General features: G+C 36.6%; 6 protein-coding genes and 2 long non-coding RNA genes across 14 annotated transcripts; 4 read left to right on the top strand and 4 right to left on the bottom strand.

The window, feature by feature from the left end:
- Window positions 1–9,125: 9,125 nt before the first annotated feature.
- atp6v0b (ATPase H+ transporting V0 subunit b) lies at window positions 9,126–14,949 on the top strand. Its single transcript, XM_043217212.1, has 8 exons — window positions 9,126–9,385; window positions 10,148–10,196; window positions 10,319–10,402; window positions 10,675–10,752; window positions 10,935–11,004; window positions 11,188–11,239; window positions 11,330–11,520; window positions 12,764–14,949. Exons 1-8 carry the CDS (start codon window positions 9,316–9,318, stop codon window positions 12,788–12,790), a joined length of 621 nt encoding a protein of 206 aa, XP_043073147.1. The 5' UTR covers window positions 9,126–9,315; the 3' UTR covers window positions 12,791–14,949.
- A 1,328-nt stretch (window positions 14,950–16,277) lies between these two features.
- b4galt2 (UDP-Gal:betaGlcNAc beta 1,4- galactosyltransferase, polypeptide 2) lies at window positions 16,278–105,635 on the top strand. Its single transcript, XM_043218396.1, has 7 exons — window positions 16,278–16,690; window positions 28,696–29,128; window positions 54,610–54,845; window positions 83,639–83,826; window positions 86,505–86,627; window positions 95,858–95,962; window positions 101,646–105,635. The coding sequence occupies exons 2-7, from the start codon at window positions 28,792–28,794 to the stop codon at window positions 101,794–101,796; spliced, it is 1,140 nt and encodes a 379-aa protein (XP_043074331.1). The 5' UTR covers window positions 16,278–16,690; window positions 28,696–28,791; the 3' UTR covers window positions 101,797–105,635.
- A 343-nt stretch (window positions 105,636–105,978) lies between these two features.
- zgc:113531 (uncharacterized protein LOC541359 homolog) lies at window positions 105,979–111,009 on the bottom strand. The gene is made up of 3 exons (XM_043218409.1): window positions 110,496–111,009; window positions 108,531–108,660; window positions 105,979–106,841 (listed from the first exon to the last, which is right to left on the bottom strand). Exons 1-3 carry the CDS (start codon window positions 110,844–110,846, stop codon window positions 106,660–106,662), a joined length of 663 nt encoding a protein of 220 aa, XP_043074344.1. The 5' UTR covers window positions 110,847–111,009; the 3' UTR covers window positions 105,979–106,659.
- Window positions 111,010–111,445: 436 nt separating this feature from the next.
- ccdc24 (coiled-coil domain containing 24) lies at window positions 111,446–127,268 on the top strand. Its single transcript, XM_043259972.1, has 9 exons — window positions 111,446–111,474; window positions 111,982–112,195; window positions 113,865–114,034; window positions 117,332–117,475; window positions 117,557–117,661; window positions 120,532–120,586; window positions 125,289–125,355; window positions 125,950–126,055; window positions 126,314–127,268. The coding sequence occupies exons 2-9, from the start codon at window positions 112,064–112,066 to the stop codon at window positions 126,720–126,722; spliced, it is 1,188 nt and encodes a 395-aa protein (XP_043115907.1). The 5' UTR covers window positions 111,446–111,474; window positions 111,982–112,063; the 3' UTR covers window positions 126,723–127,268.
- slc6a9 (solute carrier family 6 member 9) lies at window positions 126,822–170,104 on the bottom strand. Of its 6 annotated transcripts, XM_043259949.1 has the most exons (15): window positions 169,470–169,582; window positions 169,165–169,245; window positions 163,590–163,846; window positions 137,548–137,704; window positions 136,651–136,782; window positions 135,810–136,080; window positions 134,553–134,685; window positions 134,270–134,404; window positions 134,089–134,192; window positions 133,606–133,843; window positions 132,953–133,087; window positions 132,762–132,861; window positions 132,564–132,664; window positions 132,303–132,473; window positions 126,822–131,492 (listed from the first exon to the last, which is right to left on the bottom strand). In XM_043259949.1, the coding sequence occupies exons 3-15, from the start codon at window positions 163,617–163,619 to the stop codon at window positions 131,268–131,270; spliced, it is 1,932 nt and encodes a 643-aa protein (XP_043115884.1). In that variant the 5' UTR covers window positions 163,620–163,846; window positions 169,165–169,245; window positions 169,470–169,582; the 3' UTR covers window positions 126,822–131,267. The 6 variants fall into 6 exon arrangements, with proteins under 6 accessions (XP_043115884.1, XP_043115891.1, XP_043115897.1 ...); XM_043259956.1 differs by lacking the exons at window positions 169,165–169,245; window positions 169,470–169,582 and adding an exon at window positions 169,995–170,104; XM_043259962.1 differs by lacking the exon at window positions 169,165–169,245 and having other exon boundaries at window positions 169,470–169,573.
- Window positions 137,606–144,117, top strand: LOC122359617. Of its 2 annotated transcripts, none has more exons than XR_006252728.1 (5): window positions 137,606–137,713; window positions 138,486–138,644; window positions 140,431–140,526; window positions 140,883–140,950; window positions 141,492–144,117. It is a non-coding gene; the product is annotated as an uncharacterized LOC122359617 (long non-coding RNA). The 2 variants fall into 2 exon arrangements; XR_006252727.1 differs by having other exon boundaries at window positions 138,486–139,382.
- A 2,071-nt stretch (window positions 170,105–172,175) lies between the features above and the next one.
- On the bottom strand, window positions 172,176–174,346 carry klf17 (Kruppel-like factor 17). Its single transcript, XM_043253230.1, has 3 exons — window positions 174,172–174,346; window positions 172,780–173,743; window positions 172,176–172,675 (listed from the first exon to the last, which is right to left on the bottom strand). The coding sequence occupies exons 1-3, from the start codon at window positions 174,256–174,258 to the stop codon at window positions 172,500–172,502; spliced, it is 1,227 nt and encodes a 408-aa protein (XP_043109165.1). The 5' UTR covers window positions 174,259–174,346; the 3' UTR covers window positions 172,176–172,499.
- Window positions 174,347–190,837: 16,491 nt separating this feature from the next.
- On the bottom strand, window positions 190,838–192,628 carry LOC122357737. Its single transcript, XR_006252526.1, has 4 exons — window positions 192,565–192,628; window positions 192,279–192,364; window positions 191,936–192,032; window positions 190,838–191,007 (listed from the first exon to the last, which is right to left on the bottom strand). It is a non-coding gene; the product is annotated as an uncharacterized LOC122357737 (long non-coding RNA).
- Window positions 192,629–208,545: the final 15,917 nt, after the last annotated feature.

Genomic DNA, 208,545 nt, shown 5'->3' with positions numbered 1-208,545 from the left:
TGTATATATTTTTTATTAAAATTGACAAATGTAATTACAATGTAAAAAATAACTGTTTTCTGATATAATATCTTTAAAAAAAGAATGTTATTTATTCATGTGACATTGTTTCTCTTTAGTCTTCAAGTGCCACATGGTCCTTCACAAAATATTCAGATATGTTGATTTGGTGCTCAAGAAACTTTTCTGGTTCTGCGGCTTAACATTTGTGTCGAACCTGTGATACAAAAAAACTAGATTTTTTTTCTTTCAGTGTTCTTTGATGAGTAGACAGTATAATATAATATTTATGTGAAAAATAAATCATGTGTAATGTACTGTAACTTGATGACATATTTAATGTCTTGGTCTTTGAACATGTCTTTGTTTTCAGGCTTAATGTCTTACATGAAACAGCGCTGAAGAATTAAAAGGGCAGAAAGAAAAAAAAAAAAAAAACGTCTGTTTCTTAATATAGGTGTATCAATTATGGTCATTATGGTCACTTAGCAACCACTTCCACCAAGTATACACCATCTGGGTCAATCTTTATTAACAAAGCTCTGCAAAGTACACATCCCTCATAATATTTTTATCCCTCTGTAGTGTTTTTCCTCTCCGTAGGTGAGATGGCAGCTGCCAGAGTGCTCCAATTTACAGAACCATACCTATGTCTCTTTTAAAAAATGTGTCACCCTATGGAGTTTCCTCTGTAATGATTGTTTTGAGAAGACAAAAAACATCAGTACCCCAGGAAACAGCAATACCGCCAGCTACTATTCCTTTGTGGGTCTCGCTTTAATCTCAAAGCCAGTGGCAAAAGAAAATCTATCCACCCCATTAAGGCTAAACCCTTGCTTCCATCCTTTCCTAAACTTATTCATCAGCATCTCCACATGCACCCCACTGAATTCAATCATGCTGTTCATGATGAGCCGAGCAGACTGTTGGAATATATGCGCGACTTGTGCAGCCAACACCGCGAGAGCAATGTGCTGATGGATGAGGTGATTCAATGCTTTTTACATTTTTCTGACTGTTGTGGCATAATGATTGGTGAGAAAATATGGAAGGAGGAAAGGTGATGTCACCCCAGCGACACATCACCGACATATGCGCGCAATTCACATGCCAATTATTGTCCTAATAGAATACACATGCATTAATGTTATACACATTCTTAGAGTATCAAAGAAAATATTTCAAATGAGTGATAGCTTTCATATCCAGTACGTAACAAACACATCAGAAGACATTTTTGATGTAAGCCGAATAATTCAAATGAACACCTTTTTGAAGTTGTCTTTAGATGCCAGCTTTTAGAAAAAACGTGTTTGAATTATACGGACAGCATTGTACGGCAAACCTCAGAAAAGCACAGCTGCCTTCACTGAAACATTTTCTTTAGATGTTAATGCATTTAATATAAGTACTGTCTGATGTTTATGAAATATTTTACAGATCTGTCATATGGTTTTCTCTAATGACCAGTGTCAATGCGGCTCTTCCTGGCAAACGTAGCTGTGATGGTTACAAATAGTGGCGCAAAGAGTACTTCACTGTAATTATTGCTGAGAATTCTTTCAAATTGAAATGCTTTGATGATCTCACCGATGCACTTACCTGCGTGAATCAAACCTTCGGTAGATTTGGAACTGACTGGGATTGTTGATGATTACAGAGCTTGATAATTGGTGATGAAGTGGCTCCAAATTAAAATTTGTACCCGAGTACCGAAACGTCCCGTGCTGTCAGCAGCAGCATGCATTTGAACACAGTGCCTCTGTGGTTTGTTTGAGCTGAAGAGATGCTGATTATAGAAACTGGAGAGACTATTAGACCTTGAAGTGGAAAAATGGCTTGTTTAAAAGCAAAAGCCAAGATGATTTTTACATCTTTTCGCATTGTTGGTAACCAAAGGAGATCAGACACACGGCAGGCTAAATTAGTCTTCTTTCAGATTTGTCAAGAGATTGATAATTAGTGTAGATTTTGTTAAATGGTCAATGGTAGCGCGATATGGGGCGTAAGTGAGGGGAATGTTTTATCTGAAGTCACAAAGTTCAATCTGCCCCGAGTTCTTTTTTTCTCTCTTAAATTACAGGCTTTGGTCCTCTAAGTCAGTGTTCCAGTGGAAAAACGTTGATGAGCTTGTAAAACGGCGGGGAAAGATTGGGAGTCGGGATTACTGCAATGTAAGGAAATCCTGTGACATTGTTTGTCACCTTGCCTATAAGGATTGAGTTAAAATGCATTTGGAAATTAATATACTGACCCTCATGTCATAAATAACTTTTGTGGAATGCTAAATAATTTATTTTGAACAGTCAAGTCAAGTCATAGTTATATATAGTGCTTTTAACAGTACAGACTGTGTCAAAGCAGCTTTTGAGTATTAAAAAAATATAAAGCCATGCAGGTTTGAAATGAAATTAGTAAACAATGCCAAAATAATAAAGTCATTTTTTTGTGCTTTCAGATATCACAGCCTTAGATATGACTTGTGTCCCTCTCACAGGGATGTTTGCTTCTCTTGTTTTATCGTTCACCAACTGAAAATCACAAATTTAGAAAAGTAATCAAATCCCTGACTCTAATTACGAGCTATAGTCAAAATGATGCTTGCTGTAGTACCCACCATGAATAATACATCAGACTTCGGAGACTATTTTTCCCCATTAAACACAGGCTGTGAATATCATTATTCATAACAGCAATGTGCATATTTAATGAATATCCTAATGAAATTACCTTTTTTGTAATATTTGCAATAAAGTGACAGTCTGTGAGCAATGTTCCTTGTCCATATTTAAAAAGAGACAAGGACAGAACGGCCATTACCCTAATCATTGTGTTTCTGAGTCAAAATTAAAGCATGTGGCTGACTGCTATTTTACCACTTTCCTTGATTTCTATATGACTTCATTTTGAGCACTCAACGCATCTTCTTCTGTGTGCTCTTCTCTTTATTAAAACCATCAAAGACCTTATAATGCATTGAAATCATGCAGGAGAGCAGATCCTTCCAAATATATATAAAAAAACATCATAATTAGGAATCTTCTAAAAAGAAATACCTCCCGTCATTTGACTACAGTCCAGTGAGCTCATAAAGGACGGTGCGGTTGAGAAAGCTGTAGACCCGAGGCTGGTAACCATGCCAACGTTTTCTTTTTCATTAAACCACCCAAACTCGTTTTAAAATAATATAATAAAGAATTAAGCACACTGTGTATGCTTCAGCATGTTTTCTCTCAACTACAGAACATGTAGGGAGCAGCATAATGCGTCCTTTGAGAATTGCTTTTTAACAAAACATTTGAAATATAACCAGCTCAGCTAGAGTTTGCATGAAAACGCATTTCAGTTTGCATATGCAAGCCACAGAACGGCTTAGCAGGTTTAAAAATACGAACGCTCTAAATAAATCATGTCACCGCGTCCACATATTTATTTAGCGATTAGCTTTCAATAAGCGCTTTTCATGGGATATTGGTTTTATTTTGCGACAATAAACCCTATCTAGATTATTCAATACGTAGCATAAATAGCAAAAAAGTGATCAATACAGTTTGGTGTTCCAATATAATTGCATAAGGTACGCCGCGTCCTTCATGATTTGATGCACAGATGCTGAGGTCACCGGAGACATAATGTTTGTTGTATCTGCCAGTTCAACTATAAACTATTCAACATTCATTCCGCTGTTGCAAACAAAATTACCTCTTAATCATCGCTAATGACTAGTATTCAATAGTTAGACAAAAAGCACTCTTGTTGGGTAAATGGTTCGACCTTTGAACTTCCATTCATGTGTACTCTCAGACATCACTTTTGTTGAGGTATGTTGATGCGGATTCCGTAAACACAACACAATAGCGAATACAAAAGTATTTTTCATTGCCGGTTCTGTCTTTTCTCCAAAGGGCACATGATTAACAGATTCTGAGCTATTATGCAATCCCACTTTCAGTTTCAGAAGACTGACAGTTGTTGGTTTGTTGTTTGAATCGGGGATTTCTGTACCGTTCACATGCACAGTAGCACTTATGCATGTATTTTTTTTTACAGCTTACCGTGACAACATACGCAGCTCATTTCCAGTATAATGAACCCTCGTAGTTGTTTCTCAGGCTCTCCGTCCGCAGCAAATCGGATTTATATCAGTCATCGCTTCTGTTTGCTTGTTAAGAATCTTTCCCTGTCCGTTCGCTGCAAGAGTGTGTGTTTAAATTCAACATAAAAGGATCTCGGAATCTGAGGATGGAAATAAAGTACTTTGCACAAGCGAGGAAAAGGTCTGCGTCTAGGGGAGTGGACGTGGAAATTTGTCGTCTTTGATGTTGCTCTTTTTTCTGTACAAAAATAGCAGATATTGAAATTCTGTGATTCATTTCCATCTGTGATCTAAAATCTCATAATGGTGGTGACATTTGCATTTCTCTTTTCAACAAATAATCAAAAAAAAAAAAATCTATTTGCTTTTTACATTCGGTCTTTAGCAGCAGGAGATGTACTCTCTAATGCGAGACACACGATCTGCTTTGGAAAAGCAATCAGTGGACCTGTGACAAATAGTCCGGTTGAGATGTTCAATCTACACTCTCTCATTATAGGTTTCTGCTCAACTGTTGCAGATGCTATGCTGTGAAGCACAGTTTTCTTTCTGATTTCCCCCTTAAAGCGACAGTAAAATAATTGCAAGGAGCTTCTTGCAGCAGCTGAGACTGTGATCTTTGTGACTGTGTTCTCCAGAAGGGTCGCTCACATACTTGGGGTCTGAATCCACAGCTTTTCACTTAGCAGCCCAGTTCCTTAATCATTGCGAACACCGGTTTAAAAACACGAGGCAGCTGCGCCGGCTCCGTTTACCTGTAACGCTGCAAGAAAAATGTCTGTCTGGTGTAATGAGGTGGTTAAGCCGGTTTTGTTTGTCATAAAACTATTACTGGAAAGAGCTTGGCCGGTTCCCATTCAAGGACATGTCAAAATGCAAATCACATTCCTGGTTAAAACTCTTTTCTCCTTACTGCATGGGGGAAAAAGGTTCACAGTTTGTGACAGAAGGCAATTTGCACGTGTCCTTCATTTTAACGTGTAATCAAAATCTCATTCTCCTCCAACATCATGATGTATTGAACCTTGATTCTGCTATGTATATATATATATATATATATATATATATTTTAAAGGGGTTAAAAATGATCAAAAATCAATATTTGAGCAAGAACATAACCAGACAGTTTTCAAAACTTACTGTAGCCTGATTCACAACAACTCGTTTAAAATAATATTTTCTAATTTGAACGATACGGGTAGATTTTTTTGCTGGAGATTCAAGCGTGGTATTATGTCATTCAAAGCCATTTTTGCAACAGACTTATTAAATGTTATCATTTTGATGGCGGATCGTAATCCAGATAGGATCATGTCCTTATGAAAGACATGTGAATGAAATTTAATTATTTTCAGTTTTAAATGTGCATCTGATTACAGATAGACTGGGATTACACAAGATTTGTATTTTAAAGACAGCCAGTTCGAAAGGAGCATGATTTGCTTTTCGGGGCTAAAGAATTTTTTAATATGAAATTCGAATGGCGTGGCAATTAGAAGTTAGACTGTACAGAAATGGAAATCAAAATGCTAATAAACACAATACTCATGGTAACGCAATGCTGATCTTGTTAACATTAACAGTGAGAGAATAAAGTATGATGATAATTATTGAGAATTATGATAATTATTAATGTTATATGAGCTAACCAATCGCTAGGTTAAATAACCATTGGTAGAGCGATTTATTGTCATGCTTTTTTGCTCAGTTGGACAGGACAAACTTGTTACTTTTTCAGACAAAACACTTATTTGGGTCATATATTCCAAGACGTAGGCTAGAATCTGTGATTGACATGTACAGCATTCACTCTCGTGCGGTGACTGGCAGTTATACTCCTCAAAACATCCGATTAATCTGCGCTGGAGCCATGCCGGAGCACAACCAAGGTCAAGGAACATAATTCCTCAAGCAGATGCAATTCCAGGATTTCAGGCAGAGGTGACGACAAAGAGGCAAAACTTACAGACTGCAGCTTTAAGGAACTGTGAGATGTTCTTTGAGATTCAGAGAAGTCTGAATATAAACTGTCAGTGGCGAGAAAAAAGTCAGAATTATTGTTGCCAAGTCTGTGGTTTTCCAGGCAACATTCTGCTATTTTAACATTGACATTGCTACTTCAACAAAAAACAAACAAAAAACATGTATTTAATTTTTAATAAAATTTTTATTAAGGGGCCCCCTTGAAATCTGATTGGTCTACTTTTGAGTCAGTTGGGCAAGTTTGGCTTGGAAAACCTGGCAACCCTGATTGCGAGATTAAAAAGTTGCAACTACCTTTTATGCCTTCTTTGTTAGAAACAAAAGGCAGAATTGCAAGATGCAGCCTCAGAATTCAGAGGAAATTCAGAATTTATATCTCAATTTATATGTAATTCAACTCTGCATTAAGAGGATAAAAGTAAGTAATCAGATATATAAACTAAATAAGAGTCAGAACTGCGACTTAATAAATCTCAGTTACCTTTTTTATCTCAGTGAAGAAACAGGTTTGAAAATGTATTATTTTTATTCGTTATTGCTGGACGTGTGAGTTTAAAACTTGTCATGCAGCTCTCTATAGCAAGACATTTTCTTCATTAATCTAGCACCTAAAGCTGAAGAAATGCATCTCTTGATAGCTTTGTGCCCTGACACTGAAAACACATGGGGCCGTATGCACCATCCGCTCGGCTCAGAACGCAGAGATATGACACATGACAACACTTCCGGATGAGCCGGAGGAAAACGTCAGGTTTGCATCATTCCAGCCTTTTATTAATCTGCCGCTCTGGGCCCACTGATATCGGACATATGTTCCTTTCAGGCGAGCGATGTTAAAATTATCATACATCATGCGCTCTCAGATGCACCCTTGTTTTGTGACTTTCGCTCACATATGCTTCACAGGCTTTGACACTCATTAAGTCCTATTTACTAAAGCTGAAAAGCTTTTTGCTCTTTGGGTTTTAGCTGAGGAGATGTGCCTAGAATGAATAAAACACACTTAGGGCATTGATTTGGTTACACTGTTGTTTGCACTTCAATTTCCCTCACTTAACCCGAGGAGATATTTCATTTAAATTGTCTCTCGTCCCCCATCCAGCTATGTAATGTTTTAAACTGATTATATAGGAGATGACTCAGCGACTGTCTCTAGGACAAATGCAATCTTTTGGTTGGATGGAATTCAGTGTGAACTTACATAATCGCACAGCTTGCGTTCAGCCGTATGAGAAAGGAGCACAATAATGTAGCAATAATAGAAAATGAATCATAAATCTTTTATCATGCATTGACGATTTGGAAAATTACCATGCATTGAATAACAGGAGAATGACCTTATTTGCTGTATATTCTGTCTTTATTCTAGATGTGTTTTTTCATAATTCATAATTAAAGGTTCTGTATGCCTTGTACATTTTCAGAATAACTGGCATAAATGGCTCTATTCGTTGACTGATGTACTGTTATTTTAATATTATTTATTGATTAATATTTTTAAGTATCTTTTTGTGGTTGTTGTTTTGATTATAATTTAAATGGCATTTCTGTAATTTTGTCGTGGTTTTGTGATGAGTTTTACTTTTATCTTTTATTACAGTAGCTTAAATATTACAAAATGTTCAAAAGTTTTTGGTCTTCTATTTATTGTTTTATTTTAGCTGTATTTCAGTACATCTTTCTCTGTAAAAGCCAGCTTTGCACACACACACACACAAATATTTTTTTTTTTGTAGCCCAAAACAAAACACTCTCTGCTTCACTGCCTTTGACGTGTTCAGGTTTGCTCATCCGTCTTTGGAGGGCTGGATTTTATAGAGACAACGTCTGATTAGCAAAGTAGCCGTAATATATTACAGCACCTTTAATAGCTCATTAATAGCGCTAATTAAAAAACAAACACATTTAATTAGAAACTGAAGGCTGTTCCTCAATGATATGTAACATTTGCGTTGCAAAATTGTTAACTGCATAAATACGACTAACTTTAAACGACTTCAGAAGTCTGTTATTACAACTCTGTGTGAAATAGGGGTCATATTTCAGCATATGAAATGTTTGTTTATTATATCGAGCTAGACTGATTGATTGATTTCAGGCAGCCCAACATGAATCTAAGACACTATCAATAGTAAATGAAAAAGCCTGACTTTGCCACAAGGAAAGAAAGCTAATGAAAGCCTGGCCGTAGATTCGACTGTTTGCTAAAGTGATGAATTTCTCAGAGACAGAAAGGGAAGAGGGAAATTGGTGTGAAGCACGGCATCCTCTACTAGCTCTGAAAATAAGATTCCTGTGGCGCCTAGGAATTGACCATTTGTGGAACAGATAAGCTTATACCAATGCGTGTCTGACCAATTGTTTGCATACAAAACTATCTCACACATATTTTATCTGTTCACTCACCATCTCACGAGAATTCACAGTTCAGAGGGCGCACGTATCAGTGTCTGACGTCGGATTGAAAAACGTGCTGTCCGTTCTGGCAGAAATGACACTTGCACCTCCAGTTAAGCATCATTAAACAGACTAAGTGGTGCTTCAACTGAATTTTTTTTCTCCAGGTTTAGAGTGATGATGCAAGTCATCAGTGGATTTTCTCCTGACATAAGCCTGAAAATAGATTTGATTTATTAATGAGAATTTACTGCCATCGTCTGGTTGAGACATGAACTACAATAAATAATCAAAATTATTATTTTATTTTTCTTCCGGACAGTTATAAAACAATATATATATATATATATATATATATATATATATATATATATATATATATATATATATATATATATATATATATATATATATATAAATTGTTAGATAGATAGATAGATAGATAGATAGATAGATAGATAGATAGATAGATAGATAGAAAACCGATTGTAAACAGCCAAAATAAAAACAATAAAAAACAAATCCTTGATATTTTAAATGATATAACCATCAAAACGTTAAAAATAATTTATAATCAAAGAGAAACCAATTAAGATCGTCCCTGCTGAGGAAGCGTGACGTTTAGAGTCACGTGCACAGCTCGAGCGCGTCACATGATCAGCTGATGACTCCTTCCTCTGATGGATGCAGGATTTTCAGCCTTCGCCGCTTCGAAGGGCTCACAGGAATCATTTTTTCACCTAAATACGATAATCTAACAGAGATTAACATCGCCGTAGCTTTAGGTTTATTCGCGGGAGAACCTTTAGATAGCAAACCTGGCGCTGTTGTTGGAGTGGATGATGAACGGGCACGCAATTTTATACACCGGGGTCACTTTGGCCTTCTGGGCGACCATCCTGATCGTCGGTGAGTGCTAATGAGACCAGCTGACATATGGACGTTAATAACACACGCATCTTAATAGAGCCATGCTTATTAAATCGTACGTAGTTGTCTTTATAATTCGTTACTGTTCCTCGTGTCTCTTTGACCGGATAGCCATATTTTGGCTCGGTACAACTGACGTTAGCTGTCATATACTAGCACGACTACGTCAAACATTCATTTAAATGTCGTTTTAATTGTATTTAATGCTGTCGTCGTAAAGGATCGGCGTAAACAGTTTCAAGTGAAGCTATGGAGTTAGTACCAATCGTTTTTTAAGGCTGTATTTAGATATAAACCTGCCCTGAACAGAACGTTTTTGTTATGTCAGCTGGAATTGAAATGTTTTTTTTTTCTGGTATTTGTATTTTCACCTTTTTCTCCACACGTTGGCTGTAAACGACATTTAATACACTGTTTATAGTGTTGTTTTTTTTTTTTTTTTTTTTTTTTTTTTTTTTTTTTAATAGCAGTTATAGGGTAGTTGAACTTGGCTTTATGACCAAATGAGGAAGATAGCTCTCACATGACTGTGAGCTTTCACACATACCCTCTATGATTCTGCTGAAAATATCCATAATACTTATTCAAATAATGCCACTTTACAGGATGCTTTAAATTTTCCTGAAATGTTAATCTTTTTTTTTTTTTAGGTTTATCACTTTCAAACGTTTTCATTTCTGGTTAACCTTATGCAGTTAACTAAAACCCTACTAATCCATTTTTTTGTTTATTTCTTGGCAGGTATTTGCTATACAATTTTTGACCTTGGATTTCGATTCGATGTAGCATGGTACGTGTTCAGTAAGACCAGTTTTTGTACGACTTGTCTTGCTGACTGTGGTAACATCCACAAGACCCATTTCAAAACTCGAGATGAATGAAATCAAGCTAATCTGACCTTCTCTGTCACAGGTTTTTAACAGAGACTTCTCCATTTATGTGGGCTAATCTTGGAATTGGCCTGGCCATCTCTCTGTCTGTTGTTGGAGCGGCATGGTAAGGCCGTTTCCTCTTTTTTTGTGTATTACAGAAGTTGACAGCTCAGGAAAAAAAAAAAAAAAAATCATATTGGAAATTTTGACATTTAGTAGTGCAGCTTTCCATATCCTCTTCTGCGCTCTTAAAAAGAGCTCCATGGATAAATGCATTCAACTATGTATTTCTATCAATAGCTCAATCACCAAAATGAATATTGCGTGCTTCTTTTGTCTTAGTTTTACTTAGACATTTGAAATGTGAAGGTAATTTACAAGTATGTGACTCCGCAGGGGAATTTATGTCACTGGATCCAGCATCATTGGTGGTGGAGTCAAAGCCCCTAGAATCAAGACCAAAAATCTTGTCAGGTATATGCAGTTTATTTAATGTTTTAAAGGTTTATTTTTATATGCAAATTTGCTTTTTGCTACCACAGAAGCAATTGTGGTCCAGGATTAGCTTATGTAGCATATAAAATATATGCTTTTGTCTGAGATTAAATTAGTGGCACTTTGTCACAGTTCATTAAATGTTGTTTCTTTTTTTTTAGCATTATCTTTTGCGAAGCTGTTGCCATTTATGGGATCATCATGGCAATTGTCATTAGCAATTTGGCAGAGGTAAGTTAAAACGTATTGACACACATGTTTGAACTCTAGTTTTTAGAGCGAGTGCTAATTTAAAGAGATTTTAGTTTATTTGTTGTGTGTTAAGAGCTGATTTTTACAACATTTCAATTCTGCATTACATGAACACCTGTAGTAGTTGTAACCCTTTTTTTCCCTTCATTTCCTGTCATTAAGAACTTCTCTGGTACGACTCCAGAGACTATTGGCTCAAAGAACTACCTAGCAGGTAATTGGCTTCTAAATCTCTTGCCATCTGTATATGAAATATTTTCTTCCTCTTCTGTTGAATGCCACATTTGTGCTGTTTTTTTTTCAGGCTACTCCATGTTTGGTGCTGGACTCACTGTTGGCTTTTCCAACCTCTTCTGCGGCATCTGCGTTGGCATTGTGGGCAGTGGAGCTGCCCTCGCCGATGCTCAAAATGCCAGCCTCTTTGTCAAGATCCTCATTGTTGAAATTTTCGGCAGTGCCATTGGACTGTTTGGAGTGATCGTAGCCATCTTGCAGGCAAGTTCCTGAAAATCCCTGTACTTGTACTCTTGTATTAGTTTAATATGGGCTGTTTTGAACACGGTTTAATAAATAGGGCGTTGCACAGCATATGAATGCATAAAACAAAACGTATTTGTAAAATGTTTTATTAAAGCTCCTGCTTTCCAATCAAACCCATGCTAAGGATGCGAAAATGCAGACAATAAAACTTGATCCAAACTTTTTTTCATGACAGATGAAAGCTTTGGAAGCATTGTGTAAATGTAATTGACACAACATGAGGTCGTATTTATTTTTTAGCATGCGAAATGTCAGACTCTGTGTGATTGTTCACATTTACAGCTAATCATGAGCCCTGAATTGTTAGCATGACCTTATTAGACATTTAATTTCTAGTTACTGCAGAAAATACTAACTTACACGACCTTTCAGGTTTTCAATTATTTCAAACATTTTGAAATCTGTGAGGTGCTGCTGTACTGCTATAAATTGCCGTTTTTATTTTCTGAACTTATTTTACTTTAAAAACTACAGGCATGCCTTCATTCGTTAACCAAATAATACTCCTAGTCTTCAGGCCTCTTTTTATGCCAAGAGTTGTTGGCTTTCCTCCACATTTGTTGATAAAATTGCAAACAAGAATGAGTTTGTTACCGTTTGCCTTTTTTCTTTTTTTTTTTATTTATTTTCTTTCCAACAGCACTGTGCTGTTCAAAGTACAGAAGTAATATTGTAATTAAACCCATCTGATTTCCAAAAGGGTGATCTTTTGAATTATTTGTCATTATCCATCTAGCTACTTATGACCACCCTCTGGAAAATGAATATTTTATCACCATTTCCAGTCACACACTTTAAATTGATCTGACATGCATGCTTGAATTCAGATTGAGATTATTAAGCCACACAAGAGCAGCTCATATTAAAACGTGGGTTCTGTAGCTGCAATAAGATGTTTATGATAACTTTTTGGTTTCTCCAGGCAATATTTGGGATCATTTTATGCCCCAGTGTTGTTGTTTTTTTTGGCACCTGTGTAATCATTAACTATCTCTCTCTCTCTCTCTCTCTCTCCCTCTCCCTCTCCCTCTCCCTCTCTCTCTCCCTCTCCCTCTCTCTCCCTCTCTCTCTCTCTCTCTCTCTCTCTCTCTCTCTCTCTCTCTCTCTCTCTCTCTCCCTCTCCTCTCTCTCTCTCTCTCTCTCTCTCTCTCTCTCTCTCTCTCTCTCTCTCTCCCTCCCTCTCCCTCTCCCTCCCTAGACATCGAAAGTAAAAATGGGCGATTAGATGACTACACAACCTACAGATCAAAGATGCTGTGTTGCTGGTGCAAACAGGAGGTGTAAATACATAGTAAATTATTTAAATGTATTTTCCTTTGTGTCTGTTTTTAACCATCGTTTTCTGAAGATTGAAATATTGTATTTGCACCAATTTGTCTTAAAAGAGTGCATGATGATGTCAGAGGCAGATCTTTGACGACTTTCACACTTAGTTTGGCATCTCATAATTCACTTAATGTTTTTGGCCATACCTCCATGATGTCATAAGATCCAATTTAAATGATAGAATCTTTTTTTTTTATTTTTATGAAAAGGTATTTTATTTATTAAAATAGCCTCATAATATAAAGCGTGATCCTGCGTATGGTGTCAGAACTGACGGTCTGTTTTGACATTATAGGGTGTTATGTTTGTAATCATCTCAAATTCCAATATATAGTTCGCTGTGATTGTTCTGTACAGTACAAGAAAAGTGATAAATTGCATTAGTGTGGTTCTTTGCATTGGGTGGGTGTAAATCGTGAAGTATTCTCTTGATCGCTGTATGCAAGAATGCTCTTGTATTTGCGTGAAGACACCTGGTGTATCCGGTGTGTTTGACCTGATCTCACTCTCACGTGTTGTGTTCTTTCATGTAGCTACTGAATTCAAGTAAATTCTATTAAGAAAAGTCATACCAAATTACGATATTAAAAAGTAATAATACCAGTCATCTCCAGTCGTATTTCTACCAGTGTAGACCCTCACTTTGTAGGGCTTTCTTCAGTTCTGGTTGGTTATAAATGAGAGGAAATAATAATCTGATGTGTGTACATATTAAAAGCAGTTTTCTTTCAGGTTTTTTTTTTTTTGTTTGTTTGTTTTTGTGAAGCATGAGGATGTTTGCCATTCCGTATTTCCTAGTCGTCTTGTAATTATTATTTTTTTTTTCTTTTTTTGACAAGCAAGAAGTGGTCTTTATCTCCCAGGACACTGTGGTGGAAGCTTGTTTTCACCACGGATTTAAAGAAAAAAAAAAAGAAAAAGTTTTTAGTTTTTATCTTACAATTCAGATTTTTTTTTCTCATAATTCTGAGTTTAAAGGTAATTGTGACTTATCCCACAATTAATTTCAGGAAAAAAAAAAATCTGAATTGTGAGATGGGGAGAAAAACTTTTTTTTTTTTTTTTTTTTTTTTTTTTTTTTTAACCCCATGGAAAAAACAAGCTTCCATAATAAGTTACTGTAAACTCTGTGAACTATATGTAATATTTTCTTCGCTGTTAACATCAGTTATTCTGAAAATAAGCAAGTTCACAGGACGACAGCACTGCAAACAGATGGACTTTAATTGGCCACAGACATGAGATTCCATATTTAAACAAATAGAAATGAGGCTATAGATTGTGCTGTTATAAAATCTCATTTTCACAACCAGCATTTTTGTTCACTTGTTTTTGGAGGGTGAATTTTCAGTGTTGCATCAGCTGAAATATTTAAAGTTACAACCCAGTTATCCCTCAAGTCCTCATGTTTAAACATGGTGTTGACCCTTCACTGGGATTGTCTACTAGGTCTCAAACCACTGTTTATAGCCACAATCAAACTAGAAAGATTAGTCGGCATTCTTCTAGCTCTACTGAAATCTTTACTATCTGTGACATTTTTGTGAAGGTACGTACTAAACATGATTTTACTAATTCCTGAATGTCCAAAATCAGCCTCTGTTAAATGTCTGTTTAAATTAACGATCAATCAAATGACATGCTCCATCTGTAAAGCACTATGGTCTTGTGAATCAATTCCAGTCTAGTGACCAAGATCATCTGTTTTCTTGCGCTGGATCTGTGGAGAGATGCGTTCCCTTTTTTTTTTTATGTTACATGGATAAGTGTTTATTTTAAAACATTCCAACTTAGACCTGGTTGTCAACCCGCTCCTGCTGGATCACACCGTGAGACCGCTTTAGGTCTCATTATTGTGGAGCTTCCAGGATCTGGATTGGCTGACCGCGGTTTAGTGGTTTAGGAGTTGTGCGGTAAAGATGACCTCTTAACCATTTCTCCTGTTTCAGTGATTGTTAAATATGTTAATGTGGTGATTCCATTGTTTTGATGTGTACAAGTGGATCTTCTAGACTCCATAATTGTCCTTGAAGAAATAAAAAAGAAATGTGAAAAACAGTTCAATGCATTTAATTGTAATGTTTTTGTTTTATAGTTGCTATAGTATTATCACAGCTTAAATATTTCTTTTAAAAATGTTATACGTTTCTGATCATTTTTGGCAGTATACCTTAGTGTCACATGGTTCTCCAGAAACATTTTTACTGTCAGTGTGGAAAATAATTGCTAAATATTTTATCAACACTCTGTGAGAAATAGAAGGTTTCTGTTAAAATAATTTCAAGTGGGTTCTGCAGATGCACTGTGGCTTTTAATGGTAATAACTTTTGTTTATTTACTCTTAGTTAAATAATTGTATGTCCCTGGGACATCACATCACATCACACACACACACACATATATATATATATATATATATATATATATATATATATATATATATATATATATATATATATATATATATATAATTTTTTTGATTATTAATGTATTATGTTTTCTGCAGTATACATTTATTCACATAATATTTATTTTCGGTTTTGTAAAAAAAATTGGGTAAAATCTTTAAAATCCTTATTTTGAACGGTGGTTTGTTTCGGAAGTCGTGAAGCGAGTTTTTACAAGTTTACATTTACGAATTTTTTTTTTTTTAAACCATTTTTGCAAAAAAAAATGGTGCGTTTTTGTCGTTTAAAGGAAAATGAAAAATATTATATATATATATATATATCAAACAAGGGAAATTGTCAGCGTGTACAACGACATGCATTATTTTGCTGTCTGAAGGTTCTTCATGATTTATTAACTGCAGTGTTGTTCGAGCCCCAGCGATCAGGTGACAGCTTCAAACATCAACCAGATGGCGCCAGAGGATGCGACACTGTTTCAAGTATGGCTTGTTTAGCAGGTGCATCGCTTGTCACGCTGCTGCTTGATGATTATATACTGTATATATATATATATATATATATATATATATATATATATATATATAAACTTAAATAAGGTAGCTCCTTAAGAAACACGAATCTGAGCGTCGACATCCATTCGTGATCGCAGTAACGTGCATTTCACTGTTGACTGAACTGCAGTGAACAAACATTTGCCCAAAGAATACACCGCCATGGATGTTTGTTTCTCTCGCGCTCAATCTTGCTCGTGTGAAACATAAACAGCATAATCTTAACGGAAGAGCTGCCTTTAGGACGAAAAAAAGCTTACGTGTGAATGATATTTAAATATTTAAAGCCAGAAATGCCACAACAAAACGGTCCACGCTCGCGTGCAAGACACCTATCGGATTGTTTTAACTGCGCCCTCTTGCGGCGAGTAAGCGAACCTCCGTTTGAGCCCTCCGAGTCTCCGTACTAAAGAAAACCTGCCTCCCTATGCCTTTATTCGCACACCCATCATCTCTCCTCGCCAAAAATCAGAGAACGGACAGATGAAAATACACGGCAAAATATTTAGTATCATCACTGGAGTGTACGCTTCTGTCAAGGGTTCTCAACAACATGGAGATATATAATATTCCTGCAATATGGCATAATCCTTTCATCAGTGTGCATTTCTTTCCGAAAAATGAATTAATCGGCGTTGTCGGCAGAAAGAAATAACGCTATCCGGCAAGTAACTCCCTCGTTTTATATGGATGTTACGATAAAACTAACTGTATTTCACACAGACGACACATTTATGGCTGAAACTGACAGTTCTTCCGAAATAGACAGTGAGCTGAAGTGAATACAACAAAGATGAATCCCTTCTAGAGGAGCTCCCTAGCTCGCGAAGGATCAAGGTAAGAAATGGCACGTTTGTGTTCACGATTTACAAAATTTGAAACGTCTTCTTTAACATCTGCGTGACTTCTTTTGAAACGACGCTCTTTGTTTTCCTCTCGCATCGCACGCTATCTTTATTGCCTGCCATCTTGATCAAGGCGTAGAGAGATATTCCACGTAGAGATGCTTCCTATGCGATCTCAACTCTTGGCCAGATCGCAGTACCACAAAATAGGCTTTATTTTCATCGACATGCACATTTCAGCTCCTCCCAGCAGAGTCGAGTGTAGGGATGATGCTGTGTAATGGTACCCACAGCATCCGTGGACAGCATCTTGCCCCAGCGTCTCCAGATAGGAAGCTGGCAGGACATGTGGTGACTTTGTGGCCGAAGATCTATGAGCATGGAGGAGAATTCAGAGTAACGTTTTTATAAAGTCTGGATGCTTCGTGCTTTGCAATGGTGTTTCGAACGCATTCATCTTTTTAATTGCACGTTCTTATTAATAACAAACACTATAACACCCAGTTATCCGTTAAAAGAGGGACACGATTAAAGCTGTGTTTCAAGTCTGTATTCTTTCTTAAACACGAACAGGTGCATTTAATTTTTTATTTTTTTTGGTTACCATTTTTAAACGTTTTTGTAATCGATTATGTTTACAAACTTAATAGAAAGTGCGTGCGTTGAGCTCGAGGTGGTTCATGAATCAGGGCTGGAGCAACTAGAAATGTGTTGAATATTTACAAATGTTTGGCACATATAAACAGTTTCTTATTAACCTTTTGATTAGTAAATTATTGACGAGAGCACATCATGGCACGTTAGTCTCATGGCAACTGCTGTTTACGGGGTCCAATTAACATGCAGCTGTTCTCCCTGTTTATTTCATCGGTGATTGCAGTATATCATGTTAATTGCACATATTGTAATACGGTCCATTCTTAAATAAACATCGCATTTGTTTATTGTCGTCTCATAGAGTATATGGCATTGAGTAGCTTCCCCAAAACCTCATGTTTTTTTTCTTTTTTGATGTTTTGAGGGGTTTTAGGATTGTTCATTGCCCTTGTAAACAAACTATTTTTCTTTCCTGAACAATTCGGAATGCTTTTTTCAGGTATTTTTTCCTCTCGTGCGCTACCATCACAATCCCTAACAATAACACACACCTGTCAAAAAGGATCGAATGTTTTGAGTCTATTTTGCTATAGATTTTGCTCCTGACTTTTTACAAATAAATTGAAAATAATATGTTTTTAAGAATACTAGAATTATTTTCTGCCGTTCTGATTCGGAATGAAGGCTATTCCGGTTGTTTTGAACCGCTTAAACGGTGTTGTGATGAGTGAACGTAAATATATATGCACGTCACTGACAGCATGGAAAGTAAAGGTGGCAATTTGTTGTTTCGCCTCGACTCATTAGCAGTCAATCACTTTTGCTGTCTGATATGTGCTCCATTGGTTCTCAGTGGATCCTCCGAATGGCTTTCTCTCAGCATCTGTATCTGTTCCTCTCATTCACCCGCACAATCAGCTTTTTAATCTCTCTTTCTACAGCGCGATACCTGAGAGCCCAAGGGGCGGATTGTCCGTTGGTCCGTTTTACCGTTTGTTTTAAACAGGAGCCGCACTGTTTGGCCAATCTACCTCCACCCACCAGAGATAAATGACCTTTTGAGTCTGCCTGCTTGGGTTTGATTGGAAATCAGCGGCGAATGTATGTTGTGTTTTATTGAACGGCGCAAATTTAGACTCCGGATCGCTGGTCATACAGATGAGAAGCGAAATCATTGGGGTTTTGGGATTAGTTGTCATGGGAACAGTAAGACCCGTGACACAAAGGTGGCACGAAGTGGACTGCTTTGTTTTGAACGCTGGCTTTGTCTGGTTTTTGTCTCTTCCTCAAAGTTTAAAGTTCATTTTTCTGCGCTCGCGAGCATGAAAATAACTAATTATTAATGATACCAGACCAAGCCTAGTTGCGCCCTGGAGTACAGAATGTGTTTGTCGTTTGTAGTTTATTTCTTAGGGAGTTGCAAGTGTATTTAGGTGAATGGGGATAATCATGTCTAAGACTATCCAGATGCCAACTTAGAGGTCCGTCCAAACGACGGCTTCAGCTGTGGCGGTTTAATTTGTCTCTTGGCTCGGAGTAGAGTGAGCAGCTGGACTTGAGGCAGGCAAAAGCTGGGGCCGCGGTCTGTGGAGCTTACAAGCTAACAGAGCTGGAGCGCAGCCACCCAAGACTTCCTTCTGCTTGTTTGTGTGCTGTGATATAGACTGTGTATAGAGACAATGCTGTCTCATAATTAGCCACTCGGGTTCACACTTCGGTGCGATGACTTACCTTTGTTATGCTCCGCATTAGATACATTTCAAAGCCTGAAACGTAGCGAAAGGCCTCGATTATGTAACTGTTTAGTGTTCGTGTATGGCAGCTGAAACTGTGTCAAGCTTGAGTTAGCCTTACAGGAATATTCTGGGTTTAATACAAGTGGAGCTCGTTCGACTGCGATTGTGATGTAATGCTGATTGCCACAAAAAAGTTATTCGGACTCATCTCACATTTTCTTAAGGTTGCAGTCGTTTAGAGGATTCGCGCGCAGAAATGAGAAGCGGCGTTGTTACTGTTAAACTGAAATTAACAAAATGATTTCTGTCAATTGAAAGGTGAAATAAACATAATTTAAACATAATATGTGTGTGTGTGTGTACTGTGCATATTTATTATGTGTATATATAAAAGTACATATATATTTTGAAAACATTGCATTTATTTACATGTATATATTTATATTCATATAATTTATATCATATATAAATGTTGTATGAACAACATGTTTTTTACAGATATAGATGCATGAGTTGTATTTATATATACATAATACATATACACATTACACACACACGTGAACACTAACTTTTTTTGGACGTGATTAATTGTTTGACAGCACTTATTAAAATACTATAATACATTAAAAACAACAAAAATACAAAGGAAAAATTTAAATGAACAATAAAAATACATATAAAATAATGCAAACAAACATGACGTGAAACTCTTAGATTAATTCTTGTGTATTATTTAATCAATAAAGTGAGTATTTTTATGTTTACAAATTGGCTCTTTGTATTTTTTATAAAACAATATTTTATTTGTTTTGTTGTTTTCAAGAAAAAAAGCCATTTTGCCTTGTTTTAGGCATGGACTATTTCTTCCATTCTGTCAAACTGCACCGATTAAATACTACATTGTTTTAACTTCAGCATCAGTATCGTATTATTGCCATTTTTACATCTCTGCATTTTCTAGACCTCTCATTTTCTCGCATAGTCAAGCTATTGTAGAGAGGGCAACACAACACAGCACAGGATCTAGTAAGTGATGTTTACATCGCAGGAGTGAGTTGAATGCGTTTCGAGAAGTGTAGGCTACACTTGTGGTGAGATTGAAAGCGTAGCTGAGTGGGTCTTCAAGCAGAGTACCATTCAGTATAATCTGAAATTGATGTCACGTTTGCATCCCACTGAACAGGTGCTGGCCACAGATTTCCAGCCAGAGGAGGATGGAAGCCTGCAGGCAGAAAAGCACACTATTAATGTGGAAAAATCGTCTTAGGTCAAGGAATTTTAGGTGGATATTTTCAATACGTGGGCTCTTAGCTGCCTCCCACTCAATATGAAGCATCTAATTAAGCTCATTTTAATCTTTAGCGATTAGTGGGTGGGGTTTTCTTCTGGGATGTTTTGCTGAGTCTGACTTTGTAACCCAATTTGAGCTTGACAGCTTTAACTAGAGTATTGCCAAATCTGTTTGAAGCTTATGCAAAACAACTTATGCCTGTATTATGTTTCTTTTTAAAGAAAATTGATTTAGGGTTCCTCACTGATTTTAATTATTGTGTTTTAGTAGTACCTGTGAACGAGCGTTGTTCCGTTGTGCATTTTTTCCTCCAGCGTAGTTAATATAAAAAGTGTTTTGTTTGGACATTGCGGATATATTTTTCCTAAACACTCTGCCATTGGTCGGTCGAAACAGATAGTCCCGCCCTCCCCAAACTCACTCCACCGGATGAGCCATGAGTTGATCGGATGCTGTGTAACACCACTTCAAATAGAAACAAACATTTTTACATTAAACAAGTAATAGCGTAACCGTAAATGTACAAAATATTGGCAGAACGAAGAACACTTTAGGCTTTTAGACAGTATTACTTGTCAATAATGTCCAACTCATAGGAGTGGCAAAATGCCAATAACCTTGATTAACGAAGGTCTTTATGTCCCAGATCCATATATTCCTGTAGCAAATATCAATATCTTAGTCTGATTCATTAAGATTTTATTAAGAGTCAAATTAAAAGTCGTAAAAAGCGTCCTCCTCTGTTTTTAACACCTCTCCAGATTTTAACAGGATGAAATGCTCTTTACATTAATAGAAGTGTAAGTGTTTTACGAAGTGGCATGTAGCATATGTTGTTTGCGGAGCTCTAGAGCACAGGTTTAGGGATGTGTGCCAGTGTGAGGTGAGTGGTGTCATGTCCACAGGGAGGCTGGGATTCAGAGTAATGAAATGATAGCCAGAGGCCAGTGACTCTCAGCTCCACTCTCTTCACCTGCTGCCATGAGTGTTTATCAACTCTTTAGTCCGCACGGCTATGACATGTCATGCCACTGACCCCTCTACCTCACATCCATGTGGCAGTGCAGGGGAAGTGAGTGGACGCAGTCCCTTTTTTGTTACTAGTTTGTGAAGGTGAACATATTTTTTGGACTTCTAAAAAAAATAAATAATTATTGTAATAAAAAAGGCAGTTTATGATGGAGTCTGTAATTAAAAATAAGACCACAGTGTGGCTAATTGTATTTGTTTATGGTGTAACACGCCAAATACTGGTGTAATGTCACGCCATATTATGCTGCATGCTGTTAGAACAAGTCTGCAGCCTAAATTAAATCAACTACCGTTCTTGTAGCATGTCCACTTTCATAGAGAAACGGTGCTTTGAATGTACCAATTACAACATGGAGAGGGTAGAAACGTGTCTTGCTGCTTATTTCGAAATTCTCAATAGAAATTTATGAACCCTTAGGGGAGTGTTAGTATCAGATGAAATCTTAGACGTTTTTGACCTTCCGTATACAGCAATGCAGCTAACTCACGTTTATGGCTTGCTACAATAGTCTTGGGTCTTGGGTCTAGTTCTAGCTCTAGGTCCCGTGGGTTTGGAACGATATGAGGGTAAATTATTAATTAACTAACTCTTCAAAATTCAGTTGGAATGCTTTTTTTTGTGGTGGTCTGACAAAATTATATTCATTGGTTAAAAAAATAAATAAAAAAAATCTGCTTTCTATATTATGATGCATAAAAATGGGCTAAACATACAATGGTCATTTTTATGGATCTTTATAAAATGATCTGCCGATGTCTGGCAGCTATATGATTTTCAGCAGAAAACAGCTATAATGCAATTAGTTACATTCACACCTCACTAGTTCATACATGCCTTCAAGTGTGATAAGTTTCACACTTTTTGGTGTGAGATACTGCTTGGCTTCTTGCTGGCCACAAAGTAAATATAATACTCTAAAAGTGGGCATGCCACTGTTAAGAGAAACTGAGTGATTGCCATTCCTAACAAATATATGGTGTTCGAATATTCACACACTTATGGTGTCCATGTCAATTTCATTATAGAATTTATAGCTAATTAAATTATTTATTCTTGCAGGGAATTTACTTATGAACTTTGCACACAGTAGATATTATGTATGTTTTTAGTGACAGTCCATGAATGTTTTCAGTTAAGTTGCTGTGTTATGAGTTCAAATTTCACTCTGTGAAGAAATGACCTGTCTTGAGTCATTAAACTCAGGTCTAAATCAATTTACAAATAATGGCACTTAAGATACATGGAAGATAATTGAATGTAAGATAATGTAAAAATGATTGTATAAGCCAAAATGTTCTAGTTCTCTACCCATTACTTGTCCAGAAGTAAAGCATTGGAGAAAACCCCTTTCAGTTGTTTTTGCCCTTAATGCGGAGCGGATGATTTGTACTGATCTTAATGGTGCTGAGAATCGCAGACTCTCGCACATGTATGATAAAATTTCCTGTCTGTTGAGTGACTTACTTGATGCTGCCACCCTATTAAACATGCCTTTGCTTTTAAACATCAAAGTCAGGGCCTGATTGGCGTCTCTAGGCCTAATTAATTTCTCTTAGGAGGATCTGGATCGGTGGAATCCCTTCATGTCAAAGAGAGTGTGAGTTTTTCCATCATGAGGCTGAGAAAAGCTCCGAGGTGAATTGTGTTTTCATCTACTGTATTTTGAATGAAGCAGGAGGGTGGCTATAGGGCTTTTTAATCTTGGAGGAAGACCAAAATGGAAAATGCTTCCAGTAAGGAAAAAGCACAGCTTGTTGGGTTGGACCCAATTTATTATTATTATGATTTTTTTATTTTATTTTACTGTATTTTATTTTTTTGCATTGTTAAAATTCTTACAAATATGTTATTTGAAGGTTTTTTTAATTGTAAATGGCTTAGTTTTCAATTAAGAAAACATTACTGTCTCTACATTTTTTGCCTTTTTAATGACATTTTTTGTAAAACTGTATAGTATTAAAAATGTATACAAGCAATAGTGGAGGGAAAGATACAATTTGCTACATTTTTAGGGCTTCTTCCATAAGTTTTTTTCCCCTCTCTTGGTTTGAGAGCACTTTTCATTGGTTGTCTGTGATATTTTACAATTATAGTTCAGCTTTCATAGATTCAAATCTGAACTGGCTGCTCCAGTAGCTAACTTGTTCAAAGCTTATCTCTCCAAAACTATCGTTACATCACAAACACAATATCACTGCCCATGATCGTGTTTTTATTAAGACATGTGACGTTTCATTTGTCAAGTTCTCAAAGAGTTCCCAATGGAAGAATCACCTAAATGCATTATGGTACATTAGTGTTTATCAATTGTAGCTCTCAATACAATCTGCCGTCTGACCAGAACCAGAATCTGTGGTTCCCGAACCATTAAATCTCACATTTATGCCTCCATCTAGCTAGGCAGTTTGTAAACAGATGACTGATGAGTCTTTTGTGAACCGCAGCCATTAATGTCATTTTGAATTATGAAGAAACTAGAGAGGCTGCCCACCTAAATCTCCCAGAACTCTGCGGTCTGTCCATTTTAATGTCACTATCACATATGGAAGTTACAACTGTGTTCAAAAAGAGAGCTTGCGAGAGTGATTAATATATTGTTGGAAAGTGCTTTAGGCTGTGGGAGATGGCTGGATCTGTCATTTCCTGATGCAGATGTGCTTTCTGAAGCACAAGATAACCTCCCACTCCACCAGATGTTTCTTTATTGAGTCACTCATGCTGTGCTTCACCTGTTTCTTTTTCCATTCTGGCTGTTGCTTTGTCTCTTTGTCTTCAGGAAGGACACGGTACAATTGCCACACAATTATTTTTCTTCAAATCATGAATATCAGCCTTGAATGACCATTCAGGATATAATTGTTGGCCTACAAGCTGTCCTTCTGCTCCGATTAAACTGTTTATGAAAACTAGGCTATGGTGGAAAGTAACACAGTCAAACGTTTGGGGTTGGTTTTCGTTTTTGTATTTTAATGCATTTAAAAGTATATTAAATTCTGAATTTTTTGCATACATTACTCAAGTCTACAGTGTCATATGATCATTCTGATATGCTGCCTTTCCGCTCAAGAAATGTTTCTTTTTATTATTATTATTATTACTCTTGAAAACAGTTGTTAATATTATTTTTGTGTATACCGTGATTTTTTTTTCAGGGTTCTTTGATGAATCGTTTGATGCATTATAAATGTTTTTGCTGTCGCATTTGATTTAAAGCATCTTTACCAAATAAGAACTACAATACATTTTGTATAGGCATGTACTGCCAAAATAGTAATAGTTTTTACTGTTTATTTTACATTTGATTGTTTAGTGAATGTTGAGTTGAAGGCCAACATGAATAATGTAAACCAGGAAAGTGCCACTGTTCGGTTTGTTGGTTATAAAAAATTAAGCTTATAGAGGCTGTACACATTTTGTTGCTAGCTTATTTGATGGATTCCCTTGTGTCGATGTAAAACCTTGCTTTTTTGTAAAATATTCATTAGCCTCTATTTCCGGCTAATTTTGTTCTGGGCCAGCCTGAGCTGCTTGAGTTTGTGCTATAGTGTCAATCTTTTGGTTATTAAGTTAGTCTAATGTGGGAACGTATGTGATTCAGGGGCTTGGCTTATTATTGATCCTGACTCTGTTGAGACCAAATTGCTAACTTCTGGAGTGTTCAAAAATATAACCTCATTAACATTGGCGTTTTCAACAGAGGCTTTGAGAACCAGTGCATGCATAGTAAGTCCCTCTTTGAGAGTATGAATAATATTACAGTTAAGTGGATATACTAAATTAATGAGCACAATCCGGTGGAACTTATTCTAGGGCATCTGGAAGTGTTCCATTTATTGAAGAATTGATTGGATAGCATTTGAAAAGAATAGCTGATTTGATATTACCTGATTAATTAACTTTATTGTCATTCCATATTGCTTTATTCCCAAAATGACTGTCGAATTTCGATATAAAGTGCTTTGATATAAAGCTTTGTACTGTTCGATGGCTAAGAAGTGAAGCTAAGGAAATGATGTGTGGTAAGAACTTTGGAGAAAGTCTTTTTCCTCAAAATTTTGCCAAGAGGGTCTTCTTCTTCTACGAGGCCTTTGGAGCTGTGATGAATATTTTACGAGCTTTGGTATTGGGACTTCAACATACAATATATTCTTTGAGATAAACTTCTAGGTTATAGAAGAGAGTAAAGTTTGAGAAGGAACTGATGACAGCAAAATCTAAGACAAGGAGTTTGCAAATGCGATTCTGAGAGAAGACCATATATCAATGAAGTAGCAACTTAGAGTGACCTTAGTCTTATTGGGTTAGCGTTATATTGATGTCCTATATTAAGGACCATTACTGTGCTGAAACATCCACCCACAGCTCCAGCTCCAGAGAAAGATGCACAGTGCAGAATTTGCAGCCTCCGTTGGCTTTCTTTGGCAGTTAACCTGAATGATCACAGGAAATGCGATAATTAGAGGGAACCGTGAGTGAGGCTGAGAGTCTGATTTCAGGTCTCTCTCTTGTTAAAATAAGTGAACAATAACTGAATGATGCACTGCTGGGAGTGTGCAGTCACTGGACCGTAAAGCCACGGGAGATGAAAAGACAAAAATGCTTTTTAAGTTATTTTTAAGTAATATGTGTACCACAAAAGTCATTTTGTCACTAATACTTTAAACTGTATTCATGCGTCACCTGATTAGATTTTTTTTTTTGTAATGCAACAATGATCTCAATGTTACAAAAAAGAGATTATTTTAAATAAATGCATTTTTTTTTCACTTTATGGTCCTAAAATAACGAGCACCAAATCAGAATGATTTCTGCATGATGAAGACTGGAGTACAGATGGAAGAAGGAATAAATTACAATTTTATATATATCAATAACAATTTTACCCCCCATAGTGTACGTCTAGGAATGTTTTTATATTACTCTTCTGCAAGAAATGGTTATGTAGACTTGTTAACTACTGTATGTTTAACAATAAATAATTAATGATATTCTATCTATAGATATAGTGGCAATGTTCTATATCGTGTCTCCTTTATAAAGGAGAAAAACAAACCCTGGTTACCATAGTTATCTGTTCATTTTCTATGATGAAAACAATAAGAAATGTCTGATTGAGTGGGTATTTGCAGAAAGGCTGAATATGTCTGTGTAGATGTTGTTGATTTGTTGAGATTTTTTTTTTTAAATATAATAAACTACATTTTAAAATGGATGGTATTAAAGGGGTAGTTCACCTCCAAAAATACAATTCTTACATTAATTACTCACTTATGCTGTTTAAAACTCACAAGATCTTCGTTCATCTTGAGAACACAAATTACAATATTTTTGATAAAAATCTTTCTGACCCTACATTAAACAACTGGACACCACTGTGGAGACTGACAGAGAAGAGAAAAAAAAGTGTTGTAAATTGAACGACTGATATCACATGGACAATTGTAATAACGCTCTAACTACGTTTCTGGGCCTTGAATGTGGTAGTTGCATGAATGTGTATCCAGGGGCAAAAAATCCTCAGATTTCATCAGAAATATCTCAATTTGTATTCTGAACATGAACAAGTCACTTAAAGGTTTGAACGGCATGAAGGTGAGCAATTAATGACAGAATTTTTATTTTGGGATATTTTTGGGACAATTATCTTTTCAACTAAAGACTCATGAACTCTCCTTTGGTTGACTTAATGCCAGTCCCTCACAACCTTAATGTTTAACCCTCCCCTAGTAAACTTCTATTCTTATTTTGTATCTTAACTCTTCTCCCACCTCTCAGTAACAGTATTTTTGGCTTGTTTCTGTGTCTGTGACTGCCGGTGTGATTCATTATGGGGGTTGGTGAGTGTTGAGCGATTCCCTAAAGGAGCTCAAACCAGGCTAAGCTATGTGAATTGTGTCAGACAGTGTTTTTTTTTTCCCTAGTGCTGATGATGGGTATTGCAGAGGAGTCACACATTGCGTAGGGAGGTGGACGAGGGTGCAGGCGAGGTATAGTTATGGGCCCAGTCTCTGCAGGTGTTGAGAAATCCCAATATCCGATACTTCCTTCCTCCCCCACACGGTCAGCCTGTGCGTTAGCTCTTACAAGCTGCTGATGTGAGCCCCCCACCCGAACTGCCGCAGGGGAGCTTTCAACAGCTGGCCATGTGTGAAATCAAGAGGCTTTCCCATCCAGTTTCATCCAGTGATCACGCCAGGAGAGAGTGAGAGGAACAAATTAGCCGCAGGTCTCGGACTTCAGGCTGTAGATTCGCAAACTTCTTTGCCATTGGCCTTTTACTTTTAGGGTTGACCAGAAAGTCCTGTCAATGTTGTAATTTTTCACAGCAAGACTTAAAATTAACAAATATTATTTCTAGTTCATCCCAAATAAAGCTGTTTTTAAATAAAGTTTTACCATTTCTGTGTACATTACATTGTCTTGAATAGATTTTTCTTACATTTATTTTAGTTTTACAAGGTTAATGAGGCTTTTAAAAGCGAGTTTGGACTTTCTTTATCAATATTATGCACACAAATAATCATGTGAAAAAGAAATGTTTTGTTAAAGATCATTCATCTCCAGAGTTAATTGTATTCTCTTTGTAAATTCATATGGATAATAATTGCTATGGATCTATGGTTCTATAATTAATGTGCGGCATAACCCTAGTTTCAGTCCAACTTAAATAATATACTCGCAAGGTTCTAGGTTGCTTATGTTCATTTAATAAACGGTTTACAGCTGGTGGGTCTCATCAATCTCTTCTTTGGTTTTACAGTTATTGTTAACGTTAGACCAAAGACCTTTTTGTTTAAAAGTTTAGCATCAGAAAGATTTTTCAGTGTTATATTTAAAAATATAATATATCACAGTGATAAATTCTTAAAATATATATAAAATAAAAACAACTTTACTAGCCCCAAACATTTAAACACTAGTTCACATATGATATGGTAGCGCATTAAATTGAAACCGCCACTCCGTTATAGAATCTTGGTGCTAAAGCAAAACCAGTTGAGGCCTACTAATTAATGTAAATGCTATAAATGAATTAGGCTATGCAACATTCAAGCACACAGATTATTAGTACATCTACTACTGCAGTATTAGCACAGTTATAGGGAAGCTACTCTGACATCGTATTAACATAATTAGTGTTTGGTTAAACAGTAATTGTCTGCTGCAATAGAGATCAGCGAAACCTAACAATACACAATGCTTCAGTTTAAAGCTTTTTCTGCATTTGGAATTGTGCTTTGTTAGGCTCAATAGGCATCTGAAGTTTGGTCTCACCCCAACAGTGAAATTATTAATGAACAGGAGTCTAATATAACTCCCCTCGTTTTTGTTTTTTTTAGGTGATATTAGTAAATCGCAGTCTGGGAGGGTTCAGCGGTGCGGAGAGGTGACGTTGACCGGATGCGTGTAGCGGAGCGTGCCGTGTGGCTTTGACCATGAGCCGGCTGATGTTGGGCCGGACCCTGGAGCGGATCTGCAAGGCTGTGCTGTTGCTCTGCCTGGTGCACTTCCTCATCATGATGATCCTCTACTTCGATGTCTACAGCCAGCGCTTCGACATCTTCAGCCGTTTCAACAATGGCCGTGGAGCGAACAGCTCACGAGGACCCCACCACTATTACTACAATTTCTCCAGCGGAAGGCCCAACACTACCTTTGCAAGCTACCTGGCCACAGCTGACCATCTTCTGCCCAGCACCAAGCCAGAGGCCAACCACACACCACCGACTCCTAAGCCATTACCGCCATGTCCGGAAATACCTCCTGGCTTGGGTAAGTTACTGTTTGTGCGGGCTGCGCATTTAACTCTAAATAAAATCTAAATTGTGGCTATTATTAACTCAGATGTTTGGTTGACTACACACTACAACTCAAAATTCTGCTCTAGCACAAAATTTCTAACAATGAAAAAATATTTTCTTATCAACTGAAACTATGCTGTCTGAGATTTATTAGGCCTTTTAACTCTGAGTAGAATTAAATAATAAAAATAATAATAATAATTAGACATGCATGATATTGGATTTTGGCCGATATCTGGTGCCGATACCGATATATTTTCCTTTTGTTTGGAAACAACAAAAAGTCTCTCCAGTTCAGAGATTTTAAAAACTAAAATATATTACACATTAATGAATAAATCTTTACACAGTGTATGAAATTATTTAGCCTAATTTACAAGTCATGGTTGTGATTTTTATTAATATATAGCTATAGATAGCTATATCTTCTGACTTTCAACAAATCTGACTTAGACTTAGACTGATTTATGCAGTGTTATTTATGCTTTTGTTTTTATTACAAGTATCCCTATACTGCCCCTTGAATGATAAAATGCTTTTAGTATTATAATATATTTAAAGTCAGGTGTTTTCCAAGAACCTCTTTGCTTAGATCACGCTTCCTTGTTGGAACTTCATAAAAATAAAGAACAAAATCCCTCAAATACTACAAAGAATGAGTAATATGAGAGACAGTAATACATGGAATGCACTCAAGCCTCAAAACTGTCAATTAGTGGTCTTAACAGTTGAAATCTAGGAAGTAGAAGATGACTGGTGTGTTTTAAGGGACATGTGGGCAGGACCCCAGCCGCTGTTCCACGTCTCAGAGCCATAATAGATTCTCTGCAGACTCCAATTACTGTAAAAGCCGTTGTCTCGCTCTGTTTTCCGAGCTGACTGGAGAGTTAAAATGGATTTAACATCAGCATGTACTTCAGCGCACTTATATTTCATCCGCCGAACCGCTTTATTACTAGTCTCTTACGCAGTGTGTGACGTGTTCAGAGAAAATGACCTGTGTGCATGACTAACAGGACTGTACCAATTTACTGTCTCATTACTGTGTCAATCTATCCTTGTTCGCTGTAGAAGAAAATATATGGAGAAAGTGAAAGAACTGCTTCCCTAGCTGTTATTATTATGTCACAGGAAGTCAGAGCACTGTTGGAAAGGGCGAAATACCTCTTCCAAAGTAATATACCCGATCTGCATTAAATAAAAAAAACTCTCATTAATTACAATGTCATTGCACTGCATTTTCTAGCTCATAATAGGGCAAACCTTCATAATGAATGTGCAGCAGCGCTATTTGATATGCCTGCGAGCAGTGGGCCTTTGCCACCCATATCCTTCTAATGAGTTTAAAGCAGAGCTCTGGAGGGAGTTGAGCTGTGTCATATGACTCAGGGGTCTCTCTTTTTCTGTTTTTATACGTTTTTATGCCTACCCTCTGGAGTAATGACAGAAACCCAAGATGGCCATCTCCAAACTTGTTATTTTCACACTCAGGGCCCGAAATGCTGAAAGAATTTGATCGATGTCTTTGGGGGCTCTTCATGAAATCAGATTTTGCCTCATCCGTGAGGCAGAGCAGAATCTGTCATTCACTGAAACTTTGACAGGAAGTGTTCAAATGAAAACGCTCTACTGTTTCCACCGCGTCCTCTTTCCTGTCTTCTAGCTGCTGGAAGTACAAAGGACCCTGTGTCGACCACCGTTTTCAAAGACATCCAGTGTTTTCAGATGCTTCAGCCGTTAAAGTGTGGAACAGGCTGTTTATGAGACCATCCCAGCCTCCGGAGTTCAAAGCCACATTTTAGTTTGTCGTTGGCAATGCTGCTTAGTCTTCAATATGCCACTGTAATGCGTATTTGATGTTTGCTGTCAAGCCAAGACAAGTGCGTCTGCAGTAAACGCTTGCTCTTTGGCGATTAGAAAACTGTAAACATTTTGAAAAATCGTCTTGATTGAGATGGCATTAAGCTGTTATTAGCCCAAAGAGATTTCGCAAATGAACATTGATTGGATTTGGCGCACCCTTTCCATCATCCTGTTTACAAGAGCTGACCTGTTGATGTTAGTTTAGAGAGACTCTAATGTAATTGAGGCATGTAAGAAGCAGACGTTTCCTGAAAGAATTTCTGTGTCAGTCCCAGGTGTGTAGAACACGGGTCTTTTTGCGGCAGAGGCCTGCGGGGAAAACCCAGGGTCTGTGGTAGATTGCATCCCAGCTGGCAGGTGTGGCTGGTGGCTGATGATGACTCACTGGCGCTGTCTTTCTGGAGGGGAGCTGTGTCAGTGTGGCAGCCACCACATAAACGGCGGGAGGCCTTCCGTGTTATAATCACTCACGAGCAATTAAACCATTAAAAATAGCCAACAACACTGAACGTTTTCGTGTCGTTGCTTAAGATTTGTACAATGTAAATTCTCTGATCGCTTACCTACAGTGGAGTGAAAAGCTGAAGTAAAAAATTAGCAAATGTTTGGTTTCTGTCCAAATCAATAAGGTAGGAGAAAATATAGGGAAAAAAAGTCAGTCTCTAGTTTTAACGTGAAACAACATCTCATGCTTCCTGGAATGACTCAATCAGTGTTTCAACTGTGGTTAGACGTCATGAAACAGATTGTAAACAAAATGCCATGTACAATTTTATTTACCTCAGACAAGTCATCAGTGCCCACAGCTTGTTAGTTCGCTGTAAAAGAATCTAGAGATGAGCCTTTCACAAAATATTAGACTGTATACTCATATTTTACTTTTCCTGGTGATTTGATGTTTGCAGATTTGTGACTCGTAGGAACTCCTTTGTACAGATGATCAGATATACTTTCTTTCATTAAACTAGATGAGGTGCGAATCGTTCTTTGGATATTGTGATCATCAGATTGTATATTAATTTGTTGAGTTCATGTTGTTTAAGTGTATCTATAATTATGCCTTAATGATAATTAAAGGAAGAGAAGGAGAAACCAAACGCTTATTTTGAAATTTGCAAGTTTTCGTTTCAGCTTTTCACTTCTACTACTAATAATGTGCTTGTAATTGAATTAGAAACATGCTAAATAAAAGCATTGTCACAAGTACCCTCATCAAAATAACGTTCTAAATGCGAAGAGTGCACCTGCCAAAGTGAATAGTTCAGTCAGTAACTCATTTAAGCGTCTCATAGCGCTGATGTGTTGGGATGCCGTAGCCTGTGGCATTCTGTCCGTGACAGTACTCGAATGAAACGCGGCTTGCCGCCTCCCAGCCAGCTGGCTCAAATGGTAGAGGCTCTGGCCCATAGAAAACTGACAGTCGACTCCATGAGGAGGGACAGGCATTCTATCTGGCCCGCTGACATCGTTCTCTGCCTCAGGTTTTCATCAAGCAAGAGGGGAAAGCTCATCTCAGAAATAGCACTTTGGGAAAGGGCAGGGGCACAGCCAACACTTTAGCAAAAACAGATTGAGAGAGGTGAGACTCAAACAATGAGAAAAGGCAAAGATGAAAGAGATTGTTCATTATTTTCTACACTCCTGTGACTTTATTAATAATCATTTTTGGGTAAATGCTTTCTTTAAGATGGTCCTTTTTTTTTACATTTTTATTTTTTTGAAAGGTTGCTGATAGTCTAGCGCTTTTAGGTTTAGTTTAAAACCAAATCATTTTTTTTACCTGCCGAAAAAAAATAATAATGTTGAAGACAGAGAAATGCAAGTAGTATAGATGAGATAATTGTAGTATTCATAGAAATTGTGCATATGCACAGTTTCTCTCTGTTGCTTGCTAGTTGCGTTTTGAGACGGCCACAATGTGTTAATATAGCTTATAATACAGTTTTACCAGAAATCTATATGTTAATCGTTGTAAAAAAAAAACAGTTTGGCACAGACACAGAATAAAGTCTACTATTTTGTGTCTCAGGAATAGTATCAGGGAGACACAGCCGCAGCTTAATTTTCAGTGATTTTTTAGTAGTTGGAGGAAATGTTTATTTGTATTTTTTGGCAGTCAGCCTATTTTCTTTCACCGGGGCAAGCAGTATTTTCTCTTGGTGTTTCAAGCTGCACTGCTTCTGCACAAGTTGTAGTAAATGTTTCAGTAAGGGCAGCCTCAGTCAACAATCAGTCATGTGTGTAAGATGTATATGCAGACAAATTTAAAATATGATTTTTTTTATAGGTACCTTGAAGCAGTATTTGAATCGATGCCCCAGTTTCCCCTTCAAAAACTTCAAAAATTCACACTTATTAAATTATGCAGCATGTTCTTACTCATCATAAGAAACACGAATATATTAACAAGAGCATTATGATCTTATTTGGTTCCGTTTTAGATAGTGATTTTACTGGAAAATTTGTTTTGAATCAATAACAAAATTTGAACAGAGGAAAATTTTTGAAAACGTATCTTGTTTGTATTTAATACATTGTTTATTACTGTTTATTTAAAATTGGGATTGTGATTTTTTTGGTGGTCCTGTAAGTCACATGCCCTCCTCAATGCAAACACTGCGGTTAAACCTTCTTTAAAGACTCTCCTTTCAATCCCTCATGGTTAGTCCCCCAGGCGCCCCCCTGGCATTTGATCTATCTTTTTTAATTGAAGTTCATATTCAGATCTCCCTAATGAAGAAAGGTCTAGAAGAAGTCTTGCTAAGAAGTAGTTAAGCATCAGCATTTTCCTCTCTAACTTCGCAGCGGTTGTATAATCTTATAGAAAATCCAATATATAACTTTGATTGAGAAGCCAAATTGTAATAATCTTAGTTGAAGCTTCCATCTACTTCCCTTTTTGTAAGATGTAGTTCATTAAAGCTTTAGCAATGACACAATGCGCTTTTATTCATCCATTTCAACTTTGTTTTAAGATGCTTCTTGGGATCTCGCTCATGAATTATTTATGACCATTCTTCGGGTTTTTACTGGATTTCTCATGCCCTAGTGATAGTGAAACAGCTTTTTAGTGTTTTTCTAATACTTTCTTGTCTTTGTATGGGCACCTCGGGGTCTGTAGGGTTCTCTGCTTGAGCAGAAGGTATAAATAGCTCTTCGGCATCGCCCCTGTCGGGTCCAGGCTCCGCCCCTCGCCTTCCCTGTAGCGCCTGCCTGCTTCCGCCAACTCGCTCACTGAATATTTCGTTCAAGTGTAAGGACAGTTAATGTTCCTTGTCTTACAAGAAGAATACCTTCATATATTACTTCGTAATGACACATTTTTTTTATCCGCACTTGTGCAGCGGCCTTTATGTATGTGCATTTAAAATAGGCAAAATTCTACAAGGTGGCGTTTTTGCAGCTTTGATGTGCAAGAGAGTGAAATATTCAGTGGTATTTTGTCCACTGATTTCATCTCTTGATTCATCGCTGTTGAATGCACATTCATCACAGAATAGGATGTTTGGATTTGCTCAAGATCACATCATGTATTTCTCATCAGAAGCGAATTGCTTTCAGTGAGATTGCAGTTTCTCAGATGTTTAAGTGATATGAAGTGACTATTTTTTTTATTTGCGTTTGAAGTGGAGGAATTTGAAATAATTCTGTCAAAATTTGCATGATCAAACTAATTGTATTCTGTGGTACTCAGAGACACACAAAAAGGTTAAGGTGGAGGTTAGCAAGACATAAAGCAATTTTAAGGGGAAAGATTTGATGTAATAAGATGTGTAGTTTTCTTATGTGATGCAACGGCTTCTCAACACCTGATCACAAAGACGGCAAAGTGCTCTGGAAAGGGAAATTTGCATTTAAATTAGTTTTGTATGCTCTTTGTATGTTATTTTAGTATTATTTATATACTAATATATTTAGCAATAACTTTTTTATTCAAGTATTTTCATGTTTACATGTCATTTATTTCATTGTAATTGCATTTGAAATTTTTAAGGGATGTTTTGTTAATCTAATGTTTATTTTTCATTTAAGCTTGATTTGAAAATGATTTTTAACAGGTTTAGTAACTGTGGCATGTGTTTCAGACACATTTTTGTTTTGATTAACTGCAGGCCTGCTTGGACGCTCAGCGAATCCGCAAAATATGATAGTTAATGGGGCAGCAGTATTAAGATTGTCATATCGGTTCAGTGTCTGAGAGAAGATTGTAGACACAGAATCAATGAATGCCAAATGTGAACTCAAGGAGCTAAGGCGGCGAGCGCTAAGGCAGGCAGAGAAAATTGCATCCATCCCTGCCATAACACCCGGGAAGCCATTAAGATGTTGGTCCCTTAACTAGACGAGCAGCGAGCTTTCCCAAATGATAAATGACAAAACAGAGGACTAATATTGTCATCTGGAAGAGGATTACAAAATTGTTGTTGTTTTATTTATTTATTTTTTGCTGTGATCGCTGTGATGGAAAGCTATGCGCAGAGAGTGTGAATGTCTGGAGCGGATATATTTTTTATAGGATGGATACGTGGCTGAATTTAAAATGCAGATGTGAACGCAACGGTTTCATTTCACTCCTCATAAACCCCTCTCAATAAAGCCGTTTATAATATGAAACCTCAGAAACGGAGAAGAGAATGTCACTGCTATTAGTTCATTTTTTATTTATTTGTTTCCAACTGGTTTAATTAGACAGACATTTCAGTTGTGTCAGTTTCTGTTGATTTATTCAGAAGTGTTTGCTTATTTATTAGCACTGTTTATTCATGCATTATGTTTGGTGAAAGTTTTCCTGGGATTATGTAAGGAAAGCCAGCTCTGGGAGATCAGGGGTATGTCCTAAAAGAGATCAAAGGATTTGATGCACACATATTGGATTAGGCCAAACCCTGTTAATACAATAAGATTAAACTGATGGCTATTATTGCACTAAAGGGATAAGTGACCTCGCATCCTGTCTGGTTTAACCAGTGGACACAGGTTAGATCAATACGGGGTCTCGCAGCAGCCTGTCGCTAATGTCATGCTCATGCCAACTGGAGACACTCCAGTTCTCATTTCAAAACGTTTGAAGCTCTGAGAATATGATGATGAATCTCATTGGCATGAAGCTCTTGGCAGAAGTACCTTACTGACTTTTATTTATATATATATATATATATATATATATATATATATATATATATATATATATATATATATATATATATATATATATATATATATATAAATATGTATTTGTAAAGTTTTAGATTTAGTGTTCCTGCAGGTACAAAAGCAAATATCAGTGGTAGATACCTTTTTGGGACTAATATGTAATATATTTTTTGTCCTATATAAGTAAAGGACACCAAGACTATTATAAAATTATATACAGTATATATATATATATATATATATATATATATATATATATATATATATATATATATATATATATAGATATATATATATGTTTACCACTTTGAGATACACTGCAACTACAGAAATAAAAAATGCTCCTCTGAAATATTAGATACATACATTTTTATGGAATATTTAAATAGTTACATAATCTAGGAGGTTGCAGAATCTTAAAAAATCGTGCAACAAATCACAACATAAAAACATTTGTCATACAAAATGAAAATATCTGCCATATCATAGTTTAAAGTATATGTCTAAATTACCATTCCCATGCCATTATGTTTTTTTTTAAATTCCTCAAAATTATGAACGTATAATCAAAAAATTCTCAATACAGTTTTTTTTTTATGCTCCATAAATGGTAATGACAAATATAATGTATATGCTAGATCTATCCTCATTTGGTATTTGTCCTCAATTGCAGTGAGAAAAGCGGAATGGCTCACATCGCCTACAATTGTCTGAGTTGTGAAACATGGGCACCAAAATGCGAGAAGAGCCATGAGAATGTCTCAAATGAGTCACTGCCCCCACAGTGACATTAGGCTGGTCAGATGGAAGGCAGTGTTGAGGGGGCCGGAGTGGTAAGAAGCGGACCGCTGTCTCTCTGAATACCTGCCAGTGGCATCACATGTCACATTTGATTCGTGACAAATGGATTTTGTGCTTTATGTAATTAAGAATAGCTGTCTCTTGAAACAAAATAAGTTTCTACAGATTCTTGTTTAAGCTGTGATCACAAGGTCGCCAGTTTACTGCGGCAATAGTGAGAGTTTCCATTTCACCTTTCAAGAATGAAGGACAGCGTAATGAACGAGAGAGAGTGAGCTCTACCACAGAACAACTGCATGCCACAGTAATTGATTTTTAAAAAGAGGAATGTAATCCTTAAGCTCTGGCAAATTCCTTTCTGGCAGAAGGTCTTTTCAAGTTTTCTGTGCTATATTTGAACTGTTTTCAGGAACAGAGAAAGAGAATGAGAGTAAGCGGGATACCTGTTAAATGTGGCTTGCTGGTGAAATGGCTTACTGGTTTCTACAGTGTTTGTTTTGTAAAAACAAAAAAAAGCTTAAATGAATCAACGGATGCTCAAAATATACATACATATATATATATAGTTTCAAAAAGTGAAACTTTTATGTTATCATTTTAATGATTATGGATTAAAGATACAAAAAATACCCAAATCCAGTATTTCACAAGATTAGAATATCATGACAAAGTTCAACTTTGTAGGCTACCTGTGTCCCAATCTAGTCAGCTAATTAACACCCAATTAACACTAATTAACTAATTAACACCCAAAACACCTGCAAAGGTTTCCTCAGCTTTGAAATTGTCTCATTCTGACTTAGTTGGCTTCAGAATCATGGGAAAGACTGCTGACATGACGGTTGCGCAGAAGACCATCAATGACACCCTCCATAAGTAGCTAAAGTCTCAAAAGGCAATTTCAAAGCTGGATGTTCACAGAGTGCAGTATCAAAGTATATTAACAGAGTGTTAAAACGTGGCCGGAAAAGGTGCATAAGTGACAGGAATGACCGCAGCCTTGAGAGGATTGTCAAGCAAGGGCGATTCAGAAATCAAACTCAAGATGCTTAAAGTCTGAAGTGTGAAGTTTTCACAGTCAGTGGGGAGCCATGTTATCTGCTGGTTTGGGTCCATTGTTTTTTTATCAAGTCCACAGTCAACGCAGCTGTCTAACAGGAAATTTTAGATCACTTCAAGCTTCCCGCTGCCGACAAGCTTTTTGGAGATGATGATTTTGTTTTCCAGCAGGATTTGGCACCTACCCACAAAGTCAAAACTACCAGTACCTGGTTTAATTGCCTTGGAATAACAGTTCTTGATTGGCCGGCAAACTCACCTGACTTAAACTCCATTGAAAATCTATTGGAGGAAGATAAGGGAACAGAGACCCCCGAAATGCAGACAAGCTAAAAACCAATATCAAAGCAACTTTGGCTACCATAACATTTCAACTGTGCCGTCTTGATGCTGTAATTAGTGCAAAAGGAAGCCCAATAAAGTACTGAGGACATAATACAGTACATTAACACACTTTTCAGAAGGCCAACATGTGTCTATGTTTTTTTTTTTTTTTTTTTGTCACATGTAACATTCTAATTTTGTGAAATACTGGATTTGTTTTTGGTTTTTTTTTCAATAATCATCAAAATTGAAAAAAAAATAATAATAATATGAATATTTCACTTTGTGTGTAGTGAACTAATACAAGTTTCACTTTTTAAAAACAAATTGAAATAAACTTTATAAGTTTATAAATAAAATAAGACTTTCCCTCGATATGCCAACTTTTTGGCATATATATATATATATATATATACAGTAGATAAGTTGAATTACTAGATTTTGAGTTCAAATACAGAAATAAAATATATTTTGACCCAGTCCCATTCACATTGTCATACACTAAAGAGCCTGAATTAATATGGCAGCACTTTTTTTTTTATTTTGTTATAAGACTTATAAGTAACTTGTTGTCTTGTTATGCTTTCCTTAAACTTGCACAGCAATGAAATACTAAAATCATTGGCTGGATTTACTGGATGTCTGAACTCATAGTATAAATAAATAACTGGACTGTAAAGGTCCTTGCACACGGAGTCAGAACTTTTAGTTTTTTAATTTTTTTTGTATTCCTATCAAATTGCATGTTACAGATATGAAAACCAAGAAAACCTGATCTGAATTTTTTTTTTATTTAATGATGATCGAAAGTGAAACATGACCGACACCATGAGGTCTTACGATTTTTTTAAAATACAAAGATTTCGGACGAAAATGTCAGATTCAGTGTACAATGATCTTAAGTCATTTTGGAAAGGCAAATGTATGCATTTGGCAGTTTAATTTAGAATTAGCTTTTTCCTCTACTTTGTTGAAAGCATTCACGTGATCAAACACATTGTGCTCAACAAATTATAATTTTTTGCATAAAATAGCCATGTATTCAATGAGTAACAAACTTTTTTATCCAGGTAAATGAGAATGAGAACAGTTTGCATAGAAGTTGATGCAGCTTCTTAAAAATGTTATGTTTCATTTTAGTAATTAAATAAACTGAACTCACAACAGCCATGCAAATAATTTTCTTAATTTTATTCAAATTCTTCAAACACCTTATTGAATTTTATTTAAACTTAAGTTAGTGTATTTTGAATGTACAGTAAGTTGAAGAGCATACAAGGTCAGTAAGTTCTTTGAGCTGTATTCTAAGTGAACCAAACTAAAAAGCAGCAGTCAATTTTGTTAAAATCTACAGAAAAGTTGGAAGCTTTATCAACAAGATGCCTGCTGATAGCTTACCAGTTGTTTATGACAATAGGACGATTGTTGCTAGAATACTACAGCAATTGGACCTTATTGTATTGTATTGTATTTTGGAAATGGTGTTGGCATTTGGAATGTTTTTTTTTTATAACACAGAAAAGGTTGGTATCAAAAAAGATCTTCTGTTGCTATGTTTCATGAGAGTTTTGTAGCGTTTGTTCAGTTCTTTGATGCATATTGATTGTTGCAGTGAAAACAGAGAAAATAGCGTTTTTTTTTTTTTTTTTATTCTGCATTGACATTTTGTTCCATTTAAACAGTTTAGAGCAGAACAATTTGTCCTTGTTTACAGTCCTTGTTTACCCCTGGCAGGTTTTTCGTCACTATTATTGTCCTATTCCATCAGCCAAATCCCAAAGCCAGAGAAAAAAGTGTTGAAAACTCAAGAGTTCTGTATAGTCGTTGTCAGTGGTAGTTAATGTCAGCCACAGATGAATGACTTCTATTAATTAGATTTAAAGACAATACGCAGCGACATCCACTAGTAAGTGGGCTGCTCATAAATCATGAAGACTTTAGGTGCAGCATAATGAAACTGATGAAAGTCTGGCTGCAGAATAGTTTTAATGGCTCGGAATACTAACTAAGAAGAGCAGTAGATGTTTTACAACTTGTAAATTTTGCAGTTCAAACATGTTGTCGCCTAATTATAAGACACTATTATAAGGCTCGAGCACATGGTGTTTTGTTTCACAGCAGCTGTAAAGTTAATGTTATTGGGTTTGACAGGTAAATCAAATATTGGCTTATTACTTTTTTATTAGAAATGGAGTGCGGTGATTTTACACCTTGATAAATCTATATACAAGGCCACACGGACTGCTTTGAGTCAGTATATCTCTCAGTAACTTTGCCACACAAACACTTTAAGGTGTTTTGGTCCACTTGCCTGGTGAAATGGCTGAAGCGTATATCCCGTAAATCGCTTGTACCTTGAGGAAGTAGGTCACCACTGTAAATATCCCAGCAGTAACAGTTCCTGCCGGTGTAGCTGTATTGATCATGCAGCCACGGCCTCTGGAGATCTGGCTCAAAGGTTTTGTTTTCCCACACTAAATAAGAGAATGGAATTGTGCGGCTCTGATGCACTAGTTACAGTTCTTCTAGGTCTAGCTTTAGAAAAGTCTTTTGGTGGAAAGGAAATGCAGTTTTCTCCTCGTCATTATTGGATAGGCACATTCAATCGCGTCCTGTGCCTGTCAATGCAACAACTGTGAACAATGATTGACTAGTATTAGGTGTTCCCTGTATTCTCAGAAGTCTTTGTACTGTTCCTCTGTTCTGATAGCTCTCATATCACAGCACGCTCTTGTAATCTTTCAGACTTTTTTCTCAGAAAAATAGTATAGGATAGGATTTTTTTACCCTTAGCAGAACTTTAGCTTTGTTGTAAGCCTTGGCAATATTGTGTATTTGTTTAATCTAGTTCTTTGGTAACACTTTAGAATAGGGACCATTTATTCACTATTAACTATGCCTTTTTCCTCAATAAATTTCTAATTTGCTGCTTATTAATAGTTAGTAAGGAAGTTGTTAAGTTAAGGTATAGGGTAGGATTTAGGATGTAGAATGTCATGTAGAATAAGGCATGAATATGTGCTTAATTAGTACTAATAAATAACTGATATTCTAGTAATATGCATGCTAATAAGCAACCAGTAAAGAGACCCTAAAATAAAGTGTCTTTTTGCCAAGTCTTTGATGTCAAAAAACAGCAGCAACAACAATAATAATAGTAGTAATATTAATAATTAAAATTATAATTATTATAATATTATATTATAATTTTACAACTTTTGTTTATCCTTGCTGAATAAGTTGAACAGTAAAAAATATATATATATTTCAAATAAGTGCTGTGGTCACCACAAAAAGCTTTGTCATCACAGGAATAATTATTCATTTATAAATAAATGTAGTTTATCAGTAAATGCAATTTTTAAATATATTCAAATAGAAAACTGAAATAATATTTCACAATATTGCTATTTTTACTGTTGCCTTTTTGAGAATGTCTTGTCAACACCAAATTTTGAACAGTAGTGTATACATGTTATGAATAAACAGTTAATGCTCAGTAAATAGTAGTAAAATATATATATAGCCAGACATCACTAATGATCTTCAGTTTAAACAAAATGTGTTTAAGTATACCTGAGTGTAATTTTCTAAATGACCTCATTAAAAATGTATAAGCTACATAAGAGACACATTAAAAATATTTAATTATATGTTTTTTGTAGTTGTAAAAAGCAAACCATTGTTCATATTTTCCTTACTGGCACAGAATGTGTTGCCTGTGTGTTAATTTCTCCCAGTCGACTGTCAGTTTGGCTGAATCAGCTAAAAAAGATTTTTATTCTCTGTTTGTCTCCCTTTTCTCTTTCAGCTCTTTGTATGAAACATGCATTTTTTTAGACTTAATTCAGAACTGATGGTCAGAACCAAAAGTCTGCTTTGGAGCTTTCAATCAAAATCATTTTCTGCTATAGGCCTTCTGCTCAGATATCTCTCCAGCTGGCAGTGGAGAGGGGTGCATGTGGCCCAGTTAAACCCCAGGCTTTGGTGCGGCCACAGAATGATAAGGCCGAGCCAGTAACAAGCCCTCAAACCGCTTGGCCCAAACTCCAATTACACTGGAACCCTGCTCTGAGTTCTCAGCATGGACATGAAAGACAGTTTAGTGGGGTATAATTTCACTGCGGCCATCAAAACCGCCCAAGGCTTCTGTTGGGTCATATTTATGGCTCATTCGAGGAAAAGGAACTAACAAAATATATAGCAGCTTCATGGATTCCCCCTTTGACCGTCGGCACATTCATGTACAGTAACTTACTAGCTAGGTTTTTTTTTGTAGAGAATTTCTCTTTCATTTGAGAAACTGTCTGTGGATTTCTAAAGTCTTGCAATCGACAGCTAAATTCCTGAACAAAGACAGTACTCATTTTCCATAGAAAGGACATGCAGTGTTCAATGACAAAGCTGGAGGAAGTGATCATAGTACCTTCTGGGATCTAGGATTAGAGCTGTTCAGAAAAGGCTTGCCAAGCTGAAATCTCGCTAATTATTAATTACATACCCAAGCACTTGGCTCAGGGGCATGGCATATTTTCTGGAAATATGTTGTTCTCGGAAGGCAAAATACAACATTTTACCCTACTAAGTACTGATGGCCTCTGATACTGCCATCGTATGTTCAGCAAACAGCCTGATAAGGGCTTTTGATTGTAAAGGACTGTCAAGCAGCTAAAAAATGAAAAATGCACAATGCAAATGTGCTCTGGAGTGTAATTGCTGTCTCATAGTCTCAGCCTCTGTTAAGAGGTTATTAACTGAAATCATTGACCTCGTACAATAGCACTCTGTAGTGATTAGCGAACTTATCTAACAGCTTATTTTGAATTATTTAAAGTTTAAATGCAATTGCCACTATTTCGTGAGGGTTCAAGTAGTTTTTTAACTGTAAATATGAACTTTTTATTTGTGATAGTGTTTTTGTTGGCTTTAAAGAAGAGGTTCACCTTGACCCTGTGCGAGGTTGCCAGAGATGTGCAGGTTTATGTGGTATGTTTTTCAAGCATCATTATATAGTTTTTGGCTAGGCCTATTAAACATGCACAAGAAATATGAGTACTTAAAGCACCAAAGGAAAAAGAAAATCCCCAAAACACAATTATTACAAACAGTTTTGGTTTTTGAGGGAAGCAGGTGTTTTATTCTGTTCTGCTTCATTGAATGTTGTAATCAGTTATTGATTCCTGTGTTTTTCCTTATAACCTGCATGTCTGGGTGAATTGAGGGTCATTAGAAAACTTTATAGTAGGTTCAAGGATCATTTACTAAATTAACAGCATCCCATAGTTAATTCTGGGTATCCATTAAATAAAATATGCTGTGAATATCAATGTGTCGGTTTTTGAGCAATAAGTTTTCGAATCAAAGTCAGTAAATATAATAATAATATAATATGTAATTGTTTTTGATTGAATAAAACCAATTAACAGACCAGAAAAGGGTTTTTACGCTTCTAAAGATGCACTGCTCTCAGCGAATTGGTGCTCTCTCTGCAAAAACAAAATCCTGTAGTACACTGCATCGTTTTATTTTTTACTTTTTTTCTTTACCTTGTATTGGCCTTGAAGTATAAAGTGAAAAGGGATTGGCGCATTGAAAGGTGTTTCAAAAGCAGTGTGTGGAAACAGCACAATTTCACAGCGGTTTGCTTCTGTCCTGGAATAGAACACTGAGAAGAGAGATTGCAGGAATGAAGATAAATTGTTTCATATTGCTAAACTATACAAACATAAACCAGAAAGCATTATCAAAGACTGTTGAGGTGATAGCTGGCTGATCTTTTCCGTTTCTAGACATTTTTTTGCTTCTCAGAGTAGTTTTCAGCTCTGCTATTGATAGGCCTGGTTTCATGGCACCCTTAGCAGAGCTTGGCAGAAGTGTGTGTTCCCAGCTCTAGGGTGGTGCTTCCGGCTTCTGCTCATTACCTATGGAGGTAGTGGTGTGAGATTGCCTTCCCCTCTGGTTGGCCCAGCTTCTGTGGTTTCACATGAAAGGCCCGGTTTGACTGTGGGTGATGGCAGCTGGGAGCCCTAAACAAAAGGATCCTTTCTGTCTTCTCTCTGTGTCGCTCTCAGCTGGCCCTTTTATTGCCAAGACTCTAGCCCTTTTGGAAGTCAAATCTGTTACATGGGCAGTGAGGAAGATGGAATCCGGTTGCCTGGGTTGAGCAGGACACAAATGGGAAAACTCCAACACACTGGGGAAGCCATTTCCAGAGCACCCCAGAAAGAATGCACCTGACATCCAGCACTGCTTCAACCTTTTGTCTACTGCTAGTTAATCTTTCTGTGCGTTTCTAAACACCACTGGACTCTCCAGTTGGAGAACCGTCTAGTTACATGTTTATCATTTGGTAGGTTTTTTTATACCTAAAACATGAATATTGTCTATCATTTCTCACTCTCTTGTCGTTCCAAACCAGCATGGATACAAAAGAATTGTATTGTATTGTATTTTTTTTGTTTTTCCTATGACTGCACTGCAGTCCAAAAACCTTTCCAAATATCTTCTTTGTGTTCAGCGGAGGAAAGTATGCCATGTAGGTTTGGAATTGCATGAGAGTCAGTCATTTTTCAATTTTTAACTCTTTAAATAGACCTATTGTGCCACTCAGATTTGTATGTAATTCACTATTCATTTACCATATTTTTTGTGGCTTTATGAATGTTGCTGTGCGTGTATTCCTCAAACAAATCTGTGAAGTCAAGGCTGATAAAATATTGTATTCGCTCTCTGTTTTATTTTGTTCCATTAGGCCCGTTTCACACCTCAAACTGAAGCAGCACATTTATTTTACCGCCCTTACAAACAGGTTACAGTTTTCACACTGCCTTCATAAATGTACTGCTTATGCAGGCAGAAACACTGTCAGTATTAAAGCACAATGTGATGTTGCTGCAGTTAAGCTGCTTTTTTGTCTTTTACAGTTCATTTATAACACTGAACCAGAGTCATATGCTTATGTTTATGAATCACTATTGACAGATATTGCTGTTTAATATTCTTCGCACGTTTTACTACGCCTGTTTTTGTTCGTCTCTTTGTGGTGGATTGATTTCGTGACAGCGTAGGGCTACAAGAACCGCTCATCTTTTAATGAGAATTACAGGAAGATGTCTCTCTTGCCACATGATTAGTCAAAACAACAGGAAATAGGAATGAGTCATCATTAATGGGTTCTGCCATCATTCCATTATTTCAGATGCCATTGAGCTACTAGTACTTGATGATGTTAAGTACAGTGTTCGGTGTTTTTGCTCTTGTCTTGCACACTTAGAAATGCTGAATGGACCTACACTGTGCGAGAGGATGCTTGGCAGGGCCTCAAAAGGATGTTTTCGAGTATTGAACAAAAGATGTGGTGTATGTGAAGTGAGTCTTACCATTCACTTAGAGAAGACAGCAAATATGGCACCTTTTCATTACAGAAATAGCGCTGGTAAAAAAGTGCAATGTACTCGGATGATTGACATCGACTGAAGCTTTATGGCTGCTGCTGTGAGAAATGGCTCAGCACACTGCAGTGTAAGGGATAATATACAGTCAGCTGCTTCCCTTCGCCGTTTATTTTGCAGTAATGACCGGCTCACTGCACAAAGTCCTGGTATTATAGACCTACTCAACCATAGTTGAAATTGTTTTATCACTTATGCCTGTACAATGTTGTAAAACAAACTTTTGATCAACTCTTCAGCCAGCCATTGTTTTTTTAGTTTGATTCAAATTGTTTATTACATCAGTTATTTTATATTAGTTTTAAAGCTGTAGTATTTTTCAAACTTCCGATATAAAAAAATAGTCTATGACTGTGCACTCAAGCATTAAAGTGAACATTATTATAGTGTTGAATTAATACTGATTTAGGTTTTGTTTCCCTACGCTCTCAAAACTACATTAAATGTGATCTGTATGCATAAAATGTGTGTTTAACAATCTGATGAGTTTTGTAACATAATTTATAATTTTGACACATCAATTAAAAAAAGGCAGAAATGTGAACTTTGTTTTGTCAAGTTGTACTGTATTTTGTTGTTACTAGAGATATCGCTGTTACTACCTACCTTTTTTATGAAATTAATTAAAAAGATATGATATATCACAGGGCCAGAGTTTGCAGGTATGATTTTTCCTTATATATAATGAACATCTTCAAATGAATAGTTTTAGATTTCTCCACCATTATAATTCAATACTGTCATTCATACGTTTTTCCTTTTTTAAACAAATTGTATAACATTGTAATTCAACAACTCTTGAGTTGCACACAAGCAGCAGATCAATATTTCCCTATTTTTTAGTCATTATCGTAGTGTCTAATATAATATGTATGCGATTCCTAAATGTCAGATGCTAGTATGTCGATTGTTTCGATAAGAGACATCTTATCAATATCACCTTTCATTTCCTTCATGGAAAATCTCGCTAACCTCTTTGTCTTCCCCCAGTTATTTAGCATGCCTATTAGCATGCCAATATTTGCATGCTATCATTTATAAGCCCCTGCTTTGACTTGACGTTGTGTCCCGGGTTGCAGCATAGCGTGCTAGCATTCATCACTCTCAGTGTTCCCCAGTGTCTGCCTTACTTACGGCTGGCTGACACCAGCACTGAAGGAGCTGCTCCATCAAAGGGCTCCAGTATCTGTCAGTGAGTCACCAAGTCGCTCTGTGAAATGCCAATCGAGCACGGCATGTCCGAGGATCAGTCCATTTAGGTTGGCACATGCCGAATAGAGTAGTGAAGGGTGAAACCGTACCCTCTGTGAAAGGCTATCGCCTCACCTCTGTCCTCACCTTTGAAGTCGTGCTGCACTAAACAATGTGTTATTGAGCAGGATGTAATTTTAGAGAGCCGCGGACTGTGTTGATCTGCCGCTGAGGGCAGAGACTATGAATTATTGAGTCCCTGGGCGATAGATGCATTTGGTTGCCCTATTTTGTCGGTCTGTGTGAAATTTAAATTGTGATGGTCAGATAGAAGGGAGCAGAGTTCAAATACGCTGTGATCGAATCTTAAATCTCAGATGAGCAACGTTGCGGAAGAGATTTGTAAAGGGCAATAACAACTGCATTGGCCTGTAGTTTAAAGCACCCATTCATGCCAAGAACTACTATAAAAAATAATAACTATATCAGTGCCCCCCCGCCAATTTTGAATAACAATCTGTTTATTATAAGTATGCATTGCTTTAAATGTTTAGATTTTTTTTTTTTAATTAATCATCAACTTGAAAGTGATTTAATTAGATATCCTTTCTCTGTGCCATTGCTGTGTCATTGTAGTGGTGTGGATAAAAAAATATATAAATATAAAAATATAGTTTTGGTTCTAGGTGTGAATGGACCTTGTGAATTGAAACCCGTTCACATTATCAGATTATGCCTGTTATGTCATTTGCTTGAGTGCTTTGATGTTGATTTGATGTTTGATTTTTTTTTTGTTGTTTTTTTATTATTCATCAACTAGGAAAAATCATTGGGAAAGTGATTCCAAACATATAATTTCTCTGTAATTATTATTATAAGTTGTGGTATGAACTTCCATTTTTTTACAGAATTAGAATGATAATTAAAACCTTATAGTTATCATTCTTGTTAGCAGCTATATGATTTGTAGGCATTTGTTGATTGTGATTTGTTGTTTTAAATAGTTTTTTAAGCATATAGAAAACTTGAGCCATTACTTTTTATATTTAAAAACTAGGCAGAAAAAAGGCAGATTGGCCTGTATGTTTCCTCACACCATGACTTTGAACTAGCACCTGCTGAGGATTAATTAAACATCTGATATGTACAGAGCTGAGTGTTGCTTTGAGAACCGCTCTGCCCAGTAGCAGTTGGTTTTCTGCATGGATGAGGTGCGTGGAGCAGCTGGTCTGCTACAGGTAGTCTGATGTTTCCTCTCTACAGCCTGAAGGAATTGCTCTGGAGAATTCTGGGAGATGCATCCATCTATCCATCTATCCATCCTTCAGTCAGTCTGTCTCTCTGTCTCTCTGTCTATCTGCCTGTATGTTTATATGTCTGCCACTCAGTTAGCTTATCTATATGGATAATAATCAACAGTGTGTTTAATTTTTCAGTCAACCATTGTCATTAAAATGCCTATTGCAGGGCATGAATGAAAGTAAAAAAAAATATTTTGTAGAAAAATTTTGTAAAAAAAAAAAAAAAAAAAGCATTTATTTGTAAAAAACACAAGGCTTTCTATTTTACTATATTTTGAAACGTGCTATATATATACATATTTGTATAGACGTATTTTATATTTAGTGCTTATACCATTAAAAATGGTCATTGATAATAACATTTATAAATGTTTAGTTTCAGTTTTGATCAATTTAATTTATTTGGTGAGTAAAAGGCAAGTTCATATTGATAATTCAGTGATTTTACAGAAATATAACAGTAATAATAGTAATAAAATAATAATATAATATTTCATAAGAATAGTACCAAATTAAATAATATTTAATGAAAGTAAGAAGTAAAAATAAATCTTACCATTTTTGATGTTTCGTGATATTTTTAATCAAGTGTTTTATCCAAGTTAGTTTATTCATTGTAAGTTGGAAAATGAGAATAATCATTTGAAAAGATCATCATTGTTAATACCTAGTAAAATATACAATATATCTTCTAGCCCAAGTGCCATCTAAAATTTTGGAGACATTCATTATATCTCTCTCCTCCTGCCCACTCCCCTTTAGTCATGTTCCCTCAGCCCATTTCTCTATGTCTTTCTCTCTTTTTTTGTTTCTCCGACTATTCGCCTCCAGTTCTGTCCTCCCACTCTCTCTCTGTCTTTCCTCCCCACCTTCAATCCCTCTACTGCTTTACTTCTCATGGCTCTCAGCGTGCAGTGTTATATTCAGTGACTCCTCCATCTGTTCATCTTTTCCTCTTCCTCTCCCTCTCTCTCTCTTCTGCTTCAGTGGTCACTTACAGCCACGTGGCTCTGCTGTGTAGTTCACTGGGCGGCCAACACTCTATCACCATAGCTGGAGACATTGCCGTAGAACACGGGAATGACCCAGGGTGTCTTAAAAACATTTGCTGTGACTAATCTCACTTTTCATCCTCTCCTGAATAAATGGCCCCCACAAAATCGCACCATGGTCCAGTAATGATATCAGATGGAAAACCCTGATACTTTGATATATTTGGGAGTTTAAATGGCTACATCATACATACCATGTGAAATTCTAGGGTTCTGTACCTTTCAGAATATCATTTAGAATGCCTTTAAAATTCCAGATTTCTCCCTAGATTTTTATGACGATTCTGAAAAAAATATCCTGATGGTACAAATGATGTATAAAAATATATATTTTTAAAAGTTGTTATTTTTATTTAATGTTATTTTTTGTCATTTATATATATATATATATATATATATATATATATATATATATATATATATATATATATATATATATAGATATATATAGATATATGTATATATATATTTATTTATTTATTTTTATTGTTTTCATTTATGTATATTTATATACACCAACAAGTTCATATGACTGCAGTTTCCAGAATAAATGAACACTAGAGGCAGTAAAGTTCAGACATCTTTTATTTCTTTTCACACAAATATACAGAGTTTAGATGAACAAAGTGCTATTTTTGCATTACTTATACAATATATTACTTTAAAACAATATTAAAATGCTGGGAGATTTGAACACATGCTTTTAAACGTTAGCAACACACATGCAACTTATATTTGTGTGTGTTTTCATAAGTGGTAGGTTTTTCGGTAGCTCAGTACAAAGACGTGCTTGAGAGGCAAGTTAATCAAGTTTAACCAAGGTTCGACAAAACAGTCCAAATCTGTGTAAAAATAAGTTGAAATGGCACGTTGCTTCGACAAATGCCTTTTAAATCAGTTTTGCATGCGTTAACACTATAGGTTTAGGTTTGGATTTGGTGTAGGGAATATTTCCAACGTGATAGAGCATTAACGTTTATTAACAGTCCCTCGATATTTAACATAATAAAAACACAGCAATACATACCAATATCAACAAGATAAAAACGTGCCTAGGTTCATGTGTTGTTTAAGCTCCGCTCAGTAGACATTTCTCTTTAAAAAGGGTGACAAAATGTGCAGTACGGCACATCAATACGGTGTTGCGCAAAAAATGCACAGAGATACATATTTTTATGAGACCAGGCTGGAATTTAAAGGCATAGTTTACCAAATATGATTTATTCTCATGTTGTTCCAAGCCTGTATGCATAGCACAAAATCAAATATTTTTAAGAATGTTTCAATTTCTGTCTTTACAATGAAAGTAAATGATGTCTAAAACAACACTGGACTCCACCAACTTTTATTATATTTAAAAAAATGTGAAAATATGAAATATGTTGTTGGACATGTAGACATGTAGAATAAAACAGGCAAAGCACTCTTACTGCAAAACATACTCGTTCGTCTTAGATCGGAGTTTTTAGTGTCTGGCTAAAAGCTAAAGGCTATGCTAAAGGTTACAGCCAGGTGGAGGATGTTCTCACTGTTTGGGTTTGAACATCACAGCAGGTGTCAAAGTAAAGAGAAATAATTGGATTGTGCTTGAACCCAGTTTAAGTTAAGTAGATTTTACAGATACTACAAATCTCCTGTCTGAACAGGAAAAAGCCTGACCTTCCCTCCAACTATGACTCAGTGGGTGACATTTGTGTGCTGGTGAAGTGGTAGTGCTTTTGACAGGATTTGTTTCTCTTACTCCCTTTCTCTCTGCAGTACAGTACGTTGCTCTCCTTTCTTTTTTCCCTCTCTCTCCCTTTTTCCTATTCTCCAGCTGCCTACATTATTATTTGTGGTGATGTTGCGTAACTTTGTTGGCAGTTGGCCTGAGAGCCATGCTAGAGCTCTGCAGGGGTCAGGAGAAAGTGTGATGGAAATAGAGAGAGAATTAGAGAGAGAAAGCCAATAAGCGAGGGTGTGTGGCCAGATCCAGGTAATAAACCCTTTGTGCTTTAAGGGCAAATGCAGTACAGTATATTACAGTTTCATTGGGCTTATCTCTCATGGTGGCCTGGCTGATATTATATAATGACGTGTTGGGTGCACTTAGTCAAAGTCCCTTTAAGGCAGGCCAGTTCCTTGGTGGCCATCTTAGCCATCTTTTCCTTAGGTCCTAAAATTGTGGAAAACTATACCTGTTTGTAAAGATAACATTTCAGTTATAAATTCTGCAGCATTGCAAATAATGGTAAAAGCTATAAAATAATATTTTTGTATATGTATTAGTAATATAGTATATTAAAAAAATGAGTAATATAGTATATTTAAAAAATTATAATTATTAATAGATAAATGTTATGTGTGTGTGTTTTATTGTATTCTATTTCATTTTATTTTCTGTTAACTTGCATTACATTTAATACGTTTATATTATATATCTATCTATTGTTTTTAAAATATCAAAAAATATATTGCATTGCTTAAATATATGAATTTTTAAAAGTTAATTCAGATGCTTTCACGTTAACAAGAAAAACCTGTAATATTTAAAGATAATTATTAATAGCATATCCATACCTTTCAATCCTTTAAAAAATGTCATCACCCTGACTCTTGGAAATAACATAGTAGTCAGTCAGTGAGATTGGAAATTGTTTTTTTTTTCAGCTGAGACTATGCTGCAACAAAAATGTTATGACGAAGCAGCGGAAGAACCGGAGGCAATTGTTTACCTCCTCCAGTTTTATCAATGGCCTCAGTCATTTGCGATCCCAGTGGATGGAACACTCTGTATGCGAGCAGGTGTTCAGATCGCAAGGTATTCATCGCTCTAGACCATTTTCTCTCCATTCCCTTCCACGCATGCCACTTGACTGCTCGCCTTACTCATATAACGCTGCTAATTAGAAATAGCCGGAGCCTTTGTAGAGATCACTTCAAAGGGACCTTTGGAGAGATAGAGGGGATCGGCACACGGTGACGCCACACACCGGATTTATTGAAAGAAGGATCTTGTGATTAGGGTGGTAGCTGCATCTCATAAAATGGACACAGCAACCCTTTTTTCTTTCGTTCTATCTTTCTGTGTCCGTGAGGAGCGGTCAGTTACAGCTTATTTATGGAAACAAACCAAATGAGTTTAGGATGATGATAGCAGAGCACAGAAGGGTAATGTCATTATAAAAATGACTATGAAATTGTCACTGCCAGCATATCTGATTGAATGAATAGAAATAGAAATAAACACACTGATCTTGCATCCAGAAGGTTCTCTAAGGGCAAGTACCTTTTTCTCCGGACAGGAACAACATCTCAATTACATCCGTAAACAACTGCTGTACCCTGCTGACCTGCTGCTTCTTAGTTTAATGATGTGGCTGATAGGGAAACGAGCGCAGGTGCAGCAATAGACCTCGCATACTATCAACTAGAAATGTATTTTTAACCAAAACCTGTCCTCTGCCTCCCAAAATAGAGCAGCAGGCTGTGAGATGTTTATACAAAGCTGCTGTTCTTCACATCTAAATTGATGTGACCGTACCTGAATAATAGCCACTACCGCTGCTCCTGCCAAGGTCAGCTCAATAACTATAAGTTCCATCACTTCCAGGTGTCGAGGGGGTCAGATTTCACAGTGGTGATCTTTGCGTGAACTTTTAAGAGCTGCTGTCCGTGACCTACCTATACTTTAGAGTTACACTGTATACACTTGTATGGTGTACATGATAATATATACTACCATTTTAAAGGTTAAGGTCAGAAAGATTTTGATTTATTTTTTCATGAAAAAAGAAAAGGCTCACCAAAGCCTTCTCACCAAAGGCTCACATTTATTTGGTCAAAATACAGTAAAAGTAATAATAATGAAAATATTATTACAATTTAAATAAACTGTTTTCTGTTTTGATGCATTCAGAATGTAATTGATATAACTTATTATAACAAAAAAAAACAATGTACAGTAAATGACTTGAGTGATGCGCTGGGTCAAGTTAATTCATAAAAGTATTCTTTAAAAAAAATCTTACTGGCCCTATACTGAATTCTGAATGGTTGTGCTTATCTGTGCAAATTTATTTTTATTTTGAAATAGTAATGACACACTAATATTTAAAATATTGCAGATACAGAGAAGGTGATGAGTACTGATAAACAGTGCATGAATGTACGATTTAAAAATGGCAATCCAATTTTGGGGATCGCAAAGGTTACGTTTAACAGTGTTAATAAATGATTTGTATTTTTATAGATTAACTTTAAATCAGTGTTAAAAAGCAGTTAAGAGTATCTTGATGTAAACATAGGAATCTCAATTAAAAAAATTATACTGGACAATACGTATCCTATATATTTTTGTGCACCCCAATGAAATAGCCTCAATTTGAAATTAGACTGTTGCATTTTGCTTCTTTTGTTGCTGCATGAACTTAAATTAATCAACTGAACCACTGGACACAACAGAAACACGTCACAAATAAATTTTAACCCAGTTTGTTAGGTCATTGCTTTGAGTTGATTTCATCTGATTCAGCTCAGTGTTAAAAGTAATTCAATGTTTCCTGCCAAGTTTAATTATTTGGTCAATTTAGCTTTATTTTCTACCCTCAGCTATCAGCCAATCAACTTGCAGGCCACAGTGAAATCCTTTACGGATCACAGTTTAGGAACCGTTTGCTGATTTACAGATCATGGAAAATGCTTGCTTAATAAAAGTAATGTAATCGCCCTTAAAAGTTAGCACACTCGTATCTAATCTGGAATTTTCCATCATGACCATATTTGCTCCACTAACGGTAGCTGATTTGTTATGCATTCGAATTTTCTAGACAGACTTAATCTTTATGTTTCGATGAGAAAACATCGTGCTGTTACCTAAAAATGGCCCTCTATACATATTCAGTAGCAACACAGACTCCTTCGCTAATGAGTGTTGTAGAAGTCCCTGCGGCCAAAACTACGTCAGTTCACCAGCAAATAGGGATTAGACTGTGGCTAGGTGTAGTCGCGAAATCTTTTACTGCTAAGACTCGTTCAAAGTCTTTGTGTGAACATGTAATCAAGCCTTAGTCTTCTTTATTGATTGGTTGTCTCAACTTAAGATCTGTGGATCAATGAAGAGGACTCAAAGAGAGACCTTTTGCGCTCCCTCTGCTGGACAGACAGCTAGTGATGATTGTATTGTTATTGTAATAACCGTTCTCAAATTCACTCTATTAAAGTAATGCTGTTGAAACTTCTCATAACATCTCTCTGTCCTTCTTTTCTGCTCTGCAGTGGGACGTCTCCTCATTGAATTCAGCTCCCAGATAACCCTCGAGCGGGTGCAGAGAGAGAACCCTAATGTGACAGAAGGGGGAAAATATACTCCTCCGGACTGCCGGCCAAAACAAAAGGTGGCCATCATCATTCCGTTCAGACACAGAGACAACCACCTAAAATATTGGCTTCACTACCTGCACCCAGTCCTGCGCAGACAGAAGATTGACTATGGGATCTATATCATCAACCAGGTTTGTGTGTATATGGGTTTTTGTGTTGGACACTTTCACACTACAGCTTTTAAAGGGATAGTTCAGGCCAAAATAAAAATTCTATCATTAATTATTGACCATCATGTTGTTCCAAACTCAAAAGACTGTTAATATGTTGGAAAATTACGTTAAAACATGGACTATTTTAACAATGTATTTACTACGTTTTGTGGCCTTGAACGTGTCTGTATGTTTTTATGCAGCGCCTGGAAGCTCTTAGAGTTCATTAAAAATATCTTAATTTGGACAGAATTTTCATTTTTGAGCAAACTACTGTATCTCATTAGCAGTCCATATGATCCGGTGGTGGTAATCTGTATTTTTCAAATAGGATATGTGGTTTATAACTGGTCTAAGATGGTTATTAGAAAAATCTGAGGTAGGTATTAATTGGGACAAACTGATTGACAACCATCAAGTTTGGAAAACCATCTTAAAGGAACACACCACTGTTTTTGTAAATAGGCTAATTTTCCAACTAGAGTTAAAAACTTATGTTTTACCATCTTCGAATCCTTTCAGCCGATCTACGGGCCTGACACGTTTAGCTGCAGCTTAGCATAGATCATTGACTCTGATTAGACCATTAGCATCTTGCTCAAAAATGACCGAAGAAATTCAATATTTTTCCAAGCTGGGGATTTTTAGGCACTGCGTAATATCATTGTGCCTTCTGAACCCATGGTAAGTTCCTTAATTGCACAGGAATGAGAGAATATTTCCTAGCCATATTGGTCATCAGTACATGATGTAACTACAGAAGAGTCGAGTTTTAAATAGGAAAAATATAGAAACTCTTTGGTCATTTTTGAGTGAGATGCTAACGGTCTAATCAGATTCAATGATCTAAGCTAAACTGCAGCTGAATAGACTGCAAAAAGGTAAAACTCAACTGTTTAACTCCAGGAGAGTTGTAGAGCTTGTTAAAAATAAAAAAAATTAAAAATAGTGGCATGCTCCTTTAAGCTCCTAGTTTGTTGTTGGTCCAGCTAATGACCAACTAAAAACAAATTCTTAAACAACTCTTAATCTGGATTTTCCAGCTAGTATATCAGAGTTTGTTTTGGTTGGTTGCTGTGAAAGCTGTTTTGTTATAAAGAAACCACATAGAATGATAAAAAGGTCTTATTCATTCTAAAACAGGAAGTTCACCTTCTGCTCCTGAGTTGCTAAATAGCTTCAGTGCAAAACAGCTGCCTCTAGTAGGTCTATTCACTGTGGTACTTACATTGATGACAGCGTATTAGAGTTCAGAGCCAAATATCAAAACCTCTACCATGGTGGCTGCTGTCAAGGTTAACTTCAAAATATTGACTGGAAATAGGGAGCCTAGAGGGTGTTGTGTTTGAATCTAAGTCAGTGGAGGAGATGATTTAGCACGCTTTTAAGTGGAAACAGTTATTAATTAATATATTGATTGTCCAGATATCATCAACAAATATACTATCACATAGTTGTACTGTTGTTTGGAGTTTATTTGGTTATATATTTATTTGCTTTTATATGAATTTGGAGGTTGGTTTCCGATAATAGACATGTCTATAGATATCCCCTCCAACATCTGCAGAGAATGCTTCAAGGAAAGCAACCTGCGGGGGTTGGGGGAGGTGGTTAGGATTGAACTCTGATTTGGACCAAGCAATCGAAGCATTTGTGTAAACAGCTGGAAGCTTTGCTGCTCTTCCGCCTCCCCTCTTTCATCAGTCTGTTGTTCTATCTGTGGAGTGACCCTGAAGGGGCGGCGGAGATGTTCAAGGCCATGAGAAATCATTAGCCTGCTTGCCACATTGTTGTCTGCCTAGGCCGGTTGTTTGGGTTAATGAGAGCGATCAAAAGTTTGCAGCTATCCATCTTCAAAGTTTGCAGAGTAATGATGTGGCCCGTCAAGCAGCAAGCACTGAGAGATCTATCTTTGGAGTAACAAACCAGGACAAAGTGTCTGTAATGGATGGAGCATTGGCTGAACTCTGGGCTAAGGTTACCCGTCTTTTCTTGGAGGCATCACATCACTAAATGCAGGTTAAATATGTGACAGATTGATGTTCGTGTTATGACCTTTTTATTTTTGAGATTTAAAACAACTGCAAAGAGACAATACGACTACTCTGTTTTTAAGTGCAGTCTTTAGTATCCGTGTGACTGTTCGAGTTGTTTTAAAATGCAAAGCAATGGGATCTTCTTCAGAGTCAGCCTTATAGATTACTGCAGACCGAATGATTTTAGCTAGCGCTGTCAATCCATTACAAATTACAATAAAATGAATTGCAGGAAATGCAGTTTAGTAAATCAATCACAATAAACAGCATAAATCTATATTTGCTGAAAAAAGATACCAGATGGGAATGTTTAAATAAGGTAATGTTGAGTTTTGCGTAGTTAAAAAATCGCTATGTTAATATGTTATATTTACATATAACTGAATATACAGTACATAACTTGTCATGTTTTTTATTAAATAAATTACTAAAGTGTGCAGTTGTGCAGTTTTGTCTTTTCATAGTGTTATTTTTATATTTCAATTTATATGTATTTGCTTTTTATAATAATAATGATAATAATTAATTTCTAATTTATGTATTTCATTTCTAATTTACATTAAAATATATATAAAAAAATTATTTAATATAATTTTTAATTTTATTTTAAATGTTTTGCTTTTTAAAATAAATTTTAACAATATGACAGGTGTGCATATGCTATTTATATTATAATCATATGTTTATTTAAAAATTTATTGAAATTATTTATAACTGTTACTTTTAAAAAAATCCTTCCATTTTGCACACTTTTGATGTTTTCTGTAAAACCTGAACTCATTGTAGTCTTTGTAGTCTCATATCAAACAGATCTCTTCTTCTGACTCAACACTTGTTAAGTCAGGGCTTCAGAGATGCCCTAAAAAAACTTATGCTAACATTCATGAAAAGATGTTGTTTGCATGTCTGTTTTGTTTGCTCAGGCAGTGCTGCCAAAGTGTGTTGAGAGGTTCTCATCAAAAATGTAAAATGTGTAGCTAGTTATTTGCGCTGTCAGAGCTGAGCAGTGAGAGACGCACACCATCTGCACATACACGCTCAATAGTGACATTAAGCACTCTGCGTTTTCATTACGCAAGCAGTAACTGGAAATTTCCTCGCTCAGCTCAATGTATCAGAACAAAATGAGCTATAGGGCCAGTGTTTTGCTCATTTCTCAGTACAGGCCGTTTGCTAAATGAGCATTTCTGTATGTTGGTGTAGATAACTATACATCCAGGGTACCTGTTTAAAGGAATAGCTCACCCAAAGATTTTAACTCTGACATCATTTACTTGGCCTCGAGTAGCTCCAAATCTGTACGGATTTCTTTGTTCTGCCGAACACAAAGGAGGATATTTTGAAGAAAGTTTGTAACCGGGCTGTTCTGAGTCACCATAGACTGATATAGGATTTTTTTTACCTACTGTGGAAGTCAACGGTGAAAATTTTCTTTAACTACCATTAGGAGACCCAAACCCTTTCCATTTTGAAAGAACTACATGTTTTTTAATTTACTTTTGATTGAGGGCTGTGTCAATATGGATCATCACCCATTGTGTTCACAATATACCACAAGACATGAAATTGTCAGAGTGCAAATTTCTTCTGTATTTTGGCTGAAGAAAGTCCTTTTCAAACAGTTATTTTGTAATTCATTATTCAAGACATTTTACCTAAAATGAAATCTGCTAAGTAAAGTCTGCCTCAGACATGTTCAGATGACCAATTCCACAAGCATTTCTTATCATGAAATGAAAGTACTTGAATCCATCGCAGTCTTTCTTGAGCATCTTTTAATCAACTGACTTGCAAAATAGAACAATATTTTTTTGTTTATTATTCATTTTAACTTCATGGCCTGTTTGTCAAGCTGTATCCATTTTAACCATTCCTTTCTATAAAAAAAGTTTACTCGCTTTTGACAGAAGACCAAAATTGAACAAATACTGTTCTCCCGAAAATTTTTATTCTGTTATCATTCACTCGCTCTTGTGTAACTGTAAATCCGTATGAATTTTTCTTTTGTGGAACACTAAATATTTTCCTTCATAAAATTTTTTAAAACCTCTTTATTTATTAAAAAAACTTTTTTTTATTTATTATCAAAGGACCCTACTGACTTTCATTGTATTGAGAAAAGCAGTAGTTAAAAATATCAAAAGAAAGAAACTTGAGATTTGAAACATTATAAGGATGAGTAAATTATTTTTTTGTATGAAAAATGGTATAAAATCGCAACTTTATGAAAATCAGTTTTTATTAAATTCCTCAGGCATTGCATTTTAATGACAGTCACATTATTAAGGAACTGGAAGTGTTTAGAATCCTTTATTTCTTTTTTCTTGCTCTCAATTCGGAGCTTATAAAATATGGCCTCATTAGATTGAAGTGATTTATTTTAAAATTGCCCTTTATGGCAATAGATTTAAACATTCATATGTTCGCATACGATTTGCATTTCTGCAGAAAGGCTGCCACGCTGAAGGTTACAGATCGGTGCATCTTATGAAGACGATGCATCATTGCCTTGACCTCTGCAAATTGCTGTTGATCTGAAACATTTTGAGTCTCGTCCAGTTAATTTAAACGACGGACACTGAGTTGAGCCAGGTTTTCTCTTAAAGGTTAACACGTATGCGCTGCCTACAGTATGTCAAGTCATTCCTCATCAATATCACCCTCTAGAAAACACACTGTATAATGTGAACGCAACACAATGTGACAGGTGCTGAAAAAATAAAATGTATTTAAGGCAGGTCAATAAGGACTCTTTGGTTTCGCGCTCCCTCCCGGTTTGTCTTTTCCTCTTCCACTCTTTCCACAGGATGACAGTTGGGAGTACTTCATGTATCATGCTCACTAGAGTGTTAAATGATTTTAAGTGAGGCCGTTTTACCAAGGACTGGGGGGAGACGTGCTAATTCCTCAGATCTTTGGGCTGCCGGATAAATGCTGCCAAGTCCCGAGGGTGTTGTATTGGCGGCTTTGGAAGGGTGTAGCTTTCTTATCTCAGTTTTTCTCACATCTGACCACCTAAAGGGCTTTGCCACCCTGACTTAAGTGTTTGTTTATAAATCAGGTGTTTATCCACCTTCTTTGGTACTGCTGGGATTCAAGAAACTAGCTGTTTAAAGGGTTGGTTTACCTCGAAATTAAAATGCTGTCATTAACTGCTCACCCTTCAAGTCGTTCCAAACACATAAGACCTTCGTTCATCTTCGGAACACAAATTGAGATATTTTTGATGAAATCAGAGATCCATCTGACTCTCCATAAACAGCAATACAACTGAAATGACCCAGGTCCAGAAACGTAGTAAATATCGCTAAAACAGGATGTGACATCAGTAGCTCAACTTGCTACAAGTATTATTGTAACAAACAGTTGAGTAAATTGTTGTATTTATGTTTTGCGCAAAAAAAACTAAAGTTGAGCCACTTATGTATTTACGACGTTTCTGGAGCTGGGAACATTTCAGTTGTGTTGCTGTCTATGGAGCGTCAGATAGCTCTCAGATTTAATCAGAAATATCTTAATTCCTGTTTTCAAAATTGAATGAAGGTCTTACAGGTTTGGAACAACTTGAGAGTGAGTAATTAATGATGGAATTGAACCCTTTAGTAGAGAGTTAGTTCATTAACTAACTAAACTTGTCCAGTAAATCTCAACAACACCAAAAAGCTAATGCCATCTAATATCTAAATGTGTTTTCCCGTCGCTTTATAGAAGCTAGGCAGATGCCAACATGGAGAAGTTGTGTAACATTTTATCATCTGTAAATCTTTAGATTTGTACTATTTTAATCAGGGATGTTTTATAGAGGATCTCTGAGAAACGGTGAGAAAAAATTGTCTCTGATGCATTGCTTTAAAAGCAATGCTTCTTCAACAGTACCGCCTTCAACAGTAAATTTAAAAATAATTACTGCTGTACTACATATCACCTGCTGGGAGCAATGTTTTCATTGTTAGCATAATCCTTACAACTCTTTTGTGCAATTAAAGATATGTATATATTTTGCCTGTTTGAATATCTGCCAGCTACCGTATGAAAGGGTTGCAATGCTATTTTCGAGGTATTTGACTGTATGCAGATGGACTTTTTGGCTATTTTTATTTCTTTGGGCATGTTTTTAAAAGTGTCTGGAGTGGGATCCTAAAATGCAATAATCTGTAAATTGCCATTTAGACAATGATTGTGCATATATAATTTTGATAAATGTGAGACTGGATCACAAAACCAGTCAATCATTTTGTTAGTATAGGACAATATTTGGCCATGATACAGCTTTTTAAAAATCCAGAATCTAAGGGTGCAAAAAAAAAAATTTAAAAATCTAAATATTGAGAAAATGGCCTTTAAATTAGTTTTAACCTTAAATTATGCTTTAATGTATTTATGGTAGGAATTTATAAAATATCTTCATTTAACATGATCTTTACTTAACATACTAATGATTTTTGGCACAAAACTAAATTCTATAATTTTGACCCATAGAATGTATTTTTGATGGCTATTGCTACAAATACACCCCAGCAACTTAAGCCTGGTTTTGTGGTACAGAGTCATAAATAGTCTGGGCTCCGAGATTTATTTATTTCATTTATTCATACTCATTTGGTCAAAAATACAGTAAAAAGATGAATGTTTTCAAATATTATTACAATTTCAAATAATGATTTATATAAATGTAAAATAACCTCAAACATTTGTACTGCAGTTTATTCAATTATAGATGCAAAATCGTTTTGAAAATTATATAAACAAATGCATTTATGTTCTTTATTAAGACTCATTATTCAGTTTCAAAATGGTTTTTCTGGAATGCAATAAATACTCACGCCTGCCTGTTCTTTCTTTCTCAACCTTCAGACATCCTCCAGCTCTCTTTCACCACACATAGGGGGCATCTAGCCGCCTCCTCCTGCTTCACAAGCTGATTGTTGCCATGTCTGGTTATGATAGCTCTGTGCTGGGTAGGACGAGGACTGTGTCTCGGCAGGGACTGCCAGGGACACAGGCCAATGTTTCCCTGCCTCCCATCATGCAGATCGTGTTCACTGGACAACTTCCCAGATGCACAGAAAAAGAGACAAGTTAATATGCTGACCGTAAACCTGTACTCAATAATACAACACGATGGGCTTCAGTCCGTTTGACAGGATGTGTTAGCATAACTCAGTTTGATGTTTTTTACAGATGTCCATGTACAAATTACCCTCTTCGAGCCCTGAGATGCATCTTACCTCATGTATCGTGTATCTCCAAGAACATTTTAAGTCTGTATTAATGATAATATTATGCTAATAATAATGTATGAGATTCATGCTTTGACATGTATTATGCAGAATAACCATCCCATCTAATATACTTATCAGATATTTAGCTTAAAAACACACAACCTTTACAAGAAACTTAATGCATTTATACAAAAAACGACCAAATTATTCGCAATTTATTGATTTACAGATAGTCCTAATTTAATTTCATCAGTTGCCAGAGGCTACTTTATGAGTATGGATACAGGGATACCAAAGGCTGGTATTTGTAACAAAGCCAAAATTCAGGCATCGATCCGAACCTTTGCAGGATTTAATGTGTGATATCAAGTTTATGTTTTTCAGTTATGCATTTAACACACAGGATTGATGGATGCTAAGGGCATTTGGGGATGTGGGATATTTATGATGTGGCATTGCCGTCACCACTGACCTTTTAGATGCCGTGTCATCACAGCGTGTCATTTCCCGCTCTGTTCTTTTCCTCCACTTGCCTGCCTCTTGCTCATGTGGGGATAAATAAGGAATGGAAGTGAATAACAGCCCTTTTTTTTCACTATTTGTTTGCAGAGGGGGAAAATCGAGCTCAGGCAGATTGGATGTTCGAGCCTCTGTTGAGCCAACAGGGAAACAGCTGAACATGTTATTGCATGTCACTCACTTGGCAACAGCAGGCTTTCTTCCTGTTGTGTTTGTGTCATTGTTTTGTGCTGTCTGTGGTTCTGGTGTCGGGGTGAGTGCAGTATTGTATGCTGTCATTCTAATGAGATTAGATGCAATTTCTAAGATGTTTAGTCAAACGGTTGCCATCTTGGTGGATCCGTGAGGAGGGAGAGGGGCGCTTGGTGTGAGTTTGACATGGACGTGTTGTGTCTAATCTTCTGTCGTGATTAGAGTCCAGTTCCCATGGCCACTACAGATCTCAGACACTCCTGCACTGTCAGCACCGTCTGTTAGCAAGTGTTGAAATGATTCAGGCAATTGGGTATTCTTCGGATTAGAGCAATGCTGATATTTCAGTGAATGTACTGTACTCTGTTAATCTTATCTCCATACATTTTAACCATAAAAAGCAAAACAAAATACATGCAAAACACGTACTGCGCTAAAACACTGAAACACGGTTTAGCCAATTCTCTTGAAGTCCATAACTTTTTGCTAGCATGGTCTGTCGATGATCCCAGAAACATTTGGTAAAAATCGTATTATGGTTCAAAAGTTATTAGAATAACCTTTTTAAAAGTTTGTACAAGTGGTGGCACTAGAGAGTTTGAGTTAGAGACTTTAAATTTGCCATGGAAACTTGAGACTGTCCTCTGTTTCACAATTTTCACAAAGAAGAAGAAGAAGAAGAAGAACGTAAGCAAAAACAATATGTGCCTAAGTACCTTCACTGCTTGGCCCCATAATAATAATAATAATAATAATAATAATAATAATAATATATACTGTTAGAAAATTACATTGAATTCATTCAAATTATATTCTATTTTGAACAAAAGTTGTTTCTTCAAAGTTTCTGTTCATCAAAGAATCCTGAAAAAGTATCACAGTTTCCACAAAAATATTAAGCAGGATCATGTGATGTAATGGCTGATGAAATTCCAGAGCTGTATCACAGAAATAAAATATTTTAAAGTATATTAAAAATAAAAAAAACATTTTATAAATTGCAATTATATTTTACAATATTACTGTTTTATTATGTATTTTTAATCAAATAAATACAGCCTTGATGAGCATAAGAGTCTTTAATGTATATTCAGTATTCTTGTCAGCCTTGTTGGTTGATGTATATTATTGGAATACACTATACAGTAACAGATAGCGGACGGTCTATTTACATTTACAGTATTTACATTGTACAGTCCAGCGCACAAATCTGATATTTTATTTTTCCTCTGCCGGTTTACGTTCACTTAAGAAAATCACACTTTATTTTCATAATATATTTGCATTTGACTGCTCTTGCTTGCAGCTGCATTGCCAAGAGCGTTCTTCATAGTGCACGTCGTTATACTTGTGTAAGTGTTTGAAAACAGCTGCATACAGCATCACTCAAACAGACTGTATTCAGTACTACCAATCATGTAAAATTAATTATATTATTATATTTTCATAATATCAGTTTTGTTTTATTTTAGTTTAACTCAAAATACTGCACCTTTGGACAGTGCTTTGGACATTTCTAATATGAATAAAAGTAATCTCCCTTGACCACATATTTTACTAAAGACAGGTGAAATATTCCTTTCCTTAGAAGAAGAAGAATATCAAAAAGGCAAATCTGCTTTCATTGAATAGCAAATTATAATGCGTCTTCTTTAATATTTCTTCTTCAAAACTCAGATTACCAGTTTCTCTTTCTACCTGCTTTTTCCACTCAGGAGTGCTAATAGTAGAACAGGACAGACTGCTACCCAATTTCAAGATGTATTGCCATTTAGAAAATATACATATTTAAATGTTCAGATTTTAAATATTTATGTCTAGTTTCCTTATACTTTCTGTGATTTTTACAGATCCGTCCTAAGCTAAAACTGAGACTTTATGTGCACAAACATTATCATCATTGCCAAGCTCAGATCGAGTGAAGTCGAGATCATAGCATTCTGCTATTTAATCTGGCGTACAGTAGATATTCATGCTCTAAATAAGTAACTAAAAGCTTGTATTACAGACTGAATTGAAAAGGAATCTAATCTGAGTACATAAAACTTACAGTATATGGTGATTTTTTTTTAAAACTATAACGTTCAAAACATCTGCCTTGTCAAGAAGGCTTATGAAATAATATAGAAGGAGAACATTTCATTTTCCTTTCCTCTTTGATTCCATTGATCCCCCCCTCCCTCCTAGATGTGAGCTCACACAGAAGATAATTTCTCAGTCTATAGCCTCTCTGCCTTTTATGATGAACATTTAAAGTTTTATTCCTCCAGTCAGAATCAAAGTTTGCATGTCACATGATCTGTAGAGACACAGATCGCATCAGCTCAAATCCATCCATAAATAAATCTGTTGAACGAAGAGCTTTCTTGCCTTCTGCAGTTAGTGTGGAGCTATTAAGGTTTATCTCTCTTCAGCCGGTCAAAGAGCATCATTTGGGATTGCAGGCAGGCATGTTAGACACATAAACTTTTTCTTTTACTCGCTGAAGCTAAGCAGGGTTGAGACTGGTCAGCACCTGGGTGGGAAACCTAATGGGAAAAGCTAAAGTTCCTACTTTAAGACTTTGAAAGGGATTTTTTATTATATTTTATATTTTATGGACCCTGCAGTGTGTGTGTATATATATATATACACGCACACACACACACACAATATGTTTTAGTGCTGCAATGAATATAACATCCAAAATAAAATAATTTGTGTACATAATATATGTGTATTAATTATGTGTATATATAAATACACACACAATATATAAATATATATACAAGTGTATTTATTTATAATATAAAAATTATATTACTAGGAATATTTCCTTTGTAAATATATATTGTATGTGTTTTTATTCTTTATATATATATATATATATATATATATATATATATATATATATATATATATATATATATATATATATATATATATATATATATATATAAATATACACAGTGCACACACATATTATATCAACAAAAACTTTTATTTTGGATGTGATTAATCGTTGCCCAGCACTAGTGTATGTATATATAATATATTGTATTATGATTATTGTTGAGTGCACTGTACACAAATAGGGCACAGAATAGAGCCTGAAACAATTAAAACTGAGCAAACTTTAACATGTATGTGTGTGTGTGTGTGTGTGTGTGTGTGTGTGTGTGTGTGTGTGTGTGTGTGTGTGTGTGTGTGTGTGTGTGAAATATGAAATATATATGAGCTAATATTGTAGAAATGTAATTTTTATTCAATATGCAAGCTATTGCTAGCTAGTTTGGCTAAATACTGCTTTGTAGTTATTTATTCACATTATTTATAGTTCCCAAAGAAATATATGTACAGTATTGTAATTTTTTGTTATAATAATGTGGGTCACAGGGTTAAAAGTTTGACTCAACCCACATAGTCAAAAAGGTGTTTTATGTAGAAATTCTGAAAATGAAATGATTATTTACTACGCTTTAAAGGAAGCAGTAAGCACAGTGTGCATGGTTTGTTCCTCATCCCTTGCTCTGACACAGCATGGACATTCTGGTTGTTGATGGCTCATCTCTCGCCCAGATTGAGCTCTATTAGATCTATTGCCTATAATACTGCTGAGACAGTAATGGCGTACTTTGAGATAAAAAATTAATAACGGTTTCAGCTGCAACTTTTTCCCTTTCTGTCTCAGTTTTATGTTTCATCTGTCTCTCTCAGCGTAGCAGTTGACCTTGCTGGGAAAGCATCTGCCACAACATGAAAACAACCCCTGCTGAGACTGATCTGAGAACTGTTGAGTTCACCCGAGAGCTGAAGTCTGCCAGCTCTGCTTAATCAAGATTATGTGCTCAGCAGTCCCTGCGCAGTCCGCGCTCAGAGCAGAGAGGTGACTGGCTATTCAGGGTCAGTATTGGTAATCAGTGCTGTCGTTTTAGGCTGTTGCCCAGATATAATGGAGCGGTATGTTGAGAGGGAACGATGGCTTCTGTTGGTGACAGTTCTATTGTGCTACTGTGTGCATTTTCCTCTGACCTTCATTTCAAAATTCTCAGTTGTTATGTATTTGTTGTAATCCTTCATTGTTGTGTACATTTGTTTTCACACTTTCTATGTTAATTGTGATGATCTTGTGTTAATATAACACATATCTCTCTATATATCTATCATTCATTCATTCATTCATTCATTCACTCACTCACTCATGCTTATCTATCTATCTATCTATCTATCTATCTATCTATCTATCTATCTATCTATCTATCTATCTATCTATCTATCTATCTATCTGTATCTGTAATTTTCTTTGTTCGTTTTAATGATCTATTTTAAATAATGCATTATTTTCATGGCCCTGTGTGCCTGTCAAATAAAATCATGCAGTTTCAGGAACAAATGTGTCAGGAGGCCTGTACAATAGTCCGTTCAATTAGCCTCTAACCCAACTTTTAATTTGAAACATCAGCTTGAATATGGCCTTTTTTGCCATTTGTAAGAGCACTTATCCATTCACTTTATATTGGTGGAGAAGAAACATGTCATCGAGTAAACACTAGACCTTGGCATTCATCTTAATGGATTGTGAACATATTATGTTATGTATTTAGTTTATTTATTTATTTTTTTGGATAAGATTGCTTCCTTGAAGCATGTTCCTCCAATTTTAAATAGGACAAAATAGTCTCATTTGCATGAAACTGAAAAATTCCATTTAAAGTCAGTGAAAAGTGGATATTCATTTTCTATGGTTATCTGTTCCTGCTGACTCCAATTTGTGATATTAATGTAATTGAGTGGCTGCAGTTGTTCTGGGCTGTGTTTTCGCCTCTGAGGGATAAGGCTGTGTGGGGGCCAGCTGTATGCCGGGGCATACTGATGTCGCCTGAGCTTTCTGTCCGCTGTGGGCGAGCCTTAATGGCTTTCGTAATATTCCTCCAACCTTCACAATTCTTTACTCGTTTCACATATTCATCCACAATGTTCACCCTGTGCTGCACCTCCAAACAAAATTTGGAAGTCATACAAAAACACGATTTTTGAAGGTTGTTAGAGTGGATCCTCTCAAAGCTTGCGGGGAATAGGGGATATAAACATCCTGGTGGAAAAGATTTTAATGATGTAATGTTTCATCCTCACTCTGCAACAGGGTTTGTGGGGTTTTTCACCATAGGTACCAGGCCAATGCAATCAATCACTTCATATCTCAATGGTGTGCGATTTTGTTGAATTTAACCACACTAGCCTTTCCAAACGCTACTCCATGTTGCACTGCATTTGAAGAAAATACTAGAGTTGCTACGAGCATCTCTCAGCACGCTCAGCATCTAAAATGAGTTGCCTTTAGAATCAACCTACAAGCTTGAGTTTCTCTGGAGATACTATTTGAAGTACTCACTCGTCTGCTTTCACTTATGGTTCTTCTCAAGGACTTAGTATCAGTTCTGCTTCTCGTACAAAATAAAATAAACAAACAAACAAACAAGCACATCACAGCTGTTTTGATCTGCAGTGCTTTTTCTTAAATTTCACAGTCGCCCTCTTTTTTTATACGTGATGTTTACTACTCCCATAATATTTATTCATGGGGAAAATATAAAAAACATCCTAGGTTCAGAATATTAAATCAGGGCTACCCAGACAGAATGTTTGAGTTTTATTATTGTTATCATTTTTATTTTTATTATTCAGAAAGGAAGAATAACATGTATTAAAATGGACAGTAAATGTATTTGTAATGTTACAAATAAAAATTCAGTTTCAAATAAGTATCGTTCATTGTACTTCATGCTCATCTATAAAGTATTAAAATGAGCATAAATCATCCTGTGGTGTTTTTACAACAAAAATATTAAGCAGAACCAGCATAATTGTTTTCAGCAAAATATTTTTGGAGCACCAAATCAGTATATTACAATGATTTCTGAAGATTTGTGGTACTGAAGACTGGAGAAATGAGCTGACGATCCAACTTTTCCATCACAAGATGCTTTAAAATAGAAAACAGCTATTTGTGTGTATCTAGTCATTTTTAATGTCACTAACATTACAACCTTTGGCAAATCCAGCGGTTATTCAGCTAATAAATCACTGATGTGCGAGGACTTCTGAAATTTGAGTATCCAGTCAGATTTCAGCTTGCCAACTCTAAAAGGTTTTTCCAGTTTGCCCCAATATGCATAGGATGTTCTGTGGGTGGACCATGCCATCTTGGACTGAGGCTGTGAGAGGACAGATTGGGCTTCACTGGCACCTTGACCTCTGCTTGAGTGGTTCACCCACCTGCTCATGCGTTTAGCCAGGGCCATGGTGTGAGTGTCAGCATAATCCACCTGCCACACTTCCAATCTAGGCGAGACAGCACTCCTCAACCCTGACCATGTAATAGGCTGTCCTTCAGAGTGGAAACGTCCCATGGGCACTACCCTAAGATCACACAGAGAGAGGGAGAGAGAGAGAGAGAGAGAGAGAGAGAGAGAGAGAGATGGCATATCACAGAGTTGTTCACGAACAGACGGGGCTCTTTGCCTCAGACCTTGTATAGCAGACCTAATCCATCATTTAAGATGAGAGGCCTTTATTTTACTCTCTCATCTCAGCATCCTCGATACTGCCAGTTAGTATTTACCTTTTTTTAGCGCGTTCACCTTGAATCACCGGCGAACATCAGCTATTTATTACACAAGAGCATGCGTTCCCTTGCCTGTTTTTTTTGTCTTGCAGCTGTGTGAAGAAGCCCTCAAAAAGTTTCTTTGCTAGACTACTGGGAAATTGTGGTCAAGTGCACATATTCTCATGAAATGTTTAATTCTTGGTCTTCATTAATAATAGATCTAGGCAGATACCAAGCTGTCTGTGATATAGCGAGGGGTGAAATTACAAACAACAGAGAGCTTCCCTTGTTGTCTTTGAAAAATAATAAGATATTCCAGATATTTTACATTCATTTGAGAATATCAAGGCACATATCCAGCTAATCGTTGTGCACATCACCCACACGTACCCAGAGGAGGACTGCAAATTGCTGGCTGGCTTGCAAGTCTTCTGAAGGACAAACAGCAAAATGATCAAGCATCTTTTTGGTAATTGGCTCATTTTATTGGGCAAGGGCTCCTAAGTGAAAGTAATGATGTTTTCCCCATATTCAAAGTGGAGTGCTGTGGTGGATGTGAGGTAGGGAGTCATGCCATCTGTTTATCAAATTGCCAGTGTAATGCACCGTTTTTAAGACTAATGGGATTTGTAATTAAAGTTAAGCGCATAGGCAACACAAATCAAGAAAGCTCTTCCTAAAGCACACTTTCGTTTAAATGCACAATTCTATTAGCAGCTGCAGACTAAAGACCATCAGAAAAATTAAGGTCTAATTCTTTAATTGCTTGCCCTCCCCGTCTGGGGCTGTTTTAAGCAGGGACTGTTTTGACAGCAGTTTATGAGGGTGAGCGTTACGCTCCAAGGAGCCGACAGATGAGGGAAAAATGTGCTTCCATAAACCTGGCCCGCTGCTCTGATAACGCATGATGTATTCGTAGGAAGTTTTATTGTTGATGTGATATTTTCCACATTTGATACACAGTAGCCTTGAAAAAGAAAACATTTAGATTTTACAATGCACTAGTCAACAAGCTGCTTTACCGTGTTTCTGTGTTTACATGCTACATTAAGTTTATAGCTGAATAAAAACCAACAGACAGGCAAAAACAATGCTTCGGTAGGTTGTCGTCTGTTTTCTCCTTCTCACAAGCAGATCAGCAGCATTTTATTTGTCTGTCCTTCAGGGGCTCATGCTTTAAAGAGAAAGAGTTCACCCAGAAATGTATTTACTCACCTTCATGTCTTTCAAAACTTTTTTTCTTTCTTCTGTGAAACACAACATGGGTTTTGTATAGCAGAATGTTCGAGCAGCTCTTTTTCATATTCTGAAAGTGATTGTCCAGTAGGTTTTAATAACTTGAATGACTTAAATAGCTGTTACTTACTGTACTGCAGATGTTTCTCCAAAAAGCCACTAGCCAAAATAAATGTAAGTTCATAATTGATTTTTATTTCTTCTCATATCCTCTAGGTCCATTCTTCATTTCTGTAGGTTGCCAGCAAGAGACTGAGGCAGAAAGACAGTGTCTCCCTGAAGCCTGACCTTTTAAGTAGTGAGAAATTGAGGTCAGGGATGGAGGCAGTCCAATTATGGCTAAACCTAGTTAGATTAGCTGCAAGTCCTACAGTACACCGCATTCAAGCATTTCAGTCTGGCTGAATTTGATCTGGTTTTAGAGTGGAGCAAATCAACACAGTTCATCTGAAATCAATTATGGATAACCTGTGAAATGAAAGCTGGTAACTTTCACAGATGGCTGCTGAATGTAGACGATTATGAGTATAAAGATTGAAGAAAATATTAAAGAAGTGAGCTTTTGTGAATTAGCTACTCAACAAATTTTGATTGATTTGTACATTTTTCATTATTATTTAAATTTAATTAATTATTTAATGATTAAATAATTTGATTATAATTGTTTAAACGGGTGCTATATAAAATCTCTCTATATATTTATATTTAATAATGTATATACCACCCTTTGATTATTATTTGGGTTTAATAAAAATACAGTAAAACAGTAATATTGTAAATATTAAACTTATTAAAAATAAGTTTTTTAATTATAAAATAACAGTTTTAATATATAATACATTTTAAGTTGTAATTTAGTCCTTAGATGCAAAAAACATTGTAACATGCTTATTTGGTTCTGAAAAACATTTATTATTAAAAAACGTAAGAATACTTTGATACTTTGATAATAGAATTCTTTCTTAGAACAGAAAGCTCAACACACACACACACACACACATACATTTTATATAGTGTCTTTTGAGAATTTGTTCCTTTTAATACCAGTAAGCATTCCTACAGGTCTCGAATATTCAGAGCATTTTTATTGATGCTGAAACTATTCCAGTGTAATTTCCATTCACATGAGTATTCAGCATTTTAGTAGGGATCAAATGATTTCCATTAAAGCAGATTCAGGTCAGGTATCCAGACAGATTCCTGCTATTTATTACTATGTGAAACAAGGTTGCTGATGCAGATGTGTTTAACGATTCAGGAGAGCGATTCTGAATCATTAATCAAATGGTTTCTCTCTTTTCTGAGCCCCGTGGAGGCATGGGGCAGATGTTTAGGGAGATAATAAGGAGGGGTTCTGAATGTGATTGGTTGTGCTCCAGCTGAGCCTCGTGGGGCTGCATGCTTACGCACTCTGCCAGAATTTTGATTTTGCACGCCGCTGCAACCATTGTATCTGTGGTATCTCCTCTAGATTTCTACAGAGCACATCTGTGTTCCTTGTCTCTTTCATGACATGTTTTTCAAAATTCCTTTGGAATGGTCGGGGTATAGATGGCCTTGATGATCTCTGCCGAACTCCAAACAATGTACAGCTGAAGTGTGGCGATAAATAATGGTTCTTCTCTTGAAGATCCACACTTTAGAGAAGCCGCATGAGGTACTTCAGTAGGCTACTGTTGCATCTTCAAATCAGTTCAACACAATAACAAGGAGAAATCTAAAGACTGTCACTCTTTTCAAGTTTCAAAAAGGACTTATCATAAAAGTATGATTGAAGCACTACAGTATGACAGAAGTCAAGTCTTCTGAAGTTGCAGTAGCTTTGTGAGTATTAACTGGATCATTGAGTCAGTAAGTTGAACCAGTGAGATTTGTGTGTGTGTGTGTGTGTGTGTGTGTGTGTGTGTGTGTGTGTGTGTGTGTGTGTGTGTGTGTAAATAAGACCCAATCATTTACTAAAAGAATGATTTGACATATATAATTGTATCTCATGAAATATTTTTAATGATCAACATCTTAAATTTTAATCTGTCTCAAATGCAAAGCTGTTGTAATAGCTTCTGAGATCCTGCAATATAATGTGTGAGTTTTGTGTATTTTATCTTTTTTTTTATGGAATTAATGGTGTTTTTGCATCAATTTTTAAGCTTGAATGCTTAATGTAATAGTCCACCCAAAAAAAAAAATGAAAATGCTGTCATCATTTGTTCGCCTTTGTGTCATTCCAAAAACATATTTCTTCTGTGGAACATAAAAGATAATCTTTTGAAGAATAATGGATAAATAATAAAATCAAACAATTTTAGGTCCCATTGAGTTTCATTGTTTTGTTTTGTTTTTGTCCATACACTGGAAGTTAATGGGAATCAAAACTGTTTGGCTACCAATGTTCAAAATATCTTCTTGTATGTTTGCAACAAAAATTTTTCTCTTTTTTTTGGTCACGATTTATATTAAGGGGCCTTAACTACTACGTACTCAAAAAAAGTACAGTGTACTTACTGTGTTCACACTGTACTACAAAATGTTTTTGCTGCTATTGAGGTGGGATGCGAGTAAGGTTAGGTACAGGTTTAGTGGTATGGGTAGGCAGGTGCAATGGATGGGTCAATAGTGTAATTCTAAATGTAAGTACAAAAATGTATTTCAGATGCAATTAAATATAGGTAATTCTAAAAATATATGTACAATGTAAAAAAAAAAATATGTACACAATAATGTACTAAATGATTAATTTAAATGTAAGTACAGAGTAGTTAAGGCCACTGTTTACCTAATAAAAATTGGGACCTTTTTTTCCTATCAATTTGAAGAAAAACAGTATTATAAAAGTAGTATTTCTGGTTGTGTTCTTCAGAAATAAAGATAGTCAAATGTCTTTGGAAAAACATGAGAGTGACTAAATGATGAAATTTTGGATTAAATGTTCCTTTAAATAGACTAGCAATAGTACCTCTAGAGATCAAGTGTCTCTCTCTCTCTCTCACTCGTGCAAAAAAACATAAATAACCCATTTAGCATGCTTGCGATTGTGGCTACATACTTTGCTTATTGGATTTACAATGGTGGATCAAGGGCTAGCTCTCTGTTACACATGTTATGAAGAACAATGTAACACATCAGGGACCTCCCTCAGGAGGGAAACACTTGGAGCTCGGCCAGCGAAGCATATAGAGAAAGATCATACGCTATCCAGCACGCAGCAGTGGGTCTCATACAGTGCAGTGGTCAGATTGTGTGCACTGTTAACACTTCAGCTGTAAAACCTATTCAGCCAACACCGCTGGAGCAGAGGTGCTTTACCTTCTTGCAGGACTTAGACTAATCTTACTGGTGTCAGGCAGGTCAATCTGCTGCAATCATTTTTTTTTTTGCTGATGTTTGATTTGGATTGTTAGCATTGAAAGTTTTTTTTTCCCCAAATGTCAGTGCAGTGCTTTCGTAATGTGAGCGCCAGGAGCGTTTCGGCTTGACCTGCTGTTAGTCTGTAATAAGATTTGGTAGTGTCAGTGAGCTCATGAAAACAGTTGAGCCCTGCAGAGAGTCTGAATGGCTGACTCGCTCGTGTAGGAAGTCAGTTCGCACGATGGCTTACAGCGGTACTTGAAGATTAGGATATAGGCTGGGTGAACAGCGTGTCCTGGACATGGACTAAGGCAGACTTTCATTGCCTTGACATTGGCTCTGGAGGGCATTGGGATCCAGAGTTTCCTTGCTGTCTCAGTGCGCAGCCATTCAAGATGGATGAAACCTCTGCAATTCTCACAGGGGTAAATTAAAACTTGGGAAAGATTCACTTTTAAACACCACCCTGGTAATTTTTTTAAAAAATGTGTACGTTTATTTAAATTATTATTATAATTTTTTTATCACAATTCAAGCTAAAATTACTTAATTTTTTTACTCATTATTTTGTGCCCTAGTAAATTGTTGAGCATTTATTACACTTAATTAAAATAGTTTAATGCGAATAAACAATAATGATTGTAACAATTTTACAGGACATGTATAATATATATAATATTGTGTCTGAGCAAAATCTCAAAAAAAGTTGTTTTACAACCAATGTACATTCAATCATCACAAAAATATTATAGTATAGTACTAATGCATGTGTATATCTAAGAAAAATATATAAAATATATTTATATATAAACCGTATGATTATAAATATATACATAACAATACATGTAAATATTTCCATAATAAATACATACAAATACACACACATTTAGTAAACAAAAGCTTACATTTTTAATACGATTAATCGTTTAGCAGCATTAAATTCATATATATTTGTTAGCACAGTCCTTTGTAGGATATTCGAAGACAGCTAACAGTGGTTGCTCTATAGTGTATTAGGATAATTTATTTTCACTAAAGAACTGTGAAAGTATGACTAAGCCTTGGTTGGATTATATATCAATTTCATTTAAATATAGAAAAAACCTTTTTTTTTCCAGCACAAGAGGAAACTTACAGAGATAAATTTAATGAAGTTACACAATAAGGACCTTTACATCCCTTTGCCTGCTTTCAGCTATGAATATAGCCCAGCTGTTAATATGTTTGACATTTTCACAGCTCACATTGTGCAGTTAAATCAGGTCTGTGAAATTCCCCTTCCCCCTACATCTGAACACTTGCCTGTCAAAGAAGAGCGTTGATGTAACACCCACCTGTCTCCCAGTATTATACTTGTAGTGCATTTATTTCAAAAGCCTGATTTATGAAGCCTCTTCGTGCTGCGCAACTTATCTGAATTCCATACCGGTTGACAGCTGAGTATATATTAATCACCTGCTGATGTGCAGGGTCTCTTTTATCCTACAAGCCCGAATAGCCAAACAGATTAACGAAAATGAGGCCAGCGACGTTATTACGTTATATTAGCATGCATCTCATGCTCACCCACATCTCGACTTAACTTTAGTCTTCCCTCATGAAATCTTGTCTATGTGCACGTATCCCCCTCGGACTTGCTTTTAAGCATGTTTTAACGCTTAACTATAACAAAAAATTAATAAATAAAAAAAACGGCAACTTTCCAGCAAATTCAACGGTTGCATCTAACATCAATGTGACAGATTTTATTGAAAGGTTATTGAGGTTTTATTGAAAGTTTTAATCCTGATGTTTTCTATATAAACTGTGACCAGAAAAAGTCTTATTACCAAATTAACTGCATTTCCCTACAATCTATCTCATGTTGTGCTCTTTTCTATGGTGAATTTGGAGAAACAGAGCCGGACTTTTGTTCACAAGTGTTTTGCCAGTTCTTGCCTTGCGATACCGATACTGTCATATTTTGTAATTTATCATTTACTTTACAGTCCACAAAACACAGAAGGGAATAAAAATAAGACTGGACATGCATGTTGTCCCTTGTTAGCGCGGAATGATTAATAGTGCCCCATTGTGCTTTGTGATTTCTTGCATGAGATCCCTGCGGTGGCAGTCTTGCCCGGAACAAATGATAAAAAGAAGAGAGAAACATGGCGTGTATCCTAAGCCACTGGACTGATACCAACACATCAAAATCAAATTAGCAAGGCCTAGTTGTGCTGGGTACACAGAGGACCGTAGAGGCTGTTTCTTGAAGAGGAAGAGTTCTCTTCTGCCCGCGAGTGTTACTGAAGACTGCAGTAACTCACTTTGACAGGGGGACTTGCAGCAACTCTCTCTGGTTTATTAGCTGACAGCAGGTGTTCTGATAGCCTTAATGTAAGCTGATTGCTAGCAACACCGTGTATGATTCATCCAGTGGCACCCATAGGGAGGTTAAGATCTCGTAAACTGTGTGTTCGACCGGACTTGGCCCAACGCTGCTGAAGGCGATGGAGGGTGCATGTGTAGTGCATTGTTACTTATGATGGTCAGAAAAACATTTTGCAGTGCGTTGTGGGACGTGTGATGGCACACTGTGAGTAATTCTGCGTTTGTTTAGCAGATGTATGGTAGGTATGACGGAAATCATACTCCCTGTGAGGTGATTCTGACCTTCACTTTTGCAATAGCTCAATCCAGAATGCCCCAATCTTCAATCTGTATTCGAAAGCCTGACGCTCGGTCGAGAGAAGGTAGACTCACGGTCTGTTTGAGTGATTTATTTATAATGAGAAATTCCTAATTCCCTGTGGGCCCTTAGAATATCGTATAGATTTAGTGTCAGTCGGACGACAAGAGTATGGGTGTTGCGTACACTAGTAAGGCTTGCTCTAATAATCTGCTCCAAGGCTGATGTAGGCCCAGCGATAATCCATATTTAAATGGTGCACTGATAGAACAGCAATAATTCATTGGCCTTTCACTTAGAGGAGAGAATAACAATAACCCTCTTACCGTTGTATGGTTATTCTCTCTTTTACACTTGGAAATGGTTTATCCTTGACATATTTCCATTTGCATCTGTCTGAGAGGGAGGGAGAGGAAGTCAGACAGAAAAAGGACGTGGAAACATGGAAACAAAGAAAGATTGGATGGGAAATTAAGAAATGGGAGAAATAAAAGAAAGATTAGAGGAAATAAAGTTGTAAACAAGGCAAAGAAGTTAAGAAAATAAATAAATAAACAGCAGAGAAAATATGTGAAAAGTTTAAGAGGGAAAGTGGGGGGAAAAATGGAAAGAATCAGGAAAGAGTAAGAAAGAAAACAGAACGAAGGCAGCATTAGTGAGAAAAAAAACATTGATGCTGAAGAAAAAGAAGAGAAATCTTGAAAGAAATAATGATTGGAAGGAAATGAATAAGAAGAGAGATAAAGAGAAAGAAAAGATAAAGGAGCAATTGAGGAAAACACGGAAAAAGAATGAAGCAATAGAGGATGGAGAAAAAAGTAAACTTGTGGAAGGAGGAAGTGATAAAAACAGAGAAGAAAGAAAGAAAGAAAGAAGGAAAGGGAGATAAAGTTACGAGTTACGACATGAATGATCGAAAGTCAAGAGAGAATGTAAGGAAAAATGGTAAGAAACTGTGGAAGGGATGAGGAAGGAAAGAAGAAACAAAAGAGGCAGAGAGTGCTCTGATCCAGCCTAATGAACCTCTCTGATAGCAGCAGCTCATTTCGTCTTTTTTCCATATAATCCTCACGATGTCAGGCTATTGATAAAATCGAGACAAACTCAAATTGAATTCTCAGAAATAGCTGGGGTTTGTCTATAAGCTCCCTTTCTTCTATGTACTGTTTCATTACTGTAAATTAGTTTGTCTGGCCGGTTGCCAGCGCTGCCTCATCCTGGGGCTCAGAGCCTTTCATCCAGCCATCCAGAAGACACGAACGCATGTCTGAAGCATGCTTTTAATTGAGCCCTGCTCACGCTACAGTAGCTGTCAGGTGGCGGCGAAGAACAGTAATGAGGCAGCTCTCTTCTAAATCAAAGCAACTTCCAAAACAAGCTAACTGTAATAATAAAACTTCCAGCAGTACATTAGCAGCGATCTCTGCCCCGGCACAGTTGTTCAACAGTGAGAAACATCAGTACTCGACAGCCGTTCTGTAGAGAGCTGTTATTTCCTCAGAGTATTTTAGAAATGGTACAGAGTCTGACTATATAAACCATTTCTATAGTAGCGAGCAGAAAAAAATAGGTCACGACAAGAGAGCCTGTCAAAACGCAGCTCATGTAAAACACTCACTGTAAGTGGTCTGTTGACTTCAGCATGCTTGTGCAACATATGGTGTCCTCATTTAGGTGAAACTGAGTTTCTGGGGATGGCGTGGTGTGGTAGTGGATGTTCATCTGGGCTGGTTAACCGGATGGCTGCTGGTTTGTGTGTGATTGTGGCCCTGAGCGAGATAGCGATCCTCAGGCTGCTGCGGGGGGGTTGACTCTATAATTAGTTCACTTTGAGCGACTAGCGATGAAAGCTTTAGCTAAATTAATACTTGTGTTTCCGTTTTGAAGGGATTTTCTTTTCACTCGTGTTTGAGAAGATGAAACAAGAGCGCAAGTGCAAGGACGTCCCAGAGGCCGGGGCCAGTTTGAGAGCGATTCAAGTCCAGTTGACGGAATTGTAGCTTGTCAGACCTAAAGAGTCTGTAGAGTTTAAAACTTCAGAGTGATGAAAAGCTTTGTTTCCTTTTATTTTGTATGACTGGTGCTGATTGTGTGTAACAATATATTAGAATGCAAGTACAATATTATAAATACAATAATTTAGTCATTGAGTGTTATTATTGTTTTGTTGTCATTAATAATAATTATAATAATTATTTGTGTTTGTATTTATGTAGTTTAATAATTATTTAAAATAAAAAAATGAAATATTAATTATTACAGTTATAAAAATTGCATATAAAGTACAAAGACTAATTTATTTTTTCCCCTGTAATTGCTAGGCTGATATTGAATATTGAGATTATTTTTGTTTAAAAGAATATTTAATTTAATTTCTGGTACTTGCAATAAGTAAATGGTCATCCACCTTTAAGAATACAATATAATATGTATGACAAATGTGCAATGAACAGTGTCAGAAATGTCAGTGTCAGTATACACACACTATATATATATATATATGTTTTTTTGAGGGGACACTAAAAATCTTGGCAAGGAAAATTTTAGGGGGGAAAATGGGCTTAAGAAGCTTCCTTTTTCACCTTTATGTTTTATCACTCTGATTCTTTTACTCACACATTCCCTGTAACTCCGGTCGATTCGGCTCACTCCTGATTTTTTTCTTCCTTTCCTTTTTTTTTGTCCCCTCTCCTTCTCCAGCCTTCAGCTCTGGCATCGATAGCATGCTGCATGATATGGTCAGCCTGCTGGGGACTGATAATGCAGGCTTACACACACACATCCCCACACACACATACGCACACCTGCACAAGAAAATGCACAATGCAATCTCTCAGGATGAGCCCTGGTCCTAATCTGTCTCCATAGCAACAGGGTACAGGTAGGACTCCCCCGCTTGGCCTTGAGTGTGCCGCTGTAGGGATCCTGCCTCATGACCTAGAGCGAGCAAGGGATTGTGATTAGATATCAGCGTGATCATCAGATAAAAAAATACAGCTAATTGCTTCTCAGAGAGCAAGTATTGAGCAACTGACATGGCTGCGATAAGCTTACAGAAGGAGAAGGAAGCTCTAGCTGGGGGCCGATGTGACTCTCAGACCTCAAGCTGAGTGGTTTAAGTCTGGGTTAAGAAACAGAGACATTGTACTTCTTAGTGTGCTACCGAGGGAAGGAGGGGAGGCTGTTTTATTTACTGAGCTCAAGCTGTATGATTTTCCTCTGCCTCATTGACTACAATTAGGAACAACCTTCAGAGTAAATGCATTTCAGTTTGGGCTGTTTGTAATGGGTTATATATCAAACTCACAGCCACTCTTTATTTACTTTATATAAGGATTTCTATATACATATTCATGTAGGGTCAGTAAGATTTTTCTTTTAATCTGTATTTTCAATCATATTAATCAAACACAAATAAAAAGACATTTATAATGTTACAGAATATTTCTTTTTCAACTTATGTGTCTTCTTTCAAACATTTTTTCATCCAACAATCCTTTAAGATAAACATAATTTCAACAAAAATATTAACATTAATATAATTGTAATATTATATTTCCAACGTTTAAAGGAAATGCACCAAATCAGCATATTAGAATGACACGGAAGTATAATTAGTCTATAAAATATATAAAGTATACAGATCTATTTATTATTATTCTATTTTTTTTTACATAAATAAATACTCATATTCAGCAAAGATGCAGTGACATTAAAGTGACTTTCAAATAAATGGTGTTCTTTTTTAACTTTTTATTCATCAAAGAATCCTGAAAAAGAAAAATCTGTATTTCCACAAAATATTAAGAAGCCCAACATTGATAATAGAAAGAAATATACTAAGCATATTTATATATAAATCAGCATATTTAAATAAATTGGTATGTATCTCTCTTTCACTAGTTTAACTAGTAACATAAAATGTTAACTGTAATTATTAAAATCAATACATTTAATTTTTTATTGATTACTGGTGTCTTTTTACAATATTCAAATATGAACTAACAAAAAACGGCAACATTCCATCTAGAATATTCAAATATGAACTAACCAAAAACGTCAACATTCCATCTAGAATATTCAAATATGAACTAACAAAAAACGGCAACATTCTATTCAGAACATTCAAATATGAACTAACAAAAATCGTCAACATTCCATCTAGAATATTCAAATATGAACTAACAAAAAACGGCAACATTCTATTCAGAACATTCAAATATGAACTAACAAAAATCGTCAACATTCCATCTAGAATATTCAAATATGAACTAACAAAAACCGGCAACATTCTATTCAGTACATTCAAATATGAACTAACAAAAATCGTCAACATTCCATCTAGAATATTGAACTATGAACTAACAAAAACGTCAACATTCCATTCAGAACATTTAAATATTAACTAACAAAAAATGTCAACATTCTATTCAGTACATTCAAATATGAACTAACAAAAAACGTCAACATTCCATCTGGAATATTCAAATATAAACTAACAAAAACGTCAACATTCCATTCAGAACATTTAAATATTAACTAACAAAAAACGTCAACATTCCATCTAGAGTATTCAAATATGAACTAACAAAAAACGTCAACATTCCATTTAGAACATTCAAATATGAACTAACAAAAAACGGCAACGTTCCATCTACAATATTCAAATATGAACAAATAAAAAACGCCAACATTCCATTTAGAACATTCAAATATGAACTAACAAAAAACGGCAACATTCCATCTATAATATTTAATTATGAACAAACAAAAAAACGGCAACATTCCATCTAGAATTTTCAACTATGAACTAATTGATATAAAAATATTATGGTAACACTTTATTTTAAGGCATCCACACCAGTGAATGATATTTTCTGTTCATTTTAAGCGCATATGCATCTGTCACATTTTCGAGCTACTTATAGGATGGATTCTTATTAATCGTACATCAGCTAGAAAAAAAAAAAAATCTGAAAGTGATTCCAATGATATCATTATAGATTTGGTATGGACTCTGCTATTGTTTTAATACTAAAAAACGATTTTCTAACCATCTTATCTAGTCATCATTCTTGGTGTGACCAGGGCTTAATAAGGACACCTTTAAAAAATTTTAACCACATTTACTTATATATTACAGTATATAAGGGAGTTTTAGCCAAATTGTAATTTCCAACAACCATGGTAGAATCACAGTGACACAACCAGTCAAGCTTTAAAGAAACACGCCACATTTTTTTTTGGCTAATTTTTTAACTCTAATTCCCCTAGAGTTAAACAGTTGAGTTTTACTGTTTTTTTTATTCATTCAGCTGATCTCCGCTTTTAGCTGAGTATAGTTATTTTTCCTATTTAAAACTTGACTCTTCTATAGTTACATTGTGTATGATATAAAATGAAAAGTTGTGATTTTCTAGGCTAATATACTGCGACTAGGAACTATACTCTCATTCTAAACCACGCATTCTGGCATTGTCCCCAGCAATTTCAGGCGCTGCGAAATATCATTGCGCCAGCTGCACCCGTGACACTGTAGCAGAGTTCTTTGATTAATAGTTTGTAGTTAAATCAGCCTTGAAAATCTTTTCTTCCTACATCCAGTCTTAGTACATGATGTAACTACAGAAGAGTCAAAAAAAAATTTCAACTCTTTGGTCATTTTTGAGCGTGATGTTAATAATCTAATTAGATTTAATGATCTATACCACCGCACCCGGAGATCGGCTAAATGGATTCAAAAACGTTAAAACTCGACTGTTTAACTCTAGGTGAGTTGAAAAATTAAGTTATGTGCTCCTTTAATGTGTGCAACTGTACATAAGACGTCAATCTCTTGTGGTTGTTTCGGTAATGTGCAACACAAAAATAGGATGATATAACATTCCCCAGATGAGCCATTGTCCCTGTTGAGGTTAACGACTTAGAACAGGTGCGAGTAGGCTAATTAGGGGAGTGTTCTACACCTGTTTCACAATCAAACCCACTTCATGATGTGTTGAAACCGTACAAAACAAGCCAAACACCTCACAGCTGAAACTTCAGGATGAATGCTTGGTTACAATGATCCGTTTTTCTAAAAATAATTAGAGTTTTTTTCTTCCAAAACCATCTGTTCGTGATGTCCACATATGTAATGTTTTGGAGCTGGTTTCTTGGATGGGAGATGCTAAGTCGTGAGCATGTCCTTGTTATAAATCTGTCGTTTTTTTAGCGAGGTGTGTGTTATTACCAGACATCTACTGCTGCGTTTGCCTGAGCTGTCTGCCACCACATGAGGAATAAATCTTATTAAACTAGTGAAAATGAGCCCAGTAATGTTTAATGAGCACCCTTGCTGATGAAAAAAGCTATTTTATGTCTCTTAAAGATATTGCCTTATCTGCCCCCTCTCACTCTTTCTCTATTTTCTCTCTTATACTGAAAAATCTTTCTCCTCTGGGGCTCTGAGAGAATTGAAGTTAGGATAAATATTGATAGAAGCTAAAAGTCACTTAGTATTAAGTTATTTTCCTTACTTTTTTAGCACTGGTGTCGTGAAATAAGATTTTGCTCGAGCTGTGCATCCCTTTTCATCCAATGCCATTCATCAGTGTTTACAGATGCGGTTGTGTGGTGAATGCGACACTTCAAAGCCTCACGTAATATGCATCCTTTAATCATTTTGGTAATGCTTTTGTAGTGCACATCCTCAGGCATTGTGCTGAAAAGGCAGTAGATTTGTGACAGTAGTTCACACCTTTGGATTATTGGGCCAAATCTCAGGTATTACAGGATTACATGGGATTATTGTCACACTGGATTATTAGTTCAGACACCACGTAGTGTTTTGGTGTTACATGGTATCCCATTCAGTGTAAATATAGACCAGATTGGAAATATTTTTATCATGGACTTTTCTTTGGGTAATCTTAAATGCGTTTTGCACCATCGGTAAAGCTGTTGTTTCTTCTGTTGTGTTTCAGCTTGGCGAGGACACCTTCAATCGGGCCAAGCTTCTCAATGTTGGCTACACGGAGGCTCTTAAAGACGCAGAATATGACTGCTTCATTTTCAGCGACGTGGACCTGATCCCTATGGATGACCGGAACCTGTACCACTGTTATGACCAGCCCCGTCATTTTGCCATTGCCATGGACAAATTTGGCTTCAGGTAACATTTTAAGGGAACCGCATAATGCAGGAGTCTATTATCACATTATATTTGATATAACATTTTATCGCACGTTCATATTTCTGGTCCCCTTTGATGCATAAATGAACAGAAGCCTCATATAAAGGCTGAAAATGCAATGAATTTAATATCCTTGTAGAGTTGTAGCTTTGCCAGATTTTATTACAAATATGCTGGGCTGCATTTGTTGCTATTTACATACATATTAATAGATGCCATGTCTGTACTTGTCTTTATTTCTTTGCAGAGAACAGAGTCAGTTAATCAAACAGCCAGAGCTTGAGGGCTGTCTGTCAAAGCCTGTGCTCCTGATGATTAATTGCTTTTTTCCACTAGGGAAGATATATGTCTTATGACGCTTTGTCATCTGGAGCTGTAGAATACAGCTGAATTATTATGTATCAAAAGTTCATTTGTTAGGTGCAGTGCCAGTCTAGACAGACCTGGAGCCTTGACAAGCATATGTATTCATTTTCCAAGGCAGACAATTATTTAGAGGAGACAGACCGGTTTCCTTCAAATGTAATAGCTAGAGATATTAAAACACTGGTGAAGGTTCATCGTATTATGTTTTGGGTTTTTTTTCTATTTTTCTACTTGAAATGAATTTTGTCTGTCTACTGTCGGCAAGCAGACAAGTTGGCCTTGGTGTTTAATTTCCTGTCTTTGTGCGAGGGGCCAAAAGGACCAAGACAATCTTAACTCTCTGTCTTCCTCTGCCGTCATCAGGGAATTTGTTAAAATCTCTTTCTTAAAATGTGAGCAGTCTTGCGAAGTTAGTCCAAAAGATAATTGTTTGCTAATCAGTTGGTATGTGAATAACATTTCATGATAGTTAAGGTAACATGATTAAAAAATTATTCTTGATATTATTATATAAAAAAAAAAACACCAATAAAAAAAGAAGAAAATGAACTGTTATTACATTGTTTAACATTGTATATTAAATATGTATTGTGCATATATTAATACAGTGATTATGTTTTTATTCTATTATTCTATTCTATTCTATTCTATTTTATTATATTATATTATTATTATACTATTATTATTACTAGTAATACATATGTCTATAGTGCTGTATTTATTTATATTTATATGTAAATATATGAATATACACAGTACACATACATATGTTACATAAACAAAAATGTCTATTTTGGATTTGCTTAATCAAGATGAATTGTGATCAAACATTTGACAGCACCACTATATATATATATATATATATATATATATATATATATATATATATATATATATATATATATATATATGTGTGTGTGTGTGTGTGTGGTTGCTATATTACCTGCTTAGCGCTGTGGTAAAATTTTAACAGTTATTTGATTCGGTTTTTATTTCTCTGTGGACGGCCAGACAATACGTTGTTAAACAAATGCCACTGACCTTCTCTAGAGTGTGAATTGCCTTTAACTGTCAGTGGGCTAATAATTCCGTTTCCTCAGTGAGTCATGTATTGGCGTGTGTCTTGAGTCTGAGGAGGCCTTAACGTTCCTGTATTTAATAAGTGGAGCACCTTTAGAGAATTACACGCTCTCAGTCCGTGAGCCTGTGAAGAAACTTCAGCCATACTGTTTCTGTGAAGACTGCTGCTGTAGCAGATGGCCTCATTAATTTTAGCTTGTTGTCTTTTAACGTGTGGTTGCGGCGCTCACGAGCGCTTGTTTGTGGATGTGAGTTTGTGTGTGTGTGTGCATGTTCATGTAGGTTATTGCTTCTCTTTCTACCTCATGTCGCACATTTGTTTGCGTGGGTGGATGTGGTTGCTGTCATTGGCAACATACACTGCGGTAGCCCAAGGCGAACCCCGGGCGGCTACCCATGATGCACCTGCCAGCCCACAGCCCAACGGGCCTCTTAAAAGAGAAGATGCAGAAACCATGTTTTCAACTGCTTTAAGTGGACTCGATGCTTTTTTTCCAGACTATATTCATCCAGTAGAGCGTTTATTTGAATGCTTCGAACACTTGCTTGAGATGTAATCGCTCTGTGGTTTAAAGGTCAAATATCTGACTTCGTTCTAACAACCAACACGGCCTTTTAATTCATCCTTCGACCTGCAATGGAGTATGTATATTTATATCAGCCTTTAATCCAGTAGACGATGATTCCTCGGATAATTCTCATCTGACAGTGGCCTCCTGAACTGTCTATGATGAGAAACGGATTCTGGTTTGTGGTGCACTTAAGCTTTCACAGGGCGTTCTTTGAGTTGTGTAGCTCAACCGAGAGGCCCGAGGGGTGGCAACCAGGAGAAAACTGATGAAAGAGGGTTGGGAGAAGGATCAGATAGCATTTGAAAATGTTGGATCCCCTGTGGGAGGACTCTGTGGCTCTCTAGAATCACTCATACGAGATGCAATTTTGTTAAATTCAAATGCTTGAGTTGACTGACTAAAGGGCTCAGTTCAGAGAGGGCTTACAGAAAGGATATTTTACTGTAGACTTAAATCAAAAAGAAAATCTAATGGAAATCCAAAGACCTCTACATTCCAAATGTACGTAGGCAGGAATAGACAGTTTCAGGTAACATTACTTGATACAGTGTTATTGATGATTAAAAGGGTTTTTTTGGCTTTGTATTTAAACTGTGTGTCATCTGAATAAGAATGACTGGGGTCTATTCTCTTTTGCAGGCTGCCCTATGCAGGGTACTTTGGAGGGGTGTCCGGCCTTAGCAAAAAACAGTTCCTCAAAATCAATGGCTTCCCTAATGAGTACTGGGGCTGGGGAGGTGAAGATGATGACATTTACAACAGGTAAGGCCATATATATATGTTGTCCTTCTCTTTTACAAAATATTTGAGATCTGGTCCTTTAAAATGATCAAATAAGAAACTATGTAGGGATAAGATGCGGGAGCTGCACTTGAAACCAAAGGTGGATGAATGTGACAAACCAGAAACATCTGTATCACCTGAAGATCAGTTCGATGTGTGACCCTGGTGAACAAAACCAGTCAGAGGGGTATATTTGTAGCAATAGCCAGCAAAATAATGTATGTCAAAATGAAAGATTTTACTTTAATTCCAGACATCATTAGGACATTAAGTCAAGATTAGGTTCTGTGAAAATATTTTATATATAAAGTATTTTTATTTAAAAGTAATAACATCTGTAATTCTGTACTTTTCTGTACTTATATTTATAATTATATTGTTGACCCATCCTTCACATTTTAACCTACCCTTAAACCTACCCAACCTGTCCCTAATCTAATCCGACTCATGTATTCAGCACTTCTTCCTCCAGAACATTGTCACTTCAGTTGTCCGGGTGGTTAGTAAAACACAGCACCGCAGTTTCAGGGAAATGAGCAGCAAAGAAGCTATTAAAATGGAAAAAAGGCTTCAAAGGTTGTATTTAAATTATGTATTGGTCTAAGCTCTTTGCTTAAATTAAAAAGAAAGAATTAAAAGTAGGTTATAATGTGAATATTACTTTGACGAGTGGTTCTTTCATGTGGTTCCAGGACAAACCATTTCAGAGATGACTGATATGCTGACAAATGAATGTTAAACATGAAAGACACATATTTTGAGTTGTTTATGATCGCCGTAATTGCTGTTATGCCAACAATGTGTCACTGCAATCCTCGATAACAGATTACACATTTTTAATCTATTTGTCAAATGTCATGTTTGACACATTAACAGCTTAAGTGAAAAATCGAAATATTCAAAGAATAAATGGTTCTTTATTTCTCTTGATTGAAATGAATCACATCCGTAGATGCGCTGCTTGTAAGCCTTTGCCAACTTTGACTGACTTTCTGGGATGTCATTTCGTTTTGAGGTCTCGTAGACAGGCATTTAAAAAAGTCATGAGTAAGCACGCGTCATCAGAAACTGTCGCTTTGTCGCGGAACAGTGTCCTTGCCCTGTTTCTAGATCTTTTTCTTTCTCTGGGATATACGCTCGGCGCTCACAAATCTACACCATGTCCAGACAGAAACGTGTGAATAGATGACGCTCTGCTGTCTGATGCCTGTCTCTTCAGATAATGAATAGCTGCGTGTTCACTAGCTATCACTTTTCCCCGCTCAGGTGATGAGAGAGCAAAACCCGCAGTATATCAGGGCAGGCAAGCTCTTGCAACAGCGATAACACTGGTGGAGATACGTCCCATATGTCACTCTTTTCAGTTGTTTGGGGTTCCATTGACAGTAGATGGCGGAAACCGGATGGTGTGATAAAGCACACCTCTCACATTATCTTTTCCTGCCTTTGCCCACTGCTTTTTTATGACATGATGGATAGATTATATAAGTAAAAATAGGCTTTGTAGCCTGGTATCCACAAAAAAGCAACAGCCTCCCTTGAGATCTACTTCTGAACTGTGCTGTTTTTATTGCGTGAATATAAGAAGCTTGATGTTGTTTTGAAGGAGTTCTAATTATGTATTTTGCATGCATATTTATTGCACATTTATATGCACATTGACTGTTGATCTGTTTTTTACAATTTTTTACTCGTTTTGTTTTTGTGTTGCAATTAGCATCTTTGCCAAGACTAAAACTTTTAATTTTATGTACAATAAAATTTTTGTTCATATTTGATATTGATACAACGTCTATGCATGTACACTGGTATTCAAAAATTTGGCTTTGGTTAGATTTTTAAACTATTGAATAGCTCTTTATGTTCACCAAGGCTGCATTTTTTTATCAAAAACAATAGTAAATATGTGAAATATCATATGTGTACAGACACATAAATATCTAAAATATATACAATACATATGCTTTTATATATATACGCGTGACATTACTGTCACTTGATCCCTCAAAATTTTAGGAAAGTATGTTGTTGTTTTTTTTTGTTTTCACAATCATTTGAATAGAAAGTTCAATTGAACAGAACAGAAATCTTTACATTATGTATGTCTTTACTGTTACATTGGATCAGTTTAGTGCATCATTACTGGCAAAAACGATTAATTAATTGAAAAATAATCTTACTGATCTCACACTTTTGAACAGCGGTTTGAACATAAAACATTTAATTTGTACACACTTGCAGAGTCGATGTTATTGCATTATACCTTTTGAAGCCTTAAGTGGCCGTGCATTCATTTATCTTTCTTGTCTTCTCCAGTTCTAAATATAAAAAAATGCGCTTTCTTGTGATCTCAGAGTCGCTATAGTTTATCTACCACAACAAAGTTGTAGCCACCTTCTCTAAAGAGAATTTCTCATCAGTTCAAATCAGTTCATCTATAATGCAGGCATTGCCAAGAACGAACAAGAGACAAAAACAAGAAAAAAATACTCTCAGCTCAGTGCCTCAAGAAAACAGATTTTGAATTATTCGAAAATGTTGCTTAATTGTTATGTTCTAAAATTGTAATGACAAACAAAACTGAAAATTTGAACTGAAACTTTCCATTTTATCCAATGAAGTATCATTAATTGAAATAAATGCAGCACATTTAAAGCAAAAGAAGTCATGTAAAAGATAAAAAGTAGATTTTTTAAAATGAAGACAATCAGGACACTTTCAAGTTGTCAAACTGAGTGCGATGAACTATGCAGGAACGCATTGCATGAAAGTGAAAGTGACTACATTATTTAAATTGCTTGGGACCAGTGCTGCACAAATGCTTCTTACAAATTTGTTCTACCAAATAATTTTTAAGGCCACTGTAGTTGACTACATCTACAGCTTTGAAATATTACTGAAGGATGAATAAGTTCTTTCTTAGCATACAGGGTGGTGATATAGTGGCCTGAAGTCAGCTTTGAGCAGTCGTTCGAAGTCAAGATGTAAGAGTGAATGGCATGTGGACCCAGCTGTGCGTTCTGCTTCAAATTCCCCATCTGACTGGTGGACAGACACGCACAGACTCTGACGCTCGCTCATTTAGGTCCTCTGGGTGGAAGTTTACTTGAACATACTGTCACTTCTCTGGAACCAGTTTGCTGGGGCTCCAGGGACTCCCAGTGCCTGTCAGAACAACTTCCTCTCTTCCCACATCTTTGAAGGTCACTGGTCTGACAGCGTGAGCCCAAGTGCCAATGGACATTCTTCTCTGCGAGCTCGAAATTCTGCAGCCTGGCTTCCTAAAATCTGTCAGTCTGTGCCCCTCTGCCAGCGCTGCTTCAGAACAGACATGTTTTTTGCATCTCTGTGGACTGGGTTTTTAGTTTGTTTGTGAAGGCAGCTAGCATTAGTGTGCAGGATCTTTGTTTCTTGCTGAAGTTGATCCTGCAGTAGTACATTTGTTCCTGTAGTGTCGTTTATAGCCATAAGGAAGAACTAGTGGCAGTCCTGTTCAAAGATAATACAATACAGATACAGAGTAGCTATGGTCTGCCTCTATTGACGAGAAGCTACTACAGCCATTTCTGTCCTTGATTTCTAAGAAAATGCATGACAAAAGAATGTATGAAATCTGTGTCAGAAAAGTCATTTTCCAGTTACACTGAAATTTTTGTAACGGGGATAGTCTCCTGTTGAAAGAGTTTCACCAAGAGCCATGTTCATTAATCTGAGCAAGTTTCATTCTGAATAAAATGTTCTTTTAACTTTTATAAATGGCTCTCTGCAATCAGCTCTTAGCTCACAACAAAAGCGAGAACGAGAGAGCCGGTGTTCAGCAGTGCACATGGAAAGTCAAATGCACTGAAAGTGTGGCTCTGCAAACAGTCCAGTTAAAAATACTTCAAAAACAATATACACAATAATATGGTTAAAATATGACAACATGACATTCACAAAGGAGGCTGGAGTGATCCACGTATGTAGCATTGGTCGAAACTTTTTTCTATTTTAATAGATTTTTAATATCATTTATTTCTCTTGGTAATGGTAGAACATTTGTTTTCAGTTGCCATTACTGTAATTACTGTCCACAGTGTTGCATGATTTTTCAGAAATCATTCTAATATTTAGTTTCGGTCCTTTGGAAACCTTTCTTATTATTAACTAGGTATAACCAAAAACCTTTGGAAATCTTGGTTACTTTTTTCAGGATCCTTTGATGAATAGATTTTATTTAAATTAGTTTTATTTTTACTTATTTATTTTTTGCAATGTCTTGACAGTGACTTTTTATCAATATAATGTGTTGAATAAAAGTACTTTCTATAATAGAAATATCTTACTAAAAATCTTTTTGAAAGGAAACTTGAACAGTAGTGTATATATTTAGTTCACTAGTTCATTTTAATACAGTCTTGATTTTTTTATTAATATTTTATGTATTTATTTCAGTGTGTTTACAAATAAATGTACTTGTACATTTAAATATTTACTGTTAGTTTACTACTGTAACTTCACATCAAAGACAAAAAAACAGATTTATCTCATCTTTTAACTTTTTAGCATTTCTCTCTTTATGATCATTATCTAGACGACAGTACAGTATCAAACTTCAGATGTATTCTAATTCTTTGTGTTAGATGTCAAGAAGTCGTTTATTTTATGGCAGCTTCATAATAACAATCCTGTTTTAGATAATAAGTCATCCATAAGGGGCCTTATCTATAAAACCTTCCTAATGGAAAGCACAGCCACTATCGTGCTCTGCAAGCTGACCAGAAGGTCATCGCTGCATGCATTGCTAGAGTGAAGTCATTGTGGATAGAAATAGCCTAGAGGGATGTGTGTGAGGGAGGATAGTGGACTCAGATGACTGTGTCCTGGCCTCATGCACAGCAAATGTTCCATCCGACTGGCTTGAAACAAAAAGCGAAAGTTAAAAAAGCTTTTGGAGAGTTTTGCTCTCCCCTCTGGCCATGTGGACAGAGAAATAGCCCATCATCCTTTCTTTGATTTTCAACATCTGTGTAGTTGGAGAAGATGGAAGCCCTGGAGGGACATTTCCCTTTCAAATTCAGTAAGAATGAGACAGTGGAATGCAGTAGACAGGTGTGCGCTACTGTGGATTTTAACTTGAAATTGAAAAGTTATGAACTACTCTTAGGAAGACTGGACTAAAAATGAAGAGCCTGTCTGTTCAACAATCTGTGCAACTCCAAGGGCATGTGGAGATGCATGGCTTCAGCATCAAGAGGGCACATTTAAAATGTTTTGGTGGCGTTTTGTAGCATATTTTAACAGCAGAAAAAACTGGTTTCTAAAAGAGTAAACAATGGCTGTGTTGTTGGTTTTCTTGGCTCATTATATTTCCAAGTTAATAATGAGGACTACTTGATTTTAAGAATATTACTGACAATGTAGCATAATTATGTAATAATGGAGAATAGAATAGATATATATATATATATATATATATATATATATATATATATATATATATATATATATATATATAGATAGATATTATATAGATATTATATTTTACATTTACAAATAAATATATATGTCAATATAGAAATATATGTATGTACACGGTACATGCACATGTGATATTATTAAATTACTTAAATGCTGTTAATTAATATTACTAAGTGTATAATTTGCGTTGTAATAAGGGCACTGTAAAATAAAAAATGCTACCAGTTATATTTATATTTGAAATGTTTTCAAAATTAAAAGTGCATAATTATGCATATTTTATCTTAACATGTAGTCATGTCTAGTGGTGTTTTTAATGAATTGACAAAAGAATAAAGAAAGCAACATTTTGAAAAAAAAAAATAAAATTAATTATTTGTCATTTTATTTTTAAAGGGCACTTATAGTCACCACAAACATGTTATTCGCTTATTGTTATTTGTTTTTTAATGTTAGTAATTACATGACTCTGCAGTAACCAGTACAGTAGTTTTGTTTTGTTTTTAACTCCAAATATTTCATAATATAAAAACAACAACAAAAATAGAGAGCAAGGAAAGGAGAGTGTGTTTTGGGAGGGCTGTAATAGAAGACGAGCGCCAGACAAGGTCAGTCTGTCTGCCATATTGTATGACTACTCCTCTATCCCTCCCTTTCTCTCTCAGTTTTCCTTGCTTCCTCACCTTCTGTCTCTCTTCCTCTATATCTGACCCGTCTTTTTTTCTGCTCCTCTCCCGTTTCTGCTCTGCCAGCAAGCCATGAAGTAACAGTAACGATTCTCCCACTCAGAAAGTCTAATGCAATTAAACGAACTGCAGGGAGGAAGAACGGAAGGACATATACAATAAAAAAATTTCTTACTTAACCCAGTTAGAGACTACCGGCCAAAACTGATCTTCGGTCAACATTATTAATTATTACGTCAGCATTCAGACAAACATTCCCTTAATCACAAAACTGTCTTGTTGACTAATAGAAACACTGTGAGTTATTTCATCATGCGCCACTATGGTACAATAGTGATGCTGTTTGCTTTTGTTTTGTATGAGTAATGAGTGTTCCCCCACCTGTTTTCCACGTTCGCTCTCTTCCTGCAGGTGTTTTAATGTGTTTTTTGCCTCCAAGGCTGAGGTTAATTTAGCAGCATCTTTTGTTTGTTCCTAACCAAAAAAAACAAACTCATTTTTCTATACGATGGCAAGGAAGGCACAAAACTTTCAGATATTCGGCATAGATTTTCAAGGTCTTTAAGAAGCGTTTTGCTTTTCCCCCCAATCAGACGACTCTCAAAACGCGGCGGCCCCAGAGTAATCACAGCTGTCTGCGCCGGACGTGGAAGGCCAAAGAGTTCGAATCGGCCAATAGGATGTAAAAATGCTCTGCGAATAAATGCGGTAATGTGTGTGTATAATGTGCATGATAATGAACACAAATCCGGCTCCAAGGCGTTTAACCCTCGTCTTACTTAAGGCTCTTGGCTGTTTAGCCAAATTACTGCAGGTGTCCGTGAACGCGAGCCAACCAAACAGTAATTACCCACATGGACACGGTTATCGGAGCTTTGTTGTTGTTGTCTTTTTATGCCTTTCTCAGATACATGGAACTGGACTCGAATCAGAACAGAAGAGCTAAAAATAGCTCGATTAAACTGAAATGAGGAATTTCACAAAAAGGCAAGGTTCTTACACTGCAAAAGATAGTTTTAATAATCATTATTATGTGCTGTAAAATATCTTTGGGATTTGATAACTATTAAGATAGCTATACTACAACACTCATCTGTCGTTGACTGTCTGTGGTTTTTATTGTTCATCAGCTGTAAAAAAAAAAATTTTTGAAAGTGATTTCAGGTATATTTCGTTTTCTGTCTTTATAGTTTATATACCAACTTGTATATGTATATATATATTTTTTAGTATATGTAAATGTATATTTATTTTTTATATATCTTTATAGTTCTCGTTCCTGCTGTGAATAGGCAGAAAACCGATTACAAAAATTGTATGAGCAGCATTCGTTTTAACAGTTTGTATAATGTTGGTGAAATGTCCATCAAACACACTGTAACTGAAATGTTAATGGGTGAAATAAGTTAATTTGGTTATTTAATTATTAATACTTCAGCACCGATATCATATAAATATCATATAATACATAAGTGCGCTATATATCAAAATACGTTCACTCTACATAGTCCTTTTTTGTAAAGTGAAATACTGTTTGCCGTCTTGTTGATTTTTAATATTTATAATGCATTTGTTAAAAAAAAAAAAATTACATAAATGTGTATTTAAATGTGGTCACTTGTCACGCATTCAGTTTCGTTCCTCAGTTTTATAAATCCACTCTCTCGTGTGTTCTCCTTCATTGTTTACATTGCCTATTCTTTTATTATAATCTCAGGCCCTCTGAAATCTCCTTTTGCTTTCTGGGTCAAGAATTCCCAGAGATTACCTTCAATCCTCCGAGCTGCATTATTTATGACAAAGGCCTTGCTCTCGTATTATTAGGATGAGGTATATAGAAAATTTAATAAATCATAAGAGCCCACACAAACACACAAATAGGCATGCCCTTATTCTCCTCGGAAGGATTTCCATCTAATCAAATACTTTAAGAAAGGCATCATTCCTCAGAAATGCAGCGTGAGGCTGAGAGCTCAAACGACACGATGCTCACATGACAAACATAAGATTTGCACTAATGCCAAGACCTGGAGCCAAGCAGGGAGATTAGAACGGTTGGATTGTTCAAGCAATCGTGAGTCGCTCTAAGCTGTAGTTACTCAAACAAATGGGATTGTACTCCAGGCTTGGTGTGTGTGGAGCTGCCTGGTCTGGCTGCTCTCTTAAGCAAACCTTGCAGACGCAGTTCTCTGCTACTGACTTTTGTTTTGTTTTGGTTTGGTGTTTCCTGCTCATTTGACATTTTCTGGTATCCGTGTGGGTTAACGAGTCTTTGATTAGCTGTAGCTGCTTGAAGTTCGTTGTTTGTTAATTAGTGAGAGCCCCAAGTCACTGATAGTAATGTCAAACTACTGTCTGCTTCGATTCCAAATAGGAACTAAATGATCTTTTGAGTACACACAAAAGATGTGTCTGAATCTGTAAATATATATATCTTACTGTCATAATAAAAAGTGAAGAACAAAATAGCAAAATATTGTATGTCAAAGGAGTATGCAAAACAATATGCAAACCTTACAGATGTCTTAGAAGAAATGTCTTGTTATTATTATTATTTTTATTATTACTATCAACATTTCTGTTATTACTAAACACTCAACAACAACAGAAATAATAATATTGTTGTCATGATCATTTTATAAATTTGTATGTATTTCACATTAACATTCCTAATTATTAATGCTCACAATGATTATAATAATTTGTTTCATTATTATTATTATTAGTAGTAGTAGTAGCAGTTGTAGTGGAATTACCAATTCTCAATGAATATTAAAAAGTCCATAATTGTAGTAATAATAATAATTATAGGTTATTGTTATTAATATTATCATCATCATCAACTTTTCTAAATTATTATTTTAAAGCCCACAACAACAATAACTTTTGCTGTTGTCGTTTTTTTTATTTTATATATATTTTAACAGTTCTCAATTATTAAAAAGTTCACAATAATAAAAAAAATAATAATAGTTGTTGTTATATTATATTATATATTTTGTTGCTATTTATTTTTCTATTTCTCATACACCCTAAACCATGAGTTTTCTCTGTTGTTCTCAGAATCACACTAAATGGGATGAAAGTGTCTCGGCCTGACGTGAGAATCGGCCGCTACAGGATGATCAAGCATGAGAGAGACAAGCACAATGAGCCAAACCCCCAGAGGTAAGACCCTGTTCTACTGCCACCTGCGTCTGCATGCTTCACATTCACAAGCTCTATGAGGATGTGTTAAATCACACCACTTATCCTATACTCGCGACTTATTGATCTAAAGCACAGCAGAGCCCTTTGCATTGCAGATGTAAGACATAGCTTAATATTTTACAGACTCTCCTCTTTTATTTGCTAACTGGTCTTCTTGACGTTCTTGGTCAACCTACTTCACTAGAATGATCTTTCAGCACTTGAGTGTCATTTAAATTATTTCTATGCTGTTTGCTTTTTCACTTTTAACATTGGTGAACATTCTGGTTCATGTTATCTGGTTCAAACTATTACTATACAGTAGTGTAATCCACCCAGATAATAACCCAGTATCATTTTGTTGAGTATCGGTTTGTTGCATTGCAAACTTTGTCCAGCTTTAGTCACTCAATTATCTTTGGTGGAAAGAAAGTTTCGTCTTTTTTCAGATTCTCTCAGTCTCATAAATATGACTGTGTGTGTCTATGCCAGCTGGTGGAGGTTCTTAATGCATGAATAGCCCAGACGTCACCCGGTGTAAAATAGCCCAATCAATGAGTCGATAAGCCCATCCGCGGACGCTGGGCTGCAAGCCAGATCGTTCCCAGGTAGAAAAGCTTCACAGCAGAGCAACTAATTGCAAAACGATTCCCGACCGTTGCAGGTTGGTCTACTCTTTCTTGGTGCTTGTCAATCTTGGGAGAGCTCTGAGCATAATGGCAAGACAGAAGCAAAAGAAATGCCATTAAAAGTTCAGATTGGTCTTTTCTCTGGTAGGTTTCACTCAGCTCTCACTGTGCAAAGATAAGAGTCACTGATTTATTCGCTTTTGATCAGTTTCATTCTCATTCTTTTTTCCCTTGATCTCTTTCTCATTCACTCACTTACTGTCTCTCTATTTATGTCCTGCTCTTCCTTGTTCTTTTTGTCTTTTTCGTACAAGTGGCTCAGACAATTGAAGTAATGAGCGTGGCCCACCCAGAGAGCCACGAGTGCATGCTAAAATCATTTTTGCTGGAGAGGACAGAAGAGCGCTGGGTAGAAATGAATGAGGTGACTGTTCTGAAGTTAATGAATTGAAACATGTCACGCTAAAGCGGGTCTGTTGTCACAGACAGGTCGTTTGTTTGTGTTCTGTCTCAAACAGGAAAAATGATGCAGAGTTAGTCGCTGAGATCCACCTTTGCTACAAGCATCGGACTGGAAAATGTGTACTTTATCGTTTGCTGAGACCTTTTTAAATCTTTTCAATTAACTTATGGGCTCCTCTAAGAATACTTAGGAACAGGAATAAACAGGCTACAGGTACAATGGAGGTTATATACTTAGAAAATTAACAAAAAGTATTAATAAAATATTTTTTTTATTCAAAATACAGCAAAGGTGTAGCATTGTGAAATTTTTTTTATTCATTTTTTTTTTTAAAATAAAAGTTTTCCATTGGAATAAAGTTTAAAATGTAATTTAATCCTGTTTTCACAATTCAAAATGTTAAACATCAATACTCCAGTCTACAGTACTTTCTAATATGCTGATTTGCTGTTCAAAAAACATTTATTATTATTATAAATATTTAAAACATTATTTTTAGGATTCTTTGATGAATAGAAGGATCCAAAGATCATCATTTATCTGAAATAAAAATATTTGTAATATTATACACCATATCATTAAAAAGCAGTCAGTATATTTAAATTATTAGATATTTATTATGAAATTATAAAAATGTATACTTTTATTTACCAAGCATGAATTAAATTGATTAAAAGTTAAACGTTTTGTTCAAAAAGGAACCAAAAAAATCTTCTTACTTAAGCCATTGTAAAAATATTTTAAAATAATATTACTGAAAAAATATTAAAAAAAATTACTGCTTTTACTGTATTGGTGAGCAGTAAATAATTCTTTAAAAATCTTGCCGTCCAAAAACTTTTGACTTGATGTGTATCTATAAGTATCTATATATTAGTGCTGTTAATTAATTGAGATTAATCACATCCAATATATAGTACATGTGTTCATACTGCATGCATGTATATATTTAAGAAAAACAAAAAAAAACAAATAAAACATATATAAACACATATAAAATATCAGTTATATAAAACTGAATAAATATATACTGTGATTTCTATATACATAACAAATATACACAGCATGCATATGTATTATGTAAATGCAGTATTTTATTTTGGATGTGATTAATCGCAATAAGATGATGCGTAAGCACTAAAATAAATATGTGGAAGTCAGAAAAAGTTTTACTTTAGTGCCTCATTTACTGTAAGTGTGCTAAATCGAGTGAATATGAAGATCAACAGACTGACGCAGACGTGGGCACTGCGGCTCGATGACAATCAACATATCAGGAAGTGCGGTCAGAGATTGATGGATCTCCTCGGCATCCTCTGAAACACTCCCTGACTCTGCAAGGGCTGATATAACCCACCCAGACCCTCATCAGTGTAGGTGGCACAGTCACAACTCATCTGGGCATCTGATTAATAATTGATTAGCACCATAACGGGAATAATGGGAAGTCATTTAGAGTATGATCCCTTCCTCTCTAGATTTTATTGCCTCCATTAGAGGCTTGTGGGGATTATTCTAAGATGGCTCGTTTGTACGTGATAAGAGGTTTAGTCTCAAACATGACTGGCTCTAAAAAAAAAACCGAGCTGGAAATTTGATGAAGAAAGCTGATTTGGGGAATGCTGTGGATTAGCGGCGTTTATTTATTTTGCACTTTCTTTTTCAACTTTACTTATTTTGTGTTACTCTTGTACTTTCTTGTGTTAATATATAGATTTTGGCCTCATTTCCTTAGGAATTTGTTTAGAATTTTGTGGTTGGACAGTGTAGTAATGTTGCATTTAATAGTTATACATTTGTTCTTTCCTCAGAGTCTCGGTTTTTCAACTTTCTAGTTAATTTAGCAGTCTGCAGTCGTTAGCAAATAATTAGAAATGTTGTGCATTCTGTACATATTGTACAATATGTTGTGATGGCTGAATTGACTTGTATTTAAAAACATATTACTTTTAATTAATTTAATTTAATATTTAATTTAACTTTATTTAACATTTATGTTTGTTTTGTTTTATTCTAGAGGAGAAAAGTATATAATTTTACTATTAGCCATTAGCTGGTTATTGTCCGTTATTATAATTACTGTTATAATTATTTTGTTTTATTTTTGTCTTTTAATATATAATTTTACTATAAGCCATTAGCTGGTTATTGTCCATAACATAATTACTGTTATAATTACTTTATTTGGTTAAAAATAAAAATAATAATATTGTGGAATGTTATAAAAAAAATATATATTATATAATATATATATATATATATATATATATATATATATATATATATATATATATATATATATATATATATATATATATATATATATATATATATATATATATTCATATTCATGTGATGAAATTTCAGCAGCCATTATTTCATTCTTCAGTCTCACATGATTCTTTAGATTACAAAAAAAAATTGTTTAAATAATCATTTTGTAACATTATTAATCTCTTTATCTCTAACACTTTACAATAAGGTTTCATTTGTAAACATTTGTTAATGCATGTTAGTTCGGAGTATGTTCACCGATACAACTTCACATAATAGTGTATTAGTTTAATGCATTGTTCCTGAATGAATGCATTGATTTCTTAAAAAAAAAAAAATAAAATACTGACCTAAAACATTTAAACAATTTATATTTTTGTATAGGGCAGCTAATACTTCCTGCACCATTTAATTATAGTACCTTCAAGTTCCTGGTGCTTTAAGTGTTTTTTGTTTTATTTTCCTGTCACACAGGTTTAGGTCATTTGTTTTTAAGACATGCTGCATGGAGATGCAGTACGACTAAGAAGAGTAAATGGCTGCGTTCTCCAAGCGCACCCTTATTTAAAAAGAAGAGTTGTTAGACTTGATGAATGGTTGCCCTCTCCTCAGCTCTGTTACTGCCACAGCCGTCTTTGTTTGGTCACTCCGCAGAAGAGCATCAGCCTCCATAATGAGATGTTATGCTTGCCGGAGGAACCAGGCTTCTATTCATCAACCTTCCTTCGTGCTTCTTCACACCGGTCCACATGAATATTAATTCTAGCTCAGTGTGAGCCCTATCAAATACTTTAATTTCATTCAAGCAGTGTACATAAATCATTATGTGCAGACTCTGTAATAGCCTTGTGGTACCAAATTGATATGGAAGTTGATAGCGTAGCATAAATCAAGCTACCCGCTAACAGACAACCTGAACTCTCTTTCCTACTTTCTTGGCATTTTTTAGACTAAATGCGCTATTTATTAGTAGAGTTCTTCTTTGGCCAAGGCCGAAAAATTAAAATGTATATAATTTCAAGTGTCTTAAGGGATGCGAGCTAAAGATGTAATATAAAACACTGCTGGGGAAGAAGAGCTCCCCAATACTCCTATATTTTGCTTTTGTAGCTGAGCTCATTAACTTTAAAGAATTTCTCATTTTATTGATAAACCACTGGGATTCTGATACGCTCGTGTCTCTTTTTCTCTTTTTTTCCAGTGCTCACAGCATAAAGCTATTTTATTTATTTATTCTTTGTATAGTAGCGTAAAAACTCCTATTACAAGTGTTTACAAGTCAGTTAATATAGTTAATACAAGTCAGTTTAATACAGAGGAACTCTTTTGTGAGGACCTTTTGTTTTTCCTTTGTGAGAATGATGATCTGTGCACCTTTACAAATGTTATTTCACCCCCTGCTGGTTGACGTGGGTATGTTAGTATATACTGTATATGTATGTAAGTGATCCATATTTATGATACTAACAAACTAATTTGACATTTTGTCATTTGCTAGTGACTTACAAGTATGCGTTCAAACAGTTGAGCGGTAGAACATTAACCACAAACATTTGGCTTGAGACTTAAACCATGCCAAGGTAATTCTTGTTCCAAATCTTTATTTTTTCCTTTTTCGTTTATATTTTTTAAAGAATTTTATTTCCATTGAACATAGATCGTCAAGCTCCAAAAATAATATATATATATATATATATATATATATATATATATATATATATATATATGTATATAAAATATGATTCTGTGGAAGATTTAAACTCAAACATCGCACATATGGTGCAGGTCATTGAGTTTAGTTTTAAGACGGTGCAGATAAAGAAGAAGATTATTAGTCCATCGGGATTTTTACAGTCCAAAAAAAAAAGTGCAGAAACCTTCTGGGCTACAACAGCTTGTAATTGGGTCAATACGCTTAAAGGTACAACTTTGTACCTTATCTTCCTCCAAAAGCTGCGTATTAGTACCCTTAGAGTAGTAATATGTACCCCTGAGGTACTACCATGAACCTTTGAGCGGTCACAAAAATGTCTCTTTATTGGTAGCGTGGTTGAACCCTTAAAAGTAAAATTTTCTGACTTTTTCTGGTCTGAAAGTGTTGGAATGTTGTCTGTGAAATTTATAGACCACATTTAGGGTTTATTTGCGCTTCTTTTGAACCTCGAAGCAGTCTATAATGTCATTATATGGAAAAATCGATGTATGATTAGATTCATCAAGTCCACTTTGAGTCCTTTCGAGTTTCTGAAAACCATGGCACAGCTAATAATGTTTGCATTTCTTCTTCTTTCTCCAGGTTCAGTAAGATCCAGAACACCAAGAACACCATGAGAAAAGATGGGATCAGCTCGCTGATGTACAGAGTGGTGTCAGTGAAGAAATATCCGCTCTATACCAACATTTCTGTAGAGATCGGCAAGCCTCCACCCAGACCCCTCAAAGGATAGAGAGCTACCGGTTCTGGACCGAGGACACCATGATCTTCTTAAAGTTCAGCACACGAACACACACACACACACACAAACTCTGCCCAGGGTCACCTTCCTATGATACAGCAGTGATATGCTGAACAGGTTAGTTCTCAGGAATACATGGAAGCTTGATGTGGATCCATCGATGTACTGTAGATTCATATCCTGATCCAGATCAAGATGCGCACAGTGTCTGAAGAGACGGAAAGATCATCCTCATACTCCACTGGCTGCTTTGTTCAGACCTTGAGGAATTCAATTCAAACTTTTAGGCTCTTAACAAGAGGATTGTTCTGTTCTGGTTTTGGAAAGTGACATTGATCTGTGAAGAACAGCCTGGTCACTTGATGTAAATCAGTCAGAACATACTGTACATTTCAAAAGCGAATGTGTCTTTGTACCTGCGATGCTTGCAGTGTTCAAATCTCTTCTTTCGTATCTCAGATGTTGGTTGATCATGTGAGGTTGATAAATCGGCTCCTTTGGATTGTGTCTCTATCTTGCGCTCTCTTTTATTTTGTATCGTCTCTTGGCACTAAGCTGAATTTCGTCAACCATGAAAACCCTTTTCTGGGGATGAAACCCTTGTTGGGATGTCTTCATGGGAACTTGGAGGACAGCTATGTGATGTGATTAGACTGGATCTGGACTAGTCCTACAAGCACATGACTGTCAGTCAATATGGTACAAATGGATTGCCGCAGCATATCCTCGGGCTGCCGTGTAGATGCCTGGAAAAAAGGCAAGAACTTCTGAAGAAGAGCTTCTGTAGAAGTTACTGATGATCAAATCTATCACCACCTGCTCAAAATTGACCGCGCTACGAGCCGCTCTTTCTTTGTTTACTTTCATTTGCCTCAAAGATTCATATTTAGATCTGTCATATATCAAGGATTTTTTTACAAACTTGAAGGATGAAGTAAGCGATGGGTGCTTTGATCAAAAAATGCCCATGTCATTCAGTTTTAGAGTCTCGCGTCTCTTTTGATGAACATCTTTGGGGGTGTTATTTAAATGATTCTCTGATATGTCCAATATCAAAGAATATTCACCCAGGGTCCAAACTAAATGTTTTGCCATGAGTTTAAATTTGAGTTATTTGAGGAAATTTACAGATCTTACAGAAATGATTTCTAACAGGCCATGAGTCAGCATATTTTTGTTTCTGTGGCAAAGGAACTGTTTTTATTGCTGTGCTGTAAAACTGTCAAAAACACGGAGACCTATTTTTATGTTCCTCCATGTTTTTGTTTTGTTAGCTTAATGTGAATAATTTTCACTACCCTCCAAAAGTTTGGTGTCAGTAAGATACATTTGAAAGAAATCAATGCTATTAGTCAACTAGTGTTACAGTTTACATTTCAAATAAATGCTCTTCGAATATCTGTCCATTAAAGATGAATCAAATGTTAGACAGTTTCTGCTAAAATTCAACATTAGTAACAATGAGAAATGTTTCTTGAGTGCCAATTCAGCATATTAGAATGATTTTTGAAGCATCGCGTCACTGAAGAATAATGGCTGCTAAATATATTATCACAGGAATAAATGACACTTCAATTAGAATAGAAAACAGTTATTCTAAATTTTAATATTTTACAATATTTCAGTTCATTCATTTTTGATCAAATAAATGCAGCATGAAAGATTTCTTTCAAAAGCACTAAGCAATCTTACCGTCCACACACTTCCGAACAATTCAAAACGGGGGACAAATAACTTCAAATAAAAACAAAACCATAGGTAAATTCTAAGGTTTATAATTCATCTAATAATTTTCATAATTCAGAAATGTTATGTCGAGTATCACTTGCATTTGGTGTTTGGCTAATGTTAATTTTGGACCCTGCATTCACCTCTTCCGAAAAGAACTGACTAACTGTATTGAACTGCTTTTCTTTACAATACTTTGCAGGCCTCTTAAAGTTGTTTTACAGTTCCTTATTGTTTCTTCACCTTTTATTTTATTGCCTGAAAACACCGAGCTGATGCCTTCAGATGTATTATTAGGGGTAAATGTGAGGGGAGTTCAAGCTCTTTTTTCTCTCTTATCGGCTTTTCTGCGCCGTGTGCTGACGCTTCTTTTGTGCTATCAATGATTCTTTCAGCCCAGCACAGAAGGAAGTCATTAATGAGAGCCCAGCCTCTCTCCCTGTCCTTTTTAAAATACACATTTCCTCGTCTTTGTCCTCATGCCTTTCATTTTAGCCTCACCAACCCATTTCATTTCTGTGTGTGCATTTATGTTGTCTTAACTGCTGACCCAAGCAGTCACTGTGTCACTACCATTGTTTTTTTCTTAAGTATTTCATCACCTCTGTCTCGTGGGTACCACTACCTGTCAGTTATCAGTGCATCACTTCTGCCATGCAGTATTTGTACATCGGCCATCAAGCGAAATAACTGTTAATACTTACCTGACACAGTTTTGCCTCAAGCCCTTTGATTTTTCGTGGATTAATAGCCTTAAAAGTTGACATCCATCTGTGCGCACTATTCATTGATCATATTCAATAATATTTATTCTAGCCGTGACCTGCATTTCAAATGCTGAGAAACAGTGCTTTAGAATGCAGCGAATCCTAAACCTTCAACACAAATGAGATATCAAGCCAGAATCCTTATTAAAAAGACATTATGTTCATCCTAAAATGTCCGGGCTAATGAAATAGTAATCTGTTTCTGTTGGAGTAAAATGAGATTACTTCCTTTTCATGTTCATGTATCAAAGCGCTTTTTAAACTGAAGAAGAGACAATGTTGGAGCGATGCGTTCATATGAATTTTTTTTTTTTCAAAATGCAATCCATATGGTGTATACAGAGTGAGCCGAAAGTCCAACATATTCAAGGCCTCACGCACATTGTTGCATGTAATCTGTCAGGCTGGATACAGCATGATAGTGTATAATGCGTAATATTACACCTTTACATTTATTTACATATCAAACCTATTATTTACATATATATAATGACCTATGAAATTACGGACTTCTAGTAAGGCCATGTATTTGGATGGTGTTAAATCTGTAGCCGTGGTTCTTATTAGTGAGGAAAATTACGAAATGTCAATTTTTTAAGTTTGTCGGGGGATACAATCTTAATTTTGCCCCGATGGCAAAAAAAAAGCTGCTTATATTCTACAGTGTAGATACAGAGTTGCGTTATTCTTTAGTGTTTCGAATGGAATTTGATTATATTACGAATGTTTCATTGGCGTTTATAAAAGTGTATACATTTGATCATCAGATTGTTCCATTCCAAAGTCACTCATTTTTCTTGCGCTAACAATGCAATCAAGTACAGCTCGCACAACTCCCATTACCAACCTTGCAAAGCACAAATGCAATCCTTGACGTCAGGATGCTATTCCTCAGCAAATCTCACTTTATAGTTTTTTTAAATCGCACCGGTGCCACAAATGAATACGCTTTTTATTTTGATGCTGTTCTTTTATATCACTCTTGGGTCAGCAAACCCTCCCAAGCCCGAAAGCTCGCACACACAGACTTGTGTACGTAAAGCTCACCCTCTCTCCTCCATCACCCTTTTTGCCCTCAGTCATCCATCTGCGCTCGACGCTTATTAATGTGAGAGAGGGACAGAAGTAGGCAAGTATTCCACACCTACACAACAACTTGCTTAAGAAACTACTGAAGGCCTCAGGTCTTCATGCCTGGGGCACATTTTTAAAGACTTACTGTGTCTATCAAGGTTTTTGTACATTGAATGTCAAAATACTATATCTTATATAGAATGCATTATGTCATATCAAACATACTTTTTGTATACAATCAATAAATCTGATGCTACAAGAGTCTGATGCCGGGTTACTGTTTATATGCCGAGTTTCTGTGTTGAAATGAATGTAGAATGCCATATTATAAAGCTGTTGTGTGTATGGAATATGGAATCTATAAGAAGTCGGATATGAGGGAACATGAGTAATAAATCTCATATTTATACCTGATTATTTCAACACCCACCTGTTACCAGCACCGGTCCAAATCACTGCTCAGGGACATGGCAGTTTATTGGAAAGGGAACATCGTATCTCTAAACTGTCAGCTTTGTGCAGGAAACTCAATAATCTGCCTCTCAAAAAGTTATTTTTTTATGTGACAGATGTTGCAATAAACTAGTAGAAATAACAACACAAACATCCTCTAACTTCATATATTGGATAATAAGACAAGACACATAGATCACTTGTGGTTTGTTTATATCTGTGTACTTTCTGTCATTGCTGCAAATACAGTCCTCGGGAAAAAAAAAAGAAGAAGCAATATTACCTCAGCTTTTAAAATGAGGTGTTAGAACGGAAATCAAGCAAAAATGAGCCTGCTTTATTTATACATGATTCATTTATGACAGGTTTGTTTGTATTTCATGCTACATTAGCTGTTTCCATGCCTGCATGGCAGTAATGTAAGTCTTGCAATTCTCGATACTTTGGCTTTCAGGCTTTTGAAGCAGAAAATAACATTAACATACATGCTATTTCAAATCGTGTAAAAACATTAATAAAAAAAAATTGTGGATAATCATTGCATTTGCAGATGTACTGTAGATGTCAATATGTTCTCATGTCCAAAAAGGTGTCTCAATACTAAGCTCTATTAGCTGTTTCATAAGGAAATATCCCTTAGTAAGTCATTGTACTTGGTTAGTTAGCATAAGAAGAAATATAAAGAATAATACACTTTTTTTTAACTGGATAAGGTTTGTAGGCTAAATAGCCTCCACATTTTCTTCTGCAAGCGTGGTTTAAATATCTGCTGAGTTTTGTCATTCGTTGTATAAACAAGGATGAAAGATGACCCTATTTTTGATCTCTCTTCTCAGTTTAGCCCCTTGTCAGGCTGGCAGTTGTGCACATGGGAACACGTTGCCAAGCGGTTACCTTCCCAGTAACCTGCATCCTGACCGTCATGACATCGGCATTTGGTACAGGAGTCGACCCACACTGGCTCACCTCCAGGGATCACTTGGGTTCTAGAGGCATTCACGTAACAGTTGGGCCCTGGAGCCACAAAGAAAGAGATGATTAATGGGGCCCGTTGTCTGTAGTTAGAGGTGAACTGTGACATTTTTTTTCAAAGTTTTTTTTTTTTTTTTTTTTGCTTTTCCATCCTAATATACCGTTATACGTAAGCCATACAGTTTGTAAACACAGTGCCACTATTAAAGGAATAGTTCACATATAGTTCAGTTTTTGTAATTATGTTCAATATTAAGAACTCATACAGGTTTGGAATGACGTGAGTAAGTAAAAACTTTGATTTGATCCTGGCATACTTAGCAACACTTTCTAAAACCAATAGTGTGAGTTTTGGGGCAGGACAATATGGGACTATGTGTCCAGCCAATGACAGACGGAGCAGTGTCCAGAAAACCTTGTTTTTGCAGTTTAATTTGGTGATGCAGAAATGGAAAACTTCACCTTTAAGAGAGAATATTGTCAAATAAACTATTTATACTAAAAACATTGCCATGGTACATTTTCAACTTGAAGGCCACCACATAAGCTATAATATTTCTTTTAGTATTTCCTGCTGTAATTATGAAAAAGTGGCCTTTTTTTCAAACATTAAAAAAATAAGTAGCTTACAGTGTTATTTAATATAGGAATAGTTGTTGAGAGGATATTGTAATATATATATATATATATATATATATATATATATATATATATATATATATATATATATATATGATGTTTATGTATTTTTGTGTTTAAATAAATTGGATTATTTTAATACAACTATAAGTCATCCTGTGGCCCTTTAGATGTATGCTCACGGTTAAGAACTAAAGTGTTTCCATGTGATTGTGAAGGTGGTTTGAAGCTTTTCTTTCTGTATTGCAACGGTTTTGATGCTAAGTGGTTACTTACCAGTCCAAGTCAGAAACGCCTCTCAAGTCTCTCTAATTCTGTATCGGTTCTTTCTTATAACTCTAAATTCAGATGCTTAGAAAAGCAACAGAGCACTTTCCTCCTCAAAAGTCTGTACAACTTCAGAAGTCATTTGTGCCTCAGCGCAAACAGTGCTGGACAAGTTATGTGCAGAATTTAAATACTTAAGGTCAGGAGTTTTTGAAAAACCTCAGCAAGCGCCACTAATTAGGAAGCCTTGGAGTGTAGATAATGGCACATTGCTTTTTTAGAGTGTTTAACGTTTCAGATAAGCTTTTACTTTAATTTGGTAGTTACTTTAGATTAAAAGAAAACCTAATTTAACATTTTCCACTACAGAAGCCATTTTTATCGACAAAACTGCAACATCATTTGAAGAACTGATCGTTTATCACATTGGTGAAGTATATGCTTTTGATTTATGTGTGTTGTTTTGGCTGCCTACATGCCTGCCTTATCTTTGCTCTCAGTAAACACTATAATTACTTTCATACTTCATGGTATACAGACAGAACAATACGGCAGAATCTCAACTCATAAGAAGCGTTATCTTATTTCAGGTGCAGAAACTAGCCTAGCGCATGGCCCGGCATCTGAACCTTCCCATCTGTTATTGAATGAGTTATATACAGATATTACATACAGAATCATTACCGAAGACCAAACGCAATTGTATCCTGCGTGTATGTGTTGAGGCTACGAGAATGCCATACTGCGTTAGTCGAGACTTGAGCAATCACAGTAAATGGAAGTGTAATAAGGCACTGTTTTTTTTTCTTCTTCTGAAAAACTTACCATCCTCGCACTGAGGGCAGCATTTTCCTTTTTGGTAGACGGGGTTAACACACGGTGGAGGGGCGCAGTCTGCGACCTGACAGCGGGCGATGCCGTCGCTGTGACAAGTGCACTGCTCACATGCTGACGGCTGTAAATCAAACGTAAATCGTCAGTTGAAAATAGGTTATCCCATGATGCAATTCCACCAAACACATGTATTACTCAATTCCTTTGAACGGCTTTTTAAACAGAACCAGCGGGACTATTAAATTGCTTGCTTGTATATACTGACGTTTGTTGTTGTGCCAATCTGACAGTGCGTTCTAATGCCCTACAATGTGAAGAATGTGATCAAATTCCACTCCCACACTGCTGTTTAAGTAGGAGCCGCATTACCACCTGTGGCTCAATACTGGAGGTTGGGTTAAATGGACTGGAAGAAAATGATGTCAGCTCAGGCAAAGTGTATTCCTTGGAGTCTGTCAGAAGGCTTCAATTTTCCCCTCAGGGATTCCCCATTAGCCATAATAACCAAATCAGGGAGATAATGAAGCACATATAAGCCCTGCTTCTTCCAAGCCTGTGCCACCAGAGATATTTCATTCTTCAGTTCCTCAAACAGAGTATTAAATTGCCCTTTATGATTTCAGCCCAGTGTACATCAGATTTGCGCTTCATTTTGCCTCAGAACAAAAGAACCTGACTGTATTAGCTTTTAACTTACACAGTGCATAACCACGTTCGTGAAAGGGTATGGAAGGAATTTGGTCATATTAAACAATTATGTTACAGAGCTGCTTTTGTTCCGGCTCAACAAAAAGGTACATTCAAGCTATAATCGGAATCAAAGTCTTTATGTATCATTGATTTTTCCCTCTTGTTTGCTTGCCATGATAAGGTTTATGTTATGTTTGAATTGATGGTCACCCAGTGCTCACAAGTAATAAACAGTCAACAACTTTACATGTTTTTCTACATTACTCAGTACTTGTTCCTATGAACAAAGATTACTGTAGTGCCATTTTTACTAGTTTTCATGAACAAATCACACTCTTTTTTGAAATGCATGTCAGGTTTTTCTGTATTCAGATTTTGGTCAATGCATTAGCAAGCAGCATTGGTTTGTGAGCCGTTGAGAAGCGTTTCATTAGTAGGACCCCAGGAGCTGGACCTATTGCACCAAAACACCTCTTCACTAAACAAAGTGCCGTTTTGAATATGAACAAGAGTCAACTGAGAATCCAAATTTGCATGCCTACAGATTTCCTCAGCAGATTCTTTGTTTATGAAGATTCAAAAATAATTGGTAAGGCCTGTTTTGGTTGATTTAGCGTTTTAACGAATTGGTTCAGTGAACTATTTAATGAAACTCTTGCTCATTACATAATCACGTGTTGCCACCTACTGGCATTAAGTAAGGCATGTAACCTAGCCAAAAATGTAGAAGATCTACAAAGTAATACATTTTTTAACATCAACCGCGTGGTGGCGCTAAATATTTTGAATTGTTCTTTTGGGACCAACACCAAAACTTTGAAACACTGTCACCACCTAGAGAAAACATGACACAATAACAAACCTTGAAAACCAGAAAAAAATGACCTGTTATATATATATATATATATATATATATATATATATATATATATATATATATATATATATATATATATATATATATATATATATATATATATATATATATTGCTAATAGAATTACGCCTATTTTTTTTAAATATCACGCTGTTCTCTGAATAAATAATTTAGTTTTGTTGTTTCACAAAATTTCACATGAACGTTAATGTATTACAGTTTGTTTTTTTTAACTGCAAGCAATGTGACAAAAAGTTATTGCTTCAATTATAAGCGTAATTAAAACGTCCAATGTAAAACCACAGAACCTAAAGCCCAGTATACATGCTAGCATGTCTTTCTTTCTTTCTGTGGGCGCATGTAGACTCTTTCTAGACACGCTGGCCTCACCTGAAATTGTTGGCCCAGTTCGTAGACTTCTCCCCCGTACTCGCAGCCGATCTTCTCGCATCTCGGGCAGCAGTCTGTCGGGTAATGGCTGACATGGATGCAGGCGGCAGGCAGGGATGAGCACTCGGTCAGCGCGCAAGCGGACCCTTCTGGTGTACATTCGCACTGGGAACAATGATCCGAGTCTAAAAAGTACCATTCGCCCACATAATAAACACTGCCGTTCGCCTCACAGGTCGTCACCTGTTGTCCAGCGACCGAAAAAGCCACAGCACACTGGCCGCAGATCATCAGGGTAAGCCAGACATGAAGAAAACTCACAGGGGAACCCCAGAGTACAGCCATGCCCATCACCAAAAACTTCTTAGTCCCAAACCAAGAATTGCAAATGCAGCATAAAAACGATTGACTATGCTATCTTCAAAAACTTGCTATAAACTACGTAAAGTTTAAAAACCCTTTCATGGTCAGAATGGACTGTGTGCGCATTGGAGGTTGTCGCGCACAGTGAAAGTTTTACGCCTCCTGGGTTATGTTTCAATTTACACGTGACAGACGAATTCCAGAATATTGATAGGGTGTAGTTTTATGAGGCATTCGCTTTCAGTGCAACTTTGCGTGTCTATTGAAAAAGTGAAAAAACAATAGCCTAAAACCGTTTACCGCTGTTCATTCTTCCATATTGCACGACATAGCACCCAGAGCGTTGTATTTTGTGCATTGTGAGAATAATCATGTCGATCTAACGTGTGTCTCGAAAATTACTATAAAACTATTAATGCGGTTAATACAGAATCAGTGTACTAATTCAATCACTGGGGGAAAAAAAGTTATTTGCATTTGTAATGTAGTAGAATGGGTCAGAATGGGTTAATAAAGATTACTATCACGGGTCCTACAGCCAATCATTTGAACCCGAGAGCTTGTCTCCATAGGAACAGGAATGTTTACTCTGATACAGGAAGCCACGATTGTTCTGGTAAGTATCCGCTTGTGGTGAATATGTTACAAAACTAATGTATAAGCTTGCACAAATGTATGCCATCTTAACTCTTACTCAAATAACAACTTGTTTTATTGTCCTAATGCTTTATAGCAACCAATATTAGTTGAACGTTTTGCAAAACGTCTTTAAACAGGTCATAGTTGTTTACGAATTACGTTTCTTTATCATGCTCTTTCCCTTCGTACAGCCAGAGCATTTAAATGCTATATTGTGTTTTTTTATACGTATGTAGCACTATATAAATTTACATATGGTTAGACTTTATTTTAATGCATCCTTATTACAGTGCAATATACTTTTATGTACTGAGTAATAATAGTTAACTATGCCTACTTGTAGGCTGCTGAGTATATGCTTACGGTTAAGATTAGGGCTTGTTTTAGGGTTACTTGCATGTAATTATGCATCATTTATTGTTTAACTGCCTGTAACATGCATAGCAACACTTAAAGTAAAGTGTTACCGTGTATTTATTTCCAGCTAGGTTCCCCCCAGTATGGACACACTAAAAGCATGCCAGTGATGATGAGCTTTTGTGCTCAGCTCTGGAAATAGCGGCCACATGGACCACTTCCAACGCCAACAATCTGTGTGGAATTTAGTCAAGGAAAATGTTCCCTACTCTGAGCTTCCCGAGATCCGAGCTCTGCTGGGAGAAACACTGATTGATACATATACAGAGTTATATTCAGAGGTAAATAATTCATATTCATGAATCAGACTGGCAAGACAAAACAAGCACTTACTGAAAATACGTATAAGGTAGTAGGCATATAATTTAAAAAATAACTGCAAGGTCTAGACTACATAATTCATGACATCTTCTTTTGATGTTTAATACAGTCCCTATATTTTCCTTTTGAAAGGCAAGTGGAAACCTCCCTTGAGGTGGTGACTGCTTGTTTTTATTTATTTATTTAGGTTAGATTAGGGTTTGGTAACATAATAAAATATATATATTTTTTTAATCTTGTAAACATTTGCAAAATGCTGTACTTTTTTGAAAGACCTCAGAGAGCTTCGCTTAAAGTTTAGATAATGCCAGGCACATACAATTCTGTGCTCTGCATTCATATGCGTTTGTGTTTTGTAATTTTATGCACTGAATTAGAAAAAGTCTCCCTGAGCAAGTAAGCTAGTATGCACTGATGCGTAACTCTAAACCAGTTTTGAATTACAGCTCCCAAGAGTGCATTATCTCGCAGATCCTGAGCGCATAGAATGCAAACCTTACTTGTTTGAGATCCGACTCTTTCAAAGATAAATTGTCTTTTACAAACTGCATAGCCTCTCGCTATATACAGACAGCGATGTGCATATGGAAATAGTGGGTGGAAACTTGTCTATGGAAGACGTATGTGATTCCTCCTTCCTCTGAACACTAAATAGGATTTATGACCTTCTTTTTAAAAAACCCACTGCTGTGGACATACCAGATAAGTACTTCTGAATGTGTTGAAGCTAAAAATCAAGCAAATAATAATAGTGATCATGATAATTAATTGTCTTAATAAATGCAACCAAGGGCATTCATACCTCGTAAAATCTGGAGGTAAACAGTTTTACATTTTTCTCAGAGTTACATTTTTCCAAGAATGTTTATAACTAATGTGATGCAAATAAAGAACAAAACTAAGAATCTTGTTTCTCTGTCAGTTTCCCTCCCCTCCTCCCTGTCTCTCTTTTGCCTCACAGCTTATCCCTCAGAACATTTAACCAGTAAAAGATGAAGGTCAATAAACAAGAAAAGAAAAAAATGTTCTTTTGTATCAAAGTTTGCATTTGCTCACCTACATTTTTAAGCCTGCATCCTGACAGAAATTTTTCTCTGGTGGCACATCAAATCTGGTTCTGCAGAAGCTGGAGTGCAAATAAGAAGAAGCTGGCCTGTGTTCAGCAGAGTTACTTAGGCTTGAAGTTGGTTTCATGCAGTCACAGCAGGATCAAAATTCTCAGGGAGCTGGTTTTACTCTGCCTTGCATTGCCTTCGACAAGCTTTGAAATGAATTTTCAGAGTCCGAGGGAAACTTGAAAGTCACAAGATAGGTGTGGAGATCGGTAATAGAGTGCAGACATTGTTTGCCGGTGCCGTGACAGGCTTTCATATCCATCTCTGGTTTTTCACCTCACGTGGGGCGTTTGTGCGAATAACACGTGGATTTTCCCTTAAATTTCCGGTTTCTTACGCGCATTTCTTTTCAACTCAGCAGAGATTAGAGACGCGTGCGATGGGATGTTAACCAGCTGGCTGCATTTCTCTAGTTGTAGAGCAGCTTGTAACGGGGATTTGGAAAGTGCATTTCATACAAAGCTGAGCCAAACATCGTTCTCCTGTAACACTTTGCTCTGCTGACCTGTTCTAGGTGGAGATGTGGGAGAAGATTTGGCAGCAGCTCCGTTGCTCAGAGAAGGGCAGCAGGCCAGGAGCCCCCATATTCCCTCTGGCTGACCCCCCAGCTGTTAAAGAGCTGCTAAAAGCAGAGATTCAGTTGTTGCTGCTCACGCTAAGAGAGAAAGCAGCCAGACAGGGCAGGTGAGGAAGATGCAACGTTAGAACACCAAAACACATCAAGCCTCAAACATTAATTGGTATCTATTAAAGCTAACAAAACTAACACAAGTATTTTAACTCTGTAAGAGTTTGAGTGGATATTTTTATATATAATGGTTATAGTCATTAAACATTATTAAGCAGTTTTAATTCATTGTTTTTTTTGTTGTTATTTTATTTGTATTGGATGATAATCTATATAAAAAACAGGATAACACAATGCAGTAGTGGTTTGATGTAACTATATTACTTATGATATTAACTGTGACTTGTAGTCATTTCTCAAAAGTTTTCAAATGAAAATTCCATTTGAAAATCTACAACTGTGAAGTCTCCTTTGCAGTTCCCATGTTATAAATACTTTCCCTCTTTTGACAAATGAATGTTCTGACCTTAATGAAGACCCCAAGTATTCTTTTCAGAGGACTGGGAGTGAGATCATAGGTCATGGCTTTGCTTTTGTAAAGTAGCATTGCTTTAAAGAATACTTGCTGATAAATCATTGACTTTTAAAGCTAAAGAGCAGGCATAGGAACACATCACAAAAGGACTGTTTTAGTAAAATGAAGTGAATCAATTACGTCAGCGGTAAAGAATATGCTTGGTTTGTTTGACAGGTCATGTTCTGTTTGCCTTTAAATTTGTAGCAATTTATGATTACATTTCAATTTGTTGCCTAGTGACTTGTCTTTCTAAGGGTTCTTTGTTACAGCATAGGCTTTTTGTGGCTTCTTGTCTAATATAACAATGTGCTGGGAAGAAGATATTTACAGGTACCAGTCATGCAGGAGAGGCGATCTTCTCTCAGCAACCAGCTAGACAGTGAAAAGAATGTCTACACAAGGTCTTCTTTTGATCGCTGTATGACAAAGAACACATTATTAGCAAGGATTTCATGGGTTAACAATTTGCATTATTCTTTTTCAAAGCTATAAATCACTTTTTGGGCCAGTTCATACTTCACTCTTAGTAGTTAAAAAGCTCTCTTTTCAGCCAGGGCTTATCAGGAGCAGGTGTTTGGCAAGTGCAGTCCAACAGAAACAAAACACTTTAATTCGTTCTCAAATTGCTGAAACAAATTGGCCCCGTCACAAAGAAATAAATGTTGCATATGTGCGTTGGGGTGTAAACTTGTTTGGTTTCAGTTTCAGCTTTTGTTTTAGTGTTACCAAATTTCTTGGATGACGTCATTTAGCTGTTGATCTGCTTTGAGGACAAATCTGGATTACTTCTCTTTCATATTGCTCCAGTTTTGGAGCTTTCCTGCACCTGATGCTGGCCAAAGCAGGAAACCGTTGACTCAATTCTGTTTTAACGGGCAAGAAAGCTTTTGAAAGGAATTGATTTAATGGATCTAGTTAGTGCCACTTTTTTCCCCTCTCGGCCGATGGCCTTCCCTCCCTCCTGTGTGGTCTACGTCCTTGTCTGCGTGATTTGTTGTGGCTGTATGGAGTCGAGCTGCACCTGTTTCTTTATGCTAGGTCTGCTCCGTTCAATGGGCATTGAAAGAGAACCTTAGTTCATGTGTGAACTGCGAGCGGCTGAGACTTTAAAAGCCGACCAAAGGAAGGTTCTTAAATCTCTGGAGAGTGATACCACAACAATCAGCGCAGGAAGGCTGGAAAACGATTGTTGTGTGAAAGTTGTGTGCGCTGCGTATTTCACATGTAGGTAATTTATCAGTGCAGATGGAGGGGCGGTTTCGAAAGGGCCTCTTTTTTTACTCCGATACGCTGAGGGATTTTTCCTTTCTCGTCTTTTTGATGTGGCGGCTCCTCTGTGCCATCTTTGTTGGCAGGAGTGGGTCTCCTCCCTCCTCTGTGAACACCGCTAAGCTGCTTACTGATTTGGGCCCACAATGTAGCCTCTGTTTCTGTCAGTACATCCCCTCTATATGAGCCGAGCAGAGATGGGCGTGAGACCTCTGCTTGTATCGCACGCATTCAGTCAGAGATGCTTGTTAACGTCTTCTGGATCTTTTCATCAGGCTACAAAAGTCCCACAAAGATGTAAACTGTATCCTGTCAGTGCTAAAGAAGAAAGCCGGGAAGATGTGAGCAGGGGTGGGCTGAAAGTGATACACAGCTTTAGGGTCTGAATAATGACTGAGAGTGAGAAAAGACCATCTGCTTGCCTCATCTTTGTTGTATTTCTGGCTATTCAGATGTTTTCCTGTAATATGGCTCTTCTGGCTCATATGTTTGTATTAATAGTTTAAAAGGAAGTAGTTAAAAAGTTATTGTTGTTTATAAAGGATTGAATGGAAAATGGTTAACGATGGCTAAACTGAAGATGTCAGTCTGCAATTGTCAACACATTTAAGCTTCAATTAAGATGTATTTATTTAATGCATTTTCAAATGCAAACCTTTGTGCTTAGTTTACAATAACGCTTCAAAGTACACTGCAACATCAAGTCCAAGCTTGATTTATGGTTAGAAAACTTGGCTGAGGATAAAAGGCCTTTGCTCCCTTGTTGTGTGTTCACTAGTGCCTTCATGCTCTCTTTTTGCTCTCTGTTTTAATACTGCTGCAAGGACTGAGAGAGCTGTTTTATGTCTCACTAAAATATCAACACACTGTTTTATTATTTCAGATAATAAAAATTATTTGTGATAGACAATTTTAGATTGATAGATGCTGTCAGAAAAGAGTGCTTTCGCTTGTTCTATTGTAGTGTAATATTTCTAAGGGCCAGAGACCAAAGTTTATTATTCAAATATGGATTGCTTGACTTTCTCAGCAGAACAACAGTCTGCTGTATTATTAGTGTTGTGTTTGAATGGACATATGGGGTGTACTGAATAAATAATGTGTCTTCCAAGAAATTCTGAAGTCTTTTAAATAAGTAAAATCTGCTTGCTAGCTCAGTGTTTCCCAAATGTATGTGTTGAAGGCACACACCACGCAACCCCTATAGCTCTATCAGTAAGGCTTGACACCAAACCAGCAATGTGTTAAATGATTTGATTTTGGATACAATTCAGCATCTTTGCACATTTTTAATGCATTCCTAAACAGGAAAAATCGATACTATGAAGAAAGAGACTCTCCAAATAGCTTCTCTACTTAATAAGGCACCTGAGCTATTTTGCCTTTTACAGGTTTCTTGAAAAAGAAACAGTGCATTTATTTATCAATTAAATCCAAGTCAAAGTTTTTTTTTTTTTACCATTTTAATAAGGCAGTTCACTGTTTGGAGTCACTGTGGTAGGTCACTGTGCTGGCACTGTCCACTTTCACAGTTCTGCCTTTCTCACTGTCAGTAAATGTGTTTCAGGGATGAAGAGGAGCTCATGGCCCGGTACAGTCCTGCTGTGGTGAGTTACGCACTGGGCACACAGAGACAAGGGAGTCCAGGCAGCTGGTGTGAAACAAAATCACCTTCCAGACCCCCGTCAAGTCTGAGCGAGACTAGAAACAGGTTGGTTTTTCAGAAATATGTGTCTGTGAGTGTACTTCTACTTGAATAATATTGATATATTGATTAATACTCTTTTTTCAGGTCGGTCTCCAGCCTCTCGTCTCACTCTAGCTGTGAAGATGAAATCAAGACTTTAAGACACAAGTTAAACATCACCCATATAGATGAGGTTGTGACCCATCTCAGGTGAGGGCATGTGGTGTTTTTAGTCAGCGAGTGGACATTTTTGCACCCATAAAGGGAACAGTGGTACCCTTTTCGAAGGAACTGAATACTTTAAGAAGTGGTCACTTTAAGGAAGTCATTTTGCTGTCTTCTTGTGGTGCATTCTCACGGTTCAAAGTTTACTTTGTCTTACTTGGGATTTTAAAATGATCAGTTACTCAGACTATATGAGCAGAAATATTCCTCACATGTTGACATTTATTATGCTTTAACACAAAAGCCTCTAAAACAAAATGTTTAAAAAAATATACGTTTGAAATAACTCCCGCTCAAAGGTTTAGCTTAAGTTTTTAAAAGCTTTTTTAAAGTAGTCTGCTCACCATGGGCCTTATTTATGAAATATGTTTACGTTTAAATTTGATTGTAGGGTGTACGTACGCTTAAATCCAAGATGGGATTGATGTGGAAAAGTGCTTAGTGACAGATGTACATACTTTTTATTGTTGGAGTATTGCAGGTTTTTGAAAATGTAAGCTGTTCTTGCTGCGCACTGTTTAAATGATAATGATTGGGGATATCTATTAATGTTAATGACATTAATTAGTCCTAATAAGTCCTTTTCGAGGCAGAGAGCTAAAACCATTCATTTACATGCAAGTTCAAGATCATTTGCGATTCATAGATTTCACATCTGAAAGAGACGCTTACTCATTTCCGAGAAATGCTCGTAAGATCAAATTTAGGATGGTTTCTGCGCAACATTTTATGAGGCCCCAAGTCTAATTACTTAGGTCGAAAATACAGTAAAAGCCATTAACGTAGTCATTACTCCAATCTTCAGTGTCACACGATCCTTCAGAAATATATTCATATGCCGATTTAGAGCTCAAGATTTATTATTTACATTACATTTATTATTATACATTTATTATTATTCAAAACTGTTCAAAACAGTTGTACTTAACAATTTTATGGAAACTACATTTTATTTTATAAAAGTTCAGAAGAACAACATTTATTTGAAATCTTTATGAATTATGAATGTCTTTACTGTCTCTTTAATCCTTACTTGCAAAAGAAAAATATTCATTTTGGCTTTACTACTTTATATTTGCATTCAATTACTATATCTATATTCTATAACCTTTGCAGCAATGTGCTAACCAACTCTCATTAATTTGTTACTACAGATCAAATAATTGTCATTAAAGTATTAATTGACTGTTACATAGGGTTAGTAGAGTATGCTGACGAAGCTACGAAGTTACTTATATTCAGTAGAATTTCTGTTAAGGGACCATTAAAACAAAGTCTTTTCAAATATTACATAGTTTGCATGTATTTGCAAAGTTACTTATAGTTAATAATATAAGTAACTACATATCAACAACCTTTTTTTACTATACTGACCTCAAACTTTTTAACAAGTCAATCTGTCTGGATAGATATATGTAGTGCACCCTTCAGAGAGCTCACTTCAAGTGCTCTGCCCTTTCAAGTGAGCAGAGAACAGAATATGCTCACTTTCAAAGGAAAGTCACCCAGAGTGTGAGTAAATGCTATTATAACTGATGATTGCTTTGAGCTTATTATGAAAACTATGAACAACACAGTAAAATGTCAGACCTAATTCCATGCATACAACAAGCGCAATTACTTTTTTTATCAAGCAGATAATATTGGAATCATTTGTTTACACCCGAGGCAATGTACATAATGTAATGACTTTTTAGCCAGCAAGATTGTCCGTTTGCAGTTTGATCCTGTTGTGCGGTGAAGTTAATATTGTGGAACACACATTCCTCAGGGCAGAATTCTCCCTTCTTTGCTCAACACACGCTCATCCTGACTGTGGATGCAGACCAGACACGCTCCTTCTTGTGCAAACATGCCGTTGTGAGAATAGAGAGTTGGACTGCCTCACCGTCCTTGCTTTTTACCTCTTTCCAAGTCTGCTCATGCTCACACACACCTTTATCTAGGATTATATTACCTACTGCTGGTTCGAAAATGCATCAACATTTTGAATTTGAGTTGTTTGTAAGTGCATACATATGCTACTAGTCAAATATTTGGACACGCTTGACTGAACTGGTTTCTTTTGATCTTAAAAAGGTTTTCATCTGAAGTCCAAATTTAAGTTGGCCACAAAATAAGTTCATTCGATTTGTTAGTTAATTAGTTCACATTATTTTATGGAGTTATAATACATTTATTTACTATTAATTACTAAGATGTCCATTTCGTACTGCCTCTACATCTTAGGCTTACATCTAGACGAGCCTCTCTCACTCTCTCTTTCAGTCTTGCTTTCCAGAGCTCTTGCCTTCTACCCTTCAGACCCCTTGCTCAACTCTTTGCCACTGTCTCTTCCCTACCTCCCATCCTCTACTTCTCCACCCAGCCAAGAGGAATGCAAACAGTAAGTGCTGCTCAGCGGGGCAGCAGGGTATTGAGATAGAGGGAGGGGAACTGAAGCGAGCAGCCCAATCTATCCCTCCATCAGAACAATAGACCTCATTGTGAGCAAATGAATACCAGACCCTGACATATGTAAGATTCCTTGGCCTTAAAAGAAAAGTGAAGGGAGTTTAAGTGACTACAGAGGTTATGTAACGGAAGAAGTAGGCCAGTTTTCAGGTCCTTGCTTATCTGGAAAAAGTTCACGGTGCAGTGTCCAGTTCAGATAAAAACTTTTTTCTTACTTTACTTACTTTTACTTTTACTTATTTGTGTAATTGTAGATTAAACATGAAGTCATGTTTTGTATGAAGTACTTAAATGAGAAGCAGTCCCATATTTCTTGGCAGTCCATAATGGCGTTGAATGTAGATTTCGACTACATATTTCGGCTTGATCCTTTATAATAGAAGGTCTTGTTTGATTGACAGGTCAGTCATAATCGAAGAATCTGAAGCACTGAAAAGAGATGTGCAGGTCCTGCAGGTAAGGACTCAGTTTGCTAAAAAAAATGTTGGTTTTGATTGCATATAACAACATGGTTTGAAACTACATAGGGGGGGTGGAGAAATATAAAAAAAAAATCCTTTGAGCACTTTGTGTTTTTTGCATATTTTCAGATTGGTCAATGATCAGATCTCCCTTCTGAGCTGCACCATTATTTATTTATTTTTGTGAAAGACGCAAGACATAAAAGCATGTTGCATCCTCATTAGACTAGGGTAGACCATAGTTTTGTTGTTATGGTTTTTCCAAACTTCCAAACTGATTGTTGTAACGCTGTGGAACTGCTATTGCTGTTTAATCAAACTGCATGTTGTTTTCAACTATCTTAGTTTGGTGCAAATAAAAAAGGCAGAGCAAATTTGTATATTGACTCTCCTTAAGTGTCTGCCTTTGGGAATAAGAGAATTTTAATTAAGAAAAAAATTTAGCACTTTACATTACAGTGTCCACTATAATTATAATTATCTACTATAATAATCTCAATAGTGCTTTTATTTGCTGAGGAAAGTGAATGCAAAAATCACTGCCACGATGCTACAGTCTTGTGACTGGTTACTAGGATCAGTGTTATTGTAGTATTTATGTACTATTTATGTATTTTTTGTGATCAACTTTTTATTATCTTTTGCGTACAACATCCATTTGGGATAAAATGCCAAACAACAACAGCAATAGACATCCGATGAAGCCACATATTCCACCAAGAGACAGAAGGGAGAGAGAGAGAAAAATACATAAAAAATACAGTCCAGTATTTTAGAACAGAAACATTGCCAAGCATCAGTTGTAGATTTGGCCTTATTAATTCGTGCTGTTGTACATTCACAGGCCACGATTTTAGGGAGACTATGGATCCAATATGTTTCTTTAGACATTTGCGGTGTAAACCAGTTCTGTATTAGCATCTTTTTTGCAGCTGTAAAACCAGCAACCATTTTTTTTGCATTAAGTTTATACAGATGCCAGAATCATCATTAAGAGTGTTTATGTACTATTAATAATGTTTTGAATTAGCTTTTTTATTTACAATCTTCAATTTTAGTTCAATATATATATATATATATATATATATATTTTAGCTTAAACATTTTGAATTAGATTTTACCTTTACCTAAATTTACATTTACCTTCAGCAATTGTATTACTTCATTTGATATCTTTTATTTTGTTTAGTTTTAGTTAGCAATATTTTTTTAATTGTACATATTTAGTTTGATTTTAAATAGTGTAAAATGATTTTTAATAATTTAATAGTCTCAATGACTGGCTTCCAGATATGACTTAGGTCTATCCTTCAGTGCATGTCTGTTTGCTTTTGTTTGCTTTATTTATTTTGAATTATAATATTATAGAATTTATACAGTTCTTTCGGCCTAAGTGTGAACAAAAATGACCAATTAGCTACTAAAACTCTTTTTTTTGTAATAAAAATATAATCAGTAATTATGTACAGAATCACTAAGTATTCACTTCTGTATACACAGGATAAAGAGTTATTTCCTTTTTATAGTTTCAAAAGCAGCTGCCAAATGGATAAGCATGCATCAGCTACCATCATACGAGCGGCATATGTTTTTCATAACGGATCACAAAGCATTAACTCGTATGTTAAACTAGCTCCTAAAGATCCAGAGATGATTGGTGCAGGAAGCTTTCCATCTATGCAGATAGCGCTGATCTCCTTTCAATCAGCCAGACTGAGCTTCAGGTTTCTACCGAACCCCGTGTCAACCAAACTTCTACAACGCTACACCATTTGTTTTTGTTTAACACACACATGCGCACTGTTTGAAGCATTCTGTCTAGACGAGCTGACACATACGCTTGACATGCTGAACAAATCCAGTCCGCCGCCCGCTGTGAGAGCTCATCCTGCTTCACGTTAAGCGCCACATATGTTCTGATTGGTCGTGATTACGTCACGTCGCGCAGCACTTTCACTTTCAGGGTGGACAGACAAATTACTTCTTGCTGGAATCTTGTCTCATCAAAGTGGGCTGCTCTTGAGGTTCACCTAAATCGACAGGCGCATTATTGACAGTGCCAAACCAGGGCATAGTGTTCCCTCTGGACTGGAATGTGTACTGTCACGTACCATTACATTTGATGCTGAAGAAATTAAACAGTTCCTCTGGGGTACACAGTCTTTGGGGAGAAGTCAATTTAATCTGAACACTGTTAATCAGAATATTAGTGTCAGCCAAGAATGTGTGATTTAGACCAGTTGCTCTCAACCAAGGGTCTGGGGCCCAACAGGGGGTCTCTGCACAAAAGGAGCCACAAGATGGCTTTAAATGGTTTTGTGTTTCAAACGATAAAACAACTTTAATTAATGTCAGGCTCAAAAATATTTTATTACATTTAGGTTTTGAGTAAAATTATTATTAAAAACATAATCATGAATGATTAAAAGTAAAAAAATTAAGAAATGTATGGATACATTGCTTATACTGAGTGTAAACATTTTATATTGGGAAAAAACGTTAATTTCTTAAAACTTCCATAATTTAATTATTTTAAAATAAAATATAATCAATTTATTTCATTTTAATTTAAAATATTTACATATTTAACATGGCAGTGCTGAGATACTACACTGTAAGCTGAGCCAACTTAAAATTTCAAGACAACTGGCTTCAGCAGATTTTTGAGTTTTCTCAACTTATGTATCTAATGTGATTTTATTGAATTTAACTTTGTTTTCAGTTTTCAGTTTTAGTACTTTAATATTAAATGCCCTGTAAAATGTTTGTGTATGTTTATTTTTGCAAACGAACGTACTTTTTTTTTTGTTTTTTTTAATTTAATCCACTCATCTGACTCCTGGCCATACTGAGTGTAAAGGGAGTGTGTCAGTGGGCATCCTGCTCCCTCTGCTCTTAGATTTCAGTGACCTGCCTCATAACTGCGGCTGTGGTATTTCTTTTCCAGCAGGATTCTGGGGTTTCTCCCGCTGTCCACAGACCACAGGGCTAAAATGAATAGGCTCCCGTCGAATACCCTGGCAGTGAGGACGCTCTCTTCAGAGAGCTGAGCTCTGTTTGTTTTTGTTTCATTTAAAAGGATGAGAGTAGAATGCATGTGCTGGGACAAGCATGACTCTACATGATATAGCAGTGACTCAGAGCAAAAAAAAAACAAGGCAGCAGGAAGATTGGTGTAATAATAGTACTCCCCTGCCATATAACATGTGGGCTAATGGAGATCCATGGCTTTGCAGCGAAAGCATGTGGTTTGGAGTTGAGTTTTAAGAGCTCAGTCTCAGTGGAGCAGTCCTGTGGAATCATTTAGTGCCGTGTGAGCTCTGGATCTGCTTTATAATGAAGCTTGAGAGACAAAGCCTGTCACTTTTTCCAACCTGAACTTGATTCTTTAATTTTGAACATAGCCATTTATGATTTATGATTTAGCCATTTATGTTTATGAATTATCAGTCATTATAATAAATTTTTTTTTTTTTCTTTTACAAAAAAAGCATAAAAATTTACAGAATACAAGGATAACATCAGTCAATAAGAATTTCTAGTTATTTTCAAAAGAAGTTTCTTTTGCTCATAAGCTGAATTTATTTAATAAAACATAATAGTACTGTGTAGTATTACTTCACTTTTAAGTATTTTCTATCTTGATGTAGTTTAGAAAGTAATTTATTCCTGTGAAGGCAAAGCTGAATTTTCAAGTCATTACTCCGGTCTCCAGTGTCACATGATCCCCAGAAATCATTCTAATATGCTGATTTGGTGTGCAACAAAAAAAAAAATATTATCAATGTTGTAAGTAGTAGTAATTTTGGAATCCATGATACGTCTTTTCAGCATTCTTTGATAAATAAAAAAAGTCTTTCACTTTTGATCAATTTAATGTGTCCTTGCTGAATAAAAATATTAATTTATAATAACAACAACAAAACGTGTTTTGTGTATATAAAAAAAAGAGTTAACTGTTAAAGGTGTTCTTGTTATGTTATATGCACTTAAATTATAGTAAGCCTAGTAGGTAACACTTTATTTTAAGGCGTCTATAATACAGAGTAATTACCTTGTACATAAAACAAAATGTACTTACCATGTAACAACTAATGTAACATATGTGCTTAAATACATGTAATACTATTGTAATTAAATTAAAATGACCGAATACTACACAGTGTAAAGTGTATCAAGATTGTACTTAGGTGTAAGTAGCTGTGTAACAGACTCAGTCACATATGTGTAACAGTAGCTGCCTGTTGCATCTACATAACTACAAACTGTAATTACAGGCTGTTCCATAATTTAGTTACATGATAAGTACTTTATTGAATGCAAGTACAATGGCTACTACTAAGTAACTAATTAGGTATTTACTCTGTATTGTGAGACCTCAAAATAAAGTGTTACTGTATAGGGCCGTAGAGTAAGTACATATAGTTAATACTCAGGATATAAATGTGTAATTACACTACAACAAGGACATCTTAAAATAAATCTAAGATGGTTTGCTATTTTGCTGCTCTCACAGGGTGGTCTGTTGACTGCTTTTAGACGGGTTTTTGTTTTCACCGGGTCAGAAAGGGAGAAAAACTCAGCTAAACTCAGCTCAGCAAACCAAGGCTAGCTTAAAGCTTAGTAGAAATGAAATAACTGAAAGTATCATGGTGGGAGTAGAAATGATTTTATTGTTTTGATGTGTTTTATCACAGGAAAACCTTGAGGCCGAGAGAGCCAGTGCTCAGACACAACCAGCATCTCCAGAACCAAGTGTAGCAGGTTTGTGATTATTAATCTTGACAAAGGGGTTCAGTTTTCATGCAGTTCTGTATCCTAAACCGACCTGCACTCTCTTTTGTTGAGCCATCCTACTGCATCATTTCTTCCCATAAACGCTCCACCATAATGACCGTTAAATCATCTCGTTATAAAGCTTTACAATTCTCCAGATGTGAATTTAGAATCACCTTTGAATTGTGTATCACCCCCATCTAGTGGTTCACCACTGAAGCACTTTTTCCTGTTTGTTTAACTCATTTGACTGATGAAAACCGGTCAGCCCGTATGTGATTGTATAGACGACAACACTCTTCATAAAAAAACTAAACAAGATAAATCAAAATTCAGCCGTCTCAAAGAAAACATTTTTTTCAGCCTTTCATAAGGACAACTTGTCAGTAAGCAATATTACAATCTTTAATCTACAGAGGTCAATCTGCTCAGACTAGAGTGTTCAATAAAAATAATAAAGTAAATGATCTAATTAAAAAAATGATATAGAATTGAACATTTTTTCCCAAGGTTATTGTAAAAAGTTGTGTGGTGGAGCGGACTACCTATCACTGATTTCTTGTTTTCTCTTTTGGCTTTCAGAGCTCAAACAGGAACGGAGACTCATTCAAAGGGATCTGAATGAGCGGAGTTTAATAACCAACATCACAAATAAAAAGAGTACCAGAAACCCACAAATCCACACAAGGTCAGATCTGCTTTCTAGAATAAGTCTTTGTATCCGTCTCGAGAAAAATGCAAAGTCATGTAGCTGATCCAAGGCTCTTCTGAAGTGTGTGTACATGTATGCACGTTAAAAATGTATCTCTCTCTCTCTATATATATATATATATATATATATATATATATATGCATATATATATATACATACACATATATATATATATATATATATATATACACACACACACATATATATTTTTTTTTTTTTGTTTTTCCGTTACAGAGATAAACGCAAACCTGCTCTCTCTGCAAATGATTTGGAGGGTCTGAAATCAAACTCAACAGTTTCCTACTTGAAACCATATCCACCCAGAGACCTAAACCACATCAGGAGTGATCCGACCCCAATGAGCTCCTCAAGCGCTGAATCCACAAACCCCATTTCTGCTTTGGAACAAAAGGACAAAGAGTGCAAGCACAGGGCAAATTCACTAAGAGCTTCAGCCTTCAGACTGGTTCCAGCAGCCTCAATCAAAGCATCCGGATCCGTCAAAGACTTCCTTCTAAAGATGGAGGTGACTAAAAATAGTGACCTAGTCTGTCTCCAGCCCGCTCCTCCTGCAGTGCAGAGAACAGCCAGCAGGGGACAGCTGTGCGTTCCTCAGCCTGAAGGTCTGCTCAGTTCTCTGTGAGAACCACCGTATGCAGCTCTTCACCGTCAGACGTCTTAACAGTTCAGTGTACATAGGAAGAAAGAAAAAAACGGCGCGATAAAACACAAAACCACAATCTGATCTTTAAAATAAACTTTATTTACCATTTCAAATTGAACAGTTTACAGCTGACATGACTAAGACAATTTCAATGCTGTTTGGCCCTAAAATTGAAAAGACACATGGTTAGATACTGTACGTTTGATAAAGTACTGAGCTCATGTCATTGTGCTTGTCATTCTACTTCAGTTTTTTATATTGCCATGAGCACAAAAGTACACACACACATACACACTATATTGTAAAGTCTTTCAGGATGCAGGGCACGGGAGAGAAAGATGTAATTTTTTGCATTATTTTCTGTTGCTTTCAAACACGTACATGTTTAAAGTGCCGTAACAACACGAAAATACATCATGCTGTTTACATTAACCAAAATAATTCACAGTTTCAACTGAGATATGCTGATTCTGTGTATAGTTTTAATTAATACAGCAATAAAACTGTGCTCATTTCCATCTTGGACCTAGAGGTATTTGTGTTTATATTTTCCACAATTATAGTTTTTCTGTTTTGCTTGTTCTAAACACAGCCCTGACACGTTTCCTTAAAAGGTGTACGCCGTCACAATTAAATTCACGTGAAGAAATAGCCAAATTAGGAGCGAAACCAATTTAAAAGCGTTCTTTTCAGAAGCATTACATACCCAGATAAAATTATGTTACATAATATCGATCATTTTAAATGCATTTCCAAAAAATTCAAAGATCGGTATACGTGTTAAAACATTCTTTCCAGGCGATCAAATGTGCTTTCTTTTTTACGTTGTGCATAATACATGAAACTGGATCACAGATCGACGGAAATGTTCTTAAAGGGTTTGCAGCACTACAAATACACTTGTTTACAATACTGAGAAGAAGATATAACATTGTTGGCTTTAGACTGTGTCCTTCTTCATCAATAATCCATTTTGTTTGACCAGATGTTGATGTAAAAAGCATTTCTGTTTTGTTTTTTTTCAAGTTTCAGTAAAAAGCCTTGGTTTGGCAATGATTTTGAGATCAGCTGGTTTGAGAAAAAAAAACTGTAGTGTCACTGAACATAGCTAAAAATGTTTACAATTGATGGTAAAATACAGTTTTAGTACTATAAAAATAAAAAGGAAAAATCTCTTACAAAGGTAGGTTCTGCTTGTTAAAATGGCACAAACGGATAATTACATACTGATTAAAATTACATGACATCAATATAGTGACACTAACATGAACTAGGTTTGACTCAGCAGTTGAACGTCCACTACACCGAACACTCTGTACACAGAACATTAGCTAAGTTACAATATGAAATGAAGTAAAAACAACTAAAAATAAACCCCACTACAGCAACCCACCCTGATAAAAACAGAAAACACAAACATACACAACAGTTGAGTTTTTGTCTTTTTTTTTGTTTTTTTTTTTACATTACTGTACAACGGAGAGAGATGGGGAACAGTGCGAGAACAGCACTGATGCATGACGTGTCTATTGTTAAAAAGAGTCTGCATGTCAAGGTCAAAATCCAGGTCTGTTCACATAGAGACAGACACATGGTCTTCACGCCACGTTCAAGCTCTGAGGACCACACATCAGAAAAATGAGAGGGCTTCAATCTTGTGCATTCACATTTCCGACAGCGATTAATCGTACTGTAGCTACTGCGCACGTAGCCAGCTAAAGTGAACCAGTAAATAAAAGTGCTGTTAGTCTCACGTCGCCTAAACTGCTGCTCTAATCTACTCCACTAACTGTCTAACAGAGGAAAAGCTAGAGTTTGTGACCTGCAGGTATGGTTGTGCTAAGACCAGTGAACCTCTAACTACTCCCCTGAGTGTCCGATACCTCCTGTTAGGCAGCAGGGTTACTTTTATTCTTCTCGCTTTTTTCCCTACTTCTTAATAGTTAGATTGTGTTTTGTATATTTTTGGATAAAATCTTAAAAATATATATATATATAGATCATACCTTCATGCAAAGATTAATAAAATGTACAATAACAATGACGTAGACTATTATGCCATCAAGTTTTTGAATACTGACTCTTTATGTGACCTGCTCCATCGTTTTGACTCATTTTGGCACTTTATTCATTGAAAGAACAATCTCAAAAATCAAAACTTTCAAAAACGTCATTTATGATCCAATGCGGAAAATTAATTAAATGGTGCTGTCATAATAGAGCCTTTTTGACAGACCACGGAGATTTATTCAATCTTACTTTAAGGCATCAATGAGTGAAATATAACGCGTTTACGGTTATACATTTACAATTTTACTAACATGCTCTTTTCTACGTTTTCTTTTTTTGGACATTGAATGACTTTCCTGAGGTAAATGTAACATCAGGTAATGTTCACGAGCTGTTTAATTCACATCTTTCTGCGACATGAAACGTGATCACATTAGACGTAAAATTTAGTAAGCGTCGTTCGTTTTTGCGCTATAACTAGTAAAGAAAAAAAGTTGATCAGTTCGCCCGCTCTCGGCGCTGCCTTTAAAATGTGAGGCAGCGTTAGCGATCTATGATGTCAAAATGACATGTTCGAATTTCTGAAAGCCCAAATAAGCTGAGACTTTGTATCATCAAAATCAATGCAACAAAGCATTTTTTTTGCCTCGTTCTGACTCAAAATGACAGAGCACGTCACATACTGCATTCCTCCTCGCACAACACAGGAGAGAAATACCAAATAAACTATTTTGACTTGACTATATACAAAGATTCACTGTTTAATCAGAAGTCTCAATACGTGATGCATCAGCACATTAGCAGCTGCGTTGCCAGACTCCCCGTTAAAAGGCGTCGGGCAACATCCCAGACAAATTCACAGTGTAACCAGGACTCTTCATGAATATGTGCCACAACAACCGTATGCATCATAAGGGGCCTTATAGAAACGTCACTGGAATGATATGATATGCGGCATCTAGCCATACCAACAATATGACCAAAATTCTCCATACCAATATATCCCCTCTCCACAAAACCAAAACGAAACAGAATGCACCACATTAACGTAACATGCTATGGTTTCTACCATGAGCATTGGATAGTTTGGCCTTTTATGCGTCTAGCAAGGCTATTAATGTTGTTTTAAAATATTAGGCCAGAAAAGTTGACTTCTCCGATTTCACCAACTAAGCGATTTTTGACTGATGCTGTTTACTTCTGATCGTTCCACATGCAGTTACCCTTTATTCAAATGTTCAATGACATGACTAAGCATAGCCAGATGCCTTTAAATGACACACACACCAGTTCAAGTCTCTCAACACACATAGACAACAAAAAATGCATACAAACACACCAACTAAATCAGAACACAAAGGTCTGTGCACATGTTTTTGGTAACATGCCTCTTTTTCCGTGTAGAGCGGGGTTAGTGTGCATACTACAGTACTGAATCTAAAGAGGAACTAGCTGCTTCGGTTATCGCACACATGCTCCCCTCGCTCAGGAGATGCCTCGGCTCGAGATGCCCGGAAGACTAGACAGATTTGGCATTTCATGTGGACGCTCCTACATGAAAACCCCTCTCCTTCATGTCAAACACTCAACATCAGCAATAAATCATCTCAAGGTGTTGGAAAATGTTTTGCGAAAAAGCAAATTGTGTGTAACCCTGAGAATGGGCTTGAGAAGTTATATGCCTCGGTCCAGATACCTCAGTCAGTAAGAGCTTAAGACCAAATATCCTTCGTTTTGTATTTGTGCTCTCACTTAAATGGAAATAAAGTTGATATTCTCTTGGCCTATGCTTTATTATTTATTGGTTTATCGGTATCAGCCAGTCTACTTGACTAGATTTCCAGTAAATATTGGCGCTAACACTTTTGTCAACCGGCCAATGGATAATATACAAGTTCTGTTTCGTAGTTTTAGGTGGATTTTGAGTTATCACGGTGTTAAAAGGTCATTTAACATGCATTATGTCATTACATTGACCATCAGCCACCCTGCTTTCAGACACCAACAATGGCCATTGAAAAACCATATCGGCTTGTGGATGAGATGGTTCCCAAACAAGAAAAAGGGTACAATACAGCAACTGAAAATAACACTCCATTTAACAGTGCCTTTACAACATTGCCACAAAGAATATTTGGTCCTCAGCTATTAAACCTGACCAGCACTGCCGCCACTATACACACGAGCCAAGTCCCACTGTAGCTCCTGCTGCCGCTACAGTCACCTTTCCAGACTACTCAACACAGAGTGAAAATATTGTACAATGCGCTATATACACACTGCGTGTATGCAAAGACCTCCTGTATATGAACACGTCTTTTTTCTTGTCTTTTTAAAAAAACTGCAATATTAAATTATGTCAACAAAAAGAAAAAGGTTTTGGATGACAACCAATTTCTCTAGAGGTTAGATTTCATAAAGCCCTTACAATATGTAAAGGTCTCCAGCGAGAGTGGCCTGTCCCGCAGTGTGGGAATGGGAACCGTCCTGGGGGGAGGGTGGGGAGGGGCTCCTCTATGCGCTTGGTGAGGGGTTTAATGTGGAGCCGTTGCTTCCTGGGATGGTCAAACCGATCTCATCCTCTTTCTCCTTGAGTTTCTCTTTACCCTCGTCCTTCAGGTCTTCTTTGAGAGGGCACACCTCCACTGACTCGGGGCCTGTGGTGGCGTATCGGCCCTTGCGGTGCTCCTGGAGAGCAGGGCCCCAGTCTGGGTCAGGTTTCACAGAGTTCTTCAAACGCTGCAGAGGTAAGAGTCGATTCATCAACTGTTTTGATGTAGGATTTAAATCACATTTTGGAGGAAAATAGTAGTTGTTACCATGATTAACTTTTTAATGCAATCTGAGAGCCTATGACCCTGCATAGACAGCGACGCAGCTACCATGTTCAAGGCCCATAAAGCTAGTAAGGAAATTGTTAAAATAGTGCATACGACATATGGTTCAACCATCATTTTATGAAGCTATGACAATAATCTTAAACTTTATTCTACAATTTCTTATTTTCCTGCGTAAGGTCTTATTTCATGAGTGCACCACGAAGTGTGCGTGTGATGCAGGTTCTGATGTAGAACGTCCATCTTTCTTAGCTCATCGTCTGTATATCCTACTTCAAAAAATAGCATGTCATCCTCTCGGTCAAAATTTTAAGACATGTTTACAAAGACAGTTCTATGAACAACACGTCCATGTCAGAATTCCTCTTATGAATGCACAACAGAAGACTGACACACAATAAAAAAAAATACAGAATATTTTTACAATTACAATTATTCTTGCATTTTATTTTTTCGGTTTTCGTATTTTGGAAATCGTATTTTAACGATGTCCTTACTGCCTTTCTACACCTTGAATGTGTCAGTTGCTTTGCTGTCTGTGCAGGACAAGAAAGCTCTCAGATTTGATCAAAAATATCTCAATTTGTGTTCCAAAGACGAAAGCAGGTCTTGCGGATTTGGAACTACAGGAGGGTGAGTAATTAATGATCGTATTTTCATTTTTGGGTACATTTTGTGCCGATGACAGCTCTTTAAGTGGAATGCATCTTACCTCTAAAAATGTAGATCCTTCAGACACAGCAATCTTGAACAGAGCATAGATGGGTATACAGATGACTGAAGACAAAGCCATGGCAAACCCAATGACCAATGACCAGCTGGGGTATACATAGTCATTGTAGGTAATAGGCTTGTACTGTATCACAGTGAAAATCAGAATAAACTGTGAAGAGACAAAAAAGGATTAGATTGAGAGTTATGGAGAAACCTGCTTCAGGAGGAAAAAAATGAATCCGAAAAACCTGTCACTCACAGTAATAATGAAAGGCGACACGTATCTCCAGCAGATCCTGAAGAAGATCGGAGGAGGGAAGCCCAGCATCATCTCCACATCTTTAAAATAGTTCTTGTGGCCTTTGTGGGAACACAACATTGAAATGAACACCTCGGTGTACTTCCAGCTACTGTGGACTTTAAACAGAGCATGTAGAAAGTGACTTAGAGGACTCACCGTAGACATACATTATACAGATGCACATGATGCAAGAGATGATGACCAGAGAGAAACTGGCAGCATAGTTGTCCATAAGCAGCAGCCAGTATATTCCTGCCTAAATCACACACAGCATAACAGATTAAGCAATCCATGGATTAAGGATGTGTGTGTCGTTTTGTTTGCTCGAGTGTGTTTTTCTTACTCACCTGTGTGGTCAGAGGCACTCCCAGGAGGAATCCTATTATAGCGACTCCCAGTGTGACATAGGTCTTATTTTTGATAATCCAGTCAGTTCCGATCTCATCTACTACAGCCGTCACCAGAGTCTCCAGTAGACAGAACTACAACAGTGAACAGAAATGAGAGGCGAAATGAGTAGGTCAAATTGTAAAATGAATAAAAATAAGATAGAAATACACACAAAATGAGAAAGGGAAAGGGTTTGAAGAGATATGTAAAATATTTAAATCCTTTAAAAGTATAAAACCAAAAATAGATGTTGAAATGATGCTAAGCTATGCTGAAAGTGCTATCGCCATATCCGGAGATCGGCTGAATAGATTTTAAAAAAGTACAACTTTTTGAAGAATGAGAATATTTTCAAAAAAAGTGGAGTGTTCCTTTTAAGTTTGAATAGAGTCTTGCTTGTTGTCACTAAGTCTGTTTTCTTTTCATTTATTTATTTTTTTTTAAATTGCAATAATATTTCATCATATTCCTAGCTTTATTACATTTTGTTTGCTAAATGCAGCTTTGATGAGAATTAGAGAATCCTTTAAAAAACATATTTTTAAAAACCTAACTTTATTACAGACTGTTGATTTGTAGGGTAATTGCAGAAAACTGTGGTAAAGAATACCTGAGTACCCAGGCCCAGTAAAATGAGCATAAAGAAGAACAGCAGGGACCAGAGTGGTGATATGGGCAGCAATGTTAGGGCCTCCGGGTAGGCCACAAACGCCAGGCCTGGCCCATGATCGGCCACCTCTGACACGTCCACCCCCAGATGATTAGCCATGAATCCCAGGATGGAGAAAATAACGAAGCCAGCGTACACACTTGTACCACAGTTTGTTACACTGATGATGATACTGTCTCTGTTTGAAAACAGACAAAAAATGTGTACAAGTATTAGTAAGTGTGCGTATCACAATTTGAACTGAAATATTTATTAATTTAATTCCTTCCTTGATTTCACATAATGCAAGTTAGAAGTTCTATGCATTTATCTGTATCAGCCACACGGGGGTGCTACAAAGTCATCAAGCACTCATCATACTTCAGGTCCGAGTGTTTTAAAATGACAGAGAAGCAGAAAAATAAAAGAAAAAACGTCTATTACCTAAAACAGTTATTGTGGAACTTGTTATATGATGCCATGGTAATAAGCCCACCCCAGGCGCAACCCAGCGAATAGAAAATTTGAGAGGCAGCATCCCCCCATACCTGCAGAACACAAAATATGTTATTACAAACACAATTTCAATTGATCTACAGAATGCGCAGTTTTGTAATGTACTGACCTTGGCATCTAGAATTTTCTCCCATTGAGGGGTCAAATAGTATTTGATACCACTGACGGCTCCTTCCAGAGTGATTCCTCTGATGAAGAGAATGGTCAGCACCACATAAGGGAAGGTTGCTGTGAAATACACCACCTGATGAAAGACATGGTATTAAAACGCAATTAAAAACAAAACATGTATCAGTAAGCAGTGCTATTTCAGTGCAATAGCTTTTATTTTTATTTTTTAATGTAATATTCACATTTTACTTGTTTGCCACAGGAACGCATGTTCAACTCACCTTGCCTGATGACTTGACTCCTCGAATAAGGCAGAGGAACACAACTACCCATGATACAGCTAGACAGCCCAGGATAGGTAGACGCACCTCCCCGAAGTTCCCAATACCATCAGAGATATTCAGCACATAATTCCTGAGAGGGCAGAAGCCAGTAAAAGAGGGGAGTGAGAGACTGCTGGGTGTAATACAAAGCATAAACAATTCGCTCATCAAATTTTTTATGATAAACAAAGCATTTATTATTAATATTTCGTCAGAGTTTGCCTTTAGAGCACAGCCCCGTCCAAAACAACCACACAATGAATGAGTTTACAGAAGGCAAGAACAAAAAAGTCATTCAAAGCACAGGGATTACAGTGCAGAGGGCACAAACCATTTATAAAGACGTTAAACGATCCACAAACATCTCATGGTCAGAGCCTTGTGTTCTCTGACCACAAGCAGTAAAGCAAAGCATTCATTCCAAGCCACATACAATCACAATCACACTCTTGGAAAAACAAAACACTCTGTGCCTTTCCTTCCCATTGTCTCGTTATGTCATCCTAGATAATGTTCAAACATCATTCAACAAACACATCTGTCAAGTCCAATTCACAAAGATCCAAACATCAAGACAAAATGCAAGACTCCTGCAAACAAGTATTAATTACTAGCTTTCAACTATTAATCTGTCAAGAATTTTCCGAACTGATGAATAATGGATTGACTATATAAATATATTGAGATTCAACTCTTGGGATCTTTTTCTCTCTAGCATTAATATTTGTGTATAAACATATACTTTATTTAAAATCTCTGTCTCATAAGGGAATCTTTTGCATTTCTGAATTAAAATAAATTTTATTATTTTTTAGAGAACGTAAAGTCAAAACGTAAGACTGATACAATTGTCTTGTCATTAACAGTTAATTATTCATTATTATTTATTACACTACTTATGTATTAACAGCTTATCTATTAACAACTACCACACTGCTTATTAATATTTGAAAAGTATTTGCTCATTTAAAGTAACCTGGTCAACCTGTTCAATAAGTCACTATTTTAGATTTTTAAATAATTGCTTTATATTTAATTTTATGAATAACTCATAATTTATATATATATATATATATATATATATATATATATATATATATATATATATATATATATATACTTTATATATATATATATATATATATATATACTATTTTTATATGCAAGATACAGTAAGATACATAGATTAATTGACCTACAAAGGTGTGCATTTACCTCCAGTACTCTTCACTAGGACTGGTCCTTTTGGTGCGGTTGACTATCTCATTCACCCCTGACATGACAGCAGACACATTGGCAAAGGTGGCGTTCACTCGTGGAGTGCCCACCACTCCAGCACAGTCAGGAGTGTTCCAGGGGTTGTTACAGTACGTCCAGGGCAGCAGGTTTGTCATGGACATGAAGAAGTAATAAAATGCAATGCATATCACCACATTGTAGTAAATCCCAATGTAGGTAGAGACCACCATCATTCCATACCCCACACCTTGAAAGAAAAAAACAACAACAATACGTTAAAGGATATTTAGGTTCGAGTACCAAGAAAGCAATATACTCATCTGAGAAAACTATAATGTAACATCAAGAAAAAAATTATACATTTCTATAAATATTACAAATAATATACATATTGAAATATTGCTTTGCAACACAAAAAAGAATTAAAGCATATTCTACATTTCCCAATTGGCAGTAGAAATACGGAAAACCATTAAACAATGCATTAATTAATCATATTATATTAAATAAAGTAAAAGTTATTGTAAAAAATATGTAAGAAGAGAATTGTTTGTCTTTAGAAAATATTTGCGACAATGACTAGAAATGTAACTGATATCTATTATTAAAAATCGCCAGTGTTTAAATATTGCAAGCCTCCAGAGGTGAAGAAAATACTGTAGGAGACTGTGCGTTTAAAAATAATCACTAGTTTAACATGTAAAACAGGTCATGCCTTACAATAAAGGGTAAACCAACCCACATAGATGTATCTGTGACTTTTCAGTTTTCAATATATTTGTTGTTCTCACAGCTCCTTTAATGGCCTCAGGCTCACCTTTAAACATGGGGCTGACCTTCCAGACTCCCAGGCACCCGAGGGAGGTAAACTGCCCAAAGGAAAGCTCCAGGAAGAACAGAGGGATGCCACAAAACACCAGCATGATGAAGTATGGGAACATGAAGGCACCTGTGATACACAAACGCCCACAGAGTTGCATAACTATTTTATCCCGACACACGAGTCTTCCAGCTAAAGACAGACACGTAGGCGTTCTTATTTACATAAATTGTCGGAAACAAAAGTAGTTTAAAATAACACCAGGAAATGGTATTTTTAATTATAACATTCCCTAATGCTTACGTACATAAGTAAGTGACACCTAATGTTAAACACCAGATCTAATTTGATTGGACGAGCTGCATTTGAACTGCAAACGCAACTAAATGCAATGAATGATCGAAGAAGCATACAAATAGTGCCCTGCGGCCTTGCAGGACCATAATTCATCCTTGTTAAAAGAGCCTGGAGATTAGTTCCTTAACTGAATTCTGGGCTAATTCAGGGTATGGCTTCTGATCAGATTCAGCTCTAGGAATATGAGATCATGGGGCAGAGGTTTCCGGGCCAGGTCACTGGGGACCTGCTGCTAGAGACCCTTGCTTACTCTTGCCAGGTCTATTTTAAGTAAGGTGTGTTATGAGACTTGATACCAAATGAGTACCCTTTTAAGGGAGCAAAGAATTTGGAACGGACTCAGTGGTATGACTTACAAAAACAAAATCCTAAATACTATAAATTTTACTTTCAATTACATTCTTAAGACTTTAAGACTTGTGGGAAAATTTTTTTAACTTATTCTATTCTAAAAAACTTATTCTATTCTAAAAAAGAGAGAAAGAAAGACCAGACCAGATAATGGGGGGAAAAAAAGAATAAAGTCAAAATGGTCACCTCCTCCATTCCTGTAGCAGAGGTAAGGAAACCTCCAGACATTTCCCAGACCCACTGCGTAGCCAACACTGGTGAGGACAAACTCAATCTGGTTGCCCCAGTTTCCCCTTCTGGAGTTTTCATCTTTCTTTACTGGCTCTCCTGGAACTGCTCCATTCTAAAACAGGTAAACAGACAAACAAACGAAATGAAAATGAAAATCATTTGTATGATTCAGATGTAAACAAACTTTGTTTACAATAAGCAATCACTAAACAGAACCTAATAATATAGGTAAAGTAACAGGATAACTGATGCATAATATGCTCGTGAACTGTTGAATCAATTCGATATTCCGAGTTAATATTTATCACCGTATGTTAATTTTTTTTTAGCTGCTGTGACTGATTGAAATGTTTCCTTTTTTTTCTTTTTGACCTCCCTAAGTTTTGCTTAAAATAGTCCTTTTTCATTCTATTGCACTTTTTCATTATATGTATATCCAAGTCATACATACATAAATTCTTATAAAACGGTTTCAGGTTAACTTTAGCATGACAGTCAACTGCACTGCAAAAACAAAACAGAAACAATAAAGTTAATGTCATGGTAAGGTAATACCGCACATGCCTCCAAAATATGCAGCTCACATGTTGATGAAAGTTTGAATGCGTGTTGTCAATTCATAACTGTGTTCTATAACTCACTGCTGTGTTCTATAACTCTCTAACCAAAACTTAATGTGTTACAATACAACAACAACAAGAAAGCAAGAAGTCAGTCACATGTTTGTGTGAATGTTATAAAAACTCCTAAATTGCATGTAAGCACTGTTGAGTGTTAAGAGAGAGTGCTGGAGCGCACTTGATGTGAACTGAAATAATCGTCATGTGCAAAAGACAAACATTTGGTCTTGTCGGCCTGATTTAAAGTTTACTCTCTCCATCTGCTCTCATCAGATGCTCTTCATGCTGACCTCTAAGGCAAGCTCACGATCTGATCTAAGCACGCGCTCTGTCCACACAGTGAGCACGCTGTGGGAGATGAACATTCAGCGCCTATGCTTGCGATCTTCCCTGCAGCTCTGGGATGAATCCAGGCTGCACTTGATGATTCCAGTGAGCAATTTTGCCCTACAAATGCTTGACAACTAACTTTGTTCAAATGTTTTAATAGTAAACTCCTAGATTTCCACTATTTTCTGGTAGTGTAATAGTCAATTAATTCTGAGAAATGTAACAATTTCCTTCGAGTGTAATTGCCACTCAATTAATCCAAATTAAAAACTGCATATGTAGTAATTAAAAAACATTAGAAACTTTTTGGATGAAGTACCACTGCTGTGATATGCGGAGAGCCTAAATATAAAAAGATTATGAGCTGGCTGTATAACTGTGTTGTAATATTTTTAATGGCAGCAAGAGTGTCAGCTGTAATGATACTCCTGCGCTTTTTTATTTAAGGTATTTAAGGTTTGCTTCAGGTTACACAAGGCACTAAACACACACACACTTATTTAGACTCAATGCATCTGAGTCTGAGCTCCCTGGGCCATTGCCTCCCGCAGGATCACACAGACACATGTGCATCAGCAAAATGAACAGTAATCCAAAGTTTGCCCTCCAGCTCAAATTAAATATTCTTTTTGTTAAGCATTAAACAGTGCCACATTTCTTGAACAAGAACACAAAATCCCTAGTGAGAATGGACTACTACCACTTATTCTTGAACCTGCAAACTGTCTAACTGTACAAGTCCACTGAAGCAGAGAAGGCATTTTAAATGAATTCTCTAAAGGAGCTGAGTAACAGACTTGCGCAGGGGTTTGTGGGACTGACAGCAAAGCAGAACGAGAGGTGAGTCTCAAAACGATCAGAAACACCTAACTTAATATAAATGTGTGGTGCGGCAACCAAACACTGTAAGGTTAATGTAGTGACATCTTTCATGAACAACAGAAGTTACCCTGTAATTTCTAATGGATTCTTGCAAATTAATGCAATCACCGCTGCAAATGAATCAGGTTTTTGACAATGCAACATAAGCAAATGCTGCTACACTGATGTCTATTTAAAGAGAGTATTGAAGGGACTTCTTCTGCATCAGTAGATGCATATGGTTAAGTCTGCTTTTAGACCTGAGACTGGGTGAAGTTCAGCAGCTGGGCACCTGTGATAAAAAAAAGGAGTCAATTCAGAGTAGACTAAAAATTTAAATATAAAATGCCACGTTCTTTCATAAAACCCTAGCTGGCACAGACCGATGGGTTCTTATTATTCACTGCCTAAAATGACTCGGCACAAGCTGATTGGTTCATTTTACACATGCAGCCAATAAGCTTACTGCTTTACATTGAAAAGGCTGGTTGTCGTCCACTTGAGCATTTTGCAGTGTGCTTCTCTATAACTCTTTGCCTTCACCAGCTCCACCTGTGTAGCTACGAGTTGTTTTATATTCTATTTGTGCAGCAGCAGTATGTCTTAAAAAAAACACAGCACAGCATCACTGTATGTATTAGCAGTAGTAAGTTCCTGTACTTGCTTGGGGGCAATCGTGGCCTAATGGATAGAGAGTTGGACCTGTAACCAGAAGGTAGCGGGTACAGCAATAATCAAAAGCAGACCAAATACATTAATACTGTCATATCTATTACCATGCTAAAACCTCCAGAGAGTCGTCATGGCAGAAATATGCTTCAATGAAATGTTAGTCAATACATCTATTATAATTCAACATAAACTACTGCAGCTCTATCAATAAGGCACTTAATATTCTCCAAAACATGTCCCTTCTGCATTAACACATGAGGTTATGTGAGGTATTCCGGTAAATCAATGAATTGTTTAGTTAAGTCTTTATCTGCTGCACTCTGTGATCCCTGTCCCTGTGCTCTGGAATGCCCAGGTGTTTCAGCCGTTGTCGTTTGCTCCAAGGATCTGTCTTACTGAGCGCAGAGTGTGAGAGAGAAGATCGTCCAGCTGGGCCCATCTGCCCTTTTACGTAAGACCAAGACACACTCATAAACACAATGTCTCAGGGGGACCTGAGTCAAATAGTGGTTCAACTATTTGACTTTCTAGAAAATAAACTGAAAAAATAATAATAACAAAAAAAAAACAAAAATGGAAAAAAAGAGAAACATTTGTGATTCAAACTGTAAAAAAACCCCTCAAGAATAAAGTGTTACAGAAAAGAAACAAAACAAAAAATAGAACTCCCTTAAAACTGCTTCAACAAACCAAGAGCTTCATATAATCAGTACTAATAGTAACAGTATTAATCTGGATCTCAAGGTTGTATTTATTTTTTTTTTACCAAATGTTCCACAATGTCCTGCCATACAATCTCTCAAACAGTAAGAAGAACCTGCCCATGAAGCCTATGACTGACAGCAGCACATCTTCCTCTGAGCAACTCATTGCAGGTATGTGACCCTGTCAGGCAAAGAAGGGATGTGAGAACTGACCTGTGACTTCTCAACTTAACACCCAGAATGCCTGGAGATGTTCATGCAGAATGTGGTGTGATATAACGCACAGTTCAACAGATCCTCAGTATGGTGTGTTTAAGTGTTCTGAGCATAAGCTATATGTGTGTTCAGAATCTTTTCGAATAACTCTCTAAAGTCTTTCCAATAAACAAACAACCAAAACAAAAGCAAAAGTGACAGTTGTCATCTGATTCAATGAGCTGCATTCAGGGAAAAATTATTTAAATGTATTCATGCTTCCATAAGAAAAATATAATTAGAACTATTACTAAGAAGAATTATTTAAAATCTCAAAAACTTATAACATACCAATCAAATGTTCAGATTATGTAACAAACAAGACAAAATATTTAGTTGTACTAAACAGTTATTGATGCATCCCTAAGAGAACTATCAATATTTATAAAGTAAATGAAGAAACATAAATTATCCTGAGGAAGCTATTAACTGTTTTTCTTCATTTTGCAATTTACAGATTGTTACAGTATGTGCTGTGGTTGTGGACGTCAAATTTGCATCACTGAATAAACACACAAGGACACTTACTATCGGACCTTTCACACATCAGGGCACCTGATTTCTATGATTAATTAACCTTGGCCCTACAGAACCTAACAGAATCTATTTAAAGTTATTTAAGACCTGAGAAGGGTGAAGCCATATGAAATCATTGTGCTCCCAAAAAAGACTCTACAAAACTTCTAATCCAACAGTGGAATATATAAATACTGTGAAGAATCAATGACTTCCTGCTCACTGAAGTTAAAGAGTCAAAGGTGTGGCCTACAGAATGACATTTGTAAAAATAACGCAGATTCCTAAACCCGCTCAGGGCAGTGAAAATTCACAAGGCAGCACAAGTCCAAACATCAAAAAGATTAGAGACCTACTGCTGATTAATGCTGCAAAGCATTTCCCACCAGGCTGGACAGTTTACAGGAAAGCACGAAAAAAAAGTAAGAAGCAATTTGAGAAAAAAGGAAGAAAGAAAAAAAAGAAAAGCATGGAAGCCAAAGGAAATGTGCTCTAAGCACTTCTGAAATAGTTAAACACTCAGGTCCACTGGGTTCACTGTTCGTCAGAGCTGACCTTTCCCCTTTCTAGTGCCCCCTATACTGACCCCCAGCTCACATTTCAAAGGCAACATCCTCAATCTTTCTCTGCTGAGGGCTTCATTCTCCTCACGAAAAGAAGGCATATACAACAGGGCCGTTCAAAGACTCCAGTAAGTCTTCCACCTCGGGTTTATTTATCAAGGTCAGAGGTAAGACCACAAGAATTGTGACTGCTACCAAAAAGCCTCTTACAGAGCATCTTTTCATTCTATATTCTACTACATTCTATACTATTCTATAAGTCCACTACAAAGCATTTGTATGATAGCTTTCGGAAAAGCATTCCATTGCACTGAATTACGATATAAGCAAATGCAAAGCTTCTGGGGTGGGACAACCTGTTTGTGTCCCAAAGGCTGATGGGGATGGGCAGAAGGAGTGGTAGAAAGCAAAAACTTTTACTTAACTCCTTTAGTTATGGTCTCCTAAAAAGCACTCAATGAGTAAACAAGGGCGGGTTCATTCTCTTTTACTGGAATTGAAATTAACCAGCGTGGACAGTCCTTAAAGAAGCCATTATCCAGTCTCTGTGAGGTGAAAGTAATTCTGCTAAAGATGCAAAGCTTCCGCTTCTAACCCTGTGAGCAGTAGGTCATATTCCTGCTCTCTCATTGGCTGAGACCTTGAAAACACTCTTCTCATGCTTGATCAATCATCAGCAATGGTGACTTGTCAGGCAAAGCACCCCAAAATCTGAACAAGGGGCACAAAAGTGGGGAAGTGACGGTGGCCTAAGTGTCAGGTCATTAGGAGTTCACGTCACTCAATCCACACACAGACTGTCACATGCACGCCCATATATGAGGATGTGTTTATAAAGGCTGGCATATAGTCTGGCATAAAGCAAGTGTTCTCATTTGTAAGAAAGTAAGTAATTATTACTATGGGCAGGTGATCTAGTTCTTAGGTATTACAAAAACATCATGAGTAACATAAAATAAGTAAAGTTAAAGCAAATGGCTAAGCTATGCTGAAAACTATCAACGTTTTTTTTTTTTTACTAAGCATTTTAAAAGATATTATTACTTTTACCTAGAAAGGACACATTCAATTAATCAAAAGTGACAGCAACAACAATAACGATGATGCATTTGTTTTCAACATTGCTAAATGTTTCTGGAATACCAAATTAGCTTAGAATTATTTCTAAAGATCATGTGACAAGGAAGATGCTGCTAAAATGCAGCTTTGCCATCACCGGAATAAATTCTATTTAAAACCATATTAATATTTTAAATTGTAATAACATTTAACATTATTATTGTTTTTACTAATCAAATAAATGAAGCCTTGTGACTTCCTTAAATACATTATATCTAAAAAAGAATTACATAAACGTAGAAACATAAGAAGTGCAAGAAACAGCGGTTACAAGCTTCAGAAGACAATTACCACACAAGTGAATTAGCAGTTTTGTGCTACATGGGCTTCCATGTAAAGAAACTAAATGTCTATCTTCAACCCATAAACCTGCTGCCAACTGTTAAACACCAGGCAGGATCCACAACAGCTCTGGTAGCCATCTTGTGAGAGTCATTAGGTCTGAGGGTTGCTCTTCATGGTCATATATCAAAGAAATTGAATATTAAGTTTAGAACCTAGATCAAAACATAATTAACTATCATTGAATGTTCATGAGAACGTATAGCTGTCACTCCTCATGTCATGTTTCTACACAGTTCAAGACATGTATAACAGCATTCCATGAATGACCAAAGTCAATCAAATAAAGAAAAACTGTGGGACTTTCTTACACAATAGTGAACAAACAAAACTAACTCATCAAAGGCTTAAAGACTTATCCCTCTAGTTCCCTTATTGAAAAAAAAAAAAAAAAAAAAAAAAAAAAAAAAAAAAAAAAAAAACATTCTGAGAGATTTTCTTGAGAACTTCCATCACAAAGAGTTCTTACTCCTATGTTGATAACGAGGTCTCAACATTACGCATACACTTCTTGCCTCACTGTTATTTTTTTTACTTCCTTTGGTCTTACCTTTTTGCTGTCCATTGTAAACCCCAGCTAATAGCGCCTACACATACAGGAACCTACAGCATTCAGGCAAGCATCAGCGTGTAAGCAGGGTCAGAGCAGACTGACACGGCTCCATGTGGAACCTATTCTACCCTTGAGCTGTGGGTGGGGAAAGGGGAGGAGCCCGGAGGTGTGGCTTTACAGAGTTTCAATAGGTCGCAAAGAGCATATTCAAATTGGTTGCTTCTACCTACTCACTGCCACCAACTTTAAGGTTATAGGCTGTTACATCATTTTACATTGTTATGTATTATATAACAATAAAGGCATCACAAACGATTCAAAACATACATTGAAAACCAGAAAACCAAGTCTACATGCAGACACCTTTAACACTGCCAAGCTCAATGAGAACGATAAGGGAATGTGAGCCGTTTACTTGCTCTTCACAAACTTTCATCTAGCATTTTTGTTTCTAGATTCTGTTTTAGCTTGTTCTAATGAATCACATATAAACAGAATCCACTGGCCTTTCTCAATCGATGTACTCTGGGCTGACTTTCATTATTATTGCTGAGCTATTCGCATTCGTAAACAGAGACAAATGAATTTGTTATGGAGGGACTGAATTTGGGGAACGACCCATTTTAAATCACAATATGCCAAGAAGGCCAATTAGAGAACTTTTAAAGGCCCATTGAAGGCATTCAGGGTTGCATAAATCAGTCCAAATTTGGCTGGCATCAAACATAGAGATGTAATGTCATGCAACTTTAGCTTCTAGACTGAAAAAAACATCTTCAGAGTCCATTAGCATTAGAGGAAACAGACGGATCACTTTAAAACATTGTTTGTCATGTATAATGTGCAGCATTGTTTTCACTGGCCTGGAGAAACAACATTTAAATCAACTCTGTTCCTGGCTGCAATGACAGCAAAATATTTGTTAAAGCATTTACATGTTCGCAATGTTTAAAGCAAATATTTTAAATATAATATTTGTTCTGAACTTGCTATTGGCTATTCATTACTTATGTAATATTTGTGGATACTGTCAGAACGTCATACAGAAGCATGATGTTATGATTCATGCAGCTTGTTTAGACTGCATTGTCAGGGATTACGAATGTATGCAGAGTTTTATGTATTATGTTCTGCTGATTTAAGTCAACCATCTTAAAAACAACCTGCTCAGATCGATATAAATAAGAAAGTTATGTCACCATGTTCTTGGTATCCTTGAGCAGAAATAATGAGAAAGTTACTATGTGAGTATGCTTTACCTGCGTTACATAATCATGACTAAGTTTATAGATAAACTCTGTTCAAAAATTTCTGGTTTTGTTGGTCTAATGCAAGTAGTAAAAACACAATAGTAACAATAAAAAACAAAATATATAAAATATTTTGACTTATTAATACAGTAATATTTAATATTGAATATCTAATAAACATTAAACTACTGATTTTACATTATCCTTTAAAAATCATTCTAATATGAAGAAAAAAAATGTTTGAAAAAATGTTGAAAACCTTTGCAGAAAACTGTGAAACCTTTATTATGAATAGAGCGCATTTATTTCAAACATTTTTTTGCAACATTATAAAAGTTTTCAACGTCACTAATGTATCCTTGCTGAATAAAAGCATTTATTTCTTTCCCCCCCCAAAAAAGTCCAAACTTTTCAATTGTAGTGCATATATTTGCATGATTAATGATTTTATTATCATGTAAAAGTCTTGTGGTTATACACTACTTTAAATCAGTACAGTACAGTATCTTTAAATTGCGTATTTTTTTCGTATAAATGTTGCCTTAATTTGATTTCGTTATTAATGCATTTCTATGAACATTTTTTTTAATTTCTTTTAAAAAAATAGTACAGTTAATTTATGTTGTAACTGTCTGAATTACATGCAATAAATTACATGTTTCTTTAAATATGACTTAAACATGAGTATTATTACCCTGTAAATAAAAGTAGGTTATCTAAATGTTTTTTTCATTTAGATAATTGTTCAAATCACAAGAGAATCAAACAAAGACCTACATGTGAAACAAAACTAAATCCATCATGCAAATGCATGTGATGGTTTGAGGGGGCGACTAAAGCATGTGGAAAGAGTTTTGAGGCTGTTCTCCTGACAGCCCTGACTTTTTCATCTCTCCTGCATCCCGAGGCCCTGGTTTATCATGGCAAGTGCATGGCTTGGAGTTTGCCGAATCCCTGACTGAAGCGACTGCTTTGCTGTGAGACCAGTTCTGTTCCTCAGGAGCCCTCTGGCAAATTATCCTAACTGCATGCGAGATACAAAGACTTTCCCCAGTCGGTGAGAATCAGCAAAGCCCAAAGTACAACATTTAGCCTGTCAAACAGGCAGTGCTTTAAATGACATACTGTGCAGAAAGTAGTATTTGTAGAGAGCATCTTTGCCCTTTGTCAGGAAATAAGTAGGCTCACTGCTGTGACAGCTGTAGAGGTGGCCGTAGGGTCAGCCAAAACACACTTGTTCAAAAGACAAGTGTGTTTACACAGAATGACTCTTAGTAATAGACCACAAAAATAAGAGCAATTCTTTGTTCTACAGTACATTTCAATGCTAAGGCTACAAGACTAGTCAAACTATAGTAGTGTGCTTCAAGAGCCCTTAATGCTGGAATAAATGTAATTGACAAATTTAGTCTCGCCCGGTTTCACAGACAAGGCTTAAGCCTAGTCCTAGACTAAAATGTAAATCTCAGCTGTTTCAACTGAAGAAAAAAGTGCACTGAGACATGGCACTGCCTTTTCATTTTGTCTTACGATATAAACAATAATGTTTTTTTATCGAAGGCAAGTTTTTGTTAAGTTAAAATAACATCATAAATAAAGTTTTATGTGTATATTTTTTTTAAACCAGTTAAGTGCAAACACCAACCATGTAATCACGTGTCAAGAAAGGTTTCATAGGGTTCATAAAAATCATAAATATGTTCGGAAAAATGTGTGCTAGACGTTCTACTAATGCTACACTGAAGTTAAGGTTTTGTTTAAGCATTGAAACCAGCATTCTGAAATCAATCAATGACATCAGCTTTGGGGCGGGGTTTGCGCTGGTTTGGGGAGAAAGTCGATCAAGTAATGTTCAAAAATTATATATTATAAAACTGTCTGATAAACATAGCCATTACAATTAAAATTATGTTCATGTTATTCACATGTTATTTAAAAACTAAAAAAATTAAAATGTTTATGAAAAAATAGTGAGAATGTAAAATCTTTTGTCTTTAGTCCAAGCATACTTTTTTTTTTTTAATTCTAGCCATCTAATATTAAAAATTTATAAAAATAAATACAAATTTAACAACTACAATTTCCAGTAAATGCGTAGACTTTCTACGGTTATTTATACAATCATTTTTAATGCTTAAATTCCACCCCTGATAGTTTTCTTTTATCTGCCTTTCATTTTAAGAACAACGCCCACAATAAATGCTACAGAACCACGGGCCACACCCTACATTTTTGTTTGGCTATAGAAAGATCTGTCGCAACTTCAGTTTCACGGGAGAACCTGTGAAAAATAAAGAAAACGACTTTCCTTTAGAGGTAAAAGAAGTCGGAAAAGACAGGGCAATAGATGCAATGAGAGTTTAAAAGTGATTAAGCCTGAGGAAAGCACCCATGACTGAGTGAGGGTCACGACTGCTGGCAGCTATAACAGCTGTTCAGACAGACAACCTTCACCTAGAACGTCCTGAAAGTCACACGGACAAAAAAAATGACAAGTCATAGTCTTCAGAAAAATATCAAACATGCTTTAGTGCAAAATAACTGAAAAACAGGTGTAAAGAGAATTTCGGAGTAATTCATATAAAACTAAATGAAAGATTGACGGAAAGAAAGGAAGAGAAAAAGGGAGCAGCTGGAAGCCCAGGAGCAGAGTGAGTGTGAGACAGGAGAGACCTCTGCCTCCGAGCACACATATGCTTCTGAACTGCTCTTTTCCCCTCTGTCTTCTTTCTCTCTTCTATACAGTGAGCTTCAATAGTCAGAGTCCACACCAAAAAAATAAAAATAAAATCAAACTTAAACCTAAATATTTTAAATAAAATAAACATGAATACTTAAGTTATAAATAAAATAAAGATTCTATAAAAGATCACTAATTTAAATAAGCTAATTTGTGACACTGCGAGTGAACTTTGTACAAAAGGTCAGACGTTCCTCCATTTAAACACAAAATCATTCTGCACAACTTGATATAAGTTCATGCGGCTGAAGTGCATTTTAAAACTACAGTAAATACTGGATACTAAGAAATTATGCAATTGATGTTGCTTTTAAAAATAAACTTTAAATATGCTGATAATGTTTGCAACAAAAATATTAGCGTTCAATTAGAAAAAAGCAAAACGGAACATTTTCACTGTGGTCTGAATGTTGGACCCCACTGAACTTCCATCAATCCATGTGTATACACAAAACATCAAAACACACATACGCGTTTCGGTTTCCGGAGAAATAAATGGAAAAAAATATTGTTGGTGATATACATTCATACGATCCATGCAGTTTACTCACATTAGACTAGGCGATATATCTTAAGTAATAAATACTACTGACAGTACATGCTCACACAAGCTGACATACCTGTGTATGACACACCTTACACGTGAAGCCCTTTTATAGCTACACTGCTAAAGAGACTGATAATTTATTGCTACACTCACTTGCTCTTTCCAAGCATTATTTGGTGCATCATGTGATATCAATCAACAGACATAGCATCTCTTTACCAAAAACATAAATGATCAAGTGCTGCACACTTTCTAAACACTCATATTTTTGTGATCTTCGATTGTGAAGACCTTTTGACCCAGTAAGATGTGACTACAATTAAATTCATAGCTCATATTATCTTGATGATTAGTCAAGCATGCTGTACTCCAACAGATAGCTTTAGACAATACCACAGCACCCAGCAGAATTAGCCATATCACTGAGATAATGTGAGAGCTCCACAGAGCCTAAGCTGTCAAAAAACACAGAACTGAATCTCCAGCACAGAATTAATCTGATCATAGCTATGATTGGAGAATGCTGTGCATTTTGAGAGGACACATAATTTAGGATTTTTTATTGGTTAGGTCTTGGTGTTGTTTACAGAGAGGCCATATCAGTGATGCCTCTTTAAAATGTTTCTGTATTACATTTCTGTACATGCAAACATTTTTAGTTAGGTCTGACAGCAACTGAGTTATTAAAAAAGCTACTGCATGTGCAAGCACACAAATTAAGTGTAATCGTATAGATTAACTAAATTTGTTTCTTGAAAATATAAATACAATTGAAACAAGAAATCCAATATAAAATAATATTATATATAATATAAATGAAGCAGTCAGTCTGAAGAATTATTAAGTTAACGTCATTTTGTTTATGTAGATTCAAATTATTGATAGTTATTTATTTATTTTTATACTTTCACTGTATATTAAAATTTTTATACTGCACGTATTTATTCTGTACGTTACAGGTATATTAACTTTGCATTGTAAAAACGGAAAATTAAAAAGGATGCAGAACTAAGTCTTATTCTAAGTTATGCATATATTTTTCATCTTAAATAGGGAACTGATGCTTCCCCACCATATACACACACGTGACTGAGTACACATGAGGGGTTTGGGGGCTGGAGGCTGAGGCTCTGGCAGATGCACCTGCTCCTCTGTATGTGAAAGTGTGTGTGTGTGTGTGTGCGAATGTGTGTGTGAGTGAGTGGATGAGTGGATGAGTGAGTGGGTGAGTGAGTGAGTGAATGAGAGAGAGAGAGAGAGAGAGAGAGAGAGAGAGAGAAAGAGAGAGTAAATAAGTGAGTGAGTGTGTGTGTGTGTGCGCGAGATAAATTAGTGAGCTCTACAGCTGGACACCTGAGTTTGTGTTGCCTCTCAGGATTCTAGCAGCAATGCTAGAAATGATAAAATAACTCAGCACACCTCATCAAACAGCGTCTTTACAAAAGTCAAATACTACAGAGCAACAAACTTTAGTAAAAAAATATTTTTGCATATACAGTAAATTTATGTTATTAATATTTTGTCATTTCCATACATTTCTTACATGAAACCTGTTACAGATTATAAGGATGGGAAAAAAAAAAATCACCACTTTAAAAGGTGAGCACAATTTGTATCGAACCATTTTATCTGATTTCTAATTCATTAAACCATGAAGATTTCTAAATCATCCATAATAAATCTGTAATTATTCAAAAGTAAAATTGCATGCTATTTCTGTACAAAAAGACTACGGAGGAATGTGGTCAACCAAAGTGACATGATCAGATGACCACCGCTCATGTGGTCTGTCAAGGACTGACAGCTAGTAATAACTTATACAGATAAACCTAGACCAAAAAAAAAACCTAAAAAACATGAAATGAATATGATAGCAAATGTTAAAACTAGGGTTACTGATAGTTAAGTTTAGGGTTGCAAAAAAAAAAAAAAAAAAAGCCCCTCTCAAAATTACACAAGACAAAAATAAAGCTTTGCAATGACATTGTGACCAACTGGCCAACAGAACTCTGAACGATTCTCTGTACTAATTAAATAATAAAAGGGAATGTTCTCATTAAAAACTGTTCACGAATATAACTTGATGACAATGCAATATGAGACCGGAAAATGATGGCAAGAGATTTAATTAAGCACTAAGAATGCCAACATTCATATCAAGATTAAACAAGATGACAACGATAAATGGAGTTTTCGTCATTCCAAAACTCAAAACCTGCCAAATAATGACATTCCTTAATTTAAATATAGAAATAATACAAATAAAAAAAAGTTTTATCTTTGTTAACTACCGCAAGTACCCTTCTTTTGTTGCATTGGTTTTTATTTAGTCATAAGACTTTATTCTAATTCATCCTAATCTGCACACTCCTACTGAACGACAGAACGGAAACACAGGCAATGGAAAGGATGCAACCAAAACCTACGCCGCGACATAAAGTGTTTTATCGGATGCCTATCCATTTTATTTCCAACAAATCTTCCCCATGATTGTTAAAGTGACAAGAGCCATGGTGACTGAAAAAAGGAGGTGAAGGAAGACAGAAAAAGGAGGAGAAATATGGGCCAGCCCTCCTTTCAGCCCGGACACTTTGCTCTTTCCTTCTGTCTCTCAAACACTGCTCTCCTGCCCACTTCCTTGGAAACTTTATCACATACCCTTCCACCAGCGTCGCCAGAACTTCCCACTGCAATTTGTTATAAAAACTTTTCAGTTGGCCCACACGTGGTCTGGTTTTTAAAGAGCTGCAGCCCCTTTCTCACGTGGTCTGTGGGCTATTGAGTCGTCACAGGCCCCCTGAATGATGGCCGAAAAATAAGGCACTGCAGACAATGCTTGGTCTTGATTAATTCAGTTCTTTCAGGACCCTGCACCGTCGTCCGGGCAGCTTCGTACAATTGCGGCTTTGATGCGTCGGGTAACGTGCTCGCTCGCTCTCGCTTGATAGACGCAACATTTTCAAATTTCCCTCTCAACGGAGCTCGACATCTACAGAAAGAGAACATGCAGTTGCAAAACCGCACAAATATGACAAGAACACAACTGACCTGATCGGCCATACAAGCTGCGCCGCTGTTGGACTCCGACATGATTTGATAGTGTCCGGTAGTTCTCTCGTCTCAACTCTCGAGTTCTTCATTCACACCTCTCCGTTCGCTTCCGCAGAGAGAGAGGGGGGAGGGAAGAACAGCCTCCTTTCGGCCAAGCTTGATTAATGCCTGAATTATTTTCACCTCATTTCATCTGATGGAGTTCTGCTTCCTCTCCGCCTCTTTCAATCATTCGGCATGGAAGGTCCCCCTCCACTGCTGCCACTTTCTCGCTCGCTCTCTCTCTCTTTCTCCCTCCCTTTCTGTTTCTCTCTCACTCCCTCATCCTTACCTCCTCCGCTGTACTGCAAGTTGGGGAAAGTGCCCCCCTCCTCTTCTGTATCCCCCATTCTGCAAAACAGACAGAGGAGATCCACAGCCTTTGCCTCTACCTCCACAATGAATGGAGTCGTTGTCATTCCAGCACTTTGGCTGCATACTGAGTGCTAGGAGCTGCTAGCTTAGCTGCCTGGAGTCACAGGCGCTGCCAAGCTTTTCAGCGGCTGGCCCGCACGATGAAAGACAAAAGTAAGGAGAGGTCCACTTCCATGGGGCGCGCTACTCTCGCTGTCTCTGCATTTCTTCCACTTGTTCTTGAGGCAGCTGCACCCAGACCACCAACGCTCCCATTCAGGGACACTTGACTCTCAAATCCTCATCCCTTGACATTGCCAATTCTCCTGTAAGGTCCCGCAAGAGGCCAGAGGAGGGATATACCCTTCCGTTCGTCTGTCGGTCAGACAGCGGTCTCGTAATTCACCCGCTCGCTGCAGGTTACAAGTTTTTCTTAGTAATAAGCTGGCCAAAATCAATGGAGAGGAAATTATGTGGCAGAACGCGAAAAGCTGCATTACAATTCACACTACAAAAAAAAGTGTCCTACAGACAAAAGAAAGCTCTCAGTGGCAGCTCTTGGCGGTGGACCCAACTGAGCATCCTGTTATTGGGTGTTAAAAGTTGACAGACTACTGGCTCTCTGCCTAATGAGCATTTGAAAGAGGTGTATAATGGTGGCGATGCATTTGATTAGCAGACTTCAAGAGGATGGCATGGACATCTCTATTCACTTTACAACATGGAATGGCAAATAAGTTAATTGCATAGAATAGTTACAATTTAAGTAAAGAAAAATATAATTTTTATATATTTATATATTACACTGTATTTTTCTGAATGTGTGGGAAATTAAACACACAGAACACAAGTACAACATTTTCTGGCAGTTTGACCAGGAGCTTAACTGTATGTGAACATAGCAAGAAACAATATTTGGACCTTTTGGACACATTGGTCTCACAAAATGTCTAAATGTCACTGCATTACAAACTAATATCAAACCGGGTGATATCTAGAAAGTTTTCACCTTAAATAACTTTTCCCAACCTATTATATAATTGTCAGTGTGATTTTTAGTAGATAATTGAAGTCAGTTCCCCTCAAACCGTGTATCCATGTGTAGTTCAACACATTAAGTATTAACATGTTACAGTAATGTTTGACAACCAGTGGGCAAATCAAGTCTACATTTTAAGTATACCTATTATTTAATCTTTTAAAAATCGTATGTGCCATAATCATTTAAAATAAATGCCACCTGGTTAGACATTCACAGATCGTACATTAAGAGTGTTATATTAGAGCCACTGAATAAAAACAATCTAAGTACAGTCCAAAGGCAAGCCTTCCATCCCGAAATATTTTCTCATGCCTATTAAAAATGAATACAAATAAATAAAGCATGTGAAAAGAGTTTACCTACTAAATCCTAACACAGAAAGAAAGTATGCAAAAGTAAACCCGGAAATCCATAGTTTATTATGCCTGTGAGTTATTGATGATGTTTTCCCAGCTGAGCTTATACTACATCTGCTCTGCCTGTTTGACCCTTTGGGCACAGATAGCATCACATAGAGATGAGCATCTCTTTACACTTAACTACACTAAGTTCTTACACAACATAATTATACCGTGAAAACATCACTTGCAGTTAACATATATGGTTTAGACTGGAGTGAGAGATGCAAGTCTTGTGTCACGGCATGATTATACTTCCCCTCTTTCACCCCAGTATTTTTAGTACTTCTGTCTCTATACAAAAAAGTCAGCTTTCAATGACCATATCTATAATACTCACATCAAATTACACCAGAAATCAACAGCTAATTTGAAAGTGTCCTCTCAATGAATATTTTCCACACGAGTTCCAGCAATTGGTTCAGACTTTGTTTATGTATCTGTGACACTTACCCTTTCACACAAACACAAACACACACATATACACGCACATAGCTCCGGGCAGCTCCTTGTGTCTGAGCCACGAGCCCGGCTGTAAGGGAATCTGACACAGGCGGTCATTAGAGACTCCTCAGGGGCCCCAGCCAACCCCTATTAGTCAAGCAGCAGCACGGAGCCTCGCCTCCCATCACAAAAACACTCGCGTCTAATGAGGATATGTACACTCCGCTATTTGCTGTGCTGCTCAATATCAATAGCATAATAGCGAGTGATGAGAACAAGAGAAGGGCTGTGGCATTTAAATGGAATAAACACATCAAAACAAAACTCATTAGACGGATCCTAAACAAGTGTGCACATGTGGGAGTCTGGGAATAAGATCTCCTAATTAGATACTTAGCGCTTATTAAAGAACTTCAATTTCATAAAAAAAAAAAAAAATGTACTCCAAACAACCTAATGATAATTTGTATGAACAATACTGTATACTTTTTGGCTTTCATATTTTAAGTATAAATAAAAAAAAAATCTTATTTCATCTCTTATTCATATAAGATTTTATATATATATATAGCTTTGAATAAAGTGCATGTGCAAAATATATATATATATATATATATATATATATATATATATATATATATATATATATATATATATATATATTTTTTTTTTCTGTTCAGTATATGTAATCTTACACACCGAGAATTTATTATTTATTATCAAACTGCATGACATTTTGCATATGAATTCATTGAAAACTATTTACAGTGCAGCAGCTCTAAAAATCCTTCTGGAACATGGAGGGGTTGAGTTCCTTCAAGTGCACAATGAGGAAAAAGCAGGATTTTGAGCTTAGTAACTGCAATTACTGGGTCACATCTACCTCTACTTAGCTTTTGCAATCTGTGAGTCAGCAAACCCAGTTCTTAAATATTAGGCTACCAGCATACCATGTTTCGCAACGTTATGTGATTTGACTAAAGACTTTAAATTGCAGAAATAATTCTTGAGGAACATTCTAACTTTTTTCACATAATAAAAGTGAAAGGAAAACATGGCTTTCAAAGTCTAAAACAACAAATAGCACCACTAAAATGGTCTATATCTCTTGAGACTCATGAAGCTATTCAGTAAGTTGTACGTGGTCAAAATTTAAGTCATTAATCACCCATATTTAATGGGTAGTGCAAACTATATGATAGTGCTTTTTATTTACTTTCACAATATGCTCAAGACATTTTTAAAAAACTAAATTAAGAGTTACTAGACTTAGGATGAAGAAGGCGATTTCAATTCAGAGACCCACGGGTCATGAGGACCTCATACAAGTGTAAATTCAGCAGCCTCTACAGTGTAACCTGAAAACAGGAAAGTAACACAAGTGGTTTCCAGATTCACCAGGGAGCTTCAGTAAGTGTGGTTTAAAGCAAGAGCCCTAAGCAGGTGTTTCCCATTCAAGGCACGTTTGTTCTATTGACAAGCTGAACAAGAGGGCCTCAGTGAGGGCTAAAATACTACTGCTGACTAAAAACGTCACTTTTTCAAACTTAGTGCAGGCTTTGATGAGCCGTCTCCTTCCGGAGCTCTCTTTTGCCCCATTTACAATCTAGAGTGGTATGTCCAACACACAAAAACAACCCTAAGCAAACACACACACAAAACAGAGGACCACGGTTTTAGACAATCAGCTCACATGATTTTTACCCCCTGCAAATGACAGCGCACACACTATAGACTGAATGGTTGACAAACCACTCTGGTAAAAGACAGAGTGCTAATGTCTAAAATAAAAAAACTATTTGAGACAATCACATTTAGACTAAAGGAACAGTTTTCCCATAAATCTAAATTCATGTCATTCCAAAACTTCGTTTGTTCCGTGGAACAGAAAATAAGACATACATTAACACCAAAACTGTTCATCAAAATATCTTCTTGAGTTATGCAAAAATCTACAGGATTAAAGTAAAATGAGGTTGAGTAAAAATAATTTTTGTGTGAATTATCAATTTAATATATACAGCAAACTTAAGGAACCCTTCTTTATAACAATAAATACACATTCAGTGGCACAACCTTTGGTTGGCAATGATCTTTATATATATATATATATATATATATATATATATATATATATATATATACACACACACACATATATACATATTGTGTGTGTGTTTTTAAGGTCGAATGTACTAATGTTTTGTTTTGGGAAATCATCTGAATGCAATGTGACTTGCAAAATATCTTAGCAAATTGAGAAACATCCTAAAAGAACTCAGCTTACAACCAATGTTCAAGACCTAAAATAGTCTTATATGAATTAAAAGAACGAAAATTCACAAATCTGACACAGGTCTATTTGAAACTTCACTGATTAATTAAAAGCATTCATATGCATGTACAATAGCTACACATAATTGGCTACTAATAACAGAATAATTTTAGAAAGACAAGCGTTTTATTCACCAGTTCCCATTATGTCATAATTAATTCAAATTCATGTCTATCACTACAATCAACTTAATATGCTCTCGCTACGTATTACGCTTCAACTGTGATCATAATGATGCTAAAAGGGGTCACTTTTATTGTCATACGGAAATCCTTATTTTGTACAGCAGGAAGTAACGCAGTGAATCTTAATTTGAGCCAGTGCTTGGCCAGACACTACATAGGGAAGTCAGTGAAAAGTCTGGCACAACCATTGTAGAGGGCAACGCAGAGACATATTTATGGACTTTCGCCTGAAAACGACTTCCTGCCCCGTTCCTTTGGCGTGTGTGTGTTTGTGTGCATAGAGGGCAAAGAGAGAAAATTTGTGACGTCCACCTGGTCCAAAGGCTTTTGGGACACCGAAGAGCAATTTCCAACGCTTGGATTAACCTGAAGCTTCCATGATTATCCCCCCCCCATTCCCCCCCAGCCGCCATAATTTGGCTGGAAGGGCCCCAGCTGCTAATTCTTTATAAATAGCGTGTAGCTCAGACCTCCTCCGGGGAGAATGGGGCTCAGAGGAATGGCTTGGGCACAAATCAGGCTGGAAAAAGCACACAACATACACATTTCGACAAACATATGGGACCATAGCTGAGAATGAACTTGAGGTACATGTGACTTCGACTCGCCTCACGTGGATTCGACAATCGGCCAATTAGAAAACTGACAATGGGATGTCAAGCTGTGGTTGAGAATGAGAAAAAAAGTTTATTATTTTTTACTATTAAATTCTTATTAGTTAGCTTTCAGAAATAGGTACAAAAGTTATCACTGGGGCAGTACCTTTTCAAAAGATACACTTCTGTACCTATTAGGTTCAAATACGTACACTTTAAGTACTAATATGTACCTTTAAAGGTACCAGGATGGACCCTTTAGATACAAACACGGAACTTTTGAAAAGGTACTGCCCCAGTGACAGCTTTGTACCTTTATTCTGAGGAGTACTGGTACATGTATTCATACTGAACATTTCTGGTACTGGTCTTTTGACATGTGTACGAACAAATACAGAATAAACACATAACCACTGCACTACTAGTGAAAATTCTTAGGAAATGTCCAGTTTTATATATTGTTACTTTTGATGAGAGACAAAATCTTTGAAATGTCCAAATTTATCAGGACATTCAAACAGATCTTCGCATATGTGCAGCATATGTAAAATACTGAGCAGCACAGAGCGCAAGTGTGATCATTGTTTCTTCTTTACTACTATTTTTAATGAAATAACATCTCACGCATTTCAACAGCAAATTTTTGCATTTTATCAAATAGAACTTTTATCGCTTAGAAGTTGCAAGTTGAAACTGCACAAAGTGGAATTTACATGTTTGCATACAATTTGTTTTTAATTCGTGTGCTAATTATTATATTTTCAAATAAATAGTAATTGTATTTAAGTTTGGGCTCTGTTGTTGTTTCTAACCTACAGTCCCTAAAGTTTAGAGCAAATGCTGAGGTAGATTTTTATTTTTCTTAGAACAAATGTAAATTTGTTCATCAATTTCTTTAGTACACCACTGTTTACTTTTGAAAATAAGTAAAACATATCCCCCTTTCGCACACAAAAACATAGCACAACATGATGTCAAAACCAAACTACAAGTTAAATGTAATGCTGGTTTGTAATAGGGTCAGCTATGTATTGAAAAAGGCCAGAGACCCTGAAAATCCCTGAAATTTACAGGTTGTCTGTGGGGTGGAGGCCTTTTCTCTCAGCAAACAAAGGAAAACTGTATAAAATGCTCCAGAGGAGGCTCGAGACATTCGAGTGAGGCTTTCTGTCAGGAGTACATGAGAGGCACGCAGCGAGGTCCATTCACTTGCACACAGAGGTCATGTTACAGAATGTTACATATGTAATTTTCATTATTTACTATTACATACAGCACAAAAATAGACGGGTATGAAAATGTAGAACTATCTAGGTCAAGCCAACAAGTCAAAAAATACACAAGGCCTCAAAACTCTCTCTAAAGAGCATCGGACTACTAGAACACTCTGATTTCTGTGTCAAACTCGCATTTGAAATTGTGTTTTCTCAGAATATTTTTTATGGATTTCCGGATACTTCATTTAATGCATGAACTGATCGACACAAAAGCAGGGGTTGTGTTGCTGTGATCTTTCAACATGGAGAGCTTCAAAATGATAAATAATAGGTCAAGGGGCTGTTTCTGTGGAGAAACCCTGAGAACAGCGGACCCCCCCTCATCCCATGCCTTTTTCTCCCATTCACAACGCCACGGGGGGAGCAGGTCGGGTTCAAGCGCAACAAATTACCTAAATATGGGCTGAAAAGGCTTTGAGGGACTTCAATTCAACCGTTAAAAATAATATTAATAAAAGAAGATTTACGAAGCCAGGTGGGTGGAACACAATGCTAAACTGCGGTCCATAATTTCAGCTAGCGAGGAGAAAAAGTGGCTCTTTCTTGGTCAGTATTTGTGTTTAGCCTGGGTAGAATAGGGGTACCTCCACATATAAAAGGCGAGAGGAAGAAACAGAAAAACGAAATTTTCAGCCTGAGTGGTTACTTCAAATGAAATCTAAAGGCTGAGGGCTCAATGGGCCCTTTTAGCGGAGGGGAGTGTTTTTTAAAGGAATCGCAGCAGTGGACGTGTTTGGCATTTGGTGGCCCTTGTCCTCCAATTGTGCATACTCCACGGTGGCTGCCTTCTCTGTGGGCTCGGTACGCTCCACAGACAGTACAGTCTGGGCCTCAAACTCACGACAGAAATCATGTTTGACTTTCCCTTTGCTCAACCACATCTGTTCCCATGCCCCTGAAGGCACTACAGTTGCACAGCTACAAAGATGTGTACACTGTAGTTAATGTGAGTGAGTGACAGCTCAATATGTTCCTTACGTAAGTACTGCTGACCTACGCACGGCCTTGAACCTGATGCCCATCACCTGTAAATGAGACTACTGGATCATAAAAGAAAGAATAATATTTTCACTCAAACGCGTTTCATCAATGACAGTGGCAACTTTACCATTTGAAAGAATACTATGGCAAAGTTACTGCTTTCCTTATTCTAACTGTTTTTTCATGAATATATGTTTGACCTGAACAAAAAAAGCAGGCAAACATTTATTTGACAAGGCTGTATGGGAGATGATAATACAGTCTCAAATAAAGTATTAAAACCAAAATGGTTTTATTGTTAATTACATGATTTCACTATTAATATACATTAAAACGCTATTAAAATGCCTGAAGAGGGCGCCAACAACCTGGTGATTTTTCAGGATAATTCAACATTTAAATCTATTTAATTTTAAGGTTTTCTGACTTTGCATGAGGCCAAACATTTATTTTGAATTTACGATATACAATCAATCACATAATTAGAAATATTAATTATTTACTGCACAGGTTTATAAGTGAGATAACGCACAGTTTTCCCAGATGAACGTAAACTTTTACATATACAGTCTTTACTGGTAAAAACCCTTTTCTACACTACCGGCAAATATTTTCTTGCAATCAAATATTTTTATGGGGATACTGTGGTTATTTTGATCACTTTACAAAGCTCTGCTTCTTCTTAATAGCTTTTCTATTTAAATATGGTGCTAGATAAATATCTTTAACCATTGTGCTTTGCAGCTTTTTTAATGCGTCAGTTTTCCATTCCTCTGGTATTATAAGTCGCGAAATATCTTACATCTACTACATCAGAAAAAAAAACTCTGATTGGCTAGTTATGTTAGTTTGGTTGAGAGTAAAATCTGTGTTTCTCTTATACCACTGGTAGGTGAATTCAACTTGAAATCAGCATTTTTATTTTTAGGACTATCTTTTTTTTATGCAGCTAAACACTACACGCCGGAGATCCAGCACGGTGCCGGAGAACTTTAAGCCCTGCTGAATCATTCAAAAGAGTTGTTTTTTTAAACACATAGGCTGTTCTTAAACTGTATCACGCACTTATACGAAAAACTGAAGAAATTTTGAGCAATGTCTAGTGCTTCTTTGTGCATACAATGAAGGTCAATAGGCTCCAATGTTGTTAGGTCCCAAATGGTTTTTAAAGGGGTAATATGACGTTGCTAAAAACAACATTATTTTGCATATTTGGTGTAAAGCAATGTTTTTTCCACATACTGTACATTATTGGTGCTCCTACAAGCCCCAACTTTATCAGCTAATCAAGCTAATCATTCTAGCTGTCCAGTGCATTGTGATTGGCCAAATACCTCAAGCGTGTGACGGAAATGTTACATACCTTACCATAATGGCACAGTTGTGGCCTAATGGAAAGGGAGTTTGAGTCCCACGCCGTGATTAAAGGTGGAGTGAGTGAAACACCAACGCTCTCTCCACCTTCAATACCATGAATAAGGTGAGACCATCGAGCAAGGCACCGAACCCCCAACTGCTCCCTGGACGCCACAGAAATGGCTGCCCACCGCTCCAGGTGTGTGTACAATTCTGTGTGTATGCACTTTGGATGGGTTAAATGCAGAGCACAAATTCCAAGTATGGGTCACCATACCTGGCCACAAGTCACTTCACACACACTAAACGTGATGCCATGTCCTGGCACGATGATATAAAAACAATAAAAAGCATCCAATGGAGCACTACTCTACACTGCTCAAAACTCGCTTTTAAATAGTAAGTAGCAGATTCTGTGAACAACAAAAGGCATTTACGAGTCACAACCACCAGACTGTCCTTGCAAAGTTGGAATTGTCCCAAGTAAAATGTGGCTCAGGAATCAGTCCTTTGTAAAATGTGCTGAACACACTCTAATATTTGGGTTGAACTGCTGGTTGGGTCTTAACTTTTATAAAGCGTATATCTTTGGGTTATTGTTATTTATGCAGCTTGAAAGAAAATGAAAATGTCGTGCAGGTTTGGTACAACATGAGTAAATGACGGCGGTTTGAACTTTTGAGTGCTTATAACCCGTACATTGTTATTTGCAGCTGCCACCATGCCTTGGCTAAAATCTAATACAGTGGTGGAAACAGCTTAATCTTAATATTTACGTCTAACATATACTGCAGAAACAGCAAGAGCAGCATGATAGTCTGCTATTCCAAAGATGGTTATCCATCACAGAAAGGGCCTTTCCAAAATGCATTGCTTCAAGTTCAAGAAAGATAAGGGACTGAGCATAATTCTATAAATTTCTTACAATATAATAATTATCATTATGAATTAAGTTATAGCTTCCATTTTAGCTGATTTCGAATTTCATGTGAAAATTACACAGCGCACTGTGGTCCATAGACATTGCAACTAACAGAAAGCAAATGTATGCATGCAATGCTGCTCATTTTGTTTAACGCTACCTAACTGACCTGTGCTTTGAAATGTTTGAGAGCCCACAAACGTGCAGCAGTAGCCCAGAATCCCGAGGGACTACGAGATCCGAAATTTGTTTCCGTTTAATTTCCACTTCACAGACAGCGGCACACATTAACAACCCTTGGGAAAGGCTGGAGAGCTGCCAGCGGGACAGGAGAAGCAGCGAGGGTCATCACAGCTCCATCAACAGTTCCTCCGCAACTGCTTCTGAATGTCTGACAGCTCCAGCATTAATTCCTCTCATGTCACTCTGCTCGTTTCTAATTATGTTTTGGGTTACTGCAGTGCTAACATTCTCTACTGTCACTGTCAGAGGGTAACAATGGGCTTCACGCTGTCAGTATCTCATTGTCAAAACGTCAGGATACTCTTAAAGCTGAACAGCTTCTGTCGAAGACAAAGAGGACTTAACGCCATTCAAGCAGTGCCTTTTGACAGCACACAAAAACCGTCTATTACAGTACTACACGCTTCCACTTGGTCAGATATCATATCGTGCAAACCTATTTGTGTTCAATGACGTGCAATCAGTAAAAGTCATTTAGAGTGATGAGTAAACAAATGTGCCAGTCAATATCTCCTTTCCCTTCACGGGAGCCAACCAAACCTCTGTTCTCCCTAACACTGCACACAACACAGTGAGTTTTAATGAATGCCACTGACTGCCAAAAGAACATCTCACCACAAAAAAACAGGAAAGGTGCCGAAAAAGTACAAAAGCCAGAATGTTAATGCAACTCTCTATGGGGCCAAAAACATCTGAAAAACAACAACTTTCAAAAAAAAAAAAAAAAAAAAAAAAAAAAAAAAAAGATTATTTAAATTATGATTTAAATTGACACCAGAAAAAAAAAATCTATAATAATGCTTAATAAAAAAAAAAGGAATTTTATCATAAATAGCAAGATCAAATCAGATATATTCCATCTGTGAGATACTCATTTACAAAAATAAACATGTTTAGATGTACAAAATGTTCAGGACAGTACAAGGCTAAAAATACAGGACAATACAGTTTAAAGAACACTGAGATAATACCTGACACTCTTGCAACACTTTTTTTACTAGACAACTGTCCTATTTGTTCACACTGCCAGATGCCAGTTCACACTACCCTCAGCACAGCGGTGATTAACAATGTTTAACAATTGTTTCGCTGTTAGAAGACATATACCGTTTTAAATTCCAGGTTTAAACTGCTTTCACAATCATTTGTAAAAATGTCTTAACTCATTTGAATCCATTAATGAAGCAGTGGATAACAAGACATTTCTTACAAAACAAAATAGCCATTAGGGAGGGCTCACAAAACGACAAAGTGTTCTTCTTCCCTAAAGTACATCACATCCTCTGTTAAGTTAATTTAACTTTTATATTCGCCTAATCACTGGTCACAGATATCTGTGTGCTGTACTTCTACTACTCCAGAAAGTCTTCATTATAAAAGCTGTAAATAGAAAGACCCTGCCATTCATTTTGATGATAAACTTTCATAACATTTTCTCTACACTTTAAAAGGAAAAAGAACGTTGAATCATAAAACAAATGTGTTTTTAAGACCTGTGGCCTGATCCAAAATTCTTTGACCTGCTTGGAAGTAACCTTTATTTGGACACTTAAAAACTAATACTTTTTAAAAAAATGTGTATTTTAATTGTGTTTAAACTAAATATACACCCTAAAAATATACTTTAGCTGTAAAAACCTGGGCATGGGAGGGAATAAAAGAAGTATTTCTATAAAAGTTAGAAGATGCAAGAGTGGCTCACCAATATGCCAGAAAATTGTTTTTCCTCCATGCTTCTGAAGCTCTCTTCGGTGTGGGTCCCCTTTCCGGAAGGATGCCCGTCCTGGCCTGTCTCTGTGCTCTCTGGAACTCGTCTTGAGCGGCTGGGGTATGCGTCTCGGTTTCTGCTGCACACTGCTTCTCCCTGAATCGTTTCCACTCTCCGCTGCTCGCAATGTTGGGCTGAGGTGGCGTCTCTGCTTTGTGCTAATTCTGCGTTAATCCAGGAACTTTTCTATGCTGTGAAAGGAACATGTGACAGGGAGAAGGAGGGAGGAAGGGGGGAGGGAGCAACTATTAGTCCCCAAACTTGTTGTTCTCCCTCTAAAACAATCATTTCATAACTGCTGATAACACTGTCCGTGTGCTGGCTGTGAGTGTGGCTGGATTTTACGAGACTGTAAAAGTCTGACATTACGATTATTCTGAGAAGTGATGTAGAGGATGCTTATACTGTAAACCAGGATGAAAAGATTTAGTATTTTCAGCAAAAAGCTAAAACAAAAGGCTACAGTACAAAAAGGTACGGAAAATAAGCTTCTAGCTGCTAGAAAACGACAATGATTTACCAAATTAACCTATAGCCTACATCAGGTAACAAGCTGTCTGAATTGATTAGACACTGTAACAAAACCCCACATACTATTTTTTATAACGATGTAGCACATGAATATTTAATTTTGGTTACACTTTATTTGAATGTGTCCTCGTTACAATGTAATCATACATTTAAGGGTTTTAGTTTTAGGGTGACATGCATGTAAGTGTTATCTTAATATAGATTCTACACTAGTACCTGGAGAAGTGTCCCAAATTTAAGTTTCTTTTGCTTCTTCGCTATACCTGATGTACTGTCAGTTTAAAGTAAGACCAAGACTCAAGCAGCAATTCACCAACTGGAACCTCTTAAATCATTCTAATGTTGTTGTGAAGCACTCCTCTTGACACCAAGGAACAGAGTGCATCACTCCTCCTGAATTAAAGTAAACGCTTCTCCAGACCATCCATTTGAAATTAATACCTCAGCTTGGACGAGTGAACTTTCACTCATATTTATGGCTACTGAACATGCACTAATAATTCTGTGGAAAGTTACTGCTATAGTTCTGTTAATGAGAACACCAAACAAGAAAGAGTCTGTAAATCACATAGAATAATAATTTAACAAATGTTTTTTAATTATAATAACAAACACCACACTGGACACAGGGAATAGATGCATGGGCAAAAGCGGGATAAGAGACAAGTGCACTATTCCTCAGCCCCTCGACCTTCACAAAAAGATGTTTTTATTTACAAAAAGCAGCAAGATAAGACATGAGATAAGCAGAGCAAACTCTGTGAACTTTCTTATCAGTATTGAGTTGTCTATTGCATCACACAAAACATCTATGGAAAAATACAACTGTAACCAATTAGCACTGGTCTCCAGGAAGGAATATATATATATATATATATATATATATATATATATATATATATATATATATATATATATATATATATATATATACTTTTATTTTCTGACATCCACTAATAAAAACATAAATAACCAAACAATCGCTTCCATATCCACTCCTTAACAAACCCAAATAAATAGATATCATCTGCTATAGAAATGCACTGGTCACATTAAACATTTATAAATTTCATTAAAGCAGAATGACACAAAAAAAGATCTGTCATAAGTTCTGTATGGCTTGTGGTGTAATGTTTAGTGGCAACTTCCTGCTCATCACGTGGGAGCTACCCCTCAACCTGCTGCAATTCAACACTATTCGTTCTTATGTTCCCCATGGGTGGTAAAATGCCCTCTACAGAGGGCGCTCTGGAGCTGAGCCCTTTGTCAGTCTCAATAGAGCCACAAGATGCTCGTCATCCTAATTCGATTTTTTGTTGTTGTTCTTTTAAAATAACAATTGTGTTGAAGATTTAATCAATAAAAATGTACAAGATTGATCACTGTGGAGCAAGGCTAAATATTTCTCAATAATGTCCCTCTTATGTCTTAATAAATGATTCATATTTTATTTAGTATTTTCATTAGCATTTCAGGCTTGACTGCCGGGAAAGTATCTAGACACTGGAACCGTTGCAAAGTTAATGAGTGTCCTGTCCTTTGGAATGTCCCTAATATGAATGGCATCAGAAGACAATGCAGTGTTCCAGAAACCCAGTTGGATGTGGTGGGTGGAAGAGGGGAAGTCACCTTGCAGACACTGTTTGACGTGGCCGAATAAGTGTCTACAGTGGCAGGTCATAGGATTGCTCTCATTATCTGTCTGTGGCGGGTTTAAAAAATAATTTCACGGCAAACTAAATTAAATAAATAAATGTAGTAGTTAACTGTGAATGTCATCTGAAACAGCAAACGCAAAAGAAGCATCTCCAATTCTCCAGTAAAAACAAAACATCCTTCACTAGAAGTTATTTAAAGGTTTAGGCTTACATTTTTTCCTTTTGGTCTGGAACGGCTTGATTACTGAGCATCTGTAGTAGAATGATACAAATATACTCCACCTCCTCAACTCCACCCAACACAGATAACACAAAGCGGCTCCAAAACACTGCAGTGCCTCCCATTATTTTTGTCGTTACCTCATACATATTAGTAAAAATGAAAATATATGAAGTATAAGAGTCTCATAAAACCAATAAATTACTCTCAAATACATCATCGCAAAATTTGGCTAATGAGGATCAGGATGTATGCTGTAATTCTATAATTCTATTCTATATATATACTATAATTCATCCAGTAGGCTAGATGACAGTAGCATTTGGTCATATCTTATCATTAAGTACCATTGCTAGAACTTAACTACAAAACATTGATAGCAAAACAGTAGATGACTAACAGTGAAAGGGAAATTTATCTGTAGATCATAATCGGTTCCAAAAAGTAACAAAGAGAGTCACTTCTGTCTTTTCAATTGTTTTTTTATAGGTGTTTTCTGCGTTTCTATCTGCAAGTGTTATCTTCAGAGAATTTAAAGCACACAAGTTACTCTTTATCTCAATTCATTAAGATAACAAACTTTGCGCAATTTTCTGGCAAATGTTCAACTCCGAGCCACCAATCAAAAATACAGAGCTCTGCAAATATTGTCTTATAATAACTGGATATAACTGGACATAAACAACGACATGTACAAATATTTTTCTTGTTTTTTAATTGATAGGTAAAATGACTACATTGGTACGTTTACTGATTTGTGGTGCTTATCTGAGAAAATAAATAAAACTACCAAAACTTCTCATTTACTTTTTACAGTCTCACCATTCCCTTCTAACCCTACATCTCTGCATTTTGTCCAGTTTTTTTATTTATCAGTTTATTACTACTGAAAATTGTTATGATAAAAATTAGCGGTGTTTCCACAGTTACACAGAAAAATTCTTGGATCTTAACATTAGGACGTTTAAGCATGACAGAACACCAGAAAAAAAACAACGACATTCCCAATTTTCACTCAACCAGCATAGAAATATTGTTTATACGACCACTTAATCCCATTTACTTTACACTGTGGACAAATGGTGGACAGCCTGTCTGGCCAGGAAATTCAGTGTTTTGATTTTCAGTCTGATGAAGGTTGAAGGTCGGCGTGCATGGGTACACTAATTTTAAAACATAAAACTACCTTTCCAGACTACAAAAACATTTACAACAGTGTGCTAATTTTGAAATAGCTCAAGACAAGTAATCTGGAAAGAATTGATCAAACTGCTCCTTCCTGGTATTTAACACTGTTATAACCCCTTTGAAAGTCTTCTGGCCATAACATTTAATAGATCTTTTTGACCTCTAAACTGCACATTTGAGATGTAAATAACAACGATTAATAGATTTTGCATTATCGCCATAGCAAAAGGTTAAACGAATGAAAAGCAAATATACTAAAAACTCATTAAAGTACCACTTTTCCAGCTTGTGACATAGAATATCAACACAGGATACTTTTCTTTATGTACTGGAGCTAAACCACACCATGTATGGTACAGAGGTTTTGCTTTGACAGTGTGGTTACTTAACGCATGATTTGACATGCCTCTATTGGCTCCTCTGCTTTATCATAAATGTTCCCGAGATGTTTGCGCACAGATTGGGCCCAGATGTGGCTGTGTGATTATTTTCTCCTCTATACAATGATAAAAATAATCTCAGCACGCCCAACATGTGTTTAAACATGATGGATAGGCATGAGCAAAGTGTGCTACAACAATATGTTACATCACCGGTGAACCTCATTTCCACTGGGGCCTGTGCGCAAACTGAATGTTGGAGGAGGGTCTTTTATTTGTTTACATACAGCCTCTTCGTGAATTAGTTTAAGGCATAAATGTCTTATTTAGACCCTAATGGTAGAATTAAAGAACTACATAACTACGCACAGCCCTGTCAATGCAAGAAGCGGATTCACGCATTTACAAAAGAACGATATAAATTCTGTTAATGAAAGGTTGATTAAATGGTCAGATCAAATGGTTCTTCTGTAACCATTATATTTAAAGACAAAGAATGAAGAATGCAGGGTAGTTTCTTGTAATACGCACCAGATCTTGAAGTATTACATACGTCCTTGAAACAGCAAAAGTTGCCAGGCCCAGAATGAGACAAAATTACAAACTGAACAATAAAAAGGAGACTGGACACGTTGAAGTAATGTACCTGAATATCTGCATCATTCTACAAAGCGCTGGAAAGCATATTCAAGCGAAATAAAGTAGGGTGCTATTATTACGAAGTACTAAAGTCAAACTAAGTCTAGTTATATGACATGGAAACCATCTTATTTATAGTCAGTTTACTAGTGTTTCTCATTTGTTAGTCGCTTTGAATAAATGTAAATGTTAATGGCACTTGGAAACTCAGAGTTGTGTAACAACTCCATGCGACAATATATAAGGCATTGATTCTTATTTTTGCGCGCACAGACAAACTTTCAAAATGTTATACTGAATGTATGATTTACTGTAGGTTACTGTCATTTTTTTTATTAACGTTATCTAAGTTTATGTTCATCACTGAAACAATGAGTAGTAAGAAGTAAGAGTCGACAAGTGTTACGCTGTAACTAACGATTAAACAAATTAAAGTCGTGGTAAACCTGCTAACATTTCATTAAAACTGAAACTAAAATAAGCAAGGGGAGAACTTTTAACCACTGGAAAAAAAAAAAAAAAAAAAAATTAACCGCATGTGTGTCATGGAGAAATTCTACAGGTTCAACAAGTTCTCCATACGAATGTCATCAAGTGATGAGCCTAATAAACAGATAACATTAAAAGGATGCAATTATTCTACACCTTGTAGGGTGCAAAACCCATAAACAGCATCACTGCTGACACCCAAACTGTTAATACCGTTTTGACCTGACACGAATAAGCGATGCGATAGTTTAACGAATTTATTAGGATACATAGCTAAATTTCAAACAACGGATTATCCGTAATTCTTTAAACCTACCAATAGCTTCTAAGTGTTATGAAAGAAAACACGGAAGAATCATTCGGCTTGTAGGCTACCTCGTGTAGTATGATCTTTGTGGTCTTACCATCGCTTGGTCCTTGGTGTTATACAGAAGACAGCACTGTCTGTGGATCTGTTGCAAATGATCTGAGAGGAGTACCGGCGTCTGGACAGTTTTGAACACGACCTCATTAAAGTGATGGACATTTCTTTGTTAAACTTCCAATATTCCAAGTACGAGCTGTTCAGATGTGGCCCCGCCCCTCGACCAAAGACCCCCCCGCCACACTCATGTGAATATAGTTTTAAGACAGTTTCAGTTTTAAGGCTTTACAAGTGACTCAATGAAAACGTAATTACAAAGCAGTGCTCTGGCGCACTTGTTCTTACCTGAAAACAAACCATGAACGCGCAAACGTAAAAACAAGCTAACACTTAAATAATTTCACCAGCGTACGATAAAAAGGAATAAAACTACATTCAATGACCGAATTCGGTTATGATGAAGACGCAGTTCAGATCACCTTTACGGAGGTTAGGACTGCGACGAAGACGTCGTAACTAGCCAAACTAAAATATACCGGTAGTATCGAGCACGTGCGTTGCCGAGGTTGATGGACGGATGTTTCCGGTAGACAATAGATCTGCGATTTTCACCGAGAAAAGGATTTACACTGCAAATACAGCAGTATGAGTTTTATTAGACGATTACTTCCTGAATCAGCGATTTATGGCTTCCGAATCCTTTCAAATATGACAACGTAAAATAAAAAAGAGTGTGCGGCCAAAACCTTAAACATAATGCCTTGTCGCATAGCAACCCGTTTCGCAGCCAACACAATAACTTATGTGAGAGAGCGGAATGAATATCATGGGTGAAATGAGGACATACGGCGACAGACACGTATTCGTTACCTTTTTATTCTTTAAACGATGCGGGAAGACGGTATAAGGAGGATGCACAAGCTTCCCCATTCACGCGCCGTTGCGCAGTGTAGCGGTGGGTTTAACAAATGCTAGCAATACAAAAGACAAGATTATATTTAGTGATACAGCTGTAACACATGTATACCACTGGTCCCTCTGGTTTACCACTCTAATGAGGAAATGGCCTACATACAACGATATTATATAGTTTCTCCCAAGATGCAGAAGATCGTGGTTCTAACTCTGGTAGTTAAGCCTTAACCTAAATTATCTTGATAAACAAAATTAATGTGTGCCTATAACCTAGCACAAACATGGAGAAAAAAAAAAGTTTAACCTTTGTAGTCATTGGCCCTCCACTAATGTAAACAGCTCAGTCATAAAATCTCTCTTATGAAAACTGAGCATGGCTATCAGCGTCAAAGGAAACCTTTAAAAAGTCCTGTTTTGTTCAAATATCTGCATATTCTGTCAATTAGCAATCAAGTGTTTAGATTGTTCAGTAGTAACCCTAACATTTTAACAGTTATATGACTTCACTGCTGAGAGCAATTTAGATTTGGAGCAATATAGACGCTTTTAAAAACATTTAAATACATTCTTGCTGTAGCCCAAAGTTACATTAATGTGATTTTAAAGTGTTATCATGCTCACCAGCACCTCTGAACATTTGCAGCATCTTTGTTAGTGTAGTTTAGTACGTACTCAAGAAATGCATGGCATTGCATCAGCAGGTGTAATCAAAGACAAAGCATAGGAAAGACTGCCATCTCGTGGAAGAAACTGATACCAAATTCAAACACCTGATTAAAATATTACGTGCCAAATCAACCAAATTTCAGAAACCTCCCCGGCTCAAATTTTTGATTTTTGTTAATATTTTTACAAGCATAAATAGTGATTAAAAAAATAAATGCATAAATGTTATGGATGTAGTTAGTCATTTGGATCATGTTTGGATTAAAATCCTCTTTTTTTTTTGTTCGGGGTCATAATGACAATTTTTTTTACTTAAAGTCAGATTACTGAGGAGTGAAATGACTTCTGAAAGATTTTTGGGGAAAGACTCCATACATGTTTATATTGTACACGTCAGAATCAATGGATATTAAGAAATGTTTAATACTTATTCAGTCGTGGAAACTTTTTTATTATTATGTTGAACTGTCACTAATGACATATAATGTCTTTTGATTTGATTTCACTAACAGACCTAGTCACTTGTATTGAAATAACATAATGATGCTGCTGCCATCTTTCATCAGTAATTCTTACCGACCTGTAATTTGGTTCCAAATAAAGTCAAAGTAATTTTAACTAAATATGCATCTATGACATTAACCAGGAAAATATACATATATATTAACCAATTCTTTCTAAACAATTCTTTGAGGGGTCTTGAATATTTCATTGCCTGAAATATCTTTTGACGATGTGTTTTAATGTGTATCTGAATAATTGTTCTTGTATTCGACATATGTAACTAAAGCAAGGTGTTTTGGTGTAACGCGACTTCCTGTCAGCAGAGGGAGACTGCGCTAAAGCTTTTGTTATAGATTTGTTTTCTCTTCATTTAATCTGCAATAGCCATTTTTTTAAGAGGCAGTTTTAAAAAACGCGATAAAAAAAGTTACAACTACATTAATTAAATCAACAAATGCAGAAAATAATAAAAACATTGCATTGTTTAACAGATCTCGTTTTAGTTCTGATTGGTTTTAGACAGGAGAGGGCGGTATACTGTAATAGTAGCTTTACTTTATGCATAAGAAGGGAATATTTGATATTTGTGTTCTGAACAGCTTGAGACATTTTTTTTACCAAATTTATGATTATTATCATTGTTGACAATGATAGTGATGTTACATAAGTTAATTGCCTGATTTTAAATTAAATGTTGGTAATTGTATTAGTAGTGGCTTACATTGCAGACGGTCAGCTATTTTTAAATGACCAGATCTAAATATATAAAGTGCACACATTTCGATTTTATATTTTTACCATTTCTACTACCAACTTATAATCGACTTATTTAGCCAAGCTTTTTTTATGCAATAAAAATGATTTGCGCTACATATGTAGATTCGGTTCGCGCTTTTAATACCCTTCATGGTGGTAACTCGCCATATTTAAAATGTGAAACATGAAGAAATGAGACAAAAGGCTGAGTATACAAAAAAAGACAATGCTTTTAATTCTTCTGAGGAAAAAAAAATACTCCCTGACTTAATACAAATGTATAAATGGAGAATAAAAAAAATATATACACAAGTTTGGGTCCTGCCCCGTTTTTATACATCTGTGAAAGTACTACATAATTTACCTTCTAAATGAACAAGAATCTCCTTCTATTAAATACTGTCATAATTTAAATCAAATGACATGATACTGCTATTCACATATAACTGCTGTCCCAAAATAGGAATTGTCTTAACAATATAAAATCCTTTCATCCTTTAAAATACATATAGTCTCTTTCTTTCTCTCTTATTTTTACATGTGCCTTTTCATATGCAGAGCCAGATGATCTGAACGGGAGAAAGCCCTCTCGCACAGGTGGCACTGAAACGGCCTGTGTCCGGTGTGTTTCCGGTAGTGACGCGTCAACTCGTCTGACCTGGCGAACTTCCAGCCGCAGCCTTCCCAGCTGCAGTGGTAGGGCTTCTCACCTGTCAATGAAACGGGAGAAAACGTTTATCATCGTGTACAACCTTCAATCAAAGGGTTTTAATTAAAGAAATTAAGTTAAAGCCTATAAAACTCCGCAACATACCTGTGTGCGTCCGCATGTGAGCTTTCAAATGGGAGCTTTTCGTGTACGTTTTCCCACATCCGGGGAACTCGCAGCTGTGCGTCGCCGTCCGCTTTCGCGCCCACGACCGACGCCCTCGTTTCGGCTTGCTGTCTTCTGGGTTTAAAAATCCCAGGAGGGGCGAGGATGGCGGGGTCAGCATCACACCTGGCATGGCCGGGTGATTCGCCCGCAATGGTTCGCTGAACATGTTGTAATGTCCGTGATACTGTTGGTGCTGGGTGTACTGAGGTGGAAAAGACGCGCCGTTCATGAACTGCTGTTGGTGTGCAATGTCAACATGATGGTGAGAGTTCATCTCTGTTAGGACGCAGTCTTTCCTCCCTAAAATGTCCCGAGACACGTCTTGTTGCACGTGATAAGCCTGGTGCTGTTGCTGCTGCTGCTGTCCATAATAATGGCCCGCGTAGTCGTTCACCATCATGCAGGACTGCTCGTGGTTTTCACTTTTTATTTTGTATCCCACGTTATTAGAATTGGACACGTGTGGCTGGTTTCGAGAGTTCAGAGCTCTTAGTTCGGTGTACTCCAACCTCTCCAAATGTCCCTTTAAACTATATTCATGCGAGTCGCCGTGATAATTCACGTCCGGAGTAAACAACTCGGCTACCAGACTGTGCCCGGGACGCGCGTTAAAGGTGTTGCCACAATACGCGCTCGGCGTCGGGTGACATCCGTCGCTGTCGTACACGGTGCTGCAGCTTTCTGGGGACTCCGGCAGAGAATAGGCGGGCTGCTGCTGCACCGAGTTGTCGTTGTCAGACGCGACCGAGTTAGACAGAATGAACTCTAGATCCAAAAACTTGGAAAGGTCATCCTCGTCTTTGGCCAAATGCGGGGATTCGACAATGCTGAACTCCACCTCGATGAGGGGTCTCGCGTCTCCAACTGTTGCGCTGGTTTTAGTTGGGTCGACTTTCCAGTCCTGAAGAAAAAAATAATAATAATTCGGGTAAGACTTACTTCAGACAATAAAGTGTATCCTGTCGTTAAAATGACAGAATGCACTAAACATGCATGCTGATTATTATGAAGATGTACTTCTACAGTGCTTGAATTATAGGGGAGACAACTTTTAAAAAACGTTTTCATTAAAACTTTCAAATTCTTGCTGTTATTCAGTTGTAAACGTACAATTAAGCGCTAATTAATGGCCATGTTTATTTTTTTGCTGATGTACAGTACGATAACAATTCTAACGAAAGCCCTATACTGTTTCTTCTTCAAGTCGATTCTATTTATAAGCTCTATTTACCAATACAAACGAATAAAAACGCGCAATAACTCACACCCTCATAATTCAAATGCCGCGAAATACGACTGCGTACAATTAAATTAAAAACTTTAACTCACCCGAACAATTGCAGACTGCTTTTCGTCTAACATCTGGTTGCTTGCAAAGGTATTTATCGAAGGCAACATCGCATCTGCAAGAGCCATGTTGCAAATGTTAGGGAACTTAGTATCTGTTCGCTCTCATTCAGTCCGAGATAGACAATGCGTCTCTAATTCGTCTGACTGGCTGTCTACCTGTCCCATTATAAGGAGGGTCTGAACGACCGGGGGCGGGCTCTCGTGACGTAGCAGGCAGTTGTAGCCTATCAGCTGTTTACTCCGGCTACCCTTAACAACATGTAAATATTGTCAAAGCACAATTGATAATTCGGCCTTTAATTAACCGTACCTCCTTATTCCATTAAATGGCGAAGATTGCTTAAATACCGTATGTTCTTCGGGATCAATTATAGAGATTCAAAGAACCTAAAACGCGCGCGCTGGACCCGCTGTTGTGCTTTCATTGTAAATATTTAATCACGCTATATTTAATGATGATTCAGTTCATATTTATAGAATATGATTCAACGACAAACGCTTTCACGCGCAAATAATTTTGGTTATGCAAGTGATACTATAGCATATGGGATTTAACTTTCTGGATTCGTCTATCTGAATTCTGAAGGGGGCGCCACAGCCCCCCTGCTCGGCGAGACTTACTGTAGTTCACTGGAGGGCCGTTTAAACATCATTTTGTTAAATAATACAAAGTAAAATCTATTAGAAAGTCTATAAATTCTGTATAAATTATGCTTTGTTTATAAGGTCTATAGTGTGTGGCAAATAACGCAACACCAACCGAGATGGAAATAAAAACCACATGCTAATTAAAAATAAAACAAATGCAATTTATATAACACGGAACCAAAAGTTTCAATAAACCAGCTACATTGTTGTGAGTTTCACCGCTTCATTCGTATTTAAATGGCCCCTATCTCACGTGTCTGATGGGTATTAATTTCTCCAGAATTAACTCCTGCTTAATTAGCATTTGAACAACCAGCGGTAAAATCTCGGAGCCATCGAAACAACATGATAATCTCAATGTTCAACAATGCAGGTACATGTTAGTTAATGATCTCTGAGTCAATAGACCTCCTCTTTCAGTTGATTAAAACGCAAATTAATGGCCTAATGCTCTCGGGCTTATGTTTAGAGAAAAGGTGGTCAGCTTCAACCAAAAACCCTTCCACCTGATGCAAAGGACGAGACATTTTAACATCCCTGAATCTGACACAAACGAAGAGTGGACGGAACGAAAAACAGTATCTAAAAATTATTGTTAACATTTCATAGCCGTCGGCTAACATTTTCGGAGAAATACTGAAACGTTTTGCGCGTGCGGTCGCTCCGGCTCCGCGCGCGCGAATCAGCAGCATTTGTACGATCTGATTCTGTCGGTTTATATAGTCCAGTTATTTTTACCCTTTCTACGTAACTCGGAGTCCGGTACAATCGCATTGTCTGAAGAGAGGTGGAAATGGAAATGGATAGAATTTCCTGAAATACAAAGGCTGTCCTTTTCCCCGGCGCAAGCAAAGTACAAGTGTATTTATTTTAATTGTGAAAAATTTTACAGCTGAGACAGAAACAGACGTGCGAAATACCCAAGATACAGAACTGCTGTTTACACTTCAGTGCAGAATATATTATATAATACATTTATAATTTGTCACGTTTTTAATTCCGTTACATGTTGCATCTTTTTTGTTTTATTTGAGCGATATATATGATGCCATCAAATTTTCCAGCTTACCTGTATTATTGCCAATGTATGTTTTTAGATGTATTTTCCTATATACTATTTCCTATATATTTCGCTTTGTCATTGTGTATGGAAGGAGCGGGAGTTTTTCCCCCTTTGTTGTTTTCTAAACACAATTAAGGAGATTGCAGACTGGCAGACAGGACACCGTCTTCCCGGAGACATTCTGCTGTATTTACATGATGCCTAATTTGCCCAGAGAAATTGTTTCAGTGTCCAGTTCAGCTACTTCGCGAGTGAAGCTAAGATTACCATTGTTGATATAAATGCACTTCTTTTAACGGGAAGAAATAAAAAACGTGTGGGGACATAAATAAATCTAACGTTGCCGCTGTTGTTGTTGTTTTTTTATCTCTTACAGTCATTTTTTAGTGACTTTAATGCACGTCCTGTATAGTTTTACAATATTGTAAAAGAAAATAATGCACGTGTTTCCTCCTTAAAACGCCCCTGGCTATACGAGTTGTGTTTACATGAACTCCTTGGTTTTCATTGCATTTCCCTGATAACATAATACACAAAATAACACTGTATATATCAGTTTCAAATATACTGCTTTATTAGACTGCACCACGTTTTATTTTAATTAAACTTTGGTTTAAACGGTACCTGTGTAGCAGGATAGAACAGTCTTCAGTCACACGCACAGAAAGAGAGAGGTTGCTTTTGATGAAATATTAAATAAGATTATATTCATCAGTCATAATGAACTAAAGCTGTGTGAGCAACACTTTTATTTATTTTCTAAATAAAAACGTTTCATAACGGTGTAAAACAAACCTTAAGAAAAAGAAAAAGATTAGTGAGTATTTAGTCTAAGGCATGCAAGCCGTTTCTGTTGGATTTTAAGGGAGATCAGATAAAGAAAATGTTGATTTTATAAAGGAACACAATCCCAGAGTCTCCACCCTCACACATTTATGGCTTTTGAATGATACGTGATCTTTGTCAAGTATATATGTGCATGACAGCTAATTTTTACTTTCCTGTTTACATCCATATATGCCCACATACAGTATAACGGCATCAGCTCGTTTTGTTTTGTTTTTTTTGCATTGATGCTCATCTTCAGTTAAAGCAACACTTTCTTACACTGATACGTGTAAATGAGACTGGAGTCATTTCAGCACTTTCTTATGGATGGACAATCAAACACTGACCCAACGGATTCTAACCTGAATTCAAGCATTAATTTCTATTTATCACTTCTGTATTAAATACATACAGGCAAGTTGTAGCAGCGCTCCTTAAGACACGTTGAGAAGAAATGCCCTTCGGGGTACACAGGTACTTCATCACATAAAAAAAAATCACTTGTTATACCTCTCCATTTCACTGATAAATGTTCTGACTAACGACTGAGTCAGTCACTGCACACCCACAACCGTTCAAACCATCAAAAATGAAGAATAAATATCAAGCTGTTTGTGCTATAACTTCCACGTTAAATCCACAAAAAACCCTTACAAATGAAAAATCATTTTAAATAGGAGATCCGCTCCTTTCCCTTTCATTGTTCTGGGGTGTCTAAGTGCAGCTAATTACCTATCGCTCAGCGACTCAACCACCTAGACAAATTTGTGTGGACACAGCAGCAAATATTTGTGTCCACTGCACCGACCACCATCAGAGTCGTCCACTCGATCTTCCTGTGCTTGTCTAGCACACAAGATTGACAAAAGAACAAGTCCTTTCACTTCCACTGGACCATGATAAAGACCCGAGACCCATTGCAAGGTCTCAGACAAGACAAGGTACAGGTGAGGACAAAACCTCGGTCGACTCAGAGGTGGTCTGAATGCCCATGGGGCCAATGTAACCCCACACAGTAGATTTTACACTGAAGCTTGAGCTGCTACACTGGTGTATATAGTTAAATCCTGCAAAGGTTGCGCTGTATTTACTGTGGCTGACGGCCTAAATTGCCTTTCCCTCCGTTTGTCTCTCTGCTCAGGCTTTTCACTCATACACAGTTGTCTATTCAAGTCAATAAAGTCGTGTGATATAAAACTGTAGCCCAGCAGAAATATACAGCATATATACATCTATCAGCACATACAACTTCCAGTAGCTGCTCAGTTTCTCCCACTCACTGCTCCATGTCTCTCATCTCCCCTGGAGGCCTCTTTGTCTCCAAGTGTAATTGCTTCTGCCTGCTTTGGAGCAACTCTTGTCTGGGGACACAAAACTTGTCTCTGTGAATGACTGCATGTGTCTGGGGTCAAAAGTCCACAAGAGAAGCCGTTCCATAAAGCCTTGCGCTCTCACATGCCAGTGCGCCGAAAGTGTTCTCCATCCACTTTCCAAACAGAATTCCATGACACATTCATACTCAGCCATCAGGACCTGTATGTGCATGCCAGGGACAAATGTATTAGTAATTAAAATAATTGTATGAGCAATTTGCACACATTTTGGTGTTCGAGACAGCTTAACCACATTATTCAGGTGACTTAACGAGATTGTTAGCGCAAAAATAGTAAAAAAAAAAAAAACAAAACAAAAAAACTCACTTTTATGATGTTCCAAAGTTTATTTCTTTTGCTTGTAGCTCGAGCAGTAGCAGAGCTAAAGTAACAAAACTAAAGTCATGAGTTCGACTCCCAGGGACTTCAGAAACTGATGAAGTGGGCTATACCTTGAATGCAATGTAAGCCGCTTTGAATAAAAGCAACAAAAAGAACACAAAGAAAGAACTTTTTTTTTTAAATCCCTTGGACCCCATTAACTTTCACTGTATAGACAAAATCAGCATGATGTTGAGTAAATGATGAACGAGTTTCATTTTTGTCTTTGGCCTGTTTTTTTAAATATGCACAAGACTAAATAGTTTCATTTTTGTGTATAGATTATCTCACATAAGCTTAGTTTTGAAACGTTTTCAGGAGAAACTGAACAGCCAGGATCGAACATCAAATCTGTTAATCGACCAGCAAAAAGTTTATACAAAAAAAAATACACAAAAGCCACACATTCCACTGAACAATTAGCAAACGTTGGTTTGTGTGTCTTTATGCATTTGAGCGGCTGTTTTGTAAAACCGCAGTACTTGTGACATCTGAATATGAGGGAAAACACTCACTGCAGCTTAAAGAAATAACACCTGCCCATGAAATGACAGCCTTTGTCCATCTGCGCACGGTGGGCCATGTTTTCATTCATCAGGGGTGACTTCTACTGTAAAGAATGTGGGAAAATGCATTGGAGGGAAACCCATGCTATGAGCTCACCTGTCTGCGTAATGCCTTTCACTTCTGACAGACCTGCACTCCGCCATTGTCACTGCTCTCTACTGGCCCATTCATCCATTGATGCAAAATAAACGGAAAAATGGGAATAAATGGAAGTGCTCGACATGATCTTTGAACGGTAAGGAGAGAACCTCTGATTGCAGAGCAATGGGACACCCACAGTTCGTGCACAAAGTAAATAAATGTCATATTTCAGCGGTTACATCAGTGTCAGATATCGATCAGCTGCGTGATTACATCCCTTGCACTTTCTCCAATTGTAACAGGTTGGGCTCAACGAGCTGTAGCATTACACATAATATCCCTCGAAAAAAGCAAAACAATGTTGAGTATTGTGTAACCAAAATATAGCGTCAATACCTGCGGGCTTTCAACCCAAAATGAGCACAACAGAAGACTCGCTGCATGTATGAAATAGACCTGCTATTGTGAGCGACGCTACTTGAGTTTCCCACACAATGTGCACGGCACAGTCTCCGTAAGGCGACCCAACTGGGGCAGTTGAAGTAGGTTTTATCTGTTAGCACCCTGGAGGTTCGACGAGAGAGAGGCAGAAAAAAAAAAACGTGTTTTTCGACAATTATTCATCAGTTTAAAAAAGTCGCCTGTTCTAAATCCTTTCACAATAAGTGACCTCTCTATAGGTAATAATGGAACAGAATGTCCTTTGGCTAAACCTGAACTATATTGTATATAAAGAACCAAACATAAATGATAACCGTGGTATCACGTTGCCATTTTACCATTTAAATGACCTCGTGCACACAAGATGGGTACAAATATCTTCACACCATTTAACAGCTTGCTCCTTAAACACCTAGCCACCAGCATGAGGCCGCATTCATTAATTCCTCCTTTGTTTACAATGGAGAGTTCCTTGCAAATGATTTTGTGGGATCAGACTGTGAATATCATCATTGCGCCAATGAGCACTTAATGAGATTAAAAAGATATTAATCAGAATTACCAGGTTAATTAAGTAGAACTAATTAACCATTATCAGGCTGATAAGAGTGCGGCCATTAATGTATTTCACAGCCAAATATTTGAGGCAAATAGTTGCTATGGGATTTTAACACTTAGGTTTAGTCTAGTCCTGGGCTGGACTTGCGTGACAACTAACAAATCACATCTGAAAAGAAACAGCATGCTGTGAGCAGCATGTTCAGACTCACAGAACCTTAAAATACTCTCCACACATCAATCAAGACAACTTACACAATTACCAATCATTCATTCTGCGGGTGAAAATGACCAGATTACGAACGGCGAAGCCGAGTTAAACTTCCCTGGTCATTTCTCTAAGCGTTTCGTTTCGAATATGCCCTTCTGTTGCGCTCCCTTTGTGTGAAAATGCATTTTTCTGCTTCAGTATGCTTTCTCGTGACAAGCAGACATTCAGGAAAAGCCCTGTTCTGACGGTTAGCTTATTTCTAAGCAGTCCTGGGTGTTTTCAGGCTTTTAAACAGGTGGAACTAGTCCTGCATTGGCTGGTAGCAGTCAGGTCTTTGAGCTGCTAATAACTCTGAGAGACTCCAGGGAGCCTAACGGTCGCCTCACACTCACCGAAGGCCAGTTCACACCTGACCGGACAAGACCGGGGCTGCTCTGTCCCATCATTTACTCACGTTGTTCCAAACCTGAATGACTGAATTACTTTCTTCCGTGACGCACAAAAGAATGCCGTTTTTGCCCGTATAACGAAAGCCGGTGGTTTCTAAAACAACATTAAACTCCACTGACTTTCATTGTATGGACAAGAAAAAACATCCACAGAAGACCCTCATTCAAGTCGTGGAGCAACATGAAGATGAGTAAATCATTCAGTTTTGGATGAACTACTGACACTTTTATAAATTGCGCATTGCTCTTAGAATGAGAAAAGTATTATCTGCTATAATCATAATTATCACCATTACATTAAATAGCAAAGGTAATGAAATATAATCCGGCAGCAGTAATCTGTATCTTCATTTTGCATTCATATGCACGCAATTAGCGAAATATCTCCTTCTAAAGAAGCACCGAAACCAAAAGAACAACTGTCATTGTGCAAATTCCCCAACAAAATTATTTTGCATCTCAAATGGGAGTTTCTGTTTGGCACACGGTTGTCTTCTCTTTTCCTTGTGCTGATCTCAAGTATAACCAAGCAGGATAAGCAGGAAAAGAATACAGCGAGCAGAAAGAGAACTCCCTGAGAACAAAGCAGGACTATTATCTACAGGGGCAAAGGGTGGTCTTCCCGACACACACATCTCAGGAATTCCTGACATGGACTAGTGCCAGGTCAGCCAAAAGCCACACCAACAATAATCTACTTTCAATTTGTCTGCCGAGGGAAAAAGAAGCAGAGGGCCAAGCGTATGTTTCTGTGGGCGGCATGAGCTTGGCGATGAGCCCTCTCACGTGGCAGACTACTAAAATGAACCACCCTATACTGCCTAAAGAGATCTACTGTCAGAGCGGTGAAGGACAAAGACAGAATCGAAAAATGAAAGAATCGCATGTGTTTAGAACATGTGACATTTGTGCGAAACAGGAAAGAGGAATTTTCACAGAGCTTATGTTAGTTATAAAAAATGTCGGCAATGTAAACAATATAAACAATAGTGTTATTTTCTAGCTTTTCTGCAGCATTTTTTTCAGACTTAGCGATGCACTTGTACTTTTGAGGAGACTTTACTATATCACATAATTATAAATAATAAAATAAAATGAAAGTGAATGTGTTAAACCAGTCATTTCAGACTAGACTATAGAGAAATGATGAGCAAATAAATCCTGGAATCTATAAAAACATTTTGCATTATTGTCAAAATGTCTTTACAATAATAAAAATAATAAAGTGCACATGTGGTGTTTGTGACAAATGCGTTACTAATGCTATTTTTGCATGCAAGAAATAATTCCACATATTACACATACAGTACACAGTTACATTATATTTTAATTAGAATTCATTAAATTCTAAGTAAATTTTAGTTGTCAATTACAGAAGCTTGTTTCCATGCCAGAGTAAAAAAACTAAACAAACAAAAACATTACGTTAGAATCGATCTAACACGACTATGCAAAGCATATTTAAAATGAATGTTTTTTGTTTTATTATTATCATCTTAAAAAATGCAGAAAAAAATATACCATAACAAATACGGCGGCAGAACTCTTTCCAACTGTAACGCACCAAAGCTTGTAACATTTAAGCTTAAGTAAATATAAAACTAATTATTTAAATGACTCGCATCAAAAACGCACCACTTGTTTCATGCTGATTCTACACAGCAGTAGTTTATTTTACCCAGGATATGAGTGTAATGAGTCCATCAGAGATAAGAGTGTCGAACTGGCCCTTGTCTCAGCTGTCCTTCAACAGCCAGATAACAGCATTTCACAATCCTCAGGTCTTTCAGCAATAAAGAAGGGGTCATTTAGGCTCTGGTGGGATGAGCAGTGGAGTTGATCTGATGGCCACAAGACCACAAGATCTGGAAACTATAGCTACTATCTCACAAAAAAAAACGTACTTGTGTTAATTGATAAAACTGACTTCAACTGCCCCGGTTGGGTCATATTACCAAGACATTGTCCTGGAAAGTGCGCACAGTTCAAGTGATGTCCATCTGCATCATCTATCTATGCCACAGGGTTAACAGCGCAAGGACAGGAAACCAGATGAAGATTCCTCAATGCTCAGACTTGCATGTATCTCAGCCCATTCTGAGAAAAGCGAGAGTTCACTTCACACGTCTAATAGAGCTGAGAGAGCGTGAGGTGTTATCTCTCCATCCCCTCTTGTGTTTCCGTTGGAGCCGGGACTCTATCGCAGCCCGCCTTTGGTCACTCTGTTCTGTAGTGAAGTGATTACTGCTGATTAAACCTTAACAGAGCAGTGCTGTAAAAACCTGACCTGAACCAGAATCCGTAAAACGTACTGGTAAAACCTTCCTACAAATAACAGTAATAATAATAATATCAAAGTGCACATTTGGTGTTTGTGAAAATATTAAAGCTATCAGACTGCAAACCTGACTGCAATGTGGAGAAAACGTTATGATTATATATGGATCCTCAAGACAAGCTCAACTGCATATTCCACATTCAATAATTATTTAGATTATAATTATTATATCTTAGTGGGAAGACTGTTCTTCAATTCAAAATAAAAACCTTTTTCTTTTTCTTTTTTTTTGAAAGAAATTGCTACTTTAAATGAGCAACTATGCATTAAATTGATCAACATTTACAAAAATCTTTTTTAAATGCATTATTTTTACTTTTTGTAAAAGAATCCTGAAAAGACATCTCAGTTTCCACAAATAAATTAAGTCGCTTAGTGACTTTATATTAAATTATACAAATTTATATTAAATTAGTAACTTTATATCATAGTACAACTTTATATCTCTACATTTTTAATTTAACATTTAAAATCACATCAGTATAATTTAAAAACAAGTAAATACTATAAAACTCTATAACGTTTTCTTCAGTGTTATAAACTGATCATGGTGTCTTTTATATATATATATATATATATATATATATATATATATATATATATATATATATATATATATATATGTATATATATATATATATATATATATATAATAATGTAGAACTGACATGTTTTTTCTCTTTGATCCTTTGAGCATGAGAAAGGGTAGGCCACTCTCTCCTTTGCGAAGACAGACGCTGGAGTATTGGAGCCATTTAGGTCCCTAGTGTCCTGCAAATGAGTTGTGACACGCATATGACACAACCGGGAGCTCAAGCAAGCTCTTAAACAAACAGACCGGCAGAAACAGCGTGCCAGTTCCCATCACGGACCACACAGCTTGACCGGACCCAGCTCACTGAAAATCGCCATTTTCCACAAGCCCTCGAAATGGCGCCTGCGATAAAGATCGAGCAGGACCACATGAAGAGGAAAAACCAACAACTAATTACACTATTACTGCTGCAGGTTGTGATAAAGTTCCAGATCGCAAATGTTCACAGCCACTGGCAAAAAATGTTTTCATTTGGGCTTCCCCTCTTTTTTTTTTCTCTAAATGTGGCACATGCTGGCATCCTGCCCGACGTAGCAAACATCCTGTCAGGACCATGATAGCTCTAAATAAACATGACATGTAAAGTCTGTGTACACTGAAATTGCCGTCATAGACATTTGTCACAGAAACATGGCTGGAAAATAAGTAAGCAGACTCTAAATATTTGGGAATCTTGTTTACACCCTTGAAATGTGTGGATAAGAAAGGAATAAAATGAGCATTGTGATGTTCTGTGGTGTGTTTTGCTATTTTATTTCATGTGTCGCTTTAGTTTTATCTGACAGCTACAGATCAATGGAGGGCCAAAATGTTTCAAAATATTCCAGCGTCATTAAGGTTGTCTGTTGACTGATTATTCATGTCTTTCTCAGAATTCTTGACTCATTCTGTATCAATGAGTCTGTGATCTTATCATCAGCTTTCAAGTGTTCAGACAAGTTTTATCAAAACACCATGTCATAAAGTCACGTTGCATACGGTGTAATGTGTTTTATTATTATATATATACAATAATGTTTAACATGGCACCTTTTGTCAATGTACAGGCATCGAAGACAAACATAATTTCTCAATCTAACAACACGTTGATTGTAGGTCATAATTTGCAGATATACATATGGCATATGTATATCTTGAACAGATAGTATATTAGATTAATGTACTGATTACAGAAAGCATGTTTAAACTGCAACAGAATTTGAGCCTCCACAATTTATAGCCTTCTAATTATTTTATTTTATTAAATATAATAAATATTGCATACAAATTTGTGTACTAATTGTGCAAAGATTTAAAGGTCAGTGAAATGTTAAAATGATTTCAGATTTTTTTATTAGCAACTAAGCATTAAATGTATAATAAACACATTAAAGACATTTATAATCATACAAAATATTTATATTTCAAATAAATGCTGTTCTTTTGAACTTTTATTCAGAAAAAAATGGTTACAAAAGGGTATTTTTGTTTCCAAAAAAAGCAGCACAACTAACAACAATTAATATTGATAATAAGAGCAAAAATAGCAACAAACGAGCATATTAGAATGATTTCTGAAACATCATGCGACACTAAAGACTGGAGTTATGGCTGCAGAAAATTCACCTTTTTTACGCTTTTAAAACATTTTTAAAATAGTTATTTTAGATTGTAACAATTAATATAACTTTTTGACTGTATTTATTACTGTAGTTTTTACTCTATTTTTGATTAAATAAATGCAGCCTTGTGCAGCATGAAAAAATAAAGTATAAAACTATAGCATATAAATAATAGCATTATAGAATTAAAAAAAAAAACAATATATACATAATGACCTGTAAATAAATGTAAACACACAATTTAGCAGGTGAAGCAACAGACTTGTTAAACACTTCCTTGTTAATCCTCCTCAGTTTGGTTCACAAGGATCTGCATTGCGTGCAAAGGCAATCAGAGAAGCAAATTAGCATAACTGAAAAGGTGTCCTTCTGCATATGTGATGACATACACTGTAACATTTGGACTGATATTACATCCACAATCTAAAGTTACACTCTGCTCCCTGTTATAGGGATATATCCCGCCTTAACCCTGCTGTAGGCAGTCAGTATCCAGTGGCGGGATGCAAAGGGCTGCTGGAAGCCTCTTTTCCATCCCTAGAGAACCTGATGTGGTACAGACTGTTTGTCCTAATGTACTGCATCCCTCGCCACTGCCTCGAGGCAAACACTGCCATAGTATTTTTCTATATGAAGGTCTCCCAGGTGCCTGAAACCATATAGTGCATCTTACAAAAGGTAATTAAAAAGAGCAAAAGCATACACACAGAAACTGTAACGCAAGTCCTCTCCTTTCAGAGGCCTGTTTTGTAACTGCTGTCGAAGGGGTAAACGGATCTGCGGTGGCCTGGCTGAGAGCGAGGAGGAGGGGGCGGGCGGTTAAGGATGCCTCCGGGGCATGAAGCAGGATAACCAGGCGAGGATGATTCATCTCACTGTGAGAAAATCCAAGGGCTATGGCATGGAGACACCCCACCCTCCCTGTCTAGGGAGCGCGGTTACCTGCTCACACAGACACTTTGACAGTTCGGTCCCGAATACAGCCCACAATCTTCTTTGCCTTTCTTGCTTACTATTTGGCCACTGCAGGACAACACCAATTCAACAGCCATCGCTCACCGTTGGTTGCAGTGTCAATGACTCTAGCTTTAACTATATGACGAAGCTATAATGCATTAAGTAAAACATAACCAAAAGATAACCAATTCACTGCTGTTTTCTGTTTCGGTCTTTTATTTCTCAATATATATTGTATTGTTTTTTAACGCAATCTTAAAAACACTCTGAGTTACCAAATTCAAACTATCAAACTTATTTGCAGTAAATAAGTAAACTGTACAATACACACACACACACACACATACATTAGACCAACTAATGCTGCAATCTTTATTTTATTTTTTTCGGAAGTTATAAAAAAGTTTTTAGGTTTAAAATGTACTTTTTTATAAATTGTGTAAAGATATTTGGAACTGGTCTATGGGGGGAATTAAAAAAACTGTCATTTTAGAGTTAGGAAAAACCTATGCAAAAACACTAACACACTAATTACATATGCAAATAAACTAACTAACTAAATAAGCAAACAAACCAAACTAACACAGCCAGGAAATCAAAGACCAGGTACCATGGCCAAATATACAGTCTAGAGGCCATAATATAATGTGTGTTATATGTGCTGTTGAAATAAACAGGATATCATTTGTATAAGTGGTATTATAACACTGTTAAATCTTGTAAATGTTGGTACCGTTATACAATCCCTTAGAGAACTACACCTGCTGTTGAGGCCTAGGGGAAACACTGATAAGCAGGCATAAGCTTTGACCACCTCTCAAAACAAGAGACCAAAATGAAAAGGTGGTAATTTGTCTCATTGCCAGAGGGTAGTATCACCTTCTCAGGATCATGCCTCCCTTCCTCCAGTTCTCCTCTCTCACCTGTGTCTTTCCCAGAGTGACACTTCTTCTAAAAATAAGGAAGGAATCACCCATCCCCCATCTCCATCTTTGTCATATTGTGTTCACTGTAACTGAAGCCTCTTCAAACTCTTTCCCTGTCTTTCTTTCATTCTCCCTACTTTTTTTCCTTGTGCCAATGTCATCGCCTCTCAAGCTGTGATCTCCAGGGACCTCCGAGATCAAACAAACGGAAGTGGTGAGATATGCAAAAAGATGGACTTTGAAGGTTTTGAGAACATTCCAGAAGCCCAAGATCTATCTTAGTCACTTAGATTCATGCAAGTCATCTCCATCTATCTGATTCAAAGTTCTAAAATAGAAATGCAAGGCTAACATTAAACCCTGCTGAGTTACAGATAAAGTGTGTCTCGCTACATCAGAAAATAAATTGTGTTGTTTTCATTTCAAACAAACAGGAAATATGTATTATAAAAGCATGAACTGTATGATTTAAAAAAACAAAAACAAAAAAAAAAACAGGAAATGTGGCTCAAATAAAAATGACCATATAACCAGAGTACAATAGTATTTTAAGAGCTCTAAAGATATCCCAATTCAATGCATTTTCAAAATGACACTCATTTCTTTCTGTCATAACTAAGCTAACAGCATGCATTAAAATAAGCCACTTCACTGACTAATTGTGCCATTTTAAAATAGGAAAGTTCTAGAGTGAGGCACGAGAAGACAACAGCAGGGTTTTCAAACACTCATTCCACGTAGTCGAGTGCGGGACTCAAGTGCGTCTCATTTAGCCTGAACTACACAGGAGGTTTGCAGATATTTTGTGTTTTCTATATGAAAGCCTCTTGTTCACATTTCAAAGCCATTTTGTAATTATCATTTCCCACAGACATGAGAGATGTCTCATTCAGCTGCCCGTATTTCAATAAATCCATCCAAAAGGCATGATTACTTATAATGGCCAGCAGCTCCTCCACTGGGGACGCTCATTGAGACAATACAGAAACAGAAAGTAGCCTTCTCTTCCACCAAAACATGAGTGTTTATAATGCAACAACATTTTTATGAAACTCAATTTGATTTTAGGTGTAAAATTAATCAACCAAACGGCCAACGCCTGTTTTAGTGACGCTGACGTTGAAACAACCGCACAAACTAGACGGAATCATTTATTTGTGACATTTCTGAGGTATCAGGGGCATAAGCGAAGGTTGTGGAACCGTGTGTGGTGTATTGCGATATCTCTCTGAGCCAGCTTCATTCGGGGCACTTGGAAACAGGAAGACCCTGATAGTTTTTCTGTGAAGTCATGGAAAAGGTCGGGACACTTTTCCATCTGGAGCAAAACCTAGCGCTTCCACAGGCCTGCACCTGGTGCAGGTCACCTCTCTATCTCACCGCACAAACAGACACACCGGGATGACATAAACAGACATTATGGCTATTTTTAACTAGGCTAGTCATGAGATGACATTAACATGACACCACGGAGAAAAACACAAAACAGTTCAGAATGCAAAATATCAGATCAGAATTCACTTCAACATTTTGTCATTAGTTGCTGATTCTCATAACCTTTTTTCTATTGTGGAACACAAAGGAACATATTTTCAAAAATGCTTCTGGACAATGGAAGTCAGTGAAATGCAAACAAACACCGGACTCGACCAACAAAAAAAGAAATGCATACATTTATAAATAAATATATAATATTCAAAAAATATCTTTGTGTTCCGTTGAATAAAGAGAATGATACTATTTTGGACATGGTGGTGAGTAAAATAATGACTTAATCTTAATTTTCTTAATCTTAATCTCATTTCTTTGCGATTTTTTTTAAACACATACTCAAATTTAAATATATGAATAAAAGATTGATATATAGATATGCTATACATGCTTGGTTTATACAGTTGGCTCCAACTGGGGAGTGGTAATTTGTCATTGACGTTCAAGTGGTATTTAAATGTTATTAAACATCTTGCGCAAGTCATTTATAAGCAAGTTGATCCTGCTCTCAAAATAATTTGAGGATTTAAACACAATGTAATTTAATTAACAAAACTTAAATAAATATATACGAATACACTTTATGTTGTAACCAAACTGGTTTCTGGGAATAACTTTATGATATGAAAAATACAAAGACAACATAGTGGAAATCGTGGTACTGCAGTAAACCTAAAGGACAAGCAATGACGAAACTAATTTTGGTGACTGATCAGTACCCTTAAACATCAACTTTAACACCCTGCAGCACAAATCTTATTTCACGCTGCTCTCCTGCGGGAAGTTAAGTTCTCAAGGAATGAAGCAAATAACAGGCTGCCTCTGTAAATTTTTGGCGTGGCTCTCATACAGTATAGTGTGCCCAGACTAGCCCAGACCATAACCCCCTGTGGAGCTGAGAGGACCCAGCCCATGTCTAACCCTGTCTAAGAAGATTCTACAGAAGACAAACGCACCACCCAGTCCTGTGTCCAGAGAGGTGTTCAGAGGGAATGAGGACCACCACAGTTCGTGAGCAATCCAATCTAATCAAATCTACAAACCTACAATCAAGGACCTTATGGAGAAACTTGTATTTTCTGTATTAAAAATGCTTTGTCAACAACCAGATTCAACATGGATCTCCTGTTTCCATTGAAACATGAGATGGAACTCAAGAAACACCCCTTTGGTTACATATAATCCCCTATAATCACTAATGGTGAAGCTAATTGTGAGATAAAAATAATAATGCAAATTTCTACCAAAACACATTCATCCCATCTTTCAAGGGTGCTTTTCAAAATTATTGTTACCAGCCCATTACATAACATTTAAATACACCCATTTCACATGAACAAATTAAGATGATTTGTTTACTTATGGAGAATATATATTTCCTTAAATTACGTAACTGGTCTAGACACATGGATAAAACGTTATAAAGTTATATCTTTACTATGGGCTGTCCTAATGTCTAGTGATGCATTTCCTAGTTTTTGCTGTTTCCTGAAGTTATCAAATATATAACTGTTTCATAAATAGTTGAGTAGATGTTTAGTATATCTTGTATAAATAAAGTTTTTAGTTAAATGTAGTGTTTTGCACAGGTTTCTGTGGAGGTAATGTTCAGCAACCTTACATTAAAACGCCCTTACTAATATAGCGAAACAAATGTGTAGTTATATATCATCTGATAATTTTAGACAATAGGCCTGCCTATGTAGTATTTATGCAAGTATATATAGACAGACAGATAGACAGACAGACAGATAGATAGATAGATAGATAGATAGATAGATAGATAGATAGATAGATATAGATTAATCACATCCAAAATAATATCCTGTTTACATAATAAATGTATGTGTCCTGTGTAAATATATTTAATAGATAAGCATATTTTTCATATATGCATGCATTTATTTGTATTTATGTATACATAATAAATATACACACTACACACACACACATATATATTACGTAAACAAAAATGATTTTAGATGCGATTAATCACTATTAATCATTTGACAGCACTAATAGATAGACAGAATGATAGATAGATAGATTATTGGTTTTTCCTGAGAGGCAATGCATATAGATGTGGAACAGGTTAAATTAAAGGTTGGGTCTTGGCGTGGTTCAGACTCACCTGCCCCACAGGTCTGTGGATGAGGTCTGAGAGCGGAGCGGGACCCTCCTGCAGAGCGGCCGGAGGCCTCAAGGCGGGCCTGGGAAAGGGGCTGCATGCTGAGGCCCATGAGGAGCTCTCCGCCTTTCACGGCAGGACCTCTGTCAGTCAGCGCTGGCCCCCTGCAGCCCACAGACCTGCCAGGACACAGCACAGAGAACACACAGGTGAGTGTATGGGAGAGGAAGGATCTCTGCGTGGGGCCTTAGATGTAGTACTGTCTAATGTTCTCAAAGAAAGACAACTTGATGGATGATAGACAAATAGGCTATAACTGAGAATATTTTAGAGGGATTATACTGTTTTATACTTTTTCATGAATGCATTTTGGGGATAAAACGATGTTCACTGGCGAAACATTTGGGAGAGAGCAATTGTAGTGCTAGGGTTGTCAGATTCTTAGTTAGGAAACATCAAGTGTCACGTGTGTTTTTTAATCTGGCATGCTAAATGAAATATAACACTCTGATAAAGTAATAATAATGCTGCTAAATGTGTACAGTAGCTTGTTTGAAGTGTATTTTTCATGCGGTCATGTGTAAAGTAGCAGCGCATGTAGCATTTAATCAGTTAGCGGCCCTTTAACCACTTGATGTTGTCTTGGAAATCAGCCTGAACTGCGAAAGTGTTTATTCATTTAAACTCCACAGCTGTGTCTAAAGTTTCACTGCAGGGCTTGTTATGTACATCTACAGCAAGCTGTTTTGCTTGTGACGAGAGTGTGATGCACCGCTTGCAAAAATTCCATAATTCCTGGCAGGGGGGTAGGAGTGCGTTTCCATGACTGTGATTCCTTTTTTTAGAAGTTACAGAATAACAGAATTTTCCAAGAGATCAAATACGGAAAAAAAGATAACCAACAACAGCACCTGTTGGCATTCAACATGACTTAATGCGCCAAACTTTCATGAATAGTTTTTTTAAGCGTGGTTTTGTTCTAGGATTGTTTTATAAATTGTCTAAAGATACAGAGGCTCACAATTTGAGTGTATGTGTGTCTAAATACACATTATGGGTGGATGTGTGTTGTGAGTAAGGCTAATCACAAGTCAAAGCAGAACCCACCTAGGCCTGGGGAAGTGTGCAGACAAACTGTTAGAACTCAGCTGGATGCCACTACCTGGACTATTAGTCATCACACAATAGGAGCCATTTATAAACACTGAAAGGAGAAAGAGAATGAACAAATTAGTTGTACTGCACTGGCTATCATTTTCCTTACAATAGACAAATATGTTAGGAATGGTATTCATAAATGCTACAGATTATTGCAGATCATCTTTACACTTACATATGTATGTACTTAAATATGCACTAACAATTTGTGGTCTGTAATTTTAAGGCTGCATTTAATTATTACTGTACAAAATACTGTAAAACTTTCTTTTAAATTATAAGAAAATTCTACCTTTAAAATGTCATTTATTTCTGTTATGGAATCTTCAGCAGTCACTTCTCCAGTCTCCGGTGTCACATGATCCTTTAGAAATCGTTCTAAAATGTTGATTTGGAAACGTTTTTTTTATCATTATAAGTGCTAAAAACAGTTGATAAGCATTGATTAATATTAAGAGCATTAATATGTTTTAGTTAATTATTTAATTTTATTTATTGATTTATTTAGTAAAATTATTTTGAGCTATTGAATTTGTTTAATTTAAAAAAACTGACCCTGAAGTGTATTGTTAACTTACCTGGGGAGAAAATACATATGAAGTTTTTGCCTTAAAAGAACAGTTCACCCAAAATGCTTTCTGTGGAACATAAAAGGAAAGAATCGGATTTTTTTTTGCATCTTTTTTCCTTACTTTCGTTCTACCTGTATTCAACCTGTTGAAAGTATACTTTCTCATTCTACAGATAAAGTCAAAGTAAACTGAAAGGCAGTAAATAATGACTAAATAATCATTATTCCTTTAACAAAACACTTATTGTAGAACACCATCAAGTATAGTGATTGATAAACGATTTTTCCTGGTTAACTAAACGGTCCAGGGTGGTGTGATGTCCGGTTGGGTAAGATCAGAGGCCTTGAAACTGCAAACGTGGAGCAAAGTGGTGCCACTGGTTTGTACAGGCCTCTTAATATGCATCTGTCACGCAGACCATTGCAAGCATGTTCAGGTTCAGTTGGAGCCATATGAGTAGTGGCTGACTCCATATTCACACCATACATGGGTGCGGTTACTCTAGTTCTAGATCAGCTAGTTTAGGGCTTAGTCAGACTGTACCATTGCCAATACAGACACGTTGAGATACACGTTTTGGTTGTACGCTGGCACGTTGAACACCAGTACCTTCATACCATGACATATGTACATAAATGTTGATTACGCCGCTATAGTTATGTTAGCTGAGGGTGATTAATAAAGCAAATTAGCCTCATTTCAGGGCTAGGCTGATGTATGGCGAGACAGAAGAGGGGGTCAGTTAGTATCATGTCTCTTTTATGACTGGTACCTGGTGGGATTCTCCACGATTCCACCAGGCAGGGCGAGGTTGCCCACAGAGGAATGTTGTTGCTGTTTTAAGTGACTATTACTACCTGCTGGCTCTCTTTCACTCATGCCTCTACTGCCTGGGGATTCGATTGGATTGGTGCTGTAAAGTCTTGTGTTCCATGGGGCTGGTCCCAGGGGTAAATTGATGGGAGGCAGGATCCTCATTCAGGCCTGGCGGGGGGCTACAATCGCAGGCCTGCCCTAGCCTTTGGGCTGCCCTGCTTCCGGCTGAAGAGGCCTCAGCAGGAAATGCTATCCCAGTTACACAGCACAAGTGCCAAAGCAGACCCAAACAACTCTAGAGGTTTAGCTGAATTTTGATAGTTTTTAAAAAATAAATCATGTTATACGGCACTGGTAAAAAGTTGGGAACCAAGTTTACCAAGTTTTTTACCAACTGGTTTTCAAAATTAAATAAATGAACTTTCTATTCACCAAATAATCCTGAAACAATATCTAACATGGTTTTCACAAAAATATTGAGCTATTTTTATTTTGAAACTACTTTTATCCAAAATAAAATCCATTATTAACAATTGCGCATCACATTTCTGAAGTATCATGTATAAGTATAATGGCTGCTGAATGGTTGTATAATAATCAAAAGTATAATGGTTGCTGAAAATTCTACTTTGCCATCAAATGAATATATTACATTTTAAATGGCAATAATATTTCACAATATTACTGTTTCTTTATGTTAATTAATGAGCATAAAGACTTAAAGTCTACTTATTTATTCCAAAGTTTTGAATTGTAGTATACATTTTATGTTTGATTGATGTGTTGACATACTGTGAACAAAAAACATTTGTTTCATTCTCACAGGTGGAGCTGCACCAGATATAAAGTTCTCCACCCAACAGTTCCAGCATTTTTCTATAGAGGGGCATGATAATCAGCTCTTCGCATCCGCCATGTCACATAAAACACACAAAACGCTCAAGGAAGAGGCAAGAAACAGCACTTCCCCAGCCTTAGAAACCTCAAAAAATAACAAAAAGCAGCCAGTGTGGTCCCAAAAGAGCCAACATGAGAGGTACAGGCCACTCTGGGGAAGTTTAAAGAGGTGAAGGTGAACTCCTTCATCTCTAGTGTTCAGATGAGAGGATGTTGGATCCTCAGTGTGTGTGTATGTCCTGCTTTTGCTTTGAACTTGAAATTCAAGTGTGTTATAATTCACTTCTCAAGATGACTGCATACAAACATATATATATATATATATGTGAAGGCCACATTAAAACTGCTGTTGACAAATATATTAAAAAAAAAACTGTTACATGCTTAACTGATGTAAATGAAGACTGAATTAAACAATAATTTATTCATTTATTTTGTCTTTTGTGTGAAAATTATTTACACATTCTCAAGTTTATTTTTCTTCTAGTTTATTTTTTTAATATACACCACACATATAAATACATAAAAAATAATTCAGAATTATTTAGTTTAGTGTATATGGAGTATATACAATTATATATAATGCAATTAACCACAGCAAGACAAGAATCTTTTTTTTTTTTTTTGATTTTGAAAAACAATGTATACTTGCAGAAATAAAGGTACAAAAGCTGTCACTGGGGCGGTAACTTTTTCAAAAGGTACATGTTTGTACCTAAGAGTGTCCATTTTGGTACCTTAAAGGTACATATTACTACTTAAAGTGTACATATTTGAACCTAATAGGTACAAAAGTGTACCTTTTGAAAATGTACTGCCCCGGTGACAGCTTTTGTACCTTAGAGTGAAGAATGCTAAAATGTTATTTTCATCACACAATTATTTTTATCTAATAATTCTGATATGGTGGAAATGAGTGTGGAAATGGTCATAACACTACTCTTTGAAGTATGTTCAACGTTGGACACTGTAACACATAAGATAAATTACAAATGTAAGTCAAAATTAAAGTATTATACCAAATATTTAAAACATATGCATGCATGTGTTTCCAACAGTTTGATACTCAAATAAGTTAAAAAAAGGTTCATAATCGGATACATACTGTACACTCGGTGTATGTTGAAAGATTACATGAGGAGAATATGGAAAGGGAAACAGCTGAAGCGAGCAGGCATGTTCCTGCAGTGTCTGACAGCCAATGTGACACTGTGGCTAAACTCTTCAGCACCACTTTGCTCTTTCCTCTGTTTTCACAGGTGCCTGCTGCTGGTTGTTTTAGGCAGAAGTGAGAGCATTAGACTGAGCGATATGAGGAAAGAGGTGGACAGCCCACGTCATCACCTGCCCAGGGTCAGGTCTGCGCTCATGTCTCACAGTGTACGATTGCTGATCCAACAAGAGCACAAAGTGTACTTCCTCCACCCAAATGTCTGCATCTTAGTCATAAGAGTCATAAACCAGATTTGTTATCCAATCTCATGGGAAACATTAAGGAAACTGTGCCGGCCCAGGAGCCATAATGTGCTCCAAGGCATCAAGCAGAACATGCACAGAATGCATTTCCTCTCAACACTTTAACACCACACATGCTTCCTCCGTGATGATTCACATTTCTCTAGAGTGAAATTCAGGAAACAATTGTTAAAATGCTGCCGATCATTTGCTGTCCTGTTCTCTATGTAAATCAGTATCATTTGGAAATTAACTTGTATAAATAATATTAAACTTCACACAATTTTTTTTTAACTGCCATTACTCCAGTTTTTAGTATCACATGATCCTTAATAAAGTATTATTTCATTTTATTACATTCCCATATTCACACATTTTAATTTGTCTACCTTTTCACAACTGTTACAAAAAATAAAGAACAAATTCCAATCTTATGAAATTAAACAAACAAACAAACAAAAACATTAACTTAGTTGACCTATCCAGGCAGTAAAATGCATGAGCTCACTAAACTGAGAAGAATTTGGGATTGAATGAGTTAGCTGTCATTTATATGACAGATCATGTCATAAAAACTCCTTGTTAACAGAAATAACTCCTAGCTCTTCAAACTGTCAGAACTAACACAGAATAGCTGCATATCTATGAGTATTTCTAAAAGAATAGTGGTCAGAGAATACAAAAGAAATGTATCCCTGCAGGCACAAGTGCACTGGCCTAAGAAGACATGATAAAGATCTGGTCTGGCCTGGACATTGCCATTGCAGCTCCAGGGCAAGACAGTAGGATGAGTAAATATGTGCCATCAGATAAACCTGTCTCTCCTGTTCCTCCACATTACAGACCCCACTGCAGGAATCCAAAACACTGCATGCAAAAGAGCCCACCTGCTCACAAAGCACCGTCAACGTCCAGTAATCACTAGCTCATTTAGAGGCTAAAAACAGACAACAACCCATTCTTTTACGTTTGAAAATGTAATAAAGAGCACCGTCACATTACGATCTAACGCGACAGCAAAGACCCTGCATGTAGAGAACTGTTTTACTGCCCACTCTATGATTGGGATGAAAGCTCGGACCCCTGCTGAGACAATGAGATTCTGATCTTTAACTCACACACATCAGCACCCCTCCGTCCCCAGTTTAATTATAGAGAGCGGTCACACAAGAGCACAGTGACATCCTCTGATCAGGACCTCTGTCATGCTGGACACTCATATTTCTGTCTGCCATCTAACCTTAGCTGTTCCTTCGCTGCGACAGAATAAATGTCCTCGAAGTGCTTTCTGCTCGGCATATGCTGTCTAATCCACAGGTATTAGGACACTGTTTATTTAAATGTTAAGTACACAGTTGGAGCAATGTCAACACATGCATATCAGTTGATGTAGAAATGTTTTCAGTAGTGTACAAGTTGTCATTCAGCAGACAAGTTTATCCTCTGCGATTTACAATAGAGAAACAATTGGCCCTGGAATTAAACGCCTATATGAAGAAGAAGATGATAATAATAGCTCTGTGCTAGTGTTCATTTAATGCTGTATTATGCTGTAGTAGCCTGCTCAAAAATATGCATCAGAAAAAAAGATTATTGTGGAAAAAATCTGGAAATATGCTATGCTAAAAATCTGACCGAGTATACTACAAAATGCTAAAGCGATCAGAATGAAGTACTGATAATGAACCTTGTTAGGCTGATTCTAAACTTCAGTCACTGGTTGTAACGACTGAGCGCTTGTTTGTGTTGAACCGGCCCCAACGCAAACAGCTGCCTTTGATGTCACTGTGGGGACTGCAGTTCTTTTGCTATGGAGACTGACACTCTGCTCTGATTATTAACAGCACATACGATGAGACAGGAAGTAGAGGAAGTGAGGGCAAGTAAAGGAGAGGCTGAGGGTTGTTGATGGTTTAATGAAGTCTAAAGGTCTTTCCCCAAAGCGGAAAAGGAGGGATCTGCAAGCTTTCATGGCTGGACAATATATCAGCCTCTCCCTGAGCAGTGAAGCTGTGTGAAGTCTGGGAAAGACAAATTGTCTATAAAGGCTACAAGAGATAACTGAAGGGAAACCTCCTAGAAGAAGAAGAAGAAGAAGAAGAAGAAGAAGAAGAAGAAGAAGAAGAAAAACTCAGAAAGAATGTTTTTGTTCACATAATATTTGTGTGTGTACTGTGTATGATGATTATACACACACGTGCAGTATATATTTTATTATATTCATATAATGGAAATTATATATGAAATATAAAAACATAATATATTGGTGAATATATTGGATATATATATATATATATATATATATATATATATATATATATATATATATATATATATATATATATACACATAATTCTCTGTTTTGATTATCTTTATTGGCAGGGCCAGTGAAAATTTGCCAGGGCAAGTATAAATCTGAATTACTGGCCCAACCAGGCCAGCAGGAAAAATCGAAATTGTTGGAACAAGTCTATGTTCGGTTGATCAACGGTAAACCTATAAGCAGAGTAAATGAGGAGGATTATATAAATTCTTTCTCTTTTGTATTTGAGGCCAATCCTTATTCCAAACTGCTTCTTTTGGCTCCGTACAACTTCAGACACTAACAATACCATTCCAATAACAAATCGAACATCTGGGTCCTTTCGTATCACAGGATCTGGGGAGATGCGGGAAAAACTTTGGGGGATTTTTTTGTCGTTGTTTTTTTTTTCACCAGGAAATTTGTGGCATTTAAGCAATTGGGCGGTCTACCTTCCTCCTTTTTTCACCTTTCACACTCTGCCTATTCACATCAAACAGTCCTGGATATGGGAAAGAGGGGAACGGGGTGAAGGGGAAAACCCCAGCATCTCTGTCCCCCCTGAACGGAGCCACGAAAGCCTCAACAAGGGACACAGTGGCTCAGGCCATGACCACTAACAGGCCCCCTGCTACAAGACTGCTTAGGTCTGAGTTAAGGATCTGGTGGTTAACTGATGGAGACGTGGCTCACGGAAGTAGACTGGTTCCCCTAGCGGACGCAGAGGAAGCACCTCATGCCCCAGTGCCTATTAAAGCCAATTAGGGAGAGCCTGAATGTGGACCAGTCTGGCCTTGTTATAGGAGAACCGTTTGGGAGAACCGTTATTTAAAACGGGAAATTTGCCATATATTTATAGTGCTGTTCTGCTAACGTACACAGGCTAGTGTAAACAAACATTAACTTCCTATTGTGGCTTTAAAAATGATTCCAACAATTAAATTTGACACTAAATATCAAACCAAAGGGTACCTTTTGTATTTCATTGGAACAATGCATGCATTTAAAACTAAAAATCACGGTCATTCTAGAGTAGTGTGATTTTGCTACATTTCTATAAATTAAACAGTACTCGGTTTGGTAAATAAAACAAATATAAAATCTGTATAATAACATTGTCTAATCATAACCATGACAGATGAATACGAACGATTCTGTGGCAGCATAGTCGAGATTTATGTTCTTTACTCATTATTGTCAACGCATTCCCTCATCATAATTGATGTGATTCACACTGTGGGAACCTTGACAAAATAAAGATGGACAGAAAGATGGGTGGAATTCCAACAATGAGTCAGAGTCATTCCGTTCACCCACACAACCCATAATATGTCTTTCACTGACAGACTGAAACGCATCTGGGAAGAATTCTCATACAAATCACAACAGTGCACAAATGTTGTTACAGAAAAATGAAAAAGTTTGGTAGGACTGGTTACAAGTACAATTGATTAATTCATTTTTAGAACAAGTGACACGTGTCAAGAAATCTCTACATGTAGCATTCCAGCTGCGCGAACTTAATAAGATCCACCTGTGAGTCATCCTCATCAATCTCACTGTCCCAAACTGAACTCTGAATGTACATATAAGATCATGAAATTCAACACTTATTCATCACGTTAGCGGATAAATCAATCGTCTTCCAGACATTGACCAGAACTGACGTGAGGAGATATGGGTCAACAGTTTCATTTGACTTTCTGTTGATATTACAGAAGATGAGTGTACAAAAAGTTTGGCAAATTATTAAATACACAGTCACTTATTACTACAAAAAAAAAAAAAGTTTAAAAAAACAACTGAACACTCTTCTTTAAGATATTTATACACTCATAAATGAGGGTTCAGTAGCATTTTCATTTTTATGTTGGCCAAGCTTGACAAAATGTCAAACTTGAACTGGCTCTAGTGTATATAGAATGTATTTTTTATTATTATTATTATCGTTTCATTATTACTATTATTTATATGCATCTCCACCATGCAATTTAACAATAATAATTGCATATGTTTTCTTTACCACAATATTTATTACAAAAAATAATAAACATTTTAGAACATTTAAGTATTTGCACTGAGGGCTGGATATTATGCATACGATAATTTAACCTTGTGACAACTTGTAATGAATCTTACTAAGGCTATAGTTTTCATCAGACACAAAGTTCTCAGGTTGATTTAAAAAAACAAAACAAAAAAAACCTCTTCTATATTTGTCAGTTAAATGTCATAGAAGCATATTTAATTTAGCAGAAGGTGCAACAACATTCAAAACATCACAGAAAAAAAAAATGTGCATGTCTGCAAGGCACAAAACACATGCTCAGTAAAACCTGAGAACGATGCAGTTTTGTTGTAACTGCCATACTAATTGTTGAGTCTTACTTGGGTCACTGTAGTTCTGAAGCTTATCAAACTTTATAGGCAATTAAAAAATAACATAAAAGTGTAATGTGGACACAAATATGCGGTGCACATAAATCAGATTCCAAATGTTAACTAGCTTGTAAGATGCAAATAAATCTAAGAAAACACACGGGAGGTATGTATACTGGCAGCCAGCCAGAAAACTTCCCATCCCCACCCCTGCTGCCCACAGCCTACATGTGGTTAATGTGCTGTCAGTGCAAACACACATTTACATGTACTATACATGTCAGTCTGCCCTGACAGTGTAATCTACAGGGATTGTAATGATGAGCTGTTAAGAGATTGAACGGATCAGGACACAATTTCAGAGGAGAAACAAACGAGGGTGAAAATGACAGGTGGAAAAAGGTAATTTAAAGAGTCGAGTGAGAGCTTTCACTGATCACAGAAACATGCATGGGGTTACACGGGCAAGATAAAACAAGCTCAAAGACAGACTCTTCCAGCAGTAGATTTCTGTGACTGTTTGTGGGCAAATTCACTAAATCAATGAACAGTGCGGCCCGAGCAACCGACGGAGAGATCTTACATTGGAAATATCTGTGCTTTCTGTGTTGCAAGAAAGCCAGGATATGACAAGATATGTTTTCTAAAGTAATGCTAAACTTTTTTTTCAGTGCAAGTACAAGTGTGTAACGGGACATTGTTTATCAACACTTTTTTCACTTCACTAAGTATCTTTAAAATCTTATGTTAAATGCACTGGAATTCTAAACTTTAATATGTAAAATGTAACACTTTTTTTAACCAAAAATGCGATTCAGTGGGTTGTTACGTGTGTGTAGTTACAGTTATGGATACTATGTAGCAATGTTCACTTACCCTGTGGTTACATACTACGTATCACACAAGTATTAGGGACGCTTATAAAGTAGGACCCTTACGGGTCACACATTAGTATAGGGGCCAGTTATCACTATTAAATAGTTGGTTATTAGCATGCCTATTAATTTAATAAAAAAATAACACATTTACTGTTTATTATACCTATAAAGCACATTTTCTGCATGACCTTATTCCAATTACCCTAATATCTAAACTTAACAACTACCACTATTAATAAGCCACGAATGAGGAGTTTACTGAGGCAAAAGTTGTAGGTAATGGTTTGTTGACAAGCAAGAATTGTACCTGAAGTGTGATCTTCTTATTTATGTCACAGGAGAGGAGCACCAGTGTCTGCACTATTAGTAGTTGCCTCACTGAATAACTGCTCATTTGCATGAACTCACACAGCCTTCAATTTTGTTGCATTGCTGAACTAACAGTCAACAACCGACGGCCGCTGTTGATTGCTAGAAATTGCAAGAAAATGAATTGTTTGTTTGCTTTGCTGGGGGAATCTGCACAGCGGGCTCTATACTGTGTGTCAGACAAACCCTCATTAAAGTGCTCGGAGCAAAATTTTACTTTGATCCCAACAGGCATTGCATCCCACCGCCAATGTTCTGTCTCCCTTAAGTTCTTTAGATTTAAAATTCACCCATTTTTTTAAATGTTCTTGTACCTTCGTACGTACTGACATTCAACCGCATGATCAATCACAACTTCAACGCTTCGAGCAAGGACATTCTTCAAAGTCGCCAGCAAAATGCTTTTTACAAAAAATGGAATTTGAGAGACGAGCAAAATCAGTCAGCAGCTGAACTGGAGGCGCACAGCCCGAAGAATGCGATTTTAATTCATCATCATTAACTGAACGTGAATCCGTGTAGGAAAAGAGGTGAAGAGTGTGAGTCCAAATCCAAGGGGCATAGAGGTATGTGGCTCTTCTCCAGCTCGTCTCTGGCATGGGCCACGGCACGTATAAAGGCCCGGGGGATTGTCGACAACCAGCGGCTTCCAAAATGCAAAGAGGAAACTCAGCGGATTTGCTTGTGAGCAACATCAAAGGCCCGAGATAGAAAGACAATTTCCACTTGAGATTTTCTATTTAGATGTTATTGGACCAGTGGCACCAGCAGCACGAAAGACGTTTGTCTCAAAGTCACACTTCTTGAATGGGAAGTTTGGAGCGATTTCGTCTTCTGTTGCGCTTGGCACCAAACGAAATCCTGCCATTCCTGATTAGGGCTCCAAACATCAAATGGAAATTATGTTCTGTGTAGGCTCTTTGAATCTGATAAACCGTTTTGTTTGTGCTGGGTTGTGATACGCATCTATGCCGTTAGTTGTTAAAAGCCCTCTGCAATCTCCCCTCCAGCGCAGAGCAGCGACCGTGGCTAGCAATCATTACAGTTCATGAACTAATAAGTGAGCAGTTGATAAGGAAGCGCAGTCGAGGTGGTAGACGTGACTGAGCGGCCCAGGGGAGTGCTATCAAAATCGTCACAGACTTCGCGAAACGAAAACTTCTTGTGTTCAAACAAGCTGACGAAAGCGATCAGGTATTTGATAATGCCACCAATTTTGTGCTTGTTACTGCATGAGACATGCAGATTATGATTATGACCACTGATATTTTTAGTAGTATTAGTATGAAGTAAATTCTTAAATATACAAAATATCCTTTGCCAACGGTGTTTAAGAGACAGCATACCAATAAAATAATAATACATTTCTATCCAATTATAAATGCTTTGGGGGCTTGTATGAGAAGTACAGCACCCTCCAGTGGTCTCAGTAGTGCATCTAACTAAAAGAACTGTGAGAAACATAACAAAGCACTAAGAAATGCATGATGTTAAAATAATTCAATTTGAATAAAAAACATGCATTTATAACATTTTTGAAAAATGTAAAGAAAAAAAACGCATGATTTAATATACTGAGAGAAAATAAATAGGCTTATTACATTTATGCACTTTTTACCTTGCACTGAGCATCAGGAAGTTAAGTGATGCACAAACTTATATTCAATATCTTTCAAAGGTTTTGGTTTATTAAGGTTTGATTCGATCTTGGAAATAAATATTTTTCTTCAGAAACATTAAATTGTTCGTGCCATTTACAATTACAAACACGCCTATTTTAAATGAATGCTCACTCTGACCTAAAAATAGAAATCTAAAAATGTCATATTTAAAAATATCAACTTTTAACACTGATAAAAATAATGACAACAATAAAGTATAGTTTACATTTTTAAACGCAAAACAGAAAGCCGATTATATTTATTTGTATTAAAAAAACAACAACAACATTGAACGCCGTAATTCACGTTTTACATATTTGTAAAACAGGAATCAAACATCAGAACAACAATCTTCAAAAAGAGACTGTTGGCTTCTCATTGTGATCTAGATGGGCTCCCTTATAAAGGATAGCTCTCATTTTAAGGAAAGCATTGTTGACCAGTGTTTGGGCAATGGATAAATCTGTCAGCACATCCTGACACATTACACAACCTCAACCTGGCTGTCGGGGTAAATAAATCAAGTTCCAGATAACTGTGACTGATCAGTGAATAACCCGCCTCACGACAGGCCTGGTGGAATCTGTTTTGTCTGTGCTGCAACTGAAGTCTTCAAACTGAAGAGTCGTGGATTTGTGTCTGAAACCGAGGTAAACAACAGATTACGCTTGGAACAATCCAGAGTGAGATCAAAGCATCATACCGTACATGTTCTAATTGATACGGTCATGAACGCCAAAAAAAGATCTTTTACCGCTTCATTCTTTGTAATTGACTGAATGAGTGAATAAGGCATAATTGTACCATAACAGTAGCACAGTTGCTGAGAATAAAATAAACACACCTGTTGTGTCCCAAAGTACTGACTGACAAAAAAAAGCACTGAAGGATACAATTCAACATAGCATTTCTTCATCCTTCACAAGTTATCAACTGAAACGGATTTAAACTTTAAGTGCTTCATATCTGCCTTGAATATGCAGCATAGTGTATAGGTGTGCTATTTGACTTATTTTCTTGCAGCGCTTCATAAGAAGGGGAATGCTATTCATAATTATGAATAAAGACAGGGGTTACACATAACACTTAATATGCCAAAAGTATGTAAAGCCCTGAAGCTCAAATGAGCTGACTGATCAAACCTGACAGCTTTTGACTTGACGTGTCCTTAAACTTTCATAATGACTTACATGCTCCGCCATCCAAATAATAAAATAAAAGCACACCACGAGAAACCGCCTGCCAATAACAAGCACATGCGAATACGAAATTTGTCCAGTTGTCATACCTAGAGACTATTGCTTCATCGTGTGATAAAGAAAGAAATGCAAATATTGGTTGATCAATAGATAGACAGAAAGACAGAGAGATAAGGAGGGAGACGGAGAGAGAGAGAAGGAGAAAAGAATCTGGACAAGAGCCAGGTATGTGTCGGCCTGCGCCTGAGGAGCAGTGATCTGTGCGATTGACGCTTGCATTGATGGGACAGGTGCCCCTCTTGTATTCAAGTCTGACTACATCATCTCGCTGATAATTGCCCTCAAGTGCTTTCTCTGAGACATCCCTCTGTCAGCAGATCAACCTGAGCTTCACCTGAGCTTCTGCGCTGAGTGGACTTTGTGAAGTTTACCTAAATCTTGCCGATAAACTTTTGCATTAAAGTGCCCTTATTATGGGGCCCTTTCATGCGGTGTGTAAAACAGCTGTAGGTGAACGAAACCATCCTGCAAAGTATGAAATCTGAAAGTGCGCCGTGTATAAAGTTATCTCTCAAAAAACGACATGATTCGCAGTTACACTTTTATTCGTGGTGTGACCAAACACACACACACACACACATTACAACGTCATTATAAAATAGATTTGTGCTTGCCCACTTGTTTTTTTTTTTTTTTTTGCATTGGTCTAAATGAAAATGCTAATTCATTCTTTGTCACTAAGTGCCACTTTTGGAGTGGCTTCTCAGTTAACAGCTTTACACAAAGCAGCACTGGGTTCACAAACGCTGCTTTATCAGGCAATACAGGCATGACAAAATGATAATGAGACCAGTTGGACCAAACACTGCAGATTAGAGTTATGCAAAAGAGAAGTTTGGAAAAATTAATTGTTGAGCGATTCGTTTGGTAGTCATTGATTTATTAAGGTAAAAATTAATGCATATTATAAGACAATAAAACAGTTTTTTGACCTTCCATGCATGAACTTTTTATCACCCATAATAGGGGCACTTTAAAGAGGAAGAAAATTAAAAATCTGAACTTGAAAACAAGACTATTATCTTGTGGAATTGTGGTTTGAGGTGTTACATAACAATGAGAACATCACATGTTCAGTAGATATAAATAACTCTCATTGTTCAGTAAACCTTGAGTATAAATGCATTATATAGACACTAAAAGTAGTTTCTATGTGAAATTTTGCAATGGGTTCGAGGTCAGGCCTCTGTGCTAGACAGTCAAGTTCCTCCACACGAATCTATAGAAGATGAGGCTGGTTAAATAAATACAGTTTTCAAAAGGAAACAATACATAATTGTTCATGACTGAATGTTTTTGAATGTGTAAATATTCCTAGAAACTAAGCCTAAAACAAAGATGGATAGTAAGGGAATTTAAAATTATTGCATGCAATAGTTCTGCATTTCTTGCACTGTGCTACAGTACAACTAAACCTGACAGATACCTTCCAGTTTTCCTCTGGCATGAAACCAACAACAACCAAAAAAAAAAGATTAAAGATTAAAAAAAAAAAAAAAAAAAGATTTATGATGAAATATCAAGTTATTAACGACAGCGAGATTGTGCCAGTCATGTGCTTACATTGTTATTGCACTTTGGCAACATGACCAATCTGCATTCTTAATAGCTTGTGAGGTTTTAAAAACACTTAAACTGCTTTGACGATCTTACATAATACTGTTATGCAATAAGCAAAATCCATGCATGGTGTTCTAAAAAAAAATGTGAACAAGTTTCACACACCTAGCTCTACATCAGGTTTTACAGTTTCGAGGTATTATGTTGTCTGAATTATTTATAATTGTTATTTTTAAACTAGAGCAACAAAGCAAACATTCCTGTAGCTTGAATAATAAATATACCACTGCACCAGCATCGCTAAGGTCATGAGGAATGCATAAGGAATGCATGAACTTCCAAAAAGTTCATACACAGAATCTTTGGTAACAGCATCTATTGATACGTTTGCAAACAGCTATTTTTAATTGTGTTGTGCTGCCAGAATGATAGAGTGAAAGAGAAAACAGTTTGGCATCTCCTCAGAGGATCCCCTACAAGCAAGGAAATTTTTCCTCTGACAAGTATGTGCATGCTGAAAGTGCCAATCCTGGTTCCCTCATATCTGATCCTTATCTAGTGTTGTTCACTTACACGTTCCTTTTTGACAGCTCCACGCTAGGTGTCTAATACACTTTGACTTCAGCTTATAGCCCTTATTTTTTCTCGCAAGACTAAAGGGCACCAAGATGCGGTCCCGTTGGAGCTGTCCCATTTAAGGCATGATCATGGGTCTTCACTGAAACATATTTACAGACATAGTGGGTTCAGATTACTGGGCTGGATTCATTATCTTGTCTCTGAAGAGCAAAAGGCTTAGTGGGATTTATAGACAGAGGGAAGACTAAAGAAGGGAGTCTGAAAGGCCTCCGGCTATGCTCAGACAATGACAGAACTCTCATGTCAAAGATACATAACCCTGACCTCAAGAAATTAACATACGCTTAATGTGTACTGCCATTTAAAAGTTTGGGGTCAGCAAGATTTGCTTTTTTTTTTTTTTTTTTTTTTTTTAAGAAATTTTTATTTTATCCAGCTAAAATGTACAAAATATATTATAACCAAAGTCAATGGGAAAGTCATAGGTTTAGAATGACACTAGGGTGAGTAGATGATGACAATTTTTGGGTAAACTGCTTTTTTAAATTCAATAGTGACAATAAAGACATTTGTAATGTTACAAAAGATTTATGAAAGATTTAGCTTTGCCATCCCAAGAATACATTTATAAACCTGTTATTTTAAATTGTAGCCGAATTGGTCGATTTAAAAAATGAAGCTGTCATATTGCTTTAAAATCTTTGAAATATAGAATAGAAATAATTTCATGGTGCTTTTTTAGAGCTTAACCACTATCTGTGAGTCCTAATTTACTATTGTTGAAAGGAAATGAACAGCATGGGCATTCTGCTAAACTACTTCTTTTGAGTTCTACAGAACAAGACCGATATTCCACTATTTAAACAACAAAGGCTTTTAGGTTATGCCAGAATTATTATTTTTGGGGGGTAAATGATCCCTCTCAGCAGTTTAAACAGAATCTGTACCCACCACAATATAGATAATCAGTTTATTCACCATCTCTCATGGACGGAAATGACTGAGAAGTTTAAGCTGACTTAAATGGTACACTGAAGCAATAAACATTATCTTTGTTTTTACAGATGCCGTGATAAAAGTCAAGCAGAGAAAGTAAAGGAACAATGATGTGGATGTGGTTTTGGCTCTTCTTGTTCTCAATGGAAGTGGCAGATGAGCAAAACCTGTCCTGCAGGAGGAGAGCCTCAAGAGAGTCGTTTGATGTTCTCTCAATAAGCCAGTTCTCTCCTTTGTCCCGATCTCTTTCTTCTCTTTCTCTGTCACTCCTGTCTCTTGTTCACACACATTTTCTGGCTTCCCATGCCAATCCCCCCTTTACTCCGCACACAAACATATGCTTATTAGATCTTGAGCTTTCGGCCCAGAGAAACAAGCATTTCCAGGTTGGGACAAGCAAAAACTTACTGCACATGAACTACATCCTGCTGTCAGTCCTGTTTACCTGTGGCCATGTCTCAGGCTCTCATGCAAGAGAGCTGGAGTTGACATGCAGGAAGTAAACAGAATGCCTGAGCTCCAGAATATAATAATTCATCTCACACCTGCACCAAAACACACATACAGCAGACAAGCGCCAAAGGATACTGAGATGATTTTTAGAAAGGTGCTCTTTTTTAACATTTTGTTCCTCTCCGATGAAATTATACATCCATGTGCCATAATCACAGTGGAAACGTGAATAGATGTTTGAAACCTGTTCTTTGTGCCCGCCAACAAAAGGCATTGTCCGCCACAAAGCCTGCTCTCCTGACAGAAAGATCTGGTAAAAGCAAAAAGGCAGCCATATCAAATACGCTGTTAACTCTGCGCATGTCAAGCAGGGGTCACTGGAG

The sequence above is a fragment of the Puntigrus tetrazona genome, chromosome 2 (genome assembly GCF_018831695.1).
Source record: "Puntigrus tetrazona isolate hp1 chromosome 2, ASM1883169v1, whole genome shotgun sequence".
In the NCBI taxonomy this organism is placed as follows: Eukaryota; Metazoa; Chordata; class Actinopteri; order Cypriniformes; family Cyprinidae; genus Puntigrus; species Puntigrus tetrazona.
This window is presented reverse-complemented; position numbering and strand designations above follow the sequence as displayed.

Bases quoted from the DNA above. Each gene is read 5' to 3' on its own strand.
- atp6v0b (XM_043217212.1), top strand. From the start codon at position 9,316: ATGATGAACGGGCACGCAATTTTATACACCGGGGTCACTTTGGCCTTC. The intron at 11,005-11,187 runs GTAAGTTAAAAC...CCTGTCATTAAG, and splicing joins TCATTAGCAATTTGGCAGAG to AACTTCTCTGGTACGACTCC. The intron at 11,521-12,763 runs GCAAGTTCCTGA...CTCCCTCCCTAG, and splicing joins TGATCGTAGCCATCTTGCAG to ACATCGAAAGTAAAAATGGG.
- b4galt2 (XM_043218396.1), top strand. From the start codon at position 28,792: ATGAGCCGGCTGATGTTGGGCCGGACCCTGGAGCGGATCTGCAAGGCT. The intron at 86,628-95,857 runs GTAAGGCCATAT...TGTTGTTCTCAG, and splicing joins GATGATGACATTTACAACAG to AATCACACTAAATGGGATGA. The intron at 95,963-101,645 runs GTAAGACCCTGT...TTCTTTCTCCAG, and splicing joins AATGAGCCAAACCCCCAGAG to GTTCAGTAAGATCCAGAACA.
- zgc:113531 (XM_043218409.1), bottom strand. From the start codon at position 110,846: ATGGGCATGGCTGTACTCTGGGGTTCCCCTGTGAGTTTTCTTCATGTC. The intron at 108,661-110,495 runs GTGAGGCCAGCG...TTTGATTTACAG, and splicing joins AACTGGGCCAACAATTTCAG to CCGTCAGCATGTGAGCAGTG. The intron at 106,842-108,530 runs GTAAGTTTTTCA...TTGTGGCTCCAG, and splicing joins CTGCCCTCAGTGCGAGGATG to GGCCCAACTGTTACGTGAAT.
- ccdc24 (XM_043259972.1), top strand. From the start codon at position 112,064: ATGGACCACTTCCAACGCCAACAATCTGTGTGGAATTTAGTCAAGGAA. The intron at 120,587-125,288 runs GTAAGGACTCAG...GTTTTATCACAG, and splicing joins GAGATGTGCAGGTCCTGCAG to GAAAACCTTGAGGCCGAGAG. The intron at 126,056-126,313 runs GTCAGATCTGCT...TTTCCGTTACAG, and splicing joins AACCCACAAATCCACACAAG to AGATAAACGCAAACCTGCTC.
- slc6a9 (XM_043259933.1), bottom strand. From the start codon at position 151,754: ATGTCGGAGTCCAACAGCGGCGCAGCTTGTATGGCCGATCAG. The intron at 137,705-151,712 runs GTCAGTTGTGTT...TACCTGTTTTAG, and splicing joins CAGCTTGTATGGCCGATCAG to AATGGAGCAGTTCCAGGAGA. The intron at 134,193-134,269 runs GTCAGTACATTA...TGTGTTCTGCAG, and splicing joins AGAAAATTCTAGATGCCAAG to GTATGGGGGGATGCTGCCTC.
- klf17 (XM_043253230.1), bottom strand. From the start codon at position 174,258: ATGGCTCTTGCAGATGCGATGTTGCCTTCGATAAATACCTTTGCAAGC. The intron at 173,744-174,171 runs GTGAGTTAAAGT...TTTTTTCTTCAG, and splicing joins AGCAGTCTGCAATTGTTCGG to GACTGGAAAGTCGACCCAAC. The intron at 172,676-172,779 runs GTATGTTGCGGA...TTTCATTGACAG, and splicing joins TCACATGCGGACGCACACAG to GTGAGAAGCCCTACCACTGC.